This window comes from Manis pentadactyla, chromosome 7, assembly GCF_030020395.1.
Source record: "Manis pentadactyla isolate mManPen7 chromosome 7, mManPen7.hap1, whole genome shotgun sequence".
Taxonomy (NCBI): domain Eukaryota; kingdom Metazoa; phylum Chordata; class Mammalia; order Pholidota; family Manidae; genus Manis; species Manis pentadactyla.
In genome coordinates, this window is record NC_080025.1 from 95,920,006 (window position 1) to 96,208,363 (window position 288,358).

Consider the following 288,358-nt stretch of genomic DNA (forward strand, 5'->3'; position numbering starts at 1 on the left):
TTGCCTTTGAGGAGTCCATCTCTCTGCTGTGTTTTTGCTTGGTTTTGGTGTCCAAGATACTCCAAGTGGCTGTTGCAGGGATGTACTCAGAATGTGATTATTTTCCCTTAAGTTATAACTAGAAATTACAGCCTGTAATGATGCATAGACAACCTGGGAACCTCTGACCATCTGAGCTGGAAAGGGACCTTGGGAGAGGAGGACTCAATACCACTTACCATGGTGGCATCGCAGGCTGGCAAGGCTCTGAGGCTGGGCCTGCCTAGGGTCTTCCTGAGGGAAGAAGAGCCCAGTCAGGAGTGCCTGGCTTTTCTATCCTCCCCACTTTCATGTTGAAAACCTGGGATGTTAGGAAAGGTATTGGGGGATGAGTCCACAAGATGGGGCTTGTTCTTCTCTTCCTAGGGGAAATGCCCAGGCTCACCGAGATCTGCTGTGCAGTTTAAGCAGAAAGCAACTAGTGAGGTGGTGCAGTTAGGCAGCAGGGGCGGCCTTGGAGCAGTGCCCACCCACCCCTGGCCCTAGTTTCACCCTGGAGTGCAAGTGCTATGTGGGGAGGGCTGAGAAGTTCCTTTACCTGCAGCCTGGCATGAGGCAGAAGGTGGGCTGCCTGGGCTTCCTATGGGACCACCGTGGTAAGGAGAGAAATGACCTTGCTGTAGAAACGCCCCGACCATTAACCAGAGACAACCCTAACCCAAGCCCTGGAACACCCCCAGCCCGAGGGGAAGGATATGTAATTGGGAGACACAGTAGCCCTGAGGAGTAGGTCAAGTTCCTCCTGCGCTAACACTGAGTTTCTCAAGAGAAACAAAATTGAGAGCTGCACCTTGACCCTGCTGAGTGTGGCTGGAGCAGGATCTCAGCTTGTGTCCCCAGCAGGAACCTGGCCCTGGCACTGCACGCAGTGTCTGCCCTGCTGGGTGGGGCTTGTGCTGGGAAGGGAGCCGGCTGCTTCTCTGTCAGGTACGAGATACTTGGGCTGCCTTCAGGAATGGGATTAGCAGGACTAAAGCTTTAGGACTCCGCTTTGTTTAAAGCAGTGAATGGAAAGCAAGTATCCAATGACTCACTGAGGATCCAGAAGACTTGAAAGAGGAACCAGAGCAGACATGGAGCTCTGAGTCCCTGAAATATGATTGTGTAGCTGGCGCACCAGGGTCACGACCAGAAAGTTTATGAACCGGTCTCATCCATTGAGTACTATGTCCGCAGGAGCCTTGTTCATCTTCCCAATAGAGCAATGCCAATGAAGACAATCCCCAAGTACCCTGAGCACCGGACATTCCCCATCTTTGCCTAGTGCCTTCCGAAGCTGGAGCCCGGGGCGCCCATTCTCCCTTCCTCGCCTGCACGGCTCCTGCCAGCCCCCACAGCGGGAGAGCTTGTGGGCAGCACGGCGTGGCAGGCGCGCTGTCCTCCTCCCCCTGCTCCCAGTTGTCTCAGAGGCAATGCCCCCTTTGTTCTCCCCATTTTCCTTTGTTTCCCAGAAGTGCCACTTCCTGGAGATTAAGTGCCCCAGAAATCATCTCCTTTACCTTTTCCCATATAAAGACAAGTCCTTCACATGAATGTGTGACAACAGGTCTCATCCATCAAGTACTATGCAAAGCCAATACCACAGCCCACGCAGGGACTGAGGGATAGGGCAGTGCATCCAGCAAGAAGCACCCCAGGACACTATTAAGCAGCTTAGGCTAAATTCTGTGAGGTGACAAACCACCTCCAAACCACAGTGGCTTCTAATGATGACGTTTTACTTCCCACTTGATTACATGTCCTTCACAAGCTGGAGACGCAGCCGAACAGAGGCTCCTTTACCCGGAACACTGCAGGTCTCACGGTAGAGAGACAGCAGCACAGGCTAACCCGTACAGCTTTGGTTTACAAGCTGCAGCTGCACAGGGCCGCTTCTCCCCATTTTTTCACTGGACAGAGCAAGACATTTGGCGACTCCTGAGTTCATCGAGGTGAGATACATAATCCTCCTAGAAGGGACCTCCACCTGCCAAAGGCCAGGCTTGGGGTCAATGGGCAGAGTGTACAGCCCTCTGGCAGGGAGGGCTAGAGTGGAGTCCGAATGACGACATGGGCTATCACAGGGTGCATGGGTATTTACACTCAGCTGGTCTCCCCACTGTCCGGACCATTGTTATTACCACTTTGTTTTGTCATTACACCCATAGTCTTTGCTGCCAAGGCCTCTGTTCTAGGCCTAGAGTATCACCACCAGGGCTCGGAGCTTCCGTCAGAATCTGGGGTCATAGGAAGGAAGAGGTCCTGTTCCTACTCCAGTAGAGTTGGGTAAGGGGCTGCTGGGTCCCTCAAATCCCAGGATGAGAACACTGATGTCATTTCCACCATAGGGTGCTTAGCTTCTCCAATTACGTGATGGCAGCATGTGATTTAGGGTTCTATGGGCTGCCTGGGAATCTCCTCCCCTACGTGTAGCTCTCAGTGAACAAATGACTTCTGAGTTCCAACCAACTGAGCATAAGGCTGCCAGAACACAAGCTACGCAGCCCACACACGTCATGGACACAGAAGCTATGAGGCGTGAATTTAACATAATCTTATATTTGGAAAAGCAGTTTTTAAAAAAAAAAACACTTGAAAATACAAGATAAGGTAACAGTGACTTATATAAGTTTTCACCTTATATTGCTTGGCCATTTTTACATATAAATTATTGCTTACTAGCTTCGATAAATACACCGCACAGTCAAATACAGAAGCAGAAAGCATGAAACATGAGAAAGAAAATACTGTTAATGGCAATTCTGGTAACTCAACAAATGTTTCATATTTACCAGCTCTTATAATCATGGAAAACTACAAAGTGTAGTCCCTGAGAAGTTAGGTAGACACCCCCACTGTGGGTTTTCTATCTTCTAATTGTTAATGCAAGCTGAAAATGTCACTCAGTCCTAATGAACGATACGTTACAAGGCAAGAGTCCTTGCTGCAGGTCATGGATTTCATCTCAGTATTTAATAACAGTGTAATATGAATACAATAAATAGGCTATGCAAATAAATATTACTCTGCTAAAAAATGTTTAGTATATACAGCTTTGCTTTATACAGTAGCACATTTTCATTTAACTTTTTGGCAATTTTTAAGAACTTTTTTCCCCCTACTTGTTCTAAGCACAACGGCCCACTCATTAATAAGCAGGCTGAAATTTTAAGGACATGTCTTTGAAACATTTAAAAGAAACTCCACATCAGAAAACTGCAGTGGACCTGATCTCCATTTTAATGTTTGTGCCCAGTTTCTGTGAAGCTTGGATCTGCTGTAACCATGTAGGAACATGAAGTTTGGGAGCCGTGGTGTTTGTAAACTGTCACAAATAACGGGGCCACAGCGAAAGCCCTGCTCTGGGGATCAGAGGTCAACAGTACCCCCTCTTCTGTGCAACGGTTTCTCCCCACTTGGAGGCTAGCTAATATGAGTGCCACATCTCCCTGCCACCTGGGGGGTGTGGGTTTTTACTGTAACCTTGTGCTTCTGAATTCAGTGCACGCTCTATTTGACTTGCATGTGGACAGGGGTCCAGGAAAATGAATTTATTCTAAATATAATTAATGATACTAGAATAAAGTGAATGTACGCTATAATTTTTTCTCAGAACCACCTTTAGCAATTGAACAGATTATAACACAGAGTGAATTTAAAACACTCATAGCCTCTGAAGCATCTGCTTATGTGTATGGAAAAAACTGTTCAGAAATTTTGCCTAAAGGAAGTCCGTGCTGACTTCCAAGCAGGGAAGGTTCACTGGAAATGCTGATACAAAGACCCACAGGGCTGAGAGATGTGCTGTAGCAAAAAGAACCCATTCAGAAATGCCTGTGCACACTCGCTGGTGAAGGTGGCAGATCACAGGAGATTTTCAGAGTGCATGGATCTTATGTGATCATAAAAATCTATGAGAGCTGGAAAGGAGCTCAGATACCTTCTAGGCCACCATCTAGCCAGCACAAAACCTATTTCAAGAGGCCTTGACCAATATTTCGAGAGGGAAGATGGCCCATCCTATGAACAGGGAGCAGTGTCTGTCCACGGCAGTCCGTGCACTGTTGGACAGCTCAAATCATTAGAAAAAGCCTCACCTGAGCTAAATCCAATTTCCACAAGTCTGCCTTGAATTCTTTAACTCCAGATTTAAGTCTTCTCAGGACTTTTGAAATATCTGAGAGCTGCTGCCTGGGAAGTCTCTGGAGACAGTTGTTTTATTTCAGAAAGATTTGAAGATTTTTGACCTTCAGAAAATAGGGATGGAAAAGCAAATGCAAACTAAATAAAATCTTCCCTTCCTTTTGCTGCCCTGAGAGCCACATGGCCATAGCTGGAGGAAATGGTGGACAGTACTATTTTCTCCCTGCCCTGTGTCCACCCACGCCATGTGGGATACGCTCAGTACACATCAAAGTGTACTTACACCTGACGCATGGGTGGACTCAGTTGGCCATGTACATATTTGAACTGGGGTTAAGCAGCAGGCACTATGCTGAAATAGTTGTCCACTGAAAATTAGTCCTCAAGAGGTAATGTTCTAACTGGAGCAATGGAGTGAGTAAAAATGTGAATAAAAATTTAAACTGTAAAACACAGACAATGTCAAAATGGCTTTCCATGACTGGACTAGCCAATTGCTACTTTCCCACACAGAGAAACGACAGGGACTCAAGCTTGTGCCCCAAGTCCCTGCTATCCCCAGAAATTTCCCAGGGGAGAGTTTTCCAGCATTTGATCAGCCGGGACACAGGTCTGTTTTCTCTGTTTCTGGTGGGTGTGGTCTCCAGCGGGTCTCACTCCATGCCCAGCAGTCAGGAGCATCTCTCTGAGTGAACCAGCCCTTGATGGTGCTTTTCTATAAATCCTGTTTATTATCTGAAGATTTACATGTTGGGGAAGAACATGTCTCTTTGAAAGTCCTACTCAGAATTTTCTCCATGTGGTTCCTTCCATGGTCTCTCAAGCTCAGTGTGTTTCCTAAGCCCAGGAAACAGCACTGCTATAAAGGAGCCAGAAAACCTGAGCCACACATCAGGAATGAGGTGCTGATAAAAAGGAAGAGCCTCTGTATGGGTGCCCAGGAACTAACAGCAGGAGCGGTGAGAAGGGCACCAGGACTCACACAAGTGGGAAAATGAATGGACCTAATACATGATGGAGGAACCTTGTATTAGCAACGGGACACTACCTAGCTGGCAGGGTGGATTTCATTATTGTATCCCATAGGCTTCTTTTTTCACTTGAAGGTCTAGGGCAATCCTCTAACCAGTTCTTGAGAATAGCAAGAGGTCTTATTTACTGTAGGAGACTCAATCTGTAAAAATGGGAATAAAAAAATCTTAAATGGCTCTGAGACTTTGAATTAAAAAAAAACCATAGAAATGCTTCCTGCCTTGGTTGGGAGATGGACTACAGCACTTGTACATGTCCAACATAAATCAGACATTTGGCTATTTTGGGGTACTTTTCATTTGCTGAAAGATGGGCAATCATCACTATCTTCATACCTTGCTCTTCTCTAGGGAGTGCCAAGTGCTTTACACATCCAATCCCACTTAACCTCCCTGCGGTGGCTGTTATTATTCCACACTGCAGGCAGGGAGATTGCTGGAGGCATGCAAAACACTAGAGCATCATCAGGCATGAGAATGCAGACCTCTGCGACTCTGTTACTGCAGTAAGTAGTTCCCAAGTGCCTACAATGTGTCAGGCACTCTGCTTTCTCAAGAATCATATTGTTTCCAAAAGAGTGTGAACTTGCAGATGTGAAGAAAAATCCCTGGGAATTAAACAATGAGTCAATTTCCTAAAGAAGACTGTTTTTGCTTATTGGCAAAGCAACTTAGCCTAACTTGCCTATAGTTGTGAATCAGTTGTGCAGAAATGAATTTCACCTGCAAACATATATCAATACATGACTGTGGATGCAAAGATATGCATGCCTTGATATTTCACTTTTGGAAATCAGAGCATGGATGCCAGCTGTTGGTCCTGATTCCCTAGACACAAGGGGCTTTTGGTGATGTTACGGTTTGTGTTGAGAGACCACTCCTTCTCCCAGGAAACCTAGAGATGCCATCACTGTCTTTAAGTGTTCAAATGAGCAACTTCTTTGACAGCCTATAAACAGGGATCTACTCCCAGGCAAAGTAAATCTCCTCCATGTTTCATACATACTCGTAGTCAAATAGTCAGTCCCTGTAGGATAAGACATGTTCTCTTGTCTTGATGCAGGCACATCTCAAATTGAAAACTGGATTGGTTTCTTGTGACCACATTGCTGATCCAGACTTCTCCATTCCAGAATGCTTCTGACTTTTCCTCTGCCTGCTCGTTCCGACAGCAGTGGGAGAGGCCTCTCTCTGTGTCTGGTGGCTGACATCACTTCCTGAGCACACTTCTGTTGGCTTTCCTATGCATGCCTTATGATACACTGATAAAACTCAGCAACTTCTCTCCTCACAGGAAAGCAACATGCTTGGCACTGACATTCCCATAGCTCAAAGTGCTACTGTTACAGGGGACGTGAGGTGCTGGGGCAGCAGGATTCACACCCGAGGCTCCATCCTGTGGGAGAGCTCAAACAGGGCCTGCTGGCTGTCAATGACATACAGGTGATTAACGTAGGATTTTAACTCTTGGTGCTCTTTGGGAGACACGTCACCTCCTATTTTTTGGAGTAAAAAAAGACAGTCAGTCTCATGAGTGCAGAAATGCTAATACCAGTAAAGCCCTACATTAAGGCTTAGAGTAAACCTATCAGGTGGGCTTGTTAGCCAGAATCCACGAAGAGCTCTCTTTATCCCAATAGTATGATGCTTTTTCAGTCCAGACTAGGTTCCTCAGGTCAGTTATTAGGCTGGCAGGGTATTTGTTTCACCCACATTCATACAGCATTTAATACCTAACATTGTATACTATTTAGTGATTATGTTGTTATCCCCCTTTGCAGAAGGGAAACATCACAGACTCACAGCAAGTGAGTCACCGAGCAGGACAGGAACCCAGGCCATGCAGCTCCCAAGGTCCATGTCACAGCAATGGCTCATTTAAATGGCTTTCACTGGCTCTTACATTTCAGTCTGGAATTTTCAGAAATCACTGCTAATCTAGTGAGCACATGGATGCAACAGTTCCTTTTTTAAGACTCTGTATAATCCTTTGGTGTCCATATGTATCAGGGAAAAAAAATTAAGGGACCAACTGAGTGAGCAGATATCACAGAACTGAACTTAAGGTATGGTGAACAGCCAAAGCAAGTTCCCAAAGGGATGTGGATGGGCTCTGTCTACCTGGTGAAGGGCAAGGCAAGGGGGTTTTCCACTCCCAACTCCAGAGTGGTTCAAGAAACAAAGGGCTCCAGGAGCTTTGAGTGCACTGCACCACATACATGCCATGCTGGTGACAGCTCTGATAAGGAACCAGGGGTAAAGCAGTCTGGAGACAGGGCCAGCCTGCTTCCCACGGTCACAAACACCAACATGAACAAGCCTCAGTACCCGGAGACAGCTAAACTGGGCCATAGTGAGGCACTGCAAACGTCAGTGGTGGTGACCGCACATCCTTTCGCTTCAGGAGTTGCAGGGAAAAGAAGGGTGTGAGGCTGGAGCTCAGCTTACAGAAGGAAGGGGCCCACCGCAGGCCAAGCATTTTAATGCAGCAACTCTTTCTCTTCGTGACAACCTGCTTTTTTTCCTCCTCTATGACAAAAAGTTTTATAATTTAAGGCTTGTATAGCATGGGTGGCTTGTATTCTTAAATTTAATAGAAATAAGCCTTCCTAGTTTCAAAAAGTAAAAGCACCAGGACTTAGAGTTGTTACCATCCCACTTGTTTGGAAGTGACCAAAAAGCTGCATTCGTGGAGCATACCTTCTCTGGAACTCAAAGAGAGATTGCTTTTGGTTTAGCAAATAGTGGTTTAGGAAACATGGTAGAACAACGATAATTTTGTCAGTATTTTGGCCTTAAAAAAGATGGTAGGATGAATGGTTCCATAATTGCATGGCACTTCATAACTTATAAATGGCTTAACTATCTTACTCTTTTTCATTAATATTTTAGTATTTTTTATACATTGAAATGATAATATTTTGGATATTTGAGTCAAATAAATCAAAATTAATTTCACTTGTTTTTTTAAAAAACTTTAAAAATATGACTACTGGAAAATTTTAAGTTACAAATGTGGCTCAAATTATACTTACCTGGGATAGCAATCTAGACCAGATAATTCATTGAAAAGGCAGCCATTAGGGGTGAGTTGGCACAGGAAGCCTACCTCTGTGGACCTCTAACAACTTGTTACTGAAGGTCTGCCAGAGAATATTATCTTATTTTACCCAAAATGCTGGCATTTCTTACTATGCCTGTGTAAACTGTCAAAATGAACTTAGATAATTCAGTGTCAAACCCCATTTTGAAAGATATGTAAGTATAGAACATGACCAAGCCTGATAGTTATTTAACTGTCTCCTCTGCTTTGTGCTATGCAGACTTATTCTCTGGTGATGGGAGGCGTAAGACTAGGTCACGGCCAACCAAGCCAGGGCACCTTCCTGTCCACACCTGCAGTGTATATAAACCAGAGTTCCTCGGTGAGTGAGACTAATGTCTTAGAATCTGCTGAGTCTCCATAACCCAGTACTCATCGGTAACATCATGTTTGTGTGACAATGTTATTATTGCTGTTGCTATTGTAACTGTGCTGTACTTGGGTACTTAATGGAGAGTTATATAAACACATATCAAATGGTATTAATCGATGTGAATATTTAGAAAATCAGGTCCCGTCTTTATAATTCTCCCTTTCAAACAAAAACTTTGTAATTCATGCAGAAGTTCAGTTGCTTTGTTAGAGGATAATTATTGCCAACCAAGATCAGCCCAGAGAGAAAAAAGTTCTTAAACACATGCACCTATCCTTAGGAAGTGGGACTTGGATTTTTCTACCTTATATAAACATCTGCATTGTTAAAAAAATTATTTTGCAGTTAGGATGTATTACTCTGCAAAGTTTTACTTAGGTAACCTTTGATTGACTGATTTATTAAATTCAACTTCCTATTTTTTTGTTATTATCCTTTATATCTATAGAATCTGCACAAGGCAAAGGAAAGGGTATGGGCCAGGCAGTCAGGCAGACTTGCTCTGAAAATGGGCTGAATGAGGGAACCACTCTGAGCTTCTGTTTTCTGCTCTGCCCACAAGGCTAATCATCCCCATCGGCCAATCACCAATCCTGTTGTCAGGATTCCACTGCCCATGTGAAAGCTCCTTGGATTCAATAAAATTGATTTCCTTCCTTTCTGCAATGTTTTAATACCATTTAAACTTAGTGTAAATTATGCCTGAAACTCAGAAACAAATACTCCTACATACATTCATCTCAGTGGGGAGTATACAAAATGCTCAGAAAAATACTTTTTCAGTGAAAGGCAGCTCCAGACAGGAAGTTTTTATTGGAGAGAGAGGATTCTGGAAGGTTGCTTTCGGCGCTTTTATGAACTATATTCCTATTCCAGGAAGGCTCCGAGCAAGGAGGTTAGAGACAGGGTCACCCTGATAAGCCCACGGGTAATTCTGAGGCCATAGGCCAGAAAACAAGACTTTCTGGGTTAGGGTACAGGTGGGGAGCTTCTGATGGTCGGTAGTCACTCTGTACAGTGTAAACCTACTGCCATGAGAGGATAAAAAGCTGCCATATCCTGTCTCCCTCTGCATCCCAAACATGCAGTTGGTGAAACAGAGAGAACAGAGCCTATGCATATAATATGCATATTATACTTTACAATCTATTTAAATTGATTACCACCAAATATTTGTGCTACAGTCACAGTCTGTACCAATGTATGGTAAAGCTACAGTCCCACGTGGCTTCAGTTACTCACCATACTGGTTAGTCCTGCAGTGTCTCAGGGTTCGGACAGTGTCTGCAATCATATGCTGAAAGGCAGAGCAGGGAACATGTCAATGGAAGGTTCAAAGGATGTTGCTGGCATGGCAGCATCTGCTAGGATGGAGGGACATGGACCCCCTTGGGCGTAAGCTGAGCTACACTTGGAGCTGGACTTAAGTTGACAGAGCTGTCTAGTGGTCAGTGGGCTTTGGCCTACAGGAGAAGAGCTCACCACAGTGATGACAACACAGAGCTGATATGTACTGTACAAAGAATGGTGCGAATGTTGAGAATGGAACCTCCTAAGTTCAGAAGGGGGATCTCAGAAAAGTCTTCACTGAGAGAAGCTGAAATGTTCCCAGAAGTGAAAAGCCTAAGCTGCTCTGGACAGGCGGACTAGGTGTGGGGGCTGTGGCTTTGCCACACAGTGGGTTTTCCCAGGACTCGGTTAGAACCTGTGCACCCAGGTTTGGGAGTCACTGCTTCTACAGACAACAACTAAATACTCTTCTGAAATCCATGCTCAATACAATCAATTAAAGTCCAGCACCTACTATACATCATATGGTGACACACAGACTTGTTGAATGGAGGCAAGAATTTTGGGGGAAATCAAAGACTCAAGTATCTCAAATGGTGGCAGGAAATGAGATAGTCATAAAAGACAGTTTCTAAAACACCCATATCTTTGCAGAGACTGCTTTCTTTTTAACTTACATTCCCTCCTACAGTCTTCAGTATTCTGCTTTAATTCCTTTCTTTACAGTTCTCCCTGATCTGTATCAGCCAGATAAAGATAATACACTGAATTATTTGCTAGCTGACTTGAAGAGCTAATATCCATCATGAGGAATTGGCTTCACAAGTTAATTGTTAGGTTCTATTAGTAAAAGTCTCCTTAAAGTCACACTGCTTTTGACAAGATCCCATCACCTCAGATTTGTGTATTGCAACAATCTTCTGGCTTCACCATTTTTAGTTTTCCAGGATGAAGGAAAGAGAGCATTTAGGACAAGACCATCCTCCCCAACAGTCCTCCTTCACAGTTGTCAGACTAATCTCCCAATATCACTGTCATCATCTGGAACATCTACAAAACCCGCTCTCTTTTTCATATCAACATCCAAACATCATCCTATTATTGAAGAATCAGTATTATCCATTATGTGACCCTCTAAGCATCCATAGAGGGACTGTCACTTACATCCTGCTCATACTCACTGAAGACAGGCTCATCTGTGCACAGCAAACCCTCAATAAATTATTGCTACAAGAATAATGTTAAAACTAAAACTTTCTTTTTTACTTAAAATCTGGCAGGACTATAGAAACTTTATTCAAATATGGCTTATTTTATATGTCTTTCTCACAACCGTGTTTCTAACGTATTTCTACTCAAGAGTGGAAAATAAAACAGGATGGTGATTATAGCAGTCACTTAAGTTGCATTTGTAAAGGAAATGGGACCTGAATCATGTCTATGAGTGTATTGTTATATTTACTTCCCCAAATTTTACCACTAGCGCCAGGACTGTTCTCACGTTGTTTTAAGCTATGGTGTCACACTCATTTCTATCGTGTGCCATTTGCATAGCTCGTGCAGGGCTGGAGCCGATGCAACATTCAGTAGGGCATGAGGCGTTGAAACCTGAGTCCTGATCCTCACCTTTAGGTTTCTAAAGGGAGAGGGAGGAAGATATGGTAGAAGATGATGCTCTTGACATTGAGGGACAGAGAGAAAAAAAGGGGAAAGCATTTGGGTCTTCATTATTTAATAGTCTGAGACTGAAACATTGAGAGTTGCTGAGGCAGCATAGGGAACAATGGAAATCTTATTAAATCCAGTGGGTGCTTCTGGGCCTTAGTGTTGTCTGACTTGATGTGTTGGCCTGTTTCAGCCAGATAAAGATAATACACTGAATTATTTGCTAGCTGACTTGAAGAGCTAATATCCATCATGAAGAATTGGCTTCACAAGTTAATTCAGTTAGGTTCTATTAGTTCATTATTGTGAAAGATGATCCTGTTTTAAGCTTAAGTGAAACCCTGTCCTGTGCTAACATCCTTGAAAATACTGGCTCTACTAGAAAATTCAGTTTCATTCTCCAGCATCCAAGTATAACATAGGGCTGTGTACACTGTAAAACAGACTTTTGTCTTTCTAGAAAAAATTCTAACTTCACCTTGTTTTCTCTGTGCAAAGAGGGCTCAGCATGAAGCATGCTATATCATCAGTGCCATCTGTTTTGGAGCCCAGGAACTCACTGGTACTACAAAACCTGCTCTCTTTAGAAGTGATGTGCTAGCGGGCACCTGATGGGTGCCTGTGTGTCCTGTAGGCCCACTGGGCGTATGCACAACTGTACTTATTTTGTAGCTGCCTTTTAAATAAAAACTCTCTTCAGGAATTTAGAATGTAAAATAGACTCTTCCTTATTTATGCTATGTTATTTCCTTATACTTTCTTAAAGAATTAAGGGCACAGACAATTATTGGCCCTAGAAGGACTACTAGTTAGACTTTCTTTGGTTCATTACCAATGGTTAGTTCAAAGTTTTGGCACATCTGACAGCAAGATCCTAATCCACATTCACTGATGTGAAAGGGCTTCCACTGGGTTGCTGTGGAAAGCAGGGGACCTGGGTTGCTGGCAGAATGAAGGGAAGACTGCTGTAGGGATCTTTCCCAGTCCTTTCCCTTTGGCACCTGTCAAATTGTTCTCTTAGTTTGGTAGCACTAGCTGAGGGCAAATGACCTGAACAGCTTAACTAAACCACTGGTTCACTTCAGGAAAAAGGCCAGGCTCCAGTCTGCCCTTCACAAGAGACAACAGTCAGCTTACAAAAGCACAATTGTTCTCCCGTGTTCCCTCTGAGTTAGTCAGAGGGAAAGTTGCTAGATATTTACAGAGAAATCTCACTTGGTCTGCCACACCTCATCCCACATCTTTATACATGCTTTCCAAAGTTTATTTGGCATTCTTAACCAGATGTGTTGGCTGGGATTTGAAGTAAATATTGACCAAAGGCTTCATATTCCTGCAGTCATCTCATTAAAACCAAACACTAGAGATTAACCTGTGCAGTCAAGAATCCAGCCTTTAGGTGCCCTGTGACCTTTAGAACATTGCACAATGACACAAACAAATCTCTGAAGATTGAAATGGCGCCCTGGCAAAATACTCCAGTGTCTTCCCTCCAGATTCCAGGTGCATGGGTCTTCAGGTAGAACAGTGGTCCTCTGCCACCTTATGCCACGCGGGCCAAATTGACCGGATAGTTAGAGCACTTCGGAGGCAAAGGTTGGACATCAAGACCCACATGGGCTCACCAGTTTGTACTAAGCTTCGATCATGGTCCGCGGACCCCGCCTCATTCAGCCTCTCTCAAACACCTGACCTGGTCTCACAGGGAAAAGGGGCTCAGTTTCCCCAACAGTTCATACACATCTGTCATCATTAACTGAAAAAGTCACTCAAAGGTCAAGATCTATGACCAGAGGTCACTGGTATCATCTTTAATCATGAAGAACAGTCTAATCTATGATGCTAAAGTTCACCTGTCAGATGAACCTATTCTTCCCAGAGTCACCTGGGTCTCTTTGGAGGACTCCTATTTGACACTTGCTCAGTTCTCAGAGGTAACTTCTCTTCCACCCTAAGCCAGTCAGAGAGGCTTGGAGGAGCCCACTGCAGGACAAAGCACCTGGGGAAGTCCTGGACGTAAGTGAGGAAGAGGTGCTTTGGTAGCTTGTAAGAAAGGACTGCTCCGGGACCTCAGGTGTGGGCAGCGAAGGTACTTGGCCAGGGCTGCTCTTCCACAGTGGCACCATTTGTCCACAGGCCAATACAGGGGTGGCTTTCTCCTCACATGCAGACCCTATAAATTCCTTTATATCCAAGCTGGCACTGGGAGCTGGCACATCTCCCCAAAAGGAAAGCCCCTCCTGTGCCACGGGAGCAGTGTGTTCTGAGACTCAGTGAGATGCTTTTAAAGCAGAAAGGCTTAAGCTTCACTTAAGTGAGTGTGAATTCCTCCCAACAGGAACCTTACAGTTTTATTTCTGGCTCAGTAACATACATTCACCCACTGATGTTAATTAATGGAGTGCCATTTTCAAAAATAAAACCCAGATTTTCATATTTGGTTCTTCAAATCTTTGCTAGCATGTTTATTTTTAACTGGAATGCATTTTACTCACAATGCACAATGTGCAGCAAATAAGCTTTTGGAAATCACCATGTGTTAGCCATTTGTTCCTTGAAAGACAAGCAGACATTTCCTGTACAGGGGGAAAATGGAGAAATAATGAAATATACTTACCAGCTTTTCAAAATTGACGAGATTATCCAAAAATGTTTTATTCCCTTCATGAATAAATGTTACATCTGAAAATTAAAAACAGAAAGATAAATGTACCATTAAGAATGGATTACGAGTCAAGGCTGAAGAGGTCTAGATGCAATGCAACTTATTAATTTTTCTTAAACATTACAGATTTTTCCATGCATTTGATAAGGCAACTTGAAATTGAATCTGCGTAGTATTCAATGTGAAAGGGCATGATTTATGTATAGTGGAGGAAAAATATTATAACATCAATGTAAGTAAATATTTTGCACTGACAATGAAGTGTTTGACTTTAACCTGCTTAATATAAGCTAACCCTAGTCTATAACTTAACCAATCCATTATGTTTTTAGGCGAACATTAAGCAGAAAAGAACTTGAATGCCCTGTAACAACAGAATTTTAATGTTTGTGTGCTTGCTTTTACATGAATCCTGGGAAAGTGCATAGGACCTACTTTATTTGAAATGCTAAAAGATTTAGAAGTTTACATTTAGACTTTCAGCTCTCAAAATCAGTGCCTGATTATGTATCAGAAGTGATTAAGGAGAGGGACAGGTCTGAAAATGTCAAGGTATCTGACCCTATTTGGCTGGTAGAAAGAAAACATCCCTGACAAAGATAATATGAGCAAAGCTGAATGAAGGCACATTTTCAGAGAAAGTTACATTTGGTTTGAGGCTCTCTGCATTAAACACCAGAAGATGTACAAATAAAAACCTCCTTTTGGTTGCAATAAACACAGGAGTGCCTCCTCAAGAGATAGATAGGGGTTTAGGAATTAGTTACAAGAAAGACTGCCCACCAGGGGGCGATGCCGGTTACACAGTTCCATGAGAAACCTGTACACCGGTTCCTCAAGGCATCCCCTGTTCATAGCTTCCGGCACAAACCGTAATGTACTCCTAAGTTTTCTTCCTTCCCTTTTTCGTAACTGATGTCCTGATAGGAAAAAAATCCACAATTACATAGCTACATGACAAATTCTCTGGCTACTTTATTATCTTTCATGATTTTGATTTCAGAAAAGAATTACAAGCTTTCATTCTGACATAATACTTGGAAAAAAGTAGTCAACACAGTTAGCTTTTACCTTTTCTGTAGAGCAAATACAGCACATGTGCACTCTATCTCCATTAAACAGCATCTAAAAGCATGTTTCTCCTAACTCCCTGAGACTTCAGATTAAAATGTCCTCTCTGAGTCACTGGTTCACTTCCCCAGTGCTACAAGGCTTGTCAGCACCTCCCTGTGTTCCCAAGGACGCTGATGAAGGGTGATGACGATGACAGCCTGTATTTGTTAACAGCATCAGACATGGCATTAACTCATTTAATCCTGGCAAAAGACTGTAAGGTAAAGCCCCAGCAGGAAAAAATGTGAAAAAACTATGGTCCAAAGATCATGCACAGCGACCCTGATCATGGCTCTCATGGTCAGAGCCAGGACTCTGGCCTGGGGACCCAGTCTCCTCTCACTGCTGTGCCTCTCTGGGACCTCCAGTGGAAAGGACCTGGACATTCCTTACAACCCATTACAGTCCACATGCTGAATTCATGGTACACAGGCGACCCCTGCAACTTCTCAAGTGTGTCCATGGCTGCTGCTCTGCATCACCTTTCCAGCTAGACGTCTCTCCTCTCCCTGGGTGGTCTCACTTTACCTCAGCTCCCAGGGACTTGTTGAGGTCAGCTGGTGAGGGTGGGCAGGGGCTGTTAGGCTAATGCTGGCGTGAGGGGGGAAAGGCAGGGAAGGTGTGTCTGACCAGGTGGAGAGAGAAGAGAGGATGGAAGGGCTGCTGCCCAGGAGAAGGCGGTTCAAGTGGCTTAAGTTTTTGATGCAGTTGAGTGGCAGGTGTGTGATGAGGAAGGTGAGAGAGAAACCAATAGGTGGTTGCGCTAAAAAAAACTGAGATCCCAGAACTTAAGTCATGGGCTGTGAAGCAGTTCAGGACGCCCACCAGATTCAGAGTGCAGGAGATGAGCACCTGCTGGGTCCCTCTCACCTGGAGACACCTGAACACACGCCAAACACTTCATGTCACAGAACTACCAGATGAAATGACTCCATTGGAAGAGAGGGCAAATAAAAGAGGAGGAAGAAACATAAAAGAGCCCCAACATGGGGGGGCGGAAGATGGCGGCGTGAGTAGAGCAGCGGAAATCTCCTCCCAAAACAACATATATCTATGAAAATATAACAAAGACAACCCTTCCTAGAATAAAGACCAGAGGACACAGGACAATATCCAGACCACATCCACACCTGAGAGAACCCAGCGCCTCGCGAAGGGGGTAAGATACAAGCCCCGGCCCCGCGGGAGCCGAGCGCCCCTCCCCCCAGCTCCCGACGGGAGAAGAGCAGGCAGAGCGGGAGGGAGACGGAGCCCAGGGCTGCCGAACACCCAGCCCCAGCCATCCGGGCCAGAGTGCAGGGCCCTCGATACTGGGAAAACAGGGCAGCAAGAACAGTGAGCAGGCACTGGAGGCTGGGCGACAGAGGACATAAGAAAAGCGCGCGACCATTTTTTTTTTTGCTTTTTTGCTGCTTTGTTTTGGCGAGCGCTTTTTGGAAGTCTTAAAGGGACAGGGACCCCAATATTAGGGAAACAGGGCAGAAAGACCGGTGAGCAGAGGCCTGAGGCTGGCACCGGAGAATAAAGAAAAACGAACGACCACCTTTTTTTTTTTTAATTAAAAATTTTTTTTTTTTTTAATTAAAAAAAAATTTTTTTTCTTGTTTTTTTTTGTGGTCGTTGTTTTGTTTTGGCGGGTGCTTTTTGGAAGTCTTAAAGGGGCAGGGCGGGCCACTTAATCCAGAGGTAGGGAATCCGGGATCTCTGGGCACCCTAACCCCTGGGCTGCAGGGAGCAGGGAGGCCCCTTACGGAGATAAATAGCCTCCCAGCAGCTCCTGCTCCAACGCGACTCCACCATTTTGGAGTAGCTGCCCGAGCCAGGCCACGCCCACAGCAACAGCGGAGATTAACTCCATAGCAGCCGGGCAGGAAGCAGAAGCCCTGTCTGCGCGCAGCTGCGCAGCACAAGCCACTAGAGGCCGCTGTTCTCCCAAGAGAGGAGGGCCACAAACCAACAAGAAAGGAAGTCCTTCCAGCCGTCACTCGTCCTAGTTCTGCAGACTATTCCTAGCACCATGAAAAGGCAAAGCTACAGGCAGACAAAGATCACAGAGACAACACCAGAGAAGGAGACAGACCTAACCAGTCTTCCTGACAAAGAATTCAAAATAAGAATCATAAACATGCTGACAGAGATGCAGAGAAATACGCAAGAAAAATGGGATGAAGTCCGGAAAGAGATCACAGATGCCAGAAAGGAGATCGCAGAAATGAAACAAACTCTGGAAGGGTTTATAAGCAGAATGGATAGAATGCAAGAGGCCATTGATGGAATTGAAATCAGAGAACAGGAACGCATGGAAGCTGACATAGAGAGAGACAAAAGGATCTCCAGGAATGAAACAATATTAAGAGAACTGTGTGACCAATCTAAAAGGAGCAATATCCGTATTATAGGGGTCCCAGAAGAAGAAGAGAGAGGCAAAGAGATGGAAAGTATCTTAGAAGAAATAATTGCTGAAAACTTCCCCACACTGGGGGAGGAAGTAATCAAACAGACCACGGAAATACACAGAACCCCCAACAGAAAGGATCCAAGAAGGGCAACACCAAGACACATAATAATTAAAATGGCAAAGATCAAGGACAAGGAAAGAGTGTTAAAGGCAGCTAGAGAGAAAAAGGTCACCTATAAAGGGAAACCCATCAGGCTAACGTCAGATTTCTCAACAGAAACCCTACAGGCCAGAAGAGAATGGCATGATATATTTAATACAATGAAACAGAAGGGCCTTGAACCAAGGATACTGTATCCAGCACGACTATCATTCAAATATGACGGTGGGATTAAACAATTCCCAGACAAACAAAAGCTGAGGGAATTTGCTTTCCACAAACCACCTCTACAGAACATCTTACAGGGACTGCTCTAGATGGGAGCACTCCTAGAAAGAGCACAGCACAAAACACCCAACATATGAAGAATCGAGGAGGAGGAACAAGAAGGGAGAGAAGAAAAGAATCTCCAGACAATGTATATAACAGCTCAATAAGCGAGCTAAGTTAGGCAGTAAGATACTAAAGAGGCTAACCTTGAACCTTTGGTAACCACGAATTTAAAGCCTGCAATGGCAATAAGTACATATCTTTCAATAGTCACCCTAAATGTTAATGGGTTGAATGCACCAATCAAAAGACACAGAGTAACAGAATGGATAAAAAAGCAAGACCCATCTATATGCTGCTTACAAGAAACTCACCTCAAACCCAAAGACATGTACAGACTAAAAGTCAAGGGATGGAAAAACATATTTCAAGCAAACAACAGTGAGAAGAAAGCAGGGGTTGCAGTACTAATATCAGACAAAATAGACTTCAAAACAAAGAAAGTAACAAGAGATAAAGAAGGACACTACATAATGATAAAGGGCTCAGTCAAACAAGAGGATATAACCATTCTAAATATATATGCACCCAACACAGGAGCACCAGCATATGTGAAACAAATACTAACAGAACTAAAGGGGGATATAGACTGCAATGCGTTCATTCTAGGAGACTTCAACACACCACTCACCCCAAAGGATAGATCCACTGGGCAGAAAATAAGTAAGGACACGGAAGCACTGAACAACACAGTAGAGCAGATGGACCTAATAGACATCTATAGAACTCTACATCCAAAAGCAGCGGGATATACATTCTTCTCAAGTGCACATGGAACATTCTCCAGAATAGACCACATACTAGGCCACAAAAAGAGCCTCAGAAAATTCCAAAAGATTGAAATCCTACCAACCAACTTTTCAGACCACAAAGGCATAAAACTAGAAATAAACTGTACAAAGAAAGCAAAGAGGCTCACGAACACATGGAGGCTTAACAACACGCTCCTAAATAATCAATGGATCAATGACCAAATCAAAATGGAGATCCAGCAATATATGGAAACAAATGACAACAACAACACTAAGCCCCAACTTCTGTGGGACACAGCAAAAGCAGTCTTAAGAGGAAAGTATATAGCAATCCAAGCATATTTAAAAAAGGAAGAGCAATCCCAAATGAATGGTCTAATGTCACAATTATCGAAATTGGAAAAAGAAGAACAGATGAGGCCTAAGGTCAGCAGAAGGAGGGACATAATAAAGATCAGAGAAGAAATAAATAAAATTGAGAAGAATAAAACAATAGCAAAAATCAATGAAACCAAGAGCTGGTTCTTCGAGAAAATAAACAAAATAGATAAGCCTCTAGCCAGACTTATTAAGAAGAAAAGAGAGTCAACACAAATCAACAGTATCAGAAACGAGAAAGGAAAAATCACGACGGACCCCACGGAAATGCAAAGAATTATTGGAGAATACTATGAAAACCTATATGCTAACAAGCTGGGAAACCTAGGAGAAATGGACAACTTCCTAGAAAAATATAACCTTCCAAGATTGACCCAGGAAGAAACAGAAAATCTAAACAGACCAATTACCAGCAACGAAATTGAAGAGGTAATCAAAAAACTACCAAAGAACAAAACCCCCGGGCCAGATGGATTTACCTCGGAATTTTATCAGACATACAGGGAAGACATAATACCCATTCTCCTTAAAGTTTTCCAAAAAATAGAGGAGGAGGGGATACTCCCAAACTCATTCTATGAAGCTAACATCACCCTAATACCAAAACCAGGCAAAGACCCCACCAAAAAAGAAAACTACAGACCAATATCCCTGATGAACGTAGATGCAAAAATACTCAACAAAATATTAGCAAACCGAATTCAAAAATACATCAAAAGGATCATACACCATGACCAAGTGGGATTCATCCCAGGGATGCAAGGATGGTACAACATTCGAAAGTCCATCAACATCATCCACCACATCAACAAAAAGAAAGACAAAAACCACATGATCATCTCCATTGATGCTGAAAAAGCATTTGACAAAGTTCAACATCCATTCATGTTAAAAACTCTCAGCAAAATGGGAATAGAGGGCAAGTACCTCAACATAATAAAGGCCATCTATGATAAACCCACAGCCAACATTATATTGAACAGCGAGAAGCTGAAAGCATTTCCTCTGAGATCGGGAACTAGACAGGGATGCCCACTCTCTCCACTGTTATTTAACATAGTACTGGAGGTCCTAGCCACGGCAATCAGACAAAATAAAGAAATACAAGGAATCCAGATTGGTAAAGAAGAAGTTAAACTGTCACTATTTGCAGATGACATGATACTGTACATAAAAAACCCTAAAGACTCCACCCCAAAACTACTAGAACTGATATCGGAATACAGCAAAGTTGCAGGATACAAAATCAACACACAGAAATCTGTGGCTTTCCTATATACTAACAATGAACCAACAGAGAGAGAAATCAGGAAAACAACTCCATTCACAATTGCATCAAAAAAAATAAAATACCTAGGAATAAACCTAACCAAAGAAGTGAAAGACTTATACTCTGAAAACTACAAGTCACTCTTAAGAGAAATTAAAGGGGACACTAACAGATGGAAACTCATCCCATGCTCGTGGCTAGGAAGAATTAATATCGTTAAAATGGCCATCCTGCCCAAAGCAATATACAGATTTGATGCAATCCCTATGAAACTACCAGCAACATTCTTCAATGAACTGGAACAAATAATTCAAAAATTCATATGGAAACACCAAAGACCCCGAATAGCCAAAGCAATCCTGAGAAAGAAGAATAAAGTAGGGGGGATCTCACTCCCCAACTTCAAGCTCTACTATAAAGCCATAGTAATCAAGACAATTTGGTACTGGCACAAGAGCAGAGCCACAGACCAATGGAACAGACTAGAGAATCCAGACATTAACCCAGACATATATGGTCAATTAATATTTGATAAAGGAGCCATGGACATACAATGGCGAAATGACAGTCTCTTCAACAGGTGGTGCTGGCAAAACTGGACAGCTACATGTAGGAGAATGAAACTGGACCATTGTCTAACCCCATATACAAAAGTAAACTCAAAATGGATCAAAGACCTGAATGTAAGCCATGAAACCATTAAACTCCTGGAAGAAAACATAGGCGAAAACCTCTTAGACATAAACATGAGTGACCTCTTCTTGAACATATCTCCCCGGGCAAGGAAAACAACAGCAAAAATGAGTAAGTGGGACTATATTAAGCTGAAAAGCTTCTGTACAGCAAAAGACACCATCAATAGAACAAGAAGGATCCCTACAGTATGGGAGAATATATTTGAAAATGACACATCCGATAAAGGCTTGACGTCCAGAATATATAAGGAGCTCTCACGCCTCAACAAACAAAAAACAAATAACCCAATTAAAAAATGGGCAGAGGAACTGAACAGACAGTTCTCCAAAAAAGAAATACAGATGGCCAACAGACACATGAAAAGATGCTCCACATCGCTAATTATCAGAGAAATGCAAATTAAAACTACAATGAGGTATCACCTCACACCAGTAAGGATGGCTGCCATCCAAAAGACAAACAACAACAAATGTTGGCGAGGCTGTGGAGAAAGGGGAACCCTCCTACACTGCTGGTGGGAATGTAAGTTAGTTCAACCATTGTGGAAAGCAGTATGGAGGTACATCAAAATGCTCAAAACAGACTTACCATTTGACCCAGGAATTCCACTCCTAGGAATTTACCCTAAGAATGCAGCAATCAAGTTTGAGAAAGACAGATGCACCCCTATGTTTATTGCAGCACTATTTACAATAGCCAAGAATTGGAAGCAACCTAAATGTCCATCAATAGATGAATGGATAAAGAAGATGTGGTACATATACACAATGGAATACTACTCAGCTATAAGAAAAGGGCAAATCCAATCATTTGCAGCAACATGGATGGAGCTGGAGGGTATTATGCTCAGTGAAACAAGCCAAGCAGAGAAAGAGAAATACCAAATGATTTCACTTATCTGTGGAATATAAGAACAAAGGAAAAACTGAAGGAACAAAACAGCAGCAGAATCACAGAACTCAAGAATGGACTAACAGGTACCAAAGGGAAAGGGACTGGGGAGGATGGGTGGGTAGGGAGGGATAAGGGGGGGAGAAGTAGGGGGGTATTAAGATTAACATGCATGGGGGGGTAGGAGAAAAGGGAGGGCTGTACAACACAGAGAAGGCAAGTAGTGATTCTACAACATTTTGCTATGCTGATGGACAGTGAGTGTAAAGGGGTTTATAGGGGAGACCTGGTATAGGGGAGAGCCTAGTAAACATAATATTCGTCATGTAAGTGTAGATTAGTGATAGCAAAAAAAAAAAGGGCAGTTCCTGTGTGGTAACCTCCAACGAGTTCTACACAAGGGTATAAAGGGCATATAAAAGTGTAGGCAAAGGGTCTGTTTGTGTTTATACAGAGGATCAAAGCCTAATTGGGCTGCCCCGAAAATGAACTAAGATACGATATGAAAAAGAACTTCCAACATCTGCACCCTCTGGAAGACTCATGCCAGAAGATGATCATCAAAAAACCCCAACAAAGATCCACACACTGCTACAGCTGTAGATGCACTCATCCCACCAGTTCCTGGACCTGCCATGGGAATGAGGAAGGAGATATCTAAGCTGGCCTGTGCATACAGTAAAACAACAAAATTGGACTGGATCTATACTGTTGAAACTCAACCAAGAATTTGGAGAAGTGCAAATTGTAGCGCTCCAAAGTCTTACAACTACGAACTATTTATTGTTAAAAGAACATATGGCATGTGAACAGTCCCCAGGAATGGGTTGTTTTAATTTGTCTGATTTCTCTCAGACTGTTCAAGTTCATTTGGACAATATCCACCATATCATAGATAAGTTTTCACAAATGCCTAAGGTGCCTAACTGGTTTTCTTGGTTTCACTGCAGATGGCTGGTAATTACAGATATGCTTTGGTTATGTAACTATACTCCTATTATGTTAATGTGTGTGTGCAATTTAAGTAGTAGCTTAAAACCTATACATGCTGAAGTTACTCTACAAGAAGATATATCAAAGAAATAATCAATCTTCCCATGTTTTCTTCCGCCTGCTACTTCTATAGCTTTTCTTCTTCCTTCCTAATTACAACCCTTAAATAGAATTCGTGCCTCATATCAAATTTACCGAGTATCATAATTCTTCCAAGTGGTAAAGATACCTCAAGACAAATGCTGGGCACAGAAGCCACAGGGCATAAATATGCAAAGAAGTAAAAAGCTAACTTTTTCAAACAATAAGGCTTCTCTCTCACTTACCAACTTCACATTTCCCTGTATGGCCCCGGAAGATGACTGGTTAGCCAGAGACGGGTAAGATTCCTCAAGGGAGGAACAACCTAAGACAGGCACAGTCGCAGGGGGGCCATCAGGTGAGAAATTGGGGATCAACAGAGGTGAGCCTTAGAACCTCACCCCCCCGTTCTGAGAGAAATCTTCTGCATACGTGGATGTTTTATTGCCCTTGTCTAGCTTGGATTAACACATAGTCTACAGGCACACACCTGATCATCTACATGTGCTCTCTTACAACACTAAACTATGTTTTCTACCTTTATCTTGTATCTACCTACCACTTCAGCATTTTATTAAAAATCATAATAATAAAGAGAGAAATGTGGTATCCACATATAAATCAAGTATAAAAACCAAATCAGTATTCATATTTGAACTGACTGTTTATAGTTCATAATGCATGAGCAAAACCGAAAGTTTCTGTGATGACTGCCCTTGTACTGTTCACTATGTAACTTATTCATTATGTAAGAATTTGTTCTACATGTAAAAACTTGTTTGTTATGCCTCAGAAGATTGGAGACTGACAAAAATTAGGCTTGGGGTGGAATAATGATTGTGCATTGAGCATTGACTCCCCTATACAGAATTTTATTGTCATTAACAACCATTTGATCAATAAATATGAGAGATGCCCTCACAAAAAAAAAAAAAAAAAAAAAAAAAAAAAAAGGACAGACTTCCAATGGTAAAATAAATTAGTAACCGGGATGTAATGTATAGCATAAGGAATATAGTCAAGATATTGTAACAGCCTGGTAGGGTGATAGCTGGAACCTAGAATTATGTATATAAATGTTCTACCACTGTGTTGTACACTTGAAACTCATGTAATGTAATACTGTGTGTCAACTACCCTTCAATAAAAAATAATTATTATTAAAAAAAAAAAAAAAAAAAAAAAAAAAAAAGAGCCCCAACATGGCTTTTACTTAAATACCCCCACAAATGTGCAATAATCTCTAAGATCCGTATGAGGACCCCGGTTTATCTTCAAACACCTGCTGATGGTTCACTCTCCTGGAGGGGACCACCGTGTCCTCACAACGCCGACTACTCAGATGCTTTTGACCTCTTGCCCAGCCGGCTCTTTCCCCAGCACTGACTTAGGGATTCTCAGTCATCACTTTCTGAGCCCGATTCATTACTACAGAGTTGGGGACAGTAAGTCCAAAGGCAAGAAATTCATCTGGGAAACAAAAATGCTGACGGCTGGGAAGATCCTCAGGTTATGTGTCTACCTGACAATCTGCATGCTTACTGGGGAACTGACTATCTCAAAAAATGACACACAGGAGGCTTAATCCTTCTAACACCCAGGGAGTTTGATTTGGTCCTTTTTCTCTAATAGTAACTCAAAGTAGGAGACAAAAAGAGGGGAGTGCAAGGAGTTCTCATTAAGAAGTTGGTTGCTCTAAAGTAGTTTATTGCACTTTTAAAATAATTTTGCAGTTAATAGAGGCCTGACAATTAATGTTTATTTTTTCCAAAATGTCTTATCTTAGGCATGATATATTCATATTTAAAATTTTCATCCTATTTTCCATTGGAAATTATTTAAGACAAAAATGGTAACTTTAAATATAATAGCTTGCTAATGATGTTTATTTCTATAATGGATAAAAAATTGAGATAAAGGAAAATAAGTGCTTATCTAAACTCAAGAAACATCTAATAGAAAAAGGGAAAAATTGTTTAATTTATAAGAGTGAATGAGTGAATGTATTTTCAGTAGAAAAAAGGGAAATATTTTTTGCTGCCAACAAAGAGACCTAGATAAACTCAGTAGAGCAGAAAATTGGCTAAGATGTAAGTGTGAGACACTTGACTGCATTAAATTTTTTTTTTTTTGGGAAAACCACTAATATATAGCTGAAAGCTCTGCTCATATCTAATCAAGTTAAAGGGACACTGTCAACTGATTTCTCATCACATTAAAATATTGTTGCACATTTTTTTCTTCATACAATCAATTCCTCTGCCAGATCTGATTTCATTTCCTGTTTCTTCTTGTGTCTAAATGGTTCTGTTACTTCCCACCCACCACCCCCAGTCTCTAGTTGAGGGTATTTTGCAAATAAAAATCAGTATGTTGAAAGGAAATAAACACGAAGAATCAAATGAACTTTTAAATCGTTCTTCTGGCATTACAATCTCTCCATATTTCATCCATTTACATGTAACAGAATATTTTCAGCTTGAATGAGGCATCTATGTGCCTCTCAACTGTCCTAATACATTACTGTTTCACAGAGATTCTTGCTTTATGCTCGATGAAGACTAAATGAGTAGCTGCAGAGATATAGAGCAGCTCAACAATTCTGGTTGTTCTTGAAAGAAGCCAAAGAGGAATATTAGCTCTATTGCCTTTGGGGGTGGCGATAGGGAGAGGTCAGGAGGAGGATGGACGGGCCAACCATCAGTCCAGTTCCTAGGAAGCTCATTTCCAGAATCATATTTATGGGTCCGGTCAGTGGGGCTTGACTGAGCAGAATTTATAAACCTCTGAAGGGGAGTGGTCATCTAAGAGTATTCCATTAGAATCCCTTGGAAAGAATCAAAATATGGCTGAGAAAAATGGCCAAATCCTTTTTCCCTGGAAAGCAGATAAGTAGGATATATACTAAATGTCAGGAGTATGGTCCAAATGAAAAAAGAACTTTCCTTTCATTAATCGTTTTGGTTTGAAAGAGACCACTGACATCTCAGTAAATTTAATTAGCATGTTACATGATGAATTATCTGGTGTTCTACAGAAGAAAAGTTAGTGGACTAATTTGGAGCCATCACATACTTTCCCTGAAGGAGTCCACTCCTGAAATAAGAAAGTACATTCTCCACCAATAATTTCCATGTACTCTATTGCTCGTGTTGACCAAAGGTATTTCCCACACAGCAGCAGGCTGTCGGCCATATCTGTGAAATACAGTTCGCAGAGGTAAAGCATGACTGATTACTGCTTGGGTTGTTTATGTCAGCCTTAGTTTTGCTTGAATTAAGTGGATTGTAAACTCAAAGAAAATAAGATTGTGCTTAGAAGCAGAGTAAAATAAAAGCACACAAGTTTCCAGTGCCAAGATTTGTGAGTCAGGTGAAAATGTTCTGATGTCTGCTCCAGTACAAGTAAGTATCTTAGATATCTAGGAAAAAACTCAACATTGAAAAACAATCACAGGCAAACACAGCTAGGTCTGAATGTCAAAACTTCTTTAAAGAAATAAACTGAGAGTCCTTTTTTTTTTTTTTTTTGCCCTCTGTAGTTAAGAGTGATACATTTCTGAAAGATTGAACTACATAGCATAAAAGACTGAAAAACTGTTACCTTTAAGCAATAAGGGCATGAAAGGGATTTTGGGTGGCTTCATCTTTTTGAATGCATCTCTGTATGCTTTGTGATTCAGGGAAGGATCCTGCCGAATCAAGCAGATTACAAAGAGAAAGAAAAATCAATGTGCTATCGAAACAATTCTAAATCCACTTTTGCTATACAATTTGGACATGATTTAGGTATCGAGAGGTTCTTCCTCTGAACGAAGTAGATAAAGGTTTCCTAGGAGAATAAACTCACTAAATTAGGGCAGGAAATCTAGGCAATGAATGAAAGTCAAGTTATTGGTTCACAATAATAGGAAACGACTGCAAAAGAGAGACACGTTTTGATTGCTCTATTATTTTCCTCAAATAGGTTCTTTAAGTACAGCTTCCTCTGCATAATTTCTATCATGAGGTGACCCAAAAGTCTTTTGTGAGGTAGACTGCCAAGAAAAACTGTCCTTATAACGCAGACAATGCAGAGAAAACAAGAGGACACTGTTTTCGTTGTGTTCTGAAAAGAAACTCTACATTTTGTATCTAAACCTAAGGAATGGTAAGAAAAAAAGAAAAAGAAAAAGGAGAAAAGGACAATGCATGAAACACTAATTGCACACTAAATTTATACCAATTTATTTTGTAGGCTTTGAAATGGACTATATATAAAAATCTGCCTTCTGAAAATCATACCTAAAGGACCTTTCTCACTACTTCTTTCCTTGGAAAGGAACAAGTATTAACTGTCAACTTGCTTCACTCCCTAAGGAGTAAAGCTACATTTTCCTGAGCAAGTGAACTGGTCTAGGCCACCTGACATGGGGGAGTACAGGTACCTACCACTGAAACCTAGAATGCAACCTGACACTAGCAATTAATTAAAAGAGTAAGTCCCCTTTGGCCCAATTACTTACTGTTAAACTTTCGAGTTCAGAGAAGAGTTTCTTAAACTTCCCAGGGATTTTCTACAAATAAACAAAAAACAAAAAAGAAAAGGCCAAAGAAGTCAATTATTTTGAGAGGCACTAAGACATTAAGTTGTGCTTACTTACATGTGTCACATTTCTGAACACAAATACCTCTATCATCTGGTTCTACCCTGATTGCTTCTTATTATGCAATTTTCATCATTCCTTAATGCGACATTCCTTGGGAATGTTGCTAAAAACAGTTTAAAATAAATTAACAACCACATGGTTAAGGAATCTAGCTAGTTAGACATTCCACACACTGGTGATTTTTTAATAAAAATTTGATTTCAGTTACATATGCTACCTTTGATGAATGCTCTCATTTTCTTGTACAGTCTTACTGAGGAATAATAATGTTCACTGATATTTTTTGTAAAAATGATATGATTATGTTTCACAGAAGATGCCTAAACAGTGAAAGGTCATGAAACCCTAAATGACAAAGCTTGCACTTTAATGGATAGAATCACTATATTGTAAAGATCAACCACGGCAACAGGTGGCACACAAAATGACAGTAGATGGAAATATGTCATCCACCCAAGAAGAAATTCGGGCCTAAGGAAGAAGGGCCTGGAACTTTCCTGTCTGACTTGAACATGATTAAGTGAAAAATTTGATGTTTTCCCTACTGACTTAGTAGTAAGTCAGTCTGAATTTGAATTCCTACTCTGCCCCTGTCCAGTTGTGTGCTTTGGGGTAAGCCTCCCAGCTCTCTGACTGATAGGGAGCCAACTCATGAAGTATACGGTCCATGGCTGTGCTTAACAAATTCCAGCTATTAACACTAATGGCAATGTTCTACAGGGTACTTGTAGGATTTTTTGTTTTCAAAACAAATCAAAATAATAAGGCAAACCCCGCAGTATTCAAACTTTTAAGTTAGTTAGATATAGACTTCCCAATATGATAATGTTTCATTTGGATTCAGTCTGTCATAACAAACAGGTAACTTAATGTGTTTGAAAACTACGGTTATACACACACATACGTATTAATGAATGGGGGGCAAACTGAAGAAGAAAAGATAAAATGTAGACCTCTGCAAATGATTCAAATTGTTCTTCTGAGTTGCATATCTTAATCTGTTGGACATTCCACATGAATGTCCCACTGGCACCTCAAGCTTAACATATGTAAAGCCAAAATGTTCTATTTCAGGGATCAGCCAAGAGCCAAAACTGGCTAACCACCTGCTTTGTAAATAAAGTTTTATTGGAAACTGCCAAAGTTTTTATTGGAAACTTGCCATGTGCCCTGCACATAATAGGCAATCGATATGCACATGAAATGTATGCTGTTTGAATTTAATTCATTTATATATTAATTTTGGCTGTTTTTGCACTACAATGGCAGAGCTGAATCACTGCCAAAGAGACTATATGGACAACATAGCCTAAAAATATTTACTATCTGGCCCTTTACCCCAAAAGTTTGCTGACCTCTGTTGTAGTTCCTCAGACCTATTTTTTTTCTTATATTCCCTATTTAGGATAGGGTGGTCCCTTTCAAGTCCCAGAGACAGTGTAGTCACCTTGGCCAGGAATGCCCACCCCAATGCTCACCAACAACTCCCAACTTGACCTCCAAGGCCCTGCTGCTCAAAGCTTCTCAGCTACCCCAAGGCTCTCCTCTTGCTTTTCTGGGGCCACCTGCAATTGGTTCAAGACCTCCTTCATCAGAGCACACTCCGTCCTAATTTGGCCCATTATTTATATGCCGTAAGTGCTGGTACAGTGCCCTGCACATAATAGGCAATCAATATGCACATGAAATGTATGCTGTTTGAACTTAATTGAATTTCCTCTCTCAATTTTTGCAAATCAAAACTTTTCAGGTTTAATTCAAATTCCACTCCTCCCCCACCCACGCTAGCTATTTGTTTTCCTCCTGCTCTGATCAACTGTGCATTTGTTCCCACCTCCTTTAATCTTATGATGTGCATGCATGTCTTGTTTGCTTAACCAGAGTGGGCTGGCCTTTCATTCCTTTTCTTTTGAACCCTTTTAAGGAGCACTGATCCTGACCCTCAGGTCACCACAGTGCATTCCATCAGAGTGCGGTCCCTGATGCCATGAAAGTGAATCCATAAATTGCCCAGAGACCTAATCTGAGATCTAATGTAAGAAAAAAGATAGCTGGCCTATCAGCTTCTCTCTTGCAGGGGTGTGAATGGGGGACCATGAAGAGAATGGGAACTGGAGAGAGGCTAAGGGTACTGCAGTGAGCACATGCAGGCTAGAGCCACGAGGGAGAACACAAGATGGTTAAAGAAAAAGGATGAGAGAGAAAAACAGTATGTGGAGTGCGGTCAAAGGCCAGAAGGGAAGAGAGAGAGAAAGAAACAGAAGTCCACAGAAAGCAGGTAAAAGGGCCATGGGAGAAGCAGAAGATCCTACATCTGTACCCGATAAACTGAGGGATGCCCCAGTTTCAGGTCCTCCCACATATCCCCTTACAGTCCATGTTTCAGAACTTGAGCTAACTTGGGTAGGCCTCTCCACCCGAGAACCCAGCGCCTTCCTCACACACCACTGACCAGCACCACCAGCACCCGGGAGGCTGAAACGTATAAAATGCTGTGTGCCTTCTTTAAGAAACAGAATGCAAAATCACCACACTTTTGCATATTTGTCATAGGCATACATCATCCATGTGAACACACTGCCCAGAGCCTGCAGGTGAGAGGACTGGAAGCTTAAATTCTTTCGAATCTCAGCAAATCTGCTCTGGACACACATCACCATGCAGGGGAGCTTTTGAAAGGACCAACATGGAACTGTAACCCACTACCGTGGGAGCAGAGCAGAAAACTCATTCTAGCTATGGAACAGTTTACAATTTTTATCTCTTTCATATATTTATAGAAGACTATTTAATCAAAATAATCCAACTTGATATGTTACTTTTTTTTTCACCTATTTCATCCATCCCCTGCTCACCAAGGCACCTTTTAAACATTCCTTTTTAACGTTTTCTTTTCTAGCAGTTTTTATCTCATTTAAACCATTTCAATCAACTTATTTTAAATAAAGACTTTTTGTTTGACTGTCCTCATTCAGTTTTATTTGTCCCCCAATCCTCCTGTCCACGTGGAGCCCCAAGCTCACCCCCAAGGCTCACCTCCCACGTCTGCGACAGCCGGCTGACGGAAGCAGTGTTCAGCCCCATCACAATAGCAAAGAAAGAATTCAGGTTTCGCTGGGCTTTGCAGCTATGGAATAAAAGAAAGCAGGAGACACTTTGAGGCAACGTCCTTTTGCCAGATGACCACAAACGAGAACACTGCACTGCGCTCAGCCCCTGAGGCAGGGCTGACCTCCCCTTCCTGACCTCTGCTCAACCCCTGAGGCAGGGCTGACCTCCGCACCACGAGCTGGGGCAGCCTTTCTATTTGCTCCTACTACAAATGAGACCATTCCAAGTGCTTCAGCTCATCCTTACCTTCAGGAAAAAATCTGGGCTCTTGATATGTCCTGGATGCTTCAAAAGATTTGTTCTCCCTTTTTTTCTCTTAAGTCTATTTTGGAATGCATTTACCATTTCGACTGAATATTCGTAAATTCATTTCTGTATATATACCACACGCATGGTAGCAGCTCCCGAGTCCCATCTCTTCAGTCAGTATGCCATCTTCATTTTTTGACAGAGACAATCCCCTCTCACTTCACAGGCCTACATTCCCTCTCTCATTACATTAGATATATTTTATTCGCTATCAACAAAATAGCTACTATATCATGTGTGTATTTAAAGTATGGCATATACTATGGGGATACTGTCCCACATTCCTCATTTAAGAAAAAAAGAAAAGAAAATGCAAAATAAAGTCACATCATGTTGGGCTCCATTCAGTCCGCAAGGTTATCCGTCTGCACAATGTCAGACATGCCCTTTGACTTAACTGGTCAAAATGCCACTAATTTTCAATGCCAGTTGAGGGGGCTTGGTGTGGCAGAGGGAGGCTGCGCTTCCGGGCCAGAAAGGCCTGAGAATTCCACACCCTACTTTGTTTTGGTCTTGTTAGAAAGAAATTTCTCTTAGGCAAGTCTTTAAAATGAAGAAATTACCCTAACTTGATAATTAAATAGGAAAATATATGAAAGTGCTTAGCAGTAAGCCAGGTTCATGAAAAGTACCCAGTGGATGTTAAGTCAGCTTCCCTCAGATGCCATCTCTTCCATGACCTCCCCATCATTGTCTCAGATGGAATTTGGGAACAGTACATGTGTAACTCTGTAGCCTGCTTTTTCAGTTATATACTCAAATGTGTTATAGTACGTATTATCATCACTATCACCACTAAGGGATATATAACACTTCATCAAAACCGTATTTTATAATATGTTTACACATTCCCTATTGTTGGCAATGAAATTATTTTCAATTCAATTCAATACAGAATGCTGCAATGAGTATCTTTGTGTATGAAACTTTTTACTTTATTTTTTTTTATTAAGTTAGACCTCCAGTTATTACATGATTGGTCAAAAGCTATCATGACTTTAAATGTTCTTGACACACATTAAAAACTATACCAAGTTCCAGCTGCACAGGTTGCATATAAGAGCATCTGGCTCAGAACCAGGAATATGGTTTGGGCTATTAAAGAGTAATACACCCAGCTGGCTGTGTATGCTGGCAGGGCCTGCTGAACTGGCCTCTCCTACAGCCAGCCTTGCGGATTGGGTTCTGCCCAAGTAGAGCTGCTCCTGGGCTCCAGGGCAGTGGGGTCACACCTGGGAGCACTTTGGAAGTTCTCTTCTCATTAGTAGTGGAACCTGGAAAGGTACTGCTGTCTTCACACCTGATGTCCCAAATATCTGGGGTGACTCCAGTCCTGCAGGCCCCTCATTGCTGAGTCTCCATGGGCAAGGTCCTTCCCTCTCCTAGGTCTCCTGCCCAGCTTCCGACTGTCTGCAGTAGGTGAGAGGACCTGATACTCAGTCTCATTGGCCTCCTCTGGTTTCTGTCGACTTTCTCCTGGGGTGACCTTGCCTGGTATATTCCGTGAGCAAACAAACAAGCTACTTCTTGGTCTATGATTTAGAAATCCATGTTTTTGAGGATCACTGGTGCCTAAAGGCATCAATACTGTGATCTGCTTCCTTTCTGCCGTTTACTTCCTTCACTTTACCCTGTCTCAGCACACCTCTGGCAAGTTCATACCAGCCAGAACAGACTTGAGTCAGCTCTGTCTCCTGATGTGATGATCTGAAGCACCAGGCTCCTTGCCGAGCGAGGCTCCTGTGTCAGTGAGAGAACTATCCCATCCCTGTGCCAGCAGCACCTGGTTTGCAGGCTTCCTCTTACTCCCAGGTCCTCCCACTTACTACATGGTGGAGGCCCCACTGGTTCTGTCATTCCCCACTAGGCCTCAGGCTCCTTTAGGCTAGAGTATTTGTCTATTTCATTTTTATATTCTGCTCATTTCCCAAATGGCTAGTATACTGCAAGCTTTTCAGATAGCATTTGCTAGAGTTGAAAACAAAACAATTTGGGGGAAATAGTTTTATTATTATTTTAATTATTATTATAAAAAGGTTGATTATTCCTCTTTTTATTCAGTATGATTTAGCTATATGGAATCTTAGATATAATTCTCATCTTTTTTCCTTTTAGCTCCCCATCGAAAATTTTTATGGTCCAGATCTCTTTTGGAGTCACGCTCAAAATGAAAAAAATCCCACATATAACTAATATCTGAATCTGTAAAAAGAAAAAGTGATTTCTCTAGAAAACAAATCGATACAGTACAAATATTGCAGCCTGGATTCCTCCGTGGCCATGGTTCACTCACTCCTTGATAAGAACAGACTGTCTGACACTAAAACATTCCAGTTTTGCAAACACTCCTTTGTCTGTGTGAGGAAATAAAACCCACTCAATCTACAGAGGTGGGGGAGGGGATGGTGAGAAGGAAGGGAAACATGAATATGCAAATGAGATGCCTTAGGCAGGGAAGACTCTTCATGATCACGGAAATTACTGTTTTTCCCTTGGTTATTCCTGCTAGTGTGATTATGAGGAATTTGACTTTATGTTTCTGTTGGCGTTCTATTCTGAGGGCTAGGGGTAGAGACCAGTACAGTAAATAATTGCAGAGCACAGGGCCCTATGGAGATGTAAATATATTTCATTTCCCTGAGGATAGATATTATCTTATACTGCAAACTAAGCTGGGCAGTGTCATTTTACTCCTTGAGACATTAATGTTCTGTTTCTCCAAGTAGCTGTCATTTATAAGAAAGTTTTGATCTAAAAGAGCCCCACCTTAGGAATTTCACAGGCTATTATGGAATGCACTGGCCAAATAAAATAAAATTTAAAAGGAAGCATTGCCCATAAAAGCAGTCCAAGATTTAGGCATATGTGTTATCTATCTCTCCTTCCATTCCCAGTCCCACCAAACACCAGGTCAGGTAACTCCATTGTCTCTAGCTACCTAAACAACGTGTCCTGCTTCTGGGTCTCCCCACCTAAAGTGTGGTCTCTGTGCTACTTTCAGATAAGCCTTCTGAGGGGCAACACTGATCACACCAGTCTCCCGCACAAAAACTTTCCATGAATCCCTGTTGCCTACTCAATTCAGTCTAAATTCTTCCAAATGAAATTCAATATCCTTTACAACTGGGTTCTGTCTTCCTCTGTAGGTCAATCTCCCCCAAGTTCCTTACAAATGCCCCTCAACTCTGGTCAATCTGGAGGAGGTTCCTTTGACCACATGCTCTCAGCCTCCAATGAGCTTCTCTGCTTCTCTAATGAGCCTGACCTCCATGGAGAGTGTGTGTTCTTTTGAATTCTTACCTGTCAAATTCCACCCAGAATTCAAATATAGCCTTGAATGCTACTTCCTCCACAAATGTCTTTCTAATCCTTTCCCACATAAGAGCTTCCCCTCTAAAACTCCCAATAGAATTTGATTTTATAACAGGGCATTTATCTGCTCTATTTTGCACATTAGTCAGTTGAGTTATAAAGTATCCCCCAGCAGACTACAACTCTCAAAGTCAGGATCTGGGTGTAGGCTCAGTCTGATTTTTCCACAGTACCTTGCATGGATCTGCACACATAATGAGTGATCAATACCTATTTCCTGAATATATTACACTGACATGTATACAGAAACAGTTTGATATAAAAACTATTTTAAATAAAAGACTAAAGAGAAAATGGGAAGATGGGGAGGCAGAAGAAACTGGAAATGATTTTGATTCACGCTGCCTGCTTCTGTTGGGCAGCTGTCCCAAGAGCAGTCTCAGGATATTAATCTGGTATTTTATGAGATGCTCCCAGCAAGTTGCTGAAATGTCATTCAACCAACATATACTGAGTCACTGCTATTTACCAAGTCCTGTAGCAGGCGCCCCAGGTTCAATGATCAGAAATGGTTCCTGTCCTCTGGAGGCTAACACAGCCCAGTGAAGGAATCTCATATAAACAGCTAAGATTAAAAAAAAGAAAGAATTCTGTGTGTGTACGTGGGGTTGGGAGGTAGGGGTAGGGAGGAGTTGACCCTGCATTTGAAAGTCAGGGATGGCTTCCGGACGACAGCAACAATTGACCTAGGTCTTAAAGAATGACAGCAATTTGCTAGGTGAAGTGGCCATTCTTGGCAAAGCCAGGCTTGGAGGATGGAGTGCATGGGAAGAGAGCCATTCAGTGGCTACAGCAAGGGGTGCACCCAGTGAGTGAGGTGCAGAGGTGAGGTGTGACCAGCCAACAGAGGGCGTGCTAAAGAGTTTGCCAAGTTCATATCGTGGGCATCAAGGAGCCGAGAAGAGAATCCCAGCATGTCCTTGAGTTTCAATATTCTCACTGCCTCTCATCATCTTCCCCTGTTTTCCTAGCCCACGGTAGTTTACCCAGCCACACTGTGATCTGGCTGCAGGATGGGGCTATATGCACTGCCTGCTTATTAGTTCTGTAGCAGAGAGCAGAGCGCTTCAGTCTGGTATTTTGACATTTACTTTAAATTATAACTACTTCAAGTTCAAAGACATAAATATTCAAGACCAGACCTTTTCAATCATTTGGTGACTTAACTCAATATTATACTTTTACATCCCAACCCTCGTTATCATCACAAGGAAAAAAAAGGTACTCTCTCAAGGAGACTAGAGGAATTTTCACCACTAGAAACTCACTGAGCAGCGATTTTGATGAATTTTTTCACCAGCTGCACTCGCTTGCCCAGCTGGCTGCAGAGCAGAATCTCCGTGGCCACCCAGAGCTGGACTTCATTGCATCTCTGGAGCAGTAGACTGAGGTTCACCGTGTGCTCCCCACTTCCTTGTCTGCTGAATGTGAAGTAGATCAGCTCTTGCTAAAAGAAAATGTATTCATTCCAGCATTTATTTTTAGCACATTCAAAATGAAGTTGATACAAAAGTTGATCCATTTCTAAGAGCTACTTCAGGTAGCCACTCTCATATCATATTAGGAGACTATAACAAATAATATATTACATTTTAAACAGTTTAGTTTAAGAGATGCCTCATTAAGCAATGTTCACCTAGAAACTTCATACATGTATTTGTAGAATGTAAGGATGATGCCTCTACAAGAAAATCTGACATTCTAAAGTTTAAATCACAAGCTGAATCAAATCCAAACTCCCTAAACTTGTTTTGGCAAATTTGATGAAAATGAGTATCACTAGTACTTGTTAATATGCATACTTGACCCTCACAGGTAGATTCTCTAGAAAAGGGTTCTCAAATTATAATATGAATCAGGATCGCCTAGAAGCCTATTAAAGCCCAGACTGCTGAACCCCATTCACCAAACTTTCTAACTCAATGTGGGGGTCTGTGATGGGGCCAAAAATCTGCATTTTGAGTAAGTTCTCAGGTGGTGCTGATGCTGGTTTGGGTACCCATGCCCTTTGAGAACCACTGATACAAGATACTGCTGAATAAACAGAGAGTGAGATTAATGCCAGGTCCAAAATTTACACAGTCATCTAAGACCAGTAACTATTTATACAGACTGATCATCTGCAAAGCAATAGAGATTTGTTTTTAAACAGAGGGCTGAGTATGCATGTATTTTACAGAAGTATTTGGTGCTCTCCTACTGTAGAAGCAACGTAAGCAGGCACACAACCCATACAATTAACATTTCCAAACTCCCAACTCATCCAGCTTGAATGAGTTCGCTTGCTTTCTCAACTTCAGATCATAATGTTGGAATTTTCTAATGAGAAAACAGGAGGACATTTAGAAGACATTCCAAAATGAAAGTGAAGCTCAGGGTTCCCTGAGTTGGGCATGAGTTCCTTCTTCAAAAGGAATGGCTGTTTTGTACTGAAAAATTGCACTAAGATGGCAAAGCAAATGGAACATATGGGTGCACAGAACTTTCTCATTCTTCATCTCCTGGTTCCCGTGAGCCTTTCCATGGCTCAATCCATTCATTAACTGTCAGAAACATTTGCCCCAAATCTATTGTTTTATAAATGTTTAAGCTATCTTCAAGGGAGAGGCTAGTAGACATAAAAATTCAAAATATATCTCAAAATTTTAAAGAAAGGACTCAAAGTCTTGCAGCATAGTCTAAATCTATAGAATGTTCTTAAGTAAAAGACTGGATGTTGTGTAGGTATATATATAAATATGATTCTGTATAACTACTATAAACTTCATGGAAAAAATTAAAATATCAATATCAAAGGTATCAAATGTAAAAAAGGCTTTTCAACCCCATCAGAGCTTCATACCTACATACACATACATATAAAATACATATACACATGTATTCATACATATAAAAATATAGCACATCTACACTGCATTATACAAACTTATGATTGGATTAGGAGCAAATAAAGCCTGACCATATATTCTGATTTTCCTGGGTTTGGGTCCATCTTTCAATATATTTAAAGTCCCTAAAATATCTTTTTGGGTCATGGTATCTTAAGTATAACTCTATCATCAGATGCTCGATCTTCAAAACCTAGTCAGACACAAATATTCTTCAAAAGGAATTCACAGTTAAAAATAGCACTAGCATTTACTCTGTCTTTCATCTTCTTACTTACCTCATGAATTGAATTGAAGAGACTCCAATCAAAATTCATTAATTCCAGAGCAAGATCCCAAGTGTTCATTCCCAAAATCCTCATAGACCTTTGCTGTGTTTCCTCATTTTCAGCTAACGGGCTCTAAATTGACAGAATCAACAAGATCTTTAGTAATTCCCAAGTGTTTGGCACTGAATTGGCTGGCCGTAGAAAAGCACGAGAAGCCCAGATTAGAAAAATAGTGTGTCAGTGTAATATTTTCCCTGGTCTGTTCACCTTCAGTGAGTTACAGCCAATTTAGGAAACAGCGCTGGAAACAGTAGAATGTGATCAATGACACTTCCCTGAGTTAGCCTGCCACCCTGCCCCTCCCCACGTGTGCACGCACAAATGTGATTATAAAACACTGGCCCAGGAGACAGCATAATGAAAGCGAAAGCCCTGAAATCACTTTGGCTTCTGGGAAGAATTAATGTGCCAGCAGGGTTAGTATAAAAACAAACAAAAGAAATGTCATGGTGCACTTCAATAAAGTCAGACATGGCTTTTACAGGAAATATGTTTAACAAGTCTCATTCCAGACACACATTTACAAATTTTACTAAAATGCCTGTGGAGAGTAATAATAATTTAAACAAGAAATTAAAAAATAGAAGTAACTTCCTTTATGCCCCATGGTGGATGAGTGGGTATCTACTGCTCTCTCTACACAAATAGGTATGAGTTTGGTAATAGTATTTCCTTAAAATCTGGCATGAAATTATTGAAAGTCACCACATCTTGAAATCTATTGTTCCTGTTAAATTTATTAAAAATTATCTGGCATCTTTTCAAAATATTTGATATTTTCTAATTAAAATATAAATTCTCACATTTGAGAGGTTGGACTTGAGTAGTTAGGTAATGGTGTTAAAATAGTTAATGACTTGGAAAAAGAAAGAATGGGACTTTGCAAAAATAAATGATATAGCAGGAAAAATAAATCACACAGAAGATTCCAAATATTAATCTGTTTTTTTAAACTGAAAAATACATTATTTGTATTTTAGAAAGTTTTACATTTATGAAAAGGTTTTCTAATTAAAAAAAAACAAATGACAAAAAGACCTTCACAGAATTTTTCCACAGACTTGATTCTCTTCAGAGAAGGTCAAGGTACGAACTGTCCCTGAGTGGGACACCTGAGGGCTCGCTAAGGGTGGGCTGAATGAATCCCTGTAGACAGACTGAGGTGCTGAGGTCGGGGAAGCCCACGTGTCTCAGGGTCTAGTTAGGTTGGCAGTAGACAGATACCCAGTTGCACTGGAAACATCCAGAGGGAGAACCAAGAACTGGGAAATAACACAGAACTCTGCTTACTCATTGGGAGGTGTAAGAATTTTTTCAGTTGGCTTTTTATCTCTCTAATTTCTCCCTAAATATGCCCCTTGCTGTGGCCCTGCCCACAGGTTATTCGGGTCACCCTGTGTCCTCTCCAAGAAACACTTCCAATTGCTTTCCAAGAGGATGAACTAATCTACGTGACATACAGCAGGTACTAGTGGTTTCACGTGTTTTCCTTCTCTGACAATATTTCATTTCAACTGAAATCTTTTGGAGATGATATACAAAAAGCTACATTTCCAGCAGGGAAATTTTCATTGGCGTGCAAAGTTGGTGTGGGAGAAACATTGGAGGACAGGATGGAGCCTGGCTCCTCTCAGAACATATTGTGGGGCACCTGTTTACTACATTAGGATGTTGCCTCAGGCCTGCCATCTACTCTTCTGGAGCTGGCCCTGGACAGTGGCAGAAGTGAGTTCTGGGAATGCACACAGGAGTCTGCATGGAAAATACGTGTGGTCCAGGAAAGGGGGCAAGGGGGACGATTAGGGCGTGGCATTCTGCCACCATCAGGAGGTCCACAGCAGTGACACATTAGATGGTCCTCGCTGTGGGGAGGAGTGCAGGCAACCAATCTTGTTGTTTACTCAGGGACGCAGCATCTAGTCCTTCCCGTTTCACCGATGGAATTAACAGATACAAGACTGAGGTATTTAACAACACAAAAAAGTCATCAGTTTTAGTGGAAATGTTCTTAAATTTAAACTAAAAATAACTTACAGTGTGTGTTCTACATTTCTTCAAACTCTTACTCTTCAGTGACACCCGGTGCCCTACTGTTACAAACCCGTTTCATCCAAAGAAGGTTGGTAATCCAACCTTTCCTCATGGGACTGGCACCCTCGAAGTGCACCAAATGGTCTGAGACAAAGGACACAGAGTCTCTTTCCCTCAAATCTGTGCAGGGTGCATTTCTCAGCCTAATCTCCAGATATCCACCAAAAAGAAGGCATGGAGTTAAGATCCATCGAGAGGGACTCAGTTTGCTCAAATCCCTTTTTTCAGGGGCTCAGAGAGAAGCAAGATTTGACTTAGGAGGAGTTTAGAATTCCTCAAGTTGCGCCTCTCTTTGATCTGTAGAAGTAGTATTATTTGACACGTGTATTGTTGGCTAGAGGAAGAAACAGTTCAGTGTAGTTTTCTAACATGCATTATAAAACATACAAAAATATGCTTTTAGTCTGACATTGGTGTCTGTATAGATATCAGTATATGCTTTAAGTATAGGCTGAAGGTCCTTACCAAAGTGTCAGCTAGGTCTTTCTGGTAGACATATATTCGACCAGACGCATCAAGGGATTTGGAGATGGCCAAGTCATTTGGCTGAAGTTCATGCTTTTCTTTATGAAAAAAAAAAATGTAATTAGAAACACAAGAACAGCAGTAGGCATACACAGTACATCTAAAGAGTGAAACTTGACAAAAAATATTTAAGAGTAAATAAGATGCAAAGTAGATTTGATTCAGTTCTGCATTCTCTATACAATGGCAGCAATGGAACTGTGACATTGGTGCTCATTGACCATGAAGTGGAAGCCTCTTGTGATTCTTATACTTAGTCATTGTTTAGAACACAGGACACTTTAGAGAAGAAAGTAAAATTCACTCATAATCCCATCACTCTAAGATAACTAATCAATGGGACTGGTAATACTGGTAATGTAAAATAGCTGGGTATATTTTCACTCTGATCTTTATGTAAATGTGTATATATGTAAACATACATACATATAGCTGCAATTATCTCCACATATATAGCCATAATTATTATGGATACATATATGTGTTTATTTGCTATTATTCCATATATGATTTATGTTCTGATTTTATTATAAGGACTTAACCACTTGTCAAAATTACTTATGTGTCATGTTTAATTTGGTTATTTCTTCCCTATTTTTGAACATTTAACAATTTATAATTTCTTTCAGTCATATAAATTAGAAGGCAAAATATATGCTTAAATACTAGCATGGAGCCTGGCACGTAACAAGGGCTTGATAGATGGGATCCATTATTACAGTAGCAATAATACAAACTGTAGTCAACATCCTTGTACATAAATCTTTGGCTGCTTCTAGATGATGTTTTTAAGATAGATTCCTAGGAGTGGAATTACTGGGTCAAAGGGAATGGATGTATTTTAAAGGTTTTGACACTACCAAATTGCTTCCTAATTCTCACACTAACTAACACTGATCATTACTTCTGGTAAGTTTGCTATTTTGCTAAAACCAAAAACAGATTCTCAGTTTATTTTGTATTTCTTGACTACAGTGAAGTTGAATATTTTCCATATATTCTTCTTCTATTTCCTTTATTGCAAATTGTTCCTATGCTTCAGTCATTTTTCTACTGAGAGAGTTGGAGCTACCTTATAACACAATAACCTTTTTTTAAGAAAAAATGTCTTCCTCCTAATTCTAACACACAGATGAATCGACTAAAGTAATACTGAAGTTTATTCCACCATAACATAATCAGCTTCTCCTTCAGTTATCCAGCATGGTTGAAAAATGCAATATTCCACATAACTTAATCAGTTTAAAGGCAAAATTTTGTTTTGAACATTTCTGCTTAATACAAAGTATACAAATAATAATCTAATATATTCTTAATGGCCCAGCATTATTAAGATCAATAGTACAATCATGTCAGGCTGTTGACATGTATAGTAAATGGTCCCACGTGACTAGGCTGTGAAGTTCTTCCATCTCCTCTTTCTTTGTTTAGCTACAATTCCTTACAATCCTCTGTGTGCTCATGGATACCTTAAATCTGAACCTATGAGAGCCATTTCACACTTGCTACAGAATAAAAGCCCAGGGCTTTCTGACAGTGATATTTCTACTTAGAATTTCTACTGAGAATTATTTTTCCCCTTATTTTAAGGTTTGTCACTATACTATTAAAGATTAAAGTTAACAGAATTTGAAGCTCTGAATAACTGGGTGGGTTTCTGTTGCTACATGCATATACCTACCCTGGGTACCAAACAGCTAGAAACCTAGGGAAAGCTATGAGGGTCCTTTTAGAAAAACCCACACAACCTACAAAACTGTCAACATCTTTAAACTTTTTTGACAAAAAGAAAACAACAGATCTCATTGTCATTTCAGTCTGAGGTAGCATTTATATTATTTATTGAAAATTATGTAACTAGAGCAAGGAATATATTAAGGTCTTTTTTTTTCCTTCATAAAAGCATTATTATTTGGGGGATATTAAGCTGCAGACAGAAAGGTTCTTAATAGACAAAACAGCTAATTGATGGAAAATGATGGCACATTTCCAAATCTGTGGGATAATTCAAGAGATAAGCTGATATTACTAGTGAAGATTAGCAATGAGTCTATACACATTAGAATGCCATTGCCCTCCCTGATGAATCTAACTTAATAGAGTATAAAAACGGTATTTCATGGCCATCAAATAGATACTAGGTAGTAAAAGAGGCATTCATTAATTTCCAGATTCACATGTGGCCTTGAGCTGGCTGAGTCAGCCTCCGAGGGAGGTGGGTCTCTGTGCTACCAAGTTCATTCAGGGTCCTTCCTTCTCCAGCACCTCCTGTCTAAGTGCGGACCCAGTGATCACTTTCTGTAACAGTACTGTCTGGAGAGGCAAATGCTGATTTGATGACGCTTACTATTGTTTGGAATCATTTGATATTTTTGGTCACTTAAAATTAAAGTAATATACATTTATTGTACCCATCTGGAATGCCTGAAATACTTTATTAAAAATTCAACCACTCTTTGGTTAAAATTCATGTTGTCCATATGTTTCTCACATTTTTGATTTTTCTAGATAATGTTTGAATGAGATACACAATTAGGGCTCTGGGTGAGGGGAGAAGAGACCCTCATTTATTAAAACCAGGGAGAAGACTATATCTGTTTGCAAATGTCATTGAGTAGCTTATAGGACCATTTTACCTGCACCTGAGTAACAGAGCAATAGAAGCAATATTCTGTCACATAATGCTTTACCTAGGTTAAGTGAAATTCTGATATTCTTCTCTTGACTCTAGAATGATAACAAAGGGTAAACAGGAATGCCATTTATCTGCTCCCCCTCCCCTGCCTGCCCCATATCTGGTTGATTTGTTCACACAGTATTCCCATTTTTCAACTACTGATGCTAAGTCACTTTCTTTGTATTTTTCTCAGGGTTAATGAGATATTAAATAAAGATTATAAGCCAAAAAGGAGGCCAGCAACATTGAGATCTGACAGTCTCCAGTGAAAACGAAGGGGTCTGTTCAGGTCACACAGATCAATAGTGTCAGCTTGTAATCTGTGTGATCTTATTCAAAGCGGACAATAAGCCATTCTCTGAGGATAAATAAGGTCCAACAGAAGGAAAAGCTATAACCAGGTCTCACTCCCCACATGTGCCTGAAGGAACACTGCTCTCAGCTTATTGCACGGTTTTGTATTTCCTTCAATAAGGAGTCTTTACGTATTAAATTGTCAGCCAGCAATATGACTAGTTCAAGGCTGTCTTTTTTCTTCCTAAAGTAATTTCATCCCTTAGCAATTTCCCAAGTTAATTTAAATATGAAAATAGAATGCTTATCTAGAGCACAAAATATGAAAAGCTTTATAATGTATTTGAAAACGCTGGCATGGCCTGCTATTCAGTTCTGGGGGAAGAAATTCAGTGTCCAACAGTACCCAACTGCTACCATGGAAACATGTCTGGTAGACAGCCTCTTATTGTCACTGTGGTCATCCAGTTGTGGGACCCACAAGAGATGAACAGCACATTTACTCCACAAAAATGTCAACTCCGTCCTTTTGGAGGAGATCCATTGAAAGACTGATGCTCAATAACAGAAAATCATTTTTACCCCCAGAGAATGTGACGGCTGCTAGAGCCAGCTCCTCTTCTGCATGCTGGATCTTTTCTGCTACAACTTTCAGGATCTCCTGGGCTGTACTGGAAACTTTTGCCTTCACGCTGACGTAGGAGTGCTCTGTTATGTACACGTGGCAAAAAACTGCAAAAGGCAAGAGTTGTTAGGGAATGGGACTGTGGTCATGAGGTACAGACTTTCCCAAATCAAACATCCACACACTTTATCATTCTTTTCAGTATAAAACACCTCAGTGAGATTTACATACTTCTGTATGCTCATGGGTGGAGAGGGTATATGCATACAGATGTGTGTTTGCCCACGCATTACAAAGTTGGGGGACAAGCATGAGCAGTTCCCAGGCTTCCCACACTGTGAAAAGAGAGCCATTATCTTGCACACGTGTGCTCACAGTGGTGACGGACGGCCTGACCAGGACACAGTGGTGCGCATCGTACAGGGATGGCAGTGTCGAGTGTCTTCTTTGAGGGTTACTGAGATCTCCCAAAGCAGTATATTAAAATGTCTGACTCACAGATTTTTATTTCACACTCCATTCCTGTATAGCCAGAGTGGCCCAATCAAGAACATCAGTTCGTTATTAGAATTTTCATAAGCTTATCGAAAAATCTATCATGTGCTGAGGTTTCTGTGCTCAGCCTTCTCAATCACTCAAGAATGACCCCCTTGATCAAGGTGGTGATGAGTTTGGTTTCCAAATAGAAGTCACATTTCTACCTTTTTAGTTTCCTTTTTATTGTCTGCGGTGCACATAATTATTACTAGGGCATTATCACTAGCACGGTGAATGGGTCCTGGAAAAAAATTTCATTCTGATTTGATAGCAGAAACTGTTTTAATAGTAATGGAGATAATTAACACATTATTTGCTTCTTATATTAGCTACTCTGAATGTATAAACCATTAGCTTCTTTAGAAAAGAGAAAACATATACTTAGATCTTCTCTTCTGTATAGCAGCTCCTAGAGACATTTTATACACAATTTAAATGGCACTGCAAAAATAAAGCCATAAATGTTTCCACAGAAATGCAAATGAAGCAAAAGACAAACTCTGAGTTTGTACGTGCAAACCTCCGAGTAAAGATGCCACCAGGAGGTACCGGCAGCACTCTGTGTGTGGTGTGGTTGGGTGCGCCACACTAAGACAACAGCATTGAACACATAGTTGCTTGCTATGTAGTCAACAGGCTTGTCAGAGACAAAAAGGCTTTTTTTTTGCTACCATGGAAAAATGGAATTTTTGAACAAGGCAAAGATCCAGTCTACAAACCACTAACTGTGAGGACCATCTACAGCTTGCTTAATAAGCTGATTAACAAAAAGGGGCTCAGGGTATTGGAGCACTCAGAGTCTTTGAGACTCAACTTGGAAAATTATACAACTAAATTGTAAGACAAATGGGCAAGGAAGGTCAGCAACTAAGGGATCAGGAGGTAAGACAATTCCTTTCGCTGCTGCATGTGGTACAGATGACACTTAGGACAGGACAGAGTCCCATCGTGAGCAGCACTGTATACAAACACTATGGAACAGAAGCAGCATCTTTGTGACATTTGTTATTTAAGTGTTCCAGAAGCTGAGCAAGTATTAAGCAGTCACACTTAGAATTTCAACACATATTGAAAGGTGAATTAAAAGAGAAAGTCACCAAGTCACAATAGCATGAAACATTTAAATTGCTTTAAGTGTTTCCCAGCTCTGCACTTGACTCAACCTTTATGCAAACAAGAGGAAACCATTTCCTGTTCCACAATAAAATACCAATGCAGAAAAGCACGTCAGCACCTTCAGGGGTCTAAAAAGTGCCTCCGCTTGTTCTGACATGCAGCCCTCTTCAGGGTGGGTCATGGGCCCTGTCAGCACCGGCGGGCCCTGACTGGGGATGTGCTGGGTGTGCAGCAATGCCCAGCACGGCCTCACCTTGAAGGAATTTCAATTGCACTTCCTTCCTTTCATTATTCTCTCCAGATATTCTTCTCAAATCTAAGGGACTGACTCAACTAATGCCCTCTACTGTGGCGTTAGTGGACTTCCCACTTAGTCACAGGCAATGGGCTGAAAAAGCTGGGAAAAGAGGGCCAAGAGGAAAAAGGTTGCATTTCCAGGCCATTTTGCACCTCTCTGCCAGAATGCAGGATGGCTCCTTGCAGCCTCCTTTCCGTCCTTCCCACATTAAAAATGTCCTTGGTCCCTGTGACACTAGTATATGATCAAGAAAATTATGACACTCAAAGCAAGAAAATAAAAACCATCATGTCTGATGCTAACATGCTTGGGAGAGGAGCATGGTAGCTGGAAATGGTTACAGGCAGGCCGATGAGCTAATGTTGGAGAATGGACGACTGACTGCTACTCCACCTACCCCAAACCCTCATTAAAATCATACTCACTTTCCTCTGTTTCAGTCACAGTTCCCCTATGTTGGAGCCAGTTCTCCTTAAGACTGAATTGGTGGAAAAGGGCTTTATTCTGTGAGAAGGGAAAAAGAGAACAATGAATGAATGTATCCCTGCCCTTTGGAAAACCACAGCTGTTTACAACATGTTCCAAGAGTTAGCCAAAATTTTTTTTTAAAAAACATGAAATCCACCCATCCAATCTTACAGGAATAAACTGGGAGTTGCTTCATTACTGCCTGTGGAACTGGAGATTCTGAGCAACATGACAGACCTTGGGCAATATCCACAGCAGGCAAAAAGCCCCTATAATTATTCCCTGCAACACGCTGGAGAACATTGGCATGATTCTCAATCTCTTGGCTACTACAAATAGCTACAGACTCTTCTCCCGGGAAAGACAATGTGTCCCTATCCCAACAACCTTGCTTTTAGATAAAGCAACTTTGAGATGGTGTCATGTTTCTGCTGTAGTACCTTTCTCAAGGGAAATAGGTACATTATTCATTATGATTATCCAACCTGAAATATCAACTTCCATAAAACTTGTGCCTGACATTGCATTTTACAATTTCCCCTCAAGTTGGAGGGGAAACACATTCACTCTTACTACTGTCTCTCTTTCTGTTGGGTTGAAAAATGCAAACCTTTTTCTTATAAGACTTCCTTACTCTTACAGTCATGACTCTTGCCTGGATCTTTTTTTTTCTGCATAGATGTTTAGAATTCAAACATGTATCACTCTGGGGATATTGGGGAAATTCTGAGACTCCAAAATGCACCACAAAAATATGCAAAATGTCATAAAATCATGGGCACAGGGCTGCAATGAGATCTGTACCAGCAGCCCAGGTAAACTGAAGTGAAGCAGGAAAGTGCAGGGAAGCTGCAGCCTCAGGCGGCCCCCCTCGCCCTGCTCCACTTGAGGCAGTATTCACTTCAATACTGAAGAAAGGTCAGGTGAGGCAAGGCAGGGTCTCCAAACCAGATCACCCCATTTCAGACAGAAAAGGGTCTGCCTTACCTTTCTTTGTGGTGAATATTCATCTACAGTGCTGAAAGGAGAAGACAAGAAGTCAGCCTTTGTCCCAAACCCAGAATAATGTAGTTAATGTCACAGAAGATTAATTTTCAGGCACTGGGCAGAGGTTTTTGCTCCTCAAGAAGATAAAACACAGTATTCATAAATTTACTAGGTATAAAATACTTGACACCATGCTCTGAATTTCAAGTGAATCAACAAGAGAGGAAGCTATTTGTACAACAGGTATATTTTTCTTTCTACCCACAGAAAGTGAACATTGAAGGAAGAACTGGATTTATTCAGTCCACAGAAACTCTTAAGTTTTCTCAAGTACTCAATGATTTTAGATGAAATTACTGTTATTCAGATAGGAATACAGGTCAGCCAAGGTGCATCTTTTCCAGGGTGTTTCTCTGTGGTGGAACTAGGAACATTCTGCAGGTCCCCAGATCAAACCTTATTCCAGAATCTAAAGACATCTCATCATCTTATAACAGAGGCAAGACTCATGTCTTGTACCGTTTTCTTTTTTTGATCTATTATTTTCCACTTTTATGTGTGTTTTTGAATGGGATGTATTATACTCCACTAGTGTATTTAATTCATTTAAGTGTATTAAACCATGAATTAAAGTTTCCCAACTGTAAAAAGGCCTGCTTTACTGTACAGACCAACTTCCATGTGGGTTATTATTTTGATGTAAAGGCTGTCTTTCTTTTTTTTTTCATTTATTTGTCCCTATTTTCATACAGGTCTTAAGGTATGGAAACTTTTATGGTGTAGACTACGGTGAAAGGCCATCAAAACTCACAACATTCATTTCTAACACACTGTCCTAACTTGTACCTCATTTCTGAATTTCTAAATGTGTGATTTTCCTGACTGAGGACTAAGGCTTATACATGATTTGTTTACTCCCCAAAATTAATTTATATAGACATTTAATTTGCAATAAGATCTCCCTTTACTAAAATTAAGTCAGGCTTTAAATCTTAAGTCAGTAATCTGGAAAGCCTGAACTCACATTTTCTATGAGAAGTATATTTGTGACTGCTGAAATCTTAACAGAAGTTTTTTCACAACTTGACAACAGGTATATTTCATGTTTATTAAGTAGAAACTATAGTTAATTAGAGAACAGTTTTTTCCTCTCAGATTAGCTCTGCATCTATATATGAAAGCTGAATAATGGCTTGATGTTTTCACTTAGGAAAATTAGTATGGGTGGTAAATCAGAGCAAAATCAGGTATTGGCAATTTGAAAGACTAATGAGAGCTACCTCAGGGATATGTGGACATGCCAAAAGCCACTGAGTGAATGGTTTGCTTTAATCCTTCTAATTTGATAAAGAACCCCAAGGGATCCATAAAATTGAGCCTTTAAAGTGATCTGTGACTTGCTGGGATGTATTTATAAAACTTTTCTTCCTATCCCATTAGAAATAGCTAAAAGCCCCAAAATGACAAGTTAAATATTAACATTTTTAAAATTAAACAATAACATATAAAATAATTGTTTTTTATGCACCCAGGTTGTCATGGTCATATTGAACAGGGTTAAAAAACAAAACAACAACTCAATAAGCTTGACTTAGTGTTCATTTGGGGATTAAAAAAAAAAATCTTTACTATTAGAAAAGATAAGGAATCAAAGGGACTCCCAGATTCAGAATGTGCAAAATAAACTTTATAAGACATCCCAAAATCTATCACATTTGCTGTTGCTTTCTTGTATTGCTTGTGATAAGGAAAATGAAATACTTACTGACGACGGGGCATTCCAAGTATCTTTTGAAATTCTTTCAATTCTTTTTCAAGGATTGGATATTCATATACGTCATCCAGTACATTCCTGTATATGGTCTGGGGAACAAGCAAAATGGCAGCTGAAGTGGTTTAATGCCTATTTTGTGAGGATGAAGACTCATATATACAATGGTTAACCTGCTCAAGGAAACAGGTGGAATTCAGGACAATGCAGAGGGTTAAACCAGGTACCAGTGAGATCCTGAGTAGTATTCCAACCCCTAGTCCCTTACTCAACTGGCAGGGTTCTCTTGAAGCATTTAGGGGCTATAGGAAAGGAATACTGGAAACTTAGAGATATCTGGCTGGCTATTCAAGATTTCCATGCCTATTCTATATTTTTAAAAATAATATCCACATAATTATTTGGGAGGGAAAAAAAATCTGTTGAATTAAATTATCCACTTGTTTTAAAAACATTAGTTTAGTCAAAGAATTGGCTAAACCAGCTTTTAACTAAATGTTTAAATGACATCTGAATTTTAAAATCAAAGTGATTTCCTTCATGAAAGGCAAAATCAGTTTAAACACTGGCCTATTCTGAAATAGAACTCTTCCCTGCTCAGATTCCATTCTATCCCTTCTCTGTGTTAACCTACACAGCTAACACGGTTTTGTTGGCCAAAAGAATCCAACTGTCTACAAATCATCTCCAGAGATTCTGTGTTGAAAAGATACTGCAACCTATTAATGATTAGAAAAATATATCAGTTTATCTAATTCCAAATGTAAATCTAGCTTAGTATCTATTTTATAAGTTATTATTCCTTAAAATTCTCCAAATATATCATATCCTGAAAAAGTTTCATGACATATATATTGTCAATATAGTTTTTAAATGATAGCATTATCCAAATATTGTATATATGATACTGGTTAGTTCAAACTCATAATGAATCTCAGTGTGTTAAATAGTATCAAGTTTTTAAAGTAAGTTTTATTCTACCTTCCTTAACTATTTCATTAGCAATAAAAATTCCCATGACTTACATAAAATCACCTTACATTAGTGAATGTAAAACTTGCCTTCTATATTTTTTCATAATTATTTAAAATTTAATAAAAATTTCTATGTACTCAGATCAGTATCATATGCTAAGCAATGCTTTGAGTCACAACTTGAATATTACGAATCGATTTAAAGAGTGCAACTACAAATGAGATTTTTGAAAGGTATTACTGGAATAAAATCAGTCATTTGGCACCAAAGAATAGCTGGAAGTCTTATATTACCTTTAAAAACATTTTTGAATGTTCATCTTCATGTAACCAGTCTTTGTAGAGAGCAATCCACTGGGAAACAAGATGTAAGACCTTACGTTTCCGACACGGAACATCTGAGTTTTCTTCTTTGCCTTGGTACTTCTTAGCAGAATAGGTGCAAGTGGTTAAGAAAGAACATTACATTGTGGAAAATAAAAATGTGAAGAGATCTGTTTATTCTTGGCCTCACAAAATATGCTAAAGCACACTTTCCAAAGGATCTACAGGTATCTAAGCAGGCAGGAAGACAAGAATATGCATAGGGCGAGCAAGGTATACAGTGAGAAGAGTGAGAGTAAACCAAGGAAAATGACTTAAGCCCAAGACGTAGAACATGTTTATATCCAGGTGCAGTTTTAGAGGTTCTTCAGGGAAACTCTATGAGACATTAAATTACTCAGTGATAATCACAAATAATATTAGGGTCATATTTAAGAGTAGCTTGAAGGCATATAATTTGCTATCCAACAAACTATATTATTTAATAGATGGTAATTCTTTCATAAATGTTAGCATTAAAATTTAGAAGAAATCTGCTCATAGGTATTTTTCCAAAACGCTTTTAAAGAAGGAGAATTGAAAACCTTGTATTTATTGCTAAATGTCTTTAACATCCCATTTGGAAGCTGTGGAAGAAATCTGTTTTTGAGATTTTCCCAATTCAAAACTAATAATGTTTCAAGACCAGGTTCATAAACTGGCTCTAAAAAGTTTCAAAGTGTCTGTAGCTTTGTGTGGCTATATGATTTAGTAAAGCACTAAAAGTAATCACCATTGCTGGTTTATATATTTATTAAGAGAGATTTTACTTCAACTATCCCTTTATGGAGCTTTAAGGTATTCTTTTAAGCAGGAAGATACTGTAAAGTGAGTGAGAAATGTAACAATTATTTAACAGGAAAAGAGTAATATCAAGACTGTTACCATTAAGGCTGAAAAAAACTTAGGGATATGCGAAAATTATCCATCTTCCTAAAAATTCTCATGTGGGCTTAAGTAGACTCTTCGGTCTGGATAGTTAACAGACTATTTAAATCCTTCTGAAGCACCTTAAACACTGTGAGGCAAGAAGCCTGCCTGGAGATAGAGTGTGCTTACTAGACTAGGCTTTTTGGCCTTTCATCTGGTACATCTCTTCTAGTTAGCATATAAAATCATAACGCTTTCGTAACTGGTCTTTACCTCCTAAGCACATCCACCAGCTCTGAAAAGATGAGAGTTGGTTGCAGAGGTCAGTTCAGACCTTCCATGCTGGGGGATAGCTTGTCTCTCCTGGGCTCATTTGCCCAAAACTTGTTATCACAAATGTCCTTTTTCTGCCCAAGTATGCTGGCACTAACTGACCGATCACCTTCTCCAATCCCCTCAAACTCTTGACCCTGGGGTTTACCCACAAGGCCAAATTTACCTCCAGATTTCTAGTCTTGAGACAGAGGTTTGAAGAGAACATAAATAGTACAATTTACCCATGACACAGAATATAAAAACAGCAGCATAGCATTTCCAGTTCCCCCTGTCGATTCTGTCTCATTTCATCTTTTACATTGGATATCACTGCATTAATACTTAACATACCCACACCCTACTGAGGGCCTGAGTAAATTAAGAAAGGCAATTAATTCTTAGTGCGAGACGTGTGTGAGAGGAAGCCGGCATAGCAGCCTGAAGTTAGTGGAGGATATTGCCTCAATAGCGCCTGGCACAGGTCATCAGTTGTCATGAAGACTGTGTACGTCAGAAGGAAGTCGTCCAGGAGGGTTTCTGCAAAGATAGAAAAACACACACAAGGTAAGCAACGCAGTGATAAGAAAGGCAACTGCTCATCCAGACCCCTGAACAATGTGTGCAGCAGAAATATGACAAATGGTGGTAGGAGTGGGAGGGGTTAGGACAGGAGAATTTTAGCCACAAAACACATTTATTAAAGTTAGATTTTTAAAAACTCCTCACATAGAACACCTCAAGTAATGAGATTTTTTTTTTGGTGCAAGGCTGTCTAAACATACCTCTGTCATCTTTCTCTTCCCCACTAAAATATCACTTATATTTGTGGGTAAAGATGCTATGGAAAATCAATGCATAAATAATGTGCTTTTAAAAATAGAATTTATGATATTTCAGAGGTATACACTCAAGTCCTACTAGGAAAGAAGACTGCATGTTCTAATAAATTAAGGCTTTCTAAAGCCATTACTGAAGTCTAGGCAAGAACAATGGATAATAAAACCCAAAGGACACATATCAGGTTCCAAGGCCATTCACCCTTATCTCTCCAAAGCGTCTGTAAGAAGTAGGGAAAGTGGTGAGTGATTTTGTTACTGCAGTGAAGAGAGACAGAGCTAAGTCCGGTTAAAAATGGAGAGCAGTTTAATGTATCACAATATGCTCATTTCTGGTTCCATTTTTATTGCCTCTTAGCCTTGACTGTTCTTGGAAAAGTTGAGCATGCATGCACTATGTAACTGCTAAACAGGCAAACTCTGACTCCCGATATAATTCCCAAATAGGTAGAAAAGATTATATGCAGAACTCAAAGTAGGGCTTTTGCCACAGTAGTCTTTATTTAATCCCCTTAATTTGAAGTTCATTTTACAAAAGTAAATAGTCTTTATCTAATCTCCTTATTTTGAAATTCATTTTACTATATGACTTGATTTTTGTATCTTTTACATTCTGGACATCTAATTTTTAGGTATTTGAAACAGTAATGTAAGAATGATGAGCTTGTATACTCAATAGCATGTATGCTCTCTAAGATCTACACACTATATGTGTGTAAGAAGAAAGAACTGCCTAGTATAGAGCTCTACAGCTCTATGTTGAAGAGTGGAAATTTTCCAGAATTTTTAGAAATAACCAGTAACATTTATTTTAAAAGTTGATCAGTGTGAAACAAGGCTATGTTTATGAACACAAATTGATATAAGAGGTTGTAAATGATATCTTCAGCCCTATATCAGCTGCAGGGGTTAATTTATTTCTGTTTTGTTTCACTGCAGAACATCAAGATAATCCTGATCCACAGAGGTAAGTGGTTGCAAATGGGAATGTTTTAAAAAAGAAAAAAATTTTGCTTTCTAATTGCAAGATGCCCTTAATTAACATGAACCAGAGATGATAATGAAGAGTATTAAGGGAATTTTCTTTGAAGATATTCATTTATAAGTAACAGTATTCCTTATTTAAAAATTTAATTTGACAAATGGCACTTAAGATGTAAAATAAGCCTGAACTTAACAATGTTGTATTGCACTACAATACGTTAACTCTCACTAGTCTAACTTACTATTACTCTACGGAAGAAGCACGTACTCAAACAGATGTGTCTGGGCCTTGCTGGGCATAAATTAAGTCCGGCATAACAAAACTGTGGGAGTGGTAGACTGGACAATTTAGTATGAGTAGACATGCACAGCCTGCATTCAAAAGAGGTGGGAGCTCACTACTAGAGTCCTTATTTACAAAAGGTGCAGGCAAACTCTGACCTACAATATAATTTCCAAATTGACAGAAAAGAGTATATAGTTTCAAATACATGCACAAAAAAGCAAAAGCTTTATTCTGAGATTTGCCCCAAAACCAGTTAACCTGGTCAGACAAGTTAATCATTTGATAACCTGATGAAAAGTTTGGAATATACATTTGAAACTCTGTGTGTCTTCTGTTAGTTTTTAAAACAGTATAAATTTAAATCAAACAATGGCAGAATGTTTGAACCCCTAGGATAATTTGAAATATAATTTGAAAATTATCACTCTGGAATACTAACGAACAGTATTATTCACATATTCTAATAGTTCTCTGCACTATATATACATGGTTGATGAAAATCCTCAACTTCATGGGTCTGATTAGAAATCGAGTCTTTTGCATTCAATGCTAGGCACAGTTAGGAAGGGCCACAGAATAGCCTAGAATCTATTTTAGGGTTCTCAATGGGCCCTTGTAGATCTGAGCCAACAAAATACAGAAACCACTGGTGACAGCCCTGAGACCCTCACACATTCAACATTTAAATGCTTCATGTGACACACAGGTTTAGACTCTCTGGGATGTTCTTACATTTAGTTAATTATTGAGGTTGGAACTATTCTCTAATCAAAATTTACTCCATTAGTAACCAAGATTAAGAAGAATGCCATTAACTTTGACATAACCAGTCATTCCATTCTGAAATGCCTTAGATAATGAACTGGGTGACTATGAGAGTGGTGGATGGTGGCAAAACCATTTGACATTCAATTCAATTAATCAGCTCACATATGACAATATTTTCTTAAGGGCTTTGACCCAGAAATGCTTATTTCCCCCTAAGCTACTACCATATTTAATATTCAACAGCATTTACCTAATTGTCTCTCTGTCATAGAAATATTAATTAAAATAAAAACAATGAGGCTATATAAAAACATCTCCAGTTCAAATCATAATGAACGGAATAGCTGAAAATCCTAATGAAAAGAACAGTTCCCAATGCTCCTAACTCAAATCTTTCTCTAGTTAACTACCATATTGTTCTGAAATTTTGCTATATATAAAGAGCTTTCCTTTATTCTTCTTTAGCATTGGTATTTTTTGCTGCACATGAAAGTGATATAATCAAAATGACACACTTCAAATAAAAATGCATTTTATAATAGCCATGTTTCAAAAAAGGCTGTCCCATTGGTATTTAGAGGTATTTTTAGAACCACAATGGCTATATAAATGATGATCCCCTGAAGACTATTAGCCAACAATTGCCATTTAGAAGACTAGGAAATCCACTGGCATGTACATTAAGACACTATAATTATCTATTATATAGTGCTTAATTAATAGTAATTTAAGACTCTAGGCAGAAAAGCACCTTTGTGTATAAAAGCATCTTTTTTGTGTGTATAAAAGCATCTTTCATTTAAACAAATTCATAGGTACCATATACACTAACACCCTGAATAAAAAGATGTATTCATTTTGATGTCTAACTCTGTGAATACCTAGGTATTAATATATGCAAAATTTTCTTTGACATTCTATTTACTAAATCAATCATTAAATCTTATTCCAAGTTCTTGGCTGATCACTGATAAAAATACTCAGCCATCCTTGTGGAAATACCCCTGCCCCTGCCAAAAAAACAAGAAAGAATATTTATGTGATGGCTTTTTAAAATGCAGCAAGTATTTTACTCTTGTAGTGTAAAAGTAACATGCTGATAATAAACTGGAAGGCAAAGGCTATTACAGTTTTAAGTACTATGTAACTTGAAATAAAATATATCAATGTAGGGTAAAAATCTAAAGCCTTGATAGAAGTGTCTCTAAAACTCATGTCTATGATTAGCTATAATGATTTTAATATAGAACTTTCTCCTATGATATGTTACTGTTATTTTTTAAGGCATAAGGAAAGAATTGTCTATTTAATATTTGATTTTATTTGAAAGTATATTTCTTTTATGTATAAATTATTTCCTCAGTGTATCAAGCACTAAAAATTTCCATTTTATTTCCCCAAAACACAAGTGTTTCTGGAGCATCCTAGAGTTGCGTCAAGGTGGAAAAGTAATTGGTTTCCTACAGACCCTTTTTATAGGGTTCTGTTATGTAAATGTAGTCAAATTAGAGGAATTGATCTAAATATTGCAAAAGGTCTAAGCTTAGTGCTTTTTCTTTCTCTCTAAAAGTATATTGTCAAGAAAGCGAGAATTTTGACAGACAAATGCTTACTAGTTGCCATTTAATCTAAGTATGGTAATGTGAATATTTAACATTTCTGATCTAACTCATATTTCCCTAAAGTAATGTTAGCAGTTTTGTTTCACTTGTATTTCTAGTTCAGATGCAATGGAATTTAAGACACTCTAAAATATGTTCTACTTAATCTTTATTTTAAGGAGCCAAGAAAATCTACTTGAAAGGCCCATTTCTCGCCCTGGAATGTTACAACTTATCATTACTTTTTGAGAAGCAGTGCCAAAATGTACCATGTAATTTGAGTAAGCACAAACAAAGAAAAAAATTAATGTTCATGTTTGAATCATAGGTGAAAGTGCTATACCATTAAAAGTTATGTTTCTTAGTGTATTTTACATTACTGAAAGCAATATTAATGAATTCAAATGCAGTGATTACCATAACTTTTAAATTCACTCAATTCCTGCATATTTTTACAATTTCACCATAGTGCAGCCTAGCCATTCTAAAACTTCCAAATCTTGAGATCTACTTTTATTTTTTGGTATTGGTTACACAACAAATGCCTATTCATTTAAAGCTGTTTCCATATCAAACCTTAAAAGCCACCCCTTTAACGACAGGAATTTACCATACATAGGGCTTGGGCGGCACTCTTACTCTTCAATTTATGAAATCTATTTTTTGCCTGGCAAAATTTGGTTTTGGAATCCCATTGTTCTTTCTTTAAGAATGATTTGAATACAACAGGTACTGTGTTCTTAGCTACATTATGTTTCACATACTTGCCTTTTAAAAATGTCACTAGAAGGGGCATGGAGTAATAAACACAGGTCTTGCCTACCTCCCCACACAAGGGGTGCAAGTCACCCTGGGGTTAAGAGAAGTGACAGGCTGCATCATTTCTTACTGTCCTAGTCTTAATCAGCTGCTCCCAGTGTCTTGGCACAATTATAATTATAACCTATTCATGGCTTATGCATGTGTCTGCCAAGCCTGCTGAGAACACAGCATAAAGGATGCAAAGAGAATCAGGGAGCTAGATTTCCACCTGGGTAGCTTTAGGTATAGAACTTAACCTCTCTGGGCCTTAGTTGTCTATAAAGTGGACATCTACTCTGCACTAGTATGTCTGTAGTCAGGATTGAACAATATATCTAAAGCATCTGGCAGAGAAACTGCATGCCTCAGGCACTCAATAAGTACTGACTGTTCTTTATGTTCATAAAGAAATATTTAGGTCCTGTCCCAATTCTCTAAGTGCCACCAGTTAACCAATAAAAGCTGAGTATTGAGAACTGCCTGTATATAAGGCATTGCTAAGGAGTTAGGGGTTGAGAGACAAGAAACATAAGAGCGAGCTGTGGCCTGGGGCTCTGATCAGTTATGGAGCTGAGATAGGCATCCCCAAGGAATGAACTAAATAGGTAATATTTCGATGGGGCAGCACCAAGATCAAGCATCATAGGGGATGAAGGAGGAATCTGATATGCCAGGGAAAGTTTTACCAAACAGGCGGCATATGAGACGACCCCTGAACTTCTGAGAGAATTGGTGAAGACACATTTTACTTACTCTGTCAGGAAAGGCAATAGATATAGGAAGACTAAGGGGAGGGAGCATGAGTTTGTTTTTAAACATGTTGAGCTTGGGTTCCCTAAGGTTACTTTAAGTGCAGCTATTGGGCAAAAATATCAAAGACATGAGCTTGATCAAGATATCAGGAAGATTATGGGAACTACTGTACAGAGAGGATGGCTGAGAACATGAATTTGCAGATACAATCCAAGAAGATGTAAGCAAGGGCCTGAGGGTTGAGCTGGCATAGATGTTCACATTTGGCCATTGGTAAGAGAATGATGAGTTAAAGAAGAAAAAAGAGCAGAAAGAGAAATAAGAGTACTGGGAGACACAAATGGAATAGAAGCCAACAAGAAAGAAGGATGGGAAAAGACAGCAGATTATAAGTGTCAAGAGTTGCAGGAAGGAGGATCATCAGACTGAGCATTCAAAGGTGAATTTAGTGTGTGGATGGTCCCTGATTTGATGGCTTTAGAGAGATGTCACTTGGAAAATAGTAGGGGCATCCTCTACTTAGACGGAAAAAAAACTAAGGCTATTCTGATAATCAGCCCTCACACCATCTATAACACCATTTTCCCTCAAAGACTCTCCTTGCCGCTATAGAGCTCACTGATTAGCTACAGCAGTTGCTCTCACAAATAAGCCAGGAGGAAAAATTTCTTCATAATGAATGCAATTATCATTTTTTTAACACTCTAGACTATGACATGGGACTGTCGTGGCTATGAAGCCTTTAATACCAATCTGTTATCATCTACCAACAAATCTTTATGCCTGGTTTTAAGATTCACATAGCCTAACATAACCAACCTCTCTGAGTTGCTCCATCTCATAAAATTAATACATTCTTAAGATGCAAACTGAGTTTCCAAGTGTTTGTCAATTAAGCATTCTAAAATTTCATGAAACAAAGATAATATTAAACATTAAATCTTAAAAGTCTGGTGCATGGTTATTTCAAACAATAACTCTAATCCTTGAATCAACTTAAGACAAGGTATGGTATTTTTTTCTCCCAAGTACCAAAAAAGAATGTCTAATATCAGTCTTCTTTTAAGACTTAAATATATCACCATTCTGAATGTTATTTTTTTCCCTTGGTCACAGTGAATCATTAGCAGACAGGTAAAATTTCATTATTTTTGTTTCTGATAAATAGAAATTGTAGGGATAGGAAAGAGAAGTTATTTTCCTCAAAGTTTAAAAATGGATAGTCAACTGTCTATTTTAAAGCTAAGAATTATGATAACTAGACAAATCTAAAATGATAGTCTACAAACTTACTAATTTAAAGTAAACATACACACACACTAAATAAACACAACTAAGGCTGTTTCTAAATAATCTGGCACAAATTCTTACACAAACTGAAAACTTCCAGTACAAGAAAACTTCTTTTAATGTACTTCCCATGTTTAAAAATATTTCTAGGACAAATATTTCAACCAGTGACTGACGGGAGGCACACTTCTGTGTTCTGGTCTCCAAACTGGTCATTTGCACTCTTTTCCATAGCACAGCGGCTTCTTCACACAGGCGAAAGGAAGGCTTTTGGTTCAGCGAACCGCAGGTATGGCTGTGACCGTTGACTGAACACCTGTCATTTAGGACTGAGCACCATGCCCTCTGCCATGGAGGAGACCAAGTTGTAAGATCAGATCTCAGCTTTCACAGGTGTTTGGAATTTGCTTGGTGGGATCATTAAAGGACCACAAAAGCAGCCTACAGGTCCTCTGCTGATGAATATTCCATTCATGTGAATGTCTGAGCAAACCCCACCTCCACTCCCAACAGTGCACATGTGCTGGTTAGCTCTAGAGAGGCTCAAATGTGCTTTGAACCACACTCTGTGTTTTGGTGTGACTGGGAAGCCAGCAGTGGCTTGGGTGGCAAGGAGGACAGAAGGGAAGGGAAGACAGTAGCTGCTTCATTTGAAAATAACCAAAACAGCCACCCTTTATTGACCACATACTACAGACAGTACCATGAGCTGTACCACCATGATCTGCACTCCTCATGTCCACCCTAGGAGATAGGTCATGTAATCTTTTGTGGGATGATAACATTGAGACTTAGATAAATAAGGTGAATAACCACCACGTTATTGCAAGTTCATGTCAGAAGGGGCCTAGTTCCCAAGGTGGTCTGAGCCCCAGGTCTGGCTCTTTCACTGCACTGTGCTCTCCTGAGGGTGTGGATCCAAACAGTTCACACCGTGGTGGGGGTTAAGAAGTGCAGGGAAGTCACGGGACCCTGGGTTTGGACAGGGAGAAATGTCATAGATACAGGAACTTGGTCTTTTTACTGACTTGAATCACCAAAAATGCCCCCATGAAGCTATTTTCCATCTGTGTCAGTATAATGGAGTTCCTTTATTCTTAACTCAAATTTTATTTTTATTTTCTAGTGAACACCTAGAAATAGCAATAGCTATAAAAGATCTGCCAGTTTACTGTCCTAAAGGTAGAACTGACAGCCACATGGAAGGGTTAAGATAGTCCACAAATTCATAATGCTTTTAATATGTTTTAATGGCCAATTATACATACTTATGTTTTTAAAAATTGAAATGTAAAGGCAGAAATTTGACAATTTCTTATAAAGGTCAAACCATTAAATTCTTCCTTTCCTTCTAGATCAACTTCTCCATATTAAACATTACAGATAGTGAAGATCATTAGTCACATTATATTTTGCTCACTCTTTCCTAAAAAGAACGGACTTTCATGTCAAAGCCATGGCTGTCCCTGACCTCAGTTATCACCTATGCTTATCAGTTCAATATCTGGGTAAACAGGCCATTAAACATATGTAACTAGTGCCCTTGGCTAAGATATTTTTGTTATTTGACTTAAGGCACTCAGATGAACTCTTTTGTTCCACATGGTTCTAATAAGTCAGTTCTGTTTTGTTTTAAATGCACTTACTACTAACATCCCTAACAACAGCCTTAGGCTTTTTTCTTAGCATTGAAATCACATGATTCACAGTGATTTGATCCACACAGCAGGTATGTAATAGGCACATGAATTCTGAAATATCATCAAGAATATAATTTATACAACTATATACAGTAAGTTACTCTTACAAAAACAAATTTAAGTTTTAGTATATGTTTATGAAAAATATTTCTAAAAACTTGTAGGGGAAATTTTGGAGTGAAAAGTGTAGATTTCTCAAACATGAATTCAGTGGCTCAAATCAGACAGGAGAAAGGTCTTAGAGTTAAGTAAACCTTCCATGTTAAGAAAAATCAGATTATTGTCAATAATCACCTGCTTAAAGAATAAGAGATAATCTAAACCACTTTGAAAAACCAAACCACAAGCTTAGAAAAATTATACAATGCTTTAAATCACAGTATGTTTATATTTCTTTGAAGAGACAGAAATATATCATTATGGCCTCGGGTCTAAAGTATCAAAACAAACTAATGTAGGCTTCCATTTATAAAATAGCATGCAATTTTCTTTTTCTTTAGGAATCAAACTTTGATTTGTCTTGGTCCTAGAATATTTTTAAATTTTTACAATATTTTATTTTTAATAATAAATAGTTTAATATTAATATTTCTTGCTCCCCAGGTATTTTAAAACCAAACCAAACAATATATTTCCCCACGTCATTTGAAGCTAGATGCGGCCACAACTAAATTCTGGTTCATGACATAAAAGCAGAAGCTGTGTGTGGTTAACAGGTGTGTCCTGGCTTTCTGCTATCTGGACTGGTTCATCTTGGTTTATGAGATGAATGTCAAACTCTAGGGACACTGGAGCAAACAGCTAGAAGGAATCTCAGCCCTGGCTGATTTCAGAGTAGCCTTACCAGCTCCGGATTACATTTCTCAAGTTTTATTTTTTGTGTGTGACAGAGAAGTATATTTATATCTTGTTTCAGTATCACCAGAGTTTTTCTGTTAAATGCAGCCATGCCTAATCACATATAACATATACACAGAAAAATTTTAGGAACTCAAACACATTATCAGCACTGTGGTCTGGTTTCCATTTCTCAGTTATGAAAAGCAGGAAAAAAGTACATTTAAGGAGAGATAAGTATTGTAATTTACCCTGATCTCACTACTGCAGATTCTAGAATGCTCTGATGAAGACACTTTTGGCTCGCATGCTTTTGTTTTTTGTTTTAAAGGAACAAAATCTCTGCCCAAGAGACTATCAAACAAACTGTCATAATTCTGAGATCAGCCTTTGCTCTATGCCAATCAGCGCTGGCAGAACTGCAGCTTGCTAAAATATTTCTACAAAAGCTATCAGTGGTAAATGGACAGGGCTTGCAATGCCTTCAAATTCAAATCCAACTGAGCCAGGACAAGAGAAGTCATGCTCTATATGTCTAACTCTAGGGAAAATCTAAAATCAGGATGAAAATATCTTCACCTTTTCCTTAACAGAACACATGACACTAGATTTATGGTATTTAGAACTCTGCTACATAAAAACAAAATATGTGATATCAAGACAAGAAGAAAATTTAGGGGAAAAAAACCCTAACTTGCTCTAACCACAATGTAAATCCCTCTTCCTAACAAGTATATATAAGGCACATTGAAAGGGACATGTTAAGAAGGAAAATACCAGATGCTTTAATGTTTGAATTACTATCTTTCATGAGCACTGTTTCATACACCCATTCACCTAAAACATGTTCATTTTTAGATGAGAATTTAAGTGGAAATAGCCAGCCAGGTATGCAGTGGGCAATTTTAATTTGTACTTTTCATCTTCATACTAAGTGAGGCTGATTTACAGGATTAAAAAATTTTAAGTTAGAAGATTCACTTAGTGTCCTGTATGCAGAGAACAGACAAGAATGGTTAAGTCTGAAGCAGTAAAGGATACAGAATTGCTCTGAAAATAATTTTCTGTCACTACTTAGATTATTTTGGGAATTACAATAACACATTTTAGTTTTCCACACTTTTTGTTCACCCATATTTAACAATTCTCATTTCATATTTGTTTCTGAGATTTGGGGGAAGGAGTACCAGCCAAATAGCAGCCTTAAATACAAGGCAAAAGCTGCAAAGAGAAAGAAAAGAATGGTTTCAATTGTAGAGCAAGAAAGCCCTAAGGGCAGAAAATGAGGATAATGGGAAATAGGAGGGGAAGGTTATGAGAAAGACTGCAAAAAGAAATGAAGCAAAGCTCAATTATAGGTATGATAAAGGCAAAAATTCTCCCACTCAAGAATATCCCTTATAGACATAAATGCTTGTCAAATACAGCAATTCTGTGGCATTGCACCCTTTAAATGAAGCAGTAAAATGATTGATACACACTAAGAGATTAACATGAAGTGATTATAATCAACAAATTGACATCCACTAACATTTATTTCTCACATTTAAAAGACTATCTGAAACACACACTCTTACACAGAAAAATCACTTTTTTTTTTTCATTTTCTGATAGGATGCTAAATTTTGCTTGAGAAGGATGTCACAGCATTTAAAAAATACAGACAAGGATACCTGATGGTCTCACTTTGAATCCATCAACTGGGGAGATAACATAAGATCTGAGAGAGTTTTTTCATCCTTTGACACTGCCTTAAATACAGTCTCAAGTAAATTCAGTAGCTGATGTTACAGTAAAACTATGGTTTTGCTAAAATTACTAGACTGTCATACTCTTTATTAACCTAATATCTTGTCTCCATGAATTTCAGAATCTGTTGCTCCTGTCAATTTGCTGCTCCAAAAGTGCTTGACTTACATCAGACATATAAAAGTTTCTGGAAATACAGCTAGACACTGACAAAATCACAAGTGTTTCTACTAAAATATAGTATTAAATATGTCACTAGACCTAAAACTCACTGAGAATATATGGTAATTTTAAAAAAGCTTTAAGATTTGAGAACAGCATTTTCTTTTTAAAGGAACAAAACTTTTCTTTTTAAAAAAGAACAAAGAGAAAATTTACAAAAACAAAAATCAATTAGCATCAAACTAACTCAGAAACTAATCTATAGAATGGGAGATAGAAAAGAAATAGAAGTAGCAGCCATCAATCTTGCAGGGTCTATATTAGGCAGACAGAATATAAAGAGAAACTAAGTGAAGCTGTTATCTTTCTCCATTTATTTTTATGAGAAAAAAAACAAGATAAACAGAGGATTTGTGTTTCACAAAAGCAACCTTCATCCTATGTCAAAGAGACTATGTATAGATTTAAGCCATTATCTTATTCATATAATAATAAAACCAAAGACTTTCAGAACTCAGAATTCTACATGAACTTTGTGACTTATTAAACAGGGCCTTTATGTTTTATATTTAAAAACAGACTGTAATTTTATATATCCTAATTCTTAGAAAATTGACAATTCATATACACACTTATGGCAACTCGCAGTGTACCACAGTATTTCATTATTTGTACTAATTTATCCTCCAGACATTCTAAGAAACTAGAAACCTACTAAACTACCAAGAAAGAAATACCTACAGTTCCTCACAGTTGTCTATCGAAAAAGATGAGTATTAAATTTGGCATAGGAGGTAGAGGGAAAGCATTTAAGAGGAAGCAATAAAATATAAACATGGGAAATAGAGCAAATAAAAAAACCCATTCATTTTTAAGTCTGCCATGCCAGCTTCAGTTTACACCAGGAAACCCCTCTTAGCTCAAGGGGGCTGAGGACATCACCAGGACTGACTTTACAGAAACAAGCGTCACACATGTATGTTATCTGGACCACAGAATGGAAGAAACTTTCAAAGATCCTCTCACTTCCAGACACTCGGAGAAGACCTTCACTCAAACCCATCAGATGGTGGTTGATGTTTTCCTCAAAGGATTCAAAGAAGAAAGTCTAAAACTCCTGTTAAGATGCCCAGTTCATCAAAATCCTTATAGTCAGGAGGCTTAAGATCTAATTTCCAAGATAATTCTTGCCTCTCATGTATTTCATTTTCCATCCCCTATCTTCAGATCTTCTTGAAACTGCCATACAATGATTCAGTTTGTTTCTAGTGTGCTCTAAAAATGATGCAATAAAAAAATGCACTCCAGTAATCTCTCCTTATTTTAGGGATTGCTTTCCTGAAAAGTATATTGAACTCCTACTTATATTCTTATCCTTTAAACATCTTCCTTTGCCCCTTGGTTACGCTATAATGAAAACTTCCACATTTCCATTATTAATCAGTATATGTTAATGACCTTATGCTTCAGCTCTGTCTCACTTCATTTCACCTTGCTTCATTACCAACAACAGTATTAATTAACCCACAATCTACTGGCAGTGTAAAAGCATCAATTCCCTTGTTATCATACATAATACTGCATGTTCAAAGGTGGTGTGAAAAGATTAGACCAGATGACGAACACCTCAAATGAAATTCACAGTCAAAACCTGACTTTTAATCACTTCTCATGTGAGCTGTGGGCTGGAACTAGGACCTCTTCCTCACAGCCCCTCCCCACCCGCCCTGTTTTCCTTATAGCCTTCCTGAAGCCTTTGCTCACCCAGTGGCCATCCTGCTCACAGCTGGAAACCAAGAAGCAGGTCTTTGTGTGAGAGATTAGATGGCTCTTAAGTGGCTACTGAAGCACCTGATTGGGGGTTTATAACTAGAGTTGAATGGTAGGTTTTTATTTCATTTATACTTTTCATCCATGATTTTCTAGAAAGGAAGTCACTAGAAAAAAATGATGCCTGGGATAAAGCTGGGTTCATTTCCAGAGTCAAATGATCACTCTTTCTCTGAAGCAGTTTAGTAAACTTCTCCTACCTTAGCTTCTATGTCCATTAGATGGGGATAATTATCCTGTACAAGACTCCATCTAATGGAGAGGAAGTTTAGATAAATGGAGTGGTGTCTTGAGTAATGAAATCCTGGCTCACAAATTCGGAAGGGGTTTATAGCTAGAGTTGAATGGTAGGTCTGTCATAAGTAAATAGGGCAACTGAGAAGAGAATTAACACAATTCTAATTATCACTTTGTCAATATTAATTTATAAAGCCTCCTTATGCATCAATTATGGTCAGCAAATACATTACATTCTCCGTATTTGTAATCAAGAGAGCAGCTAAGGGAACTGTCGAAACCCCAACCCCAACACAGCCCAACCTATAGGACAAAGATTACAGAGCAGAGCAGAAATCAGATTCTAATGCGAGCACCTTTACTCCTAGCTGTCTCTCAACAGTACTTTGGGAATTTCCATTGTCACTGTGCATAGCTGTTTCAAGCCTTCACTTTATCTGGAAAAACAAGCCTTCACTGAACAGCAGCGCTCTGCATTTGCATCTAAGCCACATCCAGGGCAGCTGGCACTAATGAATTTAGTTTTTCATTTATTTTTTTATTAGCATATATGCAAACAAAATTAACCTAATTTTTAAAAGTGACAGTTTCATAAAGCTGAAACAGACCTCAAGTGGCAACCGAGTCCTGTTATTTGTCTCTGAGAGAGCTACATTCACAGGTCCAGATGGTGAAAGGCTAATGTCAAACATTTCCATGGATGCAGATTCTATGACTCCTGGCCCTAGCTAATACCATCAGGGGATAGCTATACCTACTTCAATTTCTTCTTTTATTTCTTTTTTCTTTCTTCAGTTAAGTCTATTTCCTTTGGTTCTGAACTTTGTTGAATATAACATGTTAATTCTCTAAAATACTTTAAGCACATGAAAATATCCCGCAGCTTCTTTACTTTTAAAGTCATGTGAATATTGTTACTCTAAACTACTGCCTGTAATGCTATTGATTAGTTAGTACCCATTATTTAATATTCATTCTTTCCCTATATGTTTTTTGTCTGACTCCCCCAACTAGAACAGAAGCTCCACTAAGCTAAGGAGTTTGTTTTGTTTACAGCTGAATCTCCCCATCTAGGACAGTGCCTACATAATAGGAGGTTAAAGATATTTGTGGAATGAAAGAATTATATCTTTCTAAGGTTTTTATTCATGTGTACCTAGAAGTTGAAAAATTAAAAATGCACTGTTATGTTATATTACAGAAACAGTGTACAAAGTTAAAAGTGAAGAAATTATGGGGGTTGGCTTGTATAAGAGATAGGATGTAGTATATTTCATCATGGGGAAAACTGCTTTTCTTTGGCAACAGACTGTTTCTGAATATCCCAAAATGGCTTAGTAATAAAACTCTGTAAATAGGTTTTACTAGTAGGTGATAAATCAAAGCTGTTCTCTGAAACATTATAGCATAATTTCTCAAAGGAACTTAAAGGTTATATACAAACATACTCAAATCATCACAGGTACGGCCGCAGAGCTTCCTACTCCAGCAACATTCTAACTGCTCTATGAGGCCAAAGAAATGCAGCCATAATGTAAAGTAACTTGAAGTTAGACCAAATAACCTAAGTCCTTGTACAATGGCTAAGTGATGGCGACTTCGGCATAAAATGACCACAAGGTTCTGGAGGTTGTCTACATAAATCCTAGGCACTCCTCCAGATGTAGAATTCCATGGTTCTGTGACATATTTGGAAAGGAAAGAGGTTAATATAGATTCCTTTGAATTGAAGGATTTTAGTGATGAAAGACACTTCAGAGATCATCTTATATATGACTTGTTCAAGGTTTCAAGCTGGATTACTAATGGAGCCCAGATCTGGGACCCAAGGCTTCAGAATCTCATCTTAGCACCCTTTTTACTCTGCGATGTGAATTCTCTCCTCCCTTAAAACATTATTTCTTGCAGAAGTAAGCATTCCTGGCTGGGAGACCTAAGGACCAACCGGAGATTTTTGTAGCATGACAGAACCCTGGCAAAAACCCAAATGGGTTTTATTCACTATATCATCACTTCCTCATTCCAAGAGTTGTGAAATCAAACAGCTGTGTGTCCAGTACCTCTGTCTCTGATTGCTTCCTTTTTCAAAACCATTTCAGTGGATGGACCAGCAGCGCAGGTTGGTGAATTTTGAATTTCTCAGGCTGCAGAGGCTCCGGGGCAGAGACCAGTAGACAAAAGGCTGGACATAAAGCCCTGGAGAGGGGGTGGGGAGGGAAGGGGAGGTGGAGGAAAGGGGAATGATGCCCTTAACTCTCAGCAGCAAATACATATTTGTGACTATTAGAAACTTGGAATATGGTTTAAAAAGGGGTGGGGAAGACAATGTCAGTGTTGGCTCTCACACCTGGCTGCCTATTAGCGTCATCCAGGGAGCTTTCAAAGCCGGCAAGGCTTAGGCCCCAACTCAGGTCCACTGAAACAGAATCTCTGGAATGGGGCCCTGGCCTTGGTATTTTTTTAAAGCACCCCATGTGCTACTAATGTGCACTCTGCTAATGTGCCAAGATCCACTGGTCTATTTAATACATGACATTACAAAAAGAAAAAGGAAAAATAAATACAAGATAATTTTACATGCCTATTAATTGCACAAAACCATGGACAGACTACAATTTAAAGTTTTCTGTGCCTACATCACTAATCATCAGAGAAATGTAAATTAAAACCACAATGAGATATCACCTCACACCAGTTAGGATGGCCAACATCCAAAAGACAAACAACAACAAATGCTGGTGAGGATGTGGAGAAAGGGGAACCCTCCTACACTGCTGGTGGGAATGTAAATTAGTTCGACCATTGTGGAAAGCAGTATGGAGGTTCCTCAAAAAACTCAAAATAGAAATACCATTTGATTCAGGAATTCCACTCCTAGGAATTTACCCTAAGAAAACAGGATCATAGATTCAAAAAGACATATGCACCCCTGTGTTTATTGCAGCACTATTTACAATAGCCAAGAAATGGAAGCAATCTAAGTGTCCATCAGTAGATAAATGGATAAAGAAGATGTGGTACATATACACAATGGAATATTATTCAGCCATATGAAGAAGACCAATCCTACCATTTGTCAGCATGGATGGAGCTAGAGGGTATTATGCTCAGCGAAATAAGCCAGGCAGAGAAAGACAAGTAACAAATGATTTCACTCATCTGTGGAATATAACAACAAAGCAAAAACTGAAGGAACAAAACAGCAGCAGACTCACAGAACCCAAGAATGGACTAATGGTTGGCAAAGGGAAAGGGACTAGGGAGGATGGGTGGAAAGGGAGGGAGAAGGAGATTAAGGGGCATTATGATTAGCACACATAATATTGCCTCACTACAAAGGGGGGGCATGGGAGAGGAAGAATAGCACAGAGAAGACAAGTAGTGACTCCATAGCATTTTACTATGCTGATGGACAGTGACTGTAATGGGGTATGTGGTGGGGACTTGATAATAGGAAGGAATGTAGTAACCACAGTGTTGCTCACGTGAAACCTGAGCATAAGATTGTATATCAATGATACCTTAAAAAAAAAAATTTTCTGTGCCTAGCCTCAAAAAGTTTTAGTCCTGCAAAAGCCATGTTGCTACAGGGTAATTAAGGTCTTGCCTTCTGCAGGACAAAGCCTGGAACAGAGGCACCAAACATCTTTCCAGACATTCTCAAAGGTAAGGAAATCAAGGAAGAAATTCACCTAAATTGTCTTCTATTTTTCCGGTGATCAGGAGAAAAGCATTCTTAGATTTTCTTCACAAGAAATATGGATTAAATGCTTATGACAGGCTTGGTGCTGGCAGACAAGAAAATTAAAAAGTTAATAAAAAAATGAGGTGCCAGGCCCAGTGATACTCAGGTTTCCGACAATGCAATGCTCTAAAAAAGCCATTAAGCTGGTGATGGAGAATAACTGTTAGACTCTTATCAATTAAGTGAGACACTCCTGTAATATAAACCAGGTACTTCCACAGAGGTTGTTGCCTCACTACAAAGGTAAGGGAGTCACTTCCTCAGAGACAGGCTCAACCTGCCAGGTGCTGCAGAGAGCCTACCATCAATCCTGGGGCATCCATGACATGATCACAACAGCCATGTCCATGGTATAATGAGTACTCATTCATACAGTATACTGGAGACAGTGTCATGAAGTAAAAATAGCAGCCATACCTTGAAGAAAGTAGGTCAAACCTAATAAGAATCAGCTGGTAGGCTTCATCTAGTTCCACTATCCTATTCTGTTTACTTTTTCTTTTGAGAACCTGTAACCATAAGTATATTTTCTTCAAAAAGATGAAGAATAAGGAAATGGAAAAAAAGAGGGAGCAAATAATGCATTTCCTCTCATATTTTCCCTAAGGTAGACCTATCATTATGCAGATTAGGAAAGAAAATCAGTAAGAAGGTGTTTTTACTCTATAATCCATATGATACATAGTTTTCCACCTGCTTTGAAACAGAAATCATTATTCCCAACAGAAGTATCTCTAAATAAAATGTACTTTATCCTTTCCAGGTAGGGGAGAGGGCAGCAACCACTGCAGCCCCTTCAGAGCAGACTACAATTTAAAAATTGGGGAGGAGGAAAGGGGAATGATGCCCCTAACTCCCAGCAGCTGGAGGAGCAAGTTCTCCGGCTCCTCTCCTCCATGGCTCCAGCTCCTCTACTCACATCGCCTTGTTTTTCGTTCTGCCTGCCTTTCTTGTAATTCTCCTGGGCTGGGAATGCCCAATGATGTCTGCCCTATTTCTGGGAAGATAAAAGAACTGCTTGATTTTTCTCTAACATTTCAAATGTTTCAGGTCAGAAGTTGAACCTTGAAAGAAAAGGAAATCTTTGAAAACAACTTCAATAGACCACTTTCCATGTTTACAAATCATATCTAGTTAACAGGTTCAAATAGCTTTTCCATTTTAAACAGTGTATTCATTCATTCATTCATTCCACAGATATTTGCTGGATGCCTCCTTGTGCCTGGTACTACCAGAAAGGAAAGGTATGCACATAGGGGATTACGAAAATGAGCATGCTAAGTGTTGTGTGTATCTAATCATTCAGGAAAATCATTAATAGGTTGCTTTTAAGCATCTCTAATATTATTTTTGCTTTTAAACTCAGTTTGACTTGTTGATAGAATTCCATACAAATTGTTGTTTTCTACTCTATTCTTGATTCAGGTAGCAGCAGGAATACTTTATCACGACAACCCTGGCATTCTTCCTGTTCCACTCAATTAAGTAAACTTATTTTTCCATCTGCACGTTAACATCAGTTACAAATCACTTCAACTTGTCCTTTATGAGTATAGGAGGTCTCTTCTATTTGGTCCTGCACCTGCATTTTCACAACAAAGTGACTTCTGTGGGAATGAGATGAGAAATTACTTACATCTCTTGCCTGGTTATCTTCCCTAGCCTCTGGTGGGTACAGGGATGTAAGAACCCAGAAAAGGTTCACCCCAGTCCCCAGGACCATTTATTTCCCCCCATGTACCCTTTCCTTCTCATTGCCATCGGGGCCATGTAGACGACCACCATATGGCTCCACCCCGCCCCATATGGTTCCCTCTCCCTAAAAGAGGCACTGAAGAACATAAAAACGCTGCTGTATACTTTTATTGCAGCCCCTTCTCATTTTCCTCCATCTGTCTTCCATATGGTTATGCGACTCTATTAAGCTCTTGCACACACAGGCCTTTTATAATGACTGCCAGCGTGACCATGATAAACAACTAGAATTCACCTCTGTCAGTGTCAAGGGACCTCAATTACTTTAAATATGTCATTCATTAAGTATTCACACCAGAACTAAACCACTTTACCTTCAATTTGCACATGAAATTTATTATTTTATTTTATGTTTATGATATATCTTTTAATTTTATCGACAAAAAACACATAGTGGCTTTTCTGCTGTATTTTTGAAGTTTTGGAGAACTGCATGTGACTTCCACTTAGGTGTTCCTATTATGTATACATCAATCACTCTCTAAAGTTGACTTCTTCATTTACATAAAACTCCCCTTTAACCAAAGGAAAAGAAAGATGTTACCATGTTTTCTCTCAAGTGTCTCTGCAAAAATGTGAAGTTTCACATGTGTCCTCTGCAAACTTTAAGGAAATGAGTAGGAATGAAGAAAGGCTAACCCATAGGTGCCTCTTCCTGTCCTGCTGAGGCCAAGCCACGGAGTCCTGGTCCTCTTTGCTTTGCTGAGCATGTGGCTAATGTGACATAGTTGATCCCTGGGTCAGTATAACAAGTCACTAGACACCATGAAAAACACCATCTCCCAGCAGGAGGCAACTCCTGGTATTAGTAATAGTAATCATTATTGAGTGAGTTCTCACTTCTGTGTTAAACAGTGGGAACCTGTCAGTGGGCACCTAGGCCATCTTTCTCAAAAAACTAATGACAATTAGGAAGAAAGAAAAAAGAAATCTAGTTAGGCCTAATATTGGCTTTAATAATTTTTGCATTTATTTATATGACATAGACACAAAGTCTTACAGCATAGAATCATGGTGTTATTAAAGAGGAGAAAGCATTCAATCCCCACAAACATCTACCCATGTTTAAAGGTGTCCTCTTCATGGCAGGTAATGAGTCTGTAATCTATTCAAACCACCTGTGTAAAGCAGTACATGGAAAATTATGTGCAGCTCCACTGATGATTATATCTGATGAAGCAGAACATGGAACTAGTGCTCAAATGCACAAAATATTCATCAATAGACATATAAAAGCAACCTAGTAAATGCCCCAAGAATACATATTTCTCTTAGCTTGTTTATATATAAATGACAGCTATTGATTTTCCCCCAGAAACATATGCACAATAAGATATTTATTTGAATTTTGAGATCAAACAATAACATCACTGTAGGATATGTGATCAGGTCATTCTTCTTTTTTTTAACCTGCTTACATATTACACACATCTTTGTTTCTCTTCATGTCCTTTATAATGAAATATGAACCAGACATCATGTAGGCTCAGAAAAAACTCCTGGGATGCATGGGAACTCTGGCTCTCACCTAAGCTGTCATTTCACAATCCTTTCTGCTTCGGAAAAATCTAAGGGGGTTACTTTGCACTAATTCAACCTATGAATACCTTTTATTGATGCAGTCAGTATACTGCAAACTGAGGGACTCACAGGGGCTATGATGGCAGCAAAAAGTGCATTTTAGTCAGGGGATCAAGTTACAGATTTCAGACTACAGCCTGAGGCATACTACTGGAATAACAGCTCTAGGCTGGAACAGATTACAAATTCTGGTTAAGAGAAGCAAGTGCTTGCCCTTCTGGGATAAAGGATGTATGGGTGGGTCATTTTGTAAATGCAGTGGTGGTGTTTCCAAATGCAGGGGTGAAATAGCTAAATGGGTGTTTTGCTACCAGATTAAACAGAGAGGACAAAAACTCTGCTTAGTAAGACTTCAGTGAATGACAATTTCTCATCTGAGAAGCATTCATATTCTGCATAGCAGGGCTTGCTCTGAGCAGTTTGTAAACCACTTGAAAAAAGGCAGAAGTTGCTGCTAAGCTTATAGTTGCTGAGTTCGTTGCATTAATTATCGACATTTCGGCACTTCCCACAAGCCAGGTGAATACTTGCTAACCCCCACCCCTTATATTTCTTCCCATTCAACCCTGGCTATTGAATGCTGTCTTCTTGCCATTGCCTTTAGGTGAGATTTGATGAAAATTGCCAAAGAAACAAAAATACCTGCCTTTGGCTCATTTTCTTTGTACAGCTACTTCCCAGGCAGCTGCTTGGATCCGCATGTGTCCATTTACTGGACTTCAACAAAACAGCACGAGGCCGAGGGGGAGGTGCACAAAGCCTATGCTGTTCCTGCCCACCCCGCTGAGGCGGCAGCGGGAGCCCTGCCCCTCAGGACGCTGACAGGGCAGCTGCCGCTGTGAGTCTGGGGGCTGCAGACACCCCCCTGCCTTACCTGTTTCTTTGTCCTGGACGTCTTCCAGGTGCAAGTCATTCAAAAGGTGCTCCAAAATCTTCTCCGGAGTCCCGGACACGACCACGTATCTGTCAGAGAGCAGAGAGTCCACCGAGTCATCCTCGGTCGAAGACTGTGAGCGGCTGCTCCATTCATCGTCCTCATCCTCCTCGTCAATATACTTGAAATAAGGCACATCGAAGGTAGGCAAGGGCAGCTCTCGGTCTGAGAGCGCCGCTGATTCCTTCCTCCCTAAGTGAGGGTCAAAGACCCTCAGCCGGGAGCTGCCCATTGTGAACGGCTACTAACAAAGGCATCCCCTAAATGCTACAAGATCTTGCCATCTCGGTCCCTTCCCCGGGAACTGGGTCCATCTGGCTGCCAAGAGCTCTGCAGTCAGCTAGAACGCTCGGGAGGCGGAGAGAAGAGAGAGGGAGGGAGGGAAGAGGAGGCAGAGAGGGCGAGGGAGACGGCGCGAGAGAAGGGAAGGCAGGCCGGGGAAAGGAAACAGGAGCGCGTGCCGCGGGGGAAACTCACCTCCAATCACTCTCCGCGCTGCCGGCTGGCGGGGCTGGGCCGCCGCTCCGCACTTTCTTCAGCACCAGGACGCTCCGCTCTTGCTCTGTAACCTGAACCGTCGTCACCTCATCATCCTGCTTTAATTCGGGTCGGCAGCGGTGGATGGAAGAAGGAAAAAGCAGAGAAAAATTTTAACCGGGGCTTGGGGGAGGAAGGCGTTAATTGAAGCTGCATTTTCTCGAGTGTCTTTCCACAATAATTTCTTTAAAGATTCAGAATAAATTAGGAGTCGGGTCCAGAATCTCCCTCTAGGACTGGTTCAGTGCCCAGGTTCAAGTTCTATGGATACATAAAGCATTAGGAAAACACAAATACTTGAAACGAAATAGGAAAAAATAAAAGTGGGGATAGGATTCAGAGTGTTCCTTTTTAAAACTACACTGACTTGAATTAAGGAATCCAAAGTTCAAATTTTCAGAAAATACAACATACTGATTGCATGTGTATTCTCTTTTACCTACTTAATGCCTTCTATCTTTTTTAACATAAAGTATATTAAAACTGGAAATTCATATAACACATCATTTTAGTGTTTACTAAAAACAATGAGCAAGCCATATTAAGTTCTTGTAGTAGACACATAACATTCATTTACATCACAACCTTACTTTAAAAAGTGGGCAAAAAACTACCCACTCTATCCTTCAGTTAATGTTTTTTCTTTTTCAAACATGAGCTGGTCTTCCAATTCATCATGTGCTTGTTTTGCCAGAATACAAGCAAAAATGGATCTAGTTAGAGCCTCATCAAGGCTGAAATTCGGATGTCATGGGTGAGTGCACTGACTGTCTTCACCTCCATCCCTTTTAAAAAGAGAGAAGGCTGAACAATCATTCATTTCTGCAAACGCAGTTTCCACAGCTCAGAGCCAGCCTGGCTGCTGACACGACTCTGTTGGGGTCAGGCTCCCTGCTGATCCAGCAGTGTAGAGGTGACCCTGAGCCATGAACACAAGTGTGAAATTCCCAGTAAGTGATGTGCAACACCCACTAAGTGAAAAGCAGCCCTGCAAAAAAGAACTGTAGACTGCATGTAAGAAAATCTAACTTCTGTCTTTTTGAGGATTTGAGCAAAAGATTTAAGCAAGAAAAGTTGACACTAAGTAGGTTTCACCTTAAAAATGATGTCACTTCTCTGAAAAGGGAAACATGTCCTAGAATTATTAGCATGTTTTTGCTACTGGTAGGAAACCCTACCTGTAATTAGATATAAACCTTAAAAAAAGAGTATTTTCTCCCCCAATAGAGAAAAAGTATTATGTCCATTGTGCCTTATTAATCTGTTCTACAGATCTATCAGGGATGTCAATTTATTTTATTTACCTTTCATAAGAATAGGAAGGCACTAATCTTATCATAATTGCAACCAAATCAATGACAAAATTATTATTTCAACCCTTGATGTCCTGATTGCTAAGAAAATGTAGAGACCTAACTCTTGAGTCTCCAGGATTTTCCTAAAAACAAAAGATATTGGTCATTCTAAACAGCAGTATTATTTTATGATCATTCTTTTTAAATCTTTTAGTGACAAATAATTTTACTATGTAAAACTGATGTATTACATTTCAGCAAGGTCAGACATGCAGTTACTGTGGCAATTAATGTTGGATATTCATTGTTAAATTCCCCGAGGACCACAGTGTGACTCCTGTAACATGAATACCAATGTGTAATTGTTATCTGTCATTTCTCCAAATGGCTTCTTTTGTTATCCATGTGACTGAAGTAAAATATGATGGCTGGACAGAGGGCTGTAGATTGATGGGGGGTAAAAAAAAAAGGCAAAATTTGGTCTGGAATACTGAGACACACAGAAACAATAATTCAGCAAACAGGAGATTTGAAAGGACAAAAATCTTTCCCTGGTTTTCCTCTCATTGTAAGCCAATACTCATTTTATACGAAGCTGCTGTCATTCTGAAGTACATTTTACATTCTACACGCACGTGATATATAGCATTATTAACTTCTCCAGGCCATGCACATACATATGGATGGGAAGGGCTTCTGTAATGTCTGTGCAGCTAATATGTATTACAGGGCTGTGCACGGAGCAGCCACACACTGCTGGGCAGGGGAATAGCTGAATCATATTGATGTACTATCAATAGCATCTTATGTCATAGTGATAGTTTCCATTTGGAAAACCTGTTAAAAAATAAAGAAGACAAGAAACAGAAAAAATCAATGTATAAAGGGAGCCTTAAGTTATCTAAAATTGCCATGAAAATGTAATAACTTGAGATATTATATCTGGGTCTCCCAACCCATATACCCTTCCCTAATTGCTTTTCCTGAAAAAGAACAGAAATACCATGGTTAAGGTTCTGGTATGAAACTTTATTTTGGTGCTTACTTGGTTAAGAATACAAGTATTTAGAGAACTAATGATGGAAAATATGTTCAATGAAAAATAGTTCATGAAAAGCAAGTTAAGTCTTAAAATGCTTAATTCACAGTCACAGTCATTCAACTAATAGTGAGGGTCTCCTCTGGGTAAGGCACTGTGCTGGCTTCCAAGTGGCAAGCAAAGATGTATAAGACAAGGACTGTGTTCTTAAATGACAATTTAATAGGCTCCATAAAAGTGTAAGTCTAACTTGGTAAGCATCCTAAGATGAGGCCAAATGCAACAGACAGCAAAGGGAAGACCCCCTGGGATTTGATAGTCAGAAATGACTGTGGGTGACAGAGAATGGGGAGTGCCATTAAATGGCACAAAATTGTACAGAGACCTGGTTTTGGTGAGACTGATGAATCTGGTTTCAGACAGCTGATGTTTTAGAACTGATAGTGCATCATGCTGTAGATGTTTAGTTCAGCAGTTAGAAATAAAGAGCTAGGCTTCTGGAGAAGGGCCAAGGGCAGAGCCAAATTTGTGAATTATTCAAGTTTAAGAGTGGATGAGATTATTAAGAGGGAACAGGGGAGAAAGAGAACAACGAAGATAGGGATATGGGAGGAAAACTATAGAAAGCAGGGGGAAGGGGGAGGGGATCACAGCCATGGATGAAACCTGCTTACAGAGATTAGAAGGAAGGGAAAGCAAGGTGAGCAGGAGAACCTGGAAGGTGCTGTCTTGGGAGATGCAAGGAAAACACTTGTCTGATGCTGTCAAGTTTACAAAGGTGGTAAGTCTAAGAAACAGTGCTAATGAGATCACTCTAGGCCCAAAGGTGGAAAGAGAAGTGGTGATGTGTGAGGGAGTGGGGATGAGGTGAACAGACAGGGACGACCACAACCCAGGAATCTCAGCATGAAGGGAAGGAGTCAGGTGACAAGCCTGCATTGGTTGGAAGAGCAGTGAGGGGAGGCCCATGCCAGGAAGATGTGATGGGAACAGGAGCAAGTGGAGGGGCCAGGCTCTGAAAGGGCTGAGATTTATCCCTTGCAGACAGGATCCAGCGATCAAGCGTGGGGGGCAGACTTAGAAAAACATTAAAGTAGAAAATAAGGAAGCTGAAGTAGAACATATAAAATGACTTCTATCTTCTTAGTAGAGTGGGAGTTGAGACCATCTTTGGGAAGGAGGAGGTTCGGGGCAAATTTGGTGGCCGAAAGAGAGTATTATAGGAAAAAATGGCTTCAGGGGTTACAACAGGTGATAAACGAGTTATGCAAAAAAAGGAAGGCCAGACAGGCTTTGTGGACTGCTGAGGGTGGAAAACACATGTTCCTGGTTTTCTGCTTTTCTGCTGAAGTGCTCAGAAAGCTTAGAGGGGAAGAGGGAACGGAAAGGCCCACCCAGATGGGACTGGCAAAGGATACAACAGGAGGTAATGAGGGTAGGGCACCTGGGTGGCTGGCAGCACATCATGAAACAGCTCCTCACCTTATGGTGTCTGTCTGGTTTAGGAGAAGAGGAGCTGATAAATGGGAAACACAGGGGGGTTGAGGACAAGTCCCCACAGGAGGTAAAGGAGCAGGCAGGGAAGGGAGCAGGTGGAGGCTTTGATCAAGGAGGCAAATACCTCAAGTGGAGCCTTTCAGAGTGGTGAAGACGGAGCAAGAGAAGAGCAGCCCCTGACATCCCTGAGCTGGCCTGGCAGCCACAGCTGGGCCTTGGTGTTTCTGCCATTGAAAATCAATGATTTTGCACAAAATCAACATCAGACAAGACCACTCTGTGCCCACGATGGAACACAACAAAGACGTGGCCACTTGGTAATCCTATCTGAACACAAAGCACGGACATTGGCCAAAACAGAAAATACCAAAAAGCCCCGATAATGAGTGACTGCTGCTTCCTTCCCAATCACAGCTCCAGCTTTGCTCTGGTCTGCCTTCCCTGGAGATGAGATTTAAGATAAACAGTTGGACAGTTACCCGCTTTCTTGACAGTATCTAACCCAGAGCAAAGCCCTGCTTCTTTAAACCCTCCAAAAATCACCTAACACAAACCAAGTCCTGGAATTCCTTCCTCCACGCACCCTCTTACCCCGAGCTGCCCTCGTGGTTCCCCATGGGTGAGGTCTCCCTCGCGGCTACAAGCAACACACCCAACCTACGCAACACACGTGTGTTCCCAGTGGTCTCTAGCCAGAGGATATTGACAGGAGTTGCCACTGGCATGGAGTGGTGTGGTGATGGTGGTCATTACAGTCAAGGATGGAAAGCATTTCTTTGTCAGGGCGATGAGAGAGTCATGCATAGGAATGTTCCTGAAAGCAACAGCAGGGTATCAGGCTTAGAAGATGGTGAGGTCAGAAGCAGATAACAAAGCTACTGAGGAAACTGAGAAGGCATGGGCAGTGGAAAGATGAGCCAAGCAAGTGGCACAGACCTGAGGCCAGAAGGAGCTTCTGCAGGTATAACAATGAAATGGACGATGAAGTAGCAGTAGGGCCTACTTGTCAGGAGGCACCATGCTCCTTCAGGCCTCTGCCCTGGGTGCTCTGCCCTGGTTTGTACACATTCAGTGAGAACTTCCCTGCCTCTCCCCAAGACACACTTGAGCCCCCAGATCTGCAGAAACCAGTTTTCTCTACTGTCTTGAAGGCAATGTGGAAAGAGCAAGAAACTCCAACAACCAGGTCAGATGGATTCTTTACACATTTGCCTTTGGGATGAGTGGGGAGGTCTGGGAGGACAGAAAGCACCAAAAAACAAACAAAAAAACCCAGGTGTTCTCAGCGGAAAGTGGGGGAGGATATATGGTAAGAGGGAAAGTTGTTTGATAACAGAATCACAGGACTACTGAATAGAGCCCATCAGGAGTGTGAAAACAGAAAGGCTTCCAAGGTTTCTCTGCTCCTCCTCTTTACTCCATTCTTTGGGTGAGGACTTCTGACTTGTGTTTTTTTTTATGGCTACACTGCTATCTTGCCTATGAATTCTAAATGAATAATAGAACCAGTACTTTTGACTTACTTTAAATTAAGTTCCATCAGCAGCAGCAGCATTTGTATTTCTAAATCAACTTTTTTCTTTTATTCACATGAAAGGCATTTTTAGGATGAGAACACATACAGAATAATAAAAATATATTTTCAAAATAAGATGAAGAATTGATGCTCACAGTTTAGCGGGTCTTAACTTGTACTGTCCTGAACCAAGTTTCTGACAGTATTTATATTTTCACTTATCACTAGCACTCGCAAGAAAAAAATGATTACTAAGGGATTGCTCAGGCCTGTTGGAATTTTTGCAACTATTTGCTTGATTTTCCATGATCAGATAATGGAAAATATCCCTCTCCAAGTACTTCATAAAGCCCCCATTGGTATTTGCCATGGCATCAAGTCCCTGGCTGCTCGAGGAGCATAAACTCTTATACGAATGCCTAACTATGGTACTTGGAGGGGCTTTAGGGACTCAGAGAATCCTCTGGAAGTATGTACAATCTTTTGTGTAGCACATTTTTCTGGGAAGCTAAGAGTCCTCAGTCTCACTCAAGCCTCTGAACCCCAAAAAGTGCAAACCATCTCATACACTCATACACATATTAATCAGCTTACCTAAGGAGACTCCTTTGGTAAATCTCCTGCCACTAACACCCTCTACCCAGATGACATGCCCAAAGAACACTGCCACAACACCTATCACACTGACCTCGAGTCATCTGCTCCCTCTGTGTTCCCTATTAAATGATGACATCCTGAGGGCAGGGACTGTGACCTCTATTTCTCTTCCTAACACACAGCTTAGGTAGGGCCTGGCACATGATATTCATTTGGTAAAAGTTTATTGAACATGCAAATTAATGAACAAGCAAGAGAGTGAGAGAATTACCATTAAAAGGCAGAATTTGAACGCACATGGCTCATAGGTCACTCTAGTGCGAGGCTTCCTTTACCCTCTTCACATAGTCACTTTTCTATTACCAGGCTCATATGATGACATATTTGTGATTTGAACTTGAGTCTTACAATTATTTTTTCTGTCTGTCAGAGTTCTACCAAACTAAGCACCTGTGCAACTAACAGATAAGAACTCATGTAACTAACACAGCACCAGGAAGGCATACACTAACTGTCCCTCAGTCCAGAGCACACGAAAGACAGGGTGGGCATGAACAGATCAAACTGTGGACTGAACTGGAAACTGGGAATCATGTGTTTCTTGTGCCCCCTCTTTTTCCCCATCCAGAGCTCTTAACCGGAAGCACAGATGTTCCCTAAAGTGGTCAGTGATACACATTATAGACTACAACTCTAGAAGGGATGTGGCTTACCCTGGTGCTGACAGGCCAAATCAGGCCAGCCTGCTTGGTAGGTCAGGCAACAGGCATTTCTAAGTCATGGTGTGGCTTCAAACTACTAGGGTGGCCAGTTTTTAGTTCTAGATGGCTGATATGGTTTGGGATAGAATTACAAGAGACTGAATTACAAGAGAAGAGGATTAACCAAGGGTTAAGCATGGTAGCAGGACCACAGCTAAACGAGCTCAGGCTAGGGCAGAACTCAAGACCCAGCAAGGGGAAAAGAAGCGCTGGTAGGAAATGAGTTAAACTCAACATGGGTTAGAAGAGTCTGCAAGTCTGCGGGCACCCTGTGCCCACACAACTTTGGTGCACAGAGACGTGAAGGATAGGACTGGTGGGACTTTTGGTGCAAAACCTGCCTTGGGCCTGATAGGCTCAAGCACTAGGCAGATACTGAACTATACGCTTTGAAATGTGTACAGGTAATTTTATGCAATGTGGATTTTTACCTCAAAAAAAAAAAAGACCAAACTGAGCTGTAATGAACCTGTAGCCACAGAAATTTGCTGACAGGGCACACAGGACCTGCACCCAGGAGCTGCAAGATCAGGTAGCTGCACCTGTACCTAAGCAAGCAAAGATCGGGACAGTGAAACTAATGGGTAATTTCCACTCTCTGAGCTACCCTGCCTAGGGGAGAGGTAGCCATAGGATTACTCATGATTTTCTAGAAACATGACCTTCCACTAATGGGTGGCTCAATAAAGGAGGCTGATAGAGGCTCAATTTAAGGAAAAACTGACAACAAAGGTGGTGGAATGAGCTTCCTCTCAGCTGGAGGAGAGCCTGTCAGCAACATTATAGAAGAAGCAAAGATGGTTCTTCGGTGAGAGTCAGGGATAGACAAGATGACCTTGGCTTTTTTTGCAACACCAAGACTCTAGAAAATTCAGCTGTCTCAGCTCCATTTTCCTCACAGAAGACCAAACTGTTAGCTTTCCTAAATAGGAAGGAGGCATGTGATTTAGCAGTTAGGTATCTCTTCTCATCTTGTACTGTGGAAATTTACACACAGCTTAGCAAACCAGACCACCGGTGCCCACATCTGTTCTTGTGCTATAGATGTGGGTACAGCAGAATTGGAATACTTATCTGAAAAAAATCTCCTCTGGCCAAAAAACAATTTTGTCTGAGAACAACCTTCATAGAATTCGCTGATAAAGTACCTCATGGTTCCTTTTTTCCTCACGGGGGGGTAAAAAAAAAAGTAAACAGATTAAAAAAAAAAGAAAAGGTCAAAAGACTATTGCTGGCAAGATCGACCTTATAAGAGAACACAGTCAAGAGACAGATTAAGTAAGCAGATGCATGTCAAGGTGAGCAGCACTTTATGTTTACCAGACCACGAGGTGCTGGCCTGACAAATGCACCTTTGTACGGGCTCCTCTGGCCAAAAGAGAGTACTTAAATAATGATAACAGGTTCCTTTTTTAAGTCCCACACATAGTAAGATTAATAGCTCAAACTAAAGCCTAACTTGGACTAAGGGATTTATCATCCCCAAACTTAGAAAATCTAGGTAAAGACGGATTTCTGTAGGTATGAAAGCAAAGTTGTTATGCAACATGATCAAACTTGCACAGAAAACCAGTAAACATGACTGGATAGAAAGCTCCGGCCATTAGAGAAAAATGATACAGCTCTTAAATCTTATTGCTTCTAAACATTTTTATCATGTAAAACAAGTAGCCTAAGAACCCTGAAATGAGGATAAGCCTAGGAATTTGGTTCTGAGACCAACTTCAGCTAGTTAACCCGGCAGAAGAGGTGGGGATAGACTGTAATATATCTTGTAATATAAAGTCAGTATCTTTTATTATGAAGTTATATACCCCAAGTATATTTCAATATGCTGTATTAGCCTGATGGAGACTTCTGGTACAAAAGAAGGCACACTCAGCTAGGGTTCTGAAAGTATTTAATGAAGGGACTATTTAACAGAAGTGTGGTAGGTTTGAGGAAATTAAACAAAAAATGGTGAGATAACTAAACAAGGGCCAGCAAAAAGGGAGATCTTAACCACCCCTGGGCTTAAAGGGACAAAAGTTGGTAAGAGTGAGCACAGGATCCCAGTGGAGCTGGACACGTAAATGAGAGGCTCTCTCATTCTGGCCACTGCTAGAAACGCAGGAGGAAGCAGGACAGAAGTAGGAAGAAACACCCTGACCTCCACAATAGTTCCCACGGGCCAAGTCCCATCTGGAGGTAGAAGGCAAGAGAGCCTGGGAGATCCAAGCCAGAGGGATCAGGACTCACTGCCCACCAGCACAGAGCAGAGGCAAGAATGGAAGAGGGGATGTGAATGGAGACAGTCTGGCACACTTGCCCTTTCAGTTTCCAGAGAGGCTTCTGTCAACTTATCATTAATTTAGATGCTCCCACATAGGTCATGTAGTCCATCTTGCTGTCAAGAATCTAGTAGCTTTAAAGTATGTTAGCATTTCCCCACCCGACTTAATCTAATTCCTGCATGCTTTAAGGTTTTAACACTCTTTCTTGTCTAATATCTACATCAACTGACTGCAATTCAGATCCTACAATTTGCTTCTCTCTCAACACTCCCCATGTGACCCTTGAGAGTTGTTATTAAATCATACAAGTGTTATTGTTTTTATCATAAAAGCTTAAATTTTATTATCTTTCCTGGAAAGCCTCTTCTAGTTCTCATATAAAAGTTATTGGTGGATGACCAGATTTGCAGGGGGAGATGGAGGGGAGGGGAGAGAGAACAAAGGTCAGGGCAAGTCCACTCTGATGTTAGCTGAACAGGAACAGGGCCCTGGTCTGTTTCTTTGTCTGCATCCTTCATCAGAACAACGGTGCCTGTTGAGTGACCGGCCTGGTGAATGATGGATGAGTGCACAGATACTCTACATCACAATGTTCCATGATCAAGGACAGAGAGGTCAGCGAAGGCAAGGAGGCAGAGGTTCAGCCAGAGTGCAGGCCCAGGCAGAAAGGAGAATTTCAAGCTAGAAGCCTGAAGAACCAAAAGTCAAGATCTAGAACCAAGATCGCTAGGAACCAAGGTGGCAAAGTCAGATGGAGGTCAAGCATCTGATGAACAGGCAGAGTTCAGCCATAGCAGGAACAGAGCCGGCTTCTGACTCTGGGGTCTGTGAGCCACTTCTCATCCAGGGTGAGCCCTGTCCTCAGAGAAAGGCTGGGTGCACAGCTGCAGAGGAGGCCTCAAACTATACTGAGAAGACAGAGGCATTAAAGAAGACTGTGTATGCAAAGGCCTAGCATAGTCCCATCCCAATGACCCTTCAAACACCAGTGACCGGATAATTTAAGAGTCCACACACCTTGCCAAGCTCCCTTCCACCAAGAGGAAGGAAGGAAGGGAGATGGTCCACTTCTATTTCATGGGTAATAACCAATTCCTAGTACAAAAAGTAAAGTCGATGATGGCAGCTGTCCAAAGAACTTATGATCTGAATCAAATTAAACTGACAGTTGCCAAAGTGAAGACAGAGCTTCCTGGGTTCCCATCTTAGATGTGCCACTTACTAGCTGGGAGGTCTTAACCGAGTTGTTCAGTCTCTCTTAGCATCAGTCTTCTTGCCTGTGAAATGGGATAATACCTACCTTATTGACCCCATTTTGAGTGCTGGACATGGAAAAAGCCCTCAATAAATGGATGCAGAAAATCATACAAACTATATGGCACCTATATGACATCTAGTATGGCAACACCAAAATGGTATACAAAATTGGAATTGTAACATGGCTTTACTAATTTTGTTCATGTTTACATCCACATTTAAAGGAACACACAAATAATGTCATCATATTTTTTCAGTTGCATTGCAAACCTCCCTGTGGTGCTGTATGTTACCACGAGAGCCAGAGTCCATCATAGGAGTTAACCACAGGGCTCCCTGAACCTGGGGGAAAGAAGGCTCGAAGCCCTTCTGGGGGAAGAGAAGAGCGGTGGAGGACCTGGGCTGCTCCCATGGGAGTGCGGGCTTGTTCCTCCCTGGCCCGCACCCACCCTCCACCCTAGGTCTCACTCACCAAGACGCCACCCAGACATGTCTAGAGGCTAAAATCTAAAAGGAGGGAAATTCAAGTCACCCCTGACTCTGAACATTTTAAAAACAAAGCTTCAAGAGTTCGTCGATGCCTCATAAGCCGCCAGACTTTGGGGAGAGTTCCAGGTCATCTGCCAGGGAGTAGTCAGCATCTTTTAGCATCAGCAAGTCTAAAGTCTAAAGGATAAAACACCAACAGCAGAAAACAAGGCTAGATGTCCATCACGGTCACCGGGTGAAGCAGCTGAACTCCACTGCTGCTGCCGCCCCTCTGTTCCAGATATGGCAGTTGCTTCATTTGGCTAATTCTCCCAAGTTATACTTGCCCTGGTGAGTGGGCCCGAGGGAGTATACAGGGAGTCAGCTGAGCCAGGAAGTCCCCAAGACACACCCCATGGCTTCTCTGGAATCAAGGAGCCTAGGTCAAAGGACACTGAGGGCACTGCCTTGTATGCAGGCAATCCGATGGATGCCTATTTGAAGGTGATTCAGTAGAAATGAGGATGCCTTCAAATTATTAATTAGATCCTTAAGCATTTCCTAACATGTTGAGGAAGAAAGGGGAAAAAAATTGTCAACTAGGGTCACTGGAGAAAAACTTTGTCAGTACTTGAAACAAGTGAATTCCATCAATCTATGACAACCATGCAGACTATGGCATGTTCATGACAGATTGTCACTCTGAGATTTGCAAAAAGCTGAGGTGACTTAGTGCTGGGGAAAAGTACTTATTGGAGTATCTCAATGGTCCTCAAAATAATTGTTACCGAGATTTTTAAAAACCAAAATAATCTGAAACCTTGCTTCCTAGATTTTATAGAGATGAGAAATATAAATATTACACAGAAATACCTTCCAGTTTCCAAGAATTCTCCAATCATTTCAAGTGTGTGTATGTGTGTGTGTGCATGTGTGACATATATGCAAAATTATTCTAAAAGGAAAATAACAATATCAACACTTACCCTAAACAGCCCAAAGGCGGGATGAAAACCAATGCTAAATCGTGACTCCAAGTTTCTACATTCTAATTGCAGATATATTTGCTACCTGGTGTTTGAATAATTTGCAGTGGCAGTTTTAGAGAAACCTTTAAAATCTGAATAATAAGAGGATAATATAGATTTTTAGAGAGGTACTTGATAGTCAGCTCTGACTTGTTCTCTTCCCAAATTCCCTTTATAGGCAACTTAATTCTGTCTGGAAATGCCTCCTGATTAAGGAAAAACTTAATTTATAAACTGAAATTGTTTAAAGCTATCTCTTAATTCTGAATAGACCCAGCAGAAATATTCTTCAAATTTAATGAATTTAAATAATTTAAATTTGAAAATTTTAAAAAAATGACTACTAGAAATTTGCTAAGAGAGTAGATGCTAAATTTTCTCATCACATGTGTGCACGCACACACACACACACAAATGGTAAATATGTGAGATATGGATATATTAATTCACTTAATTATGGTAACCATTTTACAATGTATATACTTATTAAAACATCACATTGTACACCTTAAATATTCATGACTTTTGTCAATCACACGTTATTAAAGCTGGAATAAAGTTAAAATAAAAATAGAGTGTAAAGTAACAGCATTCCAAATATAATTCCAACTCGCTTTTGCATGTATATAAGTGTGCTTTTACATATGTGTGCCCGCCTGTGCACACATACATGAATGTCTAAGTTCAAAGAGGGTAAAGCAGTAAGAAAAAGGGCAGCCTGAAACTTATGCAAGTTATAAAATGAAAAATTCCTAGCTATCAGAGCAACTGCTAGATCGCATAGCAGGGGAGCAAGGAGATACAAAGCAACTTAAGTAAACACCCTTATTTTTTCATGTTTTGTACATTCCTTGGCATTTTTAAAGAGGCAGGTCTTTGGTGTCTGCAGTAACCATCTCAGACGCTTCATTTCACAGTTTAAAACAAGACTGGGAGAAAGGTTAAGACTGATTAATTGCACAGTCAGAGAAAGTTTATTTAAAATAGATTAAGAGAATTTAAAATGCAATGAAATATTGCTAACACTATTTGAGAGGCAAACAAAGAAAATTAGGAGGTCAAAAAGAAGAAGGAAGGTTAAAATAAGACAAAAATTAATTTGATTGCATAGTAAAGTAGGTATTTCTTCCTCTTTTTCTCAGGGACCCCTCTTTCCCCCCTTTGGAGGATGGGTATGGGGAGAAGAGAAGAATGGACTAGCAAGAAAAGGAAGTATGTAAGTGATAATACAGACAAAAAAAATTTCCTATTTTCCTGAATATTAATGTGTACTTGGGGTACTAAAGAGGATAGAAATCCTTATAAACAAACCTACCCAGTTAAGATCCTTGCTCCATAAACTGTGACTCTTCGAAGTTTGAAAGTTTGTGTCTACTCTTTATCAAGTATGAGTTCTCCCAAAGGCTTGTCTGCAGTTACAAACTGACCATTGGCGATAAACACCCCTGTCTTTTCTGCTTGTCATTCGCAGGTTAATTCCTCATGGCACAAAACCTTTAATTTAAAACTTAGATAAATCTCCAATAAATTGGAATCCTGGAGCTGGTACAACTTTGGATTTGCACAGATATGGTTTGAGTACTTGAACTGAGGAAACATTTCGAATCACCTGCAACTGCCTTCTCTACCAGATTCAATCACAATTATTGATTGAAAGCTTCATGCTTCACACTGGGGACACTGGGGATAAAGTTCAAATAAAATATGGGGATTGCTCTCAAAGAGGAAATTCTTTATGAGAGAGAGACATGAGAGAGATAAGTATTTGCACTTTTTAAAAGCAGTGGTTTGGAGCTAGGCTGTGGATAGTGGTTAGCCACTATGAGCTTAGCCAGTATAAATAACTAGGCCATTTTCTTGTTATTTTTAAGAGTTCAAGGCAGTAAGATCTAGAGCTTTTTTTAGTTTGTCTTTACTTGGGAGTTCCATATCTCAATCCTCTTCAGGACATTCTGAACTCAGGAAAACAATTCCAAATATTTAATGACTTGACTTGAAATACTGCTTTAATACCCTGATAGCAGACATCCTTATAGTGAGAAAAGCTAGATCAGCCATCTGCCCCATATCAACACCATCTCACAAAGAGTAAATTTTTAGAAGTTCTATTTACAGCAGTATTTTTAGAACATAAAAGAACAGAATGATTCCTGGCATTGATCGGCATATTCAATCAGAGTACAAAATGGCTACTCAGAGCCTCCTGAGCAATCAATCGGTATCCACTACAGAATGGTGACATTTTCCCCCCAAATGTTCAACACTCAAAAAGTATGAATGTTGAATTTGAGGGATCTTTAACTTAAGAAAGGAATTATAGAGCTAAAAGAAATCTTAGATGTCTAATCTAACTCTATAATTGAGAAAACTGAAGCTCAGAGAGATAATGACACTAAATTTGCACTCAATATATTTAATTTGGAGGAACATTGTTATCAGAATTTCAATTCCTTCAGAATAAGATGGATTTTTTTAAAATGCTGGTAACATAATAGTAAATTTGCTGATGAAAAATTTTGTATGTGATAGCTAATCAAGATATCTTACTTTTACATTACAAAACTAAAACCCAGCTGTATTAAAGACCTGAGTGAAAAGTCCAATTTTAAGAGAAACAGAAGAAAATAAAATTGAGTATATGGCCACAGAATGGTGAAGGGCTTTCTAATTTTAAAGGCAATTTTTAAAATTTAAAAATATGAATCAGCAGTTTTGTTCATATATGTATAAAAGTAAATAAGTAAGAAACAAACTGGGGAATACTACATATAACAAATATGACAAATATATCTTTCATATATAAAAAGCTTATTCAAATCAATAAGAAAAATCAAATGGGAAAATGGGCAAAGGAGGTAAATATATTATTTACAGAAGAAAGACCAAAAGGTTGATAGTGGATAGTGGTAAACTGCAAATATTCAACCTCACTGGAAAAAGAGTCGTAAATTTGAACAACATTCTGCTTTCCCCCCCATCAGCCTGACAAAAATACTTAGTTTCTCCTCCTAAGAATCCTAATACTAAATGAGAGTAAAGGTGAGGGTAAAGGCATTACAAAACAAGTACTTTCATGTACTGCTGATGTAAGTGAAAACTGGCACAAGCTTTATGGAAAGTAGTTGAGCAAAAATAAAAAAGATTAACATAGTTCATACCTGTAAGTCGTAATTACTCAGCTAGGAATTTATCATCAAGAAATAGAAACTTAGGTAAAGATTTTGTAAAGGTATGCATATCAGATAATATATAACAGCAAAATTTGAAAACATATTTGCCCCCAAATGAAAGGGTAGTTAAGTAAATAAAGTATGTTATCGAGCATAAGGAAAACTTCTTACTAGGTAAAGTTAGGGGGAATCAAGGTTAGTTTCACTAAATTTTTCTTTTCTTCCTCTATCTTTCTATTATTTCTAAATTCTCTACAAAAGCCACATATTACTTTTATAATTAGAACAATTTTAAACAAAATAATACCTAACAGAAATATGCTATAAATTCCAGTAAGTTGTCTGATACCTTGTTCTCCACTATGAAACACCTTATAAACCTGTTCAAGAATGAAGCTTGTTTTTAAAAAAAATTCAGTCAGTGAAACAGGTCAAGAACTAAACACAATTTACTATTTTTTCTTTGAAAGATATATTTTGTAGCTAAAAATGGGGTGAGGGGACAATAATAAATGCCAACAATATGCAACTTTCTTTATATTTGAGATTACAATCTCTGCCATTTATGATTTGTGACCTTACCTGGTCATAACCCAGGGAGATGATGTTTAATTTAGCAAATGCCTCATCACAATGTGGGGGAACAATTTTCTGGAAACAAACACCTTATTCAAAGTAACCCCTTTCTTTCTTCTGTCTGCATATTGCTCTTCTTTACTGTTTTGCCTTTGTTTTCTCATCCTTCCCCCTCATCAAATGGGGGTACCTTTGTAGCACAAAATCAGATCTTGCTTATTTCTGTTTCTGTTCTATTTTGTGTGATGCCTGGCTTCGTAGGTGCTCAGCAAATACTCTTCTCAATGAATGAAGGCAAGAATAAATTAACTGTAGCCAGATATTTTAGAACTTTGCTTTACATATAAAAGGATAAAGTTTAAAAAGGAGAAATTTCTAATTTGCTTTATATAAAAAAGGAGAAATTTCTAATCTACTGAGATTAGAAATTATTGAGGTCCTCAACAAAGTTGGCTTTATGTGTTGTGTCTGAATGACTACTGGTAGCAGCAAGCAAAATAGTTTGGTTGCCTCACAGCTTCATCGAGTGCAGTTCTTTCTAATCATCTCTATGACCTCAAGCATGAGAATCTCAAATAAGCTGCTGATGGTGGAGAAACTAAGAATCTGGCTGCTGAGGGATGCTGGCCTCTGTCTGAAGACCTCAGCGCAGTTCAGTAAGTGATGCGATTCCCATGTCAGTGGGTCACGGCATTCAGCTAAGGGGCACGCGTTCCATTCACTCTGGGTCTCCCCAGGTCTGTGTGACCCAACTCTTCCTTTCTTTCTAGGGTCCCCCAAACTGAGATGTTTACAGCCTGCCATCCTCTATCCCTCAAAGGAAAAGACACCATTACTGGCTTTTCTACTCTGGATTGAAGCAGTTTCAAAACTTAGGTTTGGGCTGAAGTGGGCCAACAAAGCTCTCAAAGGTTGTAGAGAGGCTAGGTGTGCTACGTAAAAGTAGAAGTCAGAGCAAAGATGCAAAAATGGCAAACCACAAAGGGTGGGGCACAGGGGAATAAGCAGCCACTATGGTCTTTGTTAATAATGCTTTTTCCAGGGTGTGGTGCAACTTTTCTCAGGTCTGTGCAGATCATCTGCTTGTTCCAAGATTATGAGTAATACTGAAGGACAGGAATTTGAGACTTACTAATTTGCAATGGAAATGGGATCCACTTAAAATTTAGATAAAGGTCAGATTTGATTGCCAAATTACAATGGAAATGGTATTTAATAGTTCAACAAGTCATGAAAGGTTTCTGTCCACGAGAAACTGGCATTCAAAGTTTATTCCTAAAAGACAATCAGAATAAAATTGGCTCTCTTGTTCCAACTGTTTCAGGGTTTCTTCGCTTGGATATTAAGGGTTGGTCAGAATTCTGTCTCATCTAAGCTCAAAATCCTCCCTTCCACCACCTTGTTGACTTATCCTTTCTCCCAGACCTGTAGGTGTAAATCAGCTCTCACTTGGGCCATGTGTGCTCCTCCGCCATCTTATATTCTATAGTTCTACTCACTCACGGCTTGTACAATCCAGTCATACAAATTACTAGAAGAGACAGTATATTATCCATGCCTTCAATTACCCTCTTGGTTCCCGGGTTTTCTGGAGTTATACCTGAGTACTGTGCTAATACTGAGATCATTTTTAGATCTATACTTCCCTTTGGGTATTTAATGAGAAACACTAAAAGATCCCATCTATTTTTTGCTGACAGAATTGTTTGTGCTTGCTTTCAGGAGTTGCTGTGTTAATTTTCTGATGGGGTATCTGCTAAGACATAGAGAAGAGGCAGTTTAACAGAAATATTTTTTGGGACAAAGGTCATTTTGATCAGGCTAGCCTCATTTTAGGGGCCCATAAAATATAACTTCAGGAACACATAGAGATGAAAACATAAAGCCTGAGTTACAACTTTCTCTAACAAACTTGAAGGATGTCATTAATCACTATTTTTATTAATGATTTTTTTGCTTCCAGTTACAGAGGTTAAAAGGTATCTGTTTTACCAGAGGAATATTATCAATGGAAATATTTTTAACATTTTCTTGTGATTAACTAATTTCTAACAGAATTAATTATATAGTATTTATTGCCTGTTTCAGAGGAAACTCTTTATAATCCTACTTTCCACTTTTGAATGAAACGTTTTCTTACCCAACAATCAAGACATATGAAATCTTAAGTTCTTTCCAATGCCTATGACTCTCAAAGGAATACTCCAGGTACTCAGATTGATTGCAAAAAATAATGCATCATCACAATCCCTCAACTTACAATAATAAGTTGACTGAACAGGGAGAAAGTGATAGCTCCCATCAATCATAAAATTTGGTTTGGGATTTTACTATGTACTATGCACTGCAACATTTGGGGATCGTTAGAATTCTTTATTCATAAGAGTATCATTGTAAAGCTTGTCTTACCTCTATAAATCTTAGCCAAGGCAAAATTTGGCTAAACGGCTTAAAGAATCAAGTACATAAAGTAATATTTTCTTCCCTCTTTGATAGCATGGGGCAAAAATTTTACCTTCACACATTCCATCCCATCCCCAATTTTGACATCACCAAGATATGCTCTTATGATTCATAAAGTTTTCATGAGCCTCCTCACAAATCCCTATCCTCAAGCCACTTCCTGCCACTTTAATTGTCTTATTATCACCATTATTCTCTCCCTTTATGTATTTCTTGGATCTTGAGGGGCCCCTAATCCTTTATTCTGACTCAGCTTGCCTCTGTCATGCCTAGCCATTCCTGGAACCTGAACAAAGAGAATGTTTACAATGGTTCATTAAAATTGTTGAGTTGTGTTCACTTAATTATGTATAAATGTACAATAAATGAACCCACATGCCATATCTTATTTCTCCACTTTTTTTTTATATGAGGTAAATATTCAAAAACAAAAAGTTTTAAACCTGTTCCCGAAGCCCAAGTGCCATAGCATTGACTAAGACAACAGTCCTTTTACTTCAGTAATGGAGTGGACTTTAAAAAAATTTAAGACAAATTTTTATGTAGTGACAAGAACATAGTCATGTTTTAAGTAAAATATGGGTATTTAACACGATTTATTAGAGAAATATGTACTGTACACTTGTCTACAGTCTGTTATGTTCTGTTATGATATTTTCAGTAATCTTCTATTTTTGCTATCTTAAAACAACATTCAGGGCTGCTGTATGCCAGATGGAATTTTTCCTTTCCACCCATATCCTATCGCAAAAGGAAAAAAAAGTTTCTTTGCATACTACATGGAAATCTTTTATAAATTCCTCTTCCTCACCTTCATCAACTTAAGTACTTGAATCACTCGGATATCAGCTAACTTTGGCTAAATCAGCATGAGGCAAATATACAGCAGAGTAAGTATATTTCAAGTGAATATATATGCCTGCATGGTGTTTATTAACAGAAAGTACTCACATTACATGCAAGCTCAAGATTCATTTCTACAAAAACAAGACAGAATCAAAGTCAACATTTTAAAGAAAATATGATGTAGTAGATTTTAGGGCAAAGCTAGAGTTAGAATTGAGCTATAATTGGCCATTCTGTCTTCACAGGTCCTTGGACTTGAGCTCCTCACAGTAAATCCTAAAACATTTACACTGGTTACTGCTTCCTGTAAAGCCAACAAAGAGGACTGGGGAAGGGAAAGTCAGAAAGCTTTGAAAGGAGTGAGTGAGACCCATTCTTCTCCAAGCCCATTCTCAAACACAGCAGGGGAATCTCAAAAATTTGAATCTAACATCTCTTTTCTCTCTTGCTTATTAAATTCTTCATGTGAGCTCAATAGTACTTCTAGCACACAATTTTGGGCTAAGCCTCTAAGGCCCTCATCCTCTGGCCCCTGTGCCTCTTCCATCTGGCCTGCTTCTCTTCCCCTGCCATCCGCCCATCCCACCCGCTCCCCACAGTGCTCCAGCCATAAGGTTCTGCCTCTAGAGCTGCATCAGGCCCTTCAATGCCATCACACATGTTCTCTCCCCTGAAATCTCCATCCTTCCTCTCCCCCCTTCTCAGTAACTCGTTTGACCTTTCAGATTCTGTGTCTTGCTCAGGGACACGTGCATGTCTCCCTAGACCAACTGAGCTCCCTGTGACAAGCTTCCATAGCACCCTGCCTAATATTTACCTCTGAATTTCCTGCAGTATTAGCTCCCCAAAAGCATGATGGATCAGGGCAGTTCCCTGGGAACCAAGGAATATCGTGAGTTGGTACCCATGTCTCCCTACCCCTTGGTATCGCTTCACATGTTTATTTCTCCAGGCTAGCAGTGCCCCACTGTCACGAAGAACCGTCTGTCTGTCTATGAAGGACTGTCCATCTGGGCATCTTTTCCCTACCTTTTTACCTTAAAGCATCCATTATAAACCCAAGTGAAACCAAATCACCAACAATTTCTAGTGTTACCCGATCAGACAACAATCCATCAACTAATAAGTGTTATATTAATGCAGATATCAGACCTTGATGGGGGTAAAGAAAAGCAGGATGTAAGGTTACAAGGGTTCTGGGAATGAGATATAACAGTGAGAGGAGCAAAAGCCAAAGGCCAATAATCTATTTTTCAATATCTCATTTTAAGGATTTCTCAGACATACTAGAAATGGTATGGCTCTTTATATTTTACAAGAATAAGAACTTAATAAGCCTAGGGAGCAGCATCTGTTCCACAGAGAATGCAAGATCCTTTGAGAATATGAGTTTGATAATCAAACTGAGACAGTATCAGTTTTCTTAATTGGATCTTTTAAAATAAACTTGAAATATTTTCAGAAAAATAAATGAATATAATAATACATTTCTCTCTCTTTAAAAATGCTGAAAATAATTTTTTAAAAAGGTTGGGACTTGCAATGGGCTTCTTGTAGAACCTAATAATACAGCTAATAAGCAGATGGCTCCACCAGACAGCACGAGCATATCACGGACTGTCACTGGCAGCCTAACTGCCATTTTTCTGGAAGAAAAAAAAAAAATCAACAAACCCAAGTTTGAAGAGCACATGAAGTGAACCAAACTTACAAACCTTGCTGTTGAGTGAAGATGCACGTGAACTGCTGCAGTTTGAAGTATGTTCACCAGAGGCATTTCCCTCCTCTGAATGCTGTGGAAGCATTTCAACATTTCATTAATTACTCTCTTGAATGGTTATTTTCCATGTACGATTTTTTCCCCAACCAGACTGTAAACTTCTTGTAGGCAAGAACCATTTCTATCACATTTGTGTTACTCTGTGGCTATATTAATCCTGATTAAAAATGAAGTAAAACTGCTCACTCAAGGAAGTCTATTTCCTATGAACAGTTACTTTAGCACCAAACCAACACAAAGTCAAAGTTTTCTTATTAAGAAAAATAACATGGTTTCTACATAGCAATTTCTCTATTTACATACAGGTGGGCAACTTACTATATCTTATGAATTGCCTATTACATCTGAATTCTGGCTTTCAATACTAAGCAACAATGTTATAAAATTCTATTTGTCTTTAAATAGTTTCTTGGTTAAACTAAATTACTGGCAAACTTTGAATAATGCCATGATTGCTCTTAACTTCACTTGCCTGGATGTATAATGCACATTTGAATAGACTGATAAAGCCACTTTTCCCTCTTAGTATTTCATAAAGAGTAAAAGGAGGACTTTGGCTTTATATGCAGATTTTTTTTGAACAATGTAGTATGTCAAATGAAAGTTGGAAAAATAGAAACCAACTTTTAATAAGTGTGACAGCAGCCACAATACCCCAAACCACTTCTCCCCTAGTAATCCTTGAACAACGAACCCTTTGACGCAGGCAGAATTCCAGGATGAGGCTGCAGGAAACAGGGAAAGGGAAATTCCGGTCAAGGTTGAGTGATAGGGACCCTACCCCGGCAGCAGACTATGCCAAGATTCAATTTCAGAATATGCAAAACCCCCTTCCCACCCATATTTCATAAGGGAGTTCTAAAAGGGGAAGGAAGTAGGGTGGGTCCCAGACTTAACAAAGGAACCGAAGAAAGCAAGCTGGTGGGAAGAGGGAGGGATACAGACAGGGTCCCTAGGGAAAGTATAGCTTAGCAAGGCTCTCACATCCATTCCATAGATCCTCATTTCTGCAATTTAGAAATCAGGAAGTCAGTTTAGGGGCCACTACTGGCATTGCTACTCTACAAGTTAATGCACTACAAAGCATAGGCCACATTCCAGGAAGATATAAGCTTTTTGGTTTTCTGTTAAGCAGTGCACTTGTAGTCCAGAAAATAGGACTCACATCTAGATAGATACTTTAATACAGCTCTTTCACTGACTCTGAAATATGAACAGTTTGTATGCTTTTCAGATCTAAGTTAGGACTCAAATGAAGCCAACACCTTCACATTCTTTTTCCTTCCCGCATCTGCCACCACCATCCCTTCAGCACGTAATTGTTCTGTGCCTTTCCCTCGCAGCTGTCCTAGTCATTCCTCCTTCTCAGGACTATCATTCTAAAATAACAGTGTAGTGATACCAACTCAGACCACATGGGTTGAAGGGCATTCCTAAAACCACAGCTAATTCTGAGGAAGGAATTGCTAAAAAAGATGCCAAAACTATGGTTAAATAATCCCATTAATTCAAGACTACCAGAGATTCTGCCTGCTGAAGCTATTTGGAAAGGGTATGGTCTAGGAACATCAATGTAGTCCCCACACTGCTAGCCAGAACCCGTCTAACAATCTGTCAATGACACAAACACTGTCATTGTGCTTTAGCATAAATCTCAGACACCCGAAACTTACTCTAGGAAAACAGAGCAAGATGAATATTTAATGTAGTTTTTGGTAAAGGGGACCAACCATTCTGGTGATAAACAGAACATTCTTATGTCTACCACTAAACCAAGGAAAAGTTAATAAAAATTCAAAAATTGCTTAATATCAAATCGCATATACATCCCCTCCCCCACCACTATTAGTCATCAAATTCTGCCAATTTACTACCTAAATGACCCTCAACTCTGTGGCCTTCTCATTTCGCAGTTATACCCTAGTTCAGACTTACACCTTTCACCTGACTCACTACAATAGCTTTCTAAGGGTTCTTTCCAACACTTTCCTCTTTCCAACTCAATTTTTCCTCTAAACCAGTGCCAGAAGAGCTTATGAAGGCCATATCTGATTATGCCACTTCCCTTCTTTGATGGCTTTCCTTTACCAGAAAGGCAAGTCTAAAACCCTTGGAGAGGCTTACAAGCTCTTACACACCTGAATTCTGACATCCCTTCAGCCCACCCCTGCTTTAATTCCTCACGAATCACCCAGGGCTCTAGTCAGGAGTCTTTCTGTTAGTCCCTTTGGTTAAAGGCTCTTCTCTGCCCTGCCCTTCTGGGATCCTTAGTCATCCTTCAAGGTCAAGCTCAAAAGTCTCCATTTGGTGACAGCTGCCCCCTTCCTCAACTGACATTATCACAGAAATAAGACTGGGAAATATGACACCTACACAAGAGGTAATTTAGTTCAAGAGTTAATGACCAAATGTTAATCCCACTATCATAATATTTAGAAGTAGCCAATTTCTGTTCCCTTCTTAAGGTTCTCACATACTAATTTTCAACACTTAGGAATGAGTGCTGGTTAACTTTGCCTACAGCTTATTAACATTAAATAGTAAATACAAATGCTTCCTGAGAAATTTGTGATAATTATACATTTAAATATTTTTATTCTAGAAACACCTTGGCAAAAGCACAGAGTGAAGTGTTTCCCTAATTTTATGCATTTATAATTACAGCACTTGCCTGTTCAAGAAACCATTAGAAATGCCTACTCAGAAAGAAAGCTCTAAGCCTCTTCAATTTATAACAAGACATACCAGTAATAAAAGCTTTATGCTATTTTTCTATGCAGTTGTACTTTAAGTAGCTTTCTCATTTGGGCACATACCTTACAAAGGGATGTGGTATTCTAGAACTGGAGAAGCAAGGTAGCTTGGTAAAAAGAATGACTTAATAGGCAACTTGAATTCTGATAAATGGTAGATGAGATATTTTAAATTCATAAAAGAAAGGAAATCTGTATGTAACCCCAGGGTTTGGTCATTATTGTTACTGTTACAACAAGGAGAGGAAACTGCAGACCTAGGTTTACATTAAGTCAATTGCAGTTTCCCCTGTACATGCTGTGTGTTAGAACTAAGTTTTCATGAGCAAGAGCAGATGACTGCTATTGAGAAGAAAGTGAGGGCAGGAAAAATGAAAATGCTGTGTCCATCTCACGGATGCTGTGAACTTAGTGTGCAAGCAAAGGTGGACATATCGTAAATGCTTATGACATAAAAGAGTAAAATAATCTACCAGAAGGTTTTTATTCCTAATTAATTATTGTAAAAATGTGTAAGGATCTAGTATGAAGTAATCAATATAGTAGAGTACTATATAAATACCTGGTTGATTAGTTTAACTAGTATCATCCTGTGGAAGGGAGGTCACAGAATGGCTGGGTTTAAATCTATTTCTAAGGAAGAGATCCTTAATAGTCACCTCTCCTTACTTTAAGTGTTAGTAGGCAACATCTACCTAGAAAAGACAGTAACTCCAATGTTTATTTATACACCATCCTTCCCAGGAGCACAAACACTTCAGAGCTGTTAATGCATCCATATTATGACATTCATGCAAGAAGTAAAAAACCTTCATGTTCCTTTTACAGTCTTAAAATGAAACACTAAAGATAACAGATTAGATAACCATAAACAGAGTTGCAGAATGTCTACCACTAAATTTCTGTCTCATGTTAGAAGTCTTTGCTATTGAGACAGCACCAAGTTCAGATTTCTATTATGTATTTTGAATAGCATTATATCCTCATTAGCTGTAATTATAATGTTTCGGACTGAACTAAAATAAGGCAAAGGCAACACAGATATTTTTTAAATAAGCATAACATTGTTTCTGGCATAAGTCTGGTGATTTCTAACCACGGCGAAGTGCTATTTCACTATTTGTTGGCTCTTAAAAGATCAGGCCCTACCCGCAGTGGAAGGCTGTGGCTGGTCCACTGGATCAAATATGCAATCCATTTGTAAACTATACCATTCATTTTAAGGGCCACTGGGAAAGAAAAATGCCTACAATTAAACCATGGCATGTTTTCGTATCAATAATCATTAAGACATAGTCTGACTTAAGACATGCTAAAATGTGGGGGAAATGTGCATCTTAGAATTAATATAACATCTGAAAACCATTGCTCTTCTAATTAAAATCCATCAAAAGGATTATTGTTGAGAAGTTTAAGCCATCTACTAGGATATTCAAATATTCTAAGGACACAGCACAAGTTAGGAGTCACTCTTTGATAAAAGTCAACATTCAGGGTACTTTTAACAACCTAAAAAGTCCCTAAACTTTTCAACAGTACCTAGTGAAATGAAATGAAAGCTCCTGAGCCTTCCACTCACACTTAAAATCAACTGTCACTGTTGAAACAGTTCAGTTATAAGGCTTTGAAACTCCTTATTACTCTCCCCCTTGAGACGCCAGTTGTTAAATTTGACATAGCACTGTCAGAGAGGTGTTACGTTTAACTAAACAGCCTGCCATCCTTGAACATCTCACCAACTTTCCTGCTCAGTAAAACCCTGGCATTTGTATTGATGCCCTTGAAGCAGAAAACTCATGAAGCAATTTTTTCCCCCTTGGAAAGAGCTGAAAATAAAATTCTAAGGGAAAACTAAAGTCAGAGAAAGACATGTTTAGAAGCACCGAGGAATTTTCCCCTTCATGAGCAATCCTGGAGAGTTCAGCACTGAGAGTGAAGTCTTAACAACAACAAAAAAGTCAACAGACAACAACGCATAGCAGAAGAAAGTGGTTACATTGTTTTCCCAGCATGACGGCAGCATTCTCAGTTCTAGGACACAATCTGAATAACTGCTTTCAGAACTGAGCAGAGTGTCCCTTTCCTCCAGTTTAACTCTAGCCAAACAATATAACTCTTGTTGGAACACAAACATTCATGATACTGGGAAAACTCCCTTCTGACTATCCCACTTGGTCAGAGCATCTGTAATCTGTTCTTCTGCTCTTATCTGTTTCTACTGACTTAGGATACATTTGTTTGGTAACTGGATCCACTCTTGTACTAAACATGAAATACATTGGAATGTTCTTTCAAAATATATTCCATAAACTACCAGATGGGGTGAAATTCCTGAAGTCAAATTTGAAAGCCATCAAATCAGGATCATAAATAGGCATGCATTCATATTTGTTTACATGTGTTCTTATATTTCTACATGACTTACTTTCGACAAAAGTTCACTTATAAATCCAGTGTCATTAACCACTGGCTTAGAGCTATGAGCAGCTGTCTTTTTACTAAGGAGGATGCTTTGGGGTGGGAAAAATACAGAGAATTTAAAATAAAAGATTCTTTCAAACATATAGCCAAGCACAAGCACTTTTTACCCCTTCCAACCTGCATCCCCAAGAGGAAAAGGGCTTACGTGTTCAGATTTCTCCTGTTCTTTTTTGTCCGTCTGCAGAAACTGATAGTTTTCTCTTGCCAGCTTCTGGACCAGTTCAATTCGTCCGATATCATCTCTCTCTTGAAGCTTGCACATCACCCCTGCCTTAAGAGTTGGAGAAAAAGCGAAGATATACTTAAATCCACAGTCCCAGGACATGACACCACTGCAAAGTTCACCTTATGACAAGCTCATCTTCTCTGTTGCCAGGACTAAATCATGTCTTGGTAAAATCTTTTGCCTTTCCCAAATTGAGACTGTATTATTTTAATCTAGGAAGGCCGAACCAAGAATCTGAAAGGTGAGATCATCTACCAGTCCCCTTTAAGTGAGGGCAGGGCAGAGCAGGCAAAATCATTTGCTACTAAACTGTGCTCCTGATATGCCACTATTTGTTCCTGACAGCCTGTTTCCTGTTACATAAGCAAAGCCTAATAAGAGGTTAAAAACTCATGGGAAAGTTAGCCAGGAACCACTCTGACAAAAGGGGTGAAGTGATAGAGTACTAAAAATAACAGTGCACAACTCTCCTAATTCTTTTGCTTCACCAGATTATTCTATGTACAAATACATAGTTAACAAGATCACAAGATCTTTTTTTTTTACAGCTAGAAAGTTACTATGGGGCATTACTAACAAAATACCTCCAATGTTACATGAAATATGGTAAAAAAAAAAGTTTATAAAAAATAAACTGGAAAAAGAAAGCTCAAAATTTTATTAGGGCTTGAAAATGATCCATAAAGCATCATATTTTTTTATTATACCAAAGTAATAATATGAAGGAAAAGAATCTAAGACTTTGATTCGAAAAAAATGTTCATTATAATGCACAAATTATGAACAGTTTCAGCTCAAATTCTTTCACAAAGGGTTCTTACTGACATATTAGAGGCTGATCTAATAAAGAAATCTGAAGTTATGCTTGGCAAGAGCAGTAAAAACTATGGGATCTTTGTTTTACCCAATACAACCTACAGAATTTGGTCAGGCTTAGCAACATGACTGAATGTGGAGAAGGGGCTGGCAAGTGGAATCAGCTTCGTGGTCTTAACCGTTGGCACTAAAGATACCATTTTGTTGAGTGGGCATCAGAGAAATGGGACCATTCATGCAAAGCAATGACTAAATCTTTATCCTCATGGGCAATGACATCTCCTTATCTAGCAATTTCTCCAACAACTAAGAGGAAAACCAAAAAATCCTTGAAGTAGCCCAAATCACAGATCCCCAGAGGACAGTCCATGGAATCCCTCTCCCAAAGTCAGAGGTTTTTATGACATCCTGTGCAACTGGTCTCCCAGTTAAGTTTCCAAGGTTTCCTTACACAGGACCTCAGTTTATCTTAAGACAGCCTGTGCTCTGGTGGGAGCCAGAATTGTTGGAAAGTCCCTTATGAACTACACAAACCCTGAAACCACTGCATTTGAACCCGTAAGTAAAGCTTTGCCTTTTAAAGCAACTGAAACCAAGTCTATTTCTTATCCACCATGATATTCTTTCAAATCCTTAAATAACAACCAATATTTATGATATTCTCCTTTTAGTATTTCCCATATACACCCTTTTAGCTCCTTATTTTATTCATTCACTCACTCACTCAACAGATTTTATTTGAGCAATAATCATGTGTGCAGATCTACTACATGTTCTAGGGATACAGTGAACAATAGCAAAATAGTCCCACATGTCATGGAGCTCACATTTAATAGGGGCTATGGATTATATAACATATAGATAAGAAATAGCAGATGGTCATATGTGACAGGAAGGAACATACAGCAGGGTAAGAGGGCAGAGGAATGATGGGAGGTGTGATTAAGATAGGAACATTTCAGGGAAGAATTGTTTAATAAGATGACATTTGAGTGGAGACCTAAAAGAAGTAAGGAAGGGTGCTTCCAGCAGAGGAACAAAAGTGCAAGGGCCCTGAGGCTTGGGTGTTTTCAGCATATTCAAGGAAGAGCAGATAACACAGCTGCAACAGGGGCAGCAAGGGGGAGACTGGTGGGATTGGTCCGAGAGACAGTGCAAGACCAGATCGTGTAGAGTCCTTGTAGGCCGAATACGGAATTCGGATTCTTTTTCTGAATGAGATGAAAATCCTTTAGGAGGTTTTAAATGGGGGATTGGCATAACCTGACTTATATTTTTGCAGGATCATTCTATCTGCTGGGTTGAGGAAACACTTCAGGTGAGGAGAGGTACTTGAAGCTAAGAGACCAATTTTAGGAGACTGGTCTTCAGAGAAGAGATGGCTTGGAACTTGGGATAGTGGTGGAGCTGGTGAGGAGTGGTTCTAATCTGGATATTTTTCAGAGGTAGGGGAGATTTTGTTGTCTCTAAGATATGTGGCCCGAGCAACTGGAAGGTTAGAGATGTCAGAGCAACTGGGCAGACTGGGGAAGAAGATCCAGGGAGGAATATACCTCCTATAAGTCCGCGTGGAGTTGCTGGGAGGCCAGGGGAGGTTCAGGGGAGAAGTCCAGGCTGGAGAAAGGAATCTGGGAGTCATCGCAGTGTATAGATTGTACAGGTATACATGGGTGGTACTTAAAACCAGATTCAGACAGTATTTAAAACCAGAGGAATGAGTAAGGTTACCAATGCAGTAATGTAAACAGGGAAGAGAAGAAACCCAGGATCTCAGTGTCATATTTAGATATTGGGAAGATAAGGAGTACCCAGGAAGGAAGACTAAGCAGTGGCTCCAGGAGGAGAAGACTGAGTAGTTAAGAAGGTGTTTTAAGGAGGAGGGAGAGAAAACCTATCAAATGCTGCTGAAATATCACATAAGGAGGGTCCAAAAAAGCTAATACTGAATTTGACCAAAGTAATCAGTGACTTTGAGCACAGCATCTTTTTTTTCTTCTGAGAAAAAAAGTGGTAGGGAAAAACCCCTTATTATTAGCCTTTAGTTCAATAGAGAATGAGAGCCGACTCTGCTGAGGTGTTTTGTTCCAGGGAACAGACACCAGCAAAAGAGCGATGCTGAAGGGAGTTTTGCTTGTTTGCTTGTTTAAGATGAGGATATTTCAGCATATTGATCTTTATTAGGAATCCTCCAGTAGAGAGGAAATTCAATGATGCAGGAGGGAGAGAGGACATTTTTAGGGAGTAATGTCCTTGAGTAGCAAAGTGAGCATAAAGCTCTACTCTCAGAAATCTGACTGTGAATATGTCACTCACTGTACAGGAGGGAAGGTGAAGTACAGGGGTGAATGTGAAGGTAGACTGATGTATTTGGTGTGGGAACACATGGCAATTCTTTTCTGAATGCTTCTATTTCCCAGAAAAAGATGTCCAGTTATTAGCTGAGAGTGAAGGCTGTAAGGGGAAGATGCTGGAGGTATGAGAAAGGAAGGCATGTAACAGTCATTTCAGTGTCAGGTCAGGGCTGGCAGACTTTTTTTGTGAAGGGCCAGAGTGTAACTATTCTAGGCAGAGTGGGCAATGCTGTCTCAGGTGCAGCTATCCAGTTCTGCAGTTCGAGTGTAAAAGCAGCAAGATACAACTTGTACATGAATGAACACAGCTGTGTTCCAGTAACACTTTGTTTACAAGAATGGGGAGCAGACTGTGTTTGTCAACTCCTGACCTAAGAGAAGAGGAAACTGGACAAGGGAGTAGAATAAGACTCAAGCTTTACTAGGAGCCCACTTGATTGTATTTTTAGATCCTTTTTCCTATCCATCCTCCTTAGAGCACGTTATTGTTTGTCAGGATTTTAGTAAGCCCATAACCTGAGATAATGCTAAATGAACGGGCTAATCTTGAAGATGCTCCTTTAATCAATACTAGAGATGGTAGAAGGATTGATGGTGTTAAGTATCCTTTAAACTAAGAAGGAAAAGGAACTTTCTGGGGAATTTCTATCTACATACAAATGATTAACATTCTTTAAATGTTTTGATACTTAAAGGAGTAAGTTTCTGTTACTGAAAATACTCATTTATGTCGATCATCTAGAATTTCTTCTCTCTCCATGCATTTCATCCTCTTACTGCTTCAGACACTGTCCTGCCAGTGGAGAGAGGATGCTCCTGACTGTGCCACCTCAGGGCCTGCTCCATGGTTGCTGATTCAGTCGTGTGATGGATTAGTGCTCACCAGTGCACCGCCCTGTATAACAGGGGGCATGTGTGGGACTGGGGCCAGGAAGGGATGGTACGAAGGAGGAAAGCACCTCAGAGCTAACTGATTTGGCACATGGGATGGAGCCTGTAACCTCTTCTCACCAACCCAGGCAGAAAAAGAACTGAGCTAAGTTCCCACAGACTCCAATTTGGAAAGTTTTTCCTTCTGTCTGTGCATCCCATTTTTAAAATACAACTGATAATAAATATCATTAGTAATAAAAGGATGGAACCGAGCAAATTTAAGAGAACTTGACACTTTTTTTAAAAGTCTACATGAACATGACTTTTTAAGGAACTCTAAACATTCTTCATATCATATGCTTAGGATCCTAAATATAGACTTTTATTTCACGTGGAGATATTTTTTTATTGGAACCAGATACTTGAGTGCAAAATGATGTACTATAAACACAAAATACTATTACTTTCAAAAATGGGTTGCAGAGCAACTTAATTATTTCACATTTATAATTAAATTATCTTATAATTTGAAAAGGAATATTGCTGTTTTGATTTTCTAGTTTCTGCATAATTTCTAGATGCATTTTCACAAGATGATCAATTCTATAGGATGCCTTATATGATGACTACCAAAAGAAGCTTTAATGGAGGCTTCTGAATGCTTCTTCATCTCCTGGAAAATTCCAGCCCAGGGATATGCCCACATGTCCCAGGTAGTCCTCTTTGGAAGCACCAGGCTAAACCAGATGTTCTCTCAGGATCTCTCTCACCGACCCATAATTTAGTAACTTAATTCTAAACTCCAAGTATTTATTAATATATTTTGGGAGTTTTGTTATGGCAGGAGAAGCAAGATAACTAACAGCCCTTGATGTAGACTTTCACATTCTTGGACTACTTAATTTATCTATGTGAGATTAATTATAAACAGTTTACCTCACACTGTTATGCCAGAAAAAAATTAAATGATTGATGTACAGCCATCAGAAGAGTTATTTAAGAACTTTATTTCAAGGTCTGCTTTGAAAATAAAAATCTCTGTAATATCAAATTAGAGCTATGCATATGTTTTGCATTATTTGAGAGAAGTTATGAATGTAAGTGAAAAGTATGTTTCCTTTATAAATGGAGTCATAGAAAATGCTGGGTCTATTGTTTCAGCGCTAAAATGAAACTTGGATAAGACTCCCTTAGGATTAATAGCTTACAAGGATGATAAACGAACAACCTTTATGACAAAAGGTGAAACCACAGTTTTACATTTAAGAACATTTTCTGCATTATTTTAAGTTTAAAAACCACTTTTTCTAAAACAGAAATAACATCACGTAAGAATGGCTATCAGGGCAAGGGAAACCAGGGTGAAAGAGTACACCTTTCGAGAAAGCACTTTCGCAATAATGGAATACTATTCAATACAAACTCAGGGTAGTCAAATAAATTCTTACTGACTACTACAGAAATAATTTCTATAACAACAAAATCTTGAATAGAAATTCAGAAATTAGGTTTTTTTTTTTTTGCTACTTTAAACAGAAAATCCAAATGACAGAATAAAATGTTGATGATATATTACTCAATATATGTACCTATTTCCCAAACAAGAAATATTAAGAATGATTTCCAGGAAAATTCAGAAGACAATTCACACTAAATATAATAGTAATAATAATGGTATCAACAACAGGCGGTAAGTATTAAATTTTTCAAATTCTTTAGAGAGAAAGAAAACTATAAAAAATGTCTTTCTGTGAGGGATAGAAAAAAGCCCTTTGATAACTGTGGAAAGAACAAAGAAGCATCCACAGTGAAAAGTGCAAATGATGGAATGTGTGAGGCTACTATGCCCCGGGCTTGACTAGGACAGGCCTGAGACACCATGCTGGGGCATCACAGAGCCTGTGAAACCATTCAATGACTCCTAGCCCCTCACTGTGCAGGGGAGGCAATGCAAGTTTGATGGTGTTCATTTCTCTGGTCCCGCTCTGTGGGATTATATGTGTTAAAACACCACATTGTTGGACAGACTCATCCTATACAAACACCATGTGATATTGGCTCCTTCCAGAGCATGCTGGGAGCAGGGAAGGAGGTAGAACCCACAGGGACATAGAATTTATAACTGCTATTTCCCTCAAATACCTTCTTAATCTATTATGCTTGTATAATTATTTCCTCTGCTGAAGCTAAAAACACAGTATCGTACATTAACATAGTTGATGAAGTAAGTGGTTCATTCATTTCATATATTTGATTCCTTAAATTTTCGGACTAGAATAGGGAAGGATACCAATATTTTACCTTGTTTTGACATGAAAATACAACTCATATCTGTAATATATTATTGACCATACTGTAGCTAAGCAGGGCATCAAAGTTGACAAAAATAGAGAAAAGAGCATAAGCAAATTCTAATAAATCCAGCATAAAGGATTTAAAAGATCATCTGTTTTGTATGACAGCTATTACAGCCTTAAATAAGAGCATTTTTCAGTATATTAAGTAAGAAAACACACTTTAGCTACTGATAAGTTAATCATCAAATATTTGGCAATTACTGTATATAATTGTTAATATCACTTAGTATTAAGTGATTGATACCAATGGGGGATAGGAGACCACGAAAAATATTACTGCACCCAGTGGTCAATGGCCATTTGAACCAAAGCAAGAATTTCCAAAGTTCAACATATCGTAAATTACTTGTGAATATCTCATTAGAACCCTAAATTAGAACCTGGCAAAGACACAGTGCATTTTGATAAAGACTCTTTAATCCTTTAGTCCTACATAAAGAGTTATAAAAAGTAAAGGGCCCAGACGGGGTGTGGGGGTGAAGAATAAAGTTGGTGGCATGAGAAGTGAGGCAGAAATCTCCTCCCAAAACCACATATTCATGAAAATACAGCAAATATGACTAATCCTGAAAGAATGACCAGAAAGAAGACTGCAACAGATGGCTTACTTCTGGGGAAAGAGAAGACCCCAGGGAAAAGGGTAAAGTAGCAAAGCCATGATCCAGGGGAACCCAAGCCATCCCCAAATCCCAGCTCACAGGCAGGAGGAAGAGAAGCAGAGAAGGGAGGGAGCAGAGACACAGGACTGCTAAATACCAATCCTGGAGATCTACTTCTGGAGCACAAACCCACATTACATGGTGCTTTGGAAATTAGATGGGTTAGAAAGAAAAGACAGGTGGAATACTTGGAGAGACTGAGATTTCAGCTACTTGTGGAGAACAGGTACCCACAACAGGCCACTCTGGGACAAAAGAAAGGTGGGAGCTTTGAAAGACTTCCCAAAAGTGAGAGGGCTGCTAAAGGGGCAAGGATTGCACAGAGCTTGCTGCTCAGGAGAAAGAACAGGTAGACAAAATCATCCTGGCACACTCAACCCAGCAGGTTGGGAACTTTCAACAGCTTCACCTGCTCCATTCCCCTGGCTGGAAACACAGCCATGAGGCCCTCACTGCAAAACACAGCCTGCTGCTCCTTTCTCTCAGCTGGTACCAGCTCGCAAACCTGCTGCCCCCACTATCATGCGAGGCCAGCCAGAGGGTAGCAATGCCTACAGCAGCTACAGGGACATAATGCAGAGGGTCCCCCTGTGCACTCAGCCCAATTGGTGCTGGCAGTGGAGGCAGGCACTGTGACCGGGAAGCAGGAAAGGGCTCTTTCTTCCCAAGAGGCACCAGGGCCATGCACCTGGGACTTCCACCATGCCCCAGGTGCAGGGCAGTTCCAGAGAGTAGAGTTTCTGGGCACTAGAGGGTGCCACCTACACAGAGTTATTATTCCATATTATTCATTAGGAACATGAAAAGGCAAAAGAACCTTGTTCAATCCAATATCCCTCAAACACTGGCAAGAGGGCTCAGTGAAACTGAAATCACCGATTTTCCTGAGAAAGATTTCAAAATCATAAACATGCTCACAGAGCTACAGAAAAATATTCAAGACCTCAGGGAGGAATTCAAGAAAAAGACAGAAAGTTTAACAAATACACTATCTGAAATGAAACATACAATGGAGGGATTTAAAAGTAGATTAGAAGAGGTAGAGAAGATGGTAAATGGGATAGAAATTAAAGTACAGGAACACAAAGAAGCTGAGGCAGAGAGAGAAAAAGGGAGCTCTAGGAATGAAAGAATATTAAGAGAACTGTGTGACCAATTCAAACAGAACAATATTCACATTACAGGGGTACCAGAAGAAGAAGAGAGAGAAAAAGGACAGTCTGTTTGAGGAAATAATTGCTGAAAACTTCCCCAGTCTGGGGAAGGAGATATTCTCTCAGGCCATGGAAGTGCACAAATCTCCCAACACAAGCGACCCAAGGAAGAAAACACCAAGACATATAATAATTAAAATGGAAAAGATTAAGGACAAGAACAGAGTATTAACAGCAGCCAGAGAGACAAAAAAGATAACATACAAAGGAAAACCAATCAGGCTATCATCAGACTTCTCAACAGAAACCTTACAGGCCAAAAGGGAGTAGCAAGATATATTTAATGCAATGAAACAGAAGGGCCTCTAACCAAGACTACTTTACCCAGCAAGATTATCATTTAAATTTGAAGCAGGGTTTAAACAATTTCCAGATAAGCAAAAGTTAATGAAATTTACCTCCCACAAACCACCTCTACAGTGTATTTTAAAGGGACTACTTTAGATGGAAGTGCTCCTAAGGCTAAATAGCTATCACCAGAGAAACTAAAACCACAGTAAAGGAAGTAGACGAATTAATTACTAAGCAAATGCAAAATTATATCAGCTACACCAAAAGTCAGTCACAGGATACACAAAGAGTACAGAACATGATACCTAACATATAAAGAGTGGAGGAGGAAGAAAAAGAAGGGAGGAAAAAAAAAGAAACTTTAGATTGTGTTTGTAATAGCATAATAAGCAAGTTAAGTTCAATTGTAAAGAAGCTGTCCTTGAACGTTTGGTACCACTAAACGTTCTAAAGCCTGCAATGGCAATAAGTACATACCTACTGATAATTACCCTAAGTGTAAATTGTCTGATTGTACCAATCAAAAGACACAGAGTCACTGAATGGATAAAAAAATAAGACCCATCTATACTGTCTATAAGAGACTCACTTCAAACCCAAAGATATATACTTTTAAAGTGAAGGGATGGAAAAAGATATTTCATGCAACTAATAGGGAGAAAAAAACAGGAGTTGCAGTACTTGTAGCAGACAAAATAGACTTCAAAACGCAGAAAGTAACAAGAGACAAAGAGGGACATTACATAATGATAAAGGGGTCAGTCCAACAAGAGGATATAACCATTATAAATACTATGCATCCAACATAGGAGCACCCAAATATGTGAAACAAATACTAACAGAATTAACGGGGGAAACAGAATGCAACACATTCATTTGAGGAGACTTCAACATATCACTCATTACAAAGGACAGATCAACCAGACAGAAAATAAGTAAGGAGACAGAGGCACTGAAGAAAATGTTAGAACACATGGACCTAACAGACATCTACAGGACACTCTACCTGAAAGCAGCAGGATACACATTCTTCTGAAGTGCACATGGAACATTTTCCAGAATAGATCATATACTAGGCCATAAAAAGAGCCTCAGTAAATTCAGAAGGATTGAAATTGTACCAACCAACTTCTCAGATCACAAAGGTATGAAACTAGAAAAAAATTCAGCAAAGAAAATGAAAAAGCCCACAAACACGTGGAGGTTTAACAACATGTTCCTAAATAATCAATGGATCAATGACCAAATAAAAACAGAGATGAAGCAATATATGGAGCAAATGAAAACAGCAGTTCAACACCCAACTTCTGTAGGATGCAGTGAAGGTAGTTCTAAGAGGAAAGTATATTTTAATATAGGCTTATCTCAGAAAAGAAAAACAATCCAAAATAAACAGTCTAAACTCACAATTAATGAAACTAGAAAAAGAAGAACAAATGAGGCCCAAAGTCAGTAGAAGGAGGGACATACTTAAGATTAGAGAATAAATAAAATTGAGAAGAATAAAACAACACAAAGAATTAATGAAACCAGCAGCTGGTTCTTTGTGAAAATAAATAAAATAGGTTAAACCCTAGACAGACTTATCAAGAAAAAAGAGAGTCTACACACATAAACAGAATCAGAAATGAGAAAGGAAAAACCACTATGGACACCACAGAAATACAAAGAATTATTAGAGAATACTATGAAAAATTATATGCTAACAAATTGGATAATCAGGAAGAAATGGACAACTTTCTAGAAAAATACAACCTGCCAAGACTGACCCATGAAGAAACAGAAACAGAAAATCTGAACAGACCAATTACCAGCAAAGAAATTGAATTGGTAATCAAAAAAGTACTTAAGAACAAAAGCCCAAGGCCAGTTGGCTTTTCCACTGAATTTTAAGATCTAATACCCATCCTCCTTAAAGTTTTCCAAAAAGTAGAAGAGGAGGGAATACTTCTAAAGCCATTCTATGAGACCAGCATCACTCTAATACCAAAACCAGGCAAAGATACCCCTCCAAAAAAATTACAGACCAATACCCCTGATGGACATTGATGCAAAAATATTCAACAAAATATTAGCAAACAGAATTCAAAAATACATCAAAAGATCATACATCATGATCAAGTAGGATTTAATCCAGGGATGCAAGAATTGTACAATACTCAAAAATCCATCAACATCATACACTACGTCAACAAAAGGAAGGACAAAACCACATGATCCTTTCCATAGATGCTGAAAAAGCATTTGACAAAATTCAACATCCATGCATAATAAAAACTCCCAATGAAATGGGTATAGAGGGCAAGTACCTCAATATAATAAAGGAGATATATGACAAACCCACAGCCAACATCACACTTAACAGCAAAAAGCTGAAAGCTTTCCTTTAAGATTGGGAACAAGACAAGGATGCCCACTCTCCCTACTTTTATTCAACATAATAATGGATGTCCAAGCAACAGCAATCAGACAACACAAAGAAACAAAAGGCATCCAGATTGGTAAGGAAGAAGTTAAATTGTCACTGTTTGCAGATGACATAATATTGTACATAAAAGACCCTAAAGAATCCACTCCAAAACTACTAGAACTAATACCTGAATTCAACAAAGTTGCAGGATACAAAATCAATACACAGAAATCTGTTGCATTCCTATACACTAACAATGAACTAGCAGAAAGAGAAATCAGGACAATTTCATTTACAATTGCATCAGAAAGAATAAAATACCTAGGAATAAACCTAACAAAAGAGGTGAAAGACCTATACCCTGAAAACTACAAGACACTCATGAGAGAAATTAAAGAAGAAACCAATAAATGAGAATACATCCCATGCTCATGGATAGGATGAATTAATATTGTCAAAATGGCCATCCTGCCTAAAACAATCTACAGATTCAATGCACTCCCTATCAAAATACCAACAACATTCTTCAATGAACTAGAACAAATAGTTCTAAAATTCATATGGAACCACAAAAGACCCTGAATAGCCAAAGCAATCCTGAGAAGAAAGAATAAAGCTGGGGGTATTATGTTCCCCAACTTCAAGCTCTACTACAAAGTCATAGCAATCAAGACAATTTGGTACTGGCACAAGAACAGACTCATAGATCAATGGAATAGAATAGAGAGTCCAGATATAAACCCACACATATGGCCAATTAATATACAATAAGGGAGCCATGGATATACAATGGGGAAATGATAGCCTCTTCAACAACTGGTATTGGCAAAACTGGACAGCTACGTGTAAGAGAATGAAACTGGATTACTGTCTAACTCTATACATGAAAGTAAACTCAAAATGGATCAAAGCCCTGAATGTAACTCATGAAACCATAAAACTCATGGAAGAAAACATAAACAAAAATCTCATGAATATAAACATGAGCATCTTTTTCCTGAATACATCTCCTCAGGCAAGGGAAACAAAAGCAAAAATGAACAAATGGGACTACATTAAACTAAAAACTTCTGTATAGCAAAGGACACCATCAGCAGAACAAAAAGGCATCCTACTGTATGGGAGAATATATTTGTAAACGACATATCCAATAAGGGGTTAACATCCAAAATATATAAAGAGCTCATAAGCCTCAACACCCAAAAAGCAAATAACCTGTTTAAAAAATGGGCAGAGGATCTGAGCAGACACTTCTCCAAAGAAGAAATTCAGATGGCCAACAGGCACATGAAAAGATGCTCCACATCGTTAATATTAGGGAAATGCAAATTAAAACCACAATGAGGTATTACCTCATGCCAGTTAGCATGGCCAACATCCAAAAGACAAATAAAAAATGCTGGCAAGGATGTGGAGAAAGGGGAACCCTCCTATACTGCTGGTTGGAATGTAAATTAGTTCAACCATTGTTGAAGGCAATAAGGCGGTTCCTCAAAAAACTAAAAACAGAAATACCATTTGACCCAGGAATTCCACTCCTAGGAATTTATCCTAAGAAAACAGGATCACAGATTCAAAAAAACATATGTACCCCTATGTTTACTGCAGCATTATTTAAATAGCCAAGATATGGAAGCAACCTAAGTGTCTAGCAATAGATGAACAGATAAAGAATACATGGTACATATACACAATGGAGTATTATTCAGCCATAAAAAGAATATAAATCCTACCATTTGCAATAGGATGGTTGGCATTAGAGGGTATAATGCTCTCATTATTATGAAATAAGCCAGGTGGAGAAAGACAAGTACCAAATGATTTCACTCATTTGTGAAGTATAACAACGATGCAAACTGAAGGAACAAAACAGCTACAGACTCATAGACTCCAAGAAGGGACTAGCTGTTACCAAATGGAAAGTGGATGGGGAGGGCGGGTGAGGAGGGAGGGAGAATGGGATTCAGGGGAATTATGATCAGCACACATAATGTAGTGGGAGCACAGGGAAGGCAGTATAGCACAGAGAAGACAAGTAGTGACTCTATAGAATCTTACTATGCTGCTGGACAATGACTGCAATTTGGTATGTGGGGGGGACTTGATAATGTGGGTGAATGTAGTAACCACAGTGTTGCTCATATGAAACCTTCATAAGATTGTATATCAAGGACAGCTTAATTAAAAAAAGAAGTGAAGGGCCTAGCACGTTTATGTGTTTGAAGATACCATAATGGTAGACAGAGAGTAATACTGCAGCCCAGCCATACTACATGCCCTAAATATTCAAACCAAAAAGCACTGTAATAGATGTCCATGATAATGATAGTAACTCAGACAGGCTAACTTTTTTGAGTACTTACTATGTGCCAGGCCCTACTGTTTTAATTATTTCACATATATTAATTCAATCTTAAGCCAAACTAACAATTACCCCCATCTTCCAGATGTTAGTATGGTTGTTAAAAGCAAGGATGTCAGAGCCAGACTGCTTTGGTTTGATTCCTGGCCCAGCCACTTAGCGGCTCATCTCTAAAGGGGTGGTTATTATACTGTCTACCTCAAAGAGTTGGTTGTGAGGCTTAACTACGTTAATAAAAACAAAGAGCTTAAGAGTGCCTAGCATATATGAAGTGCTGTCCAAGTGTTAATTCTCCATACTATTACAAAAAGAAATATAGGCCCCAGGACAGTAGAGTAGCATGCACACGGTCACTGTGGCAGAGCCAGGGAAAGAGCCTAGGCAGTCTGGCCCTGGAGGACACGAAAGGGCACGCTTACACCTCATGCCTGCTGCCTGACATTTACTCAAAGTTTTCCAAGGGCCGGGATTGCAGGCATTTTTAATGTTGCTTCATTTCAACCTCTTGACAGCTTCACAGAATCTCCACTTTACAGAGATGGAAACCAAGCATGCTTGTCACTGCCTAGCACATCAGGGGCACTATGACGAGAAAGACACAAATGCTACCCTACAGGAACTTACAGGTTTAGGTGCTAAAAAACTTGCCTAAAGGCACCAGCTATAAGGAAGAAGAGCTAGGATGCACATTCAAGTGTACCTGCTTTCTTCACTCCACCCACACATCACTGCATTAAACACAGTGTCTGAGGCAGCAAAGATAGTTTTAGTGAGAAAAGGAAGAAGGGAGGCAACATATGAGAGAAGAACAGGAGTTTTCTGGCAGATAGGAAAGATGTGCACAAGATCAGTCTCTCTGTGGTTAGTGGCCATCTTAACCCTTTATATACCCAGTTTTTTACAGCCTAGGTACATTTATCCCATACAGACATATTTCATGACTTACAGGGAAGGAATGAGAAAATAATTTCTACTCAACTTGTTTAAAAGATACTCTGGAGTGAAGATTGAAATAATGTGAAATACCAGAGAGCATGGCATATAGGTGCCCAACCAATTACATGTACATCCATCAAACTTCAAATTAATAGATTTTTGTGTAAATTGCACCCATTTATATACCCATGAGCACACACGTGCACTTATTTCTAATGCTGCCTAGGTATCTGATGGAAAAATGCTGAAAGTTTTCTTTAAGTTCATACAACTTGAACTACTAATGATTTTACCAGAGCATTTGTATAGATGCACCGGCAGAATCAAACAAATAAAACTGGTGCCTCTCCTGTGGTACATTAAGCCTTCTGAGACACATTGAAGGAGGTGACAGCTGCCTTCCTTCCTACACAGTCTAGGCCTTAACACTCATAATTATGCCTCCCAGTGAACTTAGCTGTTGCCTTTCAAACCTAAGTAGACTCTGTTCTGATCTAATTATTGATTAACCGATTTCATTGTTTCATTTTTCTGTATATCCCGTATCACTGTTATATCATTGTTGCTGAAGTAAGGTCTGTGGATCTTTTTGAGATACACAGGAACAAAATTGCCCTCAAAAAGAGTTTTGCCCACAGAATAAATTCAAAACAAATTAAAAATAACAATTTATGTTTAGAGACATGTGTCCTACTAATAATTAATTATTTAAGAAACCTTGGAGGAAATGTCAAATACACTAAATTGGGGGATCCTTGCCCAGGTTTGCTTAGAAGCCTGAAATGTAATTTCAGGGAACTGCAGCATTTTCAATATTACCATAGCAAAACAATCCCAAACAATTCCTTATATAAATTTATTGAAACATTACTACCTGTGTAATCTTGACTAAAAAAGCTAATGTGATTATTTTCACCAGAATCAACAGATTTAGAACTTTACAGGTGAAGTGCAATGGGTCAACCAAACTAAGAATCTTTAAATGCTCAGACTTTACACCAAGTTAACAGTTAATAGCACTAGGGTGTCCAAAGTTTTTATGCTGCAGTCGTATTTGGAGGTAAGTTGCTACCAAAAGCATTTCCATGTGGCGGATTACATACGGGGGCCTGGCACAGAAGCTTTGGCAGCTGAGGCATCCCCCTCCTGCCTGGCCAAGCCCTGGCTGGCTGCTGTACTGTCAGCTCCTCCCGGCTGACCCCAGCAGGTGGTGTGCCCTAAGGGTGGTTTCTCCTGGTTCTTCATTTACTTCTCTTGATTTCCCTGGGAAGTGGAGCATGTCTCCCTATCTGTCCCTCCCTCATGAATCAAATTACCAATGTGACTAGCAATTTAGGGCCCTTCTTGTGAAATGCACCTGTATCAAAAATAAGTTCTTTGTTTCCAGTAATATCACTATTTACAGAACATAAAAGGCAAAACCTGTGTCATTTGCAAACACCACTATCTCACCACTCTCAGCACAGGAGGGTGGGATGAGGGATTGTCACACAATTTATTGTACCTGAGAGTCTGAAGCACCTTCTGCTTCTGTCACAGGTATGTGTTTGTCACTGTTTTCCTCCTCTTGTTCAAGGGCTAAAAAAAAAAAAAGAATGTTAAAAAAGAAAAACAAATGTAGCATCATAAGAAAACAGTTTCAGGTCACTTTCTTTCAGATACAAATTTGGCAGGAAAAAATTTTAGGTAGACTCACAAAATATAAATATTGGGTATTTTTTATTATTTGGATGAAAAGTTTAATAGCCCTGGGCACTTTTTATGTATATTATTTCATTTATTAAGTCAACGGCAGTGGAAAAGTTTGATCTCAGTTCTCTTCACCTAAACCCATCCCACATTATCATGTTAGTACTGTGCTTCCCCCATAGTGGAGCTGACACAGATGAAGGATTCAAGTTAATCTCGGAGCAACCTTTTTTTTAGACGGTATGGTTTTTGGTTGGTAGTTTAGTGTCCTATAGTAAAGAAAGCACAATATTTTATATTTGGACTTTTCAGTGTACTGTTACCACAAAATTCCAAACTGTGGAGTTTTTTCTCATATTTCCATGGCCTCTCCCCATTCAGATCCTTGTCATCCTTTCTGTGCTGGTGCAATAACCTCCTAACACAAAACTCTTGATTCCAGCCTCTGCTTAATATAAGCCAGCATGCGCATGTCTGCTAAAACAATCGGTCTCAAAAAATATAACAAGTGCATGCTTTGGCCTATGGATCACTTATCAAGTCTCAACTTTCTACTCATCACTGAACGTCTTCCTTGACTTCTCTAGCTTCCTCCCAATCTGTGACTTCACACTGACATTCGACACCAAGCACAATGATTTGATTATTTTCCTCTTTGTACAGTTTGCTCTTTCACTTTAACAAATATTTATTGACCACCTGGGTTGTCCCTGTGAACAAGACAGATAAGCCCCTGAATTCGTGAAATATACACACTAGTTGGGGAGATAGCCAAAGAACAACAATGACTACTATTAACTAATAACAACAGTAATAATAACTATACTAATTTTTTAAAAATAAGATTGAATTAAAGGTCATGATAAATAAAGGTCAGAAAGCTGAAGGGGGTCATTTTAGGGAGGGGACCCGGGCTGGTGTCTCTCTGAAGAAGTGGTATATGGGCTGAGACCTGAGGGTCGGGAAGGAGCCATGGTGGCAGGTGAGAGTGATGTGAGACAAACCAGGAGAGAGCACAGACCACTGGAAGTTTAGATTTTAGCTAAGACACTGGGAAGGGATTTAAAATTGTGAACTGCATGATTTAATGTATGTTTTCAGTTCTTTTGGCTTCTTCGTGAAGAATATACTTAAGAAAAGGAAGAGAGGAAGCAGGGAGGATGTTAGGTGACTGTTGGTAATGTCTTGGCTAGAGATGACAATGGCTCAGACCAGGGACATGGCCACGAGCTAAAGAAACACAGAGGATTTGATTATTTTTAGAAAAAATGGACATGATGTGTCAATGAACTGAATGGGGGGTGGGGAGGGAGATGAGGGAGAAGGAGCAATCACGGATGACTTCTACATAGAGTAAGTTGCATCTACCTACCTACCATTTATTCTTTTTGCTCTTTCCATCAAAAGCAGGCAAAAACATGCCAATCTTGCTGACAGTGAGGTCACGCACTGTACTTATGGGTTTGATTTCCACTGTTTTATATACTTTTAAATCCTATGCTCTCTACTTTGTATTTTTTAAAATATCATTTCATGCACCTTTTGCTTTTACATGCCCTTTATGCCTACTGTATGGTGCTCACCATGGAGCCCATCTAAAATTCTGTGCACACAGTACGGGTTCTATAACAACTAATGGATGGACAATTCTTCCCCAGGTGATCAAAAATGGCACAACTTGACTACACATACTTATATAACTACTTCTTTCATAACTATTTATGACAAAAGAGGGGAGGGAAATTCTGCTGTTAAATTCTCCAGATATATAGGAAAACTCCAACCACTGAGCATCTAAAGGCAAGGTAGGAACAGCGGAAGTGTGCAGAAGCTTTTCTTCTATTTTCAAAAAGGTCCATTCATGCTTGTTCAAAGGGGGTCCCCTGCTGCTACTGTTACTGATTAGGAGGAAACTTAAGAATAAAGAAAACCACTAATGTTCTCTCTGAAAAACGAGAGGCAAGAATGCAAAGGAAAAAGTAAAATATAGAATAACATTGTAAATTTCACTTAAAAATGCAATGGGCTGTAGAAGAAAGGAATTCCGATTAACTAATTTAAATAACATGTCTTTCCTCATCTTATAATGGGAGAGTGATTTTCTTGCAGGGCAATTTGATAATATGACAACATGGGACAGTTTACCTCACATAAAGGTACCAGTCATACCCTGGGACTTAATTTATGCTTTATTTGAATTTTTGTTCTTTAAAGTTTCAGTTTTAATGAAAATGAAGAAAATTAAATTTTGGAATATTTTCACCTCCTAAAGTCATGTTTTTTGTTTTTAAAACAACAGGGTTCTGACATTTAGCCATTTCTTTTTCTTACCTTTTTATTCTGTAACATAGGACATTCAAGACAATGAAAAGCAATTTCAGGATTGAGAGTTAATGCTATTTTTTTGAGATTTAGGCACAATTCTTAGTACATATAAGTAGAACAAAAGGAGGAAGAGATTAACATAAAAGCATATTTGGGATATGCTTTCCAACTTTATCCCCAACAGCAATGCTACATTTCTTGTCACATCTTTGAAGACCTCAATCTTGTTGCCTAGCATTACACTTCAGTTTTCTGAGTGAGAATTAGAAACACAAGCAATGTAAAGGACTTCGCAAAAGTAACTCAGCCATCTATCTCAATCTGTGCAACAGAGACATTCTCAAAACTTTGGTGGACTGCTAACCTCAGCACCCTGATGATGAAGAAAGGAGTGTGCTCTTTTCCAATGCATAAATGACATTTTCTTGGAAATACTGAAAAATTACGGTTCCAAGAATGCATTTTAGTCAGTGGTTCTCATGTACCACGTGGGGACAAAAACTTAACTTATCCTGGACTTCTGAGAATTTGTGCTCACCACAGGAAGTACCATGTCTGAAATACATAGTCATCGAAAAGGAAACATTCTGTTGACCCCTTAATATGAAGATTAATATCAAGGAATACACAGAAAGACTATTTCTCTCTTCATGCCTCTTGGTAGTGCAGTTCACACTGGAAGGAGGAGGAAATAGTTATTTGGATTTTGTAGCTCAATTTTTCTTTTATCTGATCAGAGTTAAGAGGAGGCTGGGGAAAATTCCCTATGCAAATATTGCTTCTGGGACAGTTCCCTCCAGTGGAACACGTACACAGGAATGACAGGCTCTGGGGCCAAGGGAGACTTGGAGCCCTCACTCTTTGCCAACACAAACCATGCCCTTATCTCTCAACACACAGAGTCTAAAAGCAAGAAAAGGCCTTTGAAAATAACTCATGACAATAAAAGCCACAAGCACAAGATCTAAAGCGTAGGTTTTGAGTAGTAAACATGAGAGCCTGCATGAGAACTGGGAATATATGTGGATTAATTGGCACTAATTCACATGAGCACTTAGTTTAAATGTATCTATTTGCAAATTAGCCAAGAGCCATACCAGATGAGCTACTGCTGACAGCCTCCAAGCATTTCAGGCCTTGATAACACCTCTTTGTTGCCTTTGGGACAACAGGTTTTCTCTCTGCTCGACTTACAGGATGGTTGCTAAGAAAACTCTTACTAACTCTAATATTATTATTTAAATACAAACAAGACTGATGCCCTTTCAAAACAATGTTTAGCTTCTGCTGATCAATTTTATAAAGGTAAGAGCCGCATTAACAGAGCATTAAGCACAGTGATCGTAAAGCACTGGATGACTGAAGTTGAGGAGCATCCTTAAAAAAAACAGCCAAACAATTTTTTTTTAATTTTACAAACCAATCAAAAATTTTATGACTGGAATTGAACATTTTGAATCGCAATGTGAGATATAGGCAAAAATACAGTTAAGAAAAATAATTCATTGAATACTTTGCCAAGAATTAAAGTTTTGGCAGTAACATAACCTTTCACCTGTGCAGCATTTTTACAAAAAGAAAGCTCTTTCGTAAAGGGACCCATTGGATGTCCACACAACCTAAGAGGTAGACAGGTACAATCAGCCCTATTCACAGGTGAGGTTAAGTAAACCTTCCTAGCCCTCCCCTATGACATGCATGCATCCGTGGCAGTCTAAGTCTCCCCGGGGCCAGGATGAAGCCATAGTCCTGGCCAAGCTGCACCGTGACACCTCCACTCATACGAGTCTCAACCAGTATTTCTTCTCATTTATTTTCTTTTTCAATGAACTAGAACAGAATACAATAGGAAGAATAAGAAAAAAAGTTTAACATCCAAATGCCCCACTAGCAAAATTAAGTATTTTTCACAAACATGGATGAGATGTGTACCAGGTCGGCCTCTTCTGTGTGTTCTAAGGGTTGTGGACACAAACGTGTTAGGAAAACAGTGAGGTGTTTCCAGGCTACAAGAGGGAGAACCCAGTTCTCTTTATTCTCTAAATAACCAGCTGGTTTTTTTTTGTTATCATTAATCTACAATTACATGAAGAACATTATGTTTACTAGGCTCCCCCCCTTCACCAAGTACCCCCCACCCTCCTACACTGCTGGTGGGAATGTAAATTAGTTCAACCATTGTGGAAAGTATATGGAAGTTCTTCAAAAAGCTCAAAATAGACAAACTAGCTATTTTTTTGTACCATTCCTAGAGAGAGGCAATATTATTATTTTAGGAGGCCCCTCAACAACACTCCATCTTACATTCAGCAAGTAGAACATTCCCTGAGATGATGGAGATGAGCTCACAGCAGGAAATGCTGACAGAGGATATCCACTTTTGGTTACCAATGCTTAGAATCACCAATCACATAGGATCACCAGTGCTTCAAAACGCCCAAATCTTTTCTATTATTTAAAGAGTAAGGGAAAAGGCAGTTGCAATCTTCACCTCATCACTGTATGTTTTTCTGAAAAATGGCAGTCCGTATTCACCCTCAAGGCATGCCATACAGGGCTGTAGCTCATCCAGTGCCATTTGACTTTAGCTTTGAAAACTGGCCGCTGTCTCCTCTGTCCCAACAGTCTTTTCTCAGTCCCAATCTGTTCTGCCTGCCAGCTGAACCTGAGATTGTTGTTTTACAATTCTCTTTTCTGGGTCCTCATCCTTGGACCCTCTGAAAATACAAGTTTCCTGCAGGCTGTCTTTTCTCTCTCTGCCTCTTTCCTGGGTGATCTTATCTGTTCCTGAGGTTTCAACTTTCATGTTATGCAGCTTCTTCCACAATCTGTGTCTCCATCTCAGCCCTCTTCTCTCAGTTCCAGGCCAGTATCTCCAGTTCCACGCTGAATATTCTCATTTAGCAGACCACCATGTATCTGCTGTGTGCAGAGCCACAGGCTCCGTCGACAAGAAAGCAAGAGCCAGAAGCCCTCAGTCGCCGCATCTTCTCCACTGCATTCCACAAGCCCCTCCCGCTCCTGCCCTCTGTGTTAGCTTGGTTCACCACCAGGCTTCTTTATATGCTCTTCCTTCCCTTCAGCCTTCACACGGATCTCTCACTAAAGTCTGTCACTTCTCCTGAACTTTTCCCACCCTTTATTTCTCTCTGCCACTGTCACAGTTCACACCCTCACCACCTCTTGCCTGGGCCACTGCCACAGCCTCTCCCTTAGTGCCTTCTCCAGACAGCTGCCTGAGTTCCACTTCCAAAGGCGAATGTGATCATGCCACCCCCACCCCACAGCCTAGAGAACAGGGGACTCGAGCAGTGAGCTCAATACAATGGAGGCTCCAGGGCCCCATTCGAGTGTTCCTGATGCAGGTGGGCTTAAGCCCAGGGATGGGCAGGGATGGGCAGGTTTGAAAGTTTTGACACCTGTGATCCCTATTCTATTAAACTCTGGCCAACATTCAGGCACAGCCTCAACTTGGCCTCAATGCCAGGCCATTGGGTCTCAGACTTTCTCCCCAGGTGCACCTCCCACATTGCTTCATTTCTAGCCTGGGATGCCCTGGTCTCCATCTTCACCAGGTAAATTCTTGTCCCCTGGTCTCTCCAGCTTAAACATCTCTTCACTGAGAATCCTTTTAAATTCTCAACATTTGTACCCAAGGTCCTAGAAGAGTCCTTCCTCTTGACCTAACAGTTCTGTACACTTACAGTTTCCTACCTTAGTGTCTTAAAGCCAGCAACACAAACGTCTGTCTCTACTAACCTACATGATGAGTTCCTCGAGGGGAAAGCATACTCTAGTCTGTTTTCTTATTCCAAGTACCTGGAATAATTTCTTGAACATTCTGTTGCAAAGCAATTGTCTGTTGAACTAGACAAGAGTCACTAATTCAGAAAGTAATAATTGCAAGGCAGATACAAAAAGAATAAAATACCACGCATCCAGTTTGAGGAGAGGGTAAGACTATCAAAGAGGTTTCAAGGAAAAGGTACCTAACTTCTGATAGCTGGATGAGATGAGGAGGGAATGGTAGTCAAGGTGGAGAACTGACATAAACAGAGGTAAGGTGGGGAAAAGCAAGGGCTCTGACATGGGGCCAGTGAATAGTACTGTTGGGAAACACTAGAAAGTATTACTGGAAAAGTTAGTCCAGCTTAGATGTTAGGCTGAGGAGTTTGGAGGTCATTTACTAGCAAGTGAGGTGATGTAAACAAAGGAAATATCACCATCATTATGCTAAATATGTACAGCTCTTGAGCTCTTCTTATGTTTTAGAAATATGCTCTCAATGTGTATTATCCCATTTAATCTTCCCCATATCCCTCTGGTAGAGGGAGTGTCAAGGCTGGACTAAAGTATGTAGCCACTGTGGACAAGTTAATAATTTAATACTACTTTATGCTATCATTTGTTAAATATGTATTGAGTAGTTTTTTAGTAGTGGTAGTTAGAAACTTAGTTTCTACTAATAAAAGGTGAATACCATTTCTTGAAACTTAGCAATTTACTTCTTTTGACTTGCCTGATTTGCTAATTTTTCTGACATTCTTAATTTTTCACACATAATTTTTGCAATACTCTCACTAAAGAGAGAGGTGAACTGTGTACACAGATAAGATTCATGTTGCCTGAACCCAGCAATACCCATGTGTGATTGGTTCAGAATGATCACTAATTGCCAACCAAAAGCTAGCAAGTCTGTATGTAGGCTGATGGGGCCCCAGGGTGGGCCTCCAGCAATTTGTTCATGTTCACTGACTTATTGATATTTGGACCCAGCAAGGAGCATTAACAAATTTCCAGTAGATAACGACCACCTTCCTTGGCCAAAGTAGGGTCCATTTATATTTTTAACAGTTATTTGATTCATTTCATTTATAGAAGTCTGAGTTGAATGAGATCACACATCCGTTCCCCTGGTGATGTTTTAGGGCAGATACAGGGGTGACATTCCTCTTTGGATGTCAAGTGCTATTATGAATATCTTCATTTTACAGATGAGAAACTTGAGGCTAAGAAATGCTAAATAACTTGCTCAGAATTACACAGGAAGAAGGTGGAAGAGACAGGTAAGTACTCAGGTCTGACTCTATCTGTGCCAAGATGCTGTGAAGATTTAAATTGTGTAAAATGAATAGCAGTGAGAGTGAAAAGAAAGAAAATGGGAGGTTTATTGCAAATGGTCTAAGCAAGAATTGACTTGAATTTCCTATTAGGAAGTCAGTCCCTTTGAAAGTCAGGGCCATAATGACTTAGTCATTTTTAAGAGCTCCTACAGACTCCTTTCCCCTCCAACTCTCACCATGCCTCCCAACCCATGGATTTATATAGAGAAAGTAATAAAGGCTTTTCTGCATGAAAGAAATGTATTGCTTTTACTGACATTTGAATTTAGGTATGCTGATGTTCTGAAAATTCACAGCACTCAAAACAACATTATACATTGATAACAAGGGAGCTAAAATCAGAGGTAGCTTAAAAACTGCCATCTCCGCCATCAGATGCTCCACACAGAGGCTCTGCACACTTGGCTGGAGGTGGCTCAAGCCACTGAGGAACTGGCTCTGGACAGCTTTCCTGCTGCCTCGCTGATTGCATGATTTATCCTGCCCTAAGGCAGAGATGATTCCATTTCAGTTCTTACACCTTTGTCTAGTAGCTGAGACCCTCCAAACTGCCTTTCCTCTACTTAATAGGTTTTTATATTGTTCTCTTTTGTGTAACACTTCATACATATAAATTCAATGGAAAGTTACTCAACAGAGAAAAACAATAATGTCACCAGAGCAAAGTGTATCCTGTGTCAAATCCTTTAATTCAAACATAAATATTTGCTGCATTGTTCAGAAAATAAAGAGCTAATCACTACCTGAGCCCAGTAGCCTGTTCGGTTGTGCTTCTTATGAGGAAACATACCAGAAAAAAAGAAGTTTCCTTTTAATGCAAAGATGGTGTGTACATGATCCAACTAAACTAAACCTCACTGACAAAAATCGAGTAAGCTTAGCTCCAATTTTTCTTCAACATTTTTCTTGATAGACAAAAAAAAGCTGTAATTTTTCAAGTGCTTTTCAAGGATGTGTTGGTGACAGGACAGGTTCAGGCCAATCTGCTATAATCACACGATAAAAGCACTGAGAAGCTACAATGCTCAGTCACTGCAAGATGTTCATTCATTTAAAAAGATTCTAGTGCACTCCACTACTCCACTACTGTATGCAATTTCTCTCAGAAATTAAAATACAAAAGATTTATCTCAGGGAATAAAAATGATTTCTGAGCCTAACTATGTGCCAACACAAAGCTACATACTTTATGCAGTCTCATTTAACTTCCTCCACCCACTCCTAACAAGCCCCAGAGTCATGTGCCATTGGCTCCATTTTGCAGAATAAGAAAATGGGCCTCTACAAGCCACTAAGTCATAGAAAGTGGCTAAATCAGAACTGAGCCAGAGTATCTTGATTTGCTTTTCACAGCTTTACAAATTTGCCTTTGAGATTATAAAGCAGAAAACACAACAGGTCAGATCTACACTGATACCCTTGTTAACTAACATTTTATGGTAGATAAGCAATCTACATTCAAAAAATAACGTTACAACTTTCTATCACTCATACAAGTATTTTTTGTTCCTGAATTGTCAGCAATTCTACTGCTATATCTTACTATTGACATTACAGTGGAATTCTAAAATATACAGAGAAACCACCAAGAATTCCCCCAAGAATTCCCCCAGAGTTCTTGTGTTTGCAAATACAAGCAGAGACACCAAATGGTCCAATCAATCAAAGGGTGATGGGCAGCCCAAGAGGTGGCCAGCATTCATTTAAGAAACTTCCTTAACCCTCATTTAAATCTTCCTGCTAGGATTTCAAAGGATTTCCTTTCATTACACGCTTGGAAAAAAAAATATGGCACCATTACTACAATATTTCTAGTATATTATCTTTGTCAAGTTATGTCAACTCACTAAGCTTCAACTACATTACTTGCTAAAGGGGATGATAATAACTACTACCCACAGAAGGGTGTGTGGAAGAGGGGATGGATATAAAGCACTTAATCAAGGGTAGCTACTATATACCTGAAAACATGGTAATGTGCTTTTTCTTTTGCATTTTCACCTGTGAATAGGAGCTGTTTCCTAATCAGATCTATACACTGTTGGGGTAGAGTGGAAGATAGGGAACATAAAAACCCACTCATTAATATCTGCATTCTGACATCCAAGATAGAATACAAATTCTACCCTGAAAGAGCAAAATCTGGAGAGAAACTTACCTTCCTTTGCACATCAAGAACCAACTCTAGAAATCTCTCAAGTTCCTCTCTCCTGGGATGCCTAAGACACAGATTTGTTCCCCTCAAAGAAGTAATGACTAAGAAGCTCAGAGCTGTCCCCGTGTTGCTGCAAGCAGACGTGAGGAGAAGTGGGGAGGAGAAGGGTAAAGAGACGGCAGAGATGGTAAGAGCTGTGGACCCCATTCTCCCAGGGTGGGCTCGGGCTCTGAGAGGGTGAGGTCAGGTGGGTGAAGGAGGGGACACGGAGGATGGGAGGGTGGGTTTACACACAGCTTTGGCACACAGAGACCCTGAGGCCTACTCCCAGCCTCATGCGGACACCAGCATGCTCACAGAGAACCAGCAGTGAGCACAGTAAAGCTAGGAGCAGGTGAGGGGCAGACTGAGGCACACACTCTATTTTTCCTGGGTTGTTCTTTCCCAGGATGGGAAGCCTGCAAAGAACTCAAGTTTCCACATGTCCTGGGGATAGTGGCCTACTGTCCCTTGACATGGGACATGTCAAGCTGACATGTCAAATGAAGCTGACATGTCAAATGAAGCTGACTGACCCTTGCAAAAGGCCAAAGGCTGGAGGGAGCAGGTAGCAGGGAAGCAGTGGGGTTTACAGCCCCAGCAAGAGGCAACGTGGGGCAGCAAGGCCAGGACGGCACAGACACCTCACCTAAACAAGGTGGGCCCAAATGCCACTGCCAACCAGAGGCAGCAGCGACTGGCATGGGCACTTCCACAGAGAACACCAAAGCACCCAGGGGCACTACGGGGCTCAGTGACCCTCACAGGTCAGGGACTGAGCAACCCAAAAAGGGAGATCTGAACTGGGCCCAGGCGAGAACAGCATCCTGAACAAACCATTCATCACAGCAGGAGTGTGCATCAGAAATAACTAAAATATTGCTCCCTGGAAGTAGGTGAGAGCTCAGGAAGACCACAGTACAGTTGTCAAAAATAAAGAACACACCATTTCTCATTTAAGTTTTAGAATACTGAACAATTCTGAGAATCTGTTATATTACCATTTTTGAGTATCAATGTAAGTGCTCTAATGGTTCCTAAAATAAAATAATCCCACAAGATTACCAGATAACAAAACCAAGTCAGAATATATATGGAAAGAAAGGTTTTGATCCAGCATTGGTTATCAGCCCAAACTATTTTCACATCCATGCAGATGGCACTGAGTCATACTTCCTCCCAAAGAAAAATACATGTATTTAAATTTTCATATAAAAAATAAGGCTATTTTATTTGTCTGTCTTCCTAAAATGCCAAGATAATGAAAAACTGCACTAGAGCAGGTTCCCAGGAAAATTCCCTTGGAGGGGCCTGAACCACTCAAATAAATGTGATCTTTTGATAAAACTATTTGGTTAGGGCTAACCCTGAAATTAGTTGACTCATGTAGGTCTAATGTTACCAGAATGAAGCAACTTAAAATACCTTGGATGTAGGTACAAATGCTAAGCCTGAATTTGGTAAGTGTGAGAGGACTGGAGGGTCTGAGGTGCCCACTGTTCCCGCCTACAGCCTAGGTGTGCTGCTCGACCAACATGAGGCCCGGTGAATGAATGTGCCCATTCCCTGACCAGACAAGATAGACAACCACTTCCAGGGGACACAGGCTGCGGGAGCAATACCTGATTCCCACTGTCAGCAAGAGAGGTTCTTGGCCAGAGCTCAACAATCTGCAATTGCCCTTGAAGCCCCTCATTTGAAGGGTGGAGAAAGTTGTTTTCTTAACTAATTCGTGATAAATTTGTGTTGGCTGTGTAAGCCCTCCTAGAGAAAAGAACTTGCCCTTAGCTCTACCTTTGGAAATATGATATAGAAATGACCTTTTAAATACATGAAAATAAAACTAAAAATCAAAGTGAAGAAACTATAAACACATAAAACTAAGATAGCAACTGTATATGTCATGCTTTGCTCCTGACGGCAGTTAGAGTGGAGGAAAACAGACAACATTTCTAAAAGCTGCCATCTGTCCCAAAGGACATAAAGATAACCTCAATCTCAAATTCCTCTGCCGTTTTTCTACCAGTAAACAATAACATGATAAGGTATAAACTTCCTCTGTTGATTTTAGTAGGTCTTACAGTGAATGCTTCATTTCTATTAAATGTTTGCTCCTTCAATAGATAGAAGTCAGCCACTTTCTGGCAAAAGAAGAACCAGACAAGCCCTTTAGTTCCACTGACTTGGGATCTGCCCACAATGTACAAGGATATGGCTTTGCTTCAGGTACATTTATTGGGAGCCAGGGTTAGATTCAGTTCCCCTTTCAACCAGTGCACACCACTCCTCCCAAAAATGTCTTCCTGTTAAGTTTAGTATAGAAGTTTTGGTGAGAATATTTGCTAATCCTTGAGTCTGCCCACTAAATAAAGCTTGATAATAATTCCCTGCCAATGCCATGAGAACTTTATAATTGTTATCATTCCCATAACAACTCTCTACTCGGGTAGAGAAAAAGTGGAAAGTTAGGCAATTCCAGTAAATGAGTTAGTAGCAAAAGTATAAATAACATTCTGATTCCCTTCCCCAGGCTTGATTCATTGGACCAGTATCCGTCATAAAACACCAGCCCACTCCCTGAGCTGCACACCACACTGATTTTGGAATGTGTCTGCCAAAGTGTGGCATCTAAATCACACTGGGGTGAAGAAAGCTGGTTAAAACTTCAGATAACAGGGCCTCCATCCAAACCCAGTAGGGGTGGGACAGGAATGAGCACTATGACAAGGGCTGCAAGTAGCTGCTCTGCAAACTGAATCTGAAGACCACTGCTTAAGAAAAAGTAAGTTTTATTTAGTTAAGGAAGGATTCTGCTGCTCAGAAAGAAACCTAGGATTATTCTTAAAAGTATCTATCTATCTCTGTTTCTTCATTTTCAAACAAAAACATTCATGTCAAAATGCACTGCTGAAGCTTAAGTTGCACAAGTCTTCGTTGAATCCAGGGTCAAAATTTCTATCACCGATCGCATTCCAAAAACCAATCTTAATCACTACATGCAAAATTAAAATGCAGTATTTTTATAACCTACCTAAAGAATGCAAATAGCTAGAACCAAGACTTGTTTACCCACTTACAAAGAAAGTGTCTGATTTAGAGATTCTCAAATGTTAAACACGTGTTACAGAAATGGAAAGAATGGTATATGAAGTGCATTTCACTTTTTCTTGTAACAGCATCACTTATTCTGGTAGAATTCGGCTGAATCACAGTGTACGCTTTCACCTGTGTTCATACACAATTGCATTCATGTCATTTTGTTTTACTCAGAACAGCTCCATTTTCATGGCTGTTTATACAATTAGACTTTTAATGTGATGAATGACGGACGATAGTGGGGTCATATGACCAAGACAAAGATTTCCCTTGATAGCTCTTAGTTGTCAATACAAATGACAGCAGAAAATGTTCCCTTTTCTGGGGGTGGGGGCGAGGGGGGCTCTCTAGTTTCACTGAGGAAACGGTCAGTGAAATCGAAGAAGTTTGGAAAGCAAATTAGATTATCAGCAGTTATTCTTATACTCTTACAGACTAGCCAGCAATGTGCAATGAGAGAGGGAAAACTGCCTGGCACTGGGCACTTAGGACGCTACCTGGAGGCCAGCAGGGCTCCTGAGCCAACGATCAAACCAGACCTCTTCCCTTTATAAAAAATGGAAACTGAGGCTGAAGGAGCCCAGTGATTTAACAGGATGAACACAGACCAGTGTGGGAGTCAAATAATTTGACTACATGTCCATTGCTGCTGGATTTTGGTAGGAGAGTGTGTTTATCAGACTGCAGATTTCGTAACTTTATAAAACCGGCATCTGCCAAGGATTCTTCTTAAGGCATATTTTAGCTCAAAAGAGAGATGAATGTGGCCGTTAACATAGCTTTCCATTTAATTATCTAATCATCTTCTCCTTGCAAGATTTCCTTAGATATTTTAATATTTATTATTTTAAATCATCTACAGATCGCTTTTGTTTTGTACCTTAAGGGTATATAGAGAGGCCACCACAGAATTATAAATTCTGAGAGTGGATTATAGATCAATCACCTCCCGACCCTCACCCATGCACCTCTCCAATGTAAACCTTTCTTCATACACAAAGAATTAGTCAGACTCAAGGCTGTAAGTGGCTGCACATCCTTTCAGGGCCCCTGGTAATTAGCATACTAGCCTCCAGAGCTGGCCTGCAGACACTGGGTGGCATATATCATATGTTCATCTGGGAAGCAGCTCCCACTCCCCAGAAGACAGAGAACAAAGGAGCTGGCAGGCCTCTGGGAGAAGCTGCCCAGTCAACAGTGTATTAAACACACCCATTAGTTGCCTCAATCAGCTAATCAGCTCAACAAATGCAAAACCTAAATCATTAAAGAAAGTGGCCCTGGTTATGCTGCTGGCTTCTGGTTTGGTGTCACTTCACTAACGCAGCAGGGTGGGAACAGGGTGGTTCCACAGAAAACAAAAACTGTCCACACTGGGGAGCTGGAACGGGATGGGATTCAATTTTTTATGAAAGTCGAGCCCTGATAGGAACTTTTTTCTGACAGGAAAGGGTACCAGAGAGACCTCTGTGTTTATGCTCTGGAATTTAAATCAATTTAAATATAAATTGCTCTCCTTTTCTGTCATTACAAGAAAGAAGTAAAATGTGGGTTTCAGATCTCTGGTGTGCAAATGGTCATTAACTTTCATTTGACCTTGGGTATAGAGCTAATATTGAATTTATGCACAGAGTACACTCATTATGCTCATCTAGTTTCCTCACAGAAAAATACATTCCCAGGAGCTGCCATGCTCTAAGCCATTTTTCAGTGCTCAAGTAGAAGTCTCGATTCTTCCTTTAATGCCACTCTACTGCCTTATACACACGTTCTCTGCTCCAAACCTCAGGAAACTGCTCCTCAAGGCTTGGCAACATTTATAAAATGTATGCAATAACAGGTGGAATCTGAATGATGTAAAATCATTATCCTGGACCACACAAGCCCAGAAAAACACCTGGTCCATGAGCCCGCCCATCCCTGGGGACAGGGGCCAACAGAGCTCCTTCCTGGTATCTGATTCTCTAAAACAGGGATAAGCTCCCAGGATAATTACTTTTATCTGTTGAGCCCTATAAGCATTACCTACTGCCACTGAGGTACCCTGCAGCATGCTTTTGAAAACAAAGGGCACAAAATCCTTGCATTCAGGAGTATATTCTGTTGTGGTTGTAATTATTCACCTCCTTAGCAAATCATTTTCAGTTATTATATTAATGGACATGACCATGTTGAAGAATCATCTTGCTTTGCTTTTTAATTTCCTAAATTCTAAATGATCCTTGGGTTAAAGGAGCCAATTCTGTATGCTCTGATACTCCTCAGATCTCTTGCTGTTCAGGAGCAATTGGGGCAAAGGCTATTTTCTTTTATAGTATGCCATTGAATGGTTATTTATCATTTCGACATAATAGTTCTAATTACAAAAGACAGTGTCACGGGATTTTTTTTTTAAAGGCAATTTTCTCTGTATCCCAGTGGGAGAGTTAGGAAAAATTTACAAAGCATGTGGTGCATGCATTTTCAATTGTTCCCGGGATTTACCGATGCTATTAGTTTCTTGATTGTAAGAATTTTAGACTTTCAAATATCCTTTAATTTTACACTGCATTCACAATTACTGCTTCAAGACTCATATTATTTTTATGCATTAAAAAAAATAGTAAGATACAACTTGTCAACAATTGAATTGATCTGAAAAGAACATGCCCTGGTGGAGATGGGATGTGAATGATCAAAATCTGTCAGCAAGCAGGGACAGAAGAACAGTCTCTGTAAGTGTCAGAACAAGGAGTTATTATAGCACCAGAGAAGGAGAGACATTTTACAAACTTCAACAATCAGCGTGGTGTTAGGCAAAGCTCTCTCTCCTAGGGAAAAACATCCTAGATCATCAATCAAACAAGAAGACCAGAATGTTGTGTTGATTATTTTAGGGGGAAACACTTGCTACTTCTTTCCTCTTGATTGACAAATGCTAAATAACACATTCAGTGAAGTTTTAAGACAATCACTACAGTTCTGTGCTGCCCGCAAATAAGAGTGATGGCCACTGGCCGGCACAGCATCCAGGAGGTAGCAAAAGAGAAGAAAAGGACAAAAAACAAGCCATGTGGAAATACCAGTTCTGAGAGAACAAGGTCTATCCTTTGAGGACAGGCTGTGAAAGACTTGGGAAAACTTAAGTGGTTAAAAATATCACTAAAAACTAAGCACAATATCTTAATTACTTAAAATACAGCCAACAGACTTCAGCCTCTATAAACTAGTATTTTTTAGCTCACATTATTAGAGCACTCAGAGATTAGATTTAAAAAAAACAAAACACTCAAGAGAAGATCCCTATAGCTTCTAGTTTAAACAGCATTCAAATTTTTCAATAAAAAATTATCACAGAAAACCAGAAAGGTAGGAAGAGTTTGAGATAGCAATAATTATACAAGCATGTGAGGCTGTCTTTGCTGGCCTTTAATTTTATTATTAATATTTACTTTAAAATCCCACTTTATCACGTATTCTCCTGAGCAATGTGTTTACAAAAGAATAAGAGTCAAGTCAAACATGGCACTACATTAAAAGAATCAGTCAACTCAGAATAGAAGTAAAAATTTAGAGGACCATGAAAGTCAGAGAAATTCCATAGGTTTAATGGTTATTTTTCTCTTTTAAATGTGCAGAAGGAAAAGCCTTATTCTCTGTTAAAAATAATCAGTCAATTTACTTCATTTTTCATGACAAAGTGACGTGAATATCTTCTCTTTGGAATTTTTCTGCCCTGAAGGAGAAAATGTCTTTTCAGTTTTGTCAGACCTCGAACATCACACCACAGCTTCCTGTCAACATTTGATTTCCCCCAATCTTACATTCTTACATTTACATATACATACACACACATATACATGTAAATACATGTGTGTGTATATGTGTGTACACTTAAGGGAAATTGGCTACCATTTCCTAAAAAGTAGTATTTATGACTAGATCTTCAAAGCTGAGAATTGAGCCAGACTTCCACGGTGATAAAAGACCCTCACCTCATCCAGCGGGGCTGCTGTGATCACCAGATGCAAGCGTTGCCTCCCTGAATGTGTTACCTGCATAGAGTTTAATGAGTGGCAAATAGCAGTAACCAGGTTGTTGAAATTACACATGCATTTGATTGCCTATTTAAGCTTAAACATAGGATTCAAAGATAACATAATCAACAAGAAGATCTATAAGGAGAGACGATTCAACTCCCACGTAAAACACTGGCTCCCCTATCATCCTTTCTAGCCTATTAAAAGTGTTTATAAAAAGCTAAAACTAAACACAACAGGTGAAACCACTTAATACTATTTTATGTTATATGTAGTTTAATATCCCGAAAGAAATAATAAAGTATCTTGGTACACAAATAACACTTTAACCTAAATCTCTGGCTTAATGTATCCTGGAAAGAGAAAAAAAAATGCAGCTATCTACTACTTGAAAAGTTTACATGTTTTACTGTGTTCTTTTCCATTTCAGGAACAACTGTGGAAAATGGGAATGCCTTTTCACACATCACAACTTTATTCTCATAATCTAGAAGGGAGGGGACAATGCATAGTTGTAAAAACCAGAGACTGGGCCTTAGAAATCCTGCGTTTGCATTCTAAAGGCAGCAGACATTCTAGCCTGAGTGACCTCAGGGATGATATTTCCTCTAAATCTTGAGACTGAGACAATCCAAACAGTTCCTCCTGAGGTGAGCCATTCCCCTTCTGCTGGTTTACTTTGAGGAGCCTCACCTGTCCTAGTGTCCCATGTAGGGCTGGCCTGCCCTCTGCCCCCGACGCTGGCCCCCTGTGCTCCCACTGCTCCAGAGTGGGCACTGCATCCTTCCAGGCAGGTCCCCACCAAGTCTCCTGTTGGGCCTACCAGGGCAGAGGTTCTCTCTTTCTGCTGATTAACTCCACAGGTTCTCTGAGCCAATAAATTCCCTTTGTGTTTTCAGTTTGTTTTTCTGTCAGCTGCACCTAACAGAGTCCTGAATGAAATATTCCCAAGGTTGTGACTCCATTAAGGACAATGAAAGTAAATAATAAAAATATTTATTGTTATAATTAAATATTAGAAGTAGAAGACATCTCCAACGCTACCAGATTCTACACCAGTCCCCTCGAAATACAAGCTGGAATCACTTTGTTAAGGCCACAATGATATTTAATGGCAAAAACAGAGCCTAGAATCTCTTCTTTCTTTTCCAAACGTTAATATCCTAGATACTTAGTTTTAAAGCACTCAACTAGCTACAGGCTAAGCAGAGAGAGTGAAATAAAAAACTGTCAAGGAGATTTACCAATATGAGATTTCTGGCTTTCCAGAAATAGAAACCTACAATGGCCTAAATTTCATATGATCTAAAGACAATGGGAACTAAAAGTGCTTTGGCTGTGTGGACTCACCGGAAAAGGGAAAAAACACATCTCAGCAAACTCTAATCAGCTAACATTAGCAGTAGAATAAGAAATTCAACAAAATATCTGTGCTAATATTTGTAAATATTGTGAAGCCTTAAAATGGTATTCACATTCACTAAGGTCAGCATTTTAGAGAAGAGAACTGTTTAAAGGCACATCCTAATGGCCTCTTAGAAAATTACAACGAAATGGATTTTTTATTAAGCCAGAGCCTTCAATCATTTATATAATCTATTGATTGGCAGTTACTTTTATTTCTGTTGTATGGTAAACTGAAACCAAAAACTTTTTCTTTATACTAATTCTTGTTTTAATAACCCTTTGCACTGAGACATAAATCTGGCATGACCACCTGAACCCGAATTAACAGTTTTACTGAAAGACATAAGATATTAAGCTAATCAATTCCTCTGCCAAGCCCAGATGTGCCAACTATCATTTTAATACTATTTTTATTAGATGTATACCAGGGTCTTTTTCTTCTTCCTTTAAAAAAACTTAAAATAGTTTTAAAAAAACAATAAGCACACAGAAAATACCATTCTGCAGCTGGAACTCTATTTAATTAAGGCTGCGCTTAATGTCTCTACATTTTATCACCTCCTAATTACACAGCAATGTTTTCCTTTTCAGACAGCCAGTGATTCAGTAATGTTTTTTATTTTTGAAACATATGTTGTGATTTAAAAACAGCAGGGGCCATATTTGTCCTTACTTACCATTATATTCTCATACCTGACACTGCCTGGCAAACAATAGGTGCCAAATTAGAATCTAGTGAAGAATTAATAAAAGCAATACCTACGACAGGCTCTTTTGTATCTTGCCATTGTTATCTTTCATCTACTTTCAATGTCAACTCAAGCAGTGAGAGTGTAGGTGAAACAGGTAGGTATCCCTAGTACTTTCATATCTGGATTCTTGAACATTGTAATTGACAACTTGTCAGTTATGTTTGTCCCTAGATTGCTTCCCAAATTTGTTGGGGTATGGGAGAGAAATGTTTTTGTTTTTCTCTAAAGCAATCTTGTTTACTCACATTGCTTTTCTAATAAAAAATATTATATTTAGTTAAAACCAAGGACAAAATAAGAATGCCAAATATCAATGCTATTAGTCAACCTTGTATTGCAGGTATAAAGGAGCCAATCTAAAAAGGCTACATACTATATAAATCGAGCTATATGACAGTCTGGAAAAGGCAAAACTATGGAGACAGTAAAAAGAGATGAGTGGTTGACAAGGGTAAGAAGGAGGAAAGAATGAACAGGTGGAGGACAGGGGACTCTGGGGCAGTGAGGATATTCTGTATGATACTATAATAATAGATACATATCATTAAATATTTGTCCAAATTCACAAAATGTACAGTCCTAACAGCAGACCCTAATGTAAATTAGGAACTTTGGGCAATAATGACTTGTCAGTGTAGGTTCATTGATTGTAATAAATGTGCCACTCTGAGATGCTGATTGTAGGGGAGGCTGTGTGTGCATGTATGTGCGCTGGGGGGAATAGCAGACAATAACTCTACTTAACTCTGCTTAATTTTTCTGCAAACCTAAAACTGCTCTAAAAAGCAAAGTATATTTTTTAAAAGTGTTGTAAAAGGCAAAGCCTTGAGAAACCATCACAGAATGAGAAGAGAACAACTAAAAAATAAGAGAGAGAAAGAGAAAATAGTTCATTTACAATAGTAACTAAAACCACAAGGTATCTAAAAATGTACCAAGCAAAAGCTGTGAGAGAGCAACATGAAGAATCCTTGTGGTGATGGAAATGTTCTGTATCAGTGTCAATATCCCGGTTGTGATATTGTCCTATAACTTTGTAAGATGTTATCTTTGGGGGAAACTGGGTTATTTCATGCAGCTACAAGTGAATCTGCAATTGTCTCAAAATCACACATATAAGATGATCCCACTTTTATAAGATATGCATTATCAGTATATAATAAAATAATATCTACACATTTTAGAGAAATGTCTGGAAACATTCAAGAGAAAAGTAATAGTCGTTATTTCTGTTAGTGAGATAATGGATGATTTTTCAATTTCTTCATACATTCATTTATCACCAATGTTTTCCAATAAGCATGCTGTACTATAATACAATAGTAAGGAAAAGCAGAACTATTTTTATTATGAAAAAGAGAAGTAACACATACTCATTGTATACATTTTTCCATTGAACATTTTATAATATTAATTTTCAAAAATCGTTTTAAAAGCCGTTAAACATTCTATTACACTGATCTATCCATTTCACCATTTTTCTGTTATGGGGGTTAAAGATTGTTTTTATTTTATTATTGTAAAAAAAGTGTAATAGATTCCTTCCACCTGAATCTTCACATGCATCTCGAATCTTCACATGCATCTCTGATTATGCCCTATAACTGGACCTGTAGTTGTGGATTTACTGAATTATAGAATTAGGGATACTGGCATGCAATGAAAAATTGCTTTCCAGAAAAGCTACAGCTTGATGTCCCCATCATTAACATATGTGTGAAAGACCATCTCCACTCTGTCTCTGAGAAGCTGCCGAAGTTGTGTTCACATTCCAAGCTGCACAAATCAAGTAAGGAAAACAGACACACTAATTTACATCAAGGCTTAATAAAATGACTTCACACACCAATCTTAACTTTGTACAATCTAGGAGTATATGTCTTGCTTACCCTTCTTCATTTTCCTTCACCTTCAGAAGGGTGACTTAGCCTGACATCCAAAACCTACCTTGTTTTGCCCTGTTCACTTGGCTCCCGCCACTCTCCCCTCCTCGCTGATCTTCTAATGCATTCCACACTCTCTTGCTCAGCTGCTCTTGTCTGGATGTCCACAAGGCTCATCTCCACATTGACTCTAGCTCTTTGCTCAAATGTTCAATTCAGAAGTCTTCCCATATCGCTCTGTGCAAATTAACAACTCCTTCTCCAGCTCTCCTGTCTATATTTATTTGTTCTGTTTTTCTCCAGCAATGACACACTATAAGTTTTTTATCATTTCCATAATTTGCTCTGAAAATTAAAAAACCCAAATCCTATCCTCCAAGGCACTGCCTTCCCAACTTGTGTAACCTGTAAGTTCTATCTCCTTCTGACTTTGGGAACCAAGATCAACTCTAACATAACTCAGGTCTAAGCCCTCATGCCCTCCCTTCTACAACCTTTATATTGACATTCTTTTCCAGCTTGGCCTCCATTTATGCAAATATCCAAACCTAATGCCAGTCCCTGGGGAGCCCTATTCATGCCATCCTCTCTGTTCAATACACTGTGAGTCAAGATTGCTGTTCTTTGCATCCTCTTCTTTCCCTTACAGCACCTAGTCTTTGTGTCCTCCACATCAGCCAAATCAACAAAGTATAAGTACAGTAAGCTAATTCATACTAAAGGAAATTTGGTTCAAAAAGTAACTGAGACAAAAGCAAATTCCTTTCTTTCTAACTGGAAAAACGAAGCTGTAAAAATATATGGCCTGTGCCTGTAAGACATATCTGTTCCATTTATTTCTTCATATTTGTCACCTCTTTGATTTTGTCATAGTCCTTCTGCCTAAAACATCTTATTCCAGTTTAACATTATCCAAGAAGCATCTCCCTTCTGTTTGTCATTGCATTCAGCACTGACCTCCCTTTGAAGAGCAAAGGATGCCTCCACCTGACACTCCTCTCTAAGCAAGTGTCGTTCTACCTCAGTGAGTCTCCATTTCAGACTGAATTTCAGCAGAGTATGGCTTTCTCTCCTGAAAATGTATTTGAAAGCTGCCGTTTCCTTTCCACATTTCACTTTCACAGATTGTTTCCTACAAGTATCAGGAACCCAACCCAAGCAATCAGTCCTATGTAAAATGCTTGTTAAATGTCATTACACAATTATTTTTAGAAGAAACTACTTTGAAATAAAAAAGAAATCATCGAAAAAAAACCACCTTTATGTTATGTTTTTTATTTTCCTCTGTCATTATGATAGGTTTGCTTTCTTTTTTTGGACACTTATGACTTTTTTCATGGTTGGTTGCAGTAGATTACGAACATGTTTTTAATTTTTAATTTCATTTTCCCTTCAAATTAAAGCTAGGCAGTGAAATTTTAAAGAGCTATATATAACATCCTTTGCTATTTTGACGGTAGGATATATGATTTTAAAAACAGTGGTAGTAGTTTTCTGCATTCTATACCAAAACTTCCTGCTACCCTCAGCTGCTCACCACCATATATATGAAATATCCCCAAAGAATTAGGACCTTCGTCCAGCCCCACGAATGACTACTCACCAGACTTCCTTGCTTTCAAAGCAATAACAGCTGCTAGCTCTCTCTGCACCTAATAAAATATTACAGGAAAAATCAAATTAGAATGAGACAAATGCAGCCATCAAAAGCATTACTTTATTTTTAGATGTGCAACCAAAAGTAAGAGCTACTGCAATGAAAGCTAAGTTTGCTGCCACTTTTTTGTTTTTGTTTGTTTTTAGTAACATGGAAAATCTCTGCATAGAAATTTCAAGCCAAAAATCTGGAACAGTTACTTAAAACAGAAATTAGTTGCCAGAAAGTATACATTGCAAACATTGGTATTTTTGCCATGATGATGGGAAGAAACTCAAAAATATAATTATAAAACATTCAGAAATAATACAAATAACAAATTAGTAAGACAGGCAAGATACCTTGGCCAAGATATTATATATTACTTATCCCTCAAAGATTTTATTTAGAAAATGTTTATATAGAAATTCTAGAAAAAAATTAGGCAATTCTGGCTTAATTGGACCTTGATTGGACCTCTGCTCAAACACAGTAAATGTTCACTTGAAGTCACAGGTTTACAGCAACCATTTCAGAAAACATGCCACACAACAGAATGTGCTGTTGACTCAAGGGTAGGTGAAATGGGAATAGAAAAGACAACCTTTAGAATCGTAAGTGCCTTAAACACCACTTAGTTGCCCAGATTTTTGCTTGCTCGCTTTCTCTCTACACCACACACTTTGACTGCTTAAATCCTTTCTTTAAAGCATTCTCAAGAGGTATATAAAACCAAGACAAAAAGGATAACCACAGTCACTTTCAAAGATAAAATGAAACAAAAAAAAAGATAACATTAGGATAATCTTTGGGAAATCTATGCTCAGTAGCAATAGAAATTCCATAATGAGGAAATTCACTCCTCTTCAGGACACAATCATTTAAGCTTAAAAGTGTATGTGTTCAGATGTTTGGAGGTGGTAACAGTGCTGAGTTTGGAAGGGTCTTACAGCTTAATAAACTGATCAAGCAAAAACACAAACTAAGTTAAGATCCCACTATACGCTCCTACAGCACCTTCACAGCACTTCTGTTTTACTTTTTAAGCACGTGAGTGATCATTTAATCATTTTCAATTGTATGACTAATGCCTGTCTTTCCGGATGGAAGCTCCATGGAGGCAGGACCTGTTTGTCTTTTTATGGTGTTAATCAGGGCAATCAACACTCATTCATTGACCTTCCATACTACAGGGGCACACAGGAAACTTCACAAGAACATAGAGAGGACCTGGGGGAGGGAAAAAGCTGCCTGAAAGAAGGCAATGAAAATCAAGAGAGCATTCCCCACTAATAAGCTACTCTTGGCAGGAATCTACAGAACATATTAGAAGGACTCAAGGCCTCCTTTGCAAACAATTGTTAGGTTCATATTGAAAACTAAAACTATGATCAACTGCAGAAACTAGAATTTTCCTTAAGTTCTAATAAGGGACCTGGCATTGAAAAAGAAATACCATACTCCAGCACCCGTCAAGCCTTCAGATGACTGAGATCCTGGCCTGCATACTGACAAAAACTTCCTGAGACCCTCTGCAAAAACCATCCAGCTATGAGATGCTCCTGAATGCCTGACATACCAGAACTGTTTGAGATAATAAATTATGTGTTGCATGAAATTTGGGGGTAGCCTATTATGCTAAAGAGTATTTTATAAGACAATGAATACTTCTCTACTTTATCTACTCGTGTTGTTGGCTAATTTTAGTTTCTCTCATGTGATTGACATGATACCCCCTTCTCAGATCAGGCTTGAGAACTGTGTACATGTGGAGCCAAGAAACACGTTCTGATATTGGTCATTGTTTTTGTTTTCAGCACCCAGTGCAGGTGCTGAGCCACTGTGTAAGTAATCAAAGGCAATACATTCTTCTTAATCTAACGTTCTACCTTGGCCTTCCCTATCACAACCCTGCCCTACCATGATCTGAAACCCTTGGTGCTAGAGGTATTTCAGAATTCAAAATTCTACACATTTAGAAAGTTACCATACCTATACCACACCTCAGCAAGGTAGGAGGCAACAAGTTGTTAGAAATCAGGCATATTAATATTTCTGCAATGAAATGTATGATTATTCATACCAAATGAGATAAAGGAAGACTATGAAACATCTCAGGTTTTCCACTAAATATGTTAGATTTTTGTCACCGAGTCATGAAAAATTTGTTTTTCAGAGCTTTGATATTTCAGAACCGAATAATGGAATGTCAACCTCTACTACCTGTGCACTAAAAGTTTCCTTTCCTTTCCTTTTCATCTTTCCTCTTGTCAAATAGCTGTGTAGTCACTACTTTTAGTCTAATAAGAAATGCTTTCCTTAAATAGCTTGGATTTTCACCTATTTTGGCAGTTCTCAAACCTGACTGCACATTAGAATCCCTCAGGGAGCTCTCAACAACAACTGATACTTGGGCCCCAACTATATCAGAATCTCTGGAGGAGAGGTCTGGGCATCAGTATTTGCTTCTGCTGTTGTTTCAAAAGTCCCTAACTGATTCTAGTTTGTACCCAGAGTCCAGAATCACTGTTTTCTATTCACTAAGATTTCTTAGTTTCCCCAAGACTCAGCCTTTTAATCTTATAATCATTTCAACTGACAATCTTTATTTTTTATTTTCTCTTCTAATTTAATTCACTTGTAAAGGAAAATGGCCTTCACTGTGTTTTAGGTGTAAAATTATGCTGTGATCCAATCAAATGATAAGATTCAATTACTACTTCGGCAGTTTGACAATCTGCTCAAGTACAAGGAAAATTGCAAGGATGCTTATAAAAAGCTTAAACTTTAAAATGTAGCTTAGTCAAAATAAAAAGTTCTATGTAATTCAAAACTCATCTGTAGCTTAGGATATATTTGCTCTTGTGAATATCTAAACAGAGGATAATTAAGGGACTGACAAAACATATCTCAAATTTTTCCCTTTCCCCTGGATACCCATCAGACACATGTTACGTTTTGGTTTTCTATCTTCAATAACTAGCAGGGCTGTTCACAAAACAGCTCTGAAATTCAACAAAAGTAAGAGTCAGTCTTATTTCTAGCATTTTGTCTTGTTTCTCTCTGGCACTTCAATGGTGCCTTCAGCCTCAGAATCTCATGTTCACAGAGCTGTTCTGCATCAATGCCAAGATACAAGAAGCAACAGAAAATGTCAAATGCAAACTCAGAATGTCAGGGAGCATCTCTGTGGGAAAGGTTATCTGAGAAGATGAGCAGACTTCCTGGAGGAAGAGGCCCTTGAAAACAAAGCGAAAAGCTGGAGAGAATGAAGGTCGTTTGGGAAGGGCAGATCAACAGTGGCTAAAAGTCTTAGTTAACCAGAGGGTTGTCCTTACAACAATTTTGAATAAATCACAAATTCAAAAATTTCCTAAAACACAAAACTTATTTTCTCAATTTCCTAAATTAAATGCAAAGAGAAACATCCAATACTCTTCCCTGTTTTATTCCCAAGTATATTCACTTTTAAACCACTATGAAATCTTAAGGCAGTAAGGGTTTTAAGAATTCTAGAAAAAAAAAATATGCTTCTTAAAGTAAATGCACTTTTAGATAAGACACAAACTGAGCAGTGATGATGACTAGACTTTTGCCCTATGAAAAAAATACCTGTGAGCTAAGTAACAATCTTCTTTGTTCCTCACAGGACTGTTATTCTATTTCCAAGTTTGTTATTTTGTTCTGAAGAGCTAATATTGCCACAAATCTGACATATGGATAATCTTGTGATTACCTGTTACTAGAAAACCAATAATTAGAAACCAATAATTAGAAAAGTAAGAAAGTTATTTATACATCTGTCTACACACTCCTGCTCTCCTCCTAATAGTTTAATAAACAGTTGTTTTTGCAGTAATTACTGTCACCCATCACAGATGTGTGTGTTAAGCATGCTCGAATCATAAAATACGCTTATGATTACTCTATTTAAGACTATTAGGGATATTTTTTAAATCTCTTTACAGACTTTTTGTTGAATATATATAGACATGCCTAATCATTTTATTGTAACTTATGTGATACGAATAGAGAAGTGGCCTGAAAGTAACAAAATGAACTGTAATAAAGCCCTATACTTAGGCTTTCAAGTCTGTTACATGTATATACATCTACCTTTGACAGAGGTTCATATTTAAAAGATCTGATCATTTTTAAATGATCCCAAGCATGTATAAACTAACAATGGAAATGAAATTACTTGAATGGATACAATGTTTGTAAAAATATTACTAGAAGGATGACATTCAGGTCACAAAAAAATGATGGACTCCAGAAGGATTAAGGCCTGGATTGTATCTGGTTCAGAACTGTCTGTTCAGGTTCACTGTCAGAGCAGATGGCACCCACGGGAGGACAACGAGGGCAAAGCCCCCATCTCGAGGCTGGATGTGAGGGATGCAGCAGTCTGCACGTACCATCTTCTTTCTGCAAGGTTTGTTACTCATTCTCTTCTGAACCCCTGGAATCCACAACACCACATGCTTTTCAGTATTCCTTTACCCCTCTGACTGCTACTTCTCTTTTCCTGAGGCTGTCCTTTTCCTGTATCTTTAAATTTTGATGATCCTTGGGTGATCTGTCCTCAGCTCTCCTGACCGACATCTTTCTGTTCATTCTCCCTAGGTAATCCCATTTATTCACAAGGCTTCAGTTATATCTCCATGGCCTTAGGAGCCCCATATCCATCCACCTCCCAGTCCTCAATACGCCACTATAGCTCAAACTCAACATTGTCAAGTGTGAAATCATTTCTTACCAGTTCTCCCTGCCCCCATAAATCAACTCCATGCCCCACATACCCAGTCAGTGAATGGTACTGCCATGCACCCCGCATCTCAAGCCAAGAAATGCAGTACCCCTGATTTAGCTCAGCCCATTATTTCTCACTCACACTGTGTCTCCAGTTGACCTCTCTTCATACCACATCATTCTTTACTCTACAGCAAGACTAATCATCCCAAGTTGTAAATTTTATGATATTACATCTCTGGCTAAAAAACTTCAAATATTTCACCAAGACATCACGACACAGTCCAGTGTCTAACACTGCATATATATAGTATTATTCTGATCTGACTTTCAATATGATCTCTATCTCCAGTCCTCCTCTCAAAATCCATGTTTACCAAAAAAAATCAATGCAGCAGCCTTACTAAAATAGAACACTTGCAATTCTCTGAATGGGCCATGCTCTTTCTTTGATCTGGGTCTTTCCACATGTTCTTCTCTCTGGCTGGAATGCCTCTCCACCTCCCCACTTTGTCTGGCTGGCACTTACTTCATGCCCCAACTTAGTTACTATCTACTCTTGAGTGCCACCCACCTTCCCTGATGGCGTAAAGTCCTCCCTGTTTATACTACAATATCACTAACCTGTACCTCAGCAATAACATTGTCACAGACTAGTGAAATCTCCTCTTTAGCAGGGTCTCCAGTAGTAGATTATGAGCCCACTGATATCGACTCCTCTATTCACCATTCTGACCCTGGTTCTGGTACCACTCCTGGTTCATATACTTGTGATCAAGAATAAAGATGAAGTGTATTTGTAGTTGCTGCTGAGCAGAGAAGACTTGAGGGAACATGATCATTAGTTTCAAATATTTGAAAGGCTGAAGGTAAAATTCAGACCCATGGAGAGAAGTTGCAAAAACGCTTGTTTTAGCTCTAAGAACTTTCATACAGTCAGAGCTGCCCATAGCAGACATGGTCTGCTACATGAGGCTCAGCAGAAGATGCTTTACACAGGAAAGTAAATACCAGAAACACCCACACCAAGGGACTGTTCTAGAGATGTGTTTGATGAGTACCTCACTTACAAATCATTCACTGATCAAAGCAAGGAGCCTGGGCCTCTGGTGGGTGGTGGTATCTGTCAGTCTGCAGCTGAACAGTCAGTGATGCTGTAGCATCTAATCCACCCAACAGAGATAGAGGTGCTGCAAATCTTAACAAAACAGATAAAAATAACTGTCAGAGGCCATTTTTTGTGAAAATCTTGCAAATTTCATGGCACAAAGAACAGGAGAAGTTACAGATGTGCTGGTTGAAAGAAATGTGAAAAGGGCAAGCTAACGACACTGACATCTTCTCAGAAGAGTGGGTATGTGCGCAAAATCCTCCCTGTCTACACTCCAATATCAGTTTCCATTTTAGCCTTCAAAGCTGCTCGCACTACTAATCAGTGATTTCCTGCAAATCCTAACTGCTCATCAATATCAATTTCTTAACAAATAAAACCTTTAACATATATGAAATGTTATTTTAAGGAAACAAGTATATATTGGATATTCCGACTTTTGCTATAATAATGAAATAAAACATTGATTATGTTTACATCATTAAATTTTCTATTTTAATGTCTCAAGTTACTTTTTCTATTTTTTTGATAAGCCCAGAGTATTTTCGATCTATAGCACATTTAAATGACCTTTCAAATGGCTTTACATGATATGGTTTATTTAACAAAGTTAAACAAAGTTAACATAATATAATTTACAGACTTCATGTCTTAACATGCCTTTTATTCCATATTACATGTCATTCCTTATGTGATAAAATGTCTTTTCTCAATAATTGTGCTTTTTGGAGGTAAGGTTCTAAACTGCAGTGACAGCATAACTATAACACCAGTTATGTCTCAGGCATTGTAGGGATTTCTATGGTAGGGCCTCCTATCTGTAGGAGTAGATTTCTGTAGAACCTTGTAGGAATATTACATTATAAACCAGATCAACAACCATTTCCAACCAGAAGTTCTATTTGTAAAAATTGTAAAAAACATGTAAGGGCTTCCTCGAAGTACAAGATTCAGAGCTCAAGATTCAAAAGCCTAAAACAGGAGAAGGAAATCATTTATTTAATGCCAACTTTGAGAGAAGTCCTAGGATTCCAGTTGGTGGGATGAGTCAAATTCCTCTACCTCCCGGGACTGTCATGAGAATTAAATGAGTTAATACCTAACACATCTGGAACAATCCCTGCCACAGACTAAGTGCTATCTGAGTGTTAGATATCATTATCATCATCATCATCATCACATTATTATTATTATAATTAACAGAGTTAAGCCTAACAGTAAGTTATAATAGAATTAAATACCTAGGCCCTAGTTATTTCAATACTTCATATGTTTAAGACCCTTCTTCCCATCTAAATTATAAACTCCTTGACAACCGGTATTGCTTCTTCTTATTATAGTCTACTTACCTAGTCCCCTCCACCGCAATTAACATATAAGGGATGGGTATATTTCATAAAAGTATTGTGAATAGTGTTTAAAGTGCTTGTACTTTCCAATTTTACTTTAAAAATAAACTTTTAGGTTTCCACAGATTTCTGAAGCTTTTATAAATGTGTGATGGAAAGTTTTAGAAATTCACTTTGAAACTTCAGTGGTATCAATCAACTTAACTAGTGTGACCTTATAGCTTTTGACATTTGAAAAGTTAGCTGCTATTTTATGAATCAAGGGATTGTATACAACAAGGAATGTGTATTAATTTTCTATTTCTGCCATTGCAAATTACCACCCATTTATTGGCTTAAAAGGACATCCATTCATCATGTCATATTTCTACAGGTCAGAAGTCCAGGTACACTGTGGCTCAACTGGATCCTCTGCTCAGAGATTCACAAGACCACAATCAAGGCAGGGGCAGGGCTGCAATCCTTACTGGAGGCTCTGTGGAGAAAATGCTTCTAAGTTCATTCAGGTACCTGGCAGAATCTAATCCTTGTATCTTTAGAACTGAGGCACCTGTCTCCTTGCTGGAACCTGGCAGCCTGCCCTGAGCCCCTCGAGGCCTTGCTCCAGTCCGTGCACATGGGCTCCTCCTTCTCAGGGCCAGGAATGCTGTGTTGAATCCTTCTTACACTTGGAATTTTTTCTCACCTCCTTCTGCCATTTTTCCTTGACTCTTGCCAGAGCAAGTTCTTTGCTTTTCAGGCCTCATGTGAATAGACTGCGTCCATGCAGCCAGGTCTGCAGCCTTACTTACATCTGAAAAGTACCTTCTCTGTGTAATGTAGTATTTGGAGGTGTCAAGTAATGTATTCATCTTTGGAGGACAGGACCATCCTATCTACTATTTAGAGAATACTAACAGAGATCTGCCCAGCATTCCTGAAAATCTATCCCTCAACACCTTTTTAGGAAATTATAGTAACTTGTTAACAGTCTAGTTCTGGAACATAATTAACCTGCTATAAAATCAGAGCATACCTCTGATTTCATACAATGGAACCAGAAGACCTGATAACCAGTCTGCATAAATTTCTAAATAGCTAAATCATAAAGCCATGTTTACCAGTATTCCTAACAGGTCAAAAATTAAAATGCTATTTAACATAATTTTATAGGTCTCATTTCATAAAATTCTTCAAATAAGAAGAGACTTCTATAACCAAGTCTCAATTCCAACCTGCTGAGAACTATTCAGTAACTATGAAGTATTTAAGTGAAGATAATGTGGAAAATTGGTTTTTGAGCCCTAAATTTTTATTTTCAATTAATGCAGACTCTTAATTAATACTTCTTGTCTCAAACACATCATCTCTCCAACGTGAATGATAATGTACCCCACCATGTGAGATGGAAATGCAGCAGTGCATGTAAGGCATTAGTAGGAAGCCCACCCAAGGTGGGACCTCAGCAAATGCCAGTCATTCTTAGCCTCCTGTCCATTTCTTACTTGGTCTTCTTAAATCAACAGCAGACAAATTAACATCTGCAAGGAAGTTTCTTCAATAATTTTCCCACAAAGAGGTTCATCTCTGTGTTGTTTATAAGAGCAAAACATAGAAAATAACCGCCATGTTTACAAGCAGGGGATAATGATAAATCCATGAATGGTACACTCTGGAACCACTATAAAGGCTACAGGAGGTACTTTAAGCACTGAAAACATACTCAATGAAAAGTACAGACCACAAAATAAAAAGGTCATTTTTTTTGTTAAAAAATAGACACGTGAGAAAAATATCCTAGAAAATAGTAAATACTAAAGTGTTAATAATGAGCTATTTCTGGATGGTTTCATTATGGGCATTTTTTAATATTCTGGAGTTATTAAAATTGTAAAGTCTTTATGTTCAAGTTAAATAATCCAAGTGTCAAATAAAAATAAAGAAAACTGCAAAGTATAATCCACAGTAATGACAGCTCACCACCAAGTCAAGAAAGTTGAATGAAATATTTCTATTCCTTGTCAATTAAAAGTGTCTACACTTGCTATGTGTATTGCATAACAAAGTAGTTTTCTTCATCTTGGGAAGAGATAATAAATGTGTATATATCCACCCCACCACACACACATACACACACTCTCTTCTATTCACAGATATGTTTTGTTCTTGAGTGGGTTCTACACACTCACACCCTTCTGAACAGATGCTTGACACATGTCCCCCCATTGCACTCGTTTTAGTAGGCATAACAACCTGTATCATGCTGCTCACCAGAACCGAATTCCCAAGACTAGAGTTTAACTAGCTCACCACATAATTGGGGTAGGTGCAGATAATTATTTGGAAATAGACATGATGACAGTAATTACTTTTTAAAAAACTGTGCATGTGTACATCTGTATCTTTGGGTATTTGGGGATCTATTCCCAGGAAGAAGAAAATCATTTGATGTACAATAGGCATAGAACATAAAAGCTTTTTTTTTTTTTTATTGACAAAGGATAGAAATACGCCATTCAGCCACCTGTTTGGGAATGAACAGCTGTGAGTTTGTGAAGGTCACTGGGAGATCCTATTTGTGGGAAACTGAAGGAGCTTTAACCAGCTCTCCGAGTGTCCTGGAACCTCCAAGTGTCCACAGCCTGAGGCCCCTTGGGCACTGATGAGGGCAGCTCTAAAAACAATGAGGGAAGGTGCCGACAAGCCCCATGGCTCCTCATGGACAACAAGAACAGGGAATACTGTGCCAGACATGTGCTGCAATTCCACTGGTGCTTTTAAAACGATTCTTGAAACCAGATTTGCTTTCTAGAGCCTTACTAGATACTTTCTCTCAAAATTCAGTCTGCCTGGCCGTTTTCTAAATCACACAGCAGCTCTTAAGCCCCTGGAAGATTTGAAGCCAGGCTAAGGATTCTAGGTAGGATTTTTACGTTCCTTACAGATAAGAAATGTAAGTAACAAGACGTTCATGATCCTGTGGCAGCCAGACAGAAAGTTAGTCATTCTCTGGGGGATTGACTTACTTTTCTTCTCTGAATTAACATGCTCACTCAGGTCTGTGATAGACTAAGAAAAGGGAGATTAACTACATTCCATCTCTCTCCATTCTCTAGAAAGGAAGATGAGGATAACCAGGAAAATGGGTGAGTGGAAACTAGTATTTTAGAGTTTTAAAAAACACATTTCTTAACGTGGTAAAAACTCATCACTGCATTGTGCTCATCATGTACTGAATGTGACAGATTCTCCCACTTTCACCAACCCAAGATTATTTCTAGACCATGCTAACTTGGCCTAGAATCTGTTAAGTAAGACTAAGTTTTAACTTTTTAAAGACTCATCAAACCCAAATCCCATGCTATTTTTGCTTCAGAAACCAGTACCAATTTTGCAAGTTTCCATTTACAAAAGCCGCTGCTGTTATCTCCAGATACTACTTCTCAAAAAGGAATCTTCTCCAATGTATCAACGTCACTTGCAGGTTCATCAAGAAGGACAAATTAAAGGAATCTTAGCCACTTTATATGCTTCTTGAACCATAAAGGGAATAAACAGAGTCCTGTGTAAGACACATCCTTTAAGAACAGGACTGACACTTCAGGTGAAAGATTAGACATGCAAAGGAGGGGAGTTTTAAATGAATGAAAGCAACATATGACAACAGGCAACAGACGAGAGAGCTGACAAGACTGAGTATCTTAAAGAGTTTGTATCTCCGAGTTTCACAGCATCCTCACTCAGTGATACAGGACAATTGGTTTCATTAGGACTAGCTCCTTGTGCCTCTGTAACACGTATTTCCCAAGAGAACTCTCTCTAAGGAAAAGATAACTTGGGAGATGAATCAAAGGCCCAAGTTAAGTGCAGACCTTAGTTAATTAGAGTAAAATCAGATCCATTTTACCTATAAAATAGGATTCCAAACGATGAAAAAGTGAGAACAAGACTTGAACTAGAAAGAATGCTAGAAATCATGAGAGAACCAGTTCACAGTTGATAGGAAAACCAATTAGTTACAACACAATTTCTAGGCACTAAGCAGGGAAACACGTTTTTGTGAAGCTGACCCAAGGGCAGCAATTATGACCATCTCTTCTTTTTCCCTAGAGGGGCACAAAAAGAAATCCCATAGCAGGCTTCTTTTCTCTAACATTTTCACCAAAAGTTATATATCCTGGCATGGTTGTTTGCTTCTTGAGGCTTCATTTGCTTCAAGACCTTCTACAGATCTTACAGCTCTACAGAACTGACAGCAGATACCTTACTTTATCATTTGGATTTGATTGACAAGTAAGATTTTTTTAGCTCAGTGGGGTTTCTCAGAGGAGCGATAATGTACCTGAAGACTAAAAGAAGCATTTAGAAAATGCCATTAAAAGCATCAAAAGCAGAGGTATTACATTAAAGTTGGATGAACTGAAGAAAATGAGTAAGAGGAGAACAGAAACATACAGAGACATATAAACTGGTGAAAACTATAAACTAAATCAGCTCTGAGAAGGAATACAAGGGCATGAGAGTGTCTCATTAAATGGTCCCACGTATCAGATTTTGCTCTCATCCCCATTGATCTCTCTTCCTAAATTCTCAACACTTGATTTGTAATTTTAACTCATCTCTCAAGATATGGCCACAAACTCTACCCCTACCACCACCAGACTGGTTTTTACTGTGGACACTTAACACTGTTCTCTTTCACCATCCAAGTGACGGCTGACTTCACTGGACCAAGCAGTGCAGCATACCACACTACATGCCATCTGTCTTTCATAAGTGCCACCGACGTAACCGTGCCACCAAATAGGAATCTTATATATACAATTCATAACTTAGCCTAAATAACACCACTTCAGAGGTTTGACGATTAGACTGTTGAACAAAAACCACAAATTTTCAGACAAGATGTTTGTGTTTTCTTACCTCTACAATTTCCATCATGAAAATTTAGCCTAAAGAAAGAGAAATATCCCAACAGGGTTTGTTTGGGGTATTGTTTTCAAATAAACTGGAAGTCCAGAATCAATTTTTATGTCTATTAAAGGATGTTCATGTTTCTATTTCTTGTCTTTAGATGCTTCCCAAGTACTCTCAGTTCTTTACAATGCCTCAAAATTTAGCTTATTTCCTAAAGTTACATCCTAAGAACTATGGCTTTGAAAGCAACACTTAATTCACTGTAACCCCTTCCCTATATTTAGTTTACCCTGGGTTACTGTATAAATACATAAAAGCTGTGTCATCAATACTGAATACTCTTTTTTTTTTTGTCATGAACACTGGAATAATTCATGTTTAAATAAAATAATGCACAGAACCTCAAGGATGGGAACTGGTAGCTGTGTCATTCAAGGACTGTTCCTAGCCATGCAGCTAAGAACTGCATTATCAGAACAGAGACTCATAGTAAATGAAAAAGAGAAGATTTTCAAATTAACAAAATGGGCAGGGTCAGAAGATACTAGAAAGGAAGCTAAGGTGCTAAAGCAGAAACCATATGTATGTACAACAGGGAATCTATTTCCAGATAATAATACCCAGAGTGTTTCTGCAGACTTTCTACAATGGAAGGAGTTTATTATAGCCCAAGTCTTTTTCCCCTAGGCTAAAAATTTCTTACAGGATTTTATTGTTTAGGTTTTTGAATATCAGGCACTTGGGAGGGTGGCTCTTTCCTGAAAATCACCAGAAACATGGCCAGAATATCTATTTTATCATTCATGTTTGTATAAATTTGTAAATCTGACTGAATTATCAATATTTTTATTTCTACACATACCCTGTCTTCTCATGTTCCTTCAATATGAAAATGTACTTGTGTTTCCTCCAGGGTAGAGTTTCAGGTACTATTTTCTTAGGTGACACACCTTTTACCTGATGAACCTGAGCTGGGACTAAGGTTTTGGAGTTAAGGAAGCTGGGACTAACTAGGGGTTAAAGAAAAGAGGAATGTTTTCAAGACAGCCACATAAAGCTCCCAAGTTTGAACAAAAAGAGGTAAGTGAACAAGACAGCACAATAAATTGTACTGCTGGAGACCACTGTGCCCCCCAAACAACACAGACCTTGAAAAGTACACTTAGTAACTCTGCATTACGGATGTCACCTTCACTTTCCTATAATGCATTTAGGGATCATAGTAGATGAGCACTGTTATTTGAGTGACGTATGTAAGTATCTATCTTCTGGAGTGTGATGCCCACACCTAGTTAACAAAGTTTTCATACCATTACCAAAAGGCATGACTGCACTGTGGAGACCTAAAGCACAACCTGCATAAATGCATATACAATGAATGAAGGAATTTTAGAATTAAGGTTTTGACTAGTCCAACCACTCAACTTGGCCAAGGGCACATTGTTGGAAGAATTAAGAATCAAGGTCCTCAATCTCAGTTCAATGATATTTTCACTGTTTCTGACCAATCAGCCATCAACTGATTGATGATATTTTCATCATGAGAAATGACATTTTCTCCTCTGCCCTTTATTTAAATTCCTAAATACCACTACTCCAGCACCTTCCCTCAATTTATTCAGTCTTTTAGCTTAGAGATTTTCCCAGGAAGACCATTTCAACCAAATATATAGCAAACACTCTGCTGTCCATTCCTCCTTTCAAGAGGCTCTCTTGAATTTGACTTTCATGGAATAAACCGTTCCGTTATTTCCACTTCCACTCACCATCCTACCAGTTCCTCCTGCCCTCTGACTGCGGGAGCTCCCCAAGACTCCCTCTTCTATGCTGCTTTCCAATCAACACCTATCTGTGACAGGTTCCCATAACTTTATTCCTGACCTCTCTGAGTTCCAGATTCATGTCTCTGGGTGTTTCCTGAATATTTTTATGTTTCTACCTCTTCAAACTCAATAAGTCCAAAAATACATCATCTCTCCCTCCACATATTTTACACAATTTCCTAAAAGTATCCTTACTTTTCTATTCATGCAAGTTTAGAACCTTATTCATCTGACACCTCCTCTACTTGTACCCAGTCCTATTGATTTTTTAAAAATTCTTTGTGCTCCGTTTTGAATTCATTTTTCTTCTGGTTTCCACAAAAAGCATAAACTAGGTTGACATCAGCCTCTTAATCGGTCTCCCCACTTCCAACTCATCTTCTTTTTTTTTTTATTAAGGCATCATTGAAACACACTCTTATGAAGGTTTCACATGATCAACATTGTGGTTACTACATTTACCCATGTTATCAAGTCCCCCCCACACCCCATTTGTAGTCACTATCCATCAGCATAGTAAGATGCCACAGAGTCACTGCTTGTCTTCTCTGTACTACACTGTCTTTCCTGTGACCCACCCACACCATGTGTGTCAATCATAATGTCCTTCAACCCCCTTCTCCCTCCCTCCCCACCTGCCCTCCTTCATCCCTTCCCTTTGGTAACCATTAGTCCCTTCCTGGAGTCTGTGAGTCTGCTGCTGTTTTGTTCCTTCTGTTTTGCTTTGTTGTTATACTCCAAAAATGAGGGAAATTATTTGGTGCTTGTTTTTCTCCACCTGGCTTATTTCACTGAGCATAATACCCTCTAGCTCCATACATGTTGTTGCAAATGGTACAGTTTGTCTTCTTGATATGGTTGAATAATATTCCATTGTGTATATGTACATGTGTATATTTATCCATTCATCTACTGATAGACACTTATATCTTGACTATTGTAAACAGTGCTGTGATAAAATAGGAGTGCATAAGTCTTTTTAAATCTGGGATCTTGTTTCCTTTGGGTAAATTCCTAGGAGTGAAATTCCTGGATCAAATGGTATTTCTACTTTTAGTTTTTTGAGTAACCTCCATATTGTTTTCTAAAATGGTTGAACTAATTTACATTCCCACCAGCAATGGAGGAGGATTTTCCTTTCTCCACATCTTCACCAGCATTTGTTGTTGCTTGTCTTTTTGATGTTGGCCATCCTACCTGATGTGAGGTGATAGTTCATTGTGGTTTTAATTTGCATTTCCCTGATGATTAGCAACGTGGAGCATCGTTTCATGTGCCTGTTGGCCATTGGAATTTCTTCTTTGCAGAAGTGTCTGTTCATATCCTCCACCCATTTTTTAATTGGGTTATTTGGTTTTTGGGTGTTGAGTTGTGTGAGTTCCTTATATATTTTGGATGTTAACCCCTTATCGGATATGTCATTTATGAATATATTCTCCCATACTGCAGGATGCTTTTTTGTCCTGCTGATGATGACCTTTGCTGTACAGAAGCTTTTTAGTTTGATGTATTCCCATTTCTTCATTTATGCTTTCGTTTCCCTTGCCATGAGGAGATGCGTTCAGGAAAAAGATGCTCATGTTTATATTCAAGAGATTTTTGCCTATGTTTTTTTCTAAGAGCTTTATTGTTTCATGAGTTACATTCAGGACTTTGATCCATTTTGAGACAAGTTTTGTGTATGGAGTTAGACAATAATCCAGTTTCATTCTCTTACATGTAGCTGTCCAGTTTTGCCAACACCAGTTGTTGAAGAGGCTGTCATTTCCCCATTGTATGTCCATGGCTCCTTTATCATATTGGCCCTATGATGTATAGGTTTTTATCTGGGCTCTCTATTCTGTTCCACTGATCTATGGATCTGTTCTTGTGCCAGTACCAAATTGTCTTGATTACTGTGGCTTTGTAGTAGAGCTTGAAGTTGGGGAGCATAATCCCCCCAGCTTTATTCTTCCTTCTCAGTATTCCTTTGGCTATTCAGGGTCTTTTGTGGTTCATATGAATTTTAGAGCTATTTGTTCTAGTTCATTGAAGAATGCTGTTGGTATTTTGATAGGGATTGCATTGACTCTGTAGATTGCTTTAGGCAGGATGGCCATTTTGACAATATTAATCCTTCCTATCCATGAGCACGGAATGTATTTCCATTTATTGGTGTCTTCTTTAATTTCTCTCAAGAGTGTCTTGTACTTTTCAGGGTATAGGTCTTTCACCTCCTTGGTTAGGTTTATTCCTACATATTTAATTTTGATGCAATTGTGAGTGGAATTGTTTTCCTGATTTCTCTTTCTGCTAGTTCATCACTAGTATGTAAGAATAAAACAGATTTCTGTATATTAATTTTGTATCCTGCAATTTTGAATTCAGTTAGTTTTGGAGTGGATTCTTAAGGTTTTTCATGTACAATATCATATCATCTGCAAACAGTAACTGTTTAACTTCCATACCATTCTGGATACCTTTTATTTCTTTGTGTTGTCTGATTGCCAGGGCTAGGACCTCCAGTACTATATTGAATAAAAGTTGGGAGAGTGGGCATCCCTGTCTTGTTCCTGATCTTAGGTGAAAAGCTTTCAGCTTCTTGCTGTTAAGTATGATGTTGGCTGTGGGTTTGTCATATATGGCCTTTACTATGTTGAGGTACCTGCCCTCTATATGCATTTTGTTGAGAGTTTTCATCATGAATGTATGTTGAATTTTGTCAAATGCTTTTTCAGCATCAGTGGAGGCGCTCATGTGATTTTTGTCCTTTTTGTTCATGTGGTGTATGTTGTTGATGGATTTTCAAATACTGTAATATCCTTGCACCCCTGGAAGAAATCCCACTTGATATGCTGGATGATCTTTTTGATGCATTTTTGAATTTGATTTGCTAATATTTTGTTGAGTATTTTTGCATCTATGTTCATCATGGATATTGGTCTGTAATTTTCTTTTTTTGTGGTGTCTTTTCCTGGTTTTGGTATTAGAGTGATGCTAGCCTCATAGAATGAGTTTGGAAGTATTCCTTCCTCTTCTGTTTTTTGGAAAACTTTAAGGAGAATGGGTATTAGGTCATCACTAAATGTTTGATAAAATTCAGTGGTGTTCCAAGGGTTTTGTTCTTAGGTAGCTTTTTGATTATCAATTCAATTTCATTGCTGGTAATTGGTCTGTTCAGATTTTCTGTTTCTTCTTGGGTCAGTCCTAGAAGGTTGTATTTTTCTAGAAAGTTGTCCATTTCTTCGAAGTTATCCAATTTGTTAGCATATAATTTTTCATAGTATTCTCTAATAATTATTTGTATTTCTGTGGTGTCCATAGTGATTTTCCCATTCTCATTTTTGAGTCTGTTCATGTGTGCAGATTCTGTTTTTACTTGATAAGTCTGGCTAGGGATTTATCTATTTTGTTTATTTTCTCAATGAACCAGCTACTGGTTTCATTGATAATTTCTATTATTTTTTTCTTCTCAATTTCATTTATTTCCACTTTGATGTTTATTATGTCCCTCCTTCTACTGACTTTGGGCCTTATTTGTTCTTCTTTTTCTAGTTTCATTAATTATGAGTTTAGACTGTTCATATGGGATTTTTCTTCTTTCCTGAGGTAGGCCTGTATTGCAGTATACTTCCCTCTTAGCACAGCCTTCGCTGCGTTCCACAGATTTTGCAGTGTTATTGTTTTCATTTGTCTCCATATACTGCTTAATCTGTTTTTATTTGGTTATTGATCCATTGATTATTTAGTAGCATGTTGTTAAGCTTCCATGTGTTTGTGGGCTTTTTGTATTCTTCACATGATTTATTTCTAGTTTCATACCTTTGTGGCCTGAAAAGCTGGTTGGTACAATTTCAATCCTTCTGAATTTCTGAGGCTCTTTTTGTGGCTAGTACGTGATCTTTTCTTGAAAATGTTCCATGTGCACTTGAGAAGAATGTGTTTCTGGCTGCTTTTGGGTGGATTGTTCTGTAGGTGTCCATTAGGTCCATGTGTTCTAATGTGTTCTTCAGTGCCTCTGTCTCCTTATTTATTTTGTCTGGTTGATCTGTCCTTTGGATTGAGTGGTGTGTTGGAGTCTGCTAAAATGAGTGTATTGCCTTCTATTTCCCCTTTTTATTCTGTTAGTATTTGTTTCATGTATGTAGGTGCTCCTGTGTTGGGCACATAGATATTTATAATGGTTATATCCTCTTGTTGGACTGACCCCTTTATCATTATGTAATGTCCTTGTCTCTTGTTACTTTCTTTGTTTTGAAGTCTATTTTGTCTGATACAAGTACTGCAACTCCTGCTTTTTTCTCCCTATTAGTTGCATGAAATATCTTCTTCCATCCCTTCACTTTGAATCTGTGTATGTCTTTGGGTTTAAAGTGAGTCTCTTCTAGGCAGCATATAGATGGGTCTTGTTTTTTTATCCATTCTGTAACTCTATATCTTTTGATTGGTGCATTCAGTCCATTTACATTTAGGGTGATTATTGACAGATATGTACTCATTGCCATTGCATGCTTTAGATTTGTGTTTACCAAAGTTCAAGGCTAGCTTCTTCACTATCTAATAGTCTAACTTAACTCTTAGTATACTATTTCAAACACAATCTAAAGGTTCTTTTTTCCCCTATCTTCTTTTTCTTCCTCATCCATTCTTTATATATTAGGTGTTATATTCTGTACTCTTTGTGTATCTCTTGACTGACTTTTGGGGTACCAGATATAATTTTGCATTTGCTTAGTAATTAATTGGTTTACTACCTTTCCTGTTGCTTTGTTTTCTCTGGTGACAGCTATTTAGCCTTAAGAGCACTTCCTTTAGAGTAGCCCATCCAAAATACACTGTAGAGACAGTTTGTGGGGGGTAAATTCCCTCAACAGAAATTGTTTAATCCCTGCTTCAAATTTAAATGATAATCTTTCTGGGTAGAGTATTCTTGATTCGAGGCCCTTCTGTTTCATTTCATTAAATATATCATGCCACTCCCTTCTAGCCTGTAATGTTTCTGCAGAGAAGTTTGATGATAGCCTGATGTGTTTTCCTTTGTATATGATCTTTTTTCTCTCTTTGGCTGCTTTTAATACTCTGTTCTTGTCTTTGATCTTTGCCATTTTAATTATTATATGTCTTGATGTTGTCTTCCTTGGGTCCTTTGTGTTGGGAGACATGTGCACCTCCATGGCCTGAGTGACTATCTCCTTCCCCAGATTGGGGAAGTTTTCAGCAATTATTTCCTAAAAGACACTTTCTAATCCTTTTTCTCTCTCTTCTTCTTCTGGTTCCCCTTTAATGTGAATATTGTTCCATTTGGATTTGTCACACAGTTCTCTTAATATTCTTTCATTCCTAGAGAGTCTTTTTTCTCTCTATGCCTCAGCTTCTTTGTATTCCTGTTCTCTAATTTTTATTTCATTTACTGTCTCCTTTACCTCATCTAATCTGCTTTTACATCCCTCCATTGTATGTTTTATTTTGGATACTGTATTTTTCAAAGTTTCTATCTCTTTCTTGAATTCCTCTTTGATGTCTTAAATATTTTTCTGTAGCTCTGTGAGCATGTTTATGATTTTTATTTTGAAATATTTCTCAGGAAGATTGGTGATTTCAGTTTCATTTGGCCCTCTTTCTGCTGTTTGTGGGATTTAGGTTTGTACCAGGTGCTTTTGACGTTTCATATTTGTATGTGGCACTCTCTAGTGCCCAGAAGCACTACTCTCTGGAGCTGCTCAGCACCTGGAGTGATGGCGGAGGTCACAGGCAAGGGGTGCTGTTGCCTGCCTGGAGAAAAGAGCTTTTCCTCCTTCCCAGCAGCAGTGCCTGCCTCCACTGCCAGGGCCAGCAGGCTGAGCATGCAGGGAGCAGCATATATGCTATGCCCCTCTAGCTGCCATTGGTAGGGCTGCCCTTTGGCTGGTCTGGTGCAATGGCAGGGGGCATCAGGCTTGTGAGCTGGTGCCAGCTGGGAGGAAGGAGCAGCAGGCTGTATATTTCAGTAGGTGGTCTCAGAGATGAGTTGCCCACCATGGGGTTGGAGTGCCTGAAGCTACTGAAAGTTCCCAACCTACTGGGCTGAGTGCACCAGGACAATTTTGTCCACCTGACCTTTCTCCTGAGCAACAAGCTCTGTGTAATCCTTGCCCCTTTAGCAGCCCTTTCACTGTTGGGAAGTCTCTCAGAGTGCCTGCCTTCTTTTGTCCCAGAGCTGCTGGATGTGGATCCCTGTTTTCCACAACTGGCTGGAATCTCAGTCTCTATGATGGCTATTATGATTTTGCCTGTCTTAGCTTTTCAACCCCACTAACCTCCAGAGCACCATGTAATGTAGGTTTGTGCTCCCAGAGCAGATCTCCAGGGCTGGGTATTCAGTAGTCTTAGGCCTCTACCCTCTCCCTACTCCATTTCTCTTCCACGTGCCAGTGAGCTGGGGTGGGGGAAGGGCTTGGGTACTGCCAGATAACAACTTTGCTACTTTACCCTTTTCCATGAGATCTTCTCTTTTCCCCAGATGTAGGCAGACTGTTGTTGTCTTTCCTGTCATTCTTTCAGGATTAGTTGTATTTTCTATATTTTCATATTATATGTGGTTTTGGGAGGAGATTTCTATCTCACGTCTTACAGTTCTGTCTTTAATCCATTCAGTCATCTTCTTTCTTAATAATCTACTTCATCATATTCATATGTTGTTCAAAAAAATCTTCCAGTTTTCTTAACACAGACCTTCCCTAACCAGGTATGTCTTCTCACTATTTCCCCATTGTACTTTTTCATTTCTCTGTCTGTACACCATAAACCCTACAGCTAGAGGGGTTACTTAAGAGAATTCACCTGTCCAAATTCTGACTGCTTTCAATGGTGGTTCAAGTACAGTCTCTTCAACAAACCTTTCTGTTACTGTTCATGAATTTGCTATCTATATGCCAATATTTTTGATGCCCAATTGACAGTCACTTTTTATGCTAACTTTCTAAGTATACTTGTCTTCCTGATGTGGCTGTAGGAGCTGCATTGTATGTGTCTTTCCCACTTCTGAAATTATCCCAATAACTACATTGCATTATGAAAAATGAAGCATAGTAGTTAAGAGAACATGATTAGGAAGTAGTAAATTCTCAGTTTAGATCCTGGTTTTTTCCTTTCTAGATGGGTGACCTTGGGCAAGTTACTTAACCTCCACAAACTTTCATATCTACAAAATACAGATAATGCCACCTAATTCATAGCACTGTTGTAAAGAATGTGTATGTATGCTTGTATGTGCACACACACATAATGTTTAACATCATAACAACATAATGAGTGGTTTTTTAAAAAACAGACAGCTATTATTATTTTGCACACAATAAGCACTCCTCTTTGGTCAATATTTTAAACTGCACAATCTACAAATTCAATGCAATCCTTACCAAATTCCATTGCAATCCTTACCAAATTCCAATGACATTTTTCACAGAAATAGAACAAACGATCCTAAAATTTATATGGAACTACAAAAGACCCTGAATAGCCAAAGAAATCTTGAGACAGACAAACTGGATGCATTACACTGCCTGATTTCAAACCATATTACCAAGCTGTAGTAATCAAAACACTATAGTATTGGCAATAAAAATAGTCACATAGATCAACAGAACAAAAAGAGAGCCCAGAAATAAACCCATACACATACAGTTAGTTACTTTACAACAAAGGAACAAAGACTTATATAATGGGGAAAGGACAGTATCTTCAATAAGTGGTGCTGGGAAAACTGGACAACTATAGGCAAAAGAATGAAAGTGGTCCAGTATCTCAAACTGCACACAAAAATTAACTCAACATGGATTAAAGACTTACATGTAAGACTTGAAACCATAAAACTCCTAGAGGAAAACATAGGTGGTAAGTTCCTTGACACTGGTCTTGTTGATGATTTTTTAAATTTGATATCAAAAGCAAAGGCAAAAAAGCAAAAATAAATAAGAGGAACTGCATCAAACTAATAGCTTCTATACAGCAAAGGAAACCATTAACAAAATGAAAAGGCAACCTCCTATATGGGAGATTTGCAAATAATTTATCTAGTAAGGGGTTAATATCCAAAAGAGATAAAGAATTCATACAACTCAATTACAAAAAACAATTCTATTAAAAAATGGGCAGAGGATCTGAATAGACCTTTTTCCCAAGAAGGCATACAGTGGCCAATAGGTACATGAAAAGATATTCAACACCACTAATCATCTGGGAAATGCAAATCAAAACCACAATTAGGTTTCATCTCACACCAGTCTGAGTGGCTAACATCAAAAAGACAAGAAAAAACAAGTGTTGGTGAGGATATGGAGAAAAGGGAACCCTGTGCACTGTTGGTAGGCATGTAAATTGGTACAGCCACTATAGAAAACACTGAGTTAAAAAATATATGCATTTCTATGTTCATTGCAGCATTATTTACAATAGCCAAGATATATAAACAACCTACACATCCATGAATGGGTAAATAAAGAAAATGTGGTATGTATACACAATAGAATATTATTAAGCCATAAAAAAGAATGAAATCTTGCCATTTGCTATAACATAGATGGACGTTGACAGCATGATGTGAAATAAGTCAGAGAGTAAGACAAATACCATATGATCTCACTTATGTGTGGAATCTTAAAAACAAAACTCAAGCTCATAGGTAACAAAGAATAGATTGGTGATTGCCAGAGACAGGGATAAAGAGTGGGCAAAATGGGTGAAAGGAGTCAAAAGGTACAAATTTCCAGTCATAAAAAATGTCATGGGGATGTAATGCACAACATGGCAACTACAGTAAATAACACTGTGCTGTATATTTGAAAGTTGCTAAAGGAGTAAATCTTAAAAGCTCACATCACAAGAAAAAGTCTACATGTATGGTGACAGATGTTAACTAGGCTTATTGTGGGGATCATTTCGCAATATTAACAAATATTAAATCATTATGTTGTATACCTGAAACTAATACAGTTGATCATTGAACCACATGGGGGTTAGGGCACTGACTCCCTGTGCAGTAGAAAATCCACATAAAATTTTGATTCCCCAAAAATGGAACCACTAATAGCCTACGGTATATAAAATGAGTCCATTAACTTTAGATGCAAAAAAATGTAGAAAATAAATGTTAGGGTTGTATGTCCAAGAGAGAAGAAAGCAAGCAGAGGATGAATTAGTTGACACTTGCCCACAGGTGGATCCGGCCCCTGCTGGGAGGGGCACACTTTGAAGAGACAAAGGATTTCCTGCTCCTTTCTCTGGCCCCACTTGCCTCAGCATCTCTGCTCCTTTCAGATCCTGGTGTTTCTCTTTAGTCCAGAGAATGACCAGTTAGCTCAGTTGGTTAGAGTGTGACACTAATAATATGAAGGTCTCAGGTTTGATTTTCAAACAACATTTTTCCATTTCTACTGACCACATCACCCACAGAATCTGCTGCCTTACATCCAATTACAGATACTGGATATTTATTGAAAAAAAAAATCCACATAAAAGGGGACCTGTGCAATTCAAACCTACATTGTTCAAGGGTCAACTGTATAATGTTGTATGTCAATTATACCTCATTTAAGAGAAAATTTTTACATTAAAAATAAATAAACTGAAAAGGCCATGCTAATTGTTCTTTCTTAACATGCTGCCAAGATTCCATTTCACATGAAGTTTTACACAACCAGTCCCTGTATTTAGTCAAAAATAACTTTTCTAAGCTTCATTCCAAAAAATAGGAAAAGCAACTTTTAACCTTTGAGCTGTGACCAGATGCTAAGACCTGGTATATAAAACTCTGTGCAAGATCAGTTTCATCCACATACATAACCCAAGCCAGCATGATTTTTCAGCAAGTACCATTTTAATAACACGGTTAAAGCAGAGCTAAAAAAAAATCTCTGGGAAGGCCAGGAAAGTTATCAGAAAGCCAAGCCAATGGATAAAGACTGAGAGATAGGATTACTAGACCTTGCCAAAACTGCAGCTCACTGATTAGCAGCCATAGCTAGCTTTTTCTATGAAGAAGAGTATGAGTTTTCAACCAATAAGGCAATTAGCAACTTCGATTAGAGGCTTTAAAAAAAAAAAACAATGGAAATGTTGCAATCTAATACGTTAAAAACCAACAACTTGGCCTTTTGTTGGCTGACGTAGTTTTTTTCCCTAATGAAACAGTCTTTCCTCCTGTGTGCAGCAGGTCACAACTTTTCCTAGGTTAAGTCATACTGTACATAAAAAAAAAATCAGACATTACATATCTGCTAAGGTTCCAGAAACTTTCCACCAGAAATATCTATGATCTTTCAGGAAAGGATGCATTAAAGTATAGCAAGTCAATGCCAGTGTCTCCACTTGTCTTGACCTGGGCCTCCCACCATGATGAGCCACCATAGGACGAGCATCCTTCTATAGCGCTACCCAAAGCAACTTCCTTCAAAGACCTCGGGTCATTATTTACATGCCCCTGGGCAGGGAAATTGTCTTACCGCAGATGTAAGACGAGCAAGAATTTCATCGCTGCTTTCCTCAGAGTCTTCAATTTTCTGATGAGATCTTTGAAAAACAAAGAATGAATTACTCTTCAGCTTTGGTTGCTCAAATTTATTTACCAAGTTATGGGCAATACACAGCAATGATAGCACTATTGTTTAATACATTAGTGTAAGTACCAACACAAATAACGTGGCATCAATAATACTACAGGAGCACAACTGTGTTGCAACCCATCTGTTCCTTCAAAATCAATTAGCAAGAACCTCTTTATAATACATCAATTAAATCCTAAATTTTAAGTATTGTTCTCCAAATGATACCACAGATTAATCCTGACACATCAGATTTACAAATATGGGCATGCACAAAGTATAAATAGATACAAATATAAGGTGGGTAAGTACTGAAATTCCCTCTGGGTCTAAATGAAATCCAAATTGTGAAAATATGAAACATGAAATTTCCACTACATTTGAGTTTCAGCCAAAACAGTTTTATTGTGAAATGGTCTATTATAGGCCTAATTCTATGACAGGAATTGTGAGGAATACAAAACTAGAAGCAGCACTTGAGTCTTTTTAAAGAAACCATAGCCCAGTTGAGTAGTGAAGAAAATTATGCATATGTTACATTAACTATAGAGACATATAATATATTACATAGTATAAGATAAGTTGTTGTGTTTAGGCAAATTTTCTCATGTAATTCATTAAAACACTTTTACCTGAAAATGTATATATTAACATTATAAATTGTCTACTTCTTGAAACAAATCTTATAAAACTACATTTTTGCCCCTGATTTGGTCAAAGAAAAAAAAAATTCAACCAATGCCAAATGAATATATGTAATTTTCTTCCAGATCTATTTCCAGAAGCCTTCCCTTTCAACATTTTCTGTGGACTTAGAGAGATTGGTGGTAATTGCCCTGTAGAGCAGCGTTACCAGAGCGGCAGTCCACTGATTGATTTCAATCTCAGAAACTGCCATGGGCCAGCTGGAGCACTAGCCTTGTGGGGCAGGAGGGCTTCTCCCAGATCCTAGGAGAGCTAAGAAGAAGCTCTTTAAGTAGCAAAAAGCTAGTCGGATCAATTCTGGCATTGACTTTCTGTTTCTATAAATGTTATTAAACCCTTTTACAAGAAAAAGGCCATTCCCTTTAAATCAGAGCAATGAATTACAAACTACTGCCTTTACGAGAATTGCACAGTACAGGTATGAAGTAGTGCCGATATTGCCAAATTACTTGTGCAGCAAAGTGTTTGAAAAATAAATGATAATCTGACCAATCACAACAGTGGGATCTAAGTATTATAACTTAACCATATTCCCAAAAAAGCAAATTACCTTGATAATGAGTATTTCAAAGTGAGCTTGATTATTAAAATTTTCTATTCACAAGGTTTCCATAGACAAGAAGTTACACTGCGAAGAGATTTGCAACCCATTATAACCTGTCACCAAACCAGGTTTATCTGATTAAGCTGAGGTAACTGAACAAATCTAACAGGAAATGTAGAGTCAAACACCCTAGATGCAAGAGCACCAAACAAGGGCTCTGATGCTCTGTGTGTGTCTGTAGTGAGGCTCAGGCAGGTCGTGCCATCTCCTGTTTCTCAGACCCCAGCGGATACCTGAAGGATTAGGTAATGGGCACAGGGTATATCACACTGGCACAGATTCTGTCATGAATGTATTTTCTGCAAACTGCTAAAGGAACTCAAAATTCCAAGGGAAGCTCTGTGTATGTGACTGATAATGGCAATTTCATGAGTAATGGCTGAGCAGCTGCTGGGTTAGTGACAAATAATTTACTCCCTGCTCAAAAGCAAAACTACCTTTCATCATTCTTCCAGCACAAACGTGCCTTGACAAAAATGTTTCCAAAGGAAATACATGTAAGAAAGACAAAGAGATGTTCTCCTGAAAGCTGCCCTGAAGCCCATATCCCATTTTCATCACCTCACTCACCATACTTCATGCCCAGAACTTTCCAAGTCTTTCTCCAGCCCCAGAATCTCCCCCAAGCTCACCTTGTTTTTCCATTTGTTTTCAAAGTGGCTCTAGGTGGCAATTCCAGGAACTTTATTTTCACCCAAGTGGGGATCTTACAGGCTCCTCAAACTCACATAACTTGCACTGACCTCCTCTCACCCCCTGCCCTCACTGTTTCCATGGTCACCCTGTGGCCAGTCCCTCCCTCCTGCACCACCCACCTCTGCCAGTCACAGGGCCTCCTCACTCCCCATCCTCAGCCTCTGCTTTCCTTTGTTCCCTCCCTGTCAAGCCTCACTAATAGTCTAGGCCCTCACCTTCTCTTGCACAGATTATTTTAACCACCTTCTAACCAACTTCTTCATCTCTGGCTTCTCCAGTGCCCAGTCTCCTATAGAAACCAGGATCAACTTCCTAAAACCCCTATCTGGTCCTGCTCATCTCCAAGCCTTCTGGGATAATAATCCCATTGCCTACCGAAAGCTCGAGAATTCACAAATACTCTTCCTTTCCTGCTAATGTGCCCCATCCCCCCTGCACCATCAGGCACCTGCAAATTGTCTGGCATAAAGGAGGTTCTTGGGAGCAGGACTGGGGGCAGCAGGCAGACACTGGGAGAGCTTGAAAAAGGAGAAGAGAGAAGGGTAACACCTAACGACTCTCCTGCCTCCTCATTCCAGTAGCCCCTCCCCAACTGTGCCAAAATGTCCAGAAATGCCAGACTCTCATTCCCCAGCAATTTTTTTTTACAAAATGAGATAGATGAATTCTGATTATTTTTTGTATGTAAATACACATCAGTGCAACCCAGTGAGGACAAAGTTCTTACAAATAGATAGTGAAACAGGGCAAGGGAGAATAAAGAAAAGAACCAATTGTCATGCTTGCATATTTTTCTATTATTATTTAGGGGGGCTGTGCTGCTCAGTGAACAAGAGAGGAGGACGGAAGCTTTCAGTGTGGCTTGCAGTGGTTAGCAAAGGGAAGCAAAGAAACCCTGGCTGGACCCAGCAGGTAACGGCAGTGACAAATAACCTAAGACAGAGAAGAGAAAAGGAGTGGCCCCAGGAAGGAAGACCCATCCCCGAGGGTTCCTGCCAGCAGGAAGCTCTGGTCCAACAGGCACTGCCCTCTATGAATTCCCGGGGCTGCTTCTCAAGGTCTCTGTGTACCAACAACCCAAGCCAGACCCAGTAATTCTCCAAGAAAAAGTGCTGAGTCCTATTGCTGGGGTAAAGGTCTTTATAAGTTTGAGAGGTCTACAATATTGAAGGCTGCCATTGTGGGGACACAGGAATGGCTAAAGCCTGGGGTCCTCTAGTCTTGTTCCCCTAAGCAACTCACAGGACACATTTTCATTCGACCCAACCCCCACTGAAAACAAAACAAACCCCTGCCCTCCCTACAGTCTTCTTTATCTTAAATAATGGCAACCCACCCTTCCAGCTGGAAGCCATCCTTGACCCCTGCTCTCTTATACTCTACACTGTATCTATCCTGGAATTCTGCTGGCTCTACCTCCAAGGTGTATCACCCATTTACCACTTTTACCACCTGTACTATCACCACTGTTGTCCCAGCCACAGAATCTCTTACCTGGACCCAGGAATAAGAGTGGTCTTATTAATATGTAAACTAGATCATGTCTCTCCTCTGTTCAAAATCCTGAAATGACTCCCCAACTCCCTTATTACAAAGCCAAGTCTTTACAGTGGCTGACATCTCTCACTCTTTTCACTAGGCTCCAGCCACACTTGTTTGCCTTGAATAAGAATTGTGCCTTGGGCCTTTGCACTGGCTGTCCCCTTGATCTAGAACACTGCTCTCAGACATCCACACTGCTGTTTTCCCCACATCCTTCAAGTCTCTGTCAACTTTTTGGAGAGGGCTTTCCTGACTCATATCTACATCCTTCATTTCCTATTTTATCATCAAGTTTTCTTCATCAAGTTTTTCTACTTTAAACCAACACAAATCTGTTTTATAAAATTACCCTCCCCTATTGGACTGTAGGCTCCATGAAAGTAGAGATTTCTTTCTGTTTTGTTCAAGGTCATATTCCCAACACTTAGAAACAATCTAGTAATAGGGCATTCAATAAATACTTGTTGAATAAATTAACTGAGTAACTTAAACTTCAAAGAATGTTCTTCTATGAACCCCTGCACAAGATATTAGTGTTATCCACAGTCAGTTCAACTCAAAGACCCTGCTTATACTCAAGAATTATTTCCCTTAGCCATTCCATCACTATCCCAGCTCCCTGCAGTAGTACTTCCTTTCAATGAACTTCTAGTCCTTAACATCCAATAAGAGAGACTTTCTTATATCAAATACCAAAGAGCTGTTAACTTTGAAAGTATCTTAATAAAATAACAGCAACACAATGATTACCCCACTTCTTCATCTTCCCCTAAGATATAATTAGTGCAGACTTAGTTTACAACCTCACCACTTGTTTGACAATTCCGATTGCAACAGAGAAGCAGGAAGTTCCCCACCTGAGAAGGTCTCCCAACTCAAACTCCCAGCTCAGAGGGGACTAAACAGTCACATGGTGCTGAGTTCCAATGAAGAGCTTTAGGTGGCAGTACACAGGAGCCATTATCTGGGCAATGTAATTCATTTCATACCAGGCAGGCCCAGCATAATTTCTTGCAACCTGGATTTAACTGGTATCCCTTCAGGGGTTCCCAGAATTCTCTTAGTAAGAATTCTTTCATGAGAATTAGCAGAATAGGTTTGAGATTATTCCAATAAAGTTTTTTTTTTAAATAAAGCTTGCCATAAGCCTTCTATATAAGAGTAAAACTCACACTCCTTAAGCAGTGACCAAAACATTTGTACCTCAAGATTCAAGACTAATCAAGGCCCCCCATATAGAGGGTTGGAGAATTCTACTTCCTTTTCAACAATAGAAGAGGTTACGAGGTATTTCATGGTGGACAGCTGGAAGTATTTTCTTACAGAAATATTACCCAGATAATATCATTTTACATTTGTCTATTGATGCAACTTTCAAATGCATGAATACTGTCTATCTATCTGTGGCAGTACTGAATAGCATATGTGGGCTGCCAAGAGCTACCACTACGCACAACATTGTTCCTACAGGAAGTATGTTAAATGCATCCATAAAACAGACAAATATTTAGAGTCAAGTAGTTCAAGAAGTGAAAAATGCACATAATTTGGCATATGCCAACCAAGCAGAGGTGTTATTCACAACCTTTCAGGCACCCTTGAGCCAGCATTATACTGGGCACAGGCCTACTGCACAATTACAGAGGAACCCAACAACACGAGATGTGTCTTCAGTCAGCTTTCAGGTAAAATGCTCTTACTGACATCCCAGGGGCTTTCATTTGTTTCTGAGTGCCTTCTACACATATACCACACATCAACCTTCACATTAAACAAAGTTATTCTAGATTAGGACTTAATGAGGGTGGAAAACACACTGTTCTCCAAATCAGAATTCTGACAGGGGAGAGGATGGTCCTGGGGGATGTCAGGCAAGTCTGTCCATTACCTCCCACGGTCATCCCCAGAAGCCAAGCTGATGTTGACCTGCTGTGTCCCATGTGGTTTGGAGGGACTTGAGGGAAACACAACTGTTTGGGTGGGCTTCAGACTACCTCCACTAGAGGCTGATGAAATTCTAGGGTGTGGAATAAATCAGAACCAAGAGAAGCTATAAAGAAATCTTTCAAGCATGATCCCACAATAACTAGGAGATGCACAGCATGCACATATATGAAAAAAATATTCATTGGGTTCAGCAAAATTTATCTCTAAGATACTCTGCTAACACAAGTGAGAGTCACCTTGCCTGATCTGTGATTGTCAGAGGCATCTTGGGAAAAGTTACATCCAAGGTGATAAAGGATAAGGAGTGACCCTGGAACTGTGCAGGATTTCCAGGACAAGGAAGCAGGAAATGGCTAGAGATAAAGCCAAAGCCAGACCAGTCAGGGCCTTGTCTCCTACTGCTCAAGTTTTGGTTTTATGCTGAAGGCCATGAACTTTGGCTGTAAAGTCAAATAACAGCAACAGGAGATGGATGGAGCAAATGAGATGGATGGAGAAGTAACTACAAGATATAAAATCAAACAGAAGTTTGGTTTCTTATTATGATTGACTGAACCATTTGTTTACTGAAGGAGAAGAGCCAACAGGGTGAGAGACTGAGAAAGTAGGAACAAGAAGTCTCTAAGGAAGGCTGGGACCCACAGCCCCTGTTCCATACCTGCAGACTGTCAGGCAGAGAAGGCTATTCAGGAACTTCCTCTTTCAGAATTATTTCCTGGGCCAGATTTGAAATTTTTCTCCCTTAGAAATCATTGCCAGCAAGTCCTAGACGCCAGAAGAGAGAATGCTCTTCAAGGGGCACAGACTCAATCTCTACCACATCTAATACCTACTGGCCCCAAGAGGATGAAGATGGTGCCATATGACACTCAAGTACTGCCCCATCTGTAGCTTCCCATAACATCTATATTCTGAACAGATCTGTTCTGCTTAACAAAGCAAATTCCTATGATAAAAAGAAAAGGTGGGATAGTGGAAGAATGAGAATTGGATTTTTCCTGAGATCTTTGATATAATGAATACAAACACCTGTTTAACCTTCTCAAAGAGAAGACAATTTTTCATAGTACCAGGCTACTAGATATGCTTCTATCTAGATATAAAAATGATACACTTAAAGAAATTCACCAAACAGTAATAAATTTTAAATGTCAGGTTTCATTAAGGGTTCAGGGTATATAGTTACATATTCATCTAAAATTGGGTAAAATTAGTTATTATTGATATCTTTTTCACTTTTTATATTGAAGATTTGGGGATTAATGCTTAATATTTAATTATACAGCTACATTTCAAATGCTAGCACAAAAAGACCTAAAAGTTCAATTTTTCTTAAAATTCCTGTAATACTAAATATTGATGTACTCTGTTGAAGATAAGCAATCTGTTCCCACACCTGGATTAAGCCTTGTCTGTAAACAATGGAAATTTTGAAGAACTTAGTGTTTCCATGGGAGAGGGGGTGATGAGTAATAACAAGCCTAAGACCAGCTGATTTCATAGCTTTTTTTTTCACAAACAACTTAAAGTGATAAATGGAAATTTTCTTCACCTATGATCCTAATACAAAACGTATGCCAAGTTCCATCATGAAAAATGTTTTTAAGAAGTACTAAAAACATGTTTGCTTACTCGTCCAGTATTTCCTCCTCTCCAAAGACCCTAAAATGAGAATCTAATTAGGAAAAGTCAGGAATACAAAGGTTGGGTTTGGAATATAGGAATGGCAGACCTAAAGTTGATCTCCACAATTAGAAGATGTTAATCCAGCACCATTTCAGAAATTATGGATGGCTAGGGATTTCTCATGTTGCTTATACGTATCAGGTAGAAAAGGAAAAGTTAGGTGGGAAAAGGAGGCTAAAGGGAGTGGTGGTGACAGGGTAGTGTGGCGTGGCTAAGGGGGGAAAGAGACCTGAATTTTGGGAGTCATCACTGTGGAGTTGATATTAAATATATGACTGGAAGACTGAGCTCCAGGGCGCTGCCTATGTAGAGGCCAGTATTTCCAAACGTAGGTTGTATTATTATGCAGGTGTATGGTGAGGCCAACAGATCAGGAGACAACTGCCATTGAGAAGATAGATCAGTTTGGAGAGAATTAACATCTTAATAATACTGAGACTTCCAATCCATGAACATGGATAGATTCTCTAGTTAAGTCTTCTTTGATTTTTTTCATGAGACGTGCAAAGTGTTTGACATATGCTCTTGCACACATTTTCTTAGATTTATACCTAAGTATTTCATAGTGTTTTTCACAGTATTTCATAAGTTTTCATAGTATTTCTACATAAAAATATAATTGTATTTTGTATATTGAGCTTGTCCCTTCTGACCTTGTATCTTCCCTTGCTAAACCCACTTACTAGTTTTCATAGGTTTTTTGCAGATTCCTTGGGATTTCCTACATATACTATGATGTCATCTATCATGTAAAAACAGAGAGATGGCTCTACTTTTTTTCTTCTAATCTTTATACCTTTTATTTCTTTATCTTGCCTTACTGAGCTGGCTAGTATTGAAGAGAAATAGTAAGAGAAGATGTATTAGCTTTGCTCCCAATCTTGGAGCATTCAGTGGAAAAGCATTCAGCCCTTCACTGTTAGGTATGATGTTAGCTATAGGGTTTATCAGATTGAGGAAGTTCCCTTACAGTCCTAGTTTTCTGAGAATTTTTATTATGCATGGATATTGAATTTTTTCAAATGCTTTTTATGCATCTATGGAGCTTATCATACAGTTTTTCTTTTTTAGAGTGAATCTGGTAAATTACATTTGATTTTCAAATATTGAACCTTTCTTGTATTCCTGAGATAAACTCCCCTTTTTCATGATGTATTTCATTTTTATATATTGCTGGATCCCATTTACTATGTGTTGAGAAAGATTTTTGTGTTTACATTCATTTTCTTTTTCTGAAGTTTGTCATAATAATGCTGGCCTCATAAAAGCCCTTACATTACTTACATATGGTCATATCCCTTACAGGGCCAAGCAGAGTACTTTACAAAAACCTGATGTTCAGCAAACACCTGTTGAATAAGTCTCTCAATAAAGTATTCATGACAAGCGGTTGTCTTTTCCAAGACCCTCTGCTCCCTAATCTTTTACTTTACCTAAAAATTAAGAAAAGGAAATCCAATTATCTAGGAAATCCCTTCCAGATACAAATGTTTAAGATGCTAAATTTATAGAATTTCAGAAGTGTCAGCCAAGTGGCAATAAAATCTTGTTTATGTCCTAATAATATTAATCTGGCTTCTTTATGCAGTAATTGAAGCTCTGATTACATTAACTTTCATGTTGCCTATCATTTAACAGAGATCTTTCTGTAAGGCTAACTTTATAGAACAGATTTTAAACTTTGTGTATATTAGCCTCACTTTCAGAACTTTATAAAAAATACCGATACCCATCTCTCCTTTCTCCATCTCACTCCTGCTTCAGTAGATCTAAGATTATACCCCTTTATTTTTGGAAGCATCATGTTGGAAAACACCATCACTGAAGTCATTTCCATGCTCACCTTCACTGTACACTGCTGCCACCAAGCAGAGGCCTGTCCCTTTGGCAAGTTATATAACCTGTCTTACTTCGGTTCTCTCATCTGTATAACTGGAACAATAACTTCAAACTGTTGTTGTAAGCATTAAATGAATCTTTATATGTAAAATGTTCAGAATGATGCTTTGTACATGGTAAGTGCTATGTAAGTGTTAACTTTACCACTATTTCCATTTTTATTGCCACTGCTAGGGCAGCTTAGTAAAACTGAGCCAGTTCTTCCCCACTTTCTAGGTAGGGAGACCCCTTTAACAGAAACAGATCACAGACCCATAAACTCTGTATATGTTGGTTAAGTAAATACATGACAAAAATGTTACAGTGAATTCAACTAACAAAGAGTTTTTATTTATTTGAGCAGCAACATCTATATATAGCTAATATTCAATGTAGAGATCATACATGGCTTCCCTAAGGATTTTCAGACTCTGTGCAACAACCTGAGCCTTGCTCCCCACCCTCTCAAAGTCTCAGTTTCACTGGCTGTGACCCATTCCTCCAGCCACGTCAAACTGTCTTGTTCTGCCTCAACATGCCACCAGTCTTCCTAACTTCCTGCTGTATACAAAGTTCCACCTCTCAAGCCCCCCTCTGCTTCTCTGTCTAGAGTATGGAATCATGAATGCTAAGAAATTCATCTTAACCCACTGGACTGAACTTCCCTACAGTTGGTTGGTAAGGAATATGAAGGTTAGCATGCCATCCAATTAAGTACACTGCTCAAAAATAGTAACAACAATGAATAGGGCTTTTCTTTAAAAAAAAAAAAAAATACTAGAAATCAGGAAAAGTCAAGTTGGGATGCAATGAGAGGGAGCTGTTTTAGCAGAAGTCAAGTGACTGAATGGGATGTCTGTGAAAGCTGCAGACAGACTTCAGGAGCACCAGTAATGTGAGCAGACCTCCAGGAGGGCATGTCAGCCAGGCAGGACCAACAGGCACTGATCAGGCCGAGAGACAGACCCCACTTACCCAGCCCCAGGCTCCACAGCAAATGCCAGAAGAACACCCCAGTTCTACCTCAAGGGTCACTAGGGAACTGGCTGCCCATCCATGGGGCAAGATTGGTGGGGTGGGAAAGGGCTCGTCATGACAGGAGCCAAGAGGCCACACTCCCCACCACATACCCAGAGGCTATACTGCTGAGGAGCAGAGAGGGTGCAGACAGACTGAACCTTTTTAACGAAACATGCTGAACAGCTAACAAAAGGAACTTTTAAAATTACATTTTTAGAATACTCTTATTGAATTAGACTACAATTATAAAGCTTCTTTCTCTTCCTTCTCTCTGGCTGTCCAGTGGGAGAGGCTCATATAGACAATAACAGATTGCTTAGAGAAAAACAAAGTTACTTTTTCCTTTATCTGTCTCAGTGTAGCATGAGTTAAATTTTAGCAATCCTCTACAGCTCCTTTAATAGCAGCACAAATGTTAACTGCCCTGTAATGGGTAGAATATGGTTTTATGTAGTCAAGGTTCATGGACTCGGTGTATTCAGAACACTACCACTCCCATCCCTGGCAAGCTGGGAGCTGCTATAATTGTGGTTGAATTAAAATAGCCAAGCTTCCTCACAGCCTAAATTCTCAAGTGAGTTAGTGTTACAGAGAACTGTTTTATTAGTACTGAAGGAATTATTAGATTACCTTTCCCTACACTGTTACTTCAGCATTCCTAACCACCCCAAACCCCATTAAAAAAAAGTTAGAAAAAAAGTACATTCTAGATAACATGACTTGGCTTTCAGTTTGAACAAGATACTGTGACTATTAGTTTTCCCCCCAGAGATTGTACTCTTAACAACCAAATCACTCACTTCTTTCAAATTACATACTCAGTTTGGATATAAAGGTTATTTTATATAGAATAGGAATTCTGCTTCCTCAAATTAGCCTAGAAACCTGTATTAGTTCCATGTTCCTTCCTGGTTTCAACAATATTTTTTTAATGGAAAAAAAGAATCTACTTTTTTCTTTTAAAAATGTATTTGTACAGAACAGAATTGTGTTTACATACAGACATTAAGTGGCTTCCTCAAATAATTTTAAAGAGACTTAGAGAAAAGACTGCAAATTAGAGGAACTTAATAAGATCCACATTTGAAGACCTTAGCCTTCAAATCTCAAAAGGGTTTTATTAAAAGGACCACAGGACTGGGCTTTCAGCTCATGAGCAGACAATGTCAGTTAATGGATTAAAAGGATATCAGAGGGCATTTCAGAGGAAAAAATGAATGGATAAAATGAATGGATAGGAAGGTAGAAAGAATAACATAAGGCTAACAATGGCGTAGAAGAATGGAAAATTTTTTTATGCAAACAGCAAGGGTAGTAAGTTACTGAAAGAAGACCAATATGGACTGGAGACATAATGGAAGCTTTGTGGTCAAGGTAGGACTTGGGCTCCCCCTTGAGGGGTGGGTTGAATTTGACAAGGAAAGAGGCAAAGGAAAGAACAGGGCACCACAGGGGCATGAGAGAATAAATGGGTGTGGCATGAGTGTTAGAAAGAGTGGAGATCAACAGATTTGAGCAGAATTTGATAGGGTCTTACGCACTGAACCATAGGAAGGGCTGTGATAGCACAAATGAAAGAGGGCAATGTCCCTGAGCATCTTTTCTCTGACCATAGTTTATTCCAAGTCTGGATAACCTAAACCTTCACTTTCCAAAATTTGGCTAAAAACATTTTACCATAGCTTACAGGTTTGCTTATAACTCTAATATATATATATATAAATATATATATATATATATTTTCCTCTCTCTCTCCAGAAAAGACTTGCAGTGGTTTAATATCTTTTTATAGTTAGTACTTATTTATAATATGGGACAGACAGATCTACAGCTCCCAGAGGAATAACCACTCCCAAAGTGCATATTCACACAAACAGAAAAAATCTGCTGCCACACAAGGCATGTGACAGTGATTCTCAACTCCAGAGGCTTGACATTTGTGTTCAGTGATTGGTGTGACAAAAGAATGCAAGTAATTTGAAATTAACATTTGGAACCAAATTTTAAAGTATTTTCACTTTTAGAACCTAGAGTAGACTCATGGTTTCCCTACAAGGTCATCGCGCTCACTGGCACTCCTATCTGTTTTCCAATTCAGAGAACAGAGTTGAACTAAATCATGAGTTTATTGCGAATACTGCAAGTTTATTTCAGCTGCTCTTGTGCCCCATTAAGCTGGGTAGGCCCACGGGATTGCGCATACTTCCATCTTGCATTGAGGACAGGAAGTGGTTAAAAGAATTGCTAGGGATTGCCAGTCCCACAGAGTCAAGCAAGTCACAGCCACTTGAGCTTAAAAAGCATATCACTCCTTCTTAGAAATCTTATTATTTATTGAAATGCTCCTTGACTTTCCTCAGGAAACTTCTGACCTATATTAAAAGCATTTTTCACTGAAGAACATTTTCTACACTTAGGCCGAGTGATGGATTATAGCAAAATTTTGCTTTATCACTGCAAGGTCCTCTATCAACAGTGCTGGTGGTGAATTCATAGCCACTTCAGAGTCAGTCTAACATTTTTATACTTTCTGTTTATAAGTCTGAGAAGGAGAAGCTAGAATGACCCCCATAACTCCTGTGAACACACTCTAGCAGGTGTTAAAATCATGTGTAGTAGAGCTAGACAGACATGGCTTCAAACCCTAACACTCTACTCACCACTTGTGTGACCTTGGACAGATTACCTGTCCTCTATGCCTCAGTTTCCTCACTTGTAAAATAGGGATTATAATAGTAACTGTCTTATATAATTCATCTGAAAATGAGATAATGAATATGAAGCATTTAGATCATTCCTGACATAAACTGTGTTCTGTACAATCAACCTATTAGCACAGTGTCTCATTAATATTCTAACACATTTCTTTTATAAAAGCCTGTGTTAACTGTTCAGTATTAACTGTCATTTTCTAACAAGAGTAATTCATCTTTGTTAGGTTTGCAGGTATTGAACCCACTTTCTTACCCATGAGAGGAGGGTAATACGACTTGCCCTGCTAATCTCACAGAACAGAGTCAACAGTATTGAAAACTGAATGTGTCAAAGTTACTAGCTGAAATCTTCAAGCTGCAATTCATTACACTAGAATATGCTTGTCATTAATGCTCTGGGCAAACAAAGGCATGTCAGAATCACCACATCATGACTCAAGTCCTGTTCCCAAACTTTCTCTAATGATTTTTAATTCATTTTTATCATATAGTGATTCAGCATCTTCATGTGATAATGATTCATACATCTTAATTTGCCAAATGTTCTTTCTAGATTTTATTTTCAGAAATGTCCACTGGGCTCTTTCTTAGGAAAGTCACGACTTGGATAGTGGATAATATGTCAGTTATTTTACTCCAACGTAAGCAAATCATGTTTAAACCTAATTTAGATAATCTACTCATATAGTGATGATTAAATTAGAAGCAGAGTGGTGCAGCTGGAGAGGCATGGATTTCTGGGATTTAAACACCAGTTCAGACTCTAATTATCTGGATTTAATTTTCAGCAATTTATTTTACCTTTCTGAACTTGCATCTGAGAAATGGGAAGAGAACAACTGCCTCTTAAGGGAGATGATGATCTTAAAGAACAGCGCACAGTAAATATTCCCTACGTGAGAGTAATTTTACAATGGAACAAAATAACCTCTACTTACAGCTCACAGATGCCAGGTCTGGCAGGAATGAGAGGCACAAGTTGCAGTAAAAGTTTGACACCGTTTTGCCATTCTTCTTCTCTTTCAAATTCACAGTACAAGTAGCTACATTCATCAGATGAAAACTGATAGAACACATAGGTATCTTGAAAGTATAAGTTCTGGTCCACTGTTGGAAACAAATAAAAGGTGAAGATCAGTTTTTTAAAGCATATTATTTGAAGAGTCATAAACCAAATAATAAATTGAAAGCATTACTAATTATTAGGTAGAAGCCAGGGACAGGGCTATAATTGCATATTCTAAGTCCAATCATGTTCACAATCCCATTGAATTAACAAGGACTTACTGACCAACGTGTTTTTTATTACTTGATGCTTTGGCCAGCATATTCACATGCATTTTATAATTCTGCTTCAGGGACAGGTGAAGTCTATAGCAATTCTAACGGTGGGGAGAAATTTTTTTTTAGTGTCCCAAAGCAAACTAATACATTAGTTACTTTAACTGGTACACAAATACAGTACGACAAGTTTTAGATCAGCAGTTCTCAACTGGAGCAATTGTGCCCCCAGGGGAAGTTTGGCATTGTTCAGAGACATTTTTGGTTGTTACAAGTAGGGGGTGCCTGGCATCTGGTAGGCAGAAGAAAGGGATGCTGCTGAACATCCTATCACATACAAGGCAGCCTCTCACAATTAGGAATTATCTGCCACAAAATGTCAACACTATCAAGTTGGGAAACCCAAGTTTCAAAAGGAATCGAGAACTGGAGATTTTCCCAAAACATATTAACACGAAATGTTTTGCTAACTGGAAAACTGAACCTCACAAGCAGGCTGACAATAACTTTCCTCAAAGACAGTTAACTGATTTCCTACATAAGAGTATCAAATGCTAGGTATTATTGACGCACTAAGATTTCAGCCACAACCCCATCTGTATTACTCTTTCACGGTGAGACTTGGGCTATGCCTTTCTGAACCTTTTTCTCTGACCCTCAATATTTATTACCTACAGGAAAAAAAAAAAGGGCTTCCCATTGACCAACCAGCACCTGTGTGATGGAGGCAAAAAATCCAGATTGCTTGACTTCTACTTCTTCAATTCCCCAGGCTCCACTAAGCAAAGAAACATCCACCAACTACTTTAGTAGCTAGTTAACATCAATTTTCTGTTCTGTTTAAACAGCTTATTTTCATAGGTCATATCTCTGCTCATGATTACTTAAAATGGCATACACATTCTACTCGTAAAATCAGTTTCTGATGATTATTCTAAGTATAGCAAAATAAATAACAGATTAAGAGCAACTTAAGATGTCACTGATTTTTAAAAAATTGTGAGCAGCATTTTGAGTAGAGAAGGGAGGAGGTAAAGGAAAAACTCTTATAGGTAGTAGTCCGTGAATCAATAAGTACTTAGTCATTTTTATAAAAGGTGTGAGCAATAGCAATCAAAAGATGACCTGTCATATTTATTTATAAATTAAGAGAGAATGCAAATACTTACCTGCTAAAACAATTTCCATCTAGATTATAACATCCTCCAGAAAATCAAGTACATTTTGATCTGGTAATTTAATAAAATAATGGTTCTGTGCCTTCAAAACATGTAATACTAACCTGATGACATAATTCCCATATCCAATAGGAGCTGCCAGACCCCTATGGCCATAGATCTGCATTGGACAAAAGGGCAGTGTTCTAGAAGCCAGTCTACCAGTTCTGATCCAACACAGCTTTTCCTGGACAAAAGCAAAGCCATTTACAGTGAGACGTTGTTGCCACTCATTTGCTAAAAATTTGGTATTTAATACCATTCCTTTCATGTACTTACTTTTTAAACAAGCAATTCAGAATAATAAACAACAACAAGAGTAAATGACATGTGCCTCTACACATCTTTCAGATTTCAGCTCAAATATCATTTCCTTGAGGAAACTTAGAATCATATCCTCTTATACTTCTTCAAATCACCTATCATTCAGTAATTATAAATCTTTACAAATGAATAATATCGGCTTTCCTCACTTTAGAATGATTTCCAGGAGAATAGGGACTATGTAAAGCTCATTATTAAACCCCAAAAACTAGAACAGTCCAGGTATACAGTAAGTTCTCAAAATACATATATTTGAATAAATGAAGGACATGTATGTAGCAGTCCTTTATATAAAGATAATGTTTCTGCCTTGGTAAGACAAGTGTCTCAAGTTGTTGGTGATAAACTTTGGTTCAACCGTTCACAGATTTTTACCTGTAATTTTTATAATTTATCTATAGATTTTTTATCTATGTTCTCTTTGATAACAAAATAATTACAAAATGATTAGAAAAAGTTGGGACCACAGTGAATAGTATAGTTGTGTTTCCTACTCTTCAAACACATTAACTTAAAATTTGTCTCAAATAAATTTGACTATTAATCTTTTCATTATAATCTAAGCAATCTAGTTAAGTAACCTAGATCATAAACCCAAAAACCCACATGTGTGATGGATTCCACTAATCACACACACACACACACACACACACACACACACACACACACACACACAATATTCGTTGTAATTTGTCTTAAAATACACAACTGTATTCAAATACCTCCAATCTGTATAAGCAGTATTTCACTTACTTTTTCCATCTTTATTAGCCTCATAACTTTCTGAAGAAACTTTCTGAAATGAAAGATTTTCACTTGCAGAAATTTCATTGAAACCCACTCTCCTTTATGAAAAAAAATCACCAAAATATTTTTTTAAAAACATCTATCATGCAAGTAGTTATATTTTCTACATTTTGTATTTAAGGACCAAAATATGTCAATGTATATTTGTATTCCTAAAGCAGAAAAATATTGCCTGTCTCTTGTGATTGGTATAGTCATAAAATCAAGAAATTACACAATAACTAACAATATGAAGAAATGATCTGAGGTGCTACATTTTCTAGAATGAAGGAAAATAGGGTAGTGAACTTTTCTGCTGAGACCTTTGGACAAAGTTTGTAGCTTTTGATGAAGTGTCACTTCACTTTTTTTGATGAAATGTCACTATTCAAAAGATTCTCAAAGGCAGTTAAGCCAATACCAGACACACTGAGTTGCAGTTTAGTATTAAGACATTACAAAGATTAACAATCAAATAAATGGATGTCTTTGGAAACAAAATGAGAAACTAGATTGCAATAAAAGTGGCAATTAGACCAAACAATCAATATTAACTTCTAATTCTATAGGACACCTTTCAAGTTAAAGGCTCAAAGTGTTAATTAATTCCTCAACACCGCTGTCGGTTAGCCAGCATCTTTGGGCTTGTAAAGCAATTTTATTACCTGGATTAAATACTGTCTCATCTTAATCCTTATTCTCGGAACAATACAGCCCCCTCAAGTCTCCTCTCAGTGTCTGACATCACCTGGAATAGTACACAACCATTTACTAACAAACTAAAGTTCCAAACTACAAAAGGTGGCTCCATGCATGAGTATGTTTGTTTGATCATAGGTGAGAGAGAAGATGCTTCTTAGACCTGGGCTTCTCAAAACTGTGTTTAGGATTAAAGCAAAAGATGTGGGGGATTTTGCTAATTGTGCAGCTCCTGATGCAGTTCGGCTAGGTGGGCCCACATGATGCTGGTGGCCACAAAGCCCTGGTCCCCAGCTCTGCCTTCTCACTGGGAAAGGCTCCCTGTTTGGGGGGCGGGCAGAGTGGATATGCTAAAATACAGGACTGCCGTGACAACTTAGTTAATAACTGGCCCCCACAAAGCAAGCTGCTGTTTCAGTTGCACACGATCTCTTTCCAGCCCCCACCCTCAACTTTATCAAGTTATGTTTCCAATCCCTTTTAGCAATCCACGTGCACCACTAAGTATAAAGACAAACACCACTACGAATACCAACAAAGCAAACAAAATGAGGTGAACTTCTCTTGCATTTAGCTCATATTCCCCTGACTTGCTGACCAGGTCTGCAGTGATCCAGTAAAGGTCCCTAAATCCACCGGACTTGGGGAGAGCAATGAGGAAGAAAAGAGATGGTTGGAAGGGAGCAGTCTGAATACTGACAGCAGTTCTTATTCCCAGTATATTTTCATTCTTGTGCTGAATACAGAAACTGTTCAGGTACATGTAGATCCAACTACAGTTGCAATATTAGGTAGGAACTCTGTGATATGGAGGTGATTAGCTAGGAGGTCAATGTGATTGCTGTAACAAAACATTTACATCTAACAAAACATCCCACTTGTTGCAGTTGGAAATTTGATTTATCCTGGCCTCCTTCTGTGTCCAGTTACATTTTTACCAACTAATTCATGGTATGACAGACAGAACCCTAACCTCGAATGTAAAGGGGGTAATGGTATTTAGAGACTTATTTGAAGTCTCAGAAACCTATATGATTTTTCCCATAGAATAAAGGAATAGAAAACATTTCAAAGGTTTGAAAGTAATTCTCATGTGGTACCTAGGGAACACTTTACCTCAATTTACTACCAGACCAATGAAAATTATCCATCCTAGGCAATCATACTCACACTTTATCTTTAAAACCAGAGAATTAATCAGTCCTTAAATTATAAAAGACAGGAGATTCTGGCCTGAGCACTGAGAATTTGAAATAGTGCAACACATGGTCTCTCCCCATTCTACTCCCACTAAACCCTAAATATGTTCCACCTTGGATGGATGGCTCTTTTCCATGAATTAATTAATGTACAGCTCCCAATTTCTTTTTCAATCTATTCCATGGAGACCACATAAAAGAACAAACTGAGAATGATCAGAGATCTCACACACAGCCTTACGTGGCAGCTAAAATGAATCCCAGGAGCCTGTTCATAACTAGACCCAAAAACTTAGACATACAGTTTTAGTATGAAAAAACAAAACACAAATCAGATGTGTCTAAAGTTGGTAACATCATTTATTAAAAAAGAAGAAGAGGTTCCACAGGAAACAGCTCAATGACCAGCATATCCTCTCCTCATGTCCACTTGGCCTGGGGTCTGAGCCAGTGCTTCACAGACTGTGGTTTCTGAATCCCTTATGGGAGGAAGGGATGGAGGGGAGACCTCAGACATTGTTTTCAAGAGGTTTATCAGTCCACATAAACAAAAGCAGTGTTTGTTAACAGAAGAGATCATATTTAACTTATGTCATATTGTTTAAAACTTATGTAAATACTATTATAATTAATTAATTATGGGGTTTGAAATTGTTAATTCATTGTAGTTCTACCACCTGCACTGTGTAGTTGCTCAGTGGTGCCCAAGAATACAGATTCTGCCAAGTTTTTGATGAGAAAGAAGCTGGTGGCATAGGATAGTTACTGACTGGGAAGGGGTGTGAAGGAATTACCTGGGGTAGGAAAGTCTTCTATATCTTGATATGGATAATAGTTATGTAAGTGTGTATAATAATTAAAAATTCATCAAGCTGTACCCTTAAGATTTATGCATTTTACTCTATGGAATTTATGCATCAAAAAAAGAGGGTCTTCTTCCTGAAATAGGTTGGGAATCATTATCCCTGAAATCCAGGGCTGAGACTATGAAATTTTTCCTATTTGTGGCAAATGGAAAAAAACAAGAATATTGTAATGAGTTTCTGATCAAGTTAAATTTAGATACTTTAAAGAAACACCCGTTATTCTGAGAATCTTTCCTAATTTTTGGATATCATTTATTCTGAGTACTCTTTCTATTCTTCATGGCATTGCAATCTCATTCCAATAAGAATGAACAATGATAATAAATGGTAGTGGTTTTTCCTCTTTTTGTTTCTGTTATTTCTTCTGGCATGGTTTTGTGTGGTTTATTACCTCTACTTGGCAAAATAAAAAGCTGATAATTCACTTTTGATTTTTTTTAATGGCTGCATGAAATGAAAACATGTGTTTCAAGGTTTCCAAGTGACCATGCTGTATGTGGAATTGACCAGTCCATCCATTTATCCTAATACCTCTGCCTTATTCACTAGCCAAGGCAGAGAAACACCATCCCTGTGCCTGCCTGCCCCCTGCTTCTTGCAGCACCCAAGCAAGTGGCACACCTCATTTGAAGAGTTAGAGCAGAAGCTCCCATGGACCTCCAGAGAGTCCTTGCTGAACCTAGATGAGGTCCCTGGAGAGGGGACCTATGTTTACTGAAGTCCCAGCCCAGCACATGCCCAGTAAAAATATTACAAAATATCACATCTCAGAGAAAGTAAGTGACTCTCCCAGGAGCTCATCTGCACTTGGGGCTGGGATTCCACATCAGCTTCCAAAACAGAAGTCCAACTGTCAACAAACACTCAGCTAAGCTTAACTAAGAGAACAGCCACCACCAGTATGCCAAATAGACACTTTGAGCAAACCAACCCTCCTTCGACCGATACAGCCCATCTCTCTGTGATCAAGGTTATGGTTTTAACACATTTTGGGGTTTTCTCTCAAAGGGAATCTTTGACAAGGTGTTAGGAAACTGTGTTACCTGTAAAATCCCTTGAGGTTCACTCTGTCCTTTATCAGGTCAGCTGCCTGAACAATAATAATATTCCTCAGTGCTCTTCCTGCACAAGAAGAATTCTCTCCATAAATCTAAATGGAAACGACAAACATTCACTGTAAATTTAGGACAATAATGTGACAATCTGTGAGCTGTCCATAGCATACAAAGTATCAAAAATCATGACAAAGTCCCTAAGATTAAAACACTCATATTTTAGCCTACATAGCTACAGGCCCTACAACTACCTATTTTATTTTTGTTATTGGTCCACTTATGCTATTAAGCTACAGTAACTATTTTCCAAATGCTAAGTAGTCTCACTATAATCTCCTTTTGCACATAGCTTTCAGGGTATAATATCTGTTTTTAAAAAACAGTGTTTCTATCAGTACAGCAAACTGAAGAATATATATTAACTCTGCCATATTGATACTACATTCAAGTAAAGGTCTTGGAAGATGAGAAAATAATTTTTTCTTATCTACTGAACATCTTGTGCCATGACAAAAATTTGATAGCAGGCTGCTGTCTGCTCTGCTTTTAAGCTTCACTCAGCTGCAGAGTTCATGATTAATTCCAAGCATCCTAGTTTCATCTATTTCATGATTCCAGCTAGCAGATAAAAATTTCACTTAACTTCTTTTTTTCATCTTCTAACTCACCAATATGCATCTCTGACTCTTGGAGGATCTGTGTCCCACTTTATATACTACCTCTTTTGTCTATAATTGGCACCTTCCTCCACAGTGCAATGCTGCTTCACAAAGGATGCTAAATGAAATTAAATTGTCTTCATAAGTAAAGGTCCATAAAAAGTAATATATATTGGGGGTGCATATTTACATCTGTTACTCATTTCTTGGTGAATTCTTTTTGCACCTACAAAACTTTGTACCTTCAAAACATTTTGTATTTTCTCTCAAAGTAAACAAATTGATGATGTATTGACTATGACTTGACCCACGTGTCAACTCCATCCTTATACTTCTTTAATTTTCCTGTTGTCACCTCCTGAAGACAACTTGATAAGAAAATGAGGACAAAATGATTTATTTGTAACATGTTAAAACTATTTTTAAAAAAAACTTGAAAAAGCCAGATAACAGAAAGTGTCACCATAAAAGAGATACAAGTCAGCTGACACTTAATTAACAAGTCCTGACAGGGTATCAATGTTCATTTACCCAGTCATTCAAAAAACATTTAATAAGTAGCTATTAGGCCCCCTTTTAGATGCTGAGATATAGTAGTGAACAAGATAAAAAAATCATGACCTCACAAAGTTCACAGTCTCCTGTTATTCTAAAAAACACAACGCTTTATCAACTGATTCTTTAACACAATAAAATGAAGGCATCCCCATCTTTTTTCAATGAGAATTCAGGGATATTCAATGAGCATACTATTAAATAACTATAAGTGATCCCTTTTTGTACAGTTTTCTGCAGTTTTCTGTGTAAAAATCCATTATTTTTAAAATATAGCACTTCTATCAATACAGAAAATTGAAAATATTTTTACTATATATGAACTCTGCCATATTGACAACGCATTCATGTAAAGGACTTGGAAAATGGGAAAAATAGTTTTTTTCCTATATAGTGATCATCTTGCACCATGATACAATTATCAGAGCATTTCCAACATCTTTGGTTGTGTCATTCCCAGGTGAAGGAGGTGGCATGATCAGGAGCAAAGGGAATAGCTGTCAGGAGAGAATGCTACATGGGGATATGTGAATCATTGCTTTAGAAACACAGTAGAGAGAAAAGAATCATACCTGGGAAGATGTGTGCTCGAGGTATGGATTGGAAATTCTTCTTGATAGAGTCTATTTTAAAAGAAAGAAAAGGGGAAAAATTAGAATCAAACAGAAATCTTTGTATCATAAGGGCACAAAATATGCAACAGGCACAGGCCCAGTCATAGTCCAAGCCAACAACTGTGCTGAAATCTCAAGTCATGGGCCACAGAGGATTAATGTTCTGATTCTCATTCAGCATAAGTATCTGATCAACATTCATTCCAACTTCATTCATTTAATGGCACCCAGTCTATAGAAGGTACAACTTTATTAAGTGCAATAGAAAGAGTAGGATGTTTTCGTACTTGGACCTTTATTCTCACTGTGATTTCGATTCCATTTCTCCTTCCCTTTCATTTCTACTTCCACCAGTCTCCCTTGGGCTTTCATCACCACACACCTGAACTGCTGCTTCAGCTCCTCAACAGATTTGCCTGACCTCTAGTCATGCCTCTTCAAGCCACCCTCCAAACCTCAACTAAACAAATGTTCCCAAATCACCCCCTCAACTTATAGGGGGTCTCTTGTTACTTGTCCAAATCAGTCCAAAGCCCCCAGCCTGCCTCTTGTGCCCACCAGAGTCTGCCTCCAACAGGCTTCTAGTATCTCCCTCCACCTCCCTACATAGCCTCTTTAGATCTACTCTTCAGAAGGACCTGCCCCTCATACCGGCCTCCACTCACACCATTCTCCACACTGGAAAGCCCTGCATCTTCCCTGACACTCCCTGAATTCTGCCATACTTTGAAGCCCAAGCTTGAGCAGTCACCTCCTGGGGGAAGCGCCTCCCTCCCACCTGCCCCAGTACACTGGGGTTCGTCCCTCTTTGGAGCTCTTCATCTCCTGTACTATTCACGGAGCAGCTCCTGGGTGCCCTGCATTGCTGGCCCTCAGTGTGTGCATTGCCCCTAATAATCCCTGGCAGTTTATATTGCTTTGCTTTCACAGCATCTAGCACATAACTTTGCACAAAAATGTTTGCTTTTCTATTCATTTGTTTATAGATATTTATATCTCTATATTCGTTTAGAATTCACTGAATGATTGGAATCGTAGGAGCTAATTTTTCGTACCTAACAATCCAGGAAACAACACACCAGCACCCACATATGCTCAAGCACAATAGAAAACTATTATCATGTTCCAGTGCAGCATAGGAAAAAGAACAGCGAAACTAACATTTACTGAGCTTCTAACCTATGTTTAAAAGCTCTTTATACCTCTATTCCAAGGCTTGCCGTCTTCTGAAATCCTATAGTTTTTAGTCTTCTGCCTCCACTTCTTAGAAACATTTGCTCAATTTACAAAACACACCCTGCCAGTCATGGCTTTCCAGCATTTGAACTTTCCATCAAACTTCATGACAGAATATTCCCATTCTGCCTCTTCCCCACTCCACATGGCTCCCATGCTACTTATCTTCTAATTAAACTAAAATGATTATACGGGTTCTTTATCCAGAAATGTCAATTGGTACACTCTGCTAAAAATTTGCAATGGCTTCAAAGAAAATGAAATCTATAAGGTAGACAGGCCATTTTTAATTTCCATGTATTAAAATAAAACTTCTATCCCTCCCCTTCTGGTCTAGTATATACACTCGCAATGGGCCCTTTGGACCTTCTGTTGCCTGAGCCTAGGTAATGTGTTCATTTATTGATACACTGAACAATTTAAAATTTGTGTATGCACCACATTTATAATTTATATTCATCAAATTTATAATTTAGCAAGATGAGTCATCATGCTAAGTGACCTTTTTTTTCCTAAACAGAATTTTACAAATCAAAATGGCAGGTCAGAACTGACCATGTTTATTACTCACCTAATTGCCTGAAACAGCTCAGAAAAGCAACTACTTCACATGATCTAGGTTAAAAGAAAGCTTTTAGGTGGAAATAAGTTCTAAAGAACTGGGAAGGTGCACTTTACAAGAGAAAGCAAACCACTTCCTTTCTCTCTGCCAACCTAAATCAGGCTGTCTCAACACTATTGTTACACTCACACAATTTCACTCCACAGAAACTTCCCCATGGATGGCTTGTTTCAAAAGACAGGTAAGGTGACTAAATAAAGCCAAGAGGTTCTTCCATGCTGACTGGATAACAGTGCTTGATAAACTCGCAGCCCACAGGGACCCAACAAGAGCAACCTAACAAGAACTGCCTTTTACAGATCACAATAGCCAGATTTGCTGTCAGGAACTCCTGTGAAGCCCTCGCCCTCCTTGCCCCAGGGGAGCTTTGTTTCATGAACACCCTAGGATGGCAGCTCTCAGACTCAGCTGAGCTCCGCGAAGCCGCAGAGCTCTCTGTAGAACTCTGTAAAGCACAATTCGTTAATCCTAAAATAACTACCATAACTCTGTACTATTTTAGAGACCTCTTATGTTTGTTGTTCGTATTGACCAAAAATAACAAGTACTCAAAGATTTAAAGAGAAAAGAACATGGAGGAATAGCCCCTCCATTATCTCATTTTAAATAGACACTGGGAAAGGATTGTTATATAATTTACCAGGGCAACACCACCGGCTGAATTACAGGAGCCTGAGAATCACTGTCCTGCTCACCTCATGCATTGCTCTCAGAGCACCCTGGGAGATGATACTTAGAGAGTATCCCAAGTTGGCGTTGAAGCATTTATTCCTCTCCATTTCACTATGTGTGCCCTAACATACCATTACTAGCTGCTTTCCTCCCATCTTCGAATCCCTTGGTTTTCTGTCTCCTCTCAGCATTCCAGGGCTTCAGCTAATCACTCCTATGGCAACTCCCATTCATTCCACTTTTATGAAGCACCTACTGAGCTCCTTGCCAGGTACTCTGGGAGCTTCCAGAAACAAACATATGGATAAGATATCATCCCTCATTTAGCAATTCATTTATAAGAAGACACAGGATCTAAACAACACTTTTAAATCCATGAATTCTCTTTCTTAATCCTGATTTCCTATCAATTTACTCTGCAATCCTGAATAGATAGTCCAACTGATGCAGGGTGTCCTCTTTTAAATGGTTCGTACCATAATATCTCATAAGTATAATGCCAAGATGAGATGATGACTCTTTTTCCCCCTTATTCCCAACTTCCTAGAACTACTTAAGCTAGATGCAAAGATTCTTTCGTGAAAGACACATACATACCATAGAGAGAAGACTAGTAACAATACAAATGAAATTAGATTTTAATTCAAATTTATTTCTCCTTTCCATTTTAATGAACCATGAAAAATGATTCCCTAAATGATTCTAGGCAAACCACATATTTTAAACATGTATTAGAAAATTGCAACCCTTTAATATTCACAAATGAACTTCCAGACAAAAATAATGGCATAACTCAAAAGGATAATTGGTTAGCAATCATGTTACCTTTTCTTTTTCAGATTAGGTGTCCATTAAAGTTCCACTATAATAGTCTATGAAGCTGGGTCATATGAGCTTCATTGGTCTATGAATCAAGCATGGAACTCATTCCAGAGTCACTGACAATATCTTGCTCAACTATATAATAGAGTTAAGGCACATTTGTTACATGCTCTTAAAAGATATGCCTTAATACTCGCCTTACATTGAGTTAAAGTACTTAGGCTACAAAGGGAAGAGAAATTAAAGGAGAAAGACTGAATCACTTCAATCAGCACAGAAATGTGACCTGATCTATTACAAACAAGAACCAACAAGAACTACCAAATTTATTAATAACTTCAGAATTTTGTTTATGATACAACGTTCTGCCACCTTCAGCCATTGTTCTTTTCCCATTCCGGGTGATCAAGTAGAACATGAAGATATTAAAGTGGAATAAGTTTACATAGATTTCTTACAATCCTAGGAAACTACACAGCTTCCTAAATAACTGGAGAACACATGTTAAAAGAGGACTATATCCTAAAACAATAAAGGGTATGATCTAGTAGGCTGTCAAGTAGAGCTCTAAGACTGTGCGTTGTTTGTAAGCCCCAGGATACACTTAGAGCTCAATCAAAGCTTGACATGGTTAAAAGGGCAGAATCCCAGCCAGCATGTTGGCTCCAGTATTACACAGTCATCACAAGTTAGGCATAATGCAAACTGGAGACAAAAGTGCATTAGGGAAGACTGCCAAAATGGAGGTGCAGGGCAGGGCACCATGGCTCTCTTTCTGAAGCTCTGGTCACAATTCAGGCCCATGACCATTTCCTCAGGTCTCTGAGGGATGTGCTCCCAACAGTCAGCCACAACCCCAAAGGCATTTGTCTCCTCAACATAGACTGGCCACAGCAAACTTAATGATGTTCTCGAAATTATATTTTTCTACTGCTTTGTGATGTGCTAAGGGAATGGAATGAAAGGGAAGGTGGCAACACCTTACTGAGCACCTTGTTTTAATCACTTTTCCATATCAGTAACTGCACCCACCTATTTATTTTTTTTTACAGACAGGAGGCCTGAGGTTCAGAGAAATTAGTAATTCACTTAAGGTACCAGACCTAGAAAGTTACAGAGCCCACACTAAAACAAAAATGACTGATTCCAAAGCCACTACTCTACTGTGATCTGCTGCACGTTATTAAAATATAAATAAATTATTCATATAATAAATAATTATTTAAATAGTATTTTTTAAATAATTGAGTTTCTACTGTTCGCTAGAAATTGTACTAAGAACTTTACACACAACACATCTCATGAACCTTGAAAAACTATGAGGTAAGTACTATTATTAATCCTATTTGGCAGAACACAAAAAGAGTCAGAAGTCACCTAAGTCTGCAACCCATGACTACCTTTGATTCCTGCTCCATACATATGTCTTACAATACAACCTGCAATTTGAGAGTAACAGGACAAATGAGTGCATCTCATTGCTTTAAGAAATCACAAATAGTATCTGCTAGATCCAGTGCTTCTCAATCCTGGCTGTCAACTGGAACTGTCCGAGAGCCTGAAGAAGAAACAAACAGGTGCTCACATCTCATCCCAGATCCATGGAACACAGCATCTGAGAGCAGAACCTGGGCAGTGTTGGCCAAATCTCCAGGTAGTTCTAATGGGCAGCCAGGTTGGAGAAAACTGTAAAAATCAGTGGTTAAAACTGGCAATTTGAGTCTCTCATCATCTACCTCAGCTATGGGACTTGAAGTGCTCTTCAAACATTGACTCCTTCACACGCCTGGCTGAGTTCAGCACACAGTAGAGGTAGAAGTCATTTGACCAACAGCACTGAGATTTGTGGCTGAGCTTCTACGTATGGCTTGGGTAGGACAAAGAGCCAGTGTTTCAGAAAATCCCCCTTGCATCTGTGCATGTGGTGTTTTCTCTTTGCCCCATCCCAAGCCAAGGTACCTGCTTGTCTGCAGAGCAGCACAGTACCTGCATACCTTCTGAAAGGGCATATCCCTTTAATGGCATCCCCAGCATTAAACTTAATTTTTACTTCCCATTATCAAAGGACTCTCTTCTAGTATAAACATGTTTGCCCCACCTAAAAGCTAAAGTAGAAAATTAAAGTGGGTTCTAGGAATACTTTCAAATATTTCAAAATTGTGCCTGACTAGGAAGATAAATCAGAAAGCACCTTCTGGGAAAATACACACAATAGGCACAATAGAAACAAACCCCAAAGCATCAACTAAATTTTACTTAGTCTTTCTTCTTGCTGTGTTTATAAACAAGAGAATAGTTTTGCCAAACAGGGTGGGCTTCTTTGGTTAATGCAGTCACAGAAAAGCCTTTAAAGTTTAGGAATCAAGTAACCAAATATTTTAGAACAACAGTTGAATTAGCAAGCTCATTACTTCCCTACTTGTAATATCAACCCACCCTGTCACTGGACTCCAAGATGAATTCTTTCCACTGCAGCCAACATGAAGAAGTACCCACCTGCCAACTCTGGGACAATTTGAGCAGCAAAATAATGAAAGTGTGCACTATAATCCATAGACTAAATACCCATGGGTCCATAATGATATGAATAATTGACTGAATAAATGGGGGAGATGGGAGGAGCAGCTCTTTATTACAGAATAATTTCAATTACTACATGCAATAAAAAGAAGAAAACAGAATATCACCACGAGGCAAACACCACAGAACTAAATGAGCCAATCAACAATAGATGCCAATATTAGTAGACAATGGTGTGATGAGATACAGGCTATTTGCATGGTATCAAAGTGTCTACCCACAAGCTAGTAATAAGTACAGAGGAAAAAATAGTAACTTTTCAGTGGAGCTTGGCAGATATTACCTTAACTAAGTGATAAAGGTTATCACCAATCACAAGACATGTTGACACCATTTGCCTGCTGACTGGATACACTGAGAAAGGCAGTTTTATGGTATTTTTATCAAAATGCATACCCGCATTGAATGAAAAAAAAACATGATAACTCTAAACAGAAGGACATCCATCAATGTAAGTAGCCTGCATGCTGCAAAAATTGTCAAGGTTATCAAAGCGCAAGCAAAACTGAGGGATTTTGGAGGAGACCAGATTGGAGGAGACCAAGGGAAACACAGCAAAAGGCAATGTGAGATCCAGGATGAGGACAAGGACCTTAGCAGGGTGACTGGCACAATCTGAATGAGGTCTGCATTTCAGTTCAGTGAGTACAATGCTGGTTTTGACAAGTGCACTGTGGTTAAAATGCTGACATTTGGGGAAGCTGGGTGATGGGGATAAGAGAACTCTCTTGGTACCATCTTGACAACATTTAAGTTTAAAATTATTTCAAAATGAAAAGTTTAAAAAAGGTATTGGCCTCCTCCCCCACAAAAAAAGTTTCAAAAAATGTTCGAATCTTATTTCAAAATACAGCATCTATTTCTTTGCTAAAAGCTGCACGGCCCTCACCCAAACATTATTATCTTAGGCTGAACCACAGCAGGACACCACTCACCTCCCTGCCCGCTCTGGCCTCTGGCACCGTCACGCAAATCAGATTAATCTCCCTAAAACACCTCCTTACATAATCACCTTGTTTTTTAAAAATAAAACAGTTCTTTAAAAACAGTTTGCTCTCCCTGAGTGCTCACAATTCTCCATGTCTTTAGTCTTTACATGAGCAGGAAATACCCTGGGCGTCTGCATGGTCCCTGCTGCAAACTCTCGGCTCTAGCCGGCAGGTCATGCAGCTTTCCTAGGCAATACTGTATATTCTCACCTCTGCCTAGGCCTTTGCCATGGCATCTGCACCCTATATTTCTCTGCAGTTCCACAGTCTGCCCTTCCTTCGATCAATGCAATTGCTGCATGAAACTCACCCAAATCCTGAGCCTTTCATGACTAATCTCTTCCCCCAAATGCTCTGGCACTTGTCTATATTTGCCAGTAAAACCTAACTCCACTTGGCTCTATTTGCATGTGTATGCATCAGCTAGCCATGAAAACCCCAAGGTGCTTACACCTTCTGTAAATCTAGGATTTTTGACAGTGTGCAGCAGGGGCTGACCATCCAATGGTAACTTCTTCCCAGCATCACACTGCCTGGTGATCCAGACTCCCAAGCCCGGTGGCTAAAGCATGATATTGCCACCTTAGAATCTATAAGCCCAGGGCCACCTCTGCCACTCCACCCCCACAACCCTTCCTTTCCCTCATTTTTCAACTCTGTCTGACCTGGTCAAGTATGAAGAGAGTGTAAATACTGAGTATATTTTTATACACTGAAAATTTTATGTGCTTGTTTTTAAAACTTAAAGATACACTTGAATACCTGTTATTTCTTTGTAACTAAACACTTCAGTTAAGTCACTTTGTACGGACCTTCAGGAGGAAAGATGTTTCCTTTACTATGTTACTGGCAAGTCAGAAATGAGCAAAAGAAATACACCTTGGAGTAGCCACCTTTCTTCCCTTCTTTGACTCTGGAAATAAATTAGTCTCTTAAATGTTTCTTGTTCATCTGTACATAAATTTTTAAAAGCTGCTGAACAATGACGGTGAAAACATATAGTCTTCTGGCAAAAGGAAGAGTTAGAAAACAAGTTCTAGTTTTTATTTCTCACTTACTAAACTAAGAACCTCAGAAATGTAGCACCAGGTAGGACATCCTGAGGGCAGCTGACGCATTCCACAGCCTTCATCTAAACTGTGTGAGGCAGGTGGGGTTCCATCTACATCAGGGATCCCCAAACTACAGTCCACAGACTGAACCCAGCTGCCACCTGTTTTTCATAAAGTTTTACTGGAGCACAGCTGTGCCCATCTGTTTACATATGGTCTCTGGCTGTTTCCTGCCAAAAAATATTTACTATCTGGTCCTTTACAGAAAAAGTTTACCAACCTTGGTCTAGATTATAAAATTTTACAAAGCAGGAGCTGTTCTATAATCCCCCTAGCAATATGTTCCAGTGCTCAACCAATTACTGATAAGAATTTTTTTTCATTTTGAACCAAATTATCTCCCACTGCAATTTAAGATTATTTCCTCCAAAACTGTTGAAGGCACATTTCCATCTTCACTTACATGCTACACAAAAGCAAGAAGTAGGTTAAAACAACGTTTGGCTCTAGAGATTAAAACAAACAAAAAAGGAGCAAATAGTTTCACTAACTTCTCATTTTAATTAGGAAGTTCCAATCTATACCATCAAATAGACAAGTCTAGACTACACAAAACTGATACTAAGAGTCAAATATTCAAAAGTACCAGTAAATCCAAGAATATGTTGTTTCAAACATCTGAATAATATACATAGTATTCTCCCTGCCTTTCTCTTCATACATTGAAGTTTTCATGTAGTGTATGTTAAAATGTATTCAGATGCTCAAATCTCCCATTAGAGTTTCTTATGTACTTCCCAAACACTTTAGATTCCAGATACTTATTCACATTTATATTTCCCTTAATTCATTATAGGAATCTTAAAGATAGGTCTATATTCTGCTCATTTATAAATGTCCACAATATCTCACATGATTCATTGCATATTGTTAAATCTCATTAAATGTTTGTAAAGGAAAAAAGAATCCAGGCCTTTTACTACCTTGTTTAACTCTGCACCTTCTGGAGTTATGGCCCTCTCGTCTGTGCACGGTACCATCTTCTCCAGGGAGACACCCTGTGTGGCGGTTAAGAGCAGGACTCTGAATTTATAGTGCTTAGATTCAATGCCCATCTGTACCAATTAAAAGGTATGTGTCCTCACACAAATTATTAAACTTCTTTAGGCCTCTGTTTCCATCTTTTCAAATGAGAGAAATAAAATCTATTCATAAGGTTGTTGTAAGGATTAAATGACTTCAAACAGTGGTTCTGAAACTGCAGCATGCATTTGGAGCGCTTATGAAACCATATTGCTGGGCCCCATCCCCAGAGGTTTGGGGTTCAGTAGGTCTGGGGTGAGGCCTGTGAATCTGTATTTCTAACAAATTCCCAGAGGATGCTGATGGACTCTGAGAACCAGTGACTTTCAATATGTGAAGTGCTTAGAACAGTGCCTGCTTAATAAGTGCTCAATGAGAGTTAACTCTCATTGTTGACCACTCAGCAAACTTTCCTATTATTGTGTACATGAATGTGGCTCTCCCCTACCACACTGTAACATACTGTATCTCTTTCATCTACATCCCTAGGACATGGCAGGATGTCTGTGACAAAGCAAGGCCTGTGGAGCACTGACAGAATTTTCTGCCTCTCAAGGTTCCCATTGGTCAGAAGAGAAAATAGGATTTGTGGGAAAGAGAATCTCGTACTGGCAACATTCCCAGGGGTTGCACATCAAGTGTCTTTTGGATATAGGCTGTTTCATTTATCCACTTGACCCATGAAGGTTAGATCCCTTTTCCCATACTTGGGAGTCTGGAAAAGCTACCTTGACATCAGCTTTTATAGGTTCTTGGTAACATCATCCATTCCCAAATAGGTACAGAATTTCTACTGGCTTCAGTCAACAGCAACAACCTGTCACCACCACCATGTAAAATTCTAGGTATAGTCAATTCTTACGTAAAACCAAAGTTTTACCTGTACACTACCAAGTGAAAATCCTTTCATTCATTCTAAATTTATACTGTTTTGTGGTTATTACTACTTACCTTCCCATAGCACTCCCAAATCTTCTAGTTAATAATTCATTTTAGAATTTGAGAAGATCAATAGTAACCTTAGAACTCTGTGATTTCACATATACAATGTATAAAATTCATGACATTTGTAATACTGAGTTATGACACAGATCCTCCACAATTTGCAAATAATCCTAACAGCAGTGCTGTGACCCCATGTGTAGGCTTTCAGTATCATGGAAGGTCATTTATCTACCTACCCTCTAGTCATTTATAGCAGCAGTTGGGAACTCTATTACTGACTATCTTGGGCAAGTCCAGTTTGAAAAATCAATCTCCTGATGGAGACAAGAATAGTGTCATCTCATCAGTCAACATCTTACCATTTGAGTCAACACTGGTCAACATCAGTCAACAACATTACCATTCAAAACAGAGCCACAAGGAGTAGGGCTATGCCTTTTTTCTTTTCTTGCTCTGATCACACATGAAATTGTTAAGTTTTGTTGGCCTTTAATTATTTCACAAGCTCTCAGTTAGCTGGTGCTTGAGTCTTACAGGCTTGTGAAACTTTATTTACTCTGGGTCACATGCCCTCCTTCCTCTCCTGTACTTATCTTTTTAAAATCCAAGGTCCACTGAAAGCTCACTTTGTAGCCACACCACTTTTATTACCTTCTACTTTTCTGATATGTTCTAAAAGTAACACTATAAAAACAGAAATTCATCCACATCTTTTGTGTATTTCCTTTTAGTGTTTCCAGTTATGACATCCTATCGCTTCTCTCAATTTGCTGAAATCAGATTCCACAAAGTGCAGGACTTAAAATAGGATCACTTTCTCTGTAGGTTCCCTCTTTAGAAAAGGCAGAGCCTCATCAGTATTGTGCTGCGTAACTGCTGATGCGTTTCTTGCACTGACTGGAGGCTTACATTTTCCAGTTCTTTGATACCGATTTAGATTTCCTTCTGCCTCCACTGAAACACTTTCTCTCTAGTCTTCCCACCAACTTATTTCTTCTAGACTGCCTAGATAGCCTTTCTTTTCTCTCACAAGCCCTTCTTCAAAAGGTTTCCCTCCTCCCCCAACTTTCCACCAGGCACAAAGGCACAAGACAGCCCCAGTAAACATAACCAGTGACCCCTTCAACCAGTACGAGATATACAGCACGTACCCCTCAGGTCACCAGAGTGGTGTTCAGATGTTCTGGAATTCATCTCCAGTTTTCTGGTTTCCGCCTGGGAATCCCCCTTTCACCATAGCAGGCACCAGTAACTGCCATTCAGTTCCCCCTACTCATTATGGGCCTTCCAATACAGGCTTCTAGAATCTTCTAAAATCACCTGGCTCCATTTCAGCTAATTTCAGATGCTAGTCATCAACAGTTGTCACATCCTTCTTCCAAGTGGGGTCTGTGGAGCCCCAGCTTGGACATCACCTGAGCACTGCATTCTGGGAAATGTGATTCTCAGGTCCCAACCCAGACCCACTCAACCAGATGACACTTGACAAGATCCTCAGGTGGATCACACCACAGCAAAGTTTGAAAAGCATTCATCTCTACCACCTACATACAAAATCCTGCTTCTGTCGTAAATGTTTCTAAATCATAAAAAGCCTCTCAAGATATCCACAGAGGTCCTCCTAAAAAAGAATTATGTGGGCAAAATGAGTTTTGAAGATGGTGAAATGCACCTAAGTATATTAAAGATGTTAAAGAATTCCTGCAGTAAATAAACCTGTTGAATCCAATATTTCTCAAGCCATCTCAGGAATTTTTAAAAATTTGTTTATCTATTTTTATAAACATCTGTTACCATCTCAAAGCACATTTATTGGTGTTAAGGGAAAATCATAAATTAAAAAGCCTATCCAGAGCATATGCACCTCCAAATGACAATTACAAGGAGCTACTTTCTCCTCTAAACCTCTCCTGCAGGTCTGCTTACCAATGACTCTAAGTACATATATTAATCAAGTTTAGATGTGATGTTGCCTCCCTACCTTCTTGGTTGGGGAGGTCAAGCAGAGACCACCCTTGGCTCTCAAGGCAGAACATTATACAGCCAAGAAGAACAAGAAGGCAAAGAGGCCAAACATGATCACTACTAAATCCCCTGGTAAAGCAGCCTGGGATTACTCGAAACCTCCTGGACATATTTTGCCTTCTCTCTTTACTGTTTTTCACCATCTAAGAGGAAAGTCACATCCACATTCCAATTTATCTGTACTCTGCTATATAAGATCCAAAAGCAACTTCAGGTTTTTTGTATGCAGCCCTCCTCTCTAAGCTGTAGTAATTACTGTAAGAGGTACTTTATATGCGGTTCCATTTTTAGAGCTCCCTCAATTTTTACTTTTAATCAAATTTCCTTTTAAACGCCTTCAACTGCACCTTCTGCTTTCTATCTGTACAAAATTAGGTAACAAACTTAGTAACTTTTCTAACTGTATTCAGCCAGCTAGAGTCAATTACAACCCTGATTTTTTAAGAGGCCCCTTTCAAGTATGTTATCATTGATAATCTGTTTCTAGATGAAAGATCTAAAGTTAATAAGTGCCCTACATTCCACAAGTAGGTGACTGAGGAGCTAACCCACACAATGTGTATGACTGACAAAGAAAGAGATCTTCTGTTAGAATATCTTTACCACTTAGAAGGGTTTTACAGTCATTGGTTATCTACAAACTCTATGTTCTCTCCATTTCCCATCTCCACCCACACTACCTCCCTGCTGTCCTAATCCAGGAACACATAATGAAATATTATGCAGACATTATATATATTTTAAGGAATTTATAGTACATATAAGTATTCTGGTGAAATGTGAAAAAAAAAGTAAAAAAACTCATTGAAGAGACAATGTAAGGTCAAACACACTTCAAAAACAAATAGGAATATAGCAAATTGCTAAGGGTAATGGTCTCTGTGTAATTGCCTACTGGTAGACTTTGTTTCTATCTTGCCAAACTTCTAGTTTTTCTACATCAAATATATTACTTTTATAACCAGAAAGAAAAGCTACTTTTTAAAGCAAGATAAAACCTCCATTTATACCACTATCCTCCACCTCCAACCCTATATAAGAAAAGCAAGGTTACACAGGTGAAAATGATGACTATATACAAAGGATTAAGAACATGTCTACATTCAGAAAGAAATTCAAACTTAAATTAGCTCTAATATAAGTGTATTTATGGGTTCGGGGAGAGTGTGAGAAACCTCTAGGGGAAGACCCAAGAAGAAAAGATAAAGTCAAAGATTCTGCTAGGAAGATTGTTTTTACTTATTCCCCCTCTCTACTCAGTGGGGTCCACGTGGCCACTATCTCAGCCTGCCCTAAAGAGACGTGAGCATGGAGGAGGCCAGTGGAGGGAGGCGAAGGAGCCCTCCATGAGAGAAAGCAGGATACAGAGCACAATGAGACACCTCAGTGGGGACATTTCACACAGCAAAGTATAAAGCGATGGGCAGCCCTCCACTACGCAGCCCTTGGTAGCTAAAGGATATAAAGAAGGCTCTGCTCAAAACACCTACTCTAATAGCATCAGTGCTCAGAGTGTCTGTTTTGTAGCTCTTTCTCTTTCCAAATTTTCTCTTGCCATTAGCCTCTGAATACTCAGAGCTAACAATATCTAAAGAAAACAATTCAGGAAGTAAATACCCCAAAGCCAAACCCACTGTTTGAATTTAATTGCCTGTACACAGCCAAGTTAGATAGCAGTTTCCTCAGGAAGAATTCAAGATACAAAATGAGTTAGGACATGACAGCTACATTTAATATATGATATGAAAACTCAATGGTCAGTATAGTTTCTAGTGAAAACTAAACTCCCTTCTCTGTCCCAGAGAACAGGTACTACATTCACTACTCAGATATGCAAACTACACATTAATTTTTTTTTATTCATTGTGATCCTCCTATATAGGGCACTGGCTTCATCAGAGAATTTAAGCAAGAATTTCTGATCCCAGCTTCATGGCTCTCATTGTCCACTCATATGCTCCTGAGTCCTGAATGACGACTCCCCAGTTCAAGATGAGAGAAATGTCAGTACTCAACTTCAACATGCAGATAGGGACAAAGTTCTCAGTTCACAGGAGGAAAACAGGTTTTAAAGAGTCCTTAAGTACACATTCAATTAATTACTTTTTCACATAGATCACCAAGACAGTTGTTTTCAAAGCAGTTCCTAAGCTAAAATGAAAACTTTTAAAACGCATAGATGGAACATAAAACTGAATTGGACCAAATCTTTGCAAAAGAACACAAGATTGAAATCTTTTCCATTTTTAAAGGAGGTAGGCACTTCCCCCAGGCTATGAGTCCCAGAGAAGTTCAGTTTTGAGTTTGGTATTGTGGGTAAAATTGCAAAATTTCCAGAATCTCTTGCCTGGCTTTAGTGCATCTCCATAGAATAGGCGTTTCCAGAAGAAGCAGAAATGAACTGCTTGTAAGAAATAAATGGGTTTCTCTCACTTTATTTCTCCCTTTGACTGATTTTGGTTTCAAAGGTATTTTGCCCCAGGACTTTCCCCCAGGAGTTACAGGTTTTATGTGTGTCCCTTGGAATAAAAGGCCATGACTCCTTTAAAAATAGTTGCAAGAGGTACTGAGTTGACCAAGAACTTGAAGCAAGAAGGAGTATGTTCAGAAAGGGGACAGTAGTGAGCAAATAACCAAGGATTTCCTTCTTTTCTATTACTTATTTCAAAAGACATGAATTAGAAGGCATTTGTTGAGTAAAGGAAAAACTTAGAATACTAAAATATTGGTAAATTCCTGGGTAAAAGCATACTTACAAATAAACTTTCATATTCTTCTGGATTTAAACACATGTATGATTCTGGAGACTGGTAGCAAAACAACGTAAATGTGTTTAACACTATTGAACTATATATACTTAAAAAGGATTAAGATGGTAAATTTTATGTATATTTTACAATTAAAATTGCTTAAAGTTTTAAACAATATCTGATAGACTCTGATAATCCAAATTTACTTAAAGATGATAATCTCCAAAACTTAGCCATATAATGAAAGCCATGCAACCAAGCTGAAGGTTTTTCCCTAGGTCACTGAAAGCCATGGACCCAGGCTCAAGGTTCCCCCTCCAGCACTGAAAACCATGGACCCAGGCTGAAGGTACTTCCCTAGGGCACTGAGAGCCATGGACCCAGGCTGAAGGCTCCCCCCCACTCCAGCACTGAAAGCCATGGACCCAGGCTGAAGGTTCTCCCCTAGGAGCACTTTCTAACCTTGCCTGTCAGTTTCCTGTGCTCCCAGGCCACCGCAGAGTTTTAATGCCCTGTCAAACCCACTTCTTAATTTCAATGAGGTTTTAAATGGCAATGTTACAAATGTAATCACAAGCAAATAAGCACCAGGAGTTAATTAACACAATTGTGTGCCCATGTTTTCTTTTTATAAATATATTTAAATGCAGCACAAGAGTCATCAGTATAAATTAAGCCTTAAATATGAAGGTTAAAATGAGGACTGTTCCACCTGCAGAGAACACAACTTCCTCCTGGCAAAGCACTTTCTCCTTCACTCGCCCACATTTCTGTAGTCAAGATGTAGTGCTAACAAAAGGTTTTCAAAAATCGATCCCCAGTTCTTATTACTGACTATATTTAACTCACATAAGGAAACTCATTTTTGAAATCTTGCCAATTACAAATTAATTCCATGACTCATGGCAGGCAATGTGTTTCACATAACTCTCACATACATCCTATGGATCTCAAGCTGGGCAATAAATATTGCCACACATGCTCCATCCTATTGACCATCAGGCTAGGCATTAATCCTCAGTCACCTTCTCTCTGCCTCACACTCTTCTGTGTCTGAGACACAACAGGACGAGGCAATAGCAGTTTATTTTTTATCATTGCCTTTCAAACTTTGACTACAATGCACAGTAAGTACATTTTAGGTGCTGACCCATGCTACACAATATGTCTATATGTAGATAACTGAAACAGAACACTTTCAATCATCCCCTTAGACTGCCTGCCAAATGAGATAAACTCTGAGCTCATTATTTTATATTCATATTAACTGCTAACATTTCATTATGATTCTACAATTCTTGTGTTGTTAGCGACAAGACTTTTACTTTTTTTTTAGTTACTTGAATCTTCAAAATATTCAACAGATAAATATTCAAGTACTTCAATATTTACATATTCAAAAGTTACATATTCAAAATCAGTCTGAACTGCGGACTATACACCTAGATAGTATGTGTGTGTGTTTATGTGGAAACAGAGAGTAACTAACTAACCTTGAGAACCAAAACAGCATATTCAATACACGGGACATACTTAGTCATTGATTTTCTTTTTATAAGTAAAGCTTCTCTATAACTAGACTATGCTCTGGCTTGCCAGAATAACCAACCCTCTTAACTATCTTACCTAAAAGTAAGACTGTTTCAACAAAGAATGGATAGATGTAATTTTCTTTGAATCAAGTTGAAGAGGAAAAGGAATATGTATTGCTGAAATCACCTATCTTTTAAAAATATTAACTTTCAACATTAACATAAAGTAATGATATTAATAAACAATTTTTATTATTACATGTTAATAATTTTAAATATTAATGCTATATTTTAAAAAGAAAGGGGCTCCTAATACCTCCATAGAGGTAGGATGGTTTATCTTCTACAAGAGTTTCCATTTTGGCTGTTTCTTATTTACCAACCTAACAGGAGGAAAGAGTAAAGGGGATGTTAATAATGATGATGAAAACATGGTATCAAAACAAAACAAAACGAAGTGGCAGAAAAAAACTGACTATATTGTCCCTAAAAATAGAGTAAACCTAAAGCCCCAAATATACAGACTGATCTTTGTGTGTTTTCTATTGTTAATAATGTTTCAGAATCCATGTTTCTGAAGGGACCATGAAGGACTGAAGCCAGGCCCTCGAACAAAGGTTGGCAAATAAAGGAAAAGTACTTCTAGCAAAAAAGGTGGTCGTGGGCATGGTGCAACCTGGCATTATATTTAGCAGGTAAATGCCACTTCATATACACAAACTCAATTAGAAATAAATACTTACCAAACATTCAGTTTCAAGCACTTTTTACAAATAGTAACACCTTACTCATAACTATCATTGGAGGCACAGAATGGTTGAGTAACTTGCCAATGGTCATTCAGTTGGTGAGTGGCAGAGAAACCCAGGCTGGCCGGTTTCAGCATTTGTGCTCTTAATCCCTACACTCTGTGGCTTCTTCTCTGGAAATGTTCCTGCCCCTGTGGAAGCCTATCTCTCCAGTTTTCCAATAATCCTGAAGGCTGACCTTCACTTCAACAACCTTTTAGTAATTTTAGAGTTGGTTTCTCTGGTTTGCAATCAAGACCCCTGACTGACTCAGCCCCAAACCCAATTAAAGAGACAAGCTTATGTGAACACAAAAGCCTCCCCTGTACTCTGGCCCACTAACAAGTCAAGTACCTAAGGAACACTGGGAAGAGAGAGGGAGACAAGGTGGGCGGGTGGGTGTTTATCATGTAAATGAGCTAAATCCTCACCTTACTGGGAAGCAACAGCTATCAGTGAAATTTACAAAAGCAAGAAATAGCAATGTTTGTTATTCTCAATTTCAAGCAGAAGGCAGGGGGATTTCCTGTGGTCAGCTGCCGAAGTTCACCATTTTCTATCCTAGTCTACCAAGAAAAGCAGCTATGAGTATCTTGAGTTCCCTAGACTTCACACAGAGAAATTTAAGCACTGGAAAAGTCAGAAGTGATTAAAGGTAATAAACACTCTCCTTTATATCCAGTCAGCTGCCTCTCTTCCCACATGGGCTGTCTTCCACCCTATCTCTCTCCGCCTAACCCAAGGTTGGGTTTGAGGGCAGCAGGCACAATGCTTATCCTGCACGGAGGATAGAGACCTGGCCCTGAGCAGATGCAGCCTGAGAAGAAGGCAGCGGGAGGCAGGGGAGGAGAGGCGAGAGGGAAGCAGCCATGTCCATCTCCGTGGAGGCCACCAGGCAGTGCCAGCTCTGAGGGGACTGCCAGAATGGGAGCACGCTGCCACTTGGTGCTCCTTCCCTGAGACCAAACTGAAACTCCAAGAAGGGTCCTAAAGACAAGTACCACCATTTAGTCATTTAAAAAGCATTCCCTTTCCCTCTTTTCCTCACATAGCAGACTTAAACTCAGAGAATGTAACATTTACATATATAACAAGCTCTGTTTCTCATAATGTCTTAAATAAGAGTCTGGGGAATCTAATAGGCCTTTATAGAATAAAGACTAATTTTGGTCATATTTCTGACAGTTACATTATTCTCAGCACCAAGAAATTATTTCGAATCCTTGGCTGATTCTTACCTGCCCATGAAAAGAGAGAAAATCACTAAATCTTTTAACATCCCCTCTTCCCAAACCCTCAGACTTCTCATTCCCAACACATCCGTCTCACATTAGGCCCTTAGCCTGTCACCCAGACCACAACCCCCTCAGTGATTTCTCTGCCTTCCACCAATCCTTCCTCCATTCTGCACACCACCCACCTTGGACTAATCTTTCTAAAGAAGTGTTTTTTCAACTGATGGTAACTGCCATCGTACAACTGTTAGATCACATCCACATGAACTCTCAACTTTATTCTGTCCCCAAAGCCCACATGTGTATTGCATGAAGTGGTTCCCAAGTGTCAATGTGAGAAACAATAAGAATGAGGACAATGTAGTATTTCATAAAACTAAATGTACTGAATGAAGAACAGTCCTTTATTCGGGGGTTGTATTCCTTTTTGCTTTTGTATTAAAATGCCTTTTCTTAAGAAGTATAAGATACCTGGGGTTTTTTACATTCTTACTTGGCAAAACAAAAGAAGTCTGAAGTCACATTTTAGTTCTCACTTTTTAAAACATTTTTTCTAGGGCATTAAATACAAAGCCTGACCACCTCTAAAGTATACAAGTTTTTCTTTGACACTTTTTATTGCTGATAACAAGATTAACACAAAGACAAACTCAAGATCACTTATCACTTTCCCTCAATTTACAGACCCAACCCTTATGCCCTGGACTTCTGCCCCAACCTAGCCTACCCTCAGTGACCCTATGACATGCCATGCTCCCCTCTGCTCTCACCTACTCTACTGCCTTCTCTATCTACTATAATCTTGACTACTACTTGACTCCTGGCCTCAAATACTACCTCTGCCCATTTGTACCCTTAAATCCTGCTAATCAAGCTCAACCTCCTTTCTCCTCATATTATATACTGTATAAATCAGTTATTCTTAAATGAGCTACCATGATACCCTTTACTTAGTTGCTATATGCCACAAGAGTCTAATTGAGGATTATGAATAATTTTATTTTAATCAAAGCAGACTGGCTTTCTAAAACAACACCTTTTCCTGAATGGGCAAACCAGAGATGGAGAGCAGCTTCATGTATACTTGGGTAGAACTCCTATGGGAAAAATAATCCATCTGTTGGCCAGGAAGTCAACAGAACCCTGAGACAGGCAAGCATGCAACTGCTGCCATGACTCTGTGATGTCTCTTTACAAAGGAAAAAGCTGAGAGCTGCTGAACTGGACCAAGCAACTTCAGGGAAGTGGTATTCTATGGAAGTCCATGACATGGAGAGTTAAATCTTAAGTCCTGGCATCCACTCAAAAAGAATAAGCTTCTAGAATTCAGGAATCATATTCAATGGTTACAGCACTAAGCAACTGAATGCTTGCTGAATTTAATTAAATATTATAAGCAGAATCAGGTAAGTTTCTCTGCCAGACTATGAGCTCCTTAAATGGTCCTCAGTCTTGCGCCCCTAGGGAATGGTAGCTGGTATATTATAATATGTACTGAATTAAAACATGGTGAGGGTTTATAGAAAGAAATGTACATAAGTATACAACTTCATGTACAGTTAGAGGAACCCTAATGGAGAAAAATATCCCCCCTGTGTCCAACAATTATTACTGAGAACTCACTATGCTCCAAGCAGTGGTCTAACTGACTGTGGATGAAACACATTCTTTGCCCTTGGGTAGCTTACATACTAGTGGGGAAGACATCAAAAACAAAATAAATAATTATCAACTATTTATGCCAGCAGGTAGAATAGGAATAGGATATAAGAAGAAAGTAGACATTATAATCTTAAATAGAGTGGTGAAGGGGCCTCATTAAGAGAATGACCTTTGAGCAAAGGCTTGCAGCAGATGAGTGGTTATCTGGAGAAAGGGTTTCAGACAGAGAAAACAACAGTGCAAAGGCCCTGAGGTGGAAGCATGCCCAGTGTGGTGGATGAGCAAGAAGAGGCTACAGCAGTAAAAGAGAGCAATATGGCTTTGTTAGATCTGAGGACAAGGCTCTCTTCTTTTGTCTATTAAGCAAATTCTTTGCATTGTTAACACACTATTCACATTTACATCCAATGTAAAATATGTTAGAATCTCTTGGCAAATCAAAGTACTGTATATGCCACCTTTGTTGCCTAATGACTTAACCTTGATTGGTATTTTACACTTGGCTTTGCTCTTTTCACACTGTAACAGCAAGTTTAATTTTTGAGATCAAAGAACTGTCAGTAGCATAATTGCCAGTAAAAGTAGTTTTTGCAAGTTTTCATTGAAAGGTTATTTGTGTGTTGCATTTCATATGAAAAACAGATCTATTCTGTTGCTGACAGACTGTTTTCATTTCTTCCTGGAGATCTTAAAGAAGAGATAAGCCTATTTTTAGGAGCTATGTCCCAAACTATTAGCTCAGATGTTATGTAGCACCTAAAATAAAATCAGACAACACTCTTACCAGGGTAATACAGCTCTAAAACTGGTGGACAAATAAACTGCAGCCCTCTGTGACCTCCACTCTAAAGTCTCCCGTCTCCAGGCTCAGGAGGCAGATTCTCCCACTTTGACCTACCAAGGTACTTTCTATTCTGTCATAGTAGTTATCATGCTATGTATTTAGCAATTTGTGCAGTTTTGAAAAACTATACTATAATACCATTAACATGTTTATCTCTCCCTCTGGACTCATGACCAGGATCATGCCTTTATTCACTTCTGTATTCTCAGATTCTGATGCCTGAGGTAGACATTACTAATACCTATGCTTCTGTTCTCTTTCAAAGCTCCTAAGAAGAGAACAAGTACTTCCCTGGTGCCTTGAAATTAGTGAGGTAATGTGATCTTCCCTGGCCAATGAGACGTGAACAAAAGTCACTTCTGGCAGGAGCATTTAATTGCCCTTTTGGAATTCTCCATTCTTTCTTCATGGGTGCAATTATTGTGGCAGGTGATGGCATGGAAAGGCCATAAGACAGAAGCAGAGACACCGCCTGGAGGATAGTTCCCTGGAGAGCACCCAGGCACAAAATGGTCTCTTTGTGAGCAAGAAGTAAACTCTTGCTGGGTTAAGCCACAAAGAGTTTGGTGTACTTTTGTTATTGTAGCAAAACCTAGACCATCCTTACTGACAAATCAGAGAGTATGTACATGACACAGGTTTTTAGAAGGAAGAAAAGACAGCACTAAGTGCAGAAGTGGGAAGACTATACCAGATGGCAGTAGGGGATGTGAAGGTAGATCCATTACAAGAAGCTGCATTACAAGAAGCTGCCTGCAGTGAAAAAACGATTAACAAAATCATTAATCCACTTTGTCTCCTGTCTTCCATATGAAATAGCCCTCAGCTGGGGGCCAGGTAAGAAGTAAAGGACGAAGAAATAGGAGGGCCATGCAACAAGAAGAGCAGACTATAGGACTAGGACGAGCTGATTCCAAAGGAAACCAAACCCCAACAAATAGCTCATTCCAGGGGAAGTGAGGAAGGGAATGAGTATTCTAAAACCAGGAGAAAGGCTAACCAGAGATTTCTTGGGGCCAAACCAGAGGAGATACTAAGAAAAGGGCTCCCTCCCCAGCAAGGCAGACAGGGAGGGCCTACATTCCAGATGGGAGGTGGGAGCAAGGTGGGTCAGCAAGAACATCCTCAGCCCCAGACCCAGCTACGCCCACTTGTGCACACCCCCTCCTTATTCCCCGAACAGGATGCCAACCCTCTCACCAGAGTCATCTGTCCGAGAGCCCCTCTGGTCAGCTCCCACTAACAGGCAGTGCCCCCTATCACCACTCCAGGCAGCCCCTGCCAGAGTGGCTGCCCCCCTGCCTGGCACGTTAGGGCTCCTCTCCTCTCTGCTTCCTGTGGCTTGTCTTCCCTGGGTGCCCAGCCACCAAGCCTGAGTGGGTACATGACCAGAAAGGAGGGGAGACAGAGCAAAAAACAAAGAGCTATGCCTTCAATCTGCCCAGTAGCGTGAGACGATTCGTCATGATTCGCTTCAGTTGCATGAGGGCACACCCTCAGCTCCCTCCCACATTCATGTTTTCTGACATATACATATACGAAAACTCAGAAAAATTGAAAACATTCTAGAGCTCATATTTTCTCAGGGAGAACTTTTCTTCATCTGAAAGAATTGTAACAATAGAAAATTTGAGATTGAGGGCCTGCTTTGTCTTTCAACATTTCATTCATTAAGACAAGGTTTTTAGATGTTAGTAGTCAACCTTTGTACTCCAAAGTTATCTACAAAAGCTGTGAAGTAGCTTCAACCTGGGCATAACATTTCAACAGAGAAGAAGTTATTAACACACAGCACTGGCATGAGCTTGTGTTTGTAATCCTGCTTCATGGTAAGGTTACTCTGGAAGATTTGGCTGAACACCAGACCGTGTTTTTTATCTTAATGACACACCCATCACTGGAACCCATGGGCAAAGGAACCGAAGGTGTAATTATTCTATTCAACTATTTGTTACTCTGTTAATGTAGTTTTGGCAGGCATTTCAGAACATGTTCAATACACTGTGACAAAACTTAACCAAGATCAAAGTACCACATAAAGGTCTTATAACTCCTGTGTGTAGGTTAACAACCGTAAGGGTGTCTGGGACACAGTCAGGGTTAGAAAAAAAACAAGACTGCAAGGGAACTGGAGAGAAAGGATGCAAGTTCCTCACATAAATGCCCCTCGGATTCCAAACCCAAGGTTATGCACAGTAATGATGCAGGAATGGCACCTGGGTCACATTCTAGCACAGTTGCAGCATCTTGCCAGGGACCTGCCCAATCTTCTGTGGTTAAACCCAGCATCACTTTAGAGGCCAGGCCCCTTCTCTCAACTCCTCACCCTCTATCCTTCCCCTGAAGTACAGGGGCTGGGTAGGATTCCTGGCCTCAGCCACCCCAATGCCTACTCCATTCATGTGGTTCTTCTCAGCAAGGCTACACCTTCTACTGTCACTCTTCCCAACACTGCTCTTCTTTGGGCTCCTACAGAAAAGAGTCAAGGGTCCTTTCAGAAAAGAGCCTATCAAAGATGCGTGGGAAAGATTCAGAGACCCACAGGGGTTAGTAATGGCAAGCCTTTAACAGCCACAGACTGGAGGGACTAGGGGAAGAGAGCTTTACTGAAGGCTGCAGAGAGCCAAAGCAATTGAGGGAACTGCCCAGGGTAGCTGATCACAGATGTAGTGGTCCTACCAGCAGCAGGCTAAAGAGGAGAGGAAGCAGAAGGGACAGATACGCCTGACTTCTCCCTCCTCTTGGCCTTCCACTAACTTAGCCCAAACCAAAGTCAGATAGCAAGAAAGCCCTAGTGATGAACATCCACAGAGGGCAGTTTCCAAGGTACAAACTAGAACCAAAAAAGGAAAGAAAGTACATGGGATGGACAAACAAAATAATCAGCACAGCTGTCACGGGCCCTTTATGTTCCAAATGCTCATCACTTCTTTTTTAACTGCCACTCACTTTGTGGAAACTATAAGGGGGAGCTTCTATTATTATTAATTCAGTGAAGTTCTCCTAGTCCTCTTCCTCTGTCTTGGTTTGGCCTTCCATTGTGGAGGTGGCAAACAGAAAACCAGGTTGACTGCTGGCCTCAGTGATTTTCTGATGATGAAGGTCATCAAACTTTTGAGCCCCTTTGGACCAGTGGCACGAGTGTGCTCCATGGACCACAGCATCAGCACCTCCTGGACCTTGACAGAAATGCAGAGTCTTAGGCCCCATCCATGAGAGCACTGTATCAAAGTTTCTAAGAGTGAGCTCCTGGAGTCTGTGTTTCAATAGCCCTCCAGGATTCTCATGTATGCTACACTTTGAGAAGTCCTCCTGTAGCTTTGGTAAGAACAATCTGTAGACAACCAATCAGAAACCCTGGGACTAAGTAGAACCCAGCCTAAGGAGCCCCTGACTCTCTTAACTTACTTACTATGACCTTCAGCAATATACCAATGTTTGAGCCTCAGTTTTCTTACTTAATTGCTATCAACATAACGTGTTAAGATCTCTTTCAGCTTTTAAAAGGGAATGACCTTGGAATCCCTCAGATCTGTCGTTTCAGGAAATGATGGTGATGGTGATGGTGATGATGGTAATGATGGTGATGGTGAGGGTGAGGGTGATGGTGGTGATGGTGGTGATGGTGATGGTGATGGTGATGACGGTGATGGTGTTGATGGTGATGGTAATGGTGATGGTGATGATGGTGATGGTGATGGTGATGGTGATGATGGTGATGGTAATGATGATGATGGTGGTGATGGTAATGGCGGTGGTGACAGTGAGGGTGACAGGGATGATGATAGTGATGGTGGTGATGGTGATGATGGTGATGGTGGTGGTGATGGTGGTGGTGATGGTGATTATGAGGATGATGATGGCATCAATGACAAAAGCAGCAGGTCACACTAAGTAACTAACTAGCTCTGTCTTAATACTGCTGTGATTATTAATTTACCTGGTTCTATCTATGAGATGGACTATCTTTGCTTCACAGATGGTGATGTTGTGGCTTATAAAAGAGCTCAGCACCTTGCCTTTTAGTCTGTATAAGAAAGGAATACTTTATTCCAGAGTTACGAAAATAGTAAAATGAGAGTGTATGTGAAAACACCTTGTAAATGTAAAGGATTATAGAAATGAGAGAATAGCCAACTACTGATGAACTGAATTTGCTCATTTTTTCCAAGCTCTAACCTCATGAGATGTTCAAGATAGATTATGAGTAGGCAGCTTTTTTTTAAGGAGCTATGTGCTAAGAGAGGTGGGAAATTTGAATGCTTCAAAGTGTGCTATTTGAAGATTTGTGGTCATTTGAAATAGCAGAGGAAAACAAATATTTCATGCTAATTTGAGCTAAGAAAGAACTCTCAGTGAAGATAAGAAATCACAAGAAACATCTTATCCAAAAGAAGATAAAGCTACCTGGTAAGATCTCCCCAGAATCAAAGGGTTGGCTGTCACAGGTTCTCTTCTGACACCTCTCCCAGAATTCCATTTACAGCCAAAAAATTTATCTTCTAGATTTATAGATATGGTCTTTGTACACTTTCAATATGACATCTTCTTGATTTAATCAGACTCTTCAAATTCAAATACTCTTTCTACTAATGCATTACCTTTTCCCTCCTCATCTCAAGAGATGTGGCAAATATTAATGGTCCATATTTCCATTTGTCTAAGATAAACCCCAAATGTTCTAGGAATTGAGTTGACATCTCTATGGAGAAGGACCACTTCTCTGACCTTAAGTCAGACAAGAAGCAAGAAATTACAACTGATCCCCTATCCCACCACTGATTCTTAGGATAGAACACCAGTATTCCATTTTAGAGAGACAGAGATTCAGAAAGGTTATTTGACTTATTCCAGGACACACAGTTGTCCAGTGACAAACATATAGAAAAATGTTATACTACACCAAAGCCAAATTCTATTTTAATGGATTGAAATAGGCATAATACTGCCCCTAATTTTTTAAATGTATTATCACATATCGTCCCTCACTTTTTCTTTTCTACAAAAGATTCTACAAAAGATATAAATTCACAGCACAATATGATGGAGTGAACCATTTGTAGTATTTATTCATTACAGTCAACATTTAGAGTGCTAGACCAAGCAGAAGTGATAAGCTGTTTCCCTCAATACTAACACAAGAGAGTAAAACAAACTTACAGTCAGCATCAAAGGCATGAATGTTGGGCAATCACAAGTATTTGCATGTACACCTCTTAACAGCTGCAGGTAAATGATGTGACAAGGTCAAACTCAACTGAACAACAAAACCACCAATGGAGCTGGAGTCTAAGTTGCTAGACCAGTTAGAAAAAAATACAGGAAGACAACCAGCTAGATTGCAGAGGCCTTGGCTTTGAGGACTCTTTAACTTCAGTAAAGGTGTGTTCTGCCTCTACTAGAAATTCTGAATTATGTTTTTTCTACAGATAACACAAAAAAGTACGAAATGAGAAGAAAAGTGTTTTAAAAAGAAGACTATGCCCCAAGAACAAAGAAGGTAAAATACAAAAAAGGTTAACTGAAGGTAAGATCTTACAACTAACCACACAAAGTGGTGACTCAAAGGCAAGTCTAAATCTATTGTCATTTGGGTATATTCATAGTTCTTTGTTTTAAAAAATAAGAAATGTATATGGGAAGTTTAACTTTTAAATTAGACTTTTAAAAATATCTGTGAAGAAACCAATAATAAACTATGTAATTTCACTTAAGAGAGTTTCAATTTCACTGACCTTCAACATTACTCTGAGGCTATTCAAGCTTTTTGTAGGAAAAATTTAATTTTATTCTCTTCTGACATTGAAATCACTACTTAAGCAATATCATTACCTGTGAACATAATGTTAATTCGTATTTTTCATACTTCATAAACAGATAAGGATTGTGTTTGTATGCACCATCTTAGAACTGTGATTTACTTTGATATCATTATGCATCTGTATTTAAAAAACTAAAACATTACTTGTAATAGTTCCTTTATTCTAAGATACCAAAATTTTAAAGTCATACCACCAATTTAATAATAGCTTTACAGGGAAAAAAAAAGTATCCCATTAAATGGCCACATCAATTGTAACATGCATCCCTAGTTCAAAGTCTTAAAGTGGAAAAAAAAAAAACAGAAGAAACTCAAGGAAATACATTAATAATTTTATTTAGAGAGAGGATACAGCAGAATAGGTAGATCTCATAATATGGAACCCACAGATGTTGGCTCCTCCACCTACTGGGTGACCTCAGTCATCTTAGTTAGCCTCTCTGTGCCTCATTTTTCTCTCTGGGAAAAAAAGAGGAGGCACAGAGAGTATCTGCCACATAAGCCTGTTATGAGAAGCAAATGAGTTAATGTTCTTAATGTACTTCAAACAACCCCAACACCATGTTATATAAGGAGTTGTTAAATAATAATCGTTATCATCATTACCAGCACCACCTACTATGGCTCACTAAGTTCAGAGGCAAACAATTTCTAATTCAACATGGATAAAATACATTAATTTGAGGAAATATTTACTGACAACTGAATGAATGCTTGATACTACGCTAAATATTTAGAGGATGAAAAGGTAAGAAGTAAAATAATTTTGGAACCATGGTGTACCATCTAGAAGACAGGGTAGGAAAGGGCTTTTTATCCAGGGGTCTATGATGACCCAGGCCTCAGAACATCCACAGGCCCTCTGAAATGAGATGCAAAATTATGTGTGCATGTGCATTTTTCTGGGGTGATATCCTTAGATTCTCAAAAAGGCCTGAGATCCATATTGAAAGAGCCATTTACTTCAGGTAACCACACAAAATATACCAAAGTTTAATTTTGCTTAAAAATATTTGTGGTCTGCAACAATCAAACACTTTGAAAATGAAAAAAAAAGTATATTTGTATATTCACAATGATTTTATTCAATTGTAACTGAAAGTATGTTTGTGTATTCACAATGATTTTATTCAATTGTAACCGAGTTTGCTTACTTTGACAGGTATGCACACTTCCTACTTCCTAATCTGAAGGTTCTTAAATAGCAAACAAGGGGCTATCAGGGATGCAAATCCTGGGTTAGGAGAAACTCCTTCTCCTTGCGGTCTTCTACACACACCCTAAAAGAGCCTGCCTGCTTTATAAATCTCCCAGTACACTTGTACTATGGAGCTAGCTGGCTTCCAAACCTCCTGAGAAAACAATGGCTCTGAGATGAGTCATCCTAAACCTTCTTTCCTGTATAATGTCTGGTATAGCTGGGAGATAATAGAAAGCTGCTACTCAAACCAACACCAAACTTGGGGGTATTTAAAGACTGATCCTGGGAGCCATTACTGAAGACACTGGAAAGAAATAGACCGTGTTTTGGACTGACTTGAAATGTCTCATACATAATGTACCACATGTTGTAATTAAGTCAAAGTCTCAGACAAAATGGTCTTGTGGGAAGGCCACAGATTTTAGATTCAGGCAGTTCTGGGCTCCATTCTGCCTCTACTATCCTAGCTGGGTGGCCATGGGAAAGTTACTTAACCTCTCTGGACTAGTTTCCTCATAGGTGAAAATACCTCCTCCCTTTAGGGGACTAGTAAAGTTTTTTTCTGATAAAGACATGCCAGTACCACAACAGGTGTCTATGGACTTACCCTTTCCCATACCTATTTATGAATGATTTATCATCATAATTCACCACAAAAAAATTAAGTCATTGATCTTAACTATTTTGCCCTCACATTAAAACTTCTCATGAACTACTTTCAGATCGTACATCATCACTGGAATTATCAGTACTCCTAACAAGGGTTGTTATGCAACCTGAGGCAAAAAAAAATCCCAAGTACTCAAAGTCGTCACCAGTGACTTACCTCCCACCTTTCTGTCTATTTTTAGCTACACGAGTTGCCAATTACTGCCAAGTCAATGTAAGAAACAGTGCAAGTGGGAAACTCAGGCTGTTTCAGTATGGTACCGGGATTTAGACAGCACTGAAAACATTTACTCTATGTTAGTATATCATGTTTCTTAAAAAAAATTAAAAAAAAACATGGACTCTGACATTGCATACGAAAGCAAAGGTTTTCTGTTACCGGATTTCTATAAATATGCCTATAAAAATCCATTTGCTGAGAATAAGCGTCTGGCTGGAGAAGGAAAAATTTAAGCTCCAAGGTGCCCAAAACTTCCCATCCATTGTTTCTATTCTCAGAAAAACCTGCCCCATGGTGCATCTCATCACAGAGGAAGAGCTGATGCTCCAAGAGCTCAGAGCATAGCTCATCCAAGGACCCAGAGAGACGGCACTGCCATTCAAACCCCGTGTCTGAAGCCAGAGTACATGTTCTTTCCCTCTGATCTAATTATGCAACCAAAGCTTGTGGGAGAGGTGGGAGAGGAGAGAGAAAAAAGGGAAATACAGCATCAACCTGCCATTGAGATTCTTTGCTAGGATTGACATGCAATTGAAGTAGAATAAATTAATCTATAATTTCTTTGCCATTTTCCAAATAAATACTTTTAGAGGTGTTATTCATGAAGTTTTACTCTGTTAGCAGCCATGGTCAACAACATAGTTTTACAGTATCAAAGTTCGAGCTGGTAAGAAGTCAATGTTTCTCAAAAAAGACCACCATGTGTCCTTGCCAGCTGATCTGATTCACCTGCCCTGGAAGATGCATGCCTCCCCTAATGGCCCTTATCTTCTGACAGGCTACTTATAAGCAGTAAGAAAAAAGTAAGCAGGCTAATTCACAAGCTGTGTGGATTGGCCTTGATCAAGGTGAGCCTCAGTAATTTTTGCTTATGACACACTGAATACTACTTTTAACTATAGTAAATATTAGTTACCATTCACCTAAACCCATATTACTTCCTCTCTGTCCTGGGCCCACACCCATAGGTCTATCACAAGCCTCTGTGTGCTCAAATGAAAAGTTCAGGATTACAACAGCATTTACTGACCACTCTCAGAGCAGTAAGGTAATATTCGCAGGTACTGTAAGGCTATGGTAGTTTACAATAAACAGACCCTTTGCCATAGTGCATTTGAGGAAAACCAGAGTCAATTCAGAGCATGGACTCTGGAACCAGACTGGCTAGATTCATACCTCCCTCCCTCCCTCCCTCCTACTCAGGCCCATGATCTTGGGCAATTTACATCTGTGTTTCAGTTTCCTCATCTACAGAATGCAAATAATAGCATCTAACTCATAGGCTTGCCATGAGAGTTAAATGAAGTTCATATCAGAAAATGCAGGGCACATAATTAAGTACTATGAAGTATCAGCCATTGATTTTAATTTAAATACAAAGAACAAATTACATGCTTTGCCTGTAAGATATGTGTCTAAAATGACTATAAATTGGGCACACTGGTATAACTTGCAGCAGTATGTATTTCTCAATCAACAAAGTTTTATTTCCATGAGAAGAAGGGTTAAGGCACCTCAAACATGTCAGCTTGGACAAAGGAAATGGGCCACCTTGTTCTCTGAGAGAGAATCATCTGCATAGAGACTATAAAGGAAAAAGACAGAACCTCATGCACAGAGCCACCAGCTGTTCTTCCAGTTTCTCAGGTTTGAAGGGCCCTGGTGATGCCATAGGGACCCTGCCTGAGCAAAGGGTGCTAAGGAGCCAAGGTGTGGGAGAGAAGACTAATCCACAAGTGGAGAACTGGCTTTGGTGAACCCTCAATTTGGCACAATTGGTGAATCATTCTGGCTGCTGTGAATGAAACAGATTTCAAGGAGATGAAGAAAGTGGTAGAACACTGCTGAAAAAAAATCACAGCAGCCAAAGCCTAAAATAAGTCAGTCCCAGCACTTTGACAGTATATATAGAAAGAGGGAATGGTAGTTAGCTTTTTTATCAGGGGGAGAAAATGACAGTCTTAGAAACAGCCTGATGAGAAGAATTTTAAAAAGAAAAACAAGATGGAAGGCTTATGACCATGGTAAAAGATAATGCAACCACTGAGAGGCAAAAATTGGAGGAAATGAATAGTTTTAAGGATAAAGAATCAGTGCTCCTTGGGTAAATGGCTGATTTTAGATCTGGTGAAGGACATGGACAAAATAAGCTTACAGTATCTTGTGCCAGAAAGTAGGAACAGTATCAGAGACTACTGGTGTCTTGTAAAAAGCATACAGTAGAAAGAAAGAACTGAGCATCCAAAAGAATATTGACTGCAATGGATTGAAACAAATACAAAAAGATCTGCAAGTTCTTAATGATACTTAGAAAAGAAAAACTCACTGATTGTCATGGCAGGTTCTTAGGGCCCCAAATCATTACTCAGAAAATGGATAAAAGAAAAAAAATAAGCCTTTTCCGTGTCTTGCTTACACAATTTGAATTTCAGGAGATCCAAATACTTCATGAGAGTAAGCTCTTTATAGATAAAATCCCTATTAATAAATGCAAGAGGAATGATAGACTTAGATCATCGCCATTTTGTAGCCCATGATTTAATGGATCTAGGCTACAAACATGTAATGATACTAAAATCATTAGGTGAAAGGTAGAAAAGTAAGTTGACCCTACCTGAACCCACTAATCAATCTCAACATCTCAAAAACAGACATCCAGACATTGTGTGTCTTGTGAGGTGATGCAACAGATTTACACAGCTCCACGCAGGAAGAACGCTTGCCTTTGAACCCGAATCTAATCAAGCTTCTACATTCTAACTGCCGGATTATAGGAGACACGGAGACTAGAGAAGCAATGACACCACATTGTTAAATGACACCGTAAGTAAAAACCGGTCCAGAAAGTGGGACATTCTACAGGCAAATGACCTGCTCTCTCTCTCCAGGAAATCAATGGTGTGAAAAAAGAAGGTAAGAGAACTGTTTCTAAAGAAAATAAGTTTAAAAACCTAACAACCAATGCAATGTGTGGCTCTTGTTTAGCTCCTGATTCCAACAAATCACAAGTAAAAAGATATCTTTGAGAATATCTGAATATGAGAATTACATTGGGAAATTATTGTTAATATCTTTAGGTGTGAAAAAGGCATAAAAATTACAGATTTCTTTTAAGAAAAAAAGTCCTTATCAGAGACATAAACTAGAATATTTATGAGTTAGATGAGATGATGCTTAGGATTTTGCTTTAAAATACACCAGCCCTCATAAAAAAGTATGGGAAAGGGAAATAAATGTAACAAAACTAGCAAAACAATAGGAACTGTTGAAGCATGGGTATTTATCATATGATTCTCTTGTAAGCTCCATAACACAATGTTGTAAAAAATGATGAAAGGGCTTTGGTGAGAATTCAAGCCATACCTTATCTTACCACTAATTTTTAGGAGGTAACTAGCTAGGGTCCTCCTATAAAGCAAAATTTAGTTGTTCCCTACTTAGCCCAAAATGGTGCAAAGTCTTAATCAGTTTGCATTTCAAATTCAATATAAGTGACTGAACCAAGGAACCCAAAATTGTTAATAAATATATTTGTAGTATTAAGCAAATATCAGCTTAATTAAGAAATAGCCTGGATTGGGCAACATGACCTACAAAGAACTTACCTGATGACAGCTGATGCCAGATTGTCCAGATTTGTGGGAGCCCAAGGCAGCATAGATGAGAGTTACAAGTATTTTTAAATCAGATCTTGGTCAATACAGAAATTACAAACTTTCTTACCAACTTGTGTAATGCACAAAGCTGTTCTTTTGGGTCTTTTTGTTTGTTTGTTTTACCAGTGGTAATGGATTTGTGTTAACTTATCCCTACAATCCCTCAGCTGTAATCTGGAGGTATGACCCATAAGGTACAAAACCAAAGGTCCACAGAAAAATCTACCCATGATTTGTTTGCATTAGCATCACTGCCCTAACCAAGGAGGAACAAGATGACCCTGGATGCCTGCAAGTCACTAGCAGGTTTGGAACATACTATGTTTTTCTCTTTCCTTCAGACCTCTTCTGTTCTGGACCAAACGTTTGTGTCTTCCCAAAATTCATATGTTGAAGCCCTAACCCGCAGTGTGATGGTATGTGGAGGTGCAGCTCATGGGAGGTATTTAGGGTTAGACCACGTCATACGGGTGAAGCTTCCATGATGGAATTAACGGCCTTGTAAGAAGAGGAAGAGAGAGAGAACTCTCTCTCCCCATGTGCACCAGGGAACGGTCATGTAAGGACAGGAAGAGAGCTCTCACCAGAAACTTAATCTGCTGGCACCTTAATCTCGGACTTCCCAGCCTCCAGAACTGTGAGAAAATAAGTATCTGTCATTTAAGCCACCCAGTCTATGGTACTTTGTTATGGCAGCCTGATAAGATAATACAGGTACATTACTGTTTCTCTTCCTTTCAAATTCTTTCCTACCTCCTTGTTAGGGAAGGTTCCAAAATCACAAAGATGATTCCAAAGCCAAAGGAGGAGAAAACAGTTGAAAAGTATGGGTTTCCAACAGTGGAAAATTTGGCAATCTTCCCCCAATAAAAAGACTGGCCATGCACTTATGTAATGTGTTTGGAATGTCCCAAAGAGAAGTAATACGGTATTAGAATCAAAGAAGGGTTAATAAAGTATACATTGTTTGAAGCAACCACTTTCAGAATAATTAAGAAGATTAAGGGTAAATATATATTTTGGCAAGGCACACATCATCCCAGGCAGCAAGAAACACAAGCCTTTATACAGATGAACACACAGATCTATTTATACAGAAACCCTCAGCAATTCTCCTCACAGATTGCCTGGCTGCCCTCATGTCTTCAGTATTCTGTGCCATGAAAAAGTAACTGTCAAGGATAATAGGAACACGATTTGACCTACTTTTCCCTAGATGCCGGCAAAGTCTGTAACTCTGATTCTTGTGTTTATTTAGCTATCACACCTTTGGGACATTTCCTTGCTTTCCTTGAAGGCAATCCTGTATGCCACGCATTAAGGTCACTTGTAGGCAATTCCTAAACCCCTCTGGTAGTAGCTTTAAGACATCCTACACACCCAGCTCCTCCTTAGAACATCCTTTTGAGATTGATCATGTACAGTACACCTACATGGGAAGGAGAATGCCTAGGAAAGGAAGAACGCAGCCTAGAGAGCCTGAAGACTACATCAATTCAAACCCTTCCCTGCTCCAAGGGAAGCCACACCAAGAGAAAGACTTCTTCTTCCTCTCAACATCCACAAACCTGTTATCTTTGAAGGAGCTTAAAGTCCCCCAGTAGGGTTGTCTTTTAAGGCAGACAACCCAAGACTTCATCTTTAAATAACATCCCCCCAAAATCTACATTCCTGCAGCTTCTCAGTAAAGCTCGGTTTTTTTTGAACTTAGTAGAAGCCACCAAAGGTGCCCTAAAGCTCCGGTGAGCAGGGAAACCTGAGTAAGTCGATCCCTTAGGCCAGATCAGGGCCTGCTGACTGGCTTGTGAAAGATCCCAGGAGAGAATCAGCAGGCCATCCCGCTTCTCTTAACAGACAAAACATGTCTGACCTGCTCTAGCTGTGAGATGCACTTAGAACCCAACGAAGGACACTCCTTCACCAGGAAATTATATCCGAACACACCATCAGGAAGTCAATATTTACGATCCTGGGGGCCGTGCACCCTCCTGCTCAAGGGAGCGTTACCGAATGCCAAGCGCTGGAGACTCTGGGACCCAGGAGCTAGAACGTCCAACTCCCGGGTCTCCCCCCTCGTCGGTGGCGGCGGCCGGAGCCCGTGCCCATGCCCATAGCTTGCAAAGTGGCGTTCAAAACACGCGCACAAGTCTCATGCCTCCTGCAATATGAGCTCCCACTCGTGGGGCCTGAAGCTTGCTGCCGGGACAGGGCTGGCCGACTGTTAGGCACCGGACACCTGCAGCTTCCCTCTGGGGAGAGGCAAACGGCCCTTTTCCCGGCGGTGCCCACTGTCCGGCAGCCTGATCCACGCACCCTTGGGTTAAGTCAGGTGCACCTGGGCGACGGGAAACCGTGGCTCACCGGGGGTCACTCACCGACCCCGCCGTCCAGAGCCCGTTTTCTGCCCAGTCTGGCACAAGGGTGCCCCTCCCGCCGCCTCCCCAACTTCCAACGCCTCCCTCAGCTGCCCGGGAGGGTGGGCGCGGGCTCCACGTGCGCGCCGCCCAAGCCCACTCGGGCCTGGCCGCCCGGGGCCACTCACCCGGCCCCCGGCGGCGCTCCGCTTCCTCCGCAGCGTAAGCCCGCTCCGCAGCAGCGCCGGCAGGTCTCTCAGCCGCGGCCGCGGCGCCGACAGCTGCTCGCGCTCCGGCTCCCGGGCGCTGGGGCTGCGGCGCAGGGCGCCGTCCGCCGCTGCCACCGCCGCTGCCAGGGCCGGGCTCTCGCACGGCGGCTGCATCTTGACGGAGCCCACGGCCATCCTCATGCCCTGGCGGCGGCTGCGGCGCCGGCAGCTCCTCTCCCCCGCGCTCGCCTCCGCGCGCCGTCCACGCCTTAGCCAGGCAGCGAGAGGGCGAGACTGCGGCTCGGGCGCGGGGCGCGCTGCCAGCCGCTGCCCATTGGCGCGCGCCCGGCCCCCGCCAGGCCCAGCCCCGCGCACCTCCCCTCCCGGCCCAGGTGCGCCCGGCCCCGCCCCCGCCCCTCCCTCGCCAGCGGCTCACCTACGCCGGGGACCTGGCCCCCGCTCAGCCACTCCCGGGGCCCTCTTCGGCGGGACACCTGCGCACCCGCTCATCCACAGGTACGGATTCCCAGAATCCTCCACCAACGCCCCATTCCCTTTGGGCGGAAAAGACCTACTTCTCTCCATTTTCCTAACAGCTAAGGTTGATTTAAACTTCAACCAAGTGAACCAGGAAGTCTGGGGCACTCCTTCATCCCCCAACGCCTCCTTACTTTTTGCACAGCCTAGCCCCAAATCATATGGCTATTCCTAGAAACCGGTTTTGCCATAACTTCAAAATAGAGTGTATTCTGCCCCTACACTGTCCCTTCTTTGGCACACTAATCATGAAAGGATAAAGGGAGAAAACTTTTCTTGGTTAGGATCGGCGTTTAGCAAAATAGGAGCAAGACTGGTGACCTGAAGGTGAATCTCTGTTAACTTGTTGGAACCTGACTTCCCCTGAAAGCCTCATGCCTGTGATGAATGTGTTTGGTGAACTGTAAAGGGCTACCATGGTGTGAATCATTGTTTACACCACTCCAGGAGCTAGAAATAGTGGGGCATTGAGATTGAAACTATTCTAGCAGGGCCTTAAAATCCAAATGGCTGTGCATCTTCACATCCCTGGCCCAATTTGTCTTCAACTAGGGCCAGCTAGAGCATTGACTCCCTATCAGTAGGACACTGGGTCTCCATCTTTGCCTAAGACTTGTAAGAAATGCATAATCTTATTCATGTCAAAAAATTAAATGGGCAAATAAGGATTAAGGATGTCAGTGCCCTCAGTTGCTTTACCACTGTACCCTCAGCCCCTCACATGATAGATGCTTGGCATATGTATATGGAAATAGGGCCATGTAAGGAAAAACAAATGACCTCTGCCCTCATGGAACTTAAGATTTGGCCCAGGAGAAGATAAACATAGAAAAAACAAGATACTGCTTTGTACTCTTGGTAATTGCCAAGTGAGTGTGGATAATGAGCATTCTGGGTCACAGGAGTGAGAAATGCTTCTAGCCTAGGATGGGCAAAGAAGAGTCAATGAAGGGAGTTTGAGTTGTGCCTTAAGGCTGAGTGCAGAATATGCACACTTGGGCAGAAGGGAGGGTGAGGATCCTTCCATAAAGAAGGAAAACCATAAGAAGAACAAGAAGGTGGTATGACGCAGAATCTACTGGGCACTGAATGTGTCATACTGGCAAGAGAGAGGGATAGCATAATGGAGAAGCAAGAGAAAATGTAAGAATGAATGCTGGTGACACACTGCAGAAGGCCTTAAATATTGTCACCTTAAGCTGTGTTTACTGGAAAGAGCTCTGCAATAAACTCTATAGTCCAGTACAGTTTCCAAATACCTCTCATACATCTTTACTCAAGGCCAAAACCCTACTTGATGTACCATATAAGACTGTACCAGTTTATATATGTTGAAATAAGTATGCACCAGTTGGTAATCAGTCACTGCCTTGAGCCCCAGAATGAGAGCCCATACTGCAAACTTCCTCCTGGAACACCAACTGAAAGTCCCCTGATAATACCTTTAGAGGCAGGAGTTTAGACTTTATCCCATAGATTCTATGGCACTGATCCAGGGACTAAAACCCAGTTATCAGTAAGGCCTTTGGAAATTTGGCTTGGGTTAAGGTGGCAAACGATAATTGCCAGCCTCTCGATGTAAGACAGACGATAGGGAGTAGTAGGAATGTGTAAACAGAGAAACAATGCCACTGTTTAGCTCAGTATGAGCGATGTCTCACCCCAGGACCTTTGCTGTACCCTTTCCCTGGAATACTCTTCCTCTGCTGTGCTGCCCAACAGAACTTTCTGAAATGGTGGAAAAATTTTATATCTGTTTTATAGCCACTCACCACATGGGAGTGCTTGAAATGTGGCTGGTGTGCCTGAAAAACTGAATTTTTTATTTTATTTAACTTTAATTAATGTAAGTTTATGTGGCCACATGTGGCTATGTTACTCTATTAGAAAGCAAGTTTTGAGAAATTCGTTGTTTCCCTTCCTGAACTCCTTAAATTTGTTTTTGTTTTTGTCTTTTGCTTTGTTTTGTTTTCAGGTTTCAGCTTTTTTATCAACTCTATGCAGGACATTGTAAACACTACACGAGGCACAACAGAGTTTTTTTTTTGTATGAAAAAAAATGACATTCACAAATATTTTTAAGAAGCTTCTATTAAAATTGGGGTGGTGATCTTGAGTTAAAAACACCTTTAAGTAATCATGTTCTTGATTTCTTGTAGTTTTATTCAGAAATTTATTCCTAACTATGATAAACATTGTGTACAGGTTTTCTGAATGTCCCTAGATGCACATTTAAAAAAATAAATCAGCCTGGCCAAATATTTTTTTTGCCAGAACCAATAATCCTGAGAGCCCAAACTCAAAAACTGGGAAAAGGAAAAATACCCAGACTCTACAAATGTCCCAGAATTTGTCATTAAATGGGAGGAAAAAAAACTTTAAGACACATGGAGCTTTCCAAAAGGTCTGTAGCAAGCTACCTTGGGAACTTAATTCAAAACAGAAATTGATGTACTAAACCAGATGTTTCAACGCAGCTCCAAAAACCTTTACAAACACAGCCATTTAGAAGGATGATCCTGGACCAGAAGTTGTTTTATTCTCATGTATATTAGGTGTGCATGCCTCTTCTCAGTGGTCATGATTGTCTCTATAATTTCCTCCTGAGTAGTGGTCATAACCACCTGGCTTCTGCCACCAGAACCTCTGGACCTTCCACATTCAGATCTGGATCCTCCAGGTCAACTGTCATACTACCACTCCCATAGTACTGGTCCCCACCAACTCTAGAGTAGCTGCGAACATACCAGGGGGCCCAAAGGCACTCCCTCAGGTTTCGCAGGCCAACTTGCCCACGTGATGCACACAGATATGGCAGTGTCCAGATACTCTCCATTCATGGCTCTCATGGCATCTGAGGCATGCTCTGGACTGATGAAGGTGATGAAGCCGGGATCTCTGAGTACCCCCGTCCTTGACAATGACCACCTCAGAAATAGGCCCAAAGCTGCTGAAGTGGTCTTCCAGAGCTTGCTCGTGGATGTTGAAGTTGAGCCCTCCCACAAAGAGTTCCTTCTTCCGAGGACACAGCAGTGAATTCAAGTCCCAGAAATTAAGAAGTGAAAAGGCCGCAGAAACAGCTGCAGCCAGGCAGCAGAGAGACTGGGGGCTGCTCCTTAAATTTTTTAACTGAAATGTCTCCATTTTATTGAGTCCTTCCATGACGATGTGATTTAAAATTGTAGCACTTCCCATCTACTCCTTCCTATTCCTACCTCCTTCCTAGCCCTGCATAGAGTTTACTGCTGTCTAACATTCTATAGATTTTAGTTATTCATTTTGTCTATTGTCTGCCTCCCCATAACAAGAATGTAAGTCCTTCAAGGACCTGACTTTTTTTCCTTTTGTTCAGTATCTAGAGCATATCAGTTGAAGAATTGAATTTTTCAACATATAAGAACCTGGCTCTTCAAAAGGAGCTTGATCTGGATTTTAACATAAAATCTCCAATTTTGAAATGTTGGAAGTTCAAAAAAAGTAAATCTTATATATGCCATCACACAGGTTGAACAAAACCACTGGGGTACCAGAGCGAATTTTTACTTAGGAAAATGCTATTATCGAAGCTAAAGTTTACAGAAATACCTATGATATGAAAATACAAGTTTTACTGGCTATTTGCAGTGAGAGATAATGGGAGATAACTCTGACATTTAACGTAACGCTGCAGAGTGGTCGGAATTAGTGAGGTTGGTGGAAGCGGGGATATTAGATGTCAGACTTTGCATAAGAAAGCTCCTCAGTCCTTGGGCCTGTGTAAATACTTCAGACGGTGTTACAGAATATTTTACAAAGATGACCAAAACAGTATCTCCTATCCTCCAAGAGCTTCTGCAACATGATCTTGCCTCTCTACCATGAAGAGATGGGGTTTCTTTCTCCATCCCCTTGAATCTGGGCTGGCCCTGTGACCAATAGAATATATAGCAGAGGTAACAGTGCCAGTTGTGTAAGTAGCCCTTAGTTGGCCAGTAGCTTTCACTTCCTGCTCTCTTGGAATGTATGTTCTCTGGTGCCTACGCTCAGAACCAGCATCCTTGCTGCACAAGCCCAAGCCACTGGGAGAGTCCACACAGGGATGCTCCGGCAGCTGAACTCCCACCCAACAAACAGCATCAATTGCGGCCCTTTGTAAACCATTCTGGACACCCAGAGCAGCTGAGCCTTCACATGACCCTGTGCTAGCCTACGTCTGACTGCAGCCGCAGTGAGAAGCTGAAGCAAGAACTCCTCAGCAACCCAATCAACCCACCAAACTACGAGAGAGAATGGTTTCAAGCCATTAAGTTCAGATATTTGTTATACAATAGATGACTAGAACACATGATTCAGAAAAGTATGAATAACATACTCCCTCATGAATAAAAAGGATGGTCTTTTATGTCCATATTTGTATGTGTGTAAAGACACTTGAAATTTCTTGCAAGTGGCCTGAATTGGCTGGCTACCTGGAAAAAGGAAAGAAAGGAGATTTTCATGTATAACTTCTTATATCTTCTGTTTTTTTAAAAATACATGTGAATTGGTGGGGGGAAGGGAGGGATAAGGGGATTAAGGGGGATTACAATTAGCACACATAATATAGGAGGGGGGCGCTGGGAAGGCAGCACAGCACAGAAAAGACAAGTAGTGACTCTATAGCATCTTCTATGCTGAAGGACAATGACTGCAACGGAGTGTGGGGTGGGGACTTGATAATGCGGGGAATCTAGTAACCACAGTGTTGCTCATGTAATTGTATATTAATGATACCATAATAAAAATAAATAAATAAATACATGTGAATTCAAAAAATTAAACTTAAAAAATGGCTCCAGATTTTAAAAAGTTAGGGAGGTAAGGGTGCTAGTTTTAGGGGTTTTACTGACTAAACTGGAAAGCGCCCAAGTGAACAGCCAGAGCAAAGGATGAGCTGGAGCTCAGGAGAAAGGCCTGGAGAGGGATACACCAACATCCACAAACTGTGAGTAAAGGGTGGGGCCAGACCCGGGTGCCCAGAGTGAAGGGCCCCCACCCATAAGATGGCGAACCTCCTGCTTCTCTTCCGGGTCCTCAGTTCCCGCCGGCGCCACCTGAAGCCCAATCACCCCTCACCCCCCTCCCAATCCCAGCACCTAGCCAATAGCCACCAGCCCCGTAGAAGTGACACCTCAATCACCCCATGCCCCTTCCTATATAACCCAGCACCTTTCCCCAATAAAGCGGAATTCTCCGGTGAATTGCTGCTGTGTGTGGCTCCTTTCCTTTCATTGGTGCCGAAACCCGGGAGACGGGACACCCCAACTGGGCCCCGTCTTCCCCCGACACCAGCAGCAGCTTGCCCTCGTCCTCTTTTTCCGGCGCTGGCTCCTCACACTCACCACTGCTCTTTGGCCTTTGGGTAAGTTTTCCCCCAGAGTGGGCCACTCTTCCCCGAGCTATCGCAGTGCCATTGACCGTGATCGTCCGGCAAGGCCCTGACGCTCGGGGACGAGGAGGGAGCTCTCCCCGCCTTAGGCCTTCACGGCTGCGGCGGACCCCCAGGCCCCTCCTCCAACAGCCATAAACGAGGTGACTCCTTTGCGGATGAGAACGCTCCCTTCCCCCCCCCCCTTCCGTACCTTCCGCCGAAAATTCCTAGTACTAGGTACCTCGTGACTCTGGTACTCTGCCTTCTTAGAGAAGTCTGGGTGACGACCCACACTTCCTAAGAAATTCCGACTCGTATACGAGTTTCCGCAGACCACCAAGGATCACCGGGGACGCCCTTTGTCTCCTTGCCGTCTGCTCCCAGTCCGAGGATCTCCGTTCATCTTCCCCTGTTTGTCTCCTTCTCTGCCCTTTAGCCATGGGAGCCTCCTCATCCCTCCCTAAAGATTCACCTCTTGAATGCCTGCTCAAGCATCTAGCCACCCTCTCCCTGACGCCTGATATAAAACCAGAACTTCTCCGTAAATACTGCTCCCAAGATTGGCCGACATACCCCCTAGACAATAACAACCAATGGCCCGCAGGGGAACTCGTGATCCTAACATCACTCGCGATCTCTTTAACTACTGCCAGCGCCTGAAAAACTGGAAGGAGATTCCCTATACCGAAGCTTTCCGCCTCCTCCCCCGCCTCCCCCCAAGTTCTCCTAGCCTGCGAGCCTTCTCCCCCGCAGAAGCCTCCCGCCCACTCCCTTCCCCCTCCTCTCCTACAACAACCCCTCCCCCTTCCCCCCCACCATCTCCTCCCCCACCTCACCCCCCTGCAGATCAAGCCTGAGCGTTTCAGCCCCCCTCTAAGTCCCAGGAGCCCCCTCCGTCTTTCCCCCATCACCTGTTTCTCCCCCACAGACTGAGCCAGAACCCTTCAGTCCCCCACCGCCGTGGGTCTCCGCTCTCGAGATATCTTCACCTGCTGCTTAATAGCAGGTCTGAAAAAAGCAGCTCATAAAGAGTCAATTTTCAAAAGCTCCCTCCGAGTTCTTAGACAGACTCACTCAAGCCCTATTACAGTTACCAGCCTGGACCCAGAAACGCCTGACGGGAGACATGTCCTTATGACATACTTCCTAGCTCAAAGCTACCCTGACATTAAAGCTAAACTCAAAAAGTTAGAACAGGGCCCCGCTACCCCACAGACTGAGATCCTAACAGTGGCCTTTAAAGTCTTCCATAACCGGGAGGAGGAGAAGGAACGCCGTAAACAAAAGGCTGATCAGGCCAATTTCCAAATGTTGGCCCAGCTGATAAAACCACAACCTGGGCGCCCCTTTACAAACAAGCACCCCCCAGGAGCTTGTTTCAAGTGCAGATAAGAAGGACATTGGTCAAGGGCGTGCCCCTCCCCCAGATCTCCTACCACCCCATGCCCCAGATGCCACAAAAAGGGCCACTGGGGGTCTGATTGCCCAGCCACCCAAAGGGGAGGCTGGACGAACAACCCCCATCCTAAGCCCGCTGTAGTGGGGCTGGCAGAAGAAGATTGACGGGGCCCGGGGGCTTCTCACCCGACCATTTCCATCACCAAACAAGAGCCCAGGGTTACTTTCATAGTAGACGGTCGCCCCATCTCCTTCCTCCTAGATACAGGAGCCACCTTCTCAGTCTTGCGAGAATACAGGGGCCCTACCACGCCTGCCATTACTCCTATAGTCGGGGTAGGAGGTAAACAGATTTTCCCATTAAACACCCCCCCTTTTATGCACAATCCAGGACAATCCCATACCTTTCTCCCACTCCTTCCTGGTTATGCCCCAGTGTCCCATCCCCTTACTAGGACGGGACATCCTTTCTCTCCTCCATGTTTCCATAACTATATCCACTCCCACAGCCCCCAGTGCTCCCTTTCTAGTGGCCCTCATAGCCGACGGCACCCCTCTAACCCAATGAAAGCTTCAGTTCCACCCTCATACCCCCTGTAAATCCCACAGTTTGGGATATTACAAGCCCCTCCGTGGCTCTATGTCCTCCTGCCTCTATCAAATTACGTGACCCCTCTCAGTATATCTGTCAGGCCCAATACCCCCTAACCACTTCAGCCCTCATAGGCCTCCAACCCATCATTCAAGATCTTTTAAACAAGAATTACCTCAGACCCACTCACTCCCCGTTTAATACCCCCATATTAGCTGTTAAAAAAACCAGTGGATCTTTCCGCCTCGTCCAAGACCTTCGCCTCATCGACATGGCCATTGTCCCTATCCATCCCTTAGTCCCAAATCCATACACCCTTTTATCGCAGATCCCTGCCTCGGCCTCCCACTTCTCAGTCCTAGATCTCAAGGACGCATTTTTTCTATCCCTCTGGACCCCTCCTCCCAAGATTTTTTCACCTTCACCTGGACGGACCCATACACAAGACATTCTGAACAACTCACTTGGACAGTTTTGCCACAAGGCTTCCGAGATAGTCCCCATATTTTTGGACAGGTCCTAGCTCAGGACCTCAAACAGTTTCATCAAGATCACTCTGAGTCCACCTTATTACAATACGTGGACGATCTTCTACTCTGCAGTCCCTCATGGGAACAGTCTCAACTTGACACTGCCTCCCTACTTAACCTTCTAGCTTTCAGAGGTTACCGGGTATCCCCCGTCAAAGCTCAAATCTCTTCCCCTTCTGTCACTTACCTCAGATTTCTTCTATCTCAACAAAGAAAGTCCATTACCTTAGACAGAAAACAGCTCCTCTCTGACCTGCCCGTTCCCAAAACCAAGACAGAAATCCTTTCCTTTCTAGGCCTGGCTGGGTATTTTAGAGCGTGGATCCCTAACTTCTCCCTGTTGGCAAGACTCCTATACGACCTCAGCAAGGGCCCCCCTGAAGAACCATTATCCTCCTCACCCCGACACTCCTTCATTAAGCTCCGTGGAGCCCTTGTGGAAACCCCAGCTCTCCATCTTCCTGATTTGTCGAAGCCCTTCTCATTATACATTCATGAGAGGTCCAGTCAAGCTCTAGGAGTCCTAGGCCAATATTATGGCCCATCCTTTGCCCCAGTAGCTTATCTTTCCAAGCAATTAGACCCCACAGTTCGGGGATGGGCCCCCTGCCTACGGGCATTAGCCGCTGGACAGCTCTTGCAGAAGGAAGCTCATAAACTGACATTCGGGGCACCCCTTACCATTCTGTCCCCACATCACCTAAAGGATCTCTTAACCTACAAAAGTTTACAGACTCTCCCTCCCTCCAGACTCCTGACCTTACTGTCCTCTTTCCTCCAAAATCCCGTTCACCCCCTTTGCCATCCATACCCGAATCATGACTTTTTCCTCCTTTAATGCTCCCTCGCTCTCTCTCACTTTTTTTCCTCATTCCTATTGTCTTCCCCCCAACCCCAACCTCCTTTGTATGGCGATTCAAAGTCAGACAGACTTACACACAGCATCAAACAAAAATTACTGCCCTCATTGCCACATCAGACTGCCCTCTGAAAGGCTGCTCTGAGCCTTTATACCTCCACTTTCCTCCCTCCACCGAAGTGTTCACTAGCAGCTACCTTTATTCTCCCTACCTCTGCTTCCTCTATGACCAAAAACAAGCCTGTTGCAGGCGATGGCCAGACACCTACGGGGGATGTCCCTACTGGTCTTGCGCCATTCACTACATGGGTAACTCCCGGTACCCACAGTATTACTCCTCCAACCCATTCTCTTCAGTACTAACAAACCCCTTCCTTACCTGGCTGTGGCCCATTGCAGGCCCTATAATAATCATTCTCCTCGCCTGTTTCTTCTTGCCTTGTAAAGTTTATCAAATCCCAAGTTGGTAAAACCTCTAATCAAACTTTCAACCAGTTTTTACTCAGGAACTATCAGCTTCTGGCCACAGAAGATCCCTCACCCTCACGTAACCTCCTCACCACACGCTGAGATGGACCCCTCTCCCCGCTGGAAACTGTTCCTAGAAACAATGGCCGCAGACGCCTGGCTTCTGGCACCCGTATCCTCTTGGCACCATTAGAGTCAACAAGTCCTCGACCTATGGTTACAGGGAACCTTCATCGATTTCCAACCTGAAGAAGTCCACATCTACTCGTCCTTACTGTGGGGAGTCCTATCAACCCTTTCCTCCCAGTCCTCAAGCCCTCACTCCCTTCTCCGCCCCCGTTCAGCAGGAAGCAGTCAGAGAGAAAGCAACGTCCACAACCCCATAGAGGAGAAAGGGGGGATTGAAGGGCCCCCACCCATAAGATGGCGAACCTCCTGCTTCTCTTCTGGGTCCTCGGTTCCCGCCGGCACCATCTGAACCCCAAGCACCCCTTGCCCCCCTAATCCCAGCACCTAGCCAATAGCCACCAGCCCCGTAGAAGTAACACCACAATCACCCCATGCCCCTTCCTATATAACCCAGCACCTTTCCCTAATAAAGCGGAATTCTCCGGTGAATTGCTGCTGTGTGTCGCTCCTTTCCTTTCACAGAGGACAGAAGGGGGGTAGACCTTTCCCCTTCCTAAGCGCAGCAGACGACACCACAGGTGAGTTTCCATTCTCAGTTGTATGGATTCTGGAGTAGTGACTCTTATGGCTGTTCCTCCTTTACCTTTTCTGATTAGCAAGAACACCAAGGAAAGCAACTATCTGGTGGGCTTTCCCTCCTGTTTTTCTGCTCACTGTGGAAAAATAGGCCTCTTGTGCCGATTATTGTCTCCTAACAAATGTACAAAGTGTATGTCACGCTGATGAGTCGCCTAACATGGTTATCAGGACTTTGATGAGTCCTCCTTAAAGTCCATCCCTGCCCAATATCTCCTGGTTTTTAACTTTTCTTCCATTTAAAATCTCTTGCATTGCTTTACCAGTTCTCAAAAATAGAAAATCTGAATACAATTTTGTCTCCCTCTTCAAATCTGCCAGCACTTTAGTATGTAATGATCAAAACGGATTGAACATAACCTTCCCAGTGGCCAAGGTTGAGCAGTAGGCGATCCGAAGGCAGTTCTTACACAAGCAGCCCAGTACCACCCATACTGCCTCTACTAAGAATGTCAGGAGTAACTGTGTACTTGATACTAACACTATTTTTATGTTTTTTTATGGATTGAATATACAATTGAAAGAGAAGTAGCAAAATAATGAAACATATTTCAAACCTAAAAATGTTAAACCTGACTCATTTTATTTTAGTTTTCAAGAATCATAAATAGAACTATCTGCCATCAGAGTGTTCATGACAAACCTATGCTATTATTTTTGTAGCACATCACTCACCGTAAGTCATGGAAATATCCCCTCCAGGGTGATACATTTTCCTCATGCTATCTGCACTGGTGGCTCCAGCCAGAGACTGGCTGATAAGGATGGGTGCCATTCCTGGTTCGTTCATCTTCTGTTCATTACACTCAGAATCTTGAAACAGAATCTGTCTATTCATGCCTTTTCATATGCTATTTACTGTTACCGTCCTGGAAATTTCTTACGTCAGGTGTGAAAGTTTACCAAGCCCTTGGTATTTAGGACACTTTGAAAAAAGAAAAAGAAAGAAGAAAAAATAATTCAGGAAGACAGAGGAAAACTGAAGTAAGAGAACTAACTTGACTAGAAGACAGCAAGAAAGTCATGCCAGTCTTGTCCTATCCTCCCTGCTCTGCATACAGAAATCTACTCATCCTTACACAGATCAAACAACACCTCCTCCTAGAAGCCTTTGCTGTTCTTCACATTAGCAATTCATCCTTCCTCAGGTAAACCTAAGCGTTTACCTACAACTATGTATCTACTTTAACCACCTCCCTTATCACAGTCTGTCTTGTAATCGAATTAAATGCTTGCCTGTAAGACCTATGTGAGGTTATAAACTCTTTGAGGGCAGAAATTATTCTTCTTTGTCTTCCCCTCTAGTGTCTAATGTAGTGACTAGCATATAGTAGATGCTAAATTAACAAATGAATGCATGCAAATGCTGGATGAACAAATGAATGAACAAAATCATGATTAGTAAATGCTGCCATCCTAAATTGAAGATAGCAAGACAGAGGTCTTAGCAGATGCAGAATCTCAAAAGTCATAGGAAAATACATTATCCCAAGAGTGAAGGGAGGCTATAAATGGAGTCCAGATGGTGGTATGTTCAGATCAGCAGGGAAGGAAGATGATTTTAGCCTCACTATGCAGAGTGCTTTAGAACAGGGAGACAAAAGCTGAGCAGCCAGCAAAGCAGGTTACAGAATCCCAGGCATGACATATTAAAATGGTAATCCTTAAGATTGGGTTAATGAAAACTTCTATATTTTCCTTACACCATTTGCATCAGTGCATTCTGTGTACAAAGTTTCTGTGCTAATTAAATGAGCTGATGTTCATAAAGTTGTTTGCACTTTAAAGCACTGCACAGATAGCACTGCCTTTCAGTTGGGTAGAAGGGAAAGGACAGATGAAATGATGCCTTGGAGAGAGCAGAGGCTCAAGATGACAGAGGGAGGGGGACGGAAACAAGGTGTCAAAGACCATGCCCAGCCAGAAGACAAAAGCCTCTAAGAATATGTTTCTTCCTGTCAGTGTTAAACATTAGTAGTATTGACCCAAGCTAAGTACAATGAGAAAATCTACCTTAGAGGGTTCTGGCAACATCATAGGAGCTCAAGTTGGCTTTTGAAGTCTTAGAAAGAAGATACAGATGTGGGACTAGAGACCAAGAAGAGCAGGAAGGTCTCTGAGGTTCATAACTATAAAAAAAAAAGGGCTATAGTTTGGAAGAGATGACAGCACTCAAGGTGCAAAAGGGAGTCGTTTTCAAATATTTGAATATATAGAAGAGGAGTTGGATTTGTTTTATATAGAGTTACAACCAAACAGAGAAACCACAGAGAAACAGTTACCTCTCAACATAACAAAGGCTTTTCTATCCTTTTAAAGTTCTTTTGAACATGGAATAGTCCTTATCCTTGCAAAATTGGGGCTTAGACTGAACCTCATGGGATTTTGTTTCATTAGTCAGATGACTGGACTCAGTGCGCTGTAATGTTCCTTACGGCCCAAAGACTCCATTATTTCACCTGCCCACGTGCAGACTGAAATGGTTATAGGGCGGCTATTCTCAGAGGGTGGTCTGGAGACCTCTGGGCATCTGTAAGACCCTTTCAGGAATTCCACAAGGCTAAAACTGTTTTCTTAGTAATGCTAAAATATTGTTTGCCTCTTTTGTTCTTATTTTCTCATGAGTATACATTGGTGTTCTCCAGAGACTACAGGCTTGTGATGTTGCAACAGACAAAATGCAGGATCAGATATGAGAATCCAGCTGCTTCTATTAAACCAGACATTAACTAACAAAAATGTACACAAGGCCAATCTTCTCACTTAATTTTGTTTTTTTCTGAAAAGTTATTTTTCATAACATAATTTCAGTAACATATAATTTGTTTATTATCAAATAAGTTAGTATTTTTAGAATTTTGTTTTAAAATTTAATTATGTAGTTATCCATAGATATAATGCATATCAACATAAGCTCTTTGGGGTTCTCAATAATTTAAGAGTATGATGGAGTCCTAAGACCAAAAAACTTGAGAATTACTATTACCGGGCCTGGTCAGAAAAAGATTCATCTCTGATAATAAGAAAGGAAAAAGATATGAACAGGTTATAAAAGCCTTCTGCCTTGCCCACTTTCCAGCTACCTTCATTGAGTTAGTACCACTTTTACCCAAACACAGAACTAGAGATTTCCAAAAAGGTGGCTACTGTAGGGACCTGAGGTGTTGAAATGGAAAGACCTATGCTTTGGAATCAGATGGTCCTGAGTTCAAATTCAGATTTTTCAATCTTCTAGTAATGTAGCTTTAAATATCTTGATCTCTTTGAGCCTCTATATTCTTTTCTGTGTAATACTTATACTATCAGTTTGCTGAGATTAGACAAGATATATGTGAAGAATCTAACCTAAAGAGATGCCTCTGAAATTGCAACTCTCCATGTGGCTGGAGTGGCTGTTAATCAATCCCCAGTGAACCTCAGGGATGCTGCATAACTTGATGAACAAAAGCAGTGGTCTAGATATGATTTTTACCAACTTTCCCCTCTCAAGGCAAATTCCAAATCTTTAGACACCTGAAGCACTTTCTTTACTGCCAACTGTCAAAACATAACATCCTCATCTTTTATATAGGGAAGTAGAACATTCAATGTGGAGTCAAAACACCCAGGTCATGTCCCATATTTATTGATTTATTAGCTCTGTGGCCTTGACCCAGCATTTCACCTCTTTGAGCTTGTGTCTTCACCTATTAAAAAGATCTATCAAATACCAGTTGGCATGGTGGTTATAAAGGCTAAAGGAAATAACGTTTATGAAAGCACCTGGTAATTTGTAAAAACATGTCACCTCTCATTAATAAATCTCATCTATTCTATGTTCAAATTTGGTCTAACCTAAGAAATTCCACAATGAATTTAATCAAAATTATCTCCACACAAACACACACATACACACACACAAGTACACATTTATTGGATACTAATATGAAATTTGCACACGTTTTTACAAGCACACAAACTTTGTGAAGGTGCTCTAGGCAACCTTAAAATTTGTTTTCCTATTCTAAAACTTTATATCAAGCCCAGATAAAAAGAAACACAAAAACATATCAATCTCTACTTCTAAATAAACCTACTTAAAAGAGGTGATATTGATAAGAGCATCAATGAAGAGCTTTCTTAGAAAATGAAAATGGGACACTCATCCGATTCTCTCCCAATGACCTGGTCCCTTGGTAGGGAAAGACCTAGAGGAAGAGAAGCTTGAAGGGGTAATAATTCATAACTGTTACTAACAGAGCTGCTAACAATATCTTTCATCCACAGGTGCTTTTTTATGTCTGTTGATTTAGAAGAAAAGCTGTTAGTCATAAAGTTCCTGTTTATTCCTGGCAAAATGTGAAAACCTGCACTGTCAGGGCTGAGAGAATCTGACTCAGTCCACCAGTCAATTCAAGATGAGCCAGTTTTGGTCACAGTTCACTGGGTTGTCTACATATTTGTTATCCGTGACTCTTTGGCTGTTACCTTCCCAAGGACTGATGTCACTCCTCTGAATATTTTGTAAGTTCTCCATTGCTTATAGTATTGCTCTCTGCCTGGTGGGTATTACATGGAATTGTAATTTTATTATTCCAGATCAAAACTGATAATGTTTCACCTTTCAAATATGTAGGTTTGTAACATTCTCTTGGATACCATACACAATGGTAACAACAGAATTTCATATTTATTTACAGAGGATCAGTCTTATGTTTTTTATAGAGTATTAACAGTTTTTCTCAAGGTATACAGACAAGGTGGTTTTTTGATCTGTATTATGATGTAGCCATTAGAAGAAAAGAAGGAATGAAGTCAGGAGTCCATGAAATCATAAAAAAGATTTGGAAGCATTGGGTGTTTTAATAACTCACTGCTTACCATCTTTCCTTATGGGTCCCAATCCAGGAACCTTAAACAAGTGGCATGTAACATGGTGGACGCTGGGGCAGACTGGTTGGATTCAAATCTTCTCACTGCCTTTTACCAGTGCTGAGAGGTTGAAAGTCTGTATCTTTAACCCTAGTTCCCTCATTTTAAAATGAGGAAAGTCACAGAACCTGTGATTGATTATTTTAGGGAATAAATTAGCTATTTTGTGGACAGTACTTAGGATGTGCTGCACAGTCAGAAGTACAGGCATCTTAGAGATTATCATTCTTTTCAGTCTGGTGTCCACAGAGTTTAGAAGGGCCAGGCACCTCCTGAAATTATATGGAAAATGCCTGTGTGCTTTTCTGATGAAAGAGAAATAGGTTTCACCAGATTTTCAAAAGACGTATTCTAATAACAGAATCTTCTAAGACCTAGGGCATTTGGATTAGAGCCTAACTTCCTAAATGTAGGCAGTTATAGACAGCCAAAAACAAAGACAGATGTGAGCTACCCAATAACACCAAGGCATTAATTATGAATTCAACAACAGCTTGAAGGATTGCTCCTTCTCTTAGTGGTCACCTAACTAGGACAAACTGAGCTCCTCTTCCCCTGCTCCACTCCCCCCATTACAAAAAAATTAACTTGAAAATGAGCAAAGATTGACACTCCACACTGGTATGTGTAGCATAGACCAGAATCTACTGTCAGAGAGATTTTTGGAGTGACTTAAGGCAATCTGGGAAGGGGCAAAACAAATGGAAATCCATCGTTTCCATTTATTCTCAAATCCTAAAGATACCCTAAAGAAGTGGCCATCACCATAGGATCAGATATGAGAGGTAAAATGCTGGAAGAGAAAATGCTGAAAGAAGGCATTTGCAGGAGGCAACTGTTTTCTGTTTCAGTTTTGCATTTGTCTTTCTAAGGCAGCGCAGATCCTCCCTGAGAAAAGAAAGACAGATGGGATGATGGAATTCTGCGGCTGTGTTTCCTGGAGCATTTACTAGAGAAGTTATGACTCTTCCTAGTTACTGCTGGATATGTACTTAGAATACTTTCTGCCATGACAACAGGTAATTCTCATAATATTTCAATCTCTAACAAGAGGGCAGAGATTATGTTTTTTTAGCTTTTCTGCCTTCCAGTTTGCATATTAACAATCTTGTATAGGTACTAGCTGTTCTAACTAATTGAAGCTGCCTTGCTTGAAGTCTACTTTACTATTGTTGGTTTAAAAATGATTAATTTTTTCTTCTCTCTGGACAATTCTGACATCTTTCTGGGAAGGGCCTTATTGCTTCAAGATCACACCTTTGGTTCACATTAGGTATCTCTGTAATCAAACTAGAGGTAATATTGATTTTATCTTCAGAAACATATCAACATGTGATTTCTTTTTTCTTTCTGGTTTAATCATAGAATATGCCCAGGAATCAAGCAATATTTCTAGAACAACAGCCCTGTGGCCAGCACCATGCTAGCTACATATATGGAGGGAAGCATCCATTCCCTCAAGAGGTTCAGAAACTAATTGGGAGAATTAAAACAATCACATGTGAAAACAGGGAAAACTATTCAATAGTTGCTAAGCTCTACTGTGTTCTTCGGCAGAGATGGAAAGATGTATAAAAAAATGACTCATGTCCTTTGTAGCTGGGGAGTCTTTTTAGAAATTGTTTTTGAAGGCAAGAGCTTATAAGACTTTCAGAATGTCAGAGGAGGAAAAAACTGAGAATTGGAATTGTTAAGGAAGACATCATAGCTAAGGTACATTTTGAAGGATGAGAAGGATTTAAATGGAAAAGCAATGGTAAGGGAAAAAATAACAGAAGCAGAAATGACTAGGGCTGCCTAATGCACAATGTTAGAGGCAAGCGTTGAGGTGACAATCTCTACGAACAATGCCCTTCAGCATTTGAAACTACACAACATGTACAACCATAACCACTGGCCCTGGAAACAATTGATTTTTTTATGGTAAATGGAAATCAAAACACGTTGAGTAGTGAAAAACGAGAGTATGCTGGGATGTGTGGGACAGGCTGGAATATGGAGGGTCTCTAAAGTCAGGCAGAGGTCACTGGAAGGCATGTGGCAAGCCATAGGGAGCATGGCATGTTTCTGAGTTGGGAAGGGACATGGTGGAACAGCCACGTTTGGGGTTGGTTGGTCAGGAAATAGGAGGCAGAGTTGCCTAGAATATCAAGAATTAAGTTCAGGGAGGCTAGCTTGGAAGTATTATAGTGCCATCAGGTGAGGTGATGGCAACTTAGGCTATCAGCTAGGGAAGACAGAGTGGAGAGGAAAGGAGGAGGTGAACATGCCGAAGCAAAACCCAGCAAGATGATACAGGGGAGATGCAGGCAAAGATGCGATGCACTGTTGATGAGCTGCCAAGTGGAGTTTTGGTGCTCAGAGCCCTTGTCTACAATAATAAGATGACGTCAGATCTTCAGTCTGATAAACTCACTCACCATTATAAAAACAAAAAAAATAAATAATAACTTTAGGAAACAAATTCTTGGAATTTTATATTTGCTGTTCATTGCTAACTCCATCTGCATTAGGGCCAAGCTAATATTCCAACAAGTTGTTAGGAGAAGTTATCTTACAAAACATGTTTAAACAAAGGATTAAGACCCTTGTCATTTTACAGAATGACCTACTTTAAAGGAAGTGCATTTGGATGTAATGGGTGGATTTATATGAGCTAGTAGATTTACCCAGAGCTACTTGAAATCTTCCCTCCATATAATACATTAATTAATAGGGAAGAATTTTCTAGATAATTAGATGGAGAATAATATGAGTGCTACACACTTTTATTATTTCCTTTTTACTAGTAAATGAGCAGACACTAAATAAGGTGACTGGGAAGCATGGAGAGAGTCAGCCCTTCAAAACCGTGGTTCTGGCCTTCAGCCCCGTGCAGGAGACCTCGTAGCACTGACTGCTTGTTAAACACTGGACCCCCAAATGTTTCCTATAAGTCCTTTAAGGCAGCAATGCTTCTTAGGATTTATGCACTGAAATAAAAGATTCATGAAAGATACAACTAAGAAACACTTCTATGATAAAAGCTTCCCCAAACAGGCAAAAATAAATTGCTTTACCTGCAAAACCCTGAGGAAGGGACACACATCGTAAGGTGAGGCTCAGCTGATCCCCTCATCTGGAGCCTTATGCCAGATCTGCCCTCATGCCACAGCCATGGGGCGCAGGTGTAAATAGTTTACAGAGGGTTGCGGGAGCCCAGAATGCTGAAATTTACTGAATGTGGATGATATTAGCATTGTTCTCAGTAGTTGCTGAGACCACCTACACCTTTCAACCTTCACTCCCTCAGCCTGTAAGTAAAGAACAGGCTTAGGTCAGTGGTGCTGTTTTGGGGGAAGTTTTATTGAAAACAGATCAGCTTGCATTGCTCCTAAGAAGTTTCCTTCTGTCACAGTCTGTTGAATTCCTATTCAGAATCAATCCCCTCACCCCCAGTCCATGGACAAATCAAAGTTCACAGCAGTTATTGTAGCAGTCCCATAAGGAAATATCTGGCTCAGCCACAAAACAACCTATTAAAATCATACAACAGTGAGGCAAACACACCTACCCAACATATGCATGTGATGTAAGAGCACAAACTAATAAAACCTAATAAGCAGGTGAGGGTGGATGTAAAACAAATAACCAATAAGCATAGAAAAATTTGGGCTTTTGTGTTTATGGAAGAAAAAATGCAGAGAGGTTGATTTGATGCAAAGGCATTTACACAAGGCACAGTTCCCTGCAAGGAGAAGCTGCAAGAAGTTGTCCATCACCAGTGGAAGGACTACTTACCCTGTAAAGAATTCAGTGCAGTGTCAGCTCTTTAAATTCAAGTCCACAGCAGCATCTTTAACTCTGGAAGTTTCATATACACACATAGATAGCCAGAAAGCAGATTGTTTCAGTTCTTGTTCCCCCAGAATCACACCCTGCAATAAGAACTCTAGAGCAAAGAGTAGGAAATGCTTCCGGAACAGTGGTAAAGGAATGGAAAACTTCAACAGGAATAGGAAGGGAGCCAATAAAAGGTGTATTACCAAGGACTCAGGGAGCTGCATCCTGCGGAGAACTCTGGAGGCAATGTAGAGCTATTGGGGTTACCCATTTGAAGGTGAGGAGCTGGGGTATTTATACTCCAATTCCCATCAGTCTTGAGGCATCAATTCTCTGGTGCTGCCTGTCTGCACTGAGCCCTGACAGAGTAGGTTGCAGCCACCAAGAAAAACACCTCCACACACACAAATACAATGCTGGCTGTTTAAAGTCTGCCTGGTGTGTGCTACAGGGTGAGTCCTGAGGGCATGTGGGCAAGGCATGAACAGGATCTGCCACACAGGTGTTCCCCAGCAATCTCCTAGGTATTAGGCCAGAAGACAGAGTTTTTTGGTAAAGATGGCCTTTCTCCCAAAGGACATTTTTCTGTCATTTACTTCAAGCAGATGCTCATTTCTTATTTTCTGAAGTTGCATGACTAAAAAGAGGCAAATGCCTAAAGAAAGAAGCATGTATTCTCTGCTAGGGCTGCCATAACAAAATACCACAGGCTGGGTGGCTTACACAATAGAAATTTATTTTCTCACAGTTCTGGAGGCTGTATGTCCAAGGTCAAGGTGACAGCCAATCTGGTTTCTCCTGGGGCCTCTCTCTTTTGCAGGTGGCCACCTTCTCCCTGTGTCTTTGGATGGTCCTTCCTCTGTGCCACCCTTTCCTGGGGTCCCTTGTATGTCCAAATCCTCTCTTCTGAAAGGACACCAATCAGATTGGATTAGGGCCCACCTGTATGACCTCAGCTACCTCTTTTAAGGCCCTGTGTCCAAACACAATCACATTCTGAAGTTCTGGGAGTTAGGGCTTCAACATGTGAATATTGAGTGGGGGGGGGCGGAACTCAGATAGTAACAAAAAGTATTTAGCATATTCATCATTTAGATTAAATCACTATTAAGTGATTCTTGTAGATTAGGTAATTATTCCCACTCAGAAGATGAGAAAACAGGTTTAAAGAGGCAAAGTAGCTCTATTTTTAGTTCTTTATTAAAGCAACTGACTCTGTCTCCTAACTAATGAGTATAAAGACAAGCATCAACTATACTGCAATTTTTGTATTTAATTCAGTAAATACTTGAAAGGCAAATCTATTAAGCACTGAGTTCAGGCTTTGGAAAAGATGGGGTCATTAGTAAGACAGTGTGCTTGTCCCAAGAGGCTGACCACATAGGGTAGAGAGGAGAGATGTACTAGGAGTAGATACGTAGAACACAACCAGCTGTAGTGTCAACAGAGCCTCATAAGAACTCAGGCCAAGAGGACATCAGTCCTAGCAGAGAAGACGCAGGAAAGCTTGAGGGAGCAGTTGGCACTGGCGCTGGATAAAGTGTGGTTTGGGACCCTGAAACGGGTGATTCACCTCCTCTTTCTGCATTCTTCTACAGCATGAGCTCAGTAGAAAATTAGAGCTGAGAATCCAGGAGCACTTCCACATAGAAGGGTGATATTTGACATGAAGTACTTCGCAATCGAGACACAGCATTGTGGAAGCCAGTGCAGCAGAGGCAGAAGATGGAGGCGTGCGGGCTCAGCAGGAACTGCAGGTGTGTGCTGCTGACATGCAGAGCACTTTAATTAAATTAGGTGTCAACATCTTAAAAATGGGAGATTTCTCTTGAAACTCCAGCTTTTGTCGCCCTGGACAAATCAAAAGCCCTGGCCACCCTCCCCTGCACATCTGCCCCATGTGAGAGGCAGCTCTTCTTTTGCCAGGTTACACTGTCTCTGGTACAGCCCTGTCACTCCTATTGTCTGGCACCAGCAAACCTCACTCCTTTAAGTTGCCTGCCAGGCCCCTGTCACAGCTGGGACTCTGTCACTTGGCAGAGTACCAGCTTGATTCAGAGGACTACAACAGTCAATAGGATCTGTGTTAGAATCTTGGCTCTTCTAGTTTCCTCACTGTGTCATCTATTTCTCTGAACCCCAGTTTCCTCATTTGTCCATATAATGGTGTGTTCAAGTCTACAGCAACCACCTAATATGTGTGATTTGCTGAGCACAGCCCCTGACCCATAGAAAGCTCTAAGTAAAGCTCAGCTCTTATTATTGCTACTGTTCCAGGGTTTTGTCAGTGTGTAAGTTTTTGGATAATTAACTCCACTGGACAAAAATGCTAGTGGAAAGGTGTTCTGTAGGACGCTTACTCTTGCATTGTTCCAAAAGCAGTTCTGCAACCCAGACTCAGCCTGGCTATTTCATACATGTGTCATTGTTCAAAACAGGTACCAAGAAAGTAGTCTAGAAAAATGCTCCATTGCAAATGGGTCAGTGGCATCTCTTTAGCAGGCCAGGTACAAACATTCCTCCTTAGGAAAGCAAACAAACCACATCAATCTCTATCATACTAAGGATTTATGCCATGTGCACATTAAATCTAAACAGAACTCTGTTCTAAGAGATTAGATTGTAGGCATCAAAATGCCCTTTTATGAGAATACTTTAGACAAGATACAGGACAGTAAAAAGGTATTAATACTTCTAACATTTACATGAAATATATACATTATATATGTGTATATATATATATATATATATGTATGTATATTCATAATTATTCCTCAGCTAATAATAACCTGAGTTTACATTCCCTGGACAGACAGGGACTGACTGCATGGTAAGGGGAGGAGGGTGATAAGGTGTGGGCTACCAGATTAACCCATGAGGCATTTTGAGTTTGCTTTCAGTAAATCCTACATCGGATCGTGGAGACGGTCTCCCATGAGAAGTTGTATAACCGCAAAGTGGCTGGACTCAGGCTGGTACCTCCTCTATTCCTTTCCCTACCATAGTGTGGAGGCTGAAAGCAGGGAGCAGACTCTCTGGTTTCAAATCTACCCCTGATCAAGCCACCTACCTTATCAAACCTCAGTTTTCCTGCTTAAAAGAAATATTCAGTGACTACTTCTTATATGGGATTGTTGTGAGGATAAAATATGTACAAAGGGTTCAGCACAGTGCCTGACATACAGCAAGCACTCAGTGATGTTGGCCCTCTATATCACTAATTAAAGGTGGGTCTATTGCCCCTTCAAACAAAATGCCCATACATTCACCAGAAGTGGAAGGAATTCTGTGTCTCTCTTGAGTTTACTGTCATATTTGTGCCCGGAAAGGAGAAGGCACACTTGTTTTTCCTCCTCCAGGGAAATGCAGATTTGTGAAGGTGCAGAAGCTACACAGGGAGTTGGCCTGCAGGGTCCAGATACAGGAAGGATGGCAAAGAGGACAGAGTTGTAGCACCGAGAAAACAGTCATGGATGACCTGGGGAGAGCGGGAGAGACAGAGGAGCTTGGTGGTCATGTGAGTCTTTCCCTTCATCCCTGTACAACACCGGAAATAAAAATGTCACTGTTACTGAGCATCCAAGGCTTCAGTGGGTGTGCTCTGAGGAACGGTTTTTTGCATTGTTTTGAATCATTGAGGTAACATTTATTTATAGGAAGGATGCAGTTGGATTAACATTTCTGCATCTCCTCTACCAGTAAACTTTCAGATCAGGTACAGTTAACCAGACTGAGGGCGATTTTCCAAGACTTAGAAATTAACACAATGTACTTCCTTCATGAGCAAGTTTCAGTATTGCCATATTCTGGATCTATAACCAGACATGGGAATAATAGGTCCATGGAGACTCTGACTATTAATTCCCCTAGTCCACTTGTCTGCTTGCAGAGTGCCCTCCCTGTCATCGTCAGGATGTACAGGCCCTGGGGTAAAATTCTGATGGGCCCCAACAGACAAGTGTGCTTAGCTAATGATTCTCCTGACCTCTCTCTTGACCCATGGACTCCTGGCAAATTCTGTGGGTGAATGTTATGACTGACACTAATTCATACAGACTTTAAAGGGGTCCTTTTCTGCCTTACAGCCTCTTCTCAGGAGAGTAAGGCAGAGGAGCCATAGCAAGAATGTACAGTCAAATAGAATACCAGGGAAATCTAACTTGGAACAAATGGATGGTCATGGCGAAGCGCACTGTTACAGGGCTGAATTAAGATGTCAGCCACATCTGGTATAGTGCCAGAAGAAGCTGTCTCTCTGCTGGAAAACAGCTGGGGATTCAGTAATGAAAGAGAGCCTAAGAGGCCGGGTGGACAAGTGGGGCAGGTGCCTCAAGAGACAATAATTAGCAACTAGAAGCAAGGGTGGAGGTGAGAAGCAGTCTAGGCATTTGATGTGTTTGCCTCCTCCTGCTGCTATCTGAAATAGCGCTGATGACCACTGTGCTTGAATCTACAGTGCTTGATTAGCTTGTTCATCTAGAAATGACCATTTTGAGGACTTTTATTATTGCCTTACATTCCCTTAATACAAGGTGCAGGCATGGGTTCAGCTGTTGCCTAGACAGCGTCCTGTCCAGTGTGGGGGAAGGACTGAAGCCTGGATGTCTGAGAATGGTAGGAGCCTTTTTATACAGTTCCGGGAGAAGGAGAATGTAAATTCATGCCACTTGCTACAAATTCAGTAAAGCTGAACATTTGCATTTCCTTATGAAACATGCTCTTGACTTGATCAAATGAAAAATGATGTGAACTGCCCATGGATTATTTATCCAAGCAGCGTATGCTCAGAGTGTCTGAGATTCTGTTATCATGAAAGCCCCTGTGGACCTCAGGCTCCTTTTCTCTGAATTTAAATAAGCCCAGTGCCTTTGCATTTGTCCTTATAGGTCATATTTTGGAATGACAGAATCATCTTAGAGGCTCTGCTCTGGGCCCTCTGTTAAGAGGGGAGGCCATGCCAATGGATGAGGTCCAGCTCCTATGTCAAGGGTCAGCAAACTACAGCCTGCCACATCTAGCCTGTCACTTGTTTTTTAAATAAACTTTTATTAGGACACAGCCATGCCCATTCATTATGGATTGTCTATGGCTGCTTTTACATTATAGCAACAAGCTGAGTGATTGCAACAGGGACCATCTGGCCTACATGGACAAGAATATCTTCCATATGTCCTCTATAGAAACAGTTTGCTGACCCCTGCCCTATGTCATGGCCTCTTCTCCAGACTCTACTGGAAAGCCTGGTAGAGGGCAAGATGGAGGAGGATACATGACCTAAGTGGGGTCCCTTGCTACTCCCTGTGCTCAGGGACCTCCCTTCTTATCTCTGTCCTCACTTCTAACACAGGAACCACAAGGTTTTATTCTGCCTTTATCTTCAACCCTCAAATTGAGCATCAGTTATTCTCTTCAGCTCACAGCACAGCATCCTTGCTCCATACCTGGTCCTTGCTTAGTTTACTTTATGTAACCCACTCAACTCTAGTCTCCCTTCACACACCCCAGTCCTCTCCCCACAGGCATGTCACTCTTCAGTGTTTGATATTCATGCACCCTGATCAAATGTGCAACGGCATTGGTGTTTGTGTTTTTAATATACATAAGCAATACTGTGCTCTCAATCTTACTTTATTCTTTTTCACTGAAACCCATTTTCCTTCAACACCATGCTTTCAGATTCCTCTATGATTGTGTATATCTAGTTCATAGTTTCTAGTTATATCTCAAAATTTTTAGGGCAAAAGGACAGTTGATTGTTTTATCAAAAGTGTGGGGAACTTTTGGTGTATGCATTCTTCCCAACACGTGTGTCATAGCAGCTCCTCAAGAAAGATACACTTCTTTAAAAAGAGCTTGCCACACATAAAATACAACAGGGTTTATGCCACTCAAAAGGGTCCCTGAATTCTTCATAAGCCCTGGTGTCAAACTGAGTTATGGGGCAATGTTTCTGATACGCACTCGGCATATTCTCTACTTAACCACCCCTCAATAAACCCTTACATGCTAATTTGTGGCCAGCCATTCCCAGCCACACATTGGCTATATTGGGTTGTGAGTGAAGGCAGCCAAGGTTTGGGGTTGCTCAGAAGATAGAAACTCAGATAGGCCTATCCCTAAAGAGACAAGAAAGAGTCAGAACATGACTATTACCCCCAACAGCTGCCGGATTAGCTCCATTACCTCCCAGCTAGTTAGAAAAACTTAACAGGACCTTAGTTCCTGCTTCCATTCCCATATCACGCACTATGTAGAAGGGTGTGTTTGGTTCATAAGTCTTCACAACCCTTAGGCTTCCCAAGCTCTCAGGATGTGGAGGGCTGGGTGAGCAGGGAATCTCAGCAATTTGCAAGGTAAATGGTGTTCAAGGCAATTACTTTGCATTAGACTCAAGGGGAAAGTACTCCACTTTGACCAATCATTATTCCCACAAAATGTTATAAAGCTTTTCTTGACCAAAGCTTTTAATCTCAGCTGTCATGAACATTCATGTTGCTTTTTATATTGTTAAAAAGAAGCACTATGGACTGCATTGGGGTATGGGTGGGGACTTGATAATATGGGTAAATGTAGTAACCACATTGTTTTTTCATGTGAAACCTTCATAAGAGTGTATATCAATCATACCTTAATTAAAATAATAAAAAAAAAAGAAGCACTATTTCTTTTGACATTTGATACTTTTCCAATATGAGAGTAGGCAATAAATGGCAAACTAAAACCAGGGATTTATATGTACATTTACAGTAATGTTTGAATTACAATGATGTTGATATTACAAGCCTTCTAAAAGAGTTTTAGAAAGCCTCTGTGGCCTACTAATGTACTATTCAAATCAGTACTATTTTCCCACCCCCTAAATTTAGGACATCCCTAATGTATATGTAGGGCAGGATCTTGAGAGGGAGCAGTAGTGAATTAAAAAGGGGACTGATCTGTTGCAGGATATTGACGGAGGGATCTGTTTCACTAGCCCAGAGGGTAGAAGCTCTCGGGAGGATGGTGTCAAGGGACTGCAGCACAGGGCTTCAGCATGGGCACAGTTGTCTCCTAAGTGGCCTTTATGGGGTCCAGACCAATACCAATGGTAACTCTGTTAATTAACGAAAAGTTCTTGATGGCCCATAATTTACTGCTTTTGTTCCTAATCAGTACCTCCTTCACCCCCATTTCCCAAACTTGTAAATGGAATGAAGGACCTGTAATTTTTTTATCTGAACATTGTTGCCCCACCAAAAAATAACACACACACACAGAATTCAATCTTCTCAGAATAAGCTAACATAGGCCAACTCTCTGTCTTTCTATCTCTTTATGAATCTGACTTGTATCTACACACATCTCAGCATTGCAGACAGACAAGCAGTCTTTTCCAATTTGCTGCTAACAAAGGTTAAGAAATTTAATCTGGGGAAGAGTTGTACTTCAAGTTTATAGCTGAAGAGACTGTATACTATTTAAGCTGAAGTGGTTATGAGGATTAAAGAAGGTCCATGAAAAGAAAAGTCTAGAATGTATCAGGGGAAAACATGAAACATAACAAAATTCACTTAAAAATATTTTTTAAGTAAACAGAACAATGAAGATGTTTCACACAGGAGATAACTATTTTGTCAGTCCCAATTAGGATCTTTTTTTAGCCTTGACCAAGAAGCTGTTTCAATGCCCTGCAGAATCCAAGCACTTCTGAAGGACTTCAGCAGTCAGCTACTGACCTTTTTGCTCAGTGGCTGCTCTGCTAAGAAATCTTCCTCTTCTGCCTCCATCCCCAACACACATTCCAGAGTTTAACCAACTTTTGCAATGAAGCCTAATGACCTTGCTCCACTGTTTGTCATCTTCCCACCCACATTCAAAAGACACAAAATGTCAACTGTCTTTTTTTTTTTTTAGAAAGCCAAGGAAATTATAACTTCTCCTGCCAGCTGGCCTAATGAACAGCAAATTTTTTAGATCTTAGATGATGGGCACAAGAGAAGTACCAAATAGTATTCTCCTACCTGAACAAACTACCTACAAAATAAGCTGCATCTTTTTAAATTAAAAAATACACAGCATCTAAAGTATCTCAAAAAAACAATTTTAATTTAAAAAATAAAGTCTTAACTTATGAGTCAGAATTTTCATGCAGTAAAAGCTATAAATATACAAGCTCACTTTTCATATTTGCTTTTCAAAATGTACTTACTGAATTCATTTATATTTACATGTTAATGCATTTTTTTAAAGGAAATAAGCTGCTACTCCCCCATTACCTAACACTTTCAGATTTTGAGTTGCAAAGAGTCTTTTAAAGTTCTCAAGGCTGTACTATACTTCAAAAGGACTGGCCTAGATTGGAAGGCAACATGAGAGACATTAAATCATTTCTGTCTTCATGCTTGGTGACGCTGCTTGGACTATAAGCCACTAGGCTGTTCCATCCTCCTCCTCTCTTCTTCCCCATTCTGCTTTGTTTATATTCCAACTCCTTAGTTTTCCTGTCATTACCAAGCTCTGTGAAAAGAAATAAAATATATGTCCAAAATTTACAAGCGATGTATGGTTAGTATACTGCTTGGAGTGGGTGGAGGGGGAGAGGTTTCTTTAGCACTGACTACTATGGACCAACTACTTCCTGGCTCTGATTTAACCTTTGCTCTTAAGGGTTACTAGCCCATAACTTCTATCAGGCTCCCAGCTGTCCCATCCGGGGTAGGGTCCAAATGTCAGAGAAACTCAAAACCCATACTGAGTTCATTAGAATATTTCCTTTTAATAATCCTTACTCAAATTATTTGCCATCAGATATGGTGATGGAAAGGTGGTAGCTAGAAACCAGTTCTACATTGCAGTACTGAATGGATCCCACCTCCCTTAGAAATCAATGTCTTTAATCCATTAATATCTGACAGTGAATTACCTTCAAAGTGTGCTGGAATGTAAGCTTCCAAGAAGGCAGGGATTCTTATCTGTTCCTTCACTAATTTATCCCAAGAAAACAGAATATAATCCTTGTACCTGTTAAGTGCTCAATAAATATTTTTGATTGAATGAAGTTAGAAGATAAAGTTCAGCTGGGTGTATTAGGAGTCTGGGTTTGGGAAGTGGGAATAAGCAGGCAGTTAGAATCAACTGTGGAAAGAAATGCCCTGGGATCCTGATAGATATTAATATCCTGACAGGGTTTGCTTTTCAAAGGAGTTAGATTTTCATTTTAGATGTAACTGACTCACAGAAATACTGTCTGGCAAAGGAGAGGTTATAGAAGCAAAAGCAGAAACATTTTAATCTGCATATCTGAACTTTTCTAATTTTAAAATCCAGCTAACGCTGGCCTTTTCCTAATGTGCAGAAAATAAAGTTAGTGAGCATTGTATTTCCAACTTTGAGTTTTTCTTCAAAAACTTTTTAACTGTTGTTACCAACCACAATTTGTGCACATGAGACACAAACATGCAGTGGCTTCGGCATGACACCCAGGCTCTGCCACCAGAACATATCTAAGAACCACTGCAGAGCCCCTTCTGTGCCGTCATGAATCTCAGACCTGCAGAAAACTAATATGCAAATATGTAAGGGTATATTGTTCTTCCTGTTATAAATCACTTGCACATTATTCTCATTCAAACTCAGGTTTTATAATTTCAGTATCATCCTTAAGCCTCAACCCTTGAAATAAATTGTAATTGAAGAGACAATTTACAGAACTCCTCATGCACTTGGGTCATTAAGCCTCCTTCTCAGTGCAAAATTTTGCTTAGAACAATCAGTGTCAGGACCAATATGGATGCCCAGGTCTCTACAAATAACAAAGTTGTAGCTACTAATCAAGTGTGTAGGTCTCTGTGATGAGAAGGATCAGACCTTCGAAGAGGTGTGGTGACAGTCTGATCACAGCCTTTCTGTTACCTACCCTTCCTTCTCTGCCTTTCTTTGTGGGCTGTCCTAAGTCCCTGCAGAAGGTCTCCATATTGCCAGCTTTCTGATTTTCACCTTCCTCCAGAGAACATGTCAATATACATAAAGGTTCTAATTTTTAAAAGAAGAGGAGGAGGACTTTTTTGTATGAAATTCAATAGTTTAGTGGCCTGGGTTTGCTGGGAGTGGGAAGCCCATTTTAATCTTGTACACTGCACTCCTCCAAGTTTTCATGTCTTCCTTTATAAGTGAAATGCAAAGCCCACCTAATGCTTTTTTTTAAATTGTGGTAAAATACAAATAAATTTACCATGTTAGCCATTTTTAGGTGTAGAGTTCAGTGGCATTAAGTACATGCACATTATTGTGCAATCACCACCACCATCCATCTCCAGAACTCTGTCATCTTCCCAAACTGAAACTCTGTAGTCACTGAACAATAGCTCCACAATGCCCCCTCCTACCAGCCCCTAGGAATCCCTCACTTACTTCATGTCTCTGTGAATTGACCACTCTGGGTACCTCATACAAGTGGAATCATCCAGTATTTGCACTTTTGTATCTGGCTTATTTCACTAAGCATAATATCTTCAAGGTTCGTCCATGATGTAGCATGTGTCAACATTTCATTTCTTTTTAAGACTGAGTAACATTCCATTTTGTAGATATACCACATTTTGTTTATCTATTTACCCATTGATAGCATCAGGTTGTTTCTATATGCTGGCTATTGTGAATAATGCTGCTATGAACAGTGGTACACAAGTATGTGTTCAAGTCTTTGCTTTCAATTCTTTTGGGTATTATACCCACTAGTAGAATTGCTGAATCATATGGTGGTTCTATGTTTAATTTTTTTGAGGAACCACCATACTATTTTCCACAGCAGCTGCACCATTTTACATTTTCACCAGCAATGCTGAAAGGTTCCAATTTCTCCACATCCTCACCAACAATTGTTACTTTCTGTTTTTTTCAATCATAGCTGTTCTAATGGGTGTGGCTTGATTTGCATCTCCTTGCAGATTCGTGAGGTTGAGCAGACAATTGCTTTTCATACCAATAAAAACCTTGCTGGTTGGATAGTCAAGCACTGCCTCCCATCCTATATGAGCCTGTACCTGCTCCACTTAGCTTCCCACTCTCCAGTGTCCTGCTGGTATTCCTCTCCTGGCCACCCATTGGTTCAACCCAGCAGAAGCCAGAAGGCAGAGAGGCTTTTGATGAAGCCTTTACAGATCAGCCACCTAGGATGCAAGCTAGGGTAGACTCCTGGGAAGATGGTATGTGGGAGGGCAAACAGAAACTGTCTACCATTCTAATATTTTAATGACTGCTTTATTTTCATCATAACATCTAGAACAATGATGGGCTCATTTCAGATCATAAATGCAACTTAGAAGCTTTTTTCCTGATGTCCTAAAGCAGAAGTTGGCATTAAGTTTGCAAACTACTTATTTTATGTACAGCTTCAAATAGTTAATATGGCAAACCAGTTATAGACCCATTACTGCCATGACAGATAATCGTTTTGCCTTTCTGGCTGTCACAAGGACCATCTCATTATCCCCTCTTCTCACCACCAATGCACAGGGTCAATTCATGGATAATTGTTGAAGCTGGATGATGGATACATAGTCTACTTTTGTGTATATTTGAAATTTTCCCTGATGAAAGTTTATTAAAATAAAGAGACCAGGCCCTACCACTGACCGTGTGATGGGAGGGACCACCCACAGTATTATATATCCTTCTGTTTTTTTGCATTGGGTAATTGATTTGGAATTTATGGGTAATTTTGACTGGATTTTTTAATCTTTTAGTTACATAGTTAATTAATTCTGCAATGACTAATACTTAAGGCATTTCTATGTCAAGGACATATAGACCAATTATATTATAGGTCTTTTATATGGTCATTTTAAAACCGTGCCTCTTATTTGGTGAGTATACAATATAACATTTAGATAGCATTTAAATACCTTCTATAATTACACTGAGAAATCTTTCCCAGTGTTACTGAAATCAGTTGCAAATTTTGCTTCCAGATACATAAAGTACTAGAAAAGTAGCCAAAAAGAGACATGGACTCAACATGTGCTGCCAAAAATAATAATAGAATTTCAAATGTTAAATAGTTTTTTAAAAAGCTCTTCTCTGGAATGAAATGCATTTACTCAAGTTGTTTTTCCCTTCCTCCTCCTGCTTCTCATTATAGACATGCCTTCTTGGCTGACTTCCTGATCGGTTGGGGAGCCCAGCCCCACTGAGTCAGCTGGGTACAACTGTCTCGTATGGATGCATGGAGCTGGTGGGAACCAAGATGGAGAGTGGAATAGGGGACTGAGCCCTTTGGGATATTTTTAATTGGGAAAAAAAAATGAGCAGAAATACTGAGCTGCCATCTCGAGGGCAAGTTTATTGCCCTTTACCTTTTTGTAGGCACCATGAAATATACTTGATGACTGAGACCAAAATTGGCCTATTTGCTTTGTTTTTTTGGTGAAAAGAAAAAAGGATCAAGGATTGACCTCTGGTTGGCATCTTGTTTCTCAATGAACAATTTATTTTTCATTATAAATTATTTTTCAGGTCATGCAAGGGGTAATGGGGAAGAGTTACCCTTTCCATCATCACTCAGAAAAGTGTATCAGGACATTTCATTCCAAGCCATCCCTCTGTCTGACTGTCCCTGTCCACATGCTCAAAGGAAACTTGGCAAGGGGACCAAGACACAGTATTGGGTGTAGTGATTTCCCTGGTCCCCCCAGTTCAGTCTGCACTCAGCGAGTGTGGACCACTTTGTGCAGAACACCAGTCAGTGCTTTCCTTTAGGGAAATGCCCTGAAATCAAGCCCAGATTTCAGTCAGTTTTAGAAAGAGACATTTAATGCCACAACTTCCATACAGTCAACACTAGTGCCTGCTTTTGGAAACTTTAATAAAAAAATTAAATTAGACAATGTATGCAAAGCCCATAGCACACATTTCTAAAGTCAGTAAATGTTAGCTCTTATTGACAATTATCCTCACCATGAACATGGCAAACTTTGTTCTAAATCACTTATTCATTCATTTAGCACCTAATTTGTGTCAAGCACTGTTGTTGATCAATAGAACATAGTTGTGTGTGAGGCCAGGTCCCTGCTCTCATCCAATATATGTGCTTTGGGAGGGAAGATAGATAATACATTATTAAACTACATTATTTCATTTAATAGATGCCATAATAAAATAAAACAAGATGACGGGATAGACTGTGACTCAGGGGAATAGGATGTGGAGGGAAGGTGACTGTAAATAGAATGACAGAGAAAAGCTTCTCCAAGGATGAGGCTTGGATGATAAGATGGAGCCTACCATGGGCACATACAGAGGTGGAGTGGCACAGGCTGAGGGAGCAGTAAGAGCAAACGTCCTGAGGTGGCCCATCTCAACACGGTGCCACGATACGGTATGCAGTGGATGTAAAGTGACATTCCTCTTTGCTGTCTTGCTAACAGTTTCCATTTTCAAAGCACCTAAGTAATCAATCTGCAATCAGAGTAAACTGCCACCAGGAGAGTTGTGGTACTTTGTTGAGAACAAACCCATTTATACAAATAGTGTGGAAATTTTAGTTTAACCAAGCTTGAGAATGGACTTATTGAATCCTCATTGCTTGATGTCACTATTGCACATTTATGGGGAGATCCTGCCCGTGATTTTGGGATCAGGACCATAACTCACTGTTATTCCAATTCACCGATCTAGGAACCAGATTAGGATATGAGATGGTTCCTGTGCTGCTAGTAACCTGCTGTAAGCTCTTGAACATGTCGTTTAGACATGCTGTAACTTAGTTCGGTAACCTATCAAATAAGAGGAGTGGGCTGGACTAGCGCATCTGAAACTTGAATGTGCCTTCCAGTCCCCTGGTGATTTTGATACATGCAGACTCTGACCCAGTAGTCTGGGGTGGGGCCTGCAGGTTCTGCATTTCTAACCAGCTCACAAGCAATACTGATGCTGCCAGTCCTTGGACCACACTCTTGCGAGCTGGGGTTTAAATTATCTCTAAAGTGTCTTCCAGCTCTAAATTTAGGACTTTGTGTTCCAGACTTACGAGGACTTGAACTTCAAGTCCTTGATAAAATCTTCAGGACCTAAAGATCTGTAATAACCAAGATAAAGGTGATCTTCCTGCAATACCCAACCTGTGCTTCCTTCTAGCTGTCCAACCCTTGCAAGTCAAAGTCACTGACTCACATCACTACTTCCTACCGTAATGCCTACACATTTTTAAGGCAGAGACCAGTGAAATGCCTTATCACTCACCAAATCCAGTATGACGAAGTGAGGAAACTTTGACTTCATAAGTGTGCAAAACGTTCAGGCTGGATTGGAATGGTTAGTTTCCCAAAGTAAGCAATAATAAAAGAACATTATATTTTATTTTATATTGTTTAAGTAATGAATGCAAACCTTGGGTGAGATGTTTTTAAGACTACACAAAATTGCATACAGTTCTGGAAATTCAAGGAAAGATGTTATTGCTGATTATATATTAATTACCCCTACTAGGTAATTAGTAATCCACCTTAAAGATATTATTAGGCAGGTAAAAAGTGCAGATTCTGACCTTTAAAAAATCCCTCAACTCTTCTCAGAAAGACCAGTTGCTGCCTTGGCTTCTTATTTCTAAAAGGAGTCTAAGGTGGGTGGTTTCCCAGGGCTTGTCAGATTTACCTCTACCAGGCAAGGGGAAGGGGAAGCACAAAAACAACTCAGGAAATCACTAGGCTTGTTAAAGACACTGTTCCACTATTTAAAGTAACAGGAAGTAAAAGTAAAGTAAAGGGAAGAAAAGGAGCTAATGGGCATACTGTAATGGTGATGATGATGGCTTACATTCGAACATCTGCCTTAGGTTTTCAAAGTGTTTCCAGAAGGTGACTATGGTTATCGCCATTTTATGACCAAGAAGGCTGAAATCTAAGAGAGCTACAAATGATGACTGGTGGAACTGAGGTCTGAATTCAGATCTTCTATCCCATATAATTTTCAGTATGTGGATAAAGCTCTAGTTATGGAACATTAACCCAGTCTTTGAAAATTTTGCCAAGCTCATAGAGCACAGCACCCAGAGGAAGAGCAGAATCTGTCCAGTTTTTTTGGCTCCCAGATTGACAACTTCCATTACCAAACTCAGAACTTGTGATTACCTTTGTTGACTTATTGGGACCACAGAATCTATTTCCCATCAGATGTGCTCCCCTGTAGAGAATCCCCTACAGGGATAGATTGAGCCTAAACAGGATGTCAGTAAATGGCATAATGGAATTCATCCCTCAGTATTTCTTCTCCCAGACATCATTCTGAGGAATCATAGTGTCAGGAGCTTCCACCAAAGGAGAGGCAAACAAATGAAGTGTGAATACTGTCCCTAATCCTTCTCAGGCTATGCAAGGAACCCCCTGGTACACAGCTGGCCATTTCAGACAAGGTACTATAAATACCGGTGAGACGGTTCCTGCATTTTCAATTGGCTTTCATATACTTACATTTGTTATGAAGGAATATTCTCTACCTGAAGTGGGTGAACAGACATTTTCAAACAGATGATATCACCGAACACTGCTCACTGAGAAGCCAATTCTTTTAGAAAGAGCTAATGGGAAATACATAGCAGATGACATTGAACACACCTCCTGATCAAGAACTGAAATCAGTTCAGGGCAACAACGAGAAAGAGACGTATTTATATAACTGTGATTTCTACCTATTGCGGGCTGTTAGGCAGTTCACAGAAGCCATGACAAATACTTGGAAATGATCATGATACATAGATAGCCAACAACATTAACAGACAGCAAACCCTGGGTTTGCGCTGTGCCTATTGACTTCCCAGACACAGCAGGCACTTGTAACTTACAATTATGATCATAGGTGGGAGTCTCTGTTAATGCTAGCACATGAGACATTTAAAAAATTAATTTCAACCCAATGAACCAGACCAAATCACAGGCCAATATCCACTTGAATCTACACTATAGGGTTGAATATCCCAGTTCAAGATACAATGGAAATCCAAACATCAGTAGAAACATCCAGATATATTTCCTTACTTCTATTCTCATTTTTAACCAGTCCTTTGGGCTCAGTCAGATAACAACACTGGCTTTCACATGGGTGTGCTAAATTGCACTGAGGCCATGGTAAGAATTAGGCCAGCCCACGACCCTGCCTACTCTCCCCTCCCATCCCAGTGATGCAACCCTTCACTGAGAAAAATGGTGACCAAGTAGAGCTTCCCAATGGTGGTGGGATTCCCCAAGAAATCCCAGCCTCATGCTGACAGTGGGTCAGCCCTGCCATACCTCTGCTTGAGTATGAAGAGAAGCAGCACCTGGAGGCAGCTTCAAATGGAATCATGGGGACCTGACTTCCCTAGTCTTTTATGACTCAGAACCTGAAGGTGATGACAACCTCACACGTTTCTGCTGAGACCCCAGCTGGAGTTTATGACCACTTCCTATCCTATTCTGTTGGTGTTAGAGAAAGTGTGTGTAGGGACTGGCAGGGATAGGGGTGGGGATGAGCTTTATGGCAGAGGTAGGGGAAATGTCCTGGCAAAGTAGATAACTTGAGAAGAAGGCAGAGGGCACGTGATTTGGACCAGCTATCTAGTTTCCTTACCCCCACAGCTTTCTTCTCCTCATTCTCTCACAATACACTGATTACCTATTAGGAGCTAATAAAGGAATCTGGGTCCCCATAATAGCTGCCCACTGTCCAAATGGCCAGCAGGCATTGAAAGCCATGACAGTCAAAGTCTTGAAGCAAGGGAATCCTGGTATCAGGGGAATGTTCTCCCATCGAGAGGACCTGGATTTCCAGACCTGGCTTCCCACTCTGGCGCAATTCCATTTGGTCCGACTCTAACCAAAAAGACACTTTCCCAGATGAATAGCAGCAGGAGGGAACACTGCATTTTCAAGATGTTTGGCCTCCATCTCCCAGTTATAACAAGGGATGAAGGACTATCTAACACCAGACGTCCCCTCTAAGGCCCCATCGGGGTTACAGGGAATGGATTTACTGAGAAGGGTTTCTTCTCCACACAAAAACTCTCACCTGACAACCACAGAAAGAGATTCTGTGCAGTCCACAAACTTTCTGCATGCTTCCTAGAAGTTGCAGACAAGAGCAAAAAGTGGCTGGAAACATCTTCTGTCAGTCTTCCAGAACTGAAAAAACTGTATAGACTTTCTGCTGCAACTCTTCACATTGCCTGCTTGCAGGCTGCTGACTCTTGAAAATGGAACCCACCATCAGGCACAAAGCAAAGATGTGACCTGGCCCAGGAAGACCTGGTGACCCATTAGAGTTCATCCAGGAATCTCCTGGCTCTTCTGTCCTATTTTTACTTCCTCCCATTGCTTATCTTGGGTAACCCAGAAAGGAGGTGAGAGATGCAAATGATGTTTTGATAGTGGAGATCTAGGACCCAATTGGCAAGGAGGGGTGTGATTACATCAGGCTGACTCAGAGATGACAGGCTAGGAAAGCCAGGGCAGCAGGCATCTACCTGGACACGGGCAACTCACTAGGGAGGAATTTGGGGAAAAAGAACAAGAATCAACCCCACCTCCACCCCAAACCAGCCTTCCACTCCACGTGGCTATGTCTGGAGACACCCAGATCCTAGAAGACAGAAACACTGTGCATTAGGGCTCTTTCTACATCGGGGAAAGGAGGGACTCAAGGTCATCACCAACTAAATTTAATTTCAATAAACATTACTGAGCACCTATGCAATCGTAGGCACTGTGATCAGATAAGACAGAAATAAGAGAAACATTCTGTGTTCCCAGCCCAGGAACAGAGGTTTATCAGATAGATGTAACCCCAGATCCCTGTATTAGCTCCTAACAAGGAATCAATGATCTTTCACAAAATGTGGAGAAGAAAGCAGTGGTAGGGTGAGGGGATCAGAGGTACAGCAATTTAAAAATAGGGGGCTTGGGGCAGATCTCTTTGAGAAGGTGACAACCTGCAAATACCTGAAGAGAGTGAGGCCCACTCAAGGCGCAGATGTTTGCAGACCCTGAGATTAACCCTGCTTCCTCCTTAATGTGAATCAGTGAGGCCAGCGAGGGCCTCCCCCTCTGCAAAGTGAGGGCCTACAAGCAGGCTTTGTGTGCTCTTCAACTTGTCTTGTCTTTTCTTACAGGGTCTGGTCCTTAATAAATGTCCATTAAAAATCCAGTGCTGACTGATGGTCAGTGACTGCATTGTATCGGTGGGGACTTGGTAATATGGGTAAGTGTAGTAACCATATTGTTTTTTCATGTGTAACCTTCATAAGAGTGTATATCAATCATACCTTTATAAAAATTTTTAAAAAATAAAAAAATTCAGTGCTGAGACACATTCTAGAACAGCATCTCAGGACTGCTCTGGGCAGAGCCCCCTTCCTGGGCTGAAATAGCCCCTGGTAAGACTCTGAATAGAGACACATTGATAGTACACCATTATAACAAGTGAGGACATTGAACAACAAGGCCTTAAAAATAATTGCCTATGTTCATACTTTTGGGTACAGGGCCTGCCTATGTGCTCCAACAGGATGATACACCCAAAATCCAACCAACTAAGATACACATTGTAAACAATTTTCTCTCCTCCCTAAGACTGTTACCTAATCTGGCCAGAAGTGCAGGACTTTATAATAATCCAGTGTAACTATCTTTGGCTCCTCCCTGTATTGGACCCATTTACATGCCTCCTCTGATGCTCTCTGCCTCACCTGGGTCCTAGGCCTTCAGCTGCTGCTCTGCTGCAGCAGCCATTGCCTAGGCTGATTCTGTGAGGGCAGCAGGCAAGTCAGCCCCCGCAAGGCCCGGCTGAGAGATGCCTGGAGTGTCCACCATCTGTAGGCTTCATGAAGCACTAAGCCACGGGACATAAGAGCTGTACTACAGCCTGGCCAGGTGTGCTGAGGCAAGTTCAGGGGCTTGGGAGGGACGGAGTAGATAATTATACACTCTGTTTGCCCCTCTTGTGACCTGTTCCAAGAACAGAGAACACATAGCAGATAAATATAGAATAGTAAGAATTCTGCTTGTTCCCCTGGACACATGCCCCCCAAATGTACTTCAGATGTCTTTGTTCAATGTATAAGATGTAGCCATAAAATTTCAAGATGAACTCCCACCCACAAGACTCAGTGTTTCCACTTTTACAACAATAATAAGTGTAAGAGACTCAGGTTCTTCCCGGTAAAAAAGACCACATGATTCCTTTCACTCCTGGAGTCTGTTTTAAAATTCACACCTCTCACTAGCCCTCCACTTCCCACTCCCCATTGAAAATCAACAATAAATAATACTACCCTAGGTTAGAAACACTATGTGACAAAAAAGACACCATTAAGACATGGATGCCCCGGTGCATGTGTATGGGCGTGTGCATGCATATTACTTTCCAACTCACAAAAGCCAACTAATGCTTTTAAGCTCTGCTTTGAAATTTTTTAAGACTCAGATAATTTTCCAGGATTTTGTTCAGCTGAATTCATCAAATGCTCTTTGTTTTCTCCAACATGGATCAGCAAAGGCAATTTTCAGAATGACTCTGGAGGGATTATTTCTCCAATGTGTTTCTTCCCTGAGACCTGTTTGCCTCCTTGAGCAGAATCTGACTTCCTTTGTTCAGAGATAGAGGTTGTTGGCAAGAGTGAATACCTGGTATTTTTCACAACAAAATAATGGGAAGTCTACTTTTCACATGTTCCTTTTGCTTGCTGTGTATTCCTGGATTCCTGTGTTTAAATTGGACGTAGAGAGATTGTAAAGATTGTCATGATGTTGCAGTGCCTTCGGGCTTACCAGCACGCTCCTGTGGATCTTGTCTTGGCTCAATAAACATTTCTTTGTAGAGCACAAGAGGAAGAAATAAGTGTCTGCTCTGAGAAAGTATACTTTCACAGGCCTCTGGGGGCTGATTACGAAGTTCTAGTGCAGGAGTGTAACCTCCTAGACCTCATTCTAGGCAAGCTGCTTTATGGACAGGAACTAAGAATAAATGCTGTGTGGCAAGGTTTTCAGAGAAGGATTCTGTGCTCACTGTCAGCACACATGACTCCATGGATGCTTCCCTCTCAACCATATTTTAGGGTTACTCCAATGCATAAAGAATACATTTAATACTGCCAAGATTGGCATCCAAGATCCTTTGCAGAATAGCTGCAAATCACTTCTCCACCTTTAACTCCCTCCCCTGAGCCACACCTCTCCATGAGCAGTGCACCTATCTCCGATCCGGCTCCAATCTACCATCTCCAAACCCACCTTCCATTTGTCTAGCCCCTGCCCTTTCCTTACGGAGAGCCTACCACCAGAAAGCCTGGCTCTCACCTTCTGAAATCACACCCATCTTTTCAGGCTCAGATTAAACAGCTTCTTATCCAGGAAGCCTCCTCAGATACCCCTTCCCAGTTGGAATTCATTTCTTCTACATTCCCTCCACCCTCTGTATCTCTATTTCATGGGACTTATTAGAAGTATGGATAAAGGAGGGTAGTGCAGTGGATGTTTGGAGCAATTAGGAGAAACTGGGGCAAATCACAGACAGGTATTTTGAATTTCATTCCCCTGTTTTTTAGGAAGGAAGTGCCATGCTTGTGTGACTGAAACCTGATAGAAGCAAAGCAGGAGATGCTGGTGGGTTTGAAAGGGACACAGTGCTCCAGGACAGGTCTCCCCAGGAGAGCCAGAGACTGGGACCAAGGTTTAAAAATCCCTGGTGTGGAACAGAAGCCTAAATTTGATCTGCATCTGTGTTGGTGGTGATGCTTAATGAACAGCTATTGAGAGAAGCTGCCCTACATGGGAAGTGCTATCCAAAATTCTCTGTGTCTCTGGGGTCAAGACCAATAGATTGAGGCAGCAACAGTTAATAATAGAGCTAGAGCACTTGGCCCAGCCAGTTAACAGAGCTAGAGCATTCAGCCTGGACAGCAGCGGCTCCTGCCTTCCCGCCTATCTCACTCACTTGGCTTTGAGCATCTTGAGGTCCAGGATCAAGCCTTACTCAGCTTGGTGCCTCCCGCATTCTGGCACTCAGTAAATAGTGGTCATAGAAATGAACTGAATTACACTGAAGGAGATCTGGTAAAGGTTCCTATCCTAATGGTCTCTATAACATCCATAAGAAAACTAGACTCAATTTTACATAGCTTTAAAAACTCTTAGCCTGAATCAACTTCAAGGAGGAAAATGCTTCTTTCAAATAGGTATGTTTATCTGGAAATACAAAACCACCCAGTAAAAGGGTCTGCATCTGAAACATTATCCAAGTTCTAAGCAGTTCAGTCTAGCTTTGGTCCAAGAGTGTGAGGTATTTTCTCTGTACTCTTTGCTTGGAAATGTAGAATCTTTTTCGAATATTAAAAATAATTCTGATGCAGAATTTATGTCTATTTTATAATTGAGAGGAAGGTATACAAACAAAAAAAGGAGAACAAAAATATTCATGCCATCCAAAGATAAATGCTTTGTCAACATTTTGGTGTATGACTTTTCAACCCTTCCCCCCTATCTATGGACCTCATCCAGGACCCAATAACTATGGTGTCCAGAGACTCCAAGGACTGTGGTGGCATCCCATCTGGTCATTGCCTGTGTCTCACTTGGATATCACCCTACTTTCTCTCTCTGGGTTCCCCCATTCATTGTAGGGTCTCACACTCTATGCTTTCCCTTTTCTCCCTATAAATGATAGATAAGACTTTGTGTGCTACCCATTCCAGCAGTATTTGCACTTAATTGGAGGCTCTGAATTATACAGTCCTAAGGAAGCACTTCTTTAATATTATCTCAAGAGACATATTCAGATTTTGAGGAACCCACCTTAATTTTTTATTATTTATATTTGTTTATAAATAAATAAATATGAATACAAATTTATATTTACTAAACATTTTTTAATATTTAGGACCCTCCTTAGTCTTTTATTTTTCTTAGCTCTGGTAGGTTCAAAACTATGAATATAAAATTAGGCATATTTATTTGGAAGAAAGCCATGTAAGTGCTCTAAGTTTGGTCTTCGAGAGCCTGATGGTAAGCTCACTTCTCACTTTTTCATTGATCCTTACTGGCCAGTGAAATTGGTGAGGTAAGTACCATTGGCCCCACTTTACAGATAAAGAAACTGAGGCCCAGAGAAGGCAGACAGTCAGTAAACAGAATCATGTAGTGATAGACACTGTACTCTGACTCATATCTCCCAACCCTTTGTCCAGTGTTTTTCCCAGCCCCAATATGGATTGACTCCTAAAAAAGAAAAAAAGCCAGGTGGGGGAAGGGGTACTACGGTTGCAGCTTTGGGCTTATATATACAAACATGGTGGATAAGCAAAAATAAGAGTACCATCTGACTCTGCAAGGAGTACTGAGAGGAATATGGATGTGTCATGTTTCACATGCTAGGAGTGCCCAGAAAATTTCCATACCAAATTTGTATGAAGAAAATTACATGGTAAATACAGAACTCTACTATTTCGAGGGACTCTATAATAAACCCTTCTGCTAAAAATAAAAGAATTCTTGTCAATCAAAGAATATAACAACCTAATTTCTCTTTTGACAGCTTGAATGTTCATACCCAAGGCTTTCTTAAGGCAGAACATAACTGCACACACTGGGGAAAATGTTGGAATTTGGACAGACCTGTGAGGTGGACAGAAATACAACCTAAGACATGGTCTGGACTCAGTCCACAATAAGAATAGGCTTCAACACTCTGAAAATATACATCAGTCCCACTGGTTTTGTTTACATCACAACCATGTGAATGATGTTTTCAATAGGGTTTCTTATCTTACCTTTAAAAAACAATATTCTGTATATTTTCTTGGAAACTCTGCTAGATTGCTTGTAGTAATGGCCCAATTGTTCACTCCTCCCCAGACCTGCACCTTTGCAGTATTACTTTGCTTTCCTCTCTTTAAAGGTAGAATCTATTTCCCCACCTTCTGAATACAGACTGGTCTTGTGACTGGTCAAGAGAAAGACTGGAACTGAGAAAGTGCCAGTTCTGAGCAAGGTCTCAGGAGGCCTTGCATGCTTCCATTCCCAATCTTGGCCCCCTAGGACTGCAAAGGAAACAATCCCAGGCTATCTTGCTGGAGAATGAGGTCCATGAGGAGCAGTGGCCCCTTCCCCACCCCCTATGGCCTTAGCTGATAGCCATCTAACCAACAGACATGTGAGTAAGGCCATGCTAGGCCAGCCAGCAGCCAATCCCCCACCCGCTGACTGTATACCACGAGCAAGCCCAGTCTAGGTCATTTGGCCCTGGCTTAGACCACCTGAGCTACCTGGGTGATCCACAGACTTGTGAGCTAATTTTGTTTTAAGGCATTAAATTTTAGGGTGATGAGTTTCAAACTAATACAGAAAACAACAATAATACATTTCTACAAAAAATTAGCTACTTTGAAAGCATTTTCTGATTAAATAATGACAGAAACTTTAGCATTTGTAGTTGGTATTCCATCCTCCATCTACTTTACTGTCTTGAAGAGACCCAGAAACTGTGTAGTCAGAGCTTAAATCATCCCACATTATGAATATATTCATAAGGGGTACCTGACACAGATGTTTGGCAAAAAAATTATTCTGGCAGTCATTAAAAAACAGAAAAAGCAGACTTTTTATAACAAAGTTAACTTTTTTTTGATGAATAGGTCTGCACACTTATTCTAAAGATACAGTGATTTCTCTTCTGACACCTCATCAAATAATTAAGACTTTTTAGATAGACTGTAATTATTCAAGAAATAAGGAGTCTGGCAGGCTGGTTGCCTGATTTTGTAAATAAAGTTTTATTGGAACGTAAGTCGTGCTCATTGATGTATATATTGCCTATGGCTGCTTTTGTACAACTGCAGAGTTGAGTAATTGTAACAGAGACTCCACAGCTCACAAAATATTTACTACATGACCTTAAGAAAATGTTTTCCAACCACTGCAGTACACCACCAATATTTTTTAAGTAATTCTATTAAAATGCCCTTTATCAAGATCCTCCAAAATTACGAACTCCAGGTTGACAAAACCTAACCAGTCATTAAAGGGGATATTCAAGACCTAAGATCTAGTAAGAAACACTTCCTTTCTTACCAGAAAGGAAGGAAGTTGTATATGGGGGTACTGCCACAAAAAAATTGTAGGAATGCAACTTTTCTTGGTTCTGATTAATGGATTTTCCCCATTAAGCCACAGTTAGATTATACAAATATGTGAGAGCCAGTAGTCATAAAGGACTTATACAAAGTTAAGCTCCAGTGAGCTTGCCCATTTGTTTTTTGTAACCCATTCATTAATCATGTCCCTTAGGAATCACCTAATTCCTTTGCCAGAATGACAGTTGTGTTTCAGAGATATCAGAACACAACCAGGGAAGAGAGATAGCTGGGCTTAACGTTCACCTTTCTGCCCTTTGGTTTCCTTGTTTATAAAAGGGCCACCAGGTGGTCTCCAAGGTTCTGCCCAGGATGGACACATGATTCTGAGATGGCACTAGTGGTTGTGGCACTGCTTAATGTGGCAGTGATTGTGGCAGCCAGCGGACAGCTCCACCAAAACACATCCTTTCACTGCACAGGCCTCCATGGATCTTACTTAGCTCAGTGCTTCAGAGGCAGCTCTGGGCCTCAAGCTCTGGCAACCCCTCATTTCTGAATGAACAAGGTACTCCTGGTGCCTCCCTGAGGCCACAGGTGGGCAGATGACAAAAGGATGGTGCCATTAGCTTGTCCAACACAGAGACCAGAAGTGTATCTATTGGACAGTAAGTGATTCTATGCACCCAAGTGTTAGAGATATAACTAGGAAGGAATGCCAGTACTTCTAATTTTCTTTTTTACTAATTGCATTTTTACAATGGTGCACATGGTATAAAAGAAACAATAAAAGATATTTTTCAAAGGCCCTCAGGCCCATCACTAAGGATGCCTATGGCAGAATGATGACCAGAACCTTCCCAGCAACTCATTTTCCATACTGAACCGGGACCAATTCCTTCCCCTTCAAAGCTAGCCCTAATGCTTATTTTAAAATATGCTTCCACTGCATACAAAGGGCAATTGGTTTTGGGCCCCCTCCTTCACTCAGGCCTGCTCTGGCCTAACCTTGCGCTCGGGACCATTTTGACTCTGCTACGGCAGGGACTCCAAAACCCGCCAGCCATTAGAAACACCCAAGAAAGCTTAATATAAAATATTGCTTCTAGGAGCCTAAGCTCTTTAGGAGCTCGGAGGAGGGCTTGAAGAGCAGCCTTTTTAAATTCCCTGGGTGTTTTCAATGACCAGCTTAGTCTGGGTCCGAGATCCCTGTGGAACACAGCCAGAGCCTGGGTCTGATCTGCCAGGGAAGGTGACCCCAGTTTCCTGCTGGGCCTTTAGAAGTTACCAAGAGAAACATGGCAAAAGGATTAAGAGATTACCTCTTCTCAATAATTTTTTTCCCCATTCAAAACTACATTTCCTTTTTCCTTTCTTTATTTGTTAGAAAACAAACTCTGAAGTCATTCTGTCTGCCTCCAAAACTTGCTTCTGCCACTTTAGACAAGTTTCTTAATCTCCCCATGCCTCAAGCTCCCTTACCTGTAAAATAAGAATAACGGTAGTATCTACTCCAGATAGTTGTTGGGAGGGTTAAAAAAATCAATAATTAAAGTGCTTACAGGAGTGCCTGGCCATATGTGTTAAAGCTCAGTAATGATGGTTATTTTTATTATTGCTTGATACAAATATATAATTGTTTTGGGTTCAGCATGCCACCCTACACACTCCTGCCAGAGGTACAGGACAGATGTGAGGCCTCCAGGCCCACTGCTGGGAACCCGTGCCAACCTGCTCCCCTGAAGGCAAACGTAAGGGCCGCCCAGCCCCGGGCATGCTCTTCTTTCCCATCAGTATGGCTGGCAATCTGGAAAATGTCCTGTATTTTGAGATATAATTATCAAAACAATAGACCACAAGCAATTGGGTAAGGTGAGCAATTTCATCACTTGTCAAGTTTTATGTTATAATTGTGGAGTTCCCAGCTTAGTGAATTCCTTACTCCTGGTCATGCTGTGGGTTAACAAACAACCATAGCCATGGCTGATCACACAGGGACAAGGGAGAAAAACACTTTCCTCCAAACTGTCAACTCTGTACCTGGAGCAATTTGGAATGGCAGAGCTCCAGAAACGGCAAAAAGCTGTCATTAGTGCCAATGTAGTCTTACGTGTACAGGAGCTGTGCTACTTGGTAACTGCTTTTATTGAAGCTACATATATTAGCAATGCACAGTGAATCAGTCCTTTATTTTTAGGCACCAAGCATGGCATTAGATGCCTTATGATTTAATGAGCATACTCATAAAAGTAATACAATTATCTGTATTTATTACCCAGAAATTTCTAGTGGCACTTTGTGTTTGGTGGTGCCCTCAAGGATAAATAAATACTAAATGGTGTAGAGACTATCTCTCCAATTGCTTAATTAGACACTGAAGGGGTAGAAAAAGCACAGGAATTCAAGTGAAGCCACCTGAGTGTGAGGCCCAACTTCAAATTTTGTGTCTTTTTGTGCACACTTCCCAAACACCTTGCAGCTAGGCAGGGTCACAGACTAATTCCTAGCCAGTGAAATGTGAGCAGAAATGACATGTGTCACTTCCAGCTGAAGTGAAAAGTCCATGTATAATTATCCCATCTCTCTTTTCCCTGGTCCAAGGGATTGAGAAGGCCACATTTTTTTTCAGATGGTACAATTTAAAAGATGGTGAAACCTCATTCAGCCTGGGTCCCTGAGTGACTTTGTGGATCAGAGCATTCCCCTCCAATAAGCTCTATCACTCATGAGTGCTGTGAATGCTCTGTGCCTCAGTTTCCTCATTGAAACATGGAGGCAATTCCTCAAAGGATTATTATAAATGCCAATAGATATAAAACCCTTAAAACAGTGCCTTGCACACAGTATGTACTCAATAAATATCAGCTCCTACTAGGTAAATTGCCCAGCACATAGCAGATATTCAGCAAATACTGGTTTCCTTCACCCACCATCCTCTCCCTCTCCTGGATCAGTGATTTGTAACCTAACCTTGGTTGCACATTTAAAAACTTGGGAAAGGGGCATTGGTGGATTAAAGATGGCAGTGTGAGAGGAGAGACACAGGCTTCCTCCTAAAACTGGAAACAATTAGAAAATTTAATTGGTGCAACTAATCCTGAGAGAGCAACAGGAAAGAGGATGCTTTGGACTGCACACACCTGGAGAAAAGAGCAGACCTCAGCGAACGGGGTAACGTAGCAGAGCTGTGGCTCCGCGGGACCCGAGCCCCTCCCCCACCCCAGCTCACCGGTGGGAGGAAGAGAAACGGAGCAGGGAGGTAGTGGAAGGCTTGGAACTGCTGAATACCTAGCTCCAGAGATCTGTGCTGGGAGCACAAACCTACATTTCATGGTGCTTTTATGAGACTCGCATGACTACCAGGTTGGAAAGTTAATACAGGCAGAGTTCCTGGGGAGACTGGGATTCCAGCTGCTTGTGGAAAGCAGGGATCCATATCTGGCTGCTCTGGGACAAAAACTTATACCTGTGTGCCCAGCCCACTGTCTCAGGCAGTGGAGACAGGCACAGGAGCCAGGAGGCAGGGAACAGCTCTTTTCTACCCCCCAGTACCACTCCCCTGCGACCCCTGACATTGCTTCAGGGGCTCAGCACCTCCAGAATAGAGCTTCTGGACACTAGAGGGCGCCATATACAAACATGAAACGCCAAAGGAACCTTGTCCAGAGTAAAATTGTTACTACAACTCCCGAGAAAGATTTAAATGATATGGACCTAGTGACTCTTCCTGAAAGGGAGTTCAAAACAAAAATAATCAACATCCTAATGGAGGTATGGAAAGACATCCAAGAACTCAGAATGAATTCAGGTTGGAGATCCAATCGTTGAAGAGCACGATGGAGGGTATTAAAAGCAGGTTGGATACGGTGGAGGAGACAATAAATGAAATAGAAACTAGAGAAGAGAAATACAAAGAAGCTGAGGCACAGAGAGAAAAAAGGATCTCTAAAAATGAAAGAATATTGAGAGAACTGTGTGACCAATCCAAGCGGAACAATATTCACATTATATTGTTCACCAGAAGATATATATATATATATATATATATATATATATATATATATATCACCAGAAGAAGAAGAGAGAGAAAAAGGGATAGAAAGTGTCTTTGAGGAGGTAGTTGCTGAAAACTTTCCCAATCTGGGGAAGGAGATAGTCTCTCAGGCCATGGAGATCCACAGATCCCCTTAAACAAGGGACCCAAGGAAGACAAAACCAAGACACATAGTAATTAAAATGGGAAAGATCAAAGATAAGGACAGACTGTTAAAAGCAGCTAGAGGTAGAAATAAGATCACATACAAAGGAAAGCCCATCAGACTAACAACAGACTTCTCAGCAGAAACCTTACAGGCCAGAAGGGAGTAGCATAATGTATTTAATGCCATGAAGCAGAAGGGCCTGGAACCAAGATTACTTTATCCAGTGAGATTATCATTTAAATTTGAAGGAGGGATTAAACAATCTCCAGATAAGCAAAAGCTGAGAGAGTTTACCTCCCACAAACCATCTCTGCAGTCTATTTTGGAGGAACTGCTATAGATGGAAGTGTTCCTAGGGTTGGATAGCTGTCACCAGAGGTAGTAAAATTATGGTAGGAAGGGTGGATCAGCTGATTGCGAGGCAAATGCAAAATTAAACTGACTATCCCTAAACCCAATCAAGGGATAGAGAAAAGGTATAGAATCTGATACCTAATATATAAAGAATGAAGGAGGAAGAAAAAGGAGGAGAAATAGAAAAGAACCTTTAGATTGTGTTTGTAACAGCATACTAAGTGAGTTAAATTAGACTCCTAGATAGTAAGGAAAGTAACCTGGAACCTTTGGTAACCACAAATCTAAAGCCTGAAATGGCAATAAGTACATACCTATCGATAATCACCCTAAATGTAAATAGACTGAATGCACCAATCAAAAGACATAGAGTCACTGAATGGATGAAAAAACAAGACCCATCTATATGCTGCTTACAAGAGACTCACCTCAAACCCAAAGACATGCACAGACTAAAAGTCAAGGGATAGAAAAAGATATTTCATGCAAGCAATAGGGAGAAAAAAGCAGGAGTTGCAGTACTAGTATCAGACAAAATAGACTTCAAAACAAAGAAAGTAACAAGAGATAAAGAAGGACATTACATAATGATAAAGGGCTCAGTCCAACAAGAGGATATAACCATTATAAATATATATGCACCCAACACAGGAGCACCAGCATATGTGAGACAAATACTAACAGAACTAAAGGGGGAAATAGACTGCAATGCATTCATTTTAGGAGACTCAACACACCATTCACTCCAAAGGACAGATCCACCAGACAGAAAATAAGTAAGGACACAGAGGCACTGAACAACACACTAGAACAGATGGACCTAATAGACATCTATAGAACTCTACACCCAAAAGGAACAGGATACACATTCTTCTCAAGTGCACATGGAACATTCTCCAGAATAGACCACATACTAAGCCACAAAAAGAGCCTCAGTAAATTCAAAAAGATTGAAATCCTATCAACCAACTTTTCAGACCACAGAGGTATAAAACTAGAAATAAATTGTACCAAGAAAGCAAAAAGGCTCACAAACACATGGAGGCTTAACAACATGCTTCTAAATAGTCAATGGATCAACGACCAAATTAAAATGGATATCCAGCAATATATGGAAATAAATGACAACAACAACACAAAGCCCCATTCTGTGGAATGCAGTGAAAGCAGTCTTAAGAGGAAAGTATATAGCAATGCAGGCATATTTAAAGAAGGAAGAACAAACCCAAATGAATAGTCTACTGTCACAGTTATCAAAATTGGAAAAAGAAGAACAAATGAGGCCTAAAGTCAGCAGAAGGAGGGACATAATAAAGATCAGAGAAGAAATAAACAAAATTGAGAAGAATAAAACAATAGAAAAAATCAATGAAACCAAGAGCTGGTTCTTTGAGAAAATAAACAAAATAGATAAGCCTCTAGCCAGACTTATTAAGAGAAAAAGAGAATCAACACACATCAACAGAATCAGAAATGAGAAAGGAAACATCAAGACAGACCCAAGAGAAATACAAAGAATTATTAGAGACTACTATGAAAACCTATATGCTAAGAAGCTGGAAAACCTAGAAGAAATGGACAACTTCCTAGAAAAATACAACCTTCCAAGACTGACCAAGGAAAAAACACAAAACCTAAACAAACCAATTACCAGCAAAAAAATTGAAGTGGTACTCAAAAAACTACCCAAGAAAAAAAACCCTGGGCCAGATGGATTTACCTCGGAATTTTATCAGACATACAGGGAAGATATAATACCCATTCTCCTTAAAGTTTCCCAAAAAATAAAAGAGGAGGGAATACTCCCAAACCCATTCTATGAAGCCAACATCACCCTAATACCAAAACCAGGCAAAGACCCCACCAAAAAAGAAAATTATAGATGAATATCCCTGATGAATATAGATGCAAAAATACTCAACAAAATATTAGCAAACCGAATTCAAAAATACATCAAAAGGATCATACACCATGACCAAGTGGGATTCATCCCAGGGATGCACGGATGGTACAACATTCGAAAATCCATCAACATCATCCACCACATCAACAAAAAGAAAGACAAAAACCACACGATCATCTCCATAGATGCTGAAAAAGCATTTGACAAAATTCAACATCCATTCATGATAAAAACTCTCAGCAAAATGGGTATAGAGGGCAAGTACCTCAACATAATAAAGGCCATATATGATAAACCCACAGCCAACATCATACTTAACAGCGAGAAGCTGAAAGCTTTTCCTCTGAGATTGGGAACAAGACAGGGATGCCCACTCTCCCCACTGTTATTTAACATAGTATTGGAGGTCCTAGCCAAGGCAAATAGACAAAACAAAGAAATACAAGGAATCCAGATTGGTAAAGAAGAAGTTAAACTGTCACTATTAGCAGATGACATGATATTGTACATAAAAAACCCTAAAGACTCCACTCCAAAACTACTAGAACTAATATCAGAAAACAGCAAAGTTGTAGGATACAAAATTAACACACAGAAATCTGTGGCTTTCCTATATACTAACAATGAACCAATAGAAAGAGAAATCAGAAAAACAATTCCATTTACAATAGCATCAAAAAGAATAAAATACCTAGGAATAAACCTAACCAAAGAAGTGAAAGACCTATACCCTGAAAACTATAAGACACTCTTAAGAGAAGTTAAAGAGGACACTAACAAATGGAAACTCATCCCATGCTCTTGACTAGGAAGAATTAATATAATCAAAATGGCCATCCTGCCCAAAGCAATATACAGATTTGGTGCAATCCCTATCAAATTACCAACAACATTTTTCAACGAACTGGAACAAATAGTTCAAAAATTCATATGGAAACACCAAAGACCCCGAATAGCCAAAGCAATCCTGAGAAAGAAGAATAAAGTGGCAGGGATCTCATTCCCCAACTTCAAGCTCTACTACAAAGCCATAGTAATCAAGACAATTTGGTACTGGCACAAGAACAGAGCCACAGACCAGTGGAACAGATTAGAGACTCCAGACATTAACCCAAACATATATGGTCAATTAATATTTGATAAAGGAGCCATGGACATACAATGGGGAAATGACAGTCTCTTCAACAGATGGTGCTGCCAGAACTGGACAGCTACATGTAAGAGAATGAAACTGGATCACTGTCTAACCCCATACACAAAAGTAAATTCAAAATGGATCAAAGACCTGAATGTAAGTCATGAAACCATAAAACTCTTAGAAAAAAACATAGGCAAAAATCTCTTGGACGTGAACATTAGCGACTTCTTCATGAATATATCTCCCTGGGCAAGGAAAACAAAAGCAAAAATGAACAAGTGGGACTATATCAAGCTAAAAAGCTTCTGTACAGCAAAGGACACCATCAATAGAACAAAAAGGTACCCTACAGTATGGGAGAATATTTTAGTAAATGACAGATCCGATAAAGGCTTGACACCCAAAATATATAAAGAGCTCACGCTCCTCAACAAACAAAAAGCAAAGAATCCAATTAAAAAATGGGCAAAGGAGCTGAACAGACAGTTCTCCAAAGAAGAAATTCAGATGGCAAACAGACACATGAAAAGATGCTCCACATCACTAGTTATCAGAGAAATGCAAATTAAAACCACAGTGAGATATTACCTCACACCAGTAAGGATGGCCACCATCCAAAAGACAAACAACAACAAATGTTGGCGAGGTTGCGGAGAAAGGGAAGCCTCCTACACTGCTGGTGGGAATGTAAATTAGTTCAACCATTGTGGAAAGCAATATGCAGGTTCCTCAAAATGCTCAGAATAGACTTACCATTTGACCCAGGAATTCCACTTCTAGGAATTTACCCTAAGGATGCAGCACTCCAGTTTTAAAAAGACAGATGCACCCCTATGTTTATCGCAGCACTATTTACAATAGCCAAGAAATGGAAGCAACCTAAGTGTCCATCAGTAGATGAATGGATAAAGAAGATGTGGTACATATACACAGTGGAGTATTATTCAGCCATAAGAAGAAAACAAATCCTACCATTTGCAACAACATGGATGGAGTTAGAGGGTATTATGCTCAGTGAAATAAGCCAAGTGGAGAAAAACAAATACCAAATGATTTCACTCATCTGTGGAGTATAAGAACAAAAGAAAAACTGAACGAACAAAACAGCAGCAGAATCACAGAACCCAAGAATGGACTAACAGTTACCAAAGGGAAAGAGACTGGGGAGAATGGGAGGGTAGGGAGGGATAAGGGTGGGGAAGAAGAAAGGGGGTATTATGATAAGCATGTATTATGTGGGGGGTGGGTTAAAGGGGAGGGCTTTGCAACACAGAGAAGACAAGTAGTGATTCTACAACATCTTACTATGCTGATGGACAGTGACTGTAATGGGGTTTGTGGGGGGGGGACTTGGGGTAGGGGAGAGCCTAGTAAACATAATGTCCTTCAAAAAATAAAAAAATTAAAATTAAAAAAAAAATTGGGAAAATCTGTAAAGAACCAAGCCTGGGTTGTGCCCACAGAGTTCCTAATTTAAGTGGCCTGGGTGGGACCCAGCACTGATGGTTTAATAACTTCTCAGATGCATCTAATATGTGCAGCCAGGGGTCAGAACCACCCTTCCATACTTGGCAGCAAATTGCTGCTTGTCTGCTTTGGACTATAAAAAATGTCCCCAACTTGGTGAGTAAAAAAATGTGGGATTTCCTGGGAGCCAATATCCTGTTCCAGCTCCAGGAGAGTGGCATTCAAACCACAAAGGAAAATCCAAGCCTGTGTTAGGCTGACTCCACAGTCTGGCTGACAGTTTGTATTTCCCCCCCAAAGTCAAAGTATGAAGCAGCTGATCTGCTGCAGCACTAAATATGTCTGTGGGGAGGGGGCCTCTGAAAAGAATAAGGTTCAGAGTTTTGTTATCCAAGACACCCAGAAATGCAGTTACCCCTTATTCTAGTTAGCCAGTTTGGGTTACATGGAACAGAAGCCTACTTGTGTTGGCCCAAGGAAAGAGGGTGGGACAGGAATATGCAAGAGCCAACCTCATGGATATTGGAGGGACAGAAGCCAAGCCCAGCAGGACCATGGGAAGACCAAGAAAACAATCAAGAAAAATGATAGGATCTGAGGGTCTGGGCAGTAGGGGCTTTTGGACAGCTGGGTTGAAAATATAAACAGATACAGAACTGGTAGCCTCTCTATAGCTGTGCTTCACTGGGCTAAAACTCACCAGAACCATACCTCAGCAAACAGCTCCAGGAACTCAAGAGGAAGGCTCACATGCCTCCACAGGGGTACATCTGCTCAGAGGGAATGCTCTGTAATGTCTACACATTAGAATCCCATGGGAAGCTTTCAAAAGATCCAAATGCCGGCTTCTTCCCATGCAGCTTTACTCAGTGATTCTTAACCTTGGCTGTACTTTGGAACCACCTGGAAAGCTTTAAAACATGCTGATGCCTGGGTTCCCCCATTCCCAAGCTTCTACCTAGAGATTCATCTCAGATCCCCCATGCTCATCACCATGCCTGGCACACAGTGGGCATTGATTCAGACAGCTGGGATATGCCCACCATCCCGTCTGCCTCAGCCCTCTACCCAGACCTGGAACCATCTCGCCACAGCCTCAGGACAGGGCCACCCTCTCTGGGACAAGCCCATCCAGAGGCAGGACTTTCTGAAGTGTTTTTGTCCAATTCTCCCACACTTGTTCACAGCCTGGCTCTGGTCTTGTGGTCCAGCACTTGTAACTAATTTCCAGTCTTCTTTCTAATGCTACACGGCATTCCTGCCTAGCCAGCTCCCAGAGCTGGGGTGTACTCAGTGGATGTGCTGCCCCACAAGCTTGGCTGAGTTCCGGGCGTCAGGGCCCACAGTACACCCGGAGGAGAAAGGAGAATTTCCAGAATGGGATAAGGAGGAATGTGAGTCTCAGTAAGGAAGGGTGCAGAGCAGGGAGGTGGAAGGAATGAGGGGCACAGGGGCAAGTTGGAATGCTGGTGCAGTGGGGCTATGAGTGTGGGCCCAGAAAGAGTCTGGGGACCGAGGGAAGATGTTGCTTGTGGGTGGGACCAGCTCAGCATTGGCCAGGTGGGCTGGAGGAGTAAAGAGAATCCAGTCTGTTACTGAATCCTCTCCTGGGTCCCCAACTGCCTGCCTTAGTGAGCTGCTTAGCCCTGAATCCTGCTAAAGCTTGGGCTCATCTCCATCCTTTCAGTCAGCCCTGCCCCAGGCCTGGGGTCCATCTCAGGAACCCTCCCTGGTTTCTGTCCCTGCTCTCTGAGACAGACTTCCCGGATACAGTTGCCTGCCAAGGACCTCCACGTGCCACTGAGATACGGTGATATTGGAGCAGAGACCTGAAGGAAGGAAAGAGTAAGCTATGTGGGTGTGTGGGAAAGGGCACCACAGGTAAAGTGAACAGCAAGTGTGACAGTCCTGGGAAAGCATGAACTTGGCATGTTCAGGGAACAAGTGGATAGATGATCTGGGGAATGGGATAGGAAATGGGGCAGGAGGGGTGGCAGAGGTGATACTGTAGAGAGCCCTACAGGCCACATAAGGAATCTGGATTTTACAAGATCCTGTTCTCAAAAACTCACGAAACTTGCAACCCAGAACAGCTAACGTAACAAAGAATGCGCAGAGATGAGCTCAAGTCTGAAGAACTAGCAGCGGCCCTGGTTCTAGCTCCATCTTCGTGACAACACATGATGTCAAGTTCTAGTTCCCCTGTACCCACAGCCGGGTCCCACTCCCGCCCCAAGAGCGCCCCGGTCCTTCCCCTCTGGTTGTGTGCACCTAGGCCTCCCTTGCTCTACGTCACGAAGTATGAAAAGTGTTCATGCCCCCCTTCTCCTGGGCCTAGAGGAAGAGAAAAGAGAGACTCCACAAAATCCCTGGTGAGTAAAACCTCCCACCGCATGTCGGGGGAGGGCCTGGAGGCAGGGTTTTTGAGAAGGGGAGTTGCTGCTCCTTTTAGACAGAGGGACAGAGGGACTGTCCTCACCTCCCCTTTGCCCGTTCTCTCTCGCTCTGCCCACCACCGCGCGCTTCATGTGTTGAAGACTTAGTTCTTGTTCTGTTGCCCAGCCCTGTGGCTCTGACTTCATTCAGTGACAGGGAACCCTGACTTGGTTCCATAAAATATGCACTCGCCATGTCCACATATCCTTGCCCACCTACCCACACTCTGTCCCATACTCCTTGGTGACTGAGATGGCATCTGGTCCAGAAGCAGCTGACACAGTTATGGCTAGGATTCCAGAGGTCACTGTAGTCTAGTTATAAGTAACGTAGTCCAAAGAATAATACTCTGTGTAGCAAACCTCTGTACAATAATCCATAGCCAGTAGAATTAAAAAACAGCTTGGAAAATGATGGAGATGGAGATAGAAATATAGAGAGAGATACATATGTATCTATGATACATCTTTACCTACAAAACTATCATCTCTTTCTCTCTAGGACCCCAGTGGAAAAATGGATAAGGACACAAAAGGCAAGTAACAAAATAAATAAAAATGATTGAAAATTCATTCTATCTAGGACTTATAATAATTTAATATATATATTATATATATAATAATTTAATATATATATTAAAACATTAAGAGTAGCCAGTGAACATGGGTTTCATACTTAGAAAATGGAGAGACAGACTCTTTGAAACATTTTTGATATAAACTGATATGACCTTTTTGGAGGGGAATCAAGAAATAGGTAGGAAAATTTTAAACAGGCATATCCTTAACACACCAATGTTACTTCCAGGAATTTATTTTTAAGAAATAACTAGACAACTCCACAAGGGCATATGTACAAGGATTTCCAGGGAAAACCACTTAAACCTCCACAGTAAAAAAATTGGTCAAATAAACTCTGCTTCATGCATACTATGGGATAGTCTTTACTACTAAAAGTAATGAAAAGTGGCTTTATTGATTTGGAAAAGAGTCTACTATATATACTAAGTATATATGTATCCTTAGTATATGTACATATATATACACATTACATACATAATTATATACATTAAAATATATATATACACATACACAATATATACAATATACTAAGTAGGAAAGCTAGATTACAAAGCATGCAGTATATAATTTTTTGAAGATATATTATGTATAAAAAGTCTGAATATATATATATATCAAAAATAAATCATTTTTGGTTACCTCTGGATTATAGGATTTTGTTTGATTTTTACTTCTTTATATTTTTCATATCTTTCTGTATTCTCTCAATTTTAAATAATGAATTTTGTGACTTTTTAAGTCAGATAAAATCAGTAATGCTGAGATGCTGTGAAAAGTGAAATGAAATACTTGGTCAGTAGACCTCAGTAGAAAGGATATCTCCTTTCTCGTCTGCTCCCACCCAAAGCCAATCCATTATGCCAGCTCCAGATAGCATTATGCTTCAACTATCTCAGGAGATGAGAATCCACCCTATTTTTAAAAGCTCCTGGAGTAAAAGTCTTCAAAATTTCCCTTGACAATCCATTCCAGGGTTTATCAAATCATCTGAAAAAGAAATTTCCTCTGGTATCTAATCTGGGACACCTGTTCTGTGATTTAAGGCTTTGCTTTTCTCCTTCAACTTACAGTGAAAATAGGAAATGCCGACTACCATTTGTCCTAATCAAGAGCAATTATTTTCAAGAATATCTAAAATTACATACATCCTGCAAGTTAAATGCATGTGTGTGCATGCTTTCAGGACAATCTAAACTGGCATTCTCATATAAGCAAACGTCAAATTCCAGGCCTTAGGCTCATTCAGAGAAGCCTTCTGAAGAGCCCCACCCAGGCTGCTCTGAAGCATATTTCAGCCCCAGGTGGTTTACCATTCATTTTAGCCATGGCACACACTGAGCATAACCTTGAGAGGGAATGAGAACTGGAGATGTTGCAGGAAGCTATCTCAAACTGTTCTGGTTGATAAGGAAGCATGTCACCCCCAAACCTTGAGAAAAGGAAAGAGAATAGTTTGTTGATGGGGACAGACAAGCCCTGTAAATGATACATTGTGACAAGAACTTTTCATTGTCACTCCTTCTTTCCTCTCTCCCATCCTCTTTCTGTTGTTCCTTCCTTCTATCCTTTTCTGCCCAATCCACTGTCCTCAACATTACGATGAACATTTGTTGTCTGTTTACTATGCATCGGATGCTGTTCCAAGAGTGCTGCATATACGCAATTATTACAGCCAACCTAGGAAGTGAATTCCCTTAGCACAATTTAAAGTGATTGCATCCAAGAGCTTACTCCTCTAGTCGCTGGGCACCAGGTGGCCTCCAGATGTAGCCCTTTGGAGCCACAGGGGACTTTCCCTGACCTTAGAGGGACCCTGGGGGTTGGAAGGATGTGTCCAGGAGCCTACCTTGGTTCAGGGACAGGGGAAGCTGAGCAGGATAGACTGGTGGAGAGACATCAGGCTTTGGAGTCTGGAGCAAATGCTGTCCAAAGCTCTGCTCACAACCTTCAGACATTCGTGCATTCCAGATGACTTCCAATTGCCCTGCATCCCTGCACCTGAAGATTGTGTTCCCCAAACCACAGCAGGCCACTCTGCCTCTGGGAGAAGCCCTCAACCAATGACTCTCAGGTGTTGGTGTATAAATACCCCAGCTCCCTTAGCCCTTGAGTGGGATAATTCTGGGTTGTGAATTTTGTGCTTTTTCTTCTTGGGATTAAACTACAGTTGCCATCATAGTAGCTAATATAATAGTGCAACATTTACTGGCCACATTCCCTCTCCTAGATTACTTCCCACTGCCGATACACTACTTGTAATTGAATTCTTATTTTAGGGACTCTTTCTGGGAACCTAACTAAGGCAGAGTCTACAACAGCCCTGGTTTGAATTCCAGCTTCTGTGCTTTCTTTCTACATGAACTTTGACAAGTTTTTACTCTCTGGCATAGGAGCAAGATGGTGCAGGAGTTAGACATTTTCATATATGAAGTTCTGGCACACAGACCCTCAAGAAATGAGCGTTGTTACTGTTCGTCCCTGCCAAAGGAGGTGCTATTGTTACATGGTCACTGTTCTTATTCCCAAACAACAATAAATCAACTTTTCGCTCCCCACTAACACTTCCAGAAACTTTCAAGCTTGCTGCTGACTGCTCTCCAGCCTAGAACCAAGAAAGCTAACAGCAAATTTGGCCCATTATATAGACCTGATATTAGACATAGTTCCTCAGAGTTCAATTTCTATTTCAAAGAAATAATTGCAAGTGATTTTCCAAAAATGGATTTTGTCAAATTGTTCCACCCACTTGCTAATTTAGAGATGCGAATTCCTTCTTTGGGTAGAGTGCTTTAATGTTATCAGAACATTTCCTTCAAACTTTTATAACTGCATTTGATTCTCATGCCTGATCCCTGTGTCAGTATATGATAGGTTGTGCCTCCTAACAAACCCCCACAACCTCAGTGGATTAACACAAGTATGTTTTCCTTGCTTGCTCTCTCAGGAATCGGCTGGTGGATCTACCCCATGCCATCTTTTTGGAAGGACCTATACTGATAGGCAGTCATCATCTGGAACACGACTGTTCATTACACTTGAGGGAAAAGAGCTAAGAGTGGTCTGTGCCAGCACTTAAATGTTGTGCTCAAAAGTAACACTCTCATTCCCTCTCACAATTCACTGGTGGGACCTGGTCATGTGGTTGGGAAGTTGATCCTATTATGCTCCTGGAAGGCAGGCAGCAGGAAACTGCTATTGTATAGAAGTAATGTTGACCCCATTATTCTACCCATTCTATTATTGAAAACATGAGAAATGGGGGGTTTAAGTGCTTTCTTTAAGTCACCCAGAGAGTCTGGGTCTAGGATTCTGGTGTGGCTCTTTCTTCCTGAGATGCCTGAAGATTACATTGCGAGACAAAGAGGTCCCATCCCTCTCCCATTTCTCTCTCAAACTCAACAAACCTGAACCATCTTTATAATTGTCCTATGCACAGGCAATTGCCAGGTCAGGGATTGAATGGTGAAAGAAACTGACTTACTGTAAGATTTAAGGGATAAGGTGATAAGGGGATTAAAAAAAAAACAACAGAGGCCATGTAAAGAAAGTTGTCCCTCCGTCTGGCTACTATCTTGTCCCCAGAACCAGGTAGAACTCTCCCAGCAGTGGGACTCTAAAGCACCCAGTCCCTACCACCAGTACGTGACATTCTCCTCTGGAATCTCAAAGCTTCTCCCCAGGAACATCCTGGAACCCACTCATATCAGCCTGCAAAAACCAACCATGTGACCTTTTCCCAGCACCACATTCAGTGATGTCACAAAAGGGGCTTGAAATTGGCCATGGTAGGAATATTTGCACCACAAAAATTGGAAAAGCTACAAATTGGGGATTTTCTTTTTCTCCCAGATTGCTGATTATTAAACATATTGTTTCTATGCTCAGTTTTTCACGATTGGCTTTTCCTTCATGCCCTTGCATGCCCTGTGGGTATATATCATCCCTGAGGACTGGAGAGCTTCTCTGAGGAGAGGGACTCTGCCTTATCCCTTTTTAAACTTTTTCCCTTCCCTAGCACATATGTATATGGCCTTTACTATTTGCCAGGCATTGTTCTAGTCACTTACGTGTATAAACTCTCTAATCCTTATGAGGAATGTGTCATTATTTTACAGATGAAGAAACTGGAGCACAGAGAGAATAGGTCACATACCAAGAAAGAGGCACAACCAGCATTGGAACCCAACTGATCTATCGCTAGCATCTGTGCGTGAAACAACCACACTCCACTGTTTCTCTCTCAGATCCCATAATGAAGATTAGGAAGATTTAGATTAATTTTAAGATGATGTTAAATACCATTTTCTGAATATCCAATATGAATTGTGCCAAGCAATGTTAAGTGGATTTTTTTTTTTTTAAATGAACACTGGCTGTCTGCCAGACTCTGTGCTAAGTGGTAAGATGAATATAAGGATGACAGTACCACGAGGTACTGTTTAGGGTACTCCTATTGAACAGGCACTATGGTGGGTGCTGAAGGGCCTGCAAAGATAATAATGGTGACTGATAATGATGACAGCAGTAAGAGGTACTGTTATTTGAATGCTTAGTATGTGCCACACACTGTGCTGAGTGTGATTACATTTCCACTCTGCCATACCTTGTAACACAAAGACTCTGTATTTTGTGCCCATGTTACAGAGGCCCAGCGAGGTGTCAGAAGCCACACAACATGTCAGAGGTCACAATCTAGGCTGCTCCAGCTGTATTCTTGTACTCTGTCCTCAGAGCAGTAGAGTCAGCCTCTTTGGGGTTTCTCTCCATTACCTTCACACCACAGCTGGGCAGATCCACCTGAATTCCAACTCAATTCTGAGAGTTTACTTGTCAGCCTTCAGGAGAACTTTGGTGCTGTCTTTCCAAAACTTTTTTTGAATACAGATATATCGAGAGGAAGCTCAGAAAGCAAAAAGTAAGAGGATTTTTCAAATAATTTTTGCAGGAAACGTGAACCATTAGCATTCCAAGGAAGCCTACAGCCAGCATAGATACGCTTGATGTTCTTCAAGTTCAACGCACGGCACCAATGAGACCAGAAACTCATTACATGCTCAGTAGGGAGCATGTAACCAAAATGCAGACCCCTGCTCCCAATATACATCTACCTCCATAATTAGAACCTCATATGAGAATATTTTCAGTATGCATAAAATTTTGAACTTGGAATTATCAAAGTTAACTTTGAAATTATACGTCACTATCAAATAGTGGGCAAAGTTTTAAACAAATATGTTAGAACGTGAACTTCCATTTGAACATTCTTATCTTTAAAGATGTTACTACAGATATTCTCTTGTTTAATAGTATTAACACTTAAAAATATTGGTAGCCCTATTTTTAGAGTTGTTTCCTAGGAAACACACAGATAAAGCAACCCTGTATGGGTATTGCTGTGCAGTCCATATTTCTGACTCAGTTCAATCATTCATCCTTCTGAGTATGTTTGGTTCCAAATGACTTTATGTTCTTCCTAAAAATAAACTTTACCTACCACAGACATTGGAACCAGTAAGGAGAGTCAAAATGATATGCCACAATCTCTGTGGGTCAACTCCAGAATAGCTGTTCCTAAAATCATTTGAAGGTTATCTTCATTAGAATACCCAAAGTGAATACTTGAAGGATAAATGTACCATTTGTAGGATATTTTAAAAGGGGTTTTTAATCCCACGACTTTAAAAAAGATTTGAAGCAGCCATTGATCATTTAAATGGTCACATTAGTTTAACCTAGCATTTCATATGATCAAATTTCAGGGAAATGGTTGTTTTTTATTTTGTATGAATGAGAAGGAAAAAGATGAAATTGTATGTTGAAGGATGTGAAATGGAGGTATTGGGAGGAAAAAAAACATAAAAATTCATTGAACTATGGATTTAATATAATAAAAATACATATAAACAAATGGGATAAGGGGCAATTATTTTGAATCCTTACCTTACATCATAGAGCAAAACAAAATAAACACAAGTGAAGGAGCACAGTATGAAAAGACACCATGACAGTGGCAAGTGTTGGTGAGGATGTGGAGAAATTGGAATGTTGCTAATGAAAATGTAAAATGGCACAGCCACTTTGGAAAATAATTGGCTGTTTCTTAAAAGTTAAGTATCTACTCAAGCGAAATAAAAATATATGTCTACACAAAGACTTGTATGTGAATGTTCATAGCAGCTTTATTCATAACAATCAAAAGGTAGAACCACCCAAATGTCTATCAATGGATAAATGGATAACCAAATGTGATACACCCATTGGTTCTATTATTCAGCCATAAAAAGGAATGAATACTGATATATGACACAACATGACTAAATCTGGAAAACACTGTACTAAGTAAAAGGAGCCAGCCATAAAAGACTACATATTATAGGATTCCACTGATATGAAATGTCTAGAAGAGGGGTATCCATAGAAGCAGAAAGTAGATTAATGTTTGCCCAGGACTAGGAGTAGGAATGAGAAGTGACTGCAAATGAGCAGAAAGTTTCTTTTGGGGTGATAGAAATGTTCCAAATTTAGATTGTAGTGAGGTTTGCAGAACTCTGTAAACTTACTAAAAGTCATTTAATTGTATACTTAAAACAACTGAATTTATAGTAAGTATACCCCCAATAACTTTTTAAAAATAAACACTGTAATTAATGATTTTACTTTCCATCTATTTTTGGTTCCTAAGCTTAAATTCAGTACAAAAATAACAAAGGGATGATAGCTGTGATTACATAAAAATGTAGAGGTTTTATACATCAAAACACAAAATTAAAAAATGCAAAGAATAAACTGGCAATAACATTTAACATAAGAAATTAATTTAATGAATATATAAAAATTTCACACATATGTGAGAAAAAAGTGTTTATATCCCAATATATAAATGGGCAAAGGGCATGAAAACAGACTAGCTCACGCCCATTTCAGAAAATGAGTAATAAACAGAAGAAAAACATATTCAACCCTAAGAATAATCAGAAAAAATGTAAATTTTAAAAGCTATTAATTTTCACCAAGTAAAATTGCAAATTATTTTTTTAATGTAATACTGCATTCTGGCCTGGGTATGGTGAGAAAAATTCTCATGTATCTTCTTGGACTAAATATAAATAAAGACATCCTTTTAGAAAAACCATTTGGCTGTTTATCTCAAAGTCTGAAACAAATATCTGTATCTTTTAACTAAATAATTCTGCCATAATTATACGATGCTAGCTTAAGAAAATAATTTAAGATATAGAAAAAAATATTAATATACAAAGATACTCAATTGAGTACTATTTGTAATAATAAATAATAAGAAACAGCCTGACAATAAGAGAATATTTAAGTAAACAATTCTACATTCATCCAATAGAATATTATATTACCATTAAAAGTATTTATGAAGAATTGGTAATAACATGGGAAATACTTCAGTCATCGTATTCAGTGGAAAAAAAACCCCGTCAGTATACAATTGTTAAGTGAAAAAAAAAGTCACATCAGGATACAGTATCAACTTAATTAGTAAAAATAAAAAAGTGTGGAAAATGACTAGAAGGAAATATACTGAAGTATTAACTGTTACCTCCTCTGGGTAGGTGGAATTTTCAAATATGCATTGTAATAATACTTGTATAGTTTTTAGAAAATGTAATTTAATGCTGTTTATTAAAAGAAAATCTTGAAAGCAAAAGACCAAAGGCAGGTAGCCCAGAGTAGCTCACTGTCTATGTTGCCAAGGTTGTCATAACCTTATCTATCAAAAACTGGTAGTGGATTAACTGACCCAGTGATTTGATGTGATTCACTAAAATTTAATTCACTCGACAGAATGCTGTATCCTCTATTATTCACTCTTTAAACCAACTAATGGCTAGGCTGGCAGCATTCTTATTTTGCAAGGAAATATTTAGCAAGCCATCTACCAACTGGAGCTGTCCATCCACTGTTATTCATCGCCTATTTGTTGCATTTGATCATAGCCCAATAGAGCAGTCACTGTCTACCATATATCAGGAAGCACCATGCAATTAAGTCAATTCAGGCCCCAAATCAGTGAATTCAATGAGACAAATAAGGTTTAAAAAAAATGTCAGTTGGCATCACATGAAGCAAAATTGATTGATTGACTGAACTCAGTTTTCAACTGATTTTTATAGTACTCTGAGCACTCCAACCTGCAGCTACTTGCTTAAAGCAGAGCCTGTTTCCAGCCACACTATGTTACTAGAACCAATAATAATTTTTTTTTAAGCTGTTGTACAATTTATCAAGGTTCCAATGTTTCCATTCTGACTGACAACCATGGGAGAGGCGGCCTACACGCACAGCAGGAACTGAAGGCAGATGGCCCCCAGCCTTAGGTCAGAGCAGAAATCCTGAGGAAAAGAGGTCTTTCAGATATGACTTCTAAAGAGAAAGTAAAAGGTGCAACTTCTGACAAAACCTACCCTGCTGAAATCAGCCACAGTTGCCAGAGCTACTTCGCATTACATGTTAGCAAACGGCCATCGCAGCCCTCAGTGGCTGATGCAGCTTCCTCAGAACTGGAGACCATCGGCACTCGCTCTCTGTTTTGCCCTTTCTTCAAGTGGATACTCATTAGGCTAGAAATAGCTGTTCTATTAGACCACCTGAAGAAAAGAAAGCATTCCCCCAGTCGAGCATGAAGTGAGGTACTGCCCCCCAGGTGAGGGATCTCAGGTTTGAACTTAGTGATTTACAGGAAGACCTTGGACAAGTCACTCTGCTGGACTGCTCTGCACTGCATGAGAAATGGAAAGTGTGAAAAGTTCTGTATTCGATAACACCATAACCCAGATCATCCAAAATCCTTCCTTCAAATGCAAAATAAAATAAAGAAATAATTGGTTGAAATGAATAACTAAGCTCACAAGACAGTAAGGGATATTCTCAGAAGACAAAACTGAAGTGAGAGCAAAAATTCTGAATTTTAAAAAAGGAGGAAAGCCAAGTTTGCTGGGGGACTTTTGCCAATATTCACTCATCAGGAAGACAGAGCACAAGAAGACTAAGACACACGGTGTGATGGAGATGGCAGAAAGGGCCAGCCTCTGGAAAGGCGCAAAGAACCTCCTGATTGACTGGACGTGGGTTGCAGGAGAAAGAGAAGATCAAACATGACTTTGTACTTGTGGCCTGACTAACTGGGAGTATAGAGTTGGCTTTCTGAAATGGGGAAGGGTGGAGGAGCTTCAGGCAGAGGCAGTGGTGGAGATCACTGGTTTAGGAGTGGACATACTTAGTCTGACATCATATTAGACCTACAACTGGAGGCATAGGTGTTATATCAATAACTTCCGACAAAATAGACAAGTTCACTTTCCAACACCAGTTCAGGAGCAGAAAGCCTGACTATTCTTACAACTTTTAAATAAATTCAGTCAGTGGTTGTGGGTTTTCTCTTCCCACAAAGAAAGCATCAGTAAACTCTAACAATCATTCCAGGATCACAGTATTTCCATTCTTATTATATAACCTCTTACAAGAAGGAGAAAAAGGAGGACAGAAAGAGGGAGAAGGCAATAAGGGGGGGGAGGATGAGAGAGGAGGAAAGATGGAACATTCCAATTAACTTCAAGAAGCTAATGCATCTAAATGTGACAAGAATCATACAAGAAAACTCATGCAAGAATCTCATTCATGAACATAAATGCAACAATTCTAAATAAAATATTAGCAAACCCAATCTACCAGTATATAAACAGTAAGATACATATAACCAAGGTTAGTTGAATACTAGAAAATCTCTTAATTTAACTTACCTCAAATTAAAGATGTAAATGGGTCTTTTCACCACGAAGAAATCCTAACTAGTGAGTCAACATGTGGAAGATGCTCAGTTTCATTAGTAAATTGCAGAATATCATTTTGAACATACCAAATTTTTAAAAAAATTGTTTTTAACCTGACAATACCAAGGGCAGCATGATCAACCCAACAGCACCGGGGAAGCTTTCACAGTAAGCAAATAACAACCCTTAGCACTCAGGTTGCCACTTTCAATTCCACCCCCCAGAATAATGGAGAAATGGTTGATTCCAGGCCTGTGACATAAAATGTGTAAAATGAACCTGGCACTTCCTGTCACACCAGAAAATTAGGTCTCTGCTAAAGAGTATCACAGATGGGTTAAAAGGATATCCAAGCCAACTTAAAGAAGCTTCGACTGGCTGAAGATGGGACAACTGAACATCACTAAGTTTAATGGCAGCAATGGATTGAAATATTAAATATATTTTAAATATGGTAGATCATTTTAAAACTCCACTGGTCCTATCCAAAGGATGCTGGAAACCAATGTGTTATTTTGAAAAGGGAAAGAATCAAGCAAACCAAATCTGTTTACCAACGGTATATTAGGATACCAACTAGTTGATGAGGAAGATTTCTTTATAGAAGAATCCTAGCTAGGAAGTAAATTGGGAGTGATAGAATTTTAATATTTTAACACCAGTATTAAATAATGAATCTAGGCAATAACCCTAATGGCTGTCATTAACATCATAAAAAACCAGTTAACTGGGTATTATATGCTTCCTTGTGGATGGAAACAAAATACATTATCTGAAGTATTTTTGTCAAAAAAAAAATAAAGCTAACTGAAAGTTCTTTAGGTCTTACCACCTATTTACAAAAAATTGAGGGTTCAGTGGAAGATGTCAATGGACACGTTGGAATGCAATCAGCAAAATCCAGACTCTGGAAAACTACACAGAATAAATGACCTGGTTTCTTCAACAAAGAAACTGTAAAGAACAAAATTAAAGATCGAGAGGAAACCTATATAGCAAGAGAGACTAGGAGATTTACCAAGCAATTGTAATGCATCTTATTTGAATACTAATATGAAATAAAAAAATAATTTCTGACATACTCAGAAATAAATTTTTTAAAAAGATGTGACAGTAGCAAGGGTAAGCAAGACTGTGGTGTAATAGAAACCCTATACGCTGCTTGCGGGAGCGGGAACTGACACAAGCACTTTGGTAAACAGCTGTTCATTATCCAGAGCTGGGTATGCCCTAACATGAGACACTCCACTCCTAGGTTTATGCCCTGCAGAAACTCTTGCTCATTGGGCACCAATAGACAGTATGGGAGTGTCCATGTGACAACGTTCGAACAGTGAGAACCCCCTACCCATGTGGCCAACACCCACAATAGCAAAAATGAAGTGTGGTGTATTCGTAAAAAGAGAAACTGGATTGCAGTGAAAAATGAGTAAACGGAGCTACCTATCAACATGGATGACTCTCACACCACGCTGCATATTTTAGAAGAATATAAACAGAATGATACTCTTTCTATAAAGTTCAAAAACTTGTAAATCTAAACAATATACCGTTTAAGAAGATAAGTTTGTCTGATGGGCTTAAAAGGCCTGACATAGGTTGGGCAGATCTAGAGATAGGAAAACCATACAGGAAATTAAAGGAATGATCAAAACAAAATTCAGCAAATGCTTTACCTCAGGGACAAAGGAAGTGAGGAGCTCGATTAGGGAATGACACATGGCGTCTTCAACAGCACCACTTCTCAAACTAGCTGTGGACATGTGGCCATTATTATTCTTTATAATACATACATGTATTGATTTATATTCTTTTTTGTATATACATTATTTCCAAGTTTTTAAAGAAGGTGAACCAAATAACTAAAGCCAGTCCTATTGCTTAAATTTAACTCCGATGACTTGGGAAAAACAATATTAACTTTCTCATTAGAGGTGGTGAATATTAAGTGAATTAGTGTACACCAGGTGCTTGAATGAGAGCCAGATATATATTAAGTGCTCAATAAATACAATGGGTACCAGTACCATTATCTTCCTGTTTACCAGCAGCACTGCCGGGAGAGCACATCTTTATCTTACAATCTGGGAGGGGAATTATTAAAATCCCTAACAAAGGAAGAAGTTGTCAAGGCTACTTTGTATTATTGCTTGTAGCAAAGCAAGTGCCAGTCGGGTAACAACATCTTCCTTCTCCCTCCGCCCCGTGGCTGCCTTGGTTCCGACTGAAACCACATGCTGAGTCCAAAGGCTTGCTCCCCTGAGTCACAGCGGGTAATGCTGAGAGCACAGCACCTCGCTTGTGCTTCTGCAGCCAAGTATCTCAAAGAACATGGAGAAACCTGTGTCCTGCTGCTTTAAAAATGTGATGACCTCATTAAAACTGTCTGCCCAACCGGCCCCCAGCCTTTCAAGCCTGTCAGACAGACACACTCACCATCATGACTCGGTCTTCCTCATGCGCTCTTGGCCTGCCTTTGCCCCAGTCTTGTCCATACAGGCGGTGGAACTCCTGAACCCCTGATTCCAGCTTCCAGCTCTCCTCAGGCATTTTGGACTTGACCCTGTTCTTAGTCTCCCTATCATTTACATTACAGTTATCCTTATCGAACTATAGCTTGTCAGGCCCAGTGATGCTCCATCTTCTGGGATGTACTGAATAGGAAAATGTTCTCTGGCTCCAGGTCAAATCCTGGTGGCTTTGGTAAAAGGCTTTTGGGTGCAAGTAACAGCAACTTCAACTCAAATTAACATAAATAATAAGAAAGATGTGGTATTGGCTCAGTGATTAAAAACCATGAGTTCCAGTGGCCCAGTGATGGCACCAAAGACACAGTTTCTTTTTTTATCTTCTCTTCTATGGCACCTGCTTTATCCTAAAGCTGACTTCCTGCATGTTTGCCAAGTGGTTAGAAG

General features: G+C 40.0%; 1 protein-coding gene, 1 long non-coding RNA gene and 1 pseudogene across 3 annotated transcripts; 1 reads left to right on the forward strand and 2 right to left on the reverse strand.

The window, feature by feature from the left end:
- Positions 1 to 2,556: 2,556 nt before the first annotated feature.
- RAPGEF5 (Rap guanine nucleotide exchange factor 5) lies at positions 2,557 to 220,462 on the reverse strand. Of its 2 annotated transcripts, none has more exons than XM_036877421.2 (26): positions 220,204 to 220,462; positions 185,216 to 185,266; positions 183,418 to 183,524; positions 178,566 to 178,687; positions 176,941 to 177,109; positions 163,112 to 163,178; positions 138,691 to 138,739; positions 116,104 to 116,177; positions 100,250 to 100,375; positions 74,245 to 74,360; positions 73,708 to 73,796; positions 52,377 to 52,455; positions 50,665 to 50,809; positions 49,391 to 49,488; positions 47,626 to 47,656; positions 46,596 to 46,674; positions 44,177 to 44,326; positions 40,564 to 40,661; positions 37,957 to 38,079; positions 36,059 to 36,237; positions 31,035 to 31,125; positions 27,855 to 27,905; positions 26,954 to 27,041; positions 14,241 to 14,305; positions 9,911 to 9,965; positions 2,557 to 6,688 (listed from the first exon to the last, which is right to left on the reverse strand). In XM_036877421.2, exons 1-26 carry the CDS (start codon positions 220,423 to 220,425, stop codon positions 6,570 to 6,572), a joined length of 2,643 nt encoding a protein of 880 aa, XP_036733316.2. In that variant the 5' UTR covers positions 220,426 to 220,462; the 3' UTR covers positions 2,557 to 6,569. The 2 variants fall into 2 exon arrangements, with proteins under 2 accessions (XP_036733316.2, XP_036733306.2); XM_036877411.2 differs by having other exon boundaries at positions 74,245 to 74,363.
- Positions 220,463 to 223,332: 2,870 nt separating this feature from the next.
- Positions 223,333 to 224,049, reverse strand: LOC118908273 (RNA-binding protein 3-like; annotated as a pseudogene).
- A 12,502-nt stretch (positions 224,050 to 236,551) lies between these two features.
- Positions 236,552 to 251,937, forward strand: LOC118908025 (uncharacterized). The gene is made up of 4 exons (XR_005023061.2): positions 236,552 to 236,692; positions 241,094 to 241,252; positions 242,855 to 243,012; positions 251,614 to 251,937. It is a non-coding gene; the product is annotated as an uncharacterized LOC118908025 (long non-coding RNA).
- Positions 251,938 to 288,358: the final 36,421 nt, after the last annotated feature.

What these genes read in the sequence shown, in the direction of transcription:
- RAPGEF5 (XM_036877411.2), bottom strand. Translation starts at nt 220,425, where the DNA reads ATGAGGATGGCCGTGGGCTCCGTCAAGATGCAGCCGCCGTGCGAGAGC. An exon ending in GGCTGTCGCAGACGTGGGAG is followed by an intron (nt 27,906 to 31,034) that starts GTGAGCCTTGGG and finishes GTTTATTTGTAG; the next exon opens with AAAATCCCTGGGAAGTTTAA. An exon ending in CTGCAGGACTAACCAGTATG is followed by an intron (nt 6,689 to 9,910) that starts GTGAGTAACTGA and finishes TCCAAAAAATAG; the next exon opens with GAGGTGACGTGTCTCCCAAA.